Source organism: Stenella coeruleoalba (assembly GCF_951394435.1).
Source record: "Stenella coeruleoalba genome assembly, chromosome: 1".
NCBI lineage: Eukaryota > Metazoa > Chordata > Mammalia > Artiodactyla > Delphinidae > Stenella > Stenella coeruleoalba.
In genome coordinates, this window is record NC_137169.1 from 163124009 (window position 1) to 163412366 (window position 288358).

General features: G+C 37.8%; 3 protein-coding genes and 1 pseudogene across 5 annotated transcripts; 3 read left to right on the forward strand and 1 right to left on the reverse strand.

Annotated features, from left to right (window-relative positions):
• Nucleotides 1–9010: 9010 nt before the first annotated feature.
• CR2 (complement C3d receptor 2) lies at nucleotides 9011–43584 on the forward strand. 2 transcript variants are annotated; one of them, XM_079905270.1, is made up of 20 exons: nucleotides 9011–9155; nucleotides 22689–23078; nucleotides 24481–24669; nucleotides 24755–24854; nucleotides 25082–25164; nucleotides 25685–26092; nucleotides 26695–26871; nucleotides 26951–27041; nucleotides 27334–27410; nucleotides 28323–28727; nucleotides 29114–29290; nucleotides 29365–29452; nucleotides 29809–29891; nucleotides 30752–31144; nucleotides 32184–32369; nucleotides 33465–33653; nucleotides 34974–34997; nucleotides 35695–35770; nucleotides 39836–39941; nucleotides 42760–43584. In XM_079905270.1, exons 1-19 carry the CDS (start codon nucleotides 9098–9100, stop codon nucleotides 39924–39926), a joined length of 3285 nt encoding a protein of 1094 aa, XP_079761396.1. In that variant the 5' UTR covers nucleotides 9011–9097; the 3' UTR covers nucleotides 39927–39941; nucleotides 42760–43584. The 2 variants fall into 2 exon arrangements, with proteins under 2 accessions (XP_079761396.1, XP_079761395.1); XM_079905269.1 differs by lacking the exons at nucleotides 9011–9155; nucleotides 34974–34997; nucleotides 35695–35770; nucleotides 39836–39941; nucleotides 42760–43584 and adding an exon at nucleotides 20839–21520 and having other exon boundaries at nucleotides 33465–33861.
• A 24729-nt stretch (nucleotides 43585–68313) lies between these two features.
• On the reverse strand, nucleotides 68314–69046 carry LOC307177707 (uncharacterized protein C9orf40-like; annotated as a pseudogene). Its single transcript has 2 exons — nucleotides 69038–69046; nucleotides 68314–68951 (listed from the first exon to the last, which is right to left on the reverse strand). The product of its transcript is annotated as an uncharacterized protein C9orf40-like (transcript).
• A 799-nt stretch (nucleotides 69047–69845) lies between these two features.
• Nucleotides 69846–183243, forward strand: CR1 (complement C3b/C4b receptor 1 (Knops blood group); the record flags this gene model as incomplete). Its single annotated transcript, XM_079905199.1, has 31 exons — nucleotides 69846–69904; nucleotides 81299–81384; nucleotides 98730–99128; nucleotides 101780–101956; nucleotides 102044–102146; nucleotides 103345–103430; nucleotides 105244–105462; nucleotides 107479–107658; nucleotides 108250–108349; nucleotides 111500–111585; nucleotides 113650–114048; nucleotides 116701–116877; nucleotides 116965–117067; nucleotides 118266–118351; nucleotides 120165–120383; nucleotides 122400–122579; nucleotides 123171–123270; nucleotides 126421–126506; nucleotides 128571–128969; nucleotides 130521–130697; nucleotides 130783–130885; nucleotides 132319–132404; nucleotides 136292–136521; nucleotides 138284–138464; nucleotides 139058–139157; nucleotides 144336–144421; nucleotides 159770–159955; nucleotides 161803–161826; nucleotides 162835–162910; nucleotides 172946–173050; nucleotides 183057–183243. The coding sequence occupies 31 exons, from the start codon at nucleotides 69846–69848 to the stop codon at nucleotides 183241–183243; spliced, it is 4785 nt and encodes a 1594-aa protein (XP_079761325.1).
• Nucleotides 183244–183453: 210 nt separating this feature from the next.
• LOC307177883 (membrane cofactor protein-like) lies at nucleotides 183454–237347 on the forward strand (the record flags this gene model as incomplete). The annotated part of the gene is made up of 11 exons (XM_079905363.1): nucleotides 183454–183586; nucleotides 191598–191783; nucleotides 192117–192216; nucleotides 199719–199804; nucleotides 200660–200857; nucleotides 206572–206754; nucleotides 208917–208964; nucleotides 211982–212035; nucleotides 212544–212579; nucleotides 213089–213247; nucleotides 237256–237347. 10 exons carry the CDS (start codon nucleotides 183454–183456, stop codon nucleotides 213241–213243), a joined length of 1179 nt encoding a protein of 392 aa, XP_079761489.1. The 3' UTR covers nucleotides 213244–213247; nucleotides 237256–237347.
• Nucleotides 237348–288358: the final 51011 nt, after the last annotated feature.

The window sequence follows — 288358 nt, forward strand, 5'->3', positions numbered from 1 at the left end:
AAAGAAATCAAAGCATAACATTACAGAAAGCCATCAAGTCACAAAGGAAGAGATACAGAGAAGAAAGGCACAAAGGAATTATAAAACAGTCAGAAAATAATTAAAATGACAATAGTAAGTCCATACTTAACAATAATTACTTTAAATGTAAATTGACTAAATTCTTCAATCAAAAGACATAGAGTGTCTGAATGGGAAAAAAAAAAGAGCCAATTCTATGCTGCCTACAAGAGACTCATATCAGATTTAAGGGCACATACACAGTGAAGGAAATGAATGAAAAAAATATATTCCATGCAAATGGAAACTAAAAGAAAGCAGGGGTAGGTATACTTATATTAGACAAAATATATTTTTAGTCAGAGACTGTAAAAAGAGACAGATGGTCAATATATAATGATAAAGAGGTCAATCCAACAAGAGAACATAATATTTGTAAATATTTATGTCCCTAACATAGGAGCACCAGGATATATAAAGCAAAGATTAACAGAGCTGAAGGGAGAAACAAACAATACAGTAATGGTAGGGGATTTCAAAACCGCACTTTCAGCAGTGTATAAATCATCCAGATAGAAAATCAGCAAAAGAAACATTATACTTAAATGACGTTAGACCTGATGGTCTCAACGGAAATTTATATGTTCTATGTAACAGCAGCAGAATACACTTTCTTCTCAATATGGAACATCTCCCAGGATAGATCATATGTAAGCCAAGAACAAGTTAACAAATTTAAGAAGATTGAATTGATATCAAATGTCTTTTCTGACCACAAAGACATGAAACCAGAAATCAATTACAAGAAGAAAAACTGAAAATTCCATAGGTATGTGGAAATTAAACATACTACTGAACAACCAGTGGGTCAAGGAAAAAAATCAAAATGGAAATTAAAAAATATCTTGAGACAAATGAAAATGGAAATAAAAATACCAAAACTTATAGGATGCAGTAAATGCAGTTCTGAGAGGGAAATTCATAGTGATAAATGCCTATATCAAGAAGAAAGATCTCAAGTAAACAATCTAACCTACACCTCAACAAATTAGAAAAAGAACAAACACAGCCCAGAGTCAGCAGAAGGAAGGCAATAATAAATATCAGAGAGGAAATAAATAAAAGAGAGACAAAAAAGTAAAAAGAGAAAAGATCATTGAAACCAATAGCTGTTTTTTGAAAAGATAAAAAAAATTGATAAGCCTTTAGCCAGGCTCATAAGGAAAATAGAGAGAGGACCCAAATAAATAAAATAAGAAATGAAAGCAGAGAAATAACAACCAATACCACAGAGGTACAAATATCATACGAGAATAATGTAAAGAATTATATGCCAATAAATTGGACAACCTAGAAGTTGACAAATTTTTAGAAACATACAACCTTCCAAAATTGAATCAGGAAGAAACAGACAATCTGAACATGCCAATCACTAGTGGTGAAATTGAATTTGTAATTTAAAATAACTTCCAGCAGACAGCTTCACAGGGGAATGCTACCAAATAGATAAATACCTACCCTCCTCAAACTGTTCCAAAAAATTGCAGACTACAGGGCACTCCCAAGTTCATTCTATGAGGTCACCATGACCCTGATACCAAAACCAGACAAAGACACCACAAAAAAGAAAATTACAGGCAATATATTTGATGAATATAGATGCAAAAATCTCAGCAAAATATTAGCAAACCAAATTCAACAATATATAAAAAGGATCATACACCATTATCAAGTGGAATTTATTTCAGGGATGCAAAGATGCTTCAATATTCATAAATCAGTCAATTTGATACACCACATTAACACAAGGAAGAATAACCACATTATCACCACAATAGATGCAGAAAAAGCATCTGACAAAATTTAACTTCCATTCATGACAAAAACTCTCATTAAAGTTGGTATAGATGTATATATCTCATATATGTTGGTACATATTTCAACATAATAAAGGCCATTTATGGCAAACCCACAGCTAACTTCATACTCAATTGTGAAATTGAAAGTTTTTCCTCTAAAATCAGGAACAAGACAAGGATGCTCACTCTTGCCACTTCTATTTAAACATAGTATTTATTTAGCAATAGCTACAGCAATCAGACAAGAAAAAGAAATAAAAGGCATCCAAATTGGAAGAGAAAAAGTAAAACTGTCACTATTTGCAGATGACATGATACTTTATATAGAAAACTCTAATATCTCCACCAAAAACTATTAGTGCTAATAAATGAATTTGGTAGAGTTTCAGAATACAAGATTTATATACAGAAATTTGTTGCTTTTCTATATACTAATAATGACCTATCAGAAAAAATAAGGAAACAATCCCATTTACAATTTTAAGAAAAAGAATAAAATAGCCAGGAATAATCTTAACCAAGGAGGAGGAAGACCCATACTCTAAGAACTATAAAACATTCATGAAGAAACTTGAAAATGATACAAGGAAATGGTAAGATGTCCCATGTTCTTGGATTAAAAGAATTAATATTATTAAAATGTCCATGCTACCCAGAGCAATCTACAGATTGAATGTAATCCCTATCAAAATACCCATGATATTTTTCACAGAACTAGAAAAAAAATCTTAAAACAAATTATATGCCAAATCTTGAGAAAAAAGAACAAAGCTGGAGGTCTCATGCTCCCTGACTTCAGACTATACTAAAAATCTACAGTAATCAAAACTTCATGGTACTGGCACTAAAACAGACACATTGGTCAGTGGAACAGAATACAGCGTCCAGAAATAAACCCACACACATATGATCAATTAATCTACAACAAAGGAAGCAAGAATATGCAATGGGGAAAAGACAGTCTTTTCAATAAGTGTGTAGGGAAAATTGGACAGCTACCTATAAAACAATGAGAATAGAACATTTCCTGACCCCGTATATGAAATAAACTCAAAGTGGGTTAAAGACCTAAATGTAAGACCTAAAACCATAAAACTAGAAGAAAACATAGGCAGAACACTCTTTGACATAAATTGGAGCGATTTTTTTTTTGGATCTGTCTCCTAAGACAAAAGAAATAAAAGCATAAATAAACAAATGAGACCTAATTAAACCTTTTTCACAGCAACAAAATGAAAGGACAGCCTACTGAACGGGATAAAATATTTACAAATGATATGACCAATAAGAAATTAATATCCAAAATATATAAACAACTTATACAGCACGATATTTAAAAAAAAAAAATCAAAAAATGGGCAGAAGACCTGAATAGACATTTTGCCAAAGAAAATGTACAGATGGCCAACAGGCACATGATAAGATGCTCAACATCACTAATCATCAGAGAAATGCACATCAAAACCACAATGAGAAATCACCTCACGCCATCAAAAAGTCTACAAGTAAAAAAGGTTGGCAATTATGTGGAGAAAAGGGAACCCTAGTAAACTGTTGAGATTGTAAATTGGTGCAGCCACTGTGGAAAACAGTATGGAGATTACTCAAAAAACTAAAAATAGAATTGCCATATGATCTAGCAATTCCACTGTTGGGTATTAATGTGAGGAAAATGAACACACTAATTCAAAAAGATACATGTGCCCCAATGTTCATAGCAGCATTATTTACAATAGCTAAGATATGGAAGTGCCCATCAACAGATTAATGGATATCATTTCAAACATTTAATGCCATAAATTTCTCTCTACATGCTGCTCTAGTTCCATCCTACAATTTTTTGTATATTATGCTTTTATTATCATTCAGTTTGAAAATTTTAAATTTCTCTTGAGATTTTTTTTCTTTGACACATGGGTTATTTATAAGTATTTTTTATAGGTATCTAAACATTTGGTGATTTTCTGGATATCTAATATTTATTGATTTCCAGTTTAATTTCATTGTGATCAGAGAATATATTTTCTAAGGTATCAATTATTTGACTTTTTTGAGACCTACTTTATGGATCAACATGTGCTTTATATTGGCAAGTGATACATGTGTGCTGAAAAAACTAATAGATTCATTGCAGTTGGGTTATTTAGCAGTCATTTTGTGTTGTGTTCTTTGTTTTCACTTTTGTGCTTTTCATTAAATGCATGCACATTTAGAATGTTTATTTTCCTGATGATTGTTTCTTTTAATATTATGTATATTCCCTCTTATGCTCTTGTGAAATTCTTTGCCTTGAAGTCCACTTTGTCTGATATTAATGTAGACATGCCAGTTTTCTTGTTGTTACTGTTTGCATGTTATAACTTTTCAATTATTTTACCTATCTTTGTCTTTATAATGCATTTCTTGCAGAAAGCATATGGATTTGCAATAAACTGATTTTCTAAGAAAAAAAACAGATGAATGGATAAAGAAGCTGAGTAATATGCAACGGAATATTACTCAACCATAAAGAAGAATGAAATTCAGTCATTTGCAGCAATGTGGATGGACCTAGAGGGTATTATGCTTAGTGAAATAAGTCACACAGAGAAAGACAATTACTCTATGTTATCACTTATATGTGGAATCTAAAAAAATGAAACTAATGTATATAACAAAACAGAAACAGACTCATACATATACAAAACAAACTAGTGGTTACCAGTGGGGAGAGGGTGGGGGGAGGGGGGAGATAAGGGTATGGGATTAAGAGACACAAACTATCATGTACAAAATAAATAACCTACGAGGATATATTGTATAGCACAGGAAAATGTAGCCATTATTTTGTAATAACTTTAAATGGAATATAATCTGTAAAAACATTGAATCACTATGTCATACACCTGAAACTAATATAATATTGTAAATCAACTATTCTTCAATAAAAATAAAATAGAATAAAGTAAAATGAAAAATAACTGTACAAGACACACATAAATGCAAAGATATTCTGTGCTTATGAATTAAAAGACTTAATATTGCTACACTATCCATACTACCAAAAGTGATCCACAGATTCAATGCAATCCTAATTAAAATTCCAATGGTAGTTTCAACATAAATAGAAAAAATGTTCCCAAAATTCGTATGAAGCCACAAAATACCCCTAATAGCCAAAGCAATCTTGAGAAAGTATAACAAAGCTGGAGGCATCACACTTCCTAATTTCAAACTATAAAGACAAAAATTCAGCTTTTTACTTTCCGGTGTAGGGAAAACCCCAGTTCTTCCCCACTATGTTTTTCTTTCTTGTGTGTCTCCTTTTCTTTTAATAGAACACTCCTTCTGACACTTCTGGTGACCAAATGTGTGGAGGATTTTCCTCACATCAAGCAATTCTCTGCAACACCTGCTGAGGTCCTACACTACAATTCTGACACTACCTACACAGAGATGCATTAGATCTCACAGGTTAGGGGCTCAGTTCCACAAAACTGCCCCCTCACCCCAATTCAGATGTCAGTCAGAAGCCCAGTTAATTTCCTGTGGCCATGACCAACTGACTATAGATTGGAGGTTACAAATACCCCCTCCTTGAGTCTGATAAATTTGCTAGAGCAGCTCACAAAACTCAGTGAAACACTTCCTTACATTTACCAGTTTATTAAAAGATATAATAGAAGATACAGATAAACAGCCAGATGAAGAGATACATAGGGCAAGGTCTGGGAGGGTCCCAAGTGCAGGAGCTTCTGTTCACATGGAGTTGGAGTGTGTCACCCTCCTGGTGTGGATGTGTTCACCAGCCTGGAAGCTCTCTAAGGCCATGCTATTGGGATTTTATGAAGGCTTCCTCATGTAGCTATGGTCAATTATTAACTCCATGTCCATCCTCTCTGGAGGATGCGGAGAGGAGGCAAAACTTCCAAGCTTCTAATCATGGCTTGGTCTTTCTCGTGACCAGCCTCAATCCGGATCCCATCCAGATTCACGTCAAGGGAATAAAAGATGTTCCTCGTGCTCTTATCATGGGAATTTACAAGGATTTTATGATTCCTGTGTCAGGGGTGGGGTCAAAGACAAATATCAGAACAAGAGGTCCTCCTAGTACTCTTAACAGTTAGACAATTTCAAGGGTTTTAGGAGGTCTGTGCCAGGAACAGGGGGCAGAGACCAACATATATATTTTATAGTATCTCCTATGAACTATATTACAAAGCTATAAAAATCAAAACAGTATAATATTTGCATAAAAACAAACACAAAGATTAATGGAATAGAATAGAGCACTCAGAAATATACCCACACATATATGCTTAATTAATTTACAACAAAGGAGCCAAGAATATACAATGGGGAGAGGACAGTCTCTTCAATAAAGGGTGTTGGTAAAACTGAACAGCCACATGCAAAAGAATGCAACTGAACCCCTATCTTACACCATACACAAAAATCAACTCAAAATGGATTAAAGACATGAACATAAGACCTGAAACCATTAAATTCCTGGAAGAAAGCATAGGGCCTAAGCTCCTTGACATTGGTCTTGGTAATTTTTTTTTTTTGACATGAAAAGCAAAGGCAACATAAGCAAAAAATAAACAACTATGACCACATCAAACTAAAAACTTCTGCATAGCAAACATGAAAAAATGCTCAATATCATTAATTGTCAAAGAAATGCAAACCAAAACCAAAATGAGATATCACTTCACACCTGTTAGAATGGCTACTATCAAAAAGATAAGGGAAAACAAATATTGGAGAGGATGTGGATAAAAAGGAACTCATATAAATTATAAACTGGTGCACCTACTATGGAAAAAGAGTAGTTCCTCAAAAAACGAAAAATAGAACTGCTATATAATCCAACAATTCCACTTCTGGGTATATATCAGAAGGAAAAGAATCACTATCTTGAAGAGATGGATGAATAAGGAAAATGTGCCATATATATATATATTCAGCCATAAAAAAGAATGAATCTTGCCATTTTTGATACCATGGATGAACTTTGAAGGCATTATACTAAGTGAAACAAGACAAGCAGGGAGAGACAAATACTGTATGATCTCATTTATATGTGGAATCTAAAAAAACTGAACTCATAAAAAGAGAACAGACTGGTGGTTGCCAAAGGTGGGGGGTGGGAATCAGGGAAAATGGGTGAAGGTGATTAAAAGGCACAAAATTCCATTTATAAGATAAGTAAGTTCTGGTTATACAATGTACAGCAGGATGACTATATTTAACAATACTGTATTGTATATTTGAAAGTTGCTGAGAGAATAGATCTTAAAAGTTATTATCAGAAAAAAATTTGTAACTATGTGAGGAGATGGATGTTAACTCAACTTACTGCGCTAGTCATTTGCAATATGTACATATATCAAATCATTACGTTGTATACCTTAAACTAATACAATGTTATATATCAACTATATCTCAATAAAACTGGAAAGAATTAAAATAAATATATCAATTACCCCCCAAAATTAATCTCATCCAAAAACACCCTTACAGAAACTCTCAGAATAATTTTTGACCATATATCTGGGCACTCATAGCCCAGTCAAGTTGATATAAAATTAACCATCATAGTATCCAACAGGATATTGTGGAAGTAATACAGTGTGAATTCTGAGAATAGGTTTTAAATGACACTGAAGCTTCTGCCTTTCTCTCTTGTTCTACAGGAAGCCAGCTGCCATGTCACAAGACACTCAAATAGTCCTAGGGCAAGGTCCTCTTGGTGAGGATATCCGGCCTCCAGTCCACAACCATGACAGTGAGTCATCTTAGACTTGGATCCTCCAGTGTCAGTCAAACTTTCAGATGACTGTAATTCTGGCCAATGTCTGCACTGCAACCTCCTGAAAGATCCCAAGCCAGAACCACCTTGCTTAGCTTCTTTTAAATTCCTGACACCCAGAAACTGTGTGAGATAATACATGTTTATTCTTGCTTTAAATTAATAAGTTTAGGGTAATTTGTTCCTATGCAATAGATAACTGATTTAAAAGTCATTCTACAAAAATAATTGCTGTGTACTCTTCAAAAATGTCAAGGTCAGGAAAACAGAAAAGACTTAGGATCTTTACCAGATTAAATGAGAAAAAAGACAATCAAGTGCAATGCATGATCCTAGAATGATCCTGGACCAGAATAAAAGGAGGGGTGTGTTCGTGTGTGTGCACGTGCGGGCATCCACCCGCCCGCATGTGTTTGCTATAATAAGGAATATTAGATGATTGGAGAAATCTGTACAATCTGTCCCTTATGTAATATGTTAATTTCCTCTTTTTGATCATTGTACTGAAATTGTGTGAGACTATGCTCTTGTTTTTAGGAAATACATACCAAAGTATTTAGAGGAGGGGTATCATGCTTGTAACTCATCTCGAAGAGTTCCAAAGTAAAAAATTATATAATTATACTTATGTACACATATAAATTATATGTGTATATATCTAGATCTCTCTCTATATAACTATACTATAGCTATTTATCTAGAAATAGAGATGGAGAATGATAAAGAAAACACAGTAAAATGTTAACATTTGGAGAATCGAGTGATGGGTGTATAGGGATTCTTTGTATTATTTTTGCAACTTTTCTGTAGTAATTACTTCAAAAGAAAAAGAAAAGAACAGCAGAGCTGGTTTCTGTTCCTAAGTTTCCTTTGTAAATAAACGGTTTTCAAACGGAGGGTTGGAAACATTAATAACTTTTGAAATGAATTTAGCGAATCCAAACCAGAATTTTCAAGAGAGAGGGGGAGGGGAGTGAAGGGGAAGGGAGGGAATGGGAGGAAAGGGGAGGAGTGGAAAGGAAAGGCGTTGATAATAGAATGGAACAGAATAGAATAGAATGGAAGCGAGCGTTGTACATTAGTAAAGCCAGTACTATTTTGTTTCAGTTCTCCAGAGAGACAAAAGTGGATGCACTGGGTGGTGTGGTCAAAAACGTTGGAAAGCCACTGCACTGACGAGTAGAGTCTGAGCCAAAGACTGAATCAGAGTTCTTCTGCCCGCCCGCCCCCGGCCAACCCCTCGCCCGCTCTGCAGCCCTCACCGCGTGGTCCCGCCCCCAGCAGCCAGCAGGTGCGCTCTCAAGCTAGCACGTGGTGCCAGACACTACTTAAGGGCCCACCTTCCCCTGCTTGCAGCTGCCCCCTTCTCCAGCCCTGTCATCCCGGAGCTGCCGGAGGCTTGCGGGTCTCAGACGCATCCAGCCGCTGGGGCTGCAGCCTTGGCATGGGCGCCTCGGGTCCGCTCTGGGTTTTCTTGGCTTTCGCCGTGCCAGGGGTCCTCGGTGAGCTGGGAATGGGAGCACGGAGGTAGGGACGCGTCTGGGGCTGGGACGGACTCTGTGCCGCGATGCAAAGGAGACAGTCAAAAGTTAGAAGGCGGAGAAGTCTTGCATGCCTCGCTCGCTTTGGGGGACCCCGAGATCTCTTGGTCCTGAACGTCCCCGCTCGCTCCTCCTGGGCTGGGACCACTAGAATTGTAGGCTGCATCAGAGACGCACTATGTGATCTGCACTATGTGATCTGCCCAGCGTGGCTTGTGGCGTGGCGTGCCCGCTCTGTGCCCTGCGGGCTCCCCGCCCCCGGGACTCAGCAGGTGCTCAGCGGTCTGGGTCTGGAGGTCTTTGAGCTCTAACGCCCGGACACGTATCCGAAGCCTACTCGTGCTGAGTGCATGCGACTCCGTTGCATGCTCCGCTAGGCGCGGGAGTTTCTGTGCACACTGAACTCCCTCCTGCCTGGTAAAAGCAGCACAGCCTCCTGCTGCCTTCCCAGAATAAGAATACTGTCTGATCCCCAGGCGTGGTTCTAAACGACAAACATCTGGAGTTATTTAGAAAAGTTGATACGTGAATAAAAACTGCAGTTCTTTGTGTTATTTACCTTCTGTAATGGTAAGAGCTCCAGAAGGTGTCATTAAACGTTTATTATAATTTTCTTCCTTCAGATTGGCTTAATTTTAAAGAAGTATTGTAATTTTTTAAGATTGGAGTCTCTAAGTGATAAGATAGGTATAACTTTTTAATAATTTTCAGAGTACATTGGATTCCCAGTTTATTAAGAAGTTTACTGTATACAGACCTCAATACTGTGTGACTTTTGGCAAGTCATTTCGCTCCCTCGCCTCAGTTTCTTCATCGGTAAAATGAAACTAGAGATAAGCAGCCCTACCCTTACTCGGCTGCCCTGAATATCAGATGAAATTAGGCAAATGAAAGTTAGATGTTGGATGTTACTTATAGATGCCAGTAATAAGACGACTGTCTGGACCTGTTTTGATGGAGTCAGCATTTAAGCTTGACCACGCCCAGCTTGTTAAGGGACAGTGCATACGTTTGTTCTATTACAGCTCACTTTGTCTGCTTCCTGACATTCAACTTTATCCTGACCCTTAACTGAACATTTCCCCAAACCATTATCTTCATCTCTCTCTCTCCTACATGTTAACTCTTTGAACAAACACTTTCACAGCATTCTCTAACACCTCCGTGTGTCACAGTTCCCCACCTGACTTCTTACCAGAATTCCATTCCTTTTTCTAAATTTCAGAGAGGATGCTGTCAATTGAAAGTCAACTTCTTTTCCAGTCCTGTCAATTCATTGTACCCTACAAGGATGCCAGAGCATCCCCTTCCAGTACCAGAGCAGGACCACCCTTTCGGTCATTTAACTCCAGATGCATGAAAGATCAAGTCTACCTTTCTGTCGACTGTCACAGCTAATGTGCTTCTGCTGTTTGTCTTATTCTTACACCAATATTCTAATCATATTCATTATGATTACCTTTGTAACAACCTCCTCTCTTACAGGTAATTCTGATACCAGTCTTTAACTTTTCCAATGGTGAAAACTAAAATTTAAAAACATTTTTTTTTCATTATTCCACTCCCTTGCTCAAAAATCTAAAAGGGCTTCCTACTGCCTTTGGAATTTAAAAAAAAAAAATCTGTCTTCAGCCTTTCAATCCTTTGGTAATTGGCTCTCACCTAAGCATGCCCCTCCTGATTCCCCACTGCTTCCTATCACAAATGCACTGCTCATCTTCTTGCCTGACTGACACCCCAAAGTCCTTTGCTCATGCTATACCCACGCCCCCTCCTGACTTTTGCATGATGGTTTGATTTACATATATTGTGGAATGATTACCATAGTAAGTTTAGTTAACATCCATCATCTCATATAGATACAATAAAAAGAAAAGAAAAATTTTCTCCTTGTGATGAGAACTCTTAGGATCTACTCTATTAACAATTTTCCTATGTATCATAAAACCATGTTAACTATAGTCATCGTGTTGGACATTGCATCACTAGTATTTATTTTTCTTATTACTGGAAGTTTGAACCTTTTGACCACCTTCCTCCAATTCTCTCTTCTCCCACTCCCTGCCTCCAATAACCACAAATCTGATCTTTTTTCCAAACTTTGTCTTTTTGTTTTTAGATTCCTCATAAAAGTGAGATCATACATTATATGTATGTCTCTGTGTGACTTATTTCACTATTTCACTTAGTATAATACCTTCAAGGTCCATCCATGTGGTTGCAAGTAGTAGGATTCCCTTGTTTTCTTAATGGCTGAATGATATTCCATTGTATATATTCATCCACAACTTCTTTATCCATTCATCTATTGATGGACACCTAGGCTGTTTCCATGAGTTGGCTATGTTTCCATTTGTAAATAATGCCACTGTGAACATGGGGGTGTAGTTATCTTTTCAAGTTAGTGTTTTCGTTTCCTTTGTATATATCCCCAGAAGTGGAATTGCTGGATCATATGGTAGTTCTGTTGTTAATTTTTTGAGGAATCGTGGAGCCTTTTAAAAATACAGGTTTCTGGGTTCCATCTCACCTTCCAGAGATTCATATGTTTGGGGTGGGGGTGGCCCAGGAAGCTGAGATTTAACAAGCACTCTGGAAAATTCTGAAGCAAGTGTCTTAAAGAGCAAATTTCCTTCTCAGAGTGTTTTCATTTTTCTCCTTTTATCTATTTGCATAAGCCAATTCAAATTTCCTGTGCTCTTAAATTTCACTCTTGCCTTGACTGACTGCCTCACCTTAACCAACACTAAGAAAATAAAATCATCAAGTAGGAATTCCCTTATTTTCCAATCATCTACCTCCATCTGAGATCAGATCTTTTTCTCTCCTCTGGTTAAAACCTGCCAAGGGCTACCCATCACATTAGGACAAAATCCATGCTCCTTAACCTCAACTCCAGGCCTCTGCTTCTCTGAAGTTCTCTGTACTCCTCCCTCACTGATTCTTCTCCAGCCACACTGGCCTTCTTTCTATTCCTTAAATGGAGTCATGTTTGTTTAGCTATGCACTAGGTGTTCCTCTCTTAAAATGCTCTTCTATGGGTCATCCCTTACCTGTCTCCTCAACATTCAGATCTCAGCTCCACTGACACTTTTCTGTGACGCTCTGACTCTTACCTGAAGTAGTCTATTCCCCAGGTCACTCTCTATCACATAACATGTTTTATTTTCCACAGAGCACCTATCACCATATAAAACCTTCTTATTCATTTACTTGCTTGTTCCCTCACTGGTATACAAGTTCTATGAGATCAAGGCCTTTATCTGTCTTTATTGCCTGATGAATCTCAGTACATGGTATTACCATCAACCAAGTCACTCAAGTCAAAAGCCTAAAAGTCATTACTGAATCCTCCCATTCCCTTAGCCCCACATTTAAGTACAACAGAGTCACCCATTTCTCACTGTCTCCTTGTGCTCAAGCTTCATTATTTTGGTCTAAGCTACTATAATAGCTTCCAGACTGCACTCCCTACTTCTGAAAGTAAAAGTCCAGTCCATTCTCCATCCAATTGCCAGACTATATATATATATATATATATATATTTTTATTTTATTTATTTATTTTTTGCGGTACGTGGGCCTCTCGCTGCTGTGGCCTCTCCCACTGCGGAGCACAGGCTCCGGGCGCACGGGCTCAGCGGCCATGGCTTGCTCCGTGGCATGTGAGATCTTCCCGGACCGGGGAACGAACCCGTGTCCCCTGCATCGGCAGGCGGACTCTCAACCATTGCGCCACCAGGGAAGCCCCCAGACTATATTTTTAAAAAGTTAAATCAGGCCATGTGACTCTCTTGCTTGAACTCTCCAGTGTCTCCTACCCAGAATAAGATGGGGACATCCTCCTGTGGACTAAGAAGCCCTGTGCAATCCTACCTTCTGGGCTTTTTAACTCGATTCCATTTCACTCTGATCACTAAGTTCCAGCCACACTTGCTTTCCGTTTATCCCTAAAGCATAGTAAATCCATCCCTGCTGTTAGGCTTCTGCCTAAAATGCTTTTACCCAGCACTTTACCTGTCTGGCACCTTCTTATCCTTCAGTCATAACTCAAATGTCTCCTCTTCATAAGCCTTCTTTAACCATCATAACTGAAGTCATATGCCATCCTGTCCCCTCCTTTTTCCAATGCATTACATTTTGTTACATCACCCTGTTTGTTTCCTTTACCTACCATCTATTTATTTATTGGTATTTATTTATGGTCCCTCTCCCTCTATTGGAATATAAATTCCATGAATGTGAGAGCCTTGTGTCTAATGTTCACTGATGCATATTCTGTGCTTAAGACAGTATCTTGGTTCATATGCACACCCATCATTCAAAAATGATCAGATAGACAGGAAACCCAGTGTTATGTTATCTGATCATAATAATTCTCATTATCAATAATAATATTTCCTCCTACCTGCTATCTGACCTAAATTTCAGGGTTATTTTGATCATCTTGTATATTTGTTCTTCATTCATTTCAAATGGATTTCTAAGCCAGTCCAGGTAAATCCCCTTAGACACAAATAAAGAGTTAAATGTATTTCTGTTCTCTAGAAAGTCCTTTGCCTAGTTACTTTTAACATGGTTCAAGGGATGTGTATGTCAATGTTTTGTCACTATATTCTATTTTAGATCCAGTCATGATCTACACTGATGTTTACTCCTGATTTTAAAAAGATGTGAAGAGGGTCCAATGACTCTTAAGAAAATTAATGTTACTTAATGGTTCATAGGCTAACTTTCCCTTTTCTGATATGGAAGAGAACATGATTGCTGGAAATTCTGTCCTGTGACCTGGAATTTTGGCAATATCATTACTAATAAGAGCTGGTGTCCCCCGAGGGAGAGATGTCCCTAAGTCTCATTGAAGATAAAAATTTCCCATTGTTTCTCATCCAGAAAGTATGATTCTTATCTCCTTTCACCTTCTACTTTTTTTGCTTCAAGATCTTGGTTACTTCTCGGTCCATGTCATCACTATTGATTAAATCTTGTAAACCCAAATTGGTTTTCAGATTGTGGAAAATTATTTAGGATTGTTCTTATTCACATTGGATAATTACAGGTTAAATCATTTGATTAGGGTGAATTAGTACAAATAATGGCAGGGTCGTGAAGTTGGTCTTCATTGAGGTCAAACCCTGACTTTCCCTATAGAGTCTTGCTGTTTTGAGAAAGTATGCATTTGGAAACATTTGTAGGTGTTAATGGAGGAAACCAAAGGAGTTGAGGAAAGAAATAGGAGACCTACAGTGGGATCTGGGTCCCAACAGTAATGGCTATTCTTAGATCCTGTCCATATGACTTCTCCAACAGAAGTGTTGGGCCACAAAAAGGCTGGGTCTGGCCACAACTTTGGGAGTTCTGTGTTTACCTTTGTGTCAGTTAGTCCATGTTTGTTCTTTGACTTGCACCTGTATCAGTTTCAGATTTGTTTGAAAAAGGAGATTTATAAATTTGATATTCAAATATACCACCATTCTGGAGTTGAAACTTGAACTCTCTTTCATACCTAGAAAAATTCTTTCCCAGGTACATCGTCAAGTATCTGGGTGTTACAGTTTCTTACCCATCTCCTAGAATAAGATTTGTTTCATCTTCATCATCATCATCATCATCATCATCATCATAATTATTTTAAGTCACAGAGAAGTGTCTTGAAAAAACTGGCTCCTTTTAGCTGGTACCCATCAGGAAGTATTAACTCTTTTGGGGGTATATTACTCTACTAGGTTAATGGAATAAAAGAATAAAAAACAACCCTATTTTCTTCTTGCTAAGACCTAAAGGTTTAATGACTAAGATAGTAATGTTAATTCATTAAAGTAATTTTAGAGGATCATACATGTGATGAGCTTTCAAGGTCTGATATACTTGTTTCCTGTGCTTTTCCAGAAAAGTTTTTACTTATAAGGTTTTAGTTTTTATTTATGAGGTTGTAAGAAGATAGAACAACTCCAGGGCCTTTATGGAATTTTATTAAAAAATGATTTTCTCCAGCTCTTCTTCTGAAGTCTATCCTAAAAAGCCTTTGAACTCCCGAGCTTATTTCTCTTGCATTCAATATGCATTCATACCGCAATATCTTCTTTGACCCAGAAAATATTGACATCTTGGGTTTACTGTCTAAAGATCAAAGTTGTCATTGTAACTGGTGACAAAACAAGCCGAATAGAGATTTTAGTCTCTCTTAGTTTTGATATTCCTGTGGTCTTTGTCTCTAGGTCAGTGTAAGTTCCTGCCAAGGTATCCTTTTGCTAAGCCTAAAATTCAGAGTGATCAGTCTGAGTTTGCTGTTGGGACAACTTGGCAATATGAATGTCTTCCTGGGTATGTCAAGAGGTCATTCTTTATCACCTGCCTAGAAACCTCCAAGTGGTCAAATGCTCAGCCAGTCTGTAAACGTGAGTAATCAGTAATAGAAGAATCTTTGGGTCTATAGCATGTCTCTATGGGCTAACCTATTATTTTCAAGATAAAAGATGAGAAAGTTAGTAAGTAATCTCAAATGAAAAGGGCTCCTAGGTTCTCCATGTTTTCTTTTACTCCTAAGGGTATTAAGTATCAGGTATTGGGGTTAAGTCGCACAGCTGGCCAACCCTGTTTATCCTATAATCTTCATGACCTTGTTCTATGGTCTCTGTACTGTGTTACACTGATCTTAGAAGTTAGTATACAAGGAATATTAGTTTCACCTCATATTAGTTTTCACCCAACTCAATTCAAGAAATATTTTTGAGTAACCACTGGGTATGAAGCGTTAGGCTAGATGGTGGGGCTTGGAAGAGATATAAAAATTAATCTGCTAGTCTCTGTCATTGAGGAAGTCCTCTGTTATTTGTAAAGACTGATTTTTAAACAAATAGTGTACTATGGTGTAATTTCTTTTATTTATAGAGATAAAATTTTATGATATCATAGAGAAGTAAATAATAAGTACTATCTAGAAGGATAGAGAAATCTAGGCATTACAGACAGAGGAAACAGCATATGCCAACGCATAAAGGTATGGAAGAATATGATGTCTCTGGAAAACAGAAAAATTCAGAGTGGTTAGAATATAAGGTACATGATGAGGAATAGTAGTTGATTAAGTGTATTGGAGTTTAAGTGTGGTGGGCCATGCATTCTTTTCCAATAAACAATGGTAATCATTGTAAGTTTTTGAAAGTGGGGAGTGGCGTGACCACATTTGTACTTCTGAAAGATAATGTGTGCAGCAGCATAGAAGATGTGCTGGACCAATGGCGACCAGCATTAGAAAGGTAAATTTTATTACTCGATGATCCAATGAGAGATTATAGTGGTGGCAAAATAGTTGGCTTGGAGAGAGATTTCTGGAATCCAGTCATGAAAACTTGGTGATCTATTGAATTAAGGACAGGGGGTAGAGAAAATGAGTTACAGATAGGAAATGATGACTGTGAGTTTTTTCTGTTTTAAGCCATAAGACTTGGTAGATGTTGCCATCAACTGACAGAATATAAAAAGGGGAAATAGAGATTATAAATTATGGCTGACTACAAATAATGTTTGCATCCATGCTCAGAAACATAGACTACATGCATTAAACAAATAGTGTTATGGTGTTGACTGATCCTTTGGAAGACAGAAGTTTTGTAAATGCCCCAAATTTCTTTGAATAAACATAAGTAGACTACTCAGCAAGTCCAGTCAGGTTGGAATTTAATGTAAAACACAAAACATCCTCCAAATCCCAGTCCCAAATCCTGTTTTGTCTTGTTCTCCCTTATAGGTAAATCATGTGTGAGTCCTAGAGAACTCCTCCATGGCTCTGTCCTTGCACCCAGGGGTATCGTGTTTGGGTCAACAATTACATATTCTTGTGATAAAGGGTGAGTCGCCAGGAGACATCTCCAGAGTACATGGATATTAGAACAATAGTTTCAACCCGAAATCACCCATCTTCCAAAAGAGAGCTGAGTAATTGCCACCCACCCTTAACCATAGATAAGTAAAAAGAGAATCACCTCTCTGATCTGCTCCAGAGGCAACTCTTCAGGATTACCTAGTAGAGAGGATCCCTAGAAGAGAAAAAGATTTGGGCTATTCTTCTTCCAATTTTAAATCTTCAGTGTTACTGACCAGGAGGTCAAGTTTCATTTGTCTTTAGGTTGTTGAATCTTTTGTATGAGTCCTTAATCTGTCACCATTATTTGTCATATATGATATTCTATTCTTTGCCATTCTTTCAGTGGGAAAAGAACTAAGCTTTCCTAAAATGTCCAGCTGGGAGATGATCACTCATCTCTTTGTCTTTAGATATCGACTCATTGGTGACTCCTCTGCCACATGTATTATCTCAGACAATATTGTAACCTGGGATAAGGAAATGCCTTTTTGTGAATGTGAGTAGAATTTTCCCTTTATTGCACCTAGGTAATTCCTCTTGTCCCCCTCCAAAGAGAAAGTGGGCATCTACACATCAAAATAAGTACCCAGGTGGGTTACCCTTGGCTTGAGTAGTTCTGAACACAGATCTGTGGTTTATCTTCTTCCATGCCCCCAATCCCATTACACATTCCTTTGCTTATTGTCTTTTGATGATACATTATCTCATAGTGAATAAGTGCTCAAATCTAAAATATGCCACAAGATTACACACTGCCAACTTTAATCCATGCAAAACGTTCGCCAACCTAGGTGCCTTTTTATAACAGTTTATCTGTACTTTGGGGTTCAGGACTGGTGACCAGATCAGATTTTTGTGGGTTTTTATCAGGCCAGTTCTGTGTATCTTTCTACCTTGCTACTTCCCATTTAGAACCATCTTTGAGATGAGGATACAGAATTTCAATAATAGAGGTTAATTGTAGGCTAAGTGGAAGTTTGGTTTGCAAGAGTTAAGACAAAATTCCCAGAAGGTATAATATTTAAATGCCTTCTCTCTTTTCCTATGTACCCCATCCTCCCCAAGCTATTCCTTGTGAGTCACCCCCAGCCATCTCCAATGGAGGCTTTTACAGCAGCAGTAGCGAGGACTTTTACTATGGAATGGTGGTTACTTATAAGTGCCATGTTGGACAGAATGGGAAAAAGCTGTTTGACCTCGTGGGTGAAAAGTCAATATATTGCACCAGCAAAGACAATCGAATTGGCATCTGGAACAGCCCTCCCCCTCGGTGTATTCCTGTAGTCAAATGCCCAATTCCAGAAGTTGAAAATGGAATTATGGAATCTGGATTTAGACGCTCATTTTCCTTAAATGATTCTGTGATGTTTAAGTGTAAGCCCGGCTTTACCATGAAAGGCAGCAACACAGTATGGTGCCAACCAAACAGCAAATGGAACCCTCCACTGCCAAGGTGCTTCAAGGGTGAGTTGGGCTGAAACTTTGGGGACATAGAAATAAATTGAGACTTTGGGAGGAATAGATACATGGTACCTATGAGAAGAGGAGGATAAAGACAGTGTATGTAGTTGGGTATCCTGGTTAAAGAATTTAAAAGTAAACTTTGAAAGTAGTATCTAAATGTTGAAGAGTTGGGAAATTTACTATATTCTGGGACAGTGCTAGATATGCATTAATGTAGGGGAAATTAGAAGACATTTTAAAAAAATGCAGGTAGTACCAGAGCTAATGATCAGAGATTTTAATATGACTAAAATCATATGTGATTGCCAACAAACACATGAGATTGCCAACAAACACATGAAAGAATGCTCAACATCATTAATCACTAGAGAAATGCAAATAAAAACTACAATGAAATATCATCTCACACCTGTCAGAATGGCCATCATCAAGAAATCTACAAACAATAAATGCTGGAGAGGGTGTGGAGAAAAGGGAACCCTCTTGCACTGTTGGTGGGAATGTAAATTGATACAGCCACTATGGAGAACAGTATGGAGGTTCCTGAAAAAACTAAAAATAGAACTACCATACGACCCAGCATTCCCACTACTGGGCACATACCCTGAGAAAACCATAATTCAAAAAGAGTCATGTACCAAACTGTTCATTGCAGCTCTATTTACAATAGCCAGGAGACAGAAGCAACCTAAGTGTCCAACAACAGATGAATGGATAAAGAAGATGTGGCACATATATATAATGGAATATTACCCAGCCATAAAAAGAAACGAAATTGAGTTATTTGTAGTGAGGTGGATGGACATAGAGTCTATCATACAGAATGAAGTAAGTCAGAAAGAGAAAAACAAATACCATATGCTAACACTTATATATGGAATCTAAAAAAAAAAAAAAAGATCATGAAGAACCTAGGGGCAAGACGGGAATAAAGATGTAGACCTACTAGAGAATGGACTTGAGGATACAGGGAGGGGGAAGGGTAAGCTGGGACAAAGTGAGAGAGTGGCATGGACATATATACACTACCAAACGTAAAATAGATAGGTAGTGGGAGGCAGCCACATAGCACAGGGAGATCAGCTCAGTGCTTTGTGACCACCTAGAGGGGTGGGATAGGGAGGGTGGGAGGGGGGGAGATGCAAGAGGGAAGAGATATGGGGATATATGTATATGTATAACTGATTCACTTTGTTATAAAGCAGAAACTAACACACCATTGTAAAGCAATTATACTCCAATACAGACGTTAAAAAAATCGTATGTGATTAGATTTTATTTAAATGAGGATAAAATAAACTCTCAATCCTATTGGCCAGGCCAATGGGGGAAATGGGCTGATCAGAATTTGATTCAAATTACTATAGGTATTATACATTCTCCTATTGAAAAATGTAGGCTTTATGGAATAAGGCTAGAGTTAAGATCAAGTCACTTCCCCCACTCCCCCTTTCTCCCCTACTCTTATTGAGAAGTGCCTGACTTACTAAAAACCTGGCAACATTGGGAGCGCCTCCCATAAGGCTCAGAAACTTCATCAGTGGTTTGGGAAGCAGGAAGAAAGAGGAGATTTTTGGTGGTAAAAATGCATTATAATAGTTTGATTCCCTTGGCTACAACATTAATGAGAGTATATCCATTTAAATGAAATGGGAAAATGATGAATGGGAATAATGTTTCCTGGCATAGATCAAGGTACAGAAGGAAGATAGATGCAAGGTTGATCGTGTCTAAAATATGTAACACATGTTAGCCCCACTGCACCTCACCCAAAATAGTGTCTGCCTTATACTTTGGAGAATTGACATGACCACCTTCATCCAACTCCTGCCAACCTCAAGTTGGCTTAGGTTGTAGAGAAGAAAGTTCTTATTTCAGAAATAAAAGGACTCTGGTCCTGTTCTTTTCTCAGGGTGTCTACCACCTCCACATATCTACCACGGTAATTATAACAGATTGGATGAGGAATTCTTTGCAGTTGGACAGGAAGTGTCCTACAGCTGTGAGCCTGGCTATACTCTCATTGGAACTAACCCTATGCAGTGTACCTCCTTGGGAACCTGGAGGCATCCAGCCCCCAACTGTGAAGGTGCCTAAAGATCTATTCCATCTCAAGGAAACTTAGCTGTTTCCTGACTCTTCATGTGCCAGCCTTGTCTCTTTTTTCCTAGCGAAATCATGTGATGCCATTCCAGACCAACTTCTCAACGGTCATGTGGTAGCTCCTCCTAATCTCCAGCTTGGGGCAGAGGTTGCATTTGTTTGTGATAAGGGGTGAGTGCAAGGTGATGGGGCCTGACTTGGGGCCTATGATCCATAGCTAAGCATTGCAAAGTGTGACCTTTAAAGGTAGTTAAAATTCTTTTCTCTCCTTTTCTTTACCCTTTATGATTAAGAATTCTGTTATTAAGCAAATTCCATTGATTTTCTCCAAATGTGTATATTGTGCATGGCCAGCCAAAGCTGAGAATTATCCTTTCATCATGTGCAAAAGCAAAGTTTGGGCTCCGAAGTTAAGGCTTCTATTATGGAGTCTGAATAGATGTTGGGGGTTCAGTAAGAGGAGCTCTTTGAAGTGAGATTAGGGAACAAAGTCTTTGATGTTTTCTTTACTAGGAACTGAGGTTATGCTCTTCTAATGGTCAAGAAAATCTTGATATTTGGATGCCAAAGAGGAAAGAGAGAATTCAAGAAAAGAACAGATCATTAGGACTGTTTTCTCTGTGTTTTTAGCTGGTCTGAAGTCCTCACATAGCTTGGCTGATTCACAATCTTAGACATTTTCCTTAAGCCAGAAATGCTTATAAAAATAGAGGCCATTAATACCATATACTTGAGAGAAGTGATGAATTCCATGCAACCGAGAATTGTTTTGTTCTGGTGATGATTTGCTGCCCCTTATTGTTTAAGGTACCGGTTAAATGGCCAATCTTCTAGTCAGTGTGTCTCAGAAGGAATGAGAGTACTCTGGAATAATAAGTTTCCTGTCTGTGAACGTGAGTAGAAAGCAAAAATAATCGAGTATGGATCGTGCCTCTTGATTTTTGGTGTATTCTCATGCATTTATCAGTTATAAAATCTTATCAATATGAACATATATATGCCACTTTTCTGTATGTTCTAGAATGCAGAACAAAGCTAAATTTATTCAGTTGACTACATATGGTATTGAGTATTCTATGTGTATAAGGATAAAGGCTCTCGAAAGTTACCCCTACTGAAAATGAATAACACTGATGTGCTGAAATGGTTTGGCTGTGTCTTCTTATGCCATTTCCTCATCTGATGAGCAATTCTTGGAGCTAAATGGAAATCAACCAGAAGTTTTGGAGGTTGGCAATTTTCCTTTATTCTAAGACTCACTCAGGAAAGGTGTGCATATACCAACACAACTATAAACAATTAATATTCTTCATGCCTATTAGGACAAATAAATAAAAGGTATGAGGTCACTATTCCAAACCTCTGATCACTTCCTGTGGGTCTTTCAACTGGGACCAGCATCAAAGGATGACAAATGACTTGCAGTGAGGCTGCAGTATCTTTTGTAACGGGACAGAATGTGGTCTCACTACTTATAGCACCAGCTGTGTGTTTGAAACAGGCACTGCACAATTAGTATGTTCCAGGTACTGTACTTGCCCCTTTCAGGTAGTTTTATGTCACTGGATTCTCATTACAACATTGAATTATACTAGACTAGGAAACTGAGGCTTAAAGAGGGTGAGACTTGCCTAAGGTCACACAGCTATTGAATGACTGTGGGGATTTGAAACCAGGTCTAATGAGCCCAGATTTCATTAGTCCATGTGCCTCTCCACGTGTGATTAGTATGTCATTAACATAATATTTTCATGTACTGTTTGCCTTTTGTTTCATTATTAAAGTTGATTGGACACAGAACTATTTAATAAGTTCTGTTTCATTGTTATTGTTTGGTCAAGATGGCTTATAGTCCTATATTGCTTTGTTTGCTGAGGATCAAGAGAAAGGTAAGAATTTAGGAACTTGGGGACAGGCAGGGACTATGAGTAAGAAATAAATTATACAAATTTCTAAGTCTATTTCTGAAAAAGTGACATGACCTATATTTGGACTTTTATCTCAATTTGAATCTTATTGTCATGATCAGTATGACCACATATTTTCTTTTCTACTTTGCAGGGATTTTTTGTGACCCTCCTCCTCGTATCAAAAATGGGCGGAATAGTTATCATCCTAGTCCCATAACTATTAACGCTGTGGTGAGGTACAGCTGCTCGAGTGCCTTCCGCCTCATTGGAGAAAGTATTCTTTTTTGTATAACTAAAGACAATGTAAATGGAATCTGGGATAAAGCTGCTCCTATCTGTGAATATTACAATAAAAATTCTATTTGCTCTGAGCCCATAGTACCAGGTGGATACAGAAATAAAATGTCTAGACCACCATACAGACATGGTGATTCTGTGACATTTACCTGTAATACCAACTTCACCATGAAAGGAAACAAAACTGTTTGGTGCCAAGCAAATAAAACATGGGGACCAACACCACTACCAACCTGTGAGAGTGGTGAGTAGAATGAAAATAAAACTGATTCAGGAGCTTGGAGCCTCGCATTTCTGTGCAGATTAAGTTTGGTATCATTCTGAAGGAAGAACAGTATGGATGTATGAATGGTAAGGGTGGAGGGAGGAAACAACGGAAAGGGTGAAAATTACAGTTTCCTGGCTTTTTCTTGGTTGTAGAGGGATGTAAATGTTCATTCAACAAACATCAGTAGAGCAAAGAATTTTAAACTGTAATGGAAAAATCTAACTAAACACACCTAATAATTGAATGGAATAAGTCCCACAAGGATGGGGGCCAGAGTTTGTTTGGACTGCGGGAATTGGGTTTTACAGTTTTCAACTGCATATCTGGGTTATTGTTAAAACGAGAAGAAATGTGGGCTCTAATAGCAAAAACACAATGAATAGATTTAAAATTGATCTATAAAAGCTGTTAGTATAGTCTGGCAGAAATGATGTGCTGTTCTCTTTGGCCTCTATAAATACTTTCTGAGTGATCCACTATTTTTCAAACTCATGTCCTAAGCCATAACATTTCAAATCAAGTAACTTTGAAAATAAGAACTACTGTAAGCTCTTCCTTTCCTTATTACTTGGTGTGGTTTATGTTGCTGCTGAACTCTAAATCTGAATTCCAGTTATGTAATTATGGGAACCGGCAATATTTGACAAAAATTATACCATCAAAATAAGGTATTTATTTTCTTAATAAAGAACAATATTGATAAATTCTAAATTGATTAAAGGGTTGAAAAATTATTATTAGAAAAATATGGTTCTATCTGTCTGTAAACAGATATATAGTCTTGGAGGGAGGGAAGATCTGAAGATAGTCTCAAGTGGGGTGACCATGAAAAACAATTAAAGATTATAGATAGGATTAAAGATTATAAAGATTTAGATAGGCCTATATATATTGACATGGAAAGATATAGATTATTAAGCAAATAAAGCAGGGCCTAGAATAATATGTATTGAGTATACATACACACCCAAAATATGTGTATAGATATATCACATCTAGGATCCAGAAACACTGTATTACTAGTATCTGGCAGGATAACCCCATAAATAACAACATGCTACTTTTGGAGCAGAAAATAGGCTTAAGGGTAGAATGAGAGTATGAGTGAAAATGGACTTTTTTTTTGGTAATTGAAGTTTTTCACGCTGCAAATGTGATTCATAAAGTGTAACTAGAAATAAAAAATAATGTACTATTTGTAGTATAAAATGGATATAATTAAACCATACCTGTTTGATCTTTAAAAGACTGAGTTGAAAATTAATGACGACTGCTTAGCATAGACCATGTATCATTTATTTGGATGTATGTACTAAGTCAAAATACAGACTGTGAAGGAGCTATCTGATGACATTTTTCCTAATGTGTGTGTGTAAAGATATCTCCCTGGAGTGTCCATCACTTCCCACAATCGCCAACGGGTATCACACAGGGGAGAGCGTTGATTCCTTTGCCCCGGGATTGTCTGTGACCTACAGCTGTGAACCTGGTTACTTGCTTCTTGGAGAAAAGACCATTCGCTGTTTGTCTTCGGGAGACTGGAGTGCTGTCGCTCCCACATGTAAAGGTACCCTAAATTTACAATCAATGTTAAGAATTTGGGCTACTATGTTACTTGCCACACTTTGCTCATCTCTGGCTTGTTTTCTTAGAGGCAGAGTGTAAGCCTCCAGGACCATTTCTCAATGGGCAGTTAAAGAGGCCCACAAGTCTTCGGGTTGGTGCAACTGTGAACTTTTTCTGTAGTGAAGGGTGAGTGTCTAGAGGGCCTATGAGATTTAATTCATTTGACTTATGTGTGCATGGTGTGTACTGTGAAACCTGCAGAAGGTTTCTCTGTGACGGTCGATGGGCAGCTTAAGGTTGTGAGAGATAATGCCAATAAAAGGAGTTGGTGCCCACAAATTAAGTGAACTTGGATTTTAAATAGAGGGTTTTGTTCTGCCTAATAGTTCTGAATGACCTCCCTTTGTCTCCAGGTATCGATTACAAGGCCAACCTTCTAGCCAGTGTGTAATTGTTGGACAGCGTGCTTTTTGGACCAAATTTCCAGTATGTGAAGGTAGGTTAAGTGACTGTGGTTTGCAACTAGTTCCTTGGCCAGAGGTTCAACAGGACACCACATTCTCAGCTTAACTGAAAGTTTTCATGCATTTCTTACTATATAGGATCTCATAGAGCAAAGATCTCCCCCAGAGATCTTTAGATCTTCAAGGGATATGTTCTTCACTGAAACATCCTTGAATTACCTCTTTGTCCTTTGCTTACTCAAGTAAAACAGGGTTTCTAAGCTTTTCTTTCTCTGAAAACTATGTACAATTGCCAGCCAGGCCATGTACATAAAGGAGATTATATACTTGGTAAAAGAAATCAAAGGATCAGCAAAGTAGATATATTCAGGAATAAAGTTTTAAATCATACTTTCTGAATTATATTGCTATAGCCGCTTTGACAGATTCATTACAGATTCCAATATTACTGTCCCTGAACCCAGGATGTGAGAGTGGCATGTAGCAACACCCGAGACATTCTTTGTTTGTAGTACAGTCGGAATCTTGTCATCTCTCTCTGTAATTTCCTAGAAATTCTTTGCCCACCACCTCCTCCTATTCTCAATGGAAGACATACGGGCAGCTCTTCAATGAATGTTCGGTATGGAAGCACAGTCACTTACACCTGTGACCGGGGCCCAGAGCAAGGAGTGAACTTCATTCTCACTGGGGAGAGAACTATCCGTTGTACCACTGATAGTCAGAAGACTGGGACCTGGAGCGGCCCTGCTCCACGCTGTGAACTTTCTGTTTCTGAGGTTCGGTGTCCACCTCCCCAGATCCTAAGAGGCCAAATATCATCCGGGCAGAAAGATCAATATTCCTATAATGACACTGTGGTATTTGCTTGCGTATTTGGCTTCACCATGAAGGGCAGCAAGGGAATCCGATGTAATGCCCAAGGCACATGGGAACCATCGGTACCAGTCTGTGAAAAGGGTGGGTATTCCAATGCTCGGAACAGGTGCCACTGATTCATCCTTCTGAAGCGTTAGAGAAGGGGTTATGGACTTCAGCAGGGCCTTTTCCAACTTCCAGTCCCCTCAATTTTACAAAATATAGTGAAGATAAATTATAAAGAAGGCTTTTTAAACACTGTCTCTCATTCATTTTGTAGGATTATCCTTGGGGGAAAAACTCATTAGGGACCACTAAGTTGCCTATTTCTTTAAAGTGGAAACAACTGGGAAAAATGTTTGTCTTAACAGTGATTTCTTAAAAGAAAAGTGATTTTGACTTCAGCAAAATAACCCTACAGATAGGTCAGAATCTCCCATTAGAAATGTACAAGATGATTCCTTGTACAACAGAGGAATTGGAGCACCCAGTGGGAATAGAAAAAAAAAAAAATCTGCAGCTGCCTAAATGCAGAAAAAAAATTGACAACCACTGGTCTAAAATTACCCAAAATTGGGCTACAAGATTACTTCTGTACTGTACAACTGCCACCAGAGTGGAATTGTAGCATAAATGTCACTTTCTGTGGCTCAGTTTCTTTCTATCATTGTTTACATAAGAAAAATTCTCTGTCTTTCTTTTAGATTGTCAAGCTCCTCCTAAAATTCTCCATGGGCAAAAGGAAGATAGACACATGATTCGCTTTGACCCTGGAACATCCATAAAATATAGCTGCGACCCTGGCTATGTGCTGGTGGGAGAAGAATCCATACATTGTACCTCTGAGGGAGTGTGGATACCCACTGCCCCCACATGCAAAGGTTCCAGGCTTTGAATGTCGATGTTTTTTGGTTTTGAGATTGCCTTGAGTTGATTTCTCATCCTCCTCTCTTTTCTTAGTGGCAGAATGTGAACCTATAGGAAAGCAAGTCTTTAAAAAACCCAAGAACCAACTTATTAGACTAGATGTCAACTCTTCTTGTGATGAAGGGTGAGTGAGGACTGTCTCAGTCTGAACTAGGTCTGGTTTATCAGTTACACTGCAAGCTCTGTGTAGGAGTTTATCTCAAAGACCCCCCTGTCACGTGTTCATGGAAGTGTTGATCACTATGTTTCCATTAATGGAAACCATGCTGTGCAATGAGTGGGTCGTGCTGCTGCTGGCTACGTTTTTGTTCCTATTGATTCCTGTACCGAAAGTAATGTGTCTGCTATTGAGCCAATAGCTCTTGCTTAGGTTAGTGGTCACCAGATGGCAAAATGTCATGACTCTTTGTCCCTAGGTACCGGCTAAGCGAGAGTGTTTATCAGCAGTGCCAAGGCACAATTCCTTGGTTTATGGAGATTCGTCTCTGTAAAGGTGAGTAGAAAAATAACAAAGGATCTTGAATAATGTGAGATCTATAAATATGAATAACAGAGAGTCTAGAATCCTGTGAGATTTCTGTTTTAGGCATGTTATGGGATTAAGAATATTAGATTCCATTCTATTCACTGTGTCAACAGTTATAGTTGCACAGTTTTGCTTTATTTTACTTCAAAGCCTAGCAATCACTTAATTTAAATGCATTTAGTTACTGATTCTCTTTTGTGATATGGGAGAATAAGAGTAGTGAGGTCAATGAGTATGTGAGCCACCATCCTTAATTTTGGGTACACTGTAGTTTAGTGGAGAGAAAGGGAACTGGTGTGGGATCTGAAGTCAGGTTCTATTTCTGCTGCTTATTGACCGGGGGCAATTTATGTAACTTCTCTGAACTCTAGCCTCTTATCTGTAACATTAGCATCAGACTGCAGACCTCAAAGTTATTATAATTAAATGGTACTATCCCTCCTTTGCAGATGAGACAATTGCCTGTCAAAAAGTAGATGTTCAATCAACAATAAATATTCTTGGCTAGCCTGTCATATCACCACAGCAAAAAAATGTACCATCTCAAAAAAGTTTAATTCTATCCCTCGTGCCTTTTATTGACCTGCTGGTTATTAAAAAAAGAATTCTTTTCTTAATTAATAATTTGCTATCAGACTTTACTGCCTCACAATATGATATTGATCTACATCTTCACTTTTAACACATTACAAAAATCTTTCCTATGAAATCTTTTAAACTGAATTTTGCGTCATAATGAGCTTTGATAGAATGCATATCATCACATCTCACCCATATCCTTCAAGAAACCTGATAACAAAAGATTCATACCAGCCTCATTTCTCTTCTTTGGTGTTTAATACTGGAACAGAATTGTACAGTAACTTTTCATCTCTCCAGATATCACCTGCCCACCACCCCCTGTTATCTACAATGGAGTACACACAGGGGGTTCCTCAGATGTCCTATATGGGACCACAGTCACTTACACATGTAACCCCGGGCCAGAGAGAGGAGTGAAGTTCAACCTCATTGGGGAGAGCACCATCCGTTGTACAAGCAACGATCAAGAGACGGGCATCTGGAGTGGCCCCGCTCCTGTCTGTAAACTTTCCCTCCCTGCTGTTCAGTGCTCACATGTCCACATTGCAAATGGATACAAGATATCTAGCAAGGAAGCCCCATATTTCTACAATGACAGTGTGATATTCAAGTGTAATAATGGATTTACTTTGAAGGGCAGCAGTCAGGTTCGTTGCAAAGCCAATAACACCTGGGATCCTGAAACACCAGTTTGTGAAAAAGGTAAAAACTCAGTGGAGAGGAAAATGAGGTATTTACTTGTTTATTCTTGTTTGTTATCTCCCACCCAAAGCTAGAGTTATGGAAAAAAGCAAGGGGGCACAGATTACTGTCCCATTTCTTCCATTCTGTAACAAAACAGTCTATGTGTGTTGTTGTATATATTCTTTATGCAAATGCTCCCTTGGATCTGGGATACAGTCAGGGTAGATAATTGAGAGGATCTTTTTTAAGGTTCCAGGTTCCTTCAAAAGAGCAGAAAGCATTCAGTAATGAATAAGAGCTTGATGATCTTTGGCTTAAAAGTTTCAGACTGTCTATTGTCAAGCGTTGTATACTTAGTGTTCTTGAGTTTTTGTTGGTATTTATGTGGGAAGTTTTTTCTTTAGGCTGTCAGCCACCTTCTGAGCTCCACCATGGTCGGCATACAGGTGGAAATAGGGTCCTCTTTGTCTCTGGGATGACTGTAGACTACACCTGTGATCCTGGCTACTTGCTTGTGGGAAACAGATCCATTCACTGTATGCCTTCAGGAAATTGGAGTCCTTCTGCCCCTCGGTGTGAAGGTACTTTCAGTTCCTGAGTTGTCTTTCTCTTTTATATCAGGCATGTATAAGTAATTCCAACTTTGCTCCTCTAGAAGCACCATGCCAACCTTTGAAAGAAGGTCTTCAAGAGGTTCCAGTTGGTTCACCTGTGGTACCAGTTAATATGTCCTGCCAAGATGGGTAAGTATGATTCATTCTCAGAAAGGGTGTCCACCTTGCTTTGTGCATTAATTCTAGCCTCAGTTTGTCTTGGTGACTCCCTCTAGAGGTTCCTCGTTGTCACACTAACAGAGATTGTGAGGTTCCAAAGGCCTAAGTAGCATCTCTGACTTTTCAGTCCTTTCTTGACATGGAAATGGCTTTGCTGGGAGTAACTCTTAAGTCTAAAGTAGTTTGCTTACTTGAAGGGCCAGGAGTTTTGACTCCTTTTTGCCAAATTTCTTATTTAGAAGTGCTTCTGTATTAGTGGTTTGAGGAGGCTAGGTTTCAGAGATGTGATTTTTAGGAAGAGAAAACGTATTATAATCTCTCTCTAGGTACCGGTTGACTGGACATGCTTATCGGAAATGTCAAGATGATAGGAATAGGGTTTGGTTCCAAAAGATTCTACTTTGTAAAGGTAAGTTAAAAAAAAAGTTGTCAGTGGGTTGTAGGGGGTTAAAGAGAACAGGTCACTACAGAACTAATCTATACCTTAACAGTCGATGTGTTCTAGCTCAGTGTACATAAGAAACATGTTTTAGTGTTTGTATGGTACTAGCATTGGGAAACAAAATTGTCAAGTAGGAAATGAGTACAGTTGGCCCTCTGTATCTGCAGGTTTCATATCCATGGAGTCAGTCGACTGCAGATCAAAAATATTTTTTTTTATCCTGAAAGCTTCCAAAAGCTAAACTTGAATTTGCTATGTTCTGGCTACTATTTACCTAGCACTTACATTTTATTTACAACTATTTACACAGTGTTTACATTGTATTAGGTATTATAAGTCATCTAGAGATGATTTAAAGTATATGGGAGGTTGTGCGTAGGTTATATGCAAACACTGTGCTATTTTATATAAGGGGCTTGAGCATCCTCAGAATTTGGTATTGATGGGGGATTCTGGAACCAATCCCCTGTGGATACCGAGGAATGACTGTATTTGCCATATACCTGCTAATTGCTCAAAATTTTAAAAATAACAAATATAGACTATTTCTCTATTTCATGAGAACATAGCTGTATTTATTCCTTTCTTAATACTTTACTGTATTTTCTGAACTTTTTTTGGAATGAGTATGTGTTATTCATGTAGTCAAAAATTTAATAAAGCTTTTTAAAAGAAAGCATAATCTAGCATCTAAAATTTAAATAACTTAATAGCTACGTGCACTACATGCAGTTGCATAGTTTTATTATTTAGTTTTACAGTATCTGATTGAAGACTGTCCACCATGGTGTACTAGCTGAAGTAGAATTTCCTAATCTCTTCTGCAGTTATCCACTGTCAACCTCCACCAGTGATTAACAATGGGAGGCACAGGGGTGTAATGGCAGAACACTTTCTGTATGGAAATGAAGTCTCTTATGAATGTGACCAAGGATTCTATCTTCTGGGAGAGAAAAGTATACGGTGCATAAGTGATTCTAAAGGACGTGGATCTTGGCGTGGACCTCCCCCACAGTGCATAAAATCTCCTCCTGTGACTCACTGCCCTAATCCAGAAGTCACACATGGATACAAGCTGAATAAAACTCGTTCTTCATATTCCCACAATGACATAGTACATGTTGCCTGTGATCCTGGCTTCATCATGAATGGGAGTCACTTGATTAGGTGTCATACTGACAACAAATGGGTGCCAGGTGTACCAACTTGTATCAAAAAGGGTAAGATATTTTCAGGACTAAAATATGGGATGTTGCACAGAATAAAGAAAAAGGGTTTTGAACCTGCACTTGCCATGCCGCCTAAAGAAAAGCAAGTAAAAGCTAAGGCAGTCATATTATTTACAAAATACCTGCCTTGCCTTATCTTCTCAGCCCATTCTTTTTTTCCCTTTTCTTTCTAAGCTTGTTGAAAAAAGGTACATGAATGGATAATGGTTAACTTTGAAACTGATGGAGTCTCCCAAGTTTATTATTTTTATTACTTTAGAATGGGGAAAATGCACATACCATTTTGGGCAAATGTTTGGCAGTAATATTGCTTGATAATTTGATATTTAAGGCTGTGATACCAGCCAGAAAGGGATCTTTGAGTATTCTGGAGAATGGAGCTGGCCTTAAAACTCACTGAACTGTCTTGTAATTTTAGTTATTATCGGTAGTTTTATTCCTATCAGTGGCTATCTACAACAGAGGCTGCCACCTGGCGACCAAGAACTGAGTTCAAAACTGTTTTCTTTGGCTAGCACAGTATTATTTTAAATGAAACCCATCTCCACCATCCAAGGCAAACAGTGAACCTGTGATACAGTGAGGGCCCCCTCTGCTTTCCTGCAAGGTACCATTATCTTGAATTGGGCAGTGGCTGCCATTTTTAGAAGGACAGGTGCTCTGTGACTTACCATATCTGGTGGCTTCACTTCCTGTCTCCTGTAGATATTTGAGGGTGTGACACTTGACTACAGCCTTTTTACCATTTAAAGAGAAAAGAAAAGATTACTATTCTCTGATAGACTACAATTGTGGGCTGTAACCACTGATGTTTCATTATCTTACATTTGACATTTGTCTTCAGATCATATATGATATAGGTAGGAAATGCAAATCTCTGTCCTGTACTGTTTGGTTTGGGCTAAATGAATACTTTTGGATACTGACTATTTGGCTTGTTGCCTGCCTTCTTTCTGTATCGCTATCACCCATTTGCTGGCTATGCGTTCCTCTGTACTAAATTAAAGATCTTTTTAAATTGGTGTCTAAGCTTTCTTAGGATGTCAACGTCCGTTTAAGATCCCCCACGGAAATCATACCGGTGGAGACATAGCTCGATTTTCTCCCGGAATGTCAATCCTGTATAGCTGCAACCGAGGCTACCTGCTTGTAGGAGAGGCAGTCCTTCTTTGCACACATGAGGGAACCTGGAACGGACCTGTCCCTTATTGCAAAGGTGTGTTGTTTATTTGTTTTCTTATTTTTTAAATAAAATTTTTCCCAAATAGATATATTCAGTTAGGTACTTTCAACTTAAAGTAGCCAAATAAATGCATTAATTGGATCATTTAATTAAATGCATTTAATTGGATTAATTTAATTGGATTAATAGATGAAATCATCTAAATACTGCAAAATAAGAAAAGTGGCTGAGGCTCTATCTGAGCTATCACTTATGTAGTCATTTAAATATGGAAAGTTGAAGTCTTTATGTAAACCAAACAACTAAAGTACAGATTGAATTTACACTGTGGTTACAGTTATGATAAGTGTGCATTTGACAAAATACTCATAAAAAGTAAAGTTATCTTTTGAATATGTTTCCTCTAAGTGGTGATCGGATTTGGGTATATTTTTATAAAAGTTTCAGAATGTCATTTTCATTAGCAGTGCATATGAAATATGAGTAATGAATTAATACTGAATATTAGTTGAGACTTCTTACCATATGCCAGATTCTGTGCACAGCACTTTGCATGCATTATCTCATTTAATCCTCCTGAGAACCATATCAGTGATTGGTGCCATTATCCCTGTATTATAGATGAGGTCCCAGTAGAATGGAGAGATTTGTAACTTACACAAAGTCCCACAGCTAGAAAATCCTAGAGTCAGGTTCAAATCCAAAATCTCACACTATTGGCCCCTACACTGAAAAGATGAAAGAAGAAATGAGGAAGCATTTACATGTAAGAAGAATTGGAGAATAAGAGTCAAAGTTGATGAAACAAAAATTCAGAAGTCTTAATGTTACCCATTCAGCCCTCATCATTTCTCTAAGAATCCATAAAATTTACTCAACATTATTGGTTTAGAAACTAAAGCACAAAGAAGGAAAGTAATCTAGTATGATTACCTGGACGTTCCTGAGGTAGATGGCTGACACTAAAAGACTATGCCTAGGACATCATTTTGTGTTATTTCAGTGAAGTTTTACTAACTGAGAATAAACTAAATTGGTTCCATAAACCTTTCCATTAAGGGCAGTATCTACGTTCTTGGTAAAATGTCAAAATATGACTCAGCTTCAACTAGATTTCTTTAATTTCAGAGGTGAACTGTAGCTTCCCAGAGCATATAAATGGAATCCAGAGTGGTCTGGAGCCTGGAAAAATGTATCAGTATGGAGCTGTCATCACTTTAGAATGTGAAGATGGATATACGCTAGAAGGCAGTCCCCAGAGCCAGTGTCAGGAAGATCACGGATGGAACCCTCCCCTGGCTGTTTGCAAATCCCCAAGTAAGTGCAAAGGGCTTCACTGCAGTTCTTACTTGTTTCACTGGAAAGAAGAGAGTGAGCAGTATCCCTCAATGTTAGGGACTCCTGGGTTTTAAATTGACATAGGTCTGTGACCAGTGGTATAGTAACAGACGAATTTGAAGTCGGTGGTCTATTGTAGTAAAAGTGAGACTTTCTAAGAATGGGAGAAGGAAAGAAAGAAAATAAAGAGAGAAGAGCACTAACTTAAAAGGTGCAAAACTAACAACCTTACAGAGTTGTCCTTTGGTATCCTCAGGGGGATTGGTTCCAGGACCCCCTTGGATACCAAAATCTGCAGATGCTCAAGTCCCTTATATAAAATGGCATAATACTTGCATATAACCTGTGCATATCCTCCCATATACTTTAAATCATTTCTAGATTACTTATTATACCTAAAACAATGTAAATGGTTGCTGGGCTCGCAGTGTGAGTTTTGCTTTTTGGAACTTTCTGAAATTTTTTGCTTTTTTGAATATTTTTGATCTGTGGTTGTTGAATCCACAGATATAGACTGTATTTTGAAAGGAGTTGCTGCTGAGACTTCTGTTATTGCTGAATCTTGATTTATAAGTGCTTAGCAATATGACAGGGGCCTCCAAAAATATGTTAACCAACCTGTTGTAACAGTTAATGTTTGCATTCTGACCTGAGAAATCCCTGATTATAAAGCTGATTTTATTGTTTTTTTTCATGGATGAACTACCCCAACTTAATTAAGGTGGAAAAAAAATGTAAAGGCGAAGGGAGTTGTTACATAAGAAATGAAGAAAAAGTGGGTAGGGACTTCCCTGGTGGCACAGTGGTTAAGAATCCGCCTGCCAATGCAGGGGACACAGGTTCGAACCCTGGTCCGGGAAGATCCCACACACCACGGAGCAACTATGCCCGTGCGCCACAACTACTGAGCCTGTGTTATGGAGCCCACGAGCCACAACTACTGAAGCTCGCGTGTGCCACAGCTACTGAAGCCCATGCGCCTAGAGCCCATGCTCTGCAACAAGAGAAGCCACTGCAATGAGAAACCCACACACCACAACAAAGAGTAGTCCCCTCTCGCCGCAGCTAGCGAAAACCTGCATGCAGCAACGAAGACCCAATGCAGCCCTAAATAAATACATTTATTAAAAAAAAAAAAAAAAGAAAGAGTGGGTATAATTCAGGGTTCCAATATCTCTTTTTAAGTAGACTTAGAGAGGAGGGGGCTGAGATTAATTTCTGGGACATTACCATGGGACTTTGAGATATGTGGAACCATGCAACTAGACTAATATTTTCATGATTTTGTATTCTCCTTAGGCTCACTTGTTCCTCTTATTTGTGGTAAGTTTTCTTAAATACTTGAAGAAAACTTCTAATGGTGATTTATAAAAATGTATGTAAAATGTGAGGCCCTATATCCTGACTGCTAATTTTTTTTTTCACTTTAACTCATAAGAAGTTATCTTTTTTTAGTGTTTTAAGTATCTTTTAATGTGCACTTCCCATCACAAACTGTCACTTTTGGATAGCATGGAATAAATGACTTGAACAGCTATTCCCAGTTTTTAAATTGAAAGTTAAAGTTTACCAAAAATTTAGTTTAACTCTTGATCTTTTGCATGATTTGGTTACTATCAGAATAGGCTGGCTTATTCTGCAGTAACAAAATATATTTCACAACCGAGAGTTAAATGTTGCTATGCAAAGTCATGGGATCCTGGTGTCCTGAGCTCCTAATTTCACCCCAGTGACAAGAATATTACTGATAAAACTGAAAAGAACAGAAAAGCTCAACAGAAACTTGACTGGAGCCCTGTGGTCAAATGGTTGGTCCTTTAGATTAAATATGGACTGGATTGAATCCAAAACTTTAGGCCCACATACGATGATCTAGGAATTCAGTATTTATATGGCTGAAGAAGAACAAGTAGAAAAGTCACGTAACATTTTCCCCACCACTAGGAATAGGCCCCACAGTCACTTCAAAACAAGGTAGGTCACATTTTTCTAGCATTTGATACTCTGATTTGTTTTCTAGGTTTTTCGGCAGGGGTGGTCACTCTTTTCTGCTTGGGTGCTATCACCTTACGCATGATATTAAAACACAGAGAACGGTAAGTTCAACGTATGCTTGATCAAAACGCACAAAAGATTTTGACTTCTTGCCTGAAACTGAACACAGAAGGACAAGTTAAATGAAATAAATACTGCAGTGGGATAACTGCAATAAGGTATCTTGTGTTAAATAGAAGGCCCTTTCTGTAAGAACTTAAAAGATAACAAACTAATTTTATTTGAATGGTGTTTATTCAGATCAGATTATGTTTATTTATACATAATAAAAAATCTGGAAAACAGAAAAAAATCCCAGTCATAACAACTGTAGGTATTTGGTACGTTCCTATACAGGTATGATCATTTTTCTTATTTATCTTTTTCCTTTTAAAACTGAAATTTTGGCCTTAGAGTCTCCTGCCTTAATTTTTTTTTTCATTTAGCCTCATGTACAGATTTTTTTTTTATTAAATCATGTTTTCTTCTTACCTACTTAATTGCGTATTTTTTCTATTATATGTATCTATATTGTGGAAATTTTAGGTTGCTTCCACATTTATTTTGATAATAAATAAGATATGAGAAACACCTTTAAAGAAACTTTTTCTACATCTCCTTATTTCCTTAGCCTAGATTCCTAGAATTGCTAGGGATAAGTGTATAAACATTTAGATGCTTAGTAAATATAGCCAAATGACTTTCTAGAAGGTTAGTTCTAACTTGATCATATGTCAAATAATTAACATATCTGGATGTATTGTGTTTCTGGATTCTTTTGTTGTTTTTGTTGTAGTGATCTGTCTATTCTATCACAAACCACTTTGTGTTTACATAGTATAGCTTTCTACTATTATAATATCTGATAAAGCAAGAACCCCGTCACTATAATTTTTTAAGCTTTTCCTCTCTCTTCTGTTTGTTTTTACAGGAGTATTAGATGATTTGTCATTTTCTAAAAACAGATATGTTGTGATTGCATTTAAGTTTATAGATTAACCGTTGAAAACTGGCACACTTTCTGTAATGCTTTCCCATTCAGAAATTTACTAAGCCTTTCTATTTGTTCAAGTAATCTTTTCTCTCACTTGGTTGTTTTCATGACTCCTTAAATATACTACTAGGTTTGTATATTTTGCTATGTTTTATTAACCAGAAATTAGACATACTTTTACATTTTAACTTATTCTTTTTAGAAAACATTTGTATCCATAAAGTAATGTTGCCATAGTGGGTCATGTGATATTTGGTGAGGACACAATCAAATGGACAGTGCTTGGGAATTTTCATCAGAAAAGTTTCCATAGTGGAGGAGATATTTCAGATGCATCTCAAGAGAGTGTAAACAAGGGGAGAAAGGTATTCCAGGTAGAAGGAGCAGTTTGAGCAAAGACCCAGAGGCTTGTCATTCCATCATATATTACAAGAACTACATAAGCAGTTGACATGACTGGGAAAATAGTATGTGTGATGGTGATTGAAGGTGAAGGTGGCATAGGTTAATGTGGAGGAGTGGCATAAAAGACCCCCCTGACCATATAAACCTTGTGGAAATTACAGAATATTCTGATAGGTGCAAAGGATACATTTTTAGCAAATGATATCATCAGGTATCAGCCTGGAAATGTTGCATGTACTCAGGTTCTTAAGTCTCCATACATGCTAGTGTTAGGGAGGATAATTATGTGAAGTCTTACCAAATCTCAGGTAACTTCCAGTGGGGGATGACCAAGTCATGTCACCCTAAACATGTCACCCACAAACTCCAGCAAAATTACTTTAACATGCCCAGTCACTTGGATCTATCTAAATGATCTGATTACACTGTTCACAGTTCTATAATGCCTAGTGCAGGCATCAGACATGAAGGAGTTACATTGAAACTATGTAATAGTGGCATCTTTGAACCTGAATAATTTGCTCTAAGCCTGGGAGGGTCTGAGCACAGTTGGTCTTGCAAGGGTCTACATTTGAGATGTACTTTTGGCAGTAGTGTTTATCAGAGTATGTATCACATTACCCTGGTTTTGTGAATGATTTCAGGAGAAACAGTGCTCTCTGATCAAAAAAGATTGGGAAATAATTCATACTACATTTTTCTCATGGTGATTCACAATGACCATGAGAATATTTAAAGTCCTACAATAAAGACGCCTGTTTAATTTTTTAAAAACTAATCTCTCAAACTAGTTGGACTGCAGAACTTTTTTTTTTTCTCATATAATGAATGCTTTTAACATCCCATTGAACTAATGTTTAATTTAACAGTTTTGGGGAAATCTGGAAAGATGGTCAAGAGCTAGATCATCAAAAGCCTTGCATGTGATGACAAGGAATTGGTGTTTATCCTGTAGAATCTTAAGCAAAGAAACAATACGTTCAGATTTGCATTTTTAAAAGAAGGGGCGGTACTGGGCTGTCAACCAAAGCAGCAGTGGTGGGGCTCAAGAGGATGGAATAGATGTAAGAAATACTTTCACTATGAAGAAGATAGGCTTTCCAGGATTTAGTGAATTGATGAATGTGGGGAGAAGGGGACACAAAGAATGAGTCAAGCAGATGTCACTGGGTGGACCCAATGGTTCATCAAAAGAAGGGAGGGACATGTTTGTGGGGAAAGATGATGAGTTCAGTTCTGACCTACTACTTCCAGGCACCCATGACGTAGGAATCAAGAGAGAGGACTGGACTCAGGTAGATGACATTTAAATCACAATTGAAGCCTTGGTACTAAACAGAACATAGAAGATTAAAATAGGGATGAGAACAGATCTCAGAAGGACAGTAATGCTTAAGAGGCAGGAGGGGAAGGAACAGTCAGAAGTAAGATGAAAGGGGAAAATAGTTTCACAGAATTCAAGACAGAAAAATGTCTCAAGAAAACAAAACTAGGGATGTCATTTGCATGGCTTTCCTCACAGGAAGTTAGAAGATAATTTTAGCCAAGGGTAATTTAAATAGAAATTTAAGTAAAATAGAAAATGTGGTCTCTATCTCCTTCCTTCCTGCTTCTAAGTTTGCTATCAGAGCATTGCATGTGTAGGAAAATTTGCAAACTTCAGGAATGCCTACAAGCTCAAACAATTCATAATGTTCCAGTCTGATTATTAAGGTTATTAACATGTTTTTATCAAATACTATATTTAAGTGTCTCAGTTGATATGAACCAAATATATATGTTAAACTAAATTCTTAAGCATCACTCACTTGTTTTATTTCCATTTTTTAACTGACTTCAATTTAGTTTCTGATACTTGATGTAGACATTTGAGTTGCCTTAAATACTTTTTGTAAGTAAGATGAGTAATGAATCATTCGAAAATTGATGTCTAGTAACAAAATTAAATATTTTTAAAAGTCATCCTAACACGTGAAGAAGAGACTATGTTATTTTTTTCTTGTCTTCTAAGATATTTTAATAAAACCTAAATCTCACATTAACCTAAAAGTTACCATTTTGTAATAATTTTAATGTATATTCCCCTTAAATATGTAAGTTGACCTCTTAAATATGATAGTGAGTGACAGGCTGTAAGTACCCTCAACAGTAATCTTTCTTCCCCAATAATTTTGTATTACTTTATCTCAGAGTTCTACATGATAGTACAATCACATTTTATTGTCCTTTGCTAATTTTGGCAAAGAGTTTTAGAAACACAGCAAAGTACATGTGCTTTCAAAGAATAAAAGTAAAAATGTCTTCAAAATAATTTAAAGCTTTTAGTACTGCATGACTATGTAAGGATTTTGAATTAAACATCAAATCTAAAAACTTTCTTTTTAAGTTAGATTGGAAGATTGGTTCCCCAAAGGTAAATTTATGATCATATTATAAAATGAAAGCTTATGACATTTTTTCAATCTGGGAGTCATAGTTATTAGTCATTAAGAGTCCTGCCTAATATCAACTTCTGTCTCGGATACTTAGCAGCTTAGCAAGTTGTTTTTATGGGTCTTTCCAAAAAACGGGGGTTACTTCATAGGATATTTAAGACAATAAAATGAAATCATCCATGAAAAGTACTTACCTGGTGTTGGGAATTATGGAAAGGAAACAACTTTTACACCTTTATAGTAATCATGGCCAATGAGTAAAGAATTTCTTTTTTCTTTTTTCTTCCATTTAGCAATTACTATACAAATACAAACCGTAAAGAAGACGTTCGTTTAGAAACACTGGAAGTATATTCTGTTGATCCATACAACCTAGCAAACTAATCAGAAGACAAACGGGTATCTAATGAAATTTTAAATATTCTTATTAATTTATATGTCAAAATTTCCTTCAATTTAAATTTATCACTAAGCATAGTACTAAATATATATGGTTCTGTTGCACATCTTTACTAATCATGCACAAAAATTGTTAACATCTATTTCACATTGCCAACTATGTCCCTGTTTTTGTTAAAATTTATTCATCTATTCAACAAATATCTAAATAAATAGCAAAATAATTAAGAATAAGATAAATAAGAACATGATAAGTATTGTGGAGGAAAAGAAAGCAGGAAAGGGGATAGATAGGGCAGGGTAGTTGGAAGAGAAGTTCTCACTAAGAAAATGACATTTGAGCAAAGACTAATGTGAAGGAGCTAGCCTTGTAAAGGAAAGCGCATTCCAGGAAGAAAGAACAGTAAGTGCAAAGATCATAATAAGGTGGTGTGTTCCTGCTGCAGTGTGGCCTTGCATGGACTGACCAAGGGAGAGAGTGGCAGAGACGAAACCAGAGAGGTACAGGAGGAGGGTGAGGATGGTGGATCCTACAGAGTATGCTAGGTCATTGTAACGAGCGTAGTGTTTATTCTGAGATGGGAACCACTGGAGGGTTTTAAGCAGAGAAGCAAATGATCACTTTAACTGCTGTGTTAAGAAGAGAGTGTAGGTAGCCATGGGTAGAAGATGGGGAATCCCTGTGGACCCTATCACAGAACTCCAATAAATTGTGAGTGGCTACCAACAAGCTGGTGAGAAGAGTTCAGATTCTGCATGCATTTTTGAGATAGTGACAGTAGAGTTTGCTGACAATTTGTATCAGGATATGAGAGAAAGGGAGGAGTCTATGATGATGCCTGGGTTTTTGGCCTGAGTAACTGGAAGGACAGAATTGCCATTAATTACAACTGAGAATGAAAAGCAAGACTGGGGAGAAAAATGAGTTCCACCTTGGAGATGTTAAGTGTGAGATAATCTAATAGACATCCACATACAAGTGCTGGAAAAGTAGCTGGATGTACAGGTCAGCACTTTGGGAATAGGACCAGGCTTGGCATACAAATTTGGGCCTTGTCAGTATATGGATGTACAGAATAATGAAACCGAGTAAGATCATCAAGGGGGTGAAAGAGGCTAGCGAAGAGGAAATGTCCAAGTGCTGAGCCCTGGATCCTCCAACATTAGGAGTCATGGAGTGGGGAGGAGCCAAAACAGGGGTGAAGAAGCAGCTCTGATACAGGACAGAACCCCAGAGTGTGGTGCTCTAGAGTCATGCAAAGAGAGAACTTTAATGAGGAGGGAATGATAGACCCTGTCAAATGCTGCTGAGAGATCGGGAAAGATTAGTCGTGAAAACTGACCATTGTGTTTAGCAGCACAAGATTTGCTGGTGAACTTGACAAGTGCAGTTTTGGTGTAGAGGAAAGAGGCAAATTAGAGCTGATTGAAGTGACCTTAAGAGAGAATGAAAGGAGAGAAATCGGAGATATTAACTCTTTCAAGGAGTTTTTCTATAAAGAGGAGCAGGTAAGTAGAGTAATGGCAAGAATAAGAAGTAAAGGGAAGTATTTTTAAGAGTGGAGGAATAGCTGTTATTCCTGTAAGCTGAAGAGAATATTTAGCAGGAAGGGGGAAAATGATGGCAGGAAATAAAAGGAAGAATTGCTGGAGCAACATCTGGGTAAGCTAGAAGGAGTGGGATCTAGGACTTAAGCAGAGGAGTAGACCTTAGATAGGAGCATGGCCTTAGTAACAGGAGGGAAGGTAGAATATATGGGTGCAGATGAAGGTAGGTGGGGAGATGTGATGATGAAAGCACATGTGGAAGTTCTCTTCTGTTGCTTCTGTTTTCTCGGTGAATAAAAAGAAAAATGATCAGCTGAGAGGGAGATTAGGAAAGGAGATGTTAGAGATTTAAGGAGAAATGAGAAGGTATTAAACAGTCACCATGAGAGTTGAAGCCTGAATGATAGGGAGTATAGAAAGTTTGACAGGCAACATGAAGAGTCCCCCTGAGGTTCCCAGGAGAAAAAGGGTGTGAACATTTGACAGTTTGCTAAGCCCAGGCCGTACGCTGAGGCTCTTTCATGCCTTATCTCATTTAGCCCTCACTATAGCTTTAAAAGGTGTGTATTATTCCAAGATAATACCTAGGTGAGCATATAATATCCCAGCTGAGAAAACCAAGGCGAAAAGGCTCTCTTGGCCAAAGACTTGGGGGTCAGTAATTAGCAAAGGTAGAATTCAAGCTCCAATCTGACTTCAAGCTGCTTTCTCCTACATAATCTATAAGATATAAAATAAAGATACCACCTCTGCCCTCTTGGAACTTATTTTAGTAACAAAAATAAGACATATACATATCATAGTGTAAGATTGAGTGCTAAAAACAAGATACAGAAAAACTGCTGTGGCAGTTGAGGAAGAAAAGTTTCCTTGTTGCTAGTGAGTCATAGCCAAAGAGAAGAAGAGAACAGGAGAGACTACCAGAGTGATCTCTAAATCCAAAGCCATGGGAACCCAAAGTAAAGTTATTACCTAAATGTTTGTTGAATGAATATTTGAACGAGTGAGAATGAAACCATTGCTTCAATTTCTCCCTCATTTATTTTTATTCATATTTATCAGTATAAAATTTAATTATTATTTGCTTTACTTCATGTTATATGAAGAAGGACCACTTAATTGAATGATACCTTCTCATAGGCTTGATGCTCCATTATTTATAGCACTTTTAATTGGTATATATAGAGAGAATGTTAAAGCTAATATTTAAACTTTGAGTTATACCACTGCCTTTCATGCTGTCTCCTAAATAGAAATTCATCTATTTCAGTATGCCTTGTTGCTTGAACAACAAGAACCAACTGAACATTGGTTGGAGAGAAACCTAATATCAGCAAGTCTGTTGGCATGGTCTCAACATCAGTGAGATTATTTCATAAGTTTTAGCTCCTATATGCACTTAGCCTCAAGCAGAACAAAGAAAATTTGCTTGATGATAAAGATGGAAGCCCAGTTTTACTGCTACGTGCTCTTCAAGGACTTTTTGAAGCCTCACCTGCGACATACTTGGAGCCAGGCTATGGATATAAACAGTTAAATAGCTCTGAAAATTGTCACCTTTTTCAGGAAGGCACTAAAAAGAGCTGTCCTTGTGTCTAGACTCTTCTTTTTATAATCAGCGTACTCACTGTTACCATATACTTTTGGTTGTAGTGTGGTTTAAATTATTTAAGCAAAGTATGAAGCATATCCTGTGGCTATGATGGGCATACATTTTGGGGGAAGTCTGATTTTATTTTAATAGGAGTATCTTTCTCTGATATAGTTAAATGTTTCACTTTTATTTCCTCTTGGTTTGAGTTTTTCTCATCGTATATACTTTACCTTTGCATAATCACTCAGTAATTCCAATTTGCACAATTTTTGTAAATTATGGGAGTCAAGTTTTAATTCTGAAGTTTAATTATGAAGTAACTGTAGTTGCTTGTAAAATGTCATTTGATAATGTGTACATTCATCATTCAAATAAATGTTGTCTTTAAAGAAAAACACTTGCCTTATGTGATTTTTTTTTTCTGGAGTCAATGAACTCTTGAATAACGACATAGTCTTAGGGTTTTTAGAGTTCCTGATTTAACGTTGATGCATTCTGGATCCCACCACTTCGTCATGTTAGCCAAACTCTCAAACCCCAAACTCAGTTCCCTCATCCTCAAGGCTTAGCAAGCCAATACTTTCCCCCAGGGCACTCATTCTCTCCTTCCACACTCTAAATCCAGCTGTCAGTTTGCTCTGTTCCACCATTTCAATTATTGAGAAAATAAGATCTTGCTCATTGGCTACCACAGATTTACTCTCCCCATTTTCTCTCAGACTGTGTATGCTGTTTGACATCTTTTTTTTTAAAGAAATTGTGGTTAAAAAAACATGTAACATAAAATTTACGATCTTAACCATTTTTAGTGTACAGTTCAGAAGTATAGAAGCGTTAAGTATATTCACATTGCTATGCAACAGATCTCCAGAACTTTTTCATCTTACAAAACTAAAGCTCTATATCCATTAAACAGTAACTCCACATTCTCTTCATCCTTCAGTCCCTGACAACCACCATTCTACTTTTCCATTTCTATGAATTTGACTTTAGATACCTCATATAAATGCAACCATACAGTATTTGTCTTTTTGTGACAGGTTTATTTCACTTAGTATAGTGTCCTCAAGGTCCATCTATGTTGTAGCATGTGTCAGAATTTTTTTCCAGACTGAACAATATTTCACTGTACGTATATACAATATTTTTTATTCCATTCGTCCATCAGTGGACATTTAGGTTGTAATGCTGCTATGAACATGGGTGTGTAGATATCTCTTCAAGACATTGCTTTCGGTTCTTTTGGATATATACCCAGAAGTAGTATGCTGTTTGGCATCTTATTCATTCACAGTCAGTACCATTTTCCTTTCTACAACTTGTCTGTTCTTGCACCTCAAGCCATCTGCTCTATTATACCTTCATCTCTACTCTATTCTCCTTCTTTATCATAGCAGAGGATGAAAACATCACAGGATAACTCTATTTCCTCTCCCTTTACCTTCAAGCTTATTTATACCCACTCATCCTTATTCTCATTTCCACCTACCACTTTTTACAGACTATACAGTTCTCTTCTCATCCCTTTCTGTTTCTTCCAGGATATTGCTCCCTCAGTAATACCATCTCTCATCACTGGCTTATTCTTTCCACCTACAAATATGTTCAAGCCAGTACCCATTCAGCTGCAAGTGACAGAAATCCATCTCACACTGGCTTAAACCAAAAAGGAATTTTATTATGCCACATGAGAGAAAAGGTCAAGCATGCAGCTGGCTTCAGTTAAAATGGGAATTAACTATTCAAATCATATCCTCAGGACTCTGTTCCATTCCCTGGTTCTGTTTTTTTCTTGCTGGACTCATTCTCTGATAGACACTCCCTAAAAACGGGCAAAATGTTTGTTCACGATGCCAAGTGCACGTCTCGTCAGCTTAGCATTCCAGCACAATGAACTTCTTTTGTCCAATAACTCCTGCAAAAGTGCCTTCATTACCTCTGATTTGTCCAACTAGGGTCACATGTCCCCATTTCAACCATTTACTAGGATGAGAGCAGTGAAATAAGCAGATGACAAGGCCTAGGCTGCTTGTCCAGGCTTAGAGCTAGGGATAGGATTGATCTACCTCAGTTGTTCTCAAGTGGGGCACTCACACCTCCTCCCTGCAGAGGACATTTGGCAATGTCTATAGACGTTTGTGATTGTTACAGCTGGAGGAGGGGAGTGCTACTGGCATCTAGTGGGTAGAAGTCAGAGATGCTGCTAAACATCTTATAGTGCACAGGACAGCCCCCCAAACAGAGAATTGTCTGCTCAACGTGTCAATAGTGTTGTATTTGAGAAACCTTGGTCCACCTGAACCACATGGAACTGTGGAAAAGAGGAAAAATCAGGGGCCTAATTCCAGAAGAAGGGGCCCAGTTAAAGCAACAAATTTCCACCCTCAAGCCTGAAAACAAATCCTCCCCAAACCATCCATGCTTTCTCTCTTAAACTATCTCCCTTCTCTTTACCACCAAATTTTCTGAAAAAGGGGTTGACCTTAGCTGATTTACTCATTTCATTTATTCACTTAACAAACAATTGTAGAAATCATTCTTGTGTGCTAAGCAGTGTTTTAGGTTGTGGGATATAGCAGTGATAAATGGACATGTTCTCTCATGTAGCTTTTATTCTAGTGAAGAGAGGCAGACAACAAGCAGATTGTCAGATGGAAATAAAATGAAAACATAAGTAAAATTTTAAAAATTATATGAAGCAGAGAAAGAGGAAAGGAAGTTCCGAATGGACGTGCAATTGTAAATAGTGGCCAGAGAAGGCTTCACTGAGAACATCACATTTGAGCAAAAAAACTCAAGGAGATGATGGAGGTAGCCATGCAGATAGATATCTGGTCAGAAAGTGTTCCAAGCAAAAGAAACATTAGATGAAAAAAAACCAAAACAAAACACAATAGAACAAACAAAAACAAACAAACCAAAAAAAATCAAAGAGGGACTATGTCTGCTGCATTTAGAGAAATTTTTTTGCATGCTTATGGTAAAATCCAGTAGAAAGGGGGAAAATAATGATTCTGGAGAAAGAGGGGAATTCCTGGAGTGATGTCTTTGAGCAAGTAAGAACAAATTGAATCTAGTACACCAGTGGAGAAGTTAGCCTTCGATAAGGGTGTGAACAGTATAACCATACTAAGAGGAGATAAGGAAACTATATAAACCAGATAGAGGTATTGGTGTTAAGTAATGAGAGAAGTTTGTGGAAGTTTTCTTTGATTTTTTTTCTGGAAAAAAAAAAAGAAGTGAAGCTATAAACAGAGACTAAGAATGATGGAGGAGAAGTCAGAGTTCAATGTCAAAATAAAAAATTTGAAATAGTCTCTTGGAAGAATGAGAGAGTAAATGGACTAGGTAACTATAGTAAGAACACCAGGCAGCATTACAAAGGTCCATTTGAAATGAGTTGTCATTAAACAGACTAGTTCCCATGGATATGTGTTTTTCTCCAACCATGTTCAATTTCATGGGTACAGGGGCAAAATTATGGAGAAATGAATCTAACCAAGATTGTTCATTTAATAAATATGATAAAGTGGGAGAAGGGCAAAGAAGCCGAGGTTGTATGCAAGATAGTGATTATAATGATCGACCATGGAATTTAACCTGGTAAGGATGAAAGTGAGGACACTAAGGGGGTTTGAGATTGAAAGATGGCGGTAAGATCAATGGACTGTAGGTACTGAGAGATACAAAGATTGTTGGGATCAGGGTACTAGAGGTGAAATAGAAGGATAGGACTGGTGGTTGGACAGTGGGATGGCCAAAATTATGAAGGGATTATAGTAATTGAGGATGACAGGGTCTAAAGTATGGCCATGGGCATAAGTGGCAGAGTAGAAGGAAGAACAAGATCATTGGCAGAGAAGAGGTCAAGGTGCCGAAAGGCCAGGTATTTGGAAAATACCATCACTGTGAATATCAAATCACTGAGGACTATGACAGGAGTAACAGTAGAGGAGTTTGCCATGAGCTAGGAGCTAAAACCTTCAAGATATGAGGGAAGAAAGCAGATGCTAGAAGATTAATGTAAAAAGAAGTGGTAATGAGTGGCATATTCTGATAGCATGTGAGGTAAGCCTGGGGAATTGAATCTTCTATTCCCTTTGCCATGGTCTACCATGATCTAGCTTCTTTTTCTGTTGCTCTGTAGAGAATATCTTGAAAGGATAATATCAAATCCTTGATAGAGTGGTATTAAAGTATTAAAAAGGAGGTGTGGTAAATGATGTGATCAAAGTAGACGTTTCTTGCAGTAGAGTCTTGGGAGAGAGTCTAATGGAAAGGAATGGAAAATTAAGAACATATCTGGCCTTTGGGACACTGCCCTTTCTCAACTAGTGAGGGTAGGAAGTGAGACTTGAATAAAAGGGACAAATGAAGTAACACAGTATTCTGGATTGTTTTTGTGAGCTAAGGCTGTATATGCTGAGTGATATAGGTTTGCTGGACTGTGTGTACATGGGTCTCCAACGGTGAAAGTACACTGAGTAGAGAATAGTTTTCAACCTTGAGTGTCTTTATTCCACCATGAATCATATCTATGCATGGAGGAGAAAAGAGCTAGCATATTTACTGAAATATCTGCTACAATATCTTTTCAACCTTCATCCCCCTCTCCTCTCTACAGCATTTGATATTTGGAATTACTCCACTTGCCATACGACTTGTTTCAACTCTTGCTTCAGAAATGAGTGGCTCTTGTTTCTACTAATTTTTAAATCTGGAGTTCTTGTCTTAGGAACCACAGACCTCCAAAAATTCGTGGCTAGAACTGTATTTCAGTTTAACCAGTGTTCTTTGTAATCCCATGTACTTTATTTTTTGCATTTAAAAAATAATTCTGAGAAGGGGTCCTGCTTGATCAAACAGGCAAAGTGGTCCATGATACACAAAAATGTTAAAAACCTCTGGTTGATAAGTCATACAGAAAAAGACAAATGCTGTATGTTATCATTTGTATGTGGAATCTAAAAAATAAAACAGAAGGATGAATATAGGGCTTCCCTGGTGGCGCAGTGGTTAAGAACCCACCTGCCAATGCAGGGGACACGTGTTTGAGCCCTGGTCCCAGAAGATCCCACATGCCTCAGAGCAACTAAGCCCATGTGCCACAATTACTGAGCCTGCACTCTAGAGCCCTTGAGCCACAACTACTGAGCCCGCATGCCACAACTACTGAAGCCTGCGTGCCTAGAGCCCATGCTCTGCAACAAGAGAAGCCACCGCAATGAGAAGCCCACGTACCGCAATGGAGAGTAGCCCCCACTTGCTGCAACTAGAGGAAGCCCACGTGCAGCAATGAAGACCCAACACAGCCAAAAATAAAAACAAATAAATAAATTAATTTTAAAAAATGAATGAATATAACAGAACAGAAACAGACTCACAGATATAAGGAAAAAACTAGTGGTTACCAGTAGGGAGAGGGAGGGGGAGAGGGACAAGATAGGGGTAGGGAACTAAGAGGTACAAACTACTATGTATTAATAAATAAGGTACATCATACCATATATATATATATATATATATATATATATATATATATATATATATATATCTCATACAGCACAGGGAATATAGCCAATAATAACTTTAAATGGAATATAATCAATAAAAAATTTGAATCACTATGTTGTACACCTGAAACTAATATTGTACATCAACTATACTTCAACAAAAATTTTTTAAAACCTCTAGATGAATCCTGATCTTTCTATTGTTTATTGTACATGTTCTCCCTTAACAGACCCAACAATTCCTGAGATTTTTAACCCTCTTCCATCTATTTCCTTTTCAGAAGTCCTCATTATGGGCCTTACTAGAAGTCCAGCTTCATAATCAACAAACTACCTATATTCCTAAACTTTTCCTAGAACATTCCCACACCTCCTGGCTGTCATGAAACTCCATTTGCCCAATGACCATAACTTTCTCAGTTAAAAATCCAAAAAGCTTTTGACATTCTCCCTTGATCAGGTTACCCTCCCTCCTCCATATTAATTTCCTGTTACTGCTATAACAAATTACCTTGAATCTTAAAACAACACAGATTTTTGTTTTAACAATTCTGGAGGTCAGAAGTCTAAAAAGAGTATTACAGGGCTGGACCAAGGTGTTGGTGGGACTGACTCTTTCTGAAAACTCCAGAAAAGAATCTGTTCCTTGCATCTTCCAGCTTCTAGAGGTAGCTGGCATTCCTTGGCTTGTGGCAGCATCACTCCAATCTCTGCTTCAGACATTGCCTTTTCCCACTTTGTTCTGCTGCGTTCCTCTTATAAGAACCCCTTTGATTATGTTGCCCACCCAGATAATACAGGATAATCTCCCCATCTCAAACTCCTTAATTTAATCACACTTGCAAAATCCCTCTTGCCACATAAGGTGACATATCACACGTTGTGGGGAATAGGACAGGGACATCTTGGGGACCATTATTCTGCCTACCACACACTCCCATTTCTCTCATCTTTTCATTCATACCTTTCCCTCCCCCATACTTCTTATTTCAATAAATAGCACTACCATTCATTTTGAATCCTCGGGCTAACTATTGATTTCCTTCTTTTTCTCACCACTAACTTTAAGAAAGAAATTAACCAAAATCCAATGCTTGAGTAAATTTTGTTCATCTGCAATATCTTTCTTAATTGTCTACTTTATCCCCAGTCACAGTCACCACCAAACCCCACCCAGATGATGGCAAAAGCCTCCTTGCTGGTCTCCGCTATTGCCTTATTCCTATCCAGTCTCTATACTATAGACAGCATCATATTTTTAAAAATGCAAATTTGATTAAGTCACTCTCGTTTAAAAAATCTTTCAGTGGCTTGGTGTATCTCAATTCAACATAAAGAAATTGGTTCTTCATATTCCCTGTACACTGAGCATGCTGCCTGCAACTGTTGCTTCAACAGAGAAAGCAGGCATTTCTTTAGGTGACCTTCCCACGTGGATTCTTGAGAAGGGGAAAAGTCGTGCAGGGGTGTATAAAAGCGAAGTTGTGAGAATCCACCGCCTTTGTCTGGAACTGCCCATCCTCACATGCGGAATACATCAAGGAGCTGAAAACGCTGCCAGATTTTCCTCCTGTACCTGGATCTCTAAGGTGGTCTTTGGGAGTGATACTTGTTAGAAACAATGCAAACTGCGAGTAAACAAGACCTTGCTCACCAAGGGGAAGTTGTGGTCAAAAGCTTTTTGTCCCGGAACCTCCGCCACGCTTCTCAGACTCTGGGAGCGGAACCGTGTGTGTGGTACTTCTCTCGGCTGCACTTTCCCCTGACTTCGATTTTCTCCGAGATCGCATCTGGTTACTAGAGGCCCTTGGGGACGATGGGAACCACTTCTCCAAGGAGCCGGGAGCCTCTCCTGCCGCCAGCGTTCCCTACCTTCTGCCCCGGAGGAGCCCTCCTGGCGATTCTGGTGCTGCTCGAGCTGCCGGCGGCCTGGGGTGAGACGCGGGCGGGCGTGGGAGAGGGCGCGGCGGGCACTACCTCGCTGGCCCTCGCGTTCGAAGTGTCTCTTTCCATGCGCTAGGCGCGCGAGAAGGCAAGTCGGCTCCGGGATTCCCCTCTGTGTCCCGGGACCCTGCTGGCACTGGTCGAATTCCTCTCGTCGGGGGGCTTATGTTGTGCTCAGCGCAGACGATGAACAGGTGCTGCACGGAATTGTTTGCCTTTGTGTTAATACAGAGACTGGCTTATAGCAGTGCGGCGCTGATCACAAGGAAAGAAAGGGGGGTTGGAAATTCGACAAACTTGGGTTCTAATCCTAGAAACATATTAATTGTGAGGAAAGTTGCTACATGTGATTCGTCATCTGTCAATGCGAATACTGATCTCTGTACCTCATGGAGTTGGTACCTAAATGGCATAAAGCGTGTCAAAGGTCTAACACAGGGCCTGCCACTTGATTTCTATCGTCATTACTTCAGCTCTTTGTTCATGAGAGTGTTTGGACAAGCAGTCCAGGGGGTGCAATTATCACCTGAAAAGTGCCCTGCATCCGGCTATATTCACCCCACCCACACCCCAAACAACCACTGCCATCATTACAGATCCCAGGTGCTTGGGGTTAGAAGAGCTAGGGTTAGCAGAACCCTCAGTGTAACGGTTACCAGTAGAAGGAGAGTGTAGAGATGTTTACATATTGTCCTATTTTAGTCAATTGTTTAGAACAAAACTATCATGAAAATTTTGATGTGGCATCCTCCCTTCCTTCCGTTAGCTTCAAACAGGTAAACAGAGATTAGAACCCTTCTCTTCTTATTTTTGGCTTTCCTAGAAGTCTTCTTAGTTGCTTAGACTCTTGTCAACATCTTGGTTGAAGAGACAGTCTTTTTTTGCCCAGCCTCTTCTTGACAACTCAGTTTGCTCTTCGCAGTCACTAGACGTTTTGCATTCATTCATTCATTATTTATTTATTTATTTATTTATTTATTTATTTTGCGGTACGCGGGCCTCTCACCGCTGTGGCCTCTCCCGCTGCGGAGCACAGGCTCCAGGTTCCGGACGCGCAGGCTCAGCGGCCATGGCTCACGGGCCCAGCCGCTCCGCGGCACGTGGGATCCTCCCGGACTGGGGCACGAACCCCTGTCCCCTGCATCGGCAGGCGGACTCTCAAACACTGCTCCACCACGGAAGCCCCATTCACTACTTGATTGTGCCTTCTCTTCTAAGAGGAAAAGGGAAACCAAGTTTCCAAAGAAATTGCTATTAATATCTTATCTCCTTAGACGTCATAAAAGAACCTGTTCACTGAAGAAATGGGATAAAACCTAAAGCTTTATTTTCAGAAGAGAAGCATGCCAAGTAAGTTAAGCAATCTATGCTTATATTTTTTGTGGACTTTGTGGCTATCTGGCTCCCTTCTTACTGGAATGTTGTTGTAGCCTGTCCATGTTTATTAAATTACTATTACAGTACAATCACAGACACTATTTTTTTCAATGTCAATTTATCTCTTTATTTTTAATGTAACATTTGTTCAATTTATAGAACTAATTTTTTAACATCTTTATTGGAGTATAATTGCTTTACAATGTTGTGTTAGTTTCTGCTGCATAACAAAGTGAATCAGCTATATGTATACATATAACCTCATATCCCCTTCCTCTTGTGTCTCCCCCCGACCCTCCCTATCCCACCCCTCTAGGTGGTCACAAAGCACCAAGCTGATCTCCCTGTGCTATGCAGCTTCTTCTGACTAGCTATCTATTTTACATTTGGTAGTGTATATATGTCAGTGCTACTCTCTCACTTCGTCCCAGCTTACCCTTCTCCCTCCCCGCCAGACACTATTAATTACAAAACAAAATTTCCTAAGGTCATCATAATAACTTCAAAATGTGAAACAGCCTAAACTAAACTATCTAGTAATTTACTTGCCAAAGTAATTTAGCTAAAGAAAATGCTGATGGAATACTGACAGTGTGCACAGCACTTTGGAGTTTGAAAGAAATGTAAGAGAGAGCTATGCCTCCAAGGTGTATGCATACAGGGTGGTAGGGTGGTGGGGTTTTATGAAATCTCCTTAATTAGGAGGCCAGGGCTCTGGTTTGCCCAGCCTCTGCTACTTACTAGCTGGGAGCCTTGAACCCAGCAAGTCAATTAACATTCCTGATCTTGAGAGTCCACACATATAAAATAAACATAATTGGCATTCTGCTATCTGAGAGGGTTATTGTAAAAATCAGATGAGGTAGTGTGTGTGACAGGGTTTTATAACCTGAAAATCCCCACAGGGATCTACAAAACCATTACTAAGAAGTCACACAAGAGCGTGAAGGCCATGGGGTGATTGAAAAGGGAGATCCAGTGATCTTAACCTGAGCGGAAGGAGCGTGGCTTTAACAGCACTAGAGGAGTGAATCCAAAAAAAAGATTGTAAAGCATGTTTCACAGGAATATTTATTTTACATAAAAATTAGCACACTAGTTAAGCATTGCTAGGACCACTTTGCACATGGAGCAGACTCTGACGCCCTCACTTGGTAAATATACATGTTTAAATATATTTAACATTTAAATATACATAATATAACATGTTACATATAAATTAACAATATAATTATGTTATATTCTGTAATATAACATACTGTTTTATATACATAAATTGTTATATTCATATTATAAAACATATGCTATATTTATGCTGTTATATAATATAGCATGTATGATTACATTGTATATTGCAAACAGATAACTATATATAATAGCTTTATTAAGTTATATAATATATATTATAATGTAATATCTAATATTAACTTCTTATAGTTTGTATATATTATATATAATATATAATATTAATCTATATAATACATAATGTGTATATTAAATATCATATATTATTTAATACCAAAGTATATATTATATTATGCCATATAGAAAATCTAATGTATATTATACATTATAACAAAGTATGTAGTACATATTATATATTATATAATACACCAAATATATAACATTTAATATATATCATAAAATATATAAATATATTTAAATATAAAATATTTAAAAAAATTTTAAAGTGCATGCTCTTTTTTCTTTAACTTAAAGAGTTACTTAAGCAAAACATTTTCAGGTCCCTTCAAGAAAGGAGAGTATGCAGTATGGGCAGCAGAGCATACTCCAGGTTGTCAGCTCATGTTTGAACAGACATGGAAGAAATAAAGGGTAGTTTGTACTTATAGTATAGAATAAATCAACCTGCCTTGAGTAGAAGTTTTGAGTCAGGTGTATTTCAAAGTGGACATCCAAGACAAAAATCACAATGAGATGACACTATACACCCACCAGAATGGCTAAAATTTTAAAAACTCACCATGCCAAGTATTGGCTATAAGGTGAAGTAACTAGAATTATCATACATTGCTCATTGGTAAAATGATACAACCACTTTGGAAACAGAGTTTTGGCCGTTTCTTTAAAAGTTAAACACACATGTATCTAAGCATTTCACTCCTAGGCATTTACTCAAGAGAAATGAAAGCATATGTCCTCATAAAGACTTGTTCATGAATTTTTATAGCGGTTTTATTTGTAACAGCCAACAACTGGAAACAATTCAAAAGTCCTTCAACAACTGAAAGGGTAAACTAAATTAAGGTGTATTTTTGCAACTGAATGTTATTCAGCAAACAAAACAAAACAAAACCACGCAAATTTTTATATGCAACACCTGGATTATTCTCAAAATAATTATGCTATGTGAAAGCTAGACAAAAATAAAAAGTACAAACTGAGTGATTCAGTTTATAGAAAATTCTAGAAGTCAGATCAATCTGTGTAAGAGGAAGCAGGTTGGAGGTTGCCTAAAGAAGGAGATAGAGAGATGGATGGATTACAAAGAAACATTAGGAAACTGTAGGGAGTGTGATGGAAATGTTTGTTTTCTTGATTATGGTGATCATTTCATGGTACATACATATGTCAAGAGTCATCAAATTGTACACTTACTGTATTTAATATATCTTAATAAAGCTATACAAAAAGTCTTTTTGTAAACTCTTGTATATCTTGAGTTTACAGAGTTCATATTAATATAGTTATCATAGGAACCATCCATAATTTGAGGGATTGGCAATGAAGGAGGAAAAAGAAACTAGATCAAGCTTTCTCAGGTGAAGTTTCATATATTCTTTTTTATTTGGGATATTATCCAAATTTGAATTTTTAATTATTCCATATGCTATACCCAGAACTCAGGTAAGAATTTTAGGTAATTAAAGGAAAGTAATGCCATTCCAAGAACTATCCATTCCATTTGCTTTTTTGTTTTAGATCTCTGTCTTCTCCTTGTGAGCTTTGCTGTGACATTCAGCCTCTCCTAGTAAAACTTTTGGCACCAGAAGGTCCATTTGGAATCCTTTCCCTTGTCCAGCATCAATGGATGAGATGAATATCAAAATTACACTCATCCCACATATCAACTAAAGAAAAGGTGAAGGCATAACATTTGGAATCACAGGAGTTGTTTTTCACTTAGTAGTTTTTCCTGTTTGTCATGGTGGTTCTCAAAGTGCTGTTATCTATCAAAATCACCTGTGAAGCTTTTTAAAAAGATAGTTTTGTGGGCTGTAACCCACAACCACTGAATTAAAGCTTTTAGGGATATAGCCCGGACTCTTGATTTTTTTGTTTTGTAGGTAATTCATCATTCATCTGTTCATTGCAACAAATATGCACAGACTGCTTATAATTGAGTGCTAGGCACCTGGACTAGGTATTAGTTTAGAGGAGCAAAAATCATGGGGCTTCTTGCCTTCATATTATGCATGTATAATATGCATGTCTAATACCTATTGAGAGAAATAGATATTTTTAAAAGCACATAAATATAAAAAACACAACTTATAGTAAGTGATATAAAAGGAAAAGTAAACTGCCCAATTAGAAATTATTATGGGGGTGGGCAGAGGGAAGTAGTCCAGATTCAAAATCCCTGGGAGGATCAGGGAAGGCTTCAGAAAGGAAGCAGGATTTTAGCAGAGACCTGGAAGAAGAGTGAAAGTCAGAATGAAGATAAAAGTAATCACATGGAGGGAATATCACAGAAAGAAGAAAGAACATATATCTTAAAGAAGGGGGAGAATGGGTTGTGGTGGGGAAGGACTACAGCTCAGTCAGAGGAGACAGTGGTACAAGATGAGGAAAGAAACATAGGCAAGGGCACTCGTGCTTAACAATTGCTGGTTTAATAAAGAGAATGTGTAGTGATAGATATAAGACTGTCTAATATTAGGAAAAATAATTAAGAAATATGAGCTTTCTTGGATCACCATCCTTTGCTTAAGTAGGGTACACAGATTAAGTCCCCTAATTCTGATTAAAGCCATTAAACAGGAAAAAGCAACTTAGCAATTCTGTAGGCCTAATGGCTAGTTGGATCCAGTTTCTTCAGGAATTCTCATGTCTGTCAGTGGTCCCGTGGGAACCATGATAGAACTCATGGGTTGCAGAGATTAAATCCCAGCCTGAATCTGGGACACACTCATTCAGGAGAACTTCTGAGATCACTGGTCACTGAGGTCCTTCAGGGCTTTTCCAACTAGACAAGTTTATTCTAAACTAGCTCCGAACACCTAGGTAGAAAATAAGCTCTTGGAAGCAAAGTGAGCATGCCCACTTTTGCAGAATATTCGAATCTACCTGTTAGCATCTACCTTTCTCTATGGATGATAACTACTATAACGACAATTTATTAAGTGCTTTCTATGTATAAGATGCTACTAAATACTTTGCATCTTTGACCCTCTCAGCGAAAGTACTAGGTAAATATTATTATCACTTTTATGAAGGTGAAACTGAGGCTCAGAGAAATTTAAGCTGCTCATCTAAGACACCACAGCTAGTAAGTAGAAGACATTGGATTCAAAGCCAGGGCTCTACAAATTCAAACTTTTTAACACCGTGTGCCATTATCTTTTGTGTTAGTTTCTGATTGCTGCTATAACAAATTGCCACAAACTCAGTAGCTTAAAACAACAGAAATGTATTCTCTTAAAGTTCTGGAGGTCAAAATCTACAGTGGGTCTATAGAGTTGTGTTCTTTCTGGATGCTCAAGTGGAGTATAGGTTTCCTTGCTCTTTCTACCTTCCAGAGGCAGTGTAAAGCCTTTGGCTCATGGCCCCCTTTCTCTACTTTCAAAGTCAGCAGTGCCCCATTTTCAAATCTTCTTCGGTCTCCTTTGATCCTTTGCTTCTTTCCTATAAGGACCTTTGTGATTAAATTTAGGGTCCATCCAAATAATCCAGGATGATCTTCCCATTTCAAGGTTTTTAACTGAATCACATCTGCAAAGCGCTGTTGCCATCCTATGTAACATTCACAGTTTCCAAGGATTAGGGCATGGGTGTTTTGGGAGCTCATTATCTAGCCTACCGCATATTTCCACACAGATTTTCAAAATTTTGGCTGAGCCTGCTGAGGGACTCCATTGTCATTAGGGTCCAGCTTAGCAGCAAATGGTTACAGTCCAGCAAACAGCCTGCAGTGTGTACATTGATTATGACTAGTGTTAGTTTAAAACGTATGTAGACTTTAAGTACATGATAATGATAGAACAAAAGACAGGAGGGAAGTAAATGGAGTTAGCATTTTCTATGGTTCTTACATTGTTGGGGAAGTTATAATTGTTAATTACCTATTACTATGTTAAGGATGCACATTATCTTTTTTTAACATCTTTATTAGAGTATAATTGCTTTACAATGGTGTGTTAGTTTCTACTTTATAACAAAGTGAATCAGTTATACTTATACATATGTTCCCATATCTTTTCCCTCTTGTGTCTCCCTCCCTCCCATCCTCCCTATCCCACCCCTCTAGGTGGTCTCAAAGCACCAAGCTGATCTCCCCGTGCTATGCGGCTGCTTCCCACTAGCTATTTATTTTACGTTTCGTAGTGTATATATGTCCATGCCACTCTCTCACTTTGTCACAGCTTACCCTTCCCCCTCCCCATATCCTCAAGTCCATTCTCTAGTAGGTCTGTGTCTTTATTCCCATTTTATCCCTAGGTTCTTCATGACCTTTTTTTTTTTCTTAGATTCCATATATATGTGTTAGCATACGGTATTTGTTTTTCTCTTTCTGACTTACTTCACTCTGTATGACAGACTCTAGGTCTATCCACCTCACTACAAGTAACTCAATTTCATTTCTTTTTATGGCTGAGTAATATTCCATTGTATATATGTGCCACATCTTCTTTATCCATTCATCCGATGATGGACACTTAGGTTGCTTCCATCTCCTGGCTATTGTAAATAGAGCTGCAATGAACATTTTGGTGCATGACTCTTTTTGAATTATGGTTTTCTCAGGGTATATGCCCAGTAGTGGGATTGCTGGGTCGTATGGTAGTTCTATTTGTAGTTTTTTAAGGAACCTCCATACTGTTCTCCATAGTGGCTGTATCAATTTACATTCCCACCAGCAGTGCAAGAGTATTCCCTTTTCCCCACACCCTCTCCAGCATTTATTGTTTCTAGATTTGTATTCTGTTGTTTTTGGATGGAATGTCCTGTAAATATCAATTAAGTCCATCTTGTTTAATGTATCATTTAAAGCTTGTGTTTCCTTATTTATTTTCATTTTGGATGATCTGTCCATTGGTGAAAGTGGAGTGTTAAAGTCCCTTATTATCAATGTGTTACTGTCGATTTCCCCTTTTATGGCTGTTAGTATTTGCCTTATGTATTGAAGTGCTCCTATGTTGGAGGGATGCACATTATTTTTAAAGGAACAATAAAAGTAGATTATTATTATGTTCATAATAATCTAATAAAAAGAAATAAGTAAAATAATAAGTACAATTGATAATCAATAAGAAGGCAAAATAGAAGAGAATAAAGCACATAGAAAACATAGGATAAATAAAAAACAAATAGTAAGATAATTGATTGAGTCCCAAAGACATCAATAATTATATTAAATATAAACAGACAATTCCACTTTAAATACAAGGACTGTCATACTACTACATTTCCCAAACTGTGGGCTGAGGTGCCCTGGTGGCCTTCATAAATTCACAGGAGACCTAAGGAATATTTTAAATTTTCAGTGGAAACAAAGCAATATTTGATATCTCTCATGTATTTTGCAAACTGCTAGCTCAGAGTAGCTCCCAGTTACATTAGGTTGCAGAAAGTTCTGCTTGGTGACATCAAATCTTTGCAAAGCTGGGTTTTCAGCAGTGACTGTGATAAAGAACAAGTACCAAATGAAAATTAATGGTATAGGAAATTAGGTGGCAGTTTATAATCTGATTCCAAGGTTTGAGAAGTTGAGCAGTGTCTAACATGCTATTACTAAGAATTATGGTGGGCACAAGACTTATTAAGTGGTTTGGGTCCAGTTATTTAATAAATAAAACTGTTAAGTATTTCTTTTTTGGCTAGGAATGACGTGAACAAATTACTAAGACCCCAAGAATGCTGTGAACTAAGTTTGGGAACATCTATCATAATTAATTAAAAATAAAAACTACAGGGAATTCCCTGCTGGTCCAGTGGTTAGCACTCCGTGCTTTCACTGCCAGGGCCCAGGTTCAATCCCTGGTCAGGGAACTAAGATCCTGCAAGCTGTGCTGTGCAGTCTAAATAAATAAATATATAAATAAAAGAATAAATAAAAGTAAAAACTATGTGTTCCGTACAAAACAAATAATATATATGTTCAGAGACAGAATGAATGAATATAAAAAGATGGAAAACACATTATGCAAAAATGAACCAAAAGAAAGCTGATTTGACAAATGTGGCATTATGACAATCTTTGTCTTTAAATTATCATTGTGTGTTTATATTTAAAATAGTTATAGATATATTGAGGATTAAATCTACAAACTTTTTATTTGTTTCTTAATTGCCTTATAACTGAAGTAGACAAAATAGAATTTGAGTCAAGATACATTACTAAAGAGAGATATGTTCTAATAATAAAAGAGTCTATCTACTAGAAAATATAATTTTAAAATATATAATATAAAAATGTTAAAAATATGTATATATTAATATATAAAAGTAAAAAAATGGACAGAGTTAGAAATAAGACACATGTACAATAGATGGAACATTTTCTGGTAGAATAAGCAGACCTCCAACAAATCAGTAACTGTGTAGAAGACTTAAACAAATATTAACAGATCGTCCCTCACTGATATACCCAGGGCACTGCACCCTCTACCACAGACACATATTTTTTACATATACCTACAGTTATCTCAGTTGATCATACGCTGAGCCATAAAACAAACTCAATCAATCTCAAAACTTGTTAATAAATATACAGCTAAAAACATTCTTCAAATGGTTGTAAACTCTGCAAAACATTTCTAAGTAAACCATGGGTCATTGAAGAAACTACAATGGTCATTATCAAATATTTTAAACTGAAAAAAAAGAAAATATGACACATTAAAACTTGTGCAATACAGCTAAATCGATGCTTAGAATAAAAATAATAGTCTGAAGCTTTTTTTTAGACTATGAAAAGCTGAAAATAAAAAATTCTAAGTAATTATCTCAAGAAATTCATTTTTTAAAAAAGAACACCAAATAAACTCAAGAAAATATTAGTAAAAATAAAATGAAGATAAACATAAATCAACAAAGCCAAAAGTTGGTTCTTTGAAGACTGAAAATATTGACCAGTTAATTGATTGGTTTCAATCTATCCTCCATTATTTGAATTAATTAGTAGGAAGTGTGGGGAGGAACAAGAGATTAAAAAAAAAAGAGAGATTTTAAAAACTAAAGTAAAATGGTATTTTTCCAGCATATATTTCTTCTTGATTACATATTGATTGACTCTAAATGGTATTTTTATTACTTTAACTTAAACCTATGAGGTCTTAAGGGCTAGTAGCTGAGTCTAATATTTAAAATATGCACTTAAAAATATGTTTTCATAGTTGTTGAGCTTTGTCCACAAATCATGTGCTGAAATTTCTTTGTGCTGACTTGGCAACAGACTTCCAACATAGGTTACGGCTACGTCTATGAAACACACTGGAGAAAAAAAGAGAAAGTAGCATAGAAATTTCTACAATAACTATTTTTTTAACTCAAACACATATTGTTTACTTTATTTCTTTAACAATAAAACAGTAATAATGACACAATAATTTAGTTGTAACAAAGCACTCAACAGAGCAAAATAAAAACAAAGCTAATTAAGGAGGCAGAGCTTCAGCTCAAGTTACTCATCTCCTTTAAACAGGAAAAACTATCATTAGTCTAGTGGTTCTCAAACAGGTCTGCTCATTTGAGGAATGAGAGGAAGGAGAATTGGTTCTTAAAAGAAATAGCTATATCCAAAGCCCACCTCAGAACAATTACATGTGAATCTCTCAGGAGTGGGGCCCATTCAAAACTTTTTGAAGTGTTGTCAGTGTTTATAACTACAAGTCTAACGTAATAAGCATGAAACACCATATCCTCAAAACAATCCAAAACCAAGGAATTTAAAGAAAAAGAAAAGAAAAAGAAATATGATAAATTTCTTTCCTCTTATCCTGGGAAAAGGGGGAAGGAAGCACTTACTCATTTCTCCTTGTTTTTTATCCATTTTTGATTGCCCAAAGTCAAGTTTAACAAATGTTAAATATTGGAACTTATGCAAATATCCTACCCAATTAAAATTTTCACTACTTTACATTTAGAAAGCTCTTTTAAAACAATACAAGGGGGAAGGAGCTTCAAGATGGCAGAAGAGTAAGACGTGGAGAGACCTTCCCCCCCACAAATACATCAGAAGTACATCTACATGTGGAACAACTCCTACAGAACACCTACTGAACGCTGGCAGAAGACCTCAGACCTCCCAAAAGGGTCGCAGTGCTCTGACCGGGTGTCAGGGCAGTGCCTCTGAAGTGGGAGAGCCAAGTTCAGGACATTGGTCCACCAGAGACCTCCCAGCTCCACGTAATATCAAATGGTGAAAAACTCCCAGAGATCTCCATATCAACACCAACTCCACTAAACGACCAGCAATCTACAGTGCTGGACACCCGATGCCAAACAACTAGCAAGACAGAAACACAACCCCACCCATTAGCAGAGAGGTTGCCTAAAATCATACTAAGTTCACAGACACCCCAAAACACACAGCAGATGTGGACCTGCCCACCAGAAAGACAAGATCCACCCTCATCCACCAGAACACAGGCACTAGTCCCCTCCACCAGGAAGCCTACACAACCCACTGAACCAACCTTAGCCACTGGGGACAGACACCAAAAACAACGGGAATTACGAACCTGCAGCCTGTGAAAAGGAGACCCCAAACACAGTAAGCTAAGCAAAATAAGAAGACAGAGAAACACACAGCAGATAAAGGAGCAAGGTAAAAACCCACCAGGCCAAACAAATGAAGAGGAAATAGGCAGTCTACCTGAAAAAGAATTCAGAATAATGATAGTAAAGATGATCCAAAATCTTGGAAATAGAATGGAGAAAATAAAAGAAACATTTAACAAGGACACAGAAGAACTAAGGAGCAAACAAACAATAATGAACAACACAATAAATGAAATTAAAAATTCTCTAGAAGGAATCAGTAGCAGAATAACTGAGGCAGAAGAATTGATAGGTGACCTGGAAGATAAAAGAGTGGAAATAACTACTGCAGAGCAGAATAAAGAAAAAAGAATGAAAAGAATCGAGGACAGTCTCAGAGACCTCTGGGACAATATTAAACACATGAACATTCGAATTATAGGCGTACCAGAAGAAGAAGAGAAAAAGAAAGGGACTGAGAAAATATGTGAAGAGATTAGAGCTGAAAACTTCCCTAATATGGGAAAGGTAATAGTCAATCAAGTCTAGGAAGCACAGAGAGTCCCATACAGGATAAATCCAAGGAGAAGCATGCCAAGACACATATTAATCAAACTATCAAATATTAAATACAAAGAAAAAATATTAAAAGCAGCAAGGGAAAAACAACAAATAACATACAAGGGAATCCCCATAAAGTTAACAGCTGATCTTTCAGCAGAAACTCTGAAAGCCAGAAGGGAGTGGCAGGACATATTTAAAGTGATGAAAGGGAAAAACCTACAACCAACATTACTCTACCCAGCAAGGATCTCATTCAAATTAAATGAGACGAGAAATTAAAATACTCACAGAGAAACAAAAGCTAAGACAATTTAGCACCACCAAACCATCTTTACAACAAATGCTAAAGGAACTTCTCTAGGCAGGAGACACAAGAGAAGGAAAAGACCTACAATAACAAACCAAAAACAATTAAGAAAATGGTAATAGGAACATGCATATCAATAATTACCTTAAAGGTAAATGGATTAAATGCTCCAACCAAAAGACAAAGACTGGCTGAATGGATACAAAAACAAGAGCCATATATATGCTGTCTACAAGAGACCCACTTCCGACCTAGGGACACATACAGACTGAAAGTGAGGGGATGGAAAAAGATATTCCATGCAAACAGAAATCAAAAGAAAGCTGGAGTAGTAATTCTCATATCAGACAAAATAGACTTGATCAAAGGATCAATCCAAGAAGATGATATAACAATTGTAAATATTTATGCACCCAACATAGGAGCACCTCAATACATAAGGCAAATACTAACAGCCATAAAAGGGGAAATCGATGGTAACACAATCATTGTAGGTGATGTTAACACCCCACTTTCACCAATGGGCAGATCATCAAAAACGAAAATAAATAAGGAAACACAAGCTTTAAATGATACATTAAACAAGATGGACTTAATTGATATTTATAGGATATTCCATCCAAAAACAACAGAATACACTGTCTTCTCAAGTGCTCATGGAACATTCTCCAGGATAGATCATATCATGGGTGGCAAATCAAACCTTCATAAATTTAAGAAAATTGAAATCATATCAAGTATATTTCCCGACCACAACACTATGAGACTAGATATCAATTACAGGAAAAAATCTGTAAAAGACACTAAGACATGGAGGCTAAACAATACACTACTTAATAACCAAGAGATCACTGAAGAAATCAAAGAGGAAATCAAAAAATACCTAGAAGCAAATGAAAATGAAAACTCAAAGATGCAAAACCTATGGGATTCAGCAAAAACAGTTCTAAGAGGGAAGTTTATAGCAATACAATCCTACCTTAAGAAACAAGAAACTTATCAAATAAACAACCTAACCTTACACCTAAAGCAATTAGAGAAAGAAGAACAAGAAAACCACAAAGTTAGCAGAAGAAAAGAAATCATAAAGATCAGATCAGAAATACATGAAAAAGAAATGAAGGAAACAATAGCAAAGCTCAATAAAACTGAAAGCTTGTTCTTTGAGAAGATAAACAAAATTGATAAACCATTAGCCAGATGCATCAAGAACAAAAGGGAGAAAACTCAAATCAATAGAATTAGAAATGAAAAAGGAGAAGTAACAACTGACAGAGCAGAAATACAAAGGATCATGAGAGACTACTACAAACAACTATATGCCAATAAAATGGAAAACCTGGAAGAAATGGACAAATTCTTAGAAATGCACAACTTTCAGGAAGAAATAGAAAATATAAACAGACCAATCACAAGCACTGAAATTGAAACTGTGATTAAAAATCTTCCAACAAACAAAAGCCCAGGACCAGATGCCTTCACAGGCGAATTCTATCAAACATTTAGAGAAGAGCTAACACCTATCCTTCTCAAACTCTTCCAAAATATAGCAGAGGGAGGAACAATCCCAAACTCATTCTACGAGGCCACCATCACCCTGATACCAAAACCAGACAAAGATGTCACAAAGAAAGAAAACTACAGGCCAATATCACTGATGAACATAGATGCAAAAATCCTCAACAAAATACTAGAAAACAGAATCCAACAGCACATTAAAAGGATCATACACCATGATCAACTGGGGCTTATCCCAGGAATGCAAGGATATTTCAATACACGCAATCAATCAATGTGATACACCATATTAACAAATTGAAAAATAAAAACCATATGGTCATCTCAATAGATGGAGAAAAAGCTTTCGACAAAATTCAACACCCATTTATGATAAAAATCCTTCAGAAAGGAGGCACAGAGGGAATCTACCTCAACATAATAAAAGCCATATATGACAAAACCACAGTCAACATTGTTCTCAATGGTGAAAAACTGTAACCATTTCCACGAAGATCAGGAAAAAGACAACGTTGTCCACTCTCAGCACTATTATTCAACATAGTTTTGGAAGTTTTAGCCACAGCAATCAAAGAAGAAAAAGAAATAAAAGGAATCCAAATCGGAAAAGAAGTAAAGCTGTCGCTGTTTGCAGATGACATGATACTATACATAGAGAATCCTAAAGATGCTACCAGAAAACTACTAGAGCTAATCAATGAATTTTGTAAAGTAGCAGAATACAAAATTAATGCACAGAAATCTCTGGCATTCCTATACACTAATGATGAAAAATCTGAAAGAGAAATTAAGGAAACACTCCCATTTACCATTGCAGCAAAAAGAATAAAATATTTAGGAATAAACCTACCTAAGAAAACAAAAGACCTGCATGCAGAAAACTATAAGACACTGATGAAAGTAATTAAAGCTGATACAAACAGATGAAGAGATATACCATGTTCCTGGACTGGAAGAATCAACATTGTGAAAATGACTCTACTATCCAAAGCAATCTACATATTCAATGCAATCCCTATCAAACTACCACAGGCATTTTTCACAGAACTAGAACAAGAAATTTCACAATTTGTATGGAAACACAAAAGACCCCGAATAGCCAAAGCAATCTTGAGAAAGAAAAATGGAGCTGGAGGAATCAGACTCCCTGACTTCAGACTATACTATAAAGCTACATTAATCCAGACAGTATGGTACTGGCACAAAAACTGAAGTATAGATCAATGGACCAGGATAGAAAGCCCATAGATAAGGCCACACACATATGGTCACCTTATCTTTGATAAAGGAGGCAAGAATATACAATGGAGAAAAGACAGCCTTTTCAATAAGTGGTGCTGGGAAAACTGGACAGCTACATGTAAAAGAATGAAATTAGAACACTTCCTAACACCATACACAAAAATAAACTCAAAATGGATTAAAGACCTAAATGTAAGGCCAGACACTATAAAACTCTTAGAGGAAAACATAGGCAGAACACTCTATGACATAAATCACAGCAAGATCCTTTCTGATCCACCTCCTAGAGAAATGGAAATAAAAAGAAAAATAAACAAATGGGACCCAATGAAACCTAAAAGGTTTTGCACAGTAAAGGAAACCATGAACAAGATGAAAAGACAACTCTCAGAATGGAAGAAAATATTTGCAAATGAAGCAATTGACAAAGGGTTAATCTCCAAAATTTACAAGCAGCTCATGCAGCTCAATATCAAAAAAACAGACAACCCAATCCAAAAGTGAGCAGAAGACCTAAATAGACATTTCTCCAGAGAAGATATACAGATTGCGAACAAAGACATGAAAGAATGCTCAATGTCATTAATCATTAGAGAAATGCAAATCAAAACTACAATGAGATATCATCTCACCCCAGTCAGAATTGCCATCATCAAGAAATCTACAAACAATAAATGCTGGAGAGGGTGTGGAGAAAAGGGACCCCTCTTGCACTGTTGGTGGGAATGTAAATTGATACAGCCACTATGGAGAACAGTATGGAGGTTCCTTAAAAAACTAAAAATAGAACTACCATATGATCCAGCAATCCTACTACTGGGCATATACCCTGAGAAAACCATAATTCAAAAAGAGTCATCTACCACAATGCTTATTGAAACTCTATTTACAATAGCCAGAACATGGAAGCAACCTAAGTGCCCATGTACAGATGAATGGATAAAGAAGATGTGGCACATATATACAATGGAATATTACTCAGCCATAAAAAGGAATGAAATTGAGTTATTTGTAGTGAGGTGGATGGACCTAGAGTCTATCATACAGAGTGAAGTAAGTCAGAAAGAGAAAAACAAATACTGTATGCTAACACATATATATGGAATCTAAACAAAACAAAACAAAACAAAACAAATGGTCATGAAGAACCTAGGGGCAAGACGGAAATAAAGACGCAGACCTACTAGAGAATGGACTTGAGGACTCGGGGAGGGGGAAGGGTAAGCTGGGACAATGTGAGAGAGTGGCATGGACATATATACACTACCAAACATAAAATAGATAGCTAGTAGGAAGCAGCCGCATAGCACAGGGAGATTAGCTCGGTGCTTTGTGACCACCTAGAGGGGTGGGATAGGGAGGGTAGGAGTCAGGCAGACATAAGAGGGAAGAGATACTGGGAAATATGTATATGTATAGCTGATTTACTTTCTTATAAAGCAGAAACTAACACACCATCATAAAGCAATTATACTCCAATAAAGATAATAAAAAATAAAAAAAATTAAAAATTAAATTAACTTAAATTAAAAAAATAAAATGGATCATGGATAAGGACCTACTGTATAGCACAGGGAACTCTCCTTAATACTCTGTAATGACCTATATGGGCAAAGAATCTAGAAAAGAGTGGATATATGTATAAGTGATTCACTTTGCTGTACAGCAGAAACTAACACAACATTGTAAATCAACTATACCAATAACAATTTAAAAAATAAATAAGTAAATAAACTAAGGGGAGGAAAAAAAACCAATACTGGGGTGAGTTCCCTGGTGCCACAGTGGTTAAGAATCCCTCTGCCAATGCAGGGGACACGGGCTCGACCCCTGGTCTGGGAAGATCCCACATGTCGCAGAGCAACTGAGCCCGTGAGCCACAATTACTGAGCCTGCGCTTTAGAGCCCGTGAGCCACAACTACTGAGCCCGTGTGTCACAACTACTGAAGCCCTTGCGCCTAGAGCCTGTGCTCCGTAACAAGAAAAGCCACCACAGTGAGAAGCCTGTGCACCGCAAAGAAGAGTAGCCCCCGCTCACCGCAACTAGAGAAAACCTGCGTGCAGCCAAAATAAATAAATAAAACAAAACAAAAACAATACCAGGTTTCAGAAAGAATCCCCCACATTTTAAGTTTGCATAGATGTTTAAGTCAGCTATTTGTTCAACGAACAAGAGTCGATGAAATATATTAGAAAGCATTTTATTAATAAGTTATTATAAAACAATATTCATTTCATGTAGCACAAATTAACTTTTTGGTGCAAGAAGAGGAATATCTGAATGTTTCCCATCTATTTCTAAAACTGTCAGAATTCCTTTGTATAAGATTGATATCTTCAAATCTAGAACCTAAACATAAATTTTTCTTAAGAATGCATACATAAAATACTTCTCCTGTGAATGCACTATATCTTTGACAAATCCCTATTGGGAGGTACAGTAGTGACTGCAGGCATTTATCTTTAAAACAACTTTTCCTGGGCTTCCCTGGTGGCGCAGTGGTTGAGGGTCCCCCTGCCGATGCAGGGGACACGGGTTCGTGCCCCGGTCTGGGAAGATCCCATATGCCGCGGAGCGGCTGGGCCTGTGGGGCATGGCCGCTGGGCCTGCGCGTCCGGAGCCTGTGCTCTGCAGGGGGAGAGGCCACAGCGATGAGAGGCCCGCGTACCGCAAAAAAAAACCCCAAAAAACAAAAAACAAAAACACAAAAAAACAACTTTTCCTCATTTTTCAGGTTTGAGAATGATATCACATCAAGTATGGAAAATAAGTTTTTTCCTTAAGATGACATAAATTCACTTAGAGATGTCTCCTCAAATTCAGAAAAACCCATTTCTTCAGCTCCTTCTGTCAGGACTCCATATTAATCTCAACCACTTCATTCTTGCCCGGAAGTGTTTTTGTCGGGTTGTCTTCACTTACACCTTCAATGTCTGCCAGATCAATAGGTGGTAAAGGATTCCTCCAGCACTGGAAGTTGTTATACTGACAAAATTCTTCATTGAGCTGGCGCGGTGCGGCCCACCAGTCTCCCCGCAGGGAGTCTGCGCGCCCCGCCCCATCGTCGCCACCGCCCCTCCCCTGGCCCGCGGGGCCTCACGGGCGGCTGCAGCAGAGGCGGCTCGCCGGTCTCCAGTCCGCGGCCCTCACGCTCCGCGCCGTCCTGGGCGTCAGTGTCCCCGCCATCGCGGCGCTTGCTGGGCGAAACCGAAGGCTCAGTCATAGCCCCTGCGTCGATTTTACGCTTTTGGGGCAGCTCCGGGACGCCGAGGGGCTGCCCGGAATGCGAGACCCCCGACGCGGGATCCAAAGCCGTGGCCACGCCGGCTCCTCAGGAAAGTCGCGGAGCAGGAGCCGCTTCCAGGGCACGTGGAACGTCAGGGGCTCGGCAGCATGTCGCTTGCCCGTGGGCCCCGAAGGCTCGGGCGGAGCCCGCCAGGAGCGGGACTCCCGTAGCTGTGGCAGCGGAGGGCCTCTCCACTAACTTTGACGTCGCTGTGGTCTTGCTCTCCAGGTCAATGCCAACCCCCAGTGCACCTTACATTCGCCATGCCTACAGAACAGATTGACAAAGATGAGTTTCCTGTTGGGACATCTTTGAAGTATAAATGCCGCCTTGGTTACTACAGAAGAGTGTTCTCTATCACCTGCCTGCAAAACTCTGTCTGGTCAAGCCCTGAAAACAACTGTAGGCGTAAGTAACTCTAGACTGAGGACTCCTCTGTGTCAATAATCCTTAACATCTGATCAGTCGTTCAAAGTTTGAAACAAAGACACGTGTCTTGGTAACTTTGCCTAAAGTATAAAAAGATGTGAGAGTTATTCTTGTAGGTTATATCTTCCTACTGCTTTGAGTTCCTAGCACCTTCATTACAAGTTCATTCCATGAGAAATGACTATCACGAGGCATGACTGAGGGAAAATCTCCCTTCACTAGGGGTGTCCCATTTTTTACAACTGAAACTAAGTAATGAATGACTCAGGAAAGGAAAGAAAAGTGTAGGTGGGGAGAGAATCCCAAACTTCAAGACTTTTGATGTACACTGGTTGAATGACAGAGTAAGCATTTTAGTAATAAGCAGAGTTTACATCTTTCTAAGAGGCAAAAAATATGGGGATGAGATCTGGAAGGGAGGTCTTTTTGAAAGTGGTGCTTAGTAGGTGGCTGATCCTGAGGCAGTCTTGTGAGTTTCCTCAAGGTGGCAAATCTGTGGAACTACAAGAGCTATGGTCAGTTTAGGACCTTATGTATTAACAGACGTTCAGAGTATTCTATACCCAGTCCCCACATTCTGCTTCTTTCCCGTAGGTAAATCATGTGGATCTCTTCCAGACCTCATAAATGGCAAAATGGACATCAACAAAGACACCCAGTTTGGATCAACTGTTAATTATTTTTGTAATGAAGGGTGAGTTGGCAGTAGCCTTGTTTGGGATGACAGTTCTAGAATTGTAACACTAGTCTCTTAACAGTAGTCTCAGAAAGGAAAGTCAAACTACCTGTCCATTTAAAACATAGCAGTAAGATTTCTAAGTAGAAGGTGTGCCTTGAATCCAGGCATTTAACTACCCTTGCAATGACTAAACAAATATTTGAAAAAATAGGAAAAAACCTGTAACCATGCTTAGAAATTGGAGGGGTGAGGGTAGTGTTTGCACACCAAATTAATGTACCTAAAGCCAAGTGAAGCATTTACTAGATGAGAAGGACCAGCATTCTAAAGAAGTAAGTGGAACAAACACACATATATTCTTAACTCAGAGCAATAAGAGCTAGAAATGTTGGACTCAGGAAAAAGTAGGAAAGAGTTGTTTATTTGGGATGATGGAGTAGATGTGGTGGATGGGCAAATCTTAATTGTTATAGCACCTCCCCAGAAGTGTTCACAACACAGGAATCTTGCTGTGGATATACTCTTGGCTTATCTGTAGGATAATTTAGGAAAAAAATTTAAGAAAAAAATAGGGACACCTTTTATCTTAACTTTTGTTCTGTTTTTATTACTTATTATTACTTAAAATACATGCAAAATAACATAAGTGAAACATAAAAATAGTAATAACAATAAAATGAATTTCCATGCATACCCCACCCACCTTAAAAACCATCACTAGTACCTTTGACACTATGTGCTTTTCCCAATTTCCATTCCTTCACCTCCAAAACTTCTTCAGAAGTAACCACCATCCTGAATTTTGTTTATCCCTTGCATTTCTTTTCCATTTTTTCCCATACATAGTCCTAATCATTATATTTTTAGTTATACATATTTTGAACTTTATATAAATGACATGATTTTATATGAACATCTTTGCAAATTGATTTTGATTTAATAGTTTTTTTCTGATATTCACTCATGTTGTTGTGGTTAATTCATTTTCATTTAGGATAGTGTTCTCTTGTCTGGATACAGAAGAATTTATTTCTTTTTTGTTGTTGTTGTTAGATATTTAGATTATTTCTAGTTTGTTTTGCTTTGTTTTGTTTTGGTTATTATAAGCATCCCTGATATAAAGATACTCATACATGTCACCTAGTACACATGGGCAAAAGTTTCTCTAGGACAGTGGTTTTCAAACTTATTTTACCATGATCAACAACTAAGAAATATATTTCTGCAGCACATACACACACACATAAACAGATACACATGTATACCACATCACATACACATTTATATAAATTAAAATTGTCACACAAATATTTAACATTATACTGAAAGTTCTAGCCAGGAAATTAGTCAAGAAAAAGAAATAAAAGGCATCCAGATTGGAAAGGAGAATTAAAACAATCTCTGTTTGGAATTAAAACAGTCTCTATTTGGAGGCCAGATCAAGACGGTGGAGTAGAAAAATCCTCGCCTTCTCCCACAGACATACGAAAACTACAACTACATATAGAATAACTATCTCTGAAAGTGACCTGAAGACTAGCAGAACAGATTTTCTACAACTAAGGATATAAAGAAAAGGCCACATTGAGATGAAGAGGAGGGGAAGAGATGTGGTCTAGTCAGAACACACCCCACCCCCCATGCAGTGACCCACAAGCCAGAAGAAAATCACAACCATGGGGATCCCCCCTGAGGAGTGAGGGGTCCAAGACCCACACTGGGCTCCCCAGCCTGGGGCATCTGCACCAGGAAGACAAACCACCATAGTGTCTGGCTTTGAAAACCAGCAGGCTTATGTTTCAGGGGAGCCAGAGGGCAGCGGGAGACTGCTCTTGAAGGGCTCACTTGCTCTGGGTCCCAGCACAGACAGAGCAGCAACTTAAAAAATGCCTTGGCTTTATGAGGAGGAGATTTATTGATTAATTCTGGGGCAGGTACCAGGGGATGGAAGTGCTGGTAGGTGCCATTTTTTTCTCTCCTTACACCTAGCTGGCCCAGTGCTGGTAGGTGCCTTTCTGTTACTCTCCATCAACATAGGTAACACTGTGTGCCCCACCCCAACGTTCCCCTAAGTACCTGCCCAGCCCAACCCACCTGCCTCAACCAGTCCCTCTAAAGAAGCTCCTACCCCATCCTACCTGGTACATGGTTCTGCCCAGGACCAGTGCTCCTCCAAAGTGGCTCACATTCTGGGGACCTAGCCCTTCCCACTAGCGAGCCCACAGAAGTTGCAACCAGGCCTCACAGACAGCTGGGCTGGGGATCAGCCCTGCCTACCAGTGTGTCTGTAGAAGTCATGGCCTAAACACAACAGGAAGATGCAGGCAGCCCATGCAGGGGATAGCCTTGAGCACCTGGCTCAGGTGACCAGGGGGGATTATGCCACTGGGCTCTACATAACACTGTCTACATAAGGCCACTCTTTTAAGGTTGGGAGATGTAGCTGATGTACCTAATGGATAAAAACAAACACCTAGAGTTAGGCAAAATAGGAGACAAAGGAATACCTTCCAAGTGAAAGAACAAGATAAAACCCCAGAAAAAGAAATATACAAGATGGAGATAAGCAATTTACAAGATAAAGAGTTCAAAGTAATAGTCATAAAGATGCTCATCAAACTCAGGAGAAGAATGGATGAACAACGTGAGAACTTCAACAAAGAGATAGAAAATACAAACAAGAGCCAATCAGAACTGAAGAATACAATAACTGAAATGAAAAATAATTAGAGGGAATCAATTACAGAACAGAGGATGCAGAAGAACAGATCAGTGGTCTGGAAGGCAGAGTAGTGGAAATCACCCAATTGGAACAGTGAAAAGAAAAAAAGGAATTAAAAAATGAAGATAGCCTTAGGAACCTCTGAGACTACATCAAGCATACTAACATTTTCATTAGAGAGGGCCCAGAAGGAGAAAAGAGAAAGAAAGGGACAGAAAGCCTATTTGAAAAGATAATGGCTGGAAACTTCCCTAACCTGGCAAAGGAAACATACGTTAAAATCCAGGAAGCACAGAGAGTCCCAAACAAGATGAAGCCAAAGAGACCCACATGAAGATACACTGCAATTAAAACGTCAAAAGTTAAGAGAGAATCTTAAAAGGAACAAGAAATAAACAAGTTATGTACAAGGAAACCCCCATAAGACTATCAACTGATTTTTAGGCAGAAACTTTACAGGCCAGAAGGGACTGGCACAATATTTTCAAAGTGCTGAAAGGAAAAGACTTATAAGAATATTTACCCAACAAATTTATCATTCAGAATTGAAGGAGAGATGGAGCCTCCCAGACAAGCAAAAGCTAAAAGTTCATCACCACTAAACTAAACTTGTAAAAGCTTTACAAGAAATGTTAAAGGAACTTCTTTGAACGGAAAAGAAAAGGCCATAACTAGAAACAAAAAAAAAATTATGAAGGGAAAAATATATCACTAGTAAAGGCAAACACAGAGTTAAGGTAGTGGATCTACCACTTATAAAGCTAGTATGAAGTTTAAAAGACAAAGTTAGTAAAATCCATCTAAATCTAAAATAAATAGTTAAGCAATACGCAGAATGAAAGGATGTAAAATATGATGTCAAAAACATAAAATGGGGGAAGGAGTAAAAATGCAGTGCTTTTAGAATGTGCTCCAACTTAAGCAACCATCAAATTAAAATAGGCTGCTATATACATAGGTTGCTATATGTAAATCTCATGGTAACTACAAACCAAAAACCTATAACACAAAATATAAACAGAAAAGAATACAGACATAAAGCTAGAGAGAATCATCCAATCACACGGGAAGAGAACAAGAGAAGAAGAAAGGAACAGAGAAGAACTACAAAAACAACTATAAAACAATTAACAATATGGCAAAAAGTATTTACCTATCAGTAATTACTTTAAATGTAAATGAATGAAATACTCTAATCAAAAGATACAATGTTCTTGGATTGGAAGAATCAATATTGTGAAAATGACTATACTACACAAAGCAATCTACAGATTCAGTGCAATCCCTATCAAATTACCAATGGCATTTTTCACAGAAGTAGAACAAAAAAATTAACAATTTGTATGGAAACACAATAGACCCCAAATAGCCAAAGCAATCTTGAGAAAGAAAAACAGAGCTGGAGGAATCAGGCTTCCTGATTTCAGACTATACTACAAAGCTATAGTAATCAAGACAGTATGGTACTGGCACCAAAACAGAAATATAGATCAATGGTACAGGATAGAAAGCCCAGAGATAAACTCACACAGCTATGTTCACCTAATCTATGACAAAGGTGGCAAGAATATACAATGGAGAAAAGACAGTCTCTTCAATAAGTGGTACTGGGAAAAGAATGAAATTAGAACACTCCGTAACACCATATGCAAAAATAAACTCAAAATGGATTAAAGACCAAATATAAGGCCAGAAACTATAAAACTCTTAGAGGAAAACAGGCAGAACACTCTTTGACATAAATCACAGCAGGATCTTTTTTGACCCACCTCCTAGAGAAATGAAAATAAATACAAAAATAAACAAATGGGACCTAATGAAACTTCAAAGCTTTTGCACAGCAAAGGAAACCATAAACAAGATGAAAAGACAACCCTCAGAATAGGAGAAAATATTTGCAAACGAAGCAACTGACAAAGGATTAATCTCCAAAATGTACAAGCAGCTCATGCAGCTCAATATCAAAAAAACAAACAACCCAATCCAAAAATAGGCAGGAGACCTAAACAGACTTTTCTCCAAAGAAGACACACAGATGGCCAAGAGGCACATGAAAAGCTGCTCAACATCACTAATTATTAGAGAAATGCAAATCAAAACTACAATGAGGTATCACCTCACACCAGTGAGAATGGCCATCATCAAAAAATCTACAAACAATAAATGCTGGAGAAGGTGTGGAGAAAAGGGAACCCTCTTGCACTGTTGGTGGAATGTAAATTGATACAGCCACTATGGAGAACAGTATGGTTACTTAAAAAAACTAAAAATAGAACTACCATATGATCCAGCAATACCACTAAGGGGCATATACCCTGGGAAAGCTATAATTCAAAAAGACACATGCACCCCAATATTCATTGCAACACTATCTACAATACCAGGGCATGGAAGCAATATAAATGTCCATCAACAGATGAATGGATAAAGAAGATGTGGCACATATATACAATGGAATATTACTCAGCCATAAAAAGGAATGAAATTGGGTCATTTGTAGAGATGTGCATAGACCTAGAGTCTCTCATACAGAGTGAAGTAAGTCAGAAAGAGAAAAACAAATATTGTATATTAAGGCATATATGTGGAATCTAGAAAAATGGTACAGGTACATATTTGCAGAGCAGGAATAGAGACGTAGACATAGAGAACGGATGTGTTGACATGTGGGGGGAAAGGGAGTTGGGATGAATTGGGAGATTGGGACTGACATATATACACTACCATGTGTAAAATAGCTAGCTAGTGGGAAACTGCAGTATAGTGAAGGGAGCTCAGCTCGGTGCTCTGTGGTGACCTAGATGGGTGGGATGGAGCAGGGTGGGAGGGAGGTCAGAGACGGAGGGGATATGTATATACATATAGCTGATTCACTTTGTTGTGCAGCAGAAACCAATGCAACATTGTAAAGCAACTATACCCCAATTAAAAAAATAAAAGATACAGGGTGGCTGAATGGATTAAGAAAACAAGACCCATATATATGCTGTCTACAAGAGACTCACTTCAAATCTAAAGGCACACACAGACTGAAAGTGAAAGGATAGAAAAAGATATCCCACACAAATGTAAACAAAAAGAAAGCTGGAACAGCAAGACTTATATTAGACAAAATACACTTTAAAACAAAGACTGTAACAGAAGACACAGAAGGACATTACATAATGATAAAGGGATAAACCCAAGAAGAGGACATAACATAAATATATCTATGACAATAGTCAAGATATGGAAGCAACCTAAGTGTCATTGATAGGTAAATGGATAAAGAAGATGGAGTATATATACAAAATAATATCACTCAGCCATAAAAAGGAATGAAATCTTGTCATTTGTGACAACATGAATGGACCTAGAGGGCATTATGTTAAGTGAAATAAGTTAGGCAAAGACAAATATGATTTCACTTATATGTGGAATCCAAAAAACAAAACAAATGAACAAACAAAACAAAGCAAAGCAGAAATGGACTCACAGATACAGAGAACAAACTGGTGGTCATCAAAGGGAAGGGGGATAGGGGGTTGGGTGAAACAGGTAAAGGAGATCAAGAGGTATAAACTTCCAGTTATAAAATAAATAAATCACAGGATGTAATGTACAGCATAGAGAATATAGGCAGTAATATTGTAATAACTTTGCATCATGACAGATGGTTACTAGGCTTATTGTGGTGATCAATTCAATATATACATATATATACACATGTATATGTATATATATAATATGTCAAATCACCATGTTGTACATCTGAAATTAATACAATATTGTATGCCAACTATAGTTCAATCAAAAAAAGAAAAGAGAAACAACCCCTCTGTTTGCAAATGACATATCTGGTATAGAAAATGCTAAGGAATGCACACACAAACATATTATAGCTAATAAATAGTTCATCAAGATTTCAGGATACAAGTTATCAGATGATTTATTTTTAACATGGGTGTTTCATGATGTAAAGGAAGATTATTTTTAGAGAGGGATTTAAGAACATAATTATATCTAAAATCACAGAGTATAACAAGAAATCTTGAAATTAAGAAAATTTTAAAGTGCTAGACTTATAGTCAGTGTCTCATTCTTGACCTCAAAAAATGGAGAAAACAAATTCATGTGTATTTTTAATGGATGTTACCCTGGTAGGGTAAAAAATAATTTCCAACTGAACAAAAGTAAACAAATTAATCCATGTAGCAAAATAGAGGGAAGAAAATGTTACACTTTCTTCATATAAGTTGGGGGCACAATTGGGGTATTTTTGTTTTTTCCTTTTAGAAATTTGTTTTATAAAAATGAGATCATGTTCATTGTAATCAGGATGTAAAGCAAATTTGTTGTTTTTCTACATGAAGATTTTCTACCTAGTATATCTATTACCTTTCTTGAATAATATTGTTCATTGTAATGTTCATTGTAATCAGGATGTAAAGCAAATTTGTTGTTTTTCTACATGAAGATTTTCTACCTAGTATATCTATTACCTTTCTTGAATAACCTATAGAATTTAAAAGTACATTCTCTCACCGTAGAGTACAAAGTTGAAAACCAATCTACTAAAAGGGCTTCGGTTTATATTATTCAAATCTTCAACATCTTTACTTCAAAGCATATTATTAAGTTAAAGTAATTTTAAGTATATTATAATGGTATATTATAAAATACAGAGCTCAAGAGTAGAATGGGAAGTCCAGAAATAGACTCAAATTTGTAAAAGAGGGAATTATATGAAGGTATCATGCAGCATTTCAAAGCAGTAAGCAAACTAGTATTTTTTATTTATGTTAAATAATTAGCACATTTTATGCACCACAAAAAATTTCATATTGATCAAAGAATTACATGTTATATGTGACACCTAAATAAAATGAAATAAAAAAATAATAAATATGTATCAGATTTAGGAACATTTCAAGTCAGTGGGTTCATTTCAAGCAAAGGCAGAATCCACAGAGAGGTTTATAGAATTGACACATATACAAATACTAAAAACAAATAAAATACAAATGAAAAACCACAAAAATATATAAAAAGCCCTTACAAACAAAATATGAACACCTAAATAGAGAAATGATTAAAAGATACAAAGTGGCAATTAACAAAAGAAAAAGGTACAAATTGTAAATACATGTGGAAGAGTCTGGCCTTGCTATTAATAAAATTAATACAAATGAAAATAACAATAATATGCTACTTTAACCACTTATTCAATCCAAAAGTATTTATTCAGAGCTCACAAATACTAAGAATAGGTACTATTCTGGAAGCTGGAGATATAGCAATAAACAAAATACACAAAAATCCCTCTGTGTAGCTGTTAGTTTTGAAGTTCAGGGTAATGGGCATTGACATAAACTCCTAGTAGCACTATAAATTGATACAAATTTATACCATTTAACACAATTTAGGCAATACACTTTTGCCAAGAAGTCAAACTTAACAGTCTTCCTTTTTGAAGTCTTTTAGACTCTAAAGGCTTGGAAAGGTTGGAATGGAAAACATCTTAATGTTCAACAACAGGGGATTATTTGAGTAAATTATGGTCCATTCATGTGATGGAATATTATTCTGCCAATAAAAATATTGGGGATTGATTATATTTGCTGGGGTTTGAGGGATTCCAATAAACAATACATATATCTTCACCACGAAATTTCTGAACCAGCTGAGGAATCAGACAGATGAAGATCAAATTATATCTTTATTGCTGAAAGAGATTAGTAGAGAATATAACTTTAGGTCAGGGCTAAATGACCTAATTTTTAAAATCCCATAATTAAATGTAATTACCTGTTCTCAGACACAGCTGGACAACTGTAAGCTTCCTGTATCCATCCCATCCCCACCACCACTAACCACAGGGGGTAAGAGAGGCCCCTTAGCACATGGCAGAGAATATACATCCTCTCTGCAGGCATGAAGAGTGGGAATGAGGCACAAGATGCAGAAGTTTGAGATGAATTGCCCTATACTTCTCCCAAACTCACCAGTCTGAGAACTCATGATGGGTAGGTAGGGGTAAACAGAGAACCCAGGACTGTCGATCTCAATAAGGCCCCAAAAAGAAATCTGAAAAGCAAATGTAGGTGTCCTACCCAACAATATTGTATATAATGAAAACAGTTTTAGGATAGACATTATATTTAAAGAAGGTGAGACCCCAAAGGGACTGTTCTGTGCAAGGAAAGGAGAGGAAGTTGCTTGTTTTTCCAGAGAAGAAGGAGGAGAAAGACAAGTGAGGGTTGGAATAAAATGCCTAATGGCATTCACTTCCCAGTGTAACACTCCCTAAAACTTCCCCCAAATGCAACAACAAATGCTTTGAGCAAGTGGATTTGTGGGAGAAACCCACAAAAATCCTGGGCATGGCTGCTAGATGAAATGTAGTGCAGAACCCAAAGCCAGTAGGGAGGGACACAGGAAAGTGGAAGCAGAGAGGAGTATGGGGAAATTAGCCCTAAGACACACAGTAATCATGTGTGTGGAAGAGGACTCTCACACAGCTGTGAAATATAGGTCCTGGCCCAGTTTAACTACACCTACTTGACAGCTGACATCCATGTTACATGTATATCTCTTCATGTAAGAAACCGAAAGAATTTTCTGTAAGTTCTTGACCCAGAGTTTGGTGCACAGACCAGCAAGGTCAGCATCTCCTGGGAGCTTGTTAGAAATGCAGAATTTTCATACCCACTGAATCAGAATCGTATTTTCACAAGATCCCCTGGTGATTTCTATGCAAATAAAACTTTGGAGAAGCACTTCTCTAAACCATTAACTATGTTGTAAGATACAGTTTAGGTAATTTTTTTCCATTACTGGAATTTTCTGTATCTTTCACAGTTTTTCTACAATGACTATTAACTTTTGTAATCAGCTTTTAAAGAGCTGTTATTGAACTTCCAGTTCCAGATTCACTTTTCCCTGCTTCTCTCTCTACACATAGTTAAATACCCTAGAAATTGTTCAACATACAATCATAAAAGGACCACAAAAGGTAGAAAGAAAGTGGACTGGCTAGGGACCCCAGAACTTAAAGAATGACCCTGCAGTGAGTTCCCTGCGTTTTCTTTTTATCTCTCAGGATGGGTGCTATAGAAGACTGTAAGCCAGAACAGTCAACAAGCAGAGAGAGAGAGAAGCCTACTCCCCTGTTAAAGGACTGGGGAAGGGAAAGCTCAGCAGGGATGTAGTAAGGAGACCTATACTTAGTGATAGTGGTGGCCCAATCTGCCTAAATTAGCAGCATAAGGAGAAATTGGGGATGGGGGAAGTCTATCCTTCGCATGTCACACACACATGGGAAGCAGCAGGTCCCAGTCCACCAGCAGCTGTGTCAATAGCGGAACCTGGGTGCGCTGGCATATCTCATGCCCCCGCATGTGAGCCTTATTCTGCCTGCAATGGCAGCATCAGCAGAGCCTGGTTGGTGAGACCTAGACTTCAAGATAGCAGCAGGAGGGCTCCTCCACTCACACCAGACATGGGATTGGTAACTTATTTGTCTGGCTTCTTGGAGGCACCTCTGTGCATTTGTCCTCAAGTGGTCTTATGGATGTGTTTCAGAAAATGGTTATTTTATATGATTTGTTATGGAATTTGTTCTAATAAATCATTCTTCTATCATGTGTCAACATGCAAAAAAATAAAACAAAACAAAACGTTTTAGAAGAATTGCCGACTCAAGGTAGAACTTGCTTCACCATTTTTATCCCAATCCTCTTGATTAGAAAATCAAAAAGAGCACTTTAAGAAATAATCTTTATGAAGTCGAAAACCAGAGGGGTCTCCATGATTCTCCGCTCCTATGGCAAACAGGAAGGAAGAGGTGCACACACAGTGGAAAGACTGCAGCTTTCCTTTACTCCATTTGTTATCTATTTGTGTGTATGTGTGTTTGCAGTGCAATTTAGAATATCTTCATTTTTGATGGTGTACTGGAAGGCATTAAAAACCTGAAAACAATACTGAAGGCATTAATAAATACAACATAACCACTGCTTCAATGTAACAGTGCTTCAGGTTTCTTCAAGAACATCCACAGCTCTTTTCATTTGATCTCCATTTGACCCATTTTGATGTTTGAATAAAGTTTGTGCTGCCATAGTTTCTTATATATTCATAAGGCAGTGTTCTCAGCTATACCAAATAACACTTGACTGTTATTTGACACTATTTGTCTTAACCTGTAGTAGTATCAAGTTCGGCCTTACTCTCCACCAATTTTCATGAATGGTTCAGCCCAACACACCATGACTATAGAAAATTTCAGTTGAAGTAAAAATAAATGTCATCAGTTTTTCCAAATTGTATGGCAAACTTTGAACAGCTTGCGGTGTACTAATTGAGAATTTCTGCCTTTAACATTTATAATATGAAATAAGTGTTCAACTGTTTTTGTCTTGTTTGGATTTCCTTTGGCTATAGTTTGATGAATCATATTTATCTTAGATGTATATAAAAAATGTGCCTTAACCTAATAAAGAAGAGAGATCTCATCTAATTTAGAAGGCATGAAGAAGATAATTTTAAAGTTCAGATAAAGACACAAAAGTTGGGAAAGCAATAGTACTTTGACAAATGGAAATTGTCCTTCTAAATTTTCCAAGATTGTAATCTCTTATAAGCAGCAATTTAAACAGGATTAAGTGTTTATTTAGAATATAACATTCATTATTCTTTGCCTCTAGATACCGACTCATTGGTAAATCCTCTGCTGCATGCATCATCTCTGGCAACTCTGTCACCTGGGATAATGACCCACCTATTTGTGAGAGTGAGTTGAAATATTCTTTTCTATCACCTTTACCAATAAATTCTCACTTTCCCCCTGGAGTTATAAAAATCTTAATTGATTTTTGCATTCTGTCATCCAGATGTCTGCAGACAGCTATAATGGTCTCAAAAATACATGTGGGGTCCTGGCAACTGTTTTCTTAAGTTCATCTTTATCCTGGGTTGTGCCTTTTCTGAACCTCGGGACTTAAATGCATAAAAGTCTTCAAACTTTATTTTTACTTCAATTAATTTGGAATTATGTTGGTTCTGCCATCCCCAGTATAATAATCATCCTGCTTAAAAAATTAGTAAAGATTTTTAAAGTGATACTCTTTGAGGTTTGATGAAGCTGTGGAGGAATTCACACTTTCATGTGCCAATGGTTCAACACACTCTCTTGAAAGTCATAATGTAATATGAGCCTCAAAAATGGGCTTATATTTTGACCCGCTTCTTAGAATTTATACTTAGGAAATAAACAGATTGTAAACTTTTTATTGCAGCATACTTTATAATGGCAAACATGTTAAACTAACCTAAATGCACTGCATGGTCCCTAATATGGTTTGGAAATAACCTATTGGAAGCAAAAAGACATGTCAAAAGTGACTACAGAGAATTCCCTAAGAAGCATAAAATAGCCATGCAGAATTAGAAGAAATACATCCATACATTGAAAAGTTATTCAGCCATAAAAAGATATTATGGAAAAGCACTTAATATTTATACAGATGATTATTATATCTATTTCTGTGAAGAAAATCAGATGACAAAATAGTACGTTTTATACACAATTTATACAAGACTATAGAAGATCTCATTATATTAAAAATAATACATCTTGACATATTTCCATTTTTTTGTCTCTATCTATAATTCTGTAACCTTTTCTATATCCAACCCTGACAAGTGGCTTTAAGCCTCCTTGGTGAAGGGTAGGGAGGAAACTTACAGTATACATTTTGGCTGTGCAGCAGGTGCTTCCTCTTCCTCAAGAAGAGCCAGTCTCCTGTTTTATTGAAGCTGCTCTGGGTCTCTAAATTGGTTCTCAAGTCTTAGAATTGGTTGATAAATAACCAAAACTCTCTTTTGTAGTGATTCAAGTCAGGCTTCTGTCCACTAGACCTAGATCTTCTTTGCTAATACAAATCAACTAAAACTTTAGACCAGTATCCATCTACTTCAGTTTTAGAGATTCCATGATCAATGAGCCAATGATAAAGATCTTTGCAGGAAAATCATTCTGATTTCTGCTTCAGTTGTCTCTGACAGTTAAGTGTTACCACTTGGCCTCTGCAACCCTGAGGTCCTTTCATCCCCATTGGATTCAGGTAACCCCATTTAATAGCTACCATTCCCACTGTCATTCCTGGCCTATGGAGAATAGCCATCACAGAGTTCTTCAAGGATGCTGAAACTTTTGCATAAATGTATTTCTCAAAGCCTTGGGTAAAAGGTCTCACTTTCAACCTATGTGCACCATGGAGATAATTAGGGAGTAGATGAACAGGTCTTACATAATAAATCCACTCTAGCATTCCTAAGTCCCTAGGCCACAGGATGTTTTCCTCTGCAGTATACTAATAATGTTCTGCTTTTCAACTTCATTCTGTTAGGCCACACTCAAACTAACACATTGAATTCAGAATCTCAATTCTTTTGCTGTATTTTATACTTTCTCATAGGTCATAAGTTTTATTTCCCCAAATCTCCCTGGTCCTGTCAGGGCTTGAATCTGGTTAGAGGACTAGAAACAATGCAAGGTGGTAGGGATAGGTCCTGAGGAAAATCATCAGTTCTTGCAATTTGGGTTGCCAGACTTAGTAAATAAAAATGCAAGATGCCCAATTAAATTTGAATTCAGAGAAGCAACAAATATTTCTGTAGTATAAATATGTGCCATGCAATATTTGGGATATACTTAGAAATTTTCTTGTTTTTCTGAAATTCAAATTTAATAGAGCATTCTGTATTTTCCATGGCAGTCCTATCAGGACAGCTACCTCAGGAGAGGCTGTTAGTTTCTTCAGGCAAGAGGAGGCTTTTCTCCTCAGATCAGGGAGGAAGGCTCTCCTTCTGGCAAAGGAGGCTTGGCAGAATTTCTTGTTTTCTTTTTTGCCATCTGTGTATCTTCTTTTTTTTTTTTTTGTATTTACAATTATTTACTTTTCTTTGTGGTTACAATTTTTTAAACATCTTTATTGGAGTATAATTGCTTTACAATGTTGTGTTAGTTTCTGCTGTATAAAAAAGCAAATCAGCTGTATGCATACATATATATCCTCACATCGCCTCCCTCTTGCATCTCCCTCCCACCCTCCCTATGCCACCCCTCTAGGTGGTCACAAAGCACCGAGCTGACCTCCCTGTGCTATGCAGCTGTTTCCCACTAGCTAGCTATTTTATATTTGGTAGTGTATATATATCAATGCTACTCTCTCACTTCATCCCAGCTTAACCTTCCCACTTACCGTGTACTCAAGTGCATTCTCTATGTCTGTCTTTATTCCTGTCCTGCCCCTAGGTTCATCAGAACCTTTTCTTTTTAGATTCCATATATATGTGTTGGCATATGGTATTTGTTTTTCTCTTTCTGACTTACATTACTCTGTATGACAGACTCTAGGTCCATCTACCTCACTACAAATAACTCAATTTTGTTTCTTTTTATGGCTGAGTAATATTCCATTGTATATATGTGGCACATCTCCTTTATTCATTCATCTGTCGATGGACACTTAGGTTGTTTCCATGTCCCAGCTATTGTAAATAGAGCTGAAATGAACATTGTGGTACATGACTCTTTTTGAATTATGGTTTTCTCAGGGAATATGCCCAGTAGTGGGATTGCTGGGTGGTATGGTAGTTCTATTTTTAGTTTTTTAAGGAACCTCCATACTGTTCTCCAGAGTGGCTGTGTCAATTTACATCCCACCAACAGTGCAAGAGGGTTCCCTTTTCGCCACACCCTCTCCAACATTTATTGTTTGTAGATTTCTTGATGATGGCCATTCTGACCAGTGTGAGGTGATACCTCATTGTAGATTTGATTTGCATTTCTCTAATGATTAGTGATGTTGAGCATCCTTTCATGTGTTTGTTGGCAATCTGTATAGCTTCTTTGGAGAAATATCTATTTAGGTCTTCTGCCCATTTTTCGATTGGGTTGTTTGTTTTTCTGATATTGAGCTGCTTGTAAATTTTGGAGATGAATCCTTTGTCAGTTGCTTCATTTGAAAATATTTTCTCCCATTCTGAGGTTGTCTTTTTGTCTTGCTTATGGTTTCGTTTGCTGTGAAAAAGCTTTTAGGTTTCATTAGGTCCCATTTGTTTACTTTTCTTTTTATTTCCATTTCTCTAGCAGGTGAGTCAAAAAGGATCTTGCTGTGATTTATGTCATAGAGTGTTCTGCCTATATTTTCAGCTAAGAGTTTTATAGTGTCTGGCCTTACATTTAGGTCTTTAATCCATTTTGAGTTTATTTTTGTGTATGGTGTTAGGGAGTGTTCTAATTTCATTCTTTTACATGTAGCATGCCAGTTTTCCCAGCACCATTTGTTGAAGAGGCTGTCCTTTCTCCATTATATATTCTTGCCTCCTTTATAAAAAATAAGGTGACCATATGTGTGTGGGTTTATGTCGGGGCTTTCTGTCCTGTTCCATTGATCTATGTTTCTGTTTTTGTGCCAGTACCATACTGTCTTGATTACTGGAGCTTTGTAGAATAGTCTGAAATCAGGGAGTCTGATTCTTCCACCTTCGTTTTTTTTTTTTTCCTCAAGATTGCTTTGGCTATTCGGAGTCTTTTGTGTTTCCACACAAATTGTGTAATCTTTTGTTCTACTTCTGTGAAAATGCCATTGGTAGTTTGATAGGGATTGCCTTGAATCTGTAGATTGCTTTGGATAGTAGAGTCATTTTCACAATGTTGATTCTTCCAGTCCAAGAACATGGTATACCTCTCCATCTGTTTGTATCAGCTTTAATTCCTTTCATCAGTGTCTTATAGTTTTCTGCATGCAGGTCTTTTGTTTCCTTACGTAGGTTTATTCCTAGGTATTTTATTCTTTTTGTTGCAGTGGTAAATGGGAGTGTTTCCTTAATTTCTTTTTCAGAATTTTCATCATTAGTGTATAGGAATGCCAGAGATTTCTGTGCATTAATTTTGTATCCTGCTACTTTACCAAATTCATTGATTAGCTCTAGTAGTTTTCTGGTAGCATCTTTAGGATTCTGTATGTATAGTATCATGCCATCTGCAAACAGTGACCATTTTACTTCTTTTCTGATTTGGATTCCTTTTATTTCTTTTTCTTCTCTGATTGCTGTGGCTAAAACTTCCAATACTATGTTGAATAATAGGGCTGAGAGTGGGCAACATTGTCTTGTTCCTGATCTTAGAGGAAATGGTTTAAGTTTTTCACAATTGAGAACGATGCTGGTTATTGGTTTGTCATATATGGCTTTTATTATGTTGAGGTAACTTCCCTCTATGCCTACTTTCTGGAGGGTTTTTATGATAAATGGGTGTTGAATTTTGTTGAACACTTTTTCTGCATCTATTGAGATGATCATATGGTTTTTATCCTTCAGTTTGTTAATATGATGTATCACATTGATTGATTTGTGTATATTGAAGAATCCTTGAATTCCTGGGATAAACTCCAGTTGATCATGGTGTATGATCCTTTTAATGCGCTGTTGGATTCTGTTTGCCTGTATGTTGTTGAGGATTTTTGCATCTATGCTCATCAGTGATATTGGCCTGTAGATTTCTTTCTTTGTGACAACTTTGTCTGGTTTTGGTATCAGGGTGATGGTGGCCTCTTAGAATGAGTTTGAGGTTGTTCCTCCCTCTGCTATGTTTTGGAAGAGTTTGAGAAGGATAGGTGCTTAGCTCTTCTCTAAATGTTTGATGAATTTGCCTGTGAAGGCATCTGGTCCTGAGCTTTTGTTTGTTGGAAGATTTTTAATCACAGTCTCAATTTCAGTACTTGTGATTGGCCTGCTTATATCTTCTATTTCTTCCTGGTTCAGTCTCAGAAGGATGTGCTTTTCTAAGAATTTGTCAATTTCTTCCAGGTTTTCCATTTTATTGGCATAGAGTTGCTTGAAGTAATCTCTCATGATCCTTTGTATTTCTGCAGTGTCAGTTGTTACTTCTCCTTTTTCATTTCTAATTCTATTGATTTGAGTCTTCTCCCTTTTGTTCTTGATGAGTCTGGCTAATGGTTTATTTTGTTTATCTTCTCAAGGAACCAGCTTTTAGTTTTATTGATCTTTGCTATTGTTTCCTTTATTTCTTTTTCATTTATTTCTGAGCTGATCTTTATGATTTCTTTCTTTCTGCTAATTGTGGGGTTTTTTTGTTCTTGTTTCTCTAATTGCTTTAGGTGTAAGGTTAGGTTGTTTATTTGAGGTGTTTCTTGTTTCTTGAGGTAAGGTTGTATTACTAAAAACTTCCCTCTTAGAATTACTTTTGCTGTATCACATAGCTTTTGGGTCATTGTGTTTTCATTGTCATTTGTTTCTAGGTATTTTGATTTCCTCTTTGATTTCTTTAGTGATCTCTTGGTTATTAAGTAGTGTATTGTTTAGTCAGCCTCCATGTGTTTGTATTTTTTACATATTTTTTTCCTGTGGTTGATATCTAGTCTTATAATGTTGTGCTTGGAAAAGATACTTGATATGATTTCAATATTCTTAAATTTACCAAGGCTTGATTTGTGACCCAAGATATAATCTATGCTGGAGAATGTTCCATGAGCACTTAAGAAGAAAGTGTATTCTGTTGTTTTTGGATGGAATGTCCTATAAATGTCAATTAAGTTCATCTTGTTTAATGTATCATTTAAAGCTTGTGTTTCCTTATTTATTTTCATTTTGGATGATCTGCCCATTAGTAAAAGTGGGGTGTTAAAGTCCCTACTATGATTGTGTTACTGTCGATTTGCACTTTTATGGCTGTTGGCATTTGCCTTATGTATTAAGGTACTCCTATGTTGGGTGCATAAATATTTACAATTGTTATATCTTCCTCTTGGATTGATCCCTGGATCATTATGTAGTGTCCTTCTTTGTCTCTTGTACGTGTCTTAATTTAAAGTGTATTTTATCTGATATGAGAATTGCTACTCCAACTTTCTTTTGATTTCCATTTGCATGTAATATCTTTTTCCATCCCCTCACTTTCAATCTGTGTGTGTCTTAGGTCTGAAGTGGGTCTCTTGTAGCAGCATACATATGGGTCTTGTTTTTGTATCCATCAGCCAGTGTATGTCTTTTGGTTGGTGCATTTAATCCATCTACTTTAAGGTGACTATCGATATGTATGTTCCTATTACCATTTTCTTAATTGTTTTGGGTTTGTTATCGTAGGTCTTTTCCTTCTCTTGTGTTTCCTGCCTAGAGAAATTCTGTTAGCATTTTTTGTAAAGCTGGTTTGGTTGTGCTGAATTCTGTTAGCTTTTGCTTGTCTGTAAAGGTTTCAATTTCTCCTCGAATCTGAATGAGATCCTTGCTGGGTAGAGTAATGTTGGTTGTAGGTTTTTCCCTTTTATCACTTTAAATATGTCCTGCCACTCCCTTCTGACTTGCAGAGTTTCTGCTGAAAGATCATCTGTTTACCTTATGGAGATTTCCTTCTATGTTTTATGTTGCTTTTCCTTTGCTGCTTTTAATATTTTTTCTTTGCATTTAATTTTTGATAGTTTGATTAATATGTGTCTTGGTGTGTTTCACGTTGGATATATCCTGTATGGGGCTTTCTGTGCTTCCTAGACTTGATTGACTATTACCTTTCCCATGTTAGGGAAGTTTTCAACTCTAATATCTTCAAGTATATTCTCAGTCTGTTTCTTTTTCTTTTCTTCTTCTGGGACCGCTAATTCGAATGTTGGTGTGTTTAATGTTGTCCCAGAAGTCTCTGAGACTGTCCTCTATTCTTTTCATTTTGTTTCCTTTATTCTGCTCTGTGGTAGTTATTTCTACTATTTTACCTTCCAGGTCACTTATCCATTCTTCTGCCTCAGTTATTCTGCTACTGATTCCTTCTTGAGAATTTTTAATTTCATTTACTGTGTTTTTCATCATTTTTTGTTTGCTCTTTAGTTCTTCTCGGTCCTTGTTAGATGTTTCTTGTATTTTCTCCATTCTATTTCCAAGGTTTTGGATCATCTCTACTATCGTTACTCTGAATTCTTTTTCAGGTAGACTGCCTATTTCCTCTTCATTTGTTTAGTCTGGTAAGTTTTTACCTTGTGCCTTCATCTGCTGCATACTTCTCTGTCTTCTCATTTTGTTTAAGTTACTGTGTTTGGGGTCTCCTTTTTGCAGGCTGCAGGTTCGTAGTCCCCATTGTTTTTGGTGTCTGCCCCCAGTGGGTGAGGTTGGCTCAGTTGCTCGTGTAGGCTTTTTGGTGGAGGGGACTGGTGCCTGTGTTCTGGTGAGGGGGCTGGATCTTGTCTTTCTCGTGGGCAGTGCCACGTCCTGTGGTGCGTTTTCGGGTGTCTGTGAACTTAGTATGATTTAGGCAGCCTCTCTGCTAATGGGTGGGGTTGTATTCCTGTCTTGCTAGTTGATTGGCATGGGGCATCTAGCACTGGAGCTTGCTGGCTGTTCGGTGGTGTTGTGTCTTATTGTTGAGATGGAGATCTGTGTGAGAGCTCTTGCCGATTGATATTATGTGGGGTGGGACATCTCTGGTTTTCCAATGTCCTGAACTTGGCTCTTCGACCTCAAAGGCTCAGGCCTGATGCCAGGCCTCAGCACCAAGACCCTGTCAGCCACATGGCTCAGAAGAAAAGGGAGAAAAAAAGAAAGAAAAAACAATTTAAGAAAAAAAAATTATTGCAATTGAAAAATAATAATAATAGAAAGAAGAGAGCAATAAACAAATCCACCAATTATAACAAGTGCTAAAAACTATACTAAGATAAACATAAAAATCAGAAACAAATCAATCACAGACAGCAAACCCCAAGTCTACAGTTGCTCCCAAAGTCTACCGCCTCAATTTTGGGATGATTCATTGTCCATTCAGGTATTCCACAGATGCAGGGTACCTCAAGTTGATTGTGGGGATTTAATCCGCTGCTCCTGAGGCTGCACGGAGCAATTTCCCTTTCTCTTCTTTGTTCGCACAGCTCCTGAGGTTCAGCTTTGGTTTTGGCCCTACCTCTACATGTAGCTTGCCCTCAGGCATCTGTTCCCACCCAGACCAGACAGGGTTTAAGCAGAAGCCGATTAGGGGGCAGTGGCTCACTGAGGCTGGAGCAGGGAGGGAGGGGTACGGTAGTTATAACTGGAATGCGTAGTGAGCCTGTGGCGACAGAGGCCAGCGTGGTGTTGCAACAGCCTGAGGCGCACTGTGTGTTCACCTGGGAAAGTTGTCTCTGGATCACAGGACCCTGGCAGTGGTGTGTTGCACAGGCTCCCAGTGGGGTGTGGATAGTGACCTGTGCTTGCATACAGGATTCTTGGTGGCTGCAGCCGCAGTGTTAGCATTTCATGCCCATCTCTGGGGTCTGAGCTGATAGCCATGGCTCACGCCTGTCTCTGGAGCTTGTTTAGACGGTGCTCTGCCTTCTGTGGGCAGACAGGGAAGGAATCCCCTCTCCTTGTGTACCCTGAAACAATGGTCTCTTGCCCCTTAGGCAGGTCTATACTTTTTTCCACACTCCCTCCTGGCTAGCTGTAGCACACTGGCCCACTTCAGGCTGTGTTCACGCAGCCAACCCCAGTCCTCTCCCTGGGATCTGACCTCCGAAGCCGGAGCCTCAGCTCCCAGACCCCACCCACCCTGGCGGGTGAGCAGACAAGCCTCTCAGGCTGGTGAGTGCTGGTCAGCACTGATCCTCTGTGTGGGAATCTCTCCACTTTGCCCTCTACACCCCTGTTTCTGCACTGTCTTATATGGCTCTGAAGCTTTCCTCATGCCCACCTCCCATCTCCACCAGTGAAGGGGCTTCCTAGTGTGTGGAAACTTTTCCTTCTTCACAGCTCCCTCCCAGAAGTACAGGTCTCGTCCCTGTTGTTTTGTCTCTGTTTTTTCTTTTTTCTTTTGCCCTACCCAGGTACGTGGGGATTTTCTTGCCTTTTGGGAAGTCTGAGGTCTTCTGCCAGCATTCAGTAGGTGTTCTGTAGGAGTGGTTCCACATGTAGATGTATTTTTGATGTATTTGTGCAGAGGAAGGTACTCTCCATGTCTTACTTCTCTGCCATCTTGAAGGTCTTCTCTCGGCAGAATTTCCAGGTTCAAGGTATTCTGTTTCATTAGAATTTTTCCATATATCTCCATCTCAATTTTCAGAGTCTTTCTTTTTCTAATCAATGCCCAAACTTTAGCGTAAGAGATTCTGAAATTGTGAATTCAATTTGCATTGCAGTTCAGCCACAGGATTAGGTGGTGTGTTTGTTTTTCAGGAATCTTGGCCCTGTGGCTACAGGATACAAGTGTTTCTTTTAGGGCAGATGTAGAAGCTTCCAGATCCAGACCTTGAGCAGGAATTTAAAGCTTTGTACTCACAATTTTCTTTCTCTTAAGTTCTCTGGTGCACTTAGAAGTACACAACCAACTCCATTATTTGCCTTCCTTAAAATGTTCTAGGACAGCAACCACTTGGTCACCCAAAACCTTGCTTCGATTGATTGTAGATATCTGTGGGTGTTAACTGAGGTGATCTTCTTTCTCTACGCTCCATAAACTACTTGTGTGCCCTTTTTCATGGGCAATGTTAATTCCTTTAATTCCAGTCGTATCAAAGAACCAATCCCAGACTCTTCTGTTACTCTGGGATAAATTTTGGTCCAAATATGGAAGCAGAACTACTATTGGTATTATGAAATAAGAGATTTATTATGGAATTAAACTTTATCCAGTTTCATGAGAAACTGCTCTAAAAAGATCAGAAAAATCACTAACCAGCTGTCTTGGAGTTGGGGCTTTCAGGAAGCTAAGCACATCTGACTGCTGGGGTAGAAATGGGAAGAGGGCTGGTGTTAGAAATCTATAAAAGTTTTTTGCTCTTCATGACTACCGCTTCTGTAACCTCACAGTGAAGCATCTGAGACTGGGTTGGAATCACTGTAGGTAAGCAGGACCAGCAGTTAAGGAGAGCTGGATGCAGAAATAAGGAGAGCAAGAACAAATGGGAACCTGTCCATTTGTTTGGTGCATTTGTCCCCTTGCCACCTCTGACCAAGGATGACCTTCAGAGTGGAACAGCTGTTGCTTCATTTCTACCTTGCATTTCATGCCAATTTCTCAAACTCTAACCCCAACCTAGAACCATACAAACAAAGTAAGTCTGGGAAAACTAGCTCCAATTTAGCCTTGATGACATTGTACAAAAACAGTAGATAACTACAAACTTTCTGTCTCCCTCCCTCTTCCTCCTCTTCCTCCTGCTTCTTTCTTTTCTTTCTCTATCCCTTTCTTCCTTGTTCTATCTTTCTTTCTGTTTTTTTTTTGTTTGTTTGTTTTTTGTTTTTTCCATGCTACATGATTTCTGGGATCTTAATTCCCCAACCAGGGATTGAACCTGGGCCCATGGCAGTGAAAGCACTGAGTCCTAACCACTGGACCACCAGGGAACTCTCTCTTCATTCCTTCCTCCCTCCTTCCCTCCCTCCCTCCCTCCCTCCCTCCCTTCCTTCCTTCCTTCCTTCCTCTCTTTCTTTCTTCCTTTCTTTCTTTCACTAGGTAGACCACCAGTGTAACATTTCACATTGGGGGCTAGAAGGCATCCTTGTTTTGTTCCCCATCTCAAAGGGAAAGATTCAATCAAATATTTCACTATTAATCTGGTATGTGTTGTAGGTTTTTTTGTAGCTACCCATTTTCAGATTAAGGAAGTTCCCTTATGCTCTTCATTGCTAAGAAATTTGAAAGACAAACTGATTCAAATTCCAATTTTACATTCTTGAAATAAATCAGCTTGGTCATAATATTTTATAATTTTTATTAGTTGTTTAATATGCTTTTGTTTGAGACACAATTCACATACCATAAAATTACCCTTTTAAAGTATACAGTTCAATGATTTTTGGTATATTCATACTTGTGTAACCAGCACCACTAATTTTAGAACACTTTTATTACTCCATTCTTAATATTTTTTAGAGATTAGACTGTAATTTTCTTTCTTGTAATGTTTTTATCTGATTTTAGTATCAAATTTATGATAGTCTCATAAAGCCAGCTGGTAGTATTCCATATATCTGTTTCCCTGTAAGTTTTAGGTGAGATTGGCATTAATTCTTTTTTAGATATTTGAAATAATTCATCAATAAAGCCTTGTGGCCTGGAATTTACTTTGTTAGATGGTCTTTTTCTCCCAACAATTTTTTCACACTGTGTATACTTTTTATTGAAGTTTAACATATATTAAAGTGCACAATCTTATTAATTCAGTTCATTGAATTTTTACAAAGTGAACGCACCCATGTAAATAGCACTCAGATAAGACATAGAACATTAACAGCACCTCAAACTCCCCATCTTGCCCTTTCTCAGTTATTATCTTCCCAAAGTAACTATTATTCTGCCCTCTATCACCAAAGATTAGCTCTGCCTCTTCTTAAATTTTATATTAAAGGAACAAAAAGATGTGTATTCCTGTGTCCAGCTTCTGCTCAGTGTTATACTTAGGAGACTCATCCATGTTGTTGCATGTAGGATTAATTGGATCTTTTCTATTGCTATATTGTATTTAATTAATTTGTAAATTCAGCTGTTTAAATATCAGCAGTATTTCTTACAGGTACATATGTAAATCTATATAAGTTTGAGAATCTTTATATATATGCAAATCTATACATATTTATATACATGCAAACCTATATAAATTGTTTATATTTCTATAAGTGGAATTGCTGGGTATAAATATATTCAGTTTTAGTAGATACTGCCAAAAGATTTTATAAAATGGTTGTACAAATTTACACTTCCACCAGAAGCATATGAAAGGTCCAGCTGCTCCACATCCTTTGAAACTTGTTATTTATCAATTGTTTAAATATTAGCTATTCTGGTGGCTCACTGTGGTTTTTAATTTGCATTTTCCTAATGACTGATGCTGAGTACCTTTGCATACACTTATGAATGCCTGTTTAAAACTTTTCCCCAATGTTTACCTGTTTGTGTATCTCTTTATTGTTCTGTAGAAGTTCTTTACATATTCTCAGATTTTCCAATAAATGTAACACAAAAATTTTCTTCCAGGCTATAACTTGTCTTTCTGCTTTCTTAATGATGTCCTTGGTAATAGAAATACATTTTAATAATGTCTAATTATGAGTCTTTTCCTTTCTAGTTACTGCTTTCTCTGTTCTACTTAAAAAAAATCTTTGCCTATCATTTTATTTTTCTTGTTTAAGTCTGTGATTCATCTCAGATTTATTTTTTGTATGGTGTGGAGTATGGTCAAAGTATTCATTTTTTGTGTTTTTTTTCCCTGTTGGATAGACAATTAATCTAATAACATTTATTTAAAAGGACCATTCCTTATATACCACAATGCCCATGAGTCAGGTGATGTGATATGTGAATCTCATTCCAGAGAGGTTCTCTTCCTTTGGTTTATTTACTACACTGTTTTCATTTCTATAGAATTATATTAAGACTGATATCTGGTGGCTCATATCCTCTAACCATTTACTTTCAAGATTTACATGATAATTCTTGGCCCTTTGCATTTCCATATAAAATTTAGAATCAGCTTGTCAGTTTACACACACACACACACACACACACACAAAATCCTTCTTGAATTTGTATTGGGTTTCTATTGACTCAGTAGATCAATTTGTGGACCATTAACATATTTACATTTTTGAGTTTTAAATTCATGAACATGATATATCCCTCCATTTTTGAAGTCTTCTTTAATTTCTCTTAATATATTCCAGTTTACATTATAGAAGTCTTGAACATCATTTATTAGATTTATTCCTAGATATCTTTTTCAAAATTTTATTTTCTAATTGTTTATTTCTTAAACATGCAATCATTTGACCTTGAATCCAGCAATTTTGCTAAATTTTCTTTTAAATTCAATAGTTTATCTGCCTATTCTTTTTGATATGCTGCATAAACAATCATGTCATTTGTGAATAATTATCATATTTTTAAATTCTTTCCTTTCCTGTTTATTTTATTTATTTCTTTTATTTTATTGTATTGGCTAGAAACTCCAGTACAATGTCGAATGGAAGAGATAATATTGGTTTTACATAGTCATTATAAAGCATGATATTTCCTGTAAATATATGGCAGATATCCTTTATCAGATTAAGGAAATTCCTTTTGCTATCTAATTTGCTGAAAGACTTATCATGAATGTGTGTTCTAATTTATCACTCTGCATCTATTGAGATAGTCATATCTGTTTCTCCTTTACTTTGTTGATGTTTTGTATTACATTGATTGATCTTTGGAAAGCTAACCAGCTTTGAACTACTAGAATAAATCCATCTTGGTCATGATGTGTTATATATGATTATCTTGTGTGTGGTGTATGTGTTTGTATGTGTGTGATTGCTAATATTTTTTTATTCAAGTATTGTACGATTGGTTTAATATTTTTAAATTAGTCAATGAAATTCCTATTTTGACCATTATACCATCCTCTGTAAGTACTGCTGTGTTCAGTTTCTTAATATTTTGTTTAGAAAATTTGCATTTATGTTCTCAAGAGATGTTGAACTCTAATTTATTTATTTCTTTTAATGCCCTTGTCAGGTTTGGGCATCAAGATTATGCTAGTCTTATAAAATGTTTTGGAAAGTATTCATTCTTTTCTATTCTCTGGAATTATTTATGTAACATTAATATTATTTTTCTTTATATCTTTGCAATAATTCAGCAGTAAAGCAATCTGGATGTGAGTTTTTGTTGTTAGGTTTTTAATTACTGATTTAATTTCTTCAATAGCTCTAAATTTTTAAAATATTTTTAATATCTTATTTAATAAGTTTTAGTATGTTGTGCTTTTTAAGGAATGTATTTCATTTACATTTGCTAAGTTATTGGTATAATGTTGTTCATTATATCCTCTTATTATATTTTAACGTGTATGGGGTCTGTACTGATATCTCTATTTTAATTCTTGATAATGGTAACATTTTAAAATTTCTTTCTCTTGATTACTTTTACTAGGCATTTAAAATTTTTTCTAAGATTTTTTTGAAAAACAACTTTTAACTTAATCTTCTGTAGTGTATAACTAGTTTCTATTTTATTGATTTCTGATTTATTATTTCCTTTCTGATACTTTCTTTGAGCTTAATTTGGTGTTCTCTGTTCATTAATTCTTGATATGGAAGCTTAGATAATTTTGTTTTGGCTTTTATTTTTTTCTAAGAGATATATTTAAACCTGTAAATTTTTCTCCAAAAGTGCTGTATTTGCTTCCCACAATCTTCATATTTTCATTATCATGATACAGAAAAATTGTCTAATTTTCCTTTTGATATCTTCTTCTATCCATAGTTTATTTTAAAGTGTGTTACTTAATTTTCAAACACTTGGAGATTTTTTAGTTATCATTCTTTTGTTTTAATCCTTTGAAACTTTTTGAAACATGTTTTATAGCCCAGAATATGGACAGTTTTGGTAAAATGTTACATATGCCTTTGAAAAGAAGGTGTAGTGTTTTATGTCATTTTCTATAAATTTCTCTTAGGAAAGTATGATTTACTGTGTTTTTTTTCCTCCACTTGTTCTCTCAGTTATTGATGGGAATTTGTAAAATACCTGTGTTACTTTCCTAGGGCTGCCATAACAAATTACCACAAATTTAGTAGCTTTAAACGATAGAAATTTATTCTCTCTTAGTTCAGAGGTCAGCAGTCCAAAATCAAGGTGTCAGCAAGGCTGGTTCCTTTTCCTGGGAGAAAGAATCTGTCCTATGCCTCTCTCCTACCCCTGGTGGCTGCTGCAATCCTTGGCATTCCTTGGCTTATAGATGCATCACTCCAATATCTGCCGCCATTGCACATTGCCTTCTCCTCTGTGTGTGTGTCCCCTTGCCTTCTGTCTCTTACAAACACTGTGGTCTTTAGATTGAAGATATACTCTGTTAATCCAAGATGATCTCATCTCAAGATCCTTAACTTAATTATACCTTCAAAGACTCTTTTGCCAAATAAGTTCACATTCACAGGTACCATGAGTTAGGACATGGAATATCTTTTTAGGGAATCACCATTTAAACTGCTACCATCACCAAATATGACTGGATTTGTCTATCTCTCCTATCAGCTATAGGGATTTTTCTTTATGTAATTTAAAAGCTATGTTATTACATACATGAAAATTTTGAATTATTATATTTTCCTGCTTAATTGACTCTTTTATCATAATGAAGTGTCCCTCTTTACCTTTCATAATATTTCTTGCCTTAAAATCTATTTTGTATGATTTCAATATAGATACACCAGCCTTCTTTTTTTGTTTCCTGTTTTTGTATTACATATGTTTCAAATCTTTTACTTTCATCCATTCTTTGTTCTATATTTAAAATTTACCTGGGAATTCCCTGGCAGTCCAGTGGTTAGGACTCTGTGCTTTCACTGCTGAGAGACTGGGTTCAATCCCTGGTCAGGGAACTAAAATTCCACAAGCCGCCCAGCACATCCAAAAAATAAATAAAAATAAAATAAAATAAAATAAAATAGATCTCTTGTAAACATCATATACTCAGATTTTATTGTTTCATTCAGTCTGAAAATCTTTGCTTTTAATTAGAATGTTTAGGACATTTCAGATTAATATAGTTACTGATATAGTTAGGTTTAAACTAGCTATAGTTATAGGTTAGTTAGTTATAGGTTTCTCACATTTTAAAATTAATCAAGTATTTTTATTATTCTATTTTTTTCTCCTCAAGAACATTTTAGCTGTACTTTATTTTCTTATTAATGCTATCTTAGAGACTCCAATGTTGATCCTTGATTTATTATAATCTAATTAATTATAACCTATTATAATTATATAATCTAATTTATTATAAATAATGCTTTTTACCACTTCCCAAACAATGCAAGAACCATAGCAGTTTAACTCCATTGATGCTCTCCTGCCATTTTCTACTGTTTTTTTTACATATATTATATATCTCACAAGACAGTATAGTTGCTGCTTTTATAAAAGTGGTATTTATTTATATTTATCTACACATTAACTCTTTCTGTTACACTTCCTCCATATTGCAGTTCTATCAGTTCTATGTGACACTATTTTCCTTCAGCCTAAAGAATTCTTTCTAAGCATTTTTGTATTGCAGGTCTTCTGGCAATAAATGCTTTAAACATCTTTCTACGTATGGTTCCTCTGTTACTCTTTTGTCTATTTACGATCCTTTTGTCAATCTGTGTTGTGTCCTGGATATTTTTTTCTGTCCTAGTTTCCAGTTCATTGATTTTTCTTCAACTGTGTCTAAACTGCAACTAATCTTATCCAAATTCTTAATTTCAGTATCAAATGCCCCCTCCTGGTTCAACTAACCTTCCCAGGGGGGAAAGTAGCCCAAATGCTTGGTTCTCACCTGGATTTTAACCTTCTGTGAAACCAGTTTGTTAGCACTCTGATGCATTCTGTATGTTTTATATTTTACCCAGCATTTTTTCTCTGCGGGTGAGATGGGTGGAGTGATGTTTGATTTGAATTATTGAGATTACCATTACCAGAAGCAGAAGCTTCCTAAAGAATTTTCATTTTTAATTTTAAGTGTTTTGGAATTTTGGATGATGTTACTTAGTTCCAGTTATATAGTGTTAGAACAACACAATTTTTTCTAACTATGTACTAGTCTTACTTCTAATTTTTAAGTGTATTTAGCTTTTTTTTGGTGGACTACTATATGATCACTTTTACATGGGTATAATATTATGATATCAAACTTAGGCTTGATAAAATGGGTTGCTAAGTTCTCTCCTTTACCTCTTGGAAACACCTGAAATTACATTTAGAAGTATATATTACTTGAAACTATGATAGAATTATAGGTGAAATTTTTTCTTCTATTTTTACAAGTTTCTTGGTCTATTCTAGCTTTCTATATCTGGTTTAATGAATATTAGTAATTTATATTTCCATTTATATCATTTAGCTTTCCAAAATGTTTAACATCCAGTAGTCTACAGTTTCATAAATATTCTCATGTTTACCCAGATATACTCAAATTCTACTTAGTTATGTCCACCTAAATTACAACTTCATAAAAACTTATCTCTATTAGCAAAGATTAAAAGCAAATAATGAAGGTAAAAATAGTTACAATTTAGTGACTCATTTGATTTCTCTCACTAGTTATTTTAATTCACTGCTTTCCCTTTTCCCAGGCATTCCTTGTAGGCCACCCCCAGCCATCGCCAATGGAGATTTCATTAGCACCGACAGAGAATACTTTCAATACGGAACAGTGGTGACCTATCGCTGCAATCTTGGAGAGAGAAGGCAGAAGCTGTTTGACCTCGTGGGTGAGCCGTCAATATATTGCACCAGTGAAGACAATCAAGTTGGCATCTGGAGTGGCCCTCCGCCTCAGTGCATTGCACCTAATGAATGCACGCCTCCAGTCATTGAAAATGGAATAAGGATGTCTGAGAACAAAAGCTTATTTTCTTTACGTGAAAGCGTGAGGTTTAGGTGTCAGCCCGGCTTTGCCATGAAAGGACCCTCCACTGTTGAATGCCAGGCCCAAAACAAGTGGGGGCCGGAGTTGCCCAGCTGCTCCAGGGGTGAGTCTGACTGAGGCTTTGAAGGGGCCTACAAATGACGTGAGTTGTAGGAGGATAGGGAGGTTAGTGTCGGTTCTGCGGGGAGGATGTGTGGTGAGCAGTGTGGATGGGTAAATTTTCTTGGGAGGAAACATTAAATAAAGCAGGTGTGTGTGTATGTGTGTGTGAATGTGTATGTGTTCAAACTCAGAAGCAAAGATAAATCTGGGTAAAGAATGTAAAATTTCCTTGGGATGACACTAGTGACATCATCTTTCAGTTCTTTCTTTTTTTCAGTTAAAATAATCTTTTTAAAAAAAATTTATTAATTACTCTTGAGTGTTTTAACTGCGAATATGTAATGACTGATTCTTCTTGTTAGGCACCGCTGTATAATCTATGGATTCACTTAATTTTCTTTTTATTAAATTTATTTATTTATTTATTTGTTTATTTTTTGGCTGCATTGGGTCTTCGTTGCTGCACGCAGTCTTTCTCTAGTTGCAGTGAGCAGAGGCTACTCTTTGTTGCGGTGCGCGGACTTCTCATTGCGGTGGCTTCTCTTGTGGAGCACGGGCTCTAGGCACACGGACTTCACTAGTTGTGGCACGCGGGTTCAGTAGTAGTGGCTCGCGGGCTGTAGATCGCAGGCTCAGTAGTTGTGGCGCATGGGCTTAGTTGCTCCGCGGCATGTGGGATCTTCGTGGACCAGGGCTCGAACCTGTGTCCCCTGCATTGGCAGGCAGATTCTTAACCACTGTGCCACCAGGGAAGCCCCACTTAATTCTTAAAACAAAGACATGAGGTAGTTACTATTCTTTCCATGTTTTACAGAGAAAGTGAGTCTTAGAGAGATTAGATAACTGTGCAAGATTAAATAGATACTAACTCTGTGAAGACAAGAACCCAAGCCTACCTGACTCCAGAGCCAGGGAAATTGAAAGCTACTCTAGAAATTGCAAGGAGTGAGGGATTTAGTGCAGGTAAGAGAATATAAAGGTGTTAAAAGGGCAGGAAGAGCAAAAGGAGGAAGGCAGTGTTCCCAGAGCTCAGGGGGCTGCCATTCCTCCTGGACTAGAGCACAGGCACCTGCACTCACTGAGCATGTATTTCCTCCAGCTGCTCACGCTGCAGAAGCTGCTGCTGCTGCCAGAACGTAGCTGAGGTTGCTGGAGCCTTCAGTCACTGGCATTGATAGAATTAATGTTGCTGCTGCTAAGGAAGAGCCATCAGTTGCCACTTCCTGAGCCTCCTTTACAAGAAGAATGACTTCTATCATCTTCCTACCTTTTAATTTAGTATATATGCCTCCAATTGTCAGAGCTTAACCAGGACCCAGCTGGCAAGGAAGATTAGCAGTTGTACTTTCAGGCTTCTGGCCCCAGCAGTCAAAGGAGAATGCAGAAGTGTAAGGCTGGGAGTCAACAGAGATTTAACCAGCACAGCACTTGAATGATCCCATCACAGTGCACTTATTAATCAAGGCAAACAGGGGGGTGATGAGCCCTGAAACTGGGTGCTACAGCATCAGAGTATTTACAGAGTCCTTAAGGGGGTCATTTATTCTAGTCCAATGCCCCATTCTATACTTGAGAAAGCTAAAGTCCAGAGAGAGAAACTGACCTGATCTAAGCCAAAATGAAATGACTTTTCATGTTACTACAGTTTTATATAATTTAGGAGATTCCAGTGCATTCTGATTCTAAATTCAAACCAAGTGTATAAAGAGACAGAGGCTCAGTTACAACATATGGTATGGAATATGCACTCTCATTGTGAGGGCTGTAGGTTTTTTAGAAGATTTCATTCAATGGTTGCCCATCTTCTCATTGGAATGAAGTGAATGGTTAAGCAGGACCTGGCCCTGTAGAGTGCAGAAAGGAGACTTACCTTCTCCACCAACCCGTGTCAGGTGGCGTGACCACTGGAGAGGAGCTGGAAAGAGATGAGAAGAGATGTATGAATCTTGTTTGTCACAGCAGAGTGTGATAGGTGATTGGGAAATCTGTTGGGTGAGATTTGGGCTCAAGCTTTCCTTATGCCAGAAAGGCGGATTTAAATTGGTGGTGCCAATAAAAATAAAAATATAAAATAAAAAATCCATCAATAGGGGCTTCCCTGGTGGCGCAGTGGTTGAGAGTCGGCCTGCTGATGCAGGGGATGCGGGTTCGGGCCCCGGTCCAGTAAGATCCCACATGCCGCAGAGCGGCTGGGCCCGTGAGCCATGGCCGCTGAGCCTGCGCATCCGGAGCCTGTGCTCCGCAACAGGAGAGGCCACAACAGTGAGAGGCCCGCGTACCGCAAAAAAAAAAAAAAAAAAAAATCCATCAATCTAACAACTGTGTACTAAGTGAACAATAAAAGGAAGAATTGTGTAGGGGAACCGTTTGTTGTGTCATCTTGGGTGTGTAGTTTAGATGGAAAACCATGAACTGTAGATGTCTCAGTTCTAGTTACTGTCCTGCAGTCTATCAGTTCTATGACTTTTCACAAGACTCTCTCTCTCTCTCTCTCTGTCTCTGTTCAATTATGCCATCAATAAAACGAGAGGGTGTTAGTCTACCAGATTTTTAAAAACAAATACATTTATGCTGTTGATTGTCTTAGGCAGTTTACCACTGAGGAAAAGTTATTTTCACACAATTAACAGCACTTTGGTTCTCTTTCCCTAGTATGTCAGCCACCTCCAAAAGTCCCGCATGGTAAACACACCCCAAGCCACAGGAACAACTTTTCTTCTGGGCAGGAAGTGTTCTACAGCTGTGAGCCTGGCTATGATCTCAGAGGGGCTGCTTCTCTGCATTGTACGCCCCAGGGAGACTGGAGCCCGTCAGCCCCCAAATGTGCAGGTGCCTATACTGTCATCTTGTATGTGGATCAGTCTCTTTGTCCCTCACAGGAACATCTCACTCCTGTGTGTGTGTGTTTTTTCCTAGTGAAATCATGTGCTGACTTCCTGGACCAGTTACCTAATGGACATGTACTCTTTCCACTTAATTTTCAGCTTGGAGCAAAAGTATCCTTCGTTTGTGATGAGGGGTGAGTGTGAGTTTGCCTGGCCTACCGAGCACTGAAACTGAGGTCAATTCAGAAAGGCAAGGTTTAGTGTGATTTTTAAAATAGGAAATACTCAGGGATGTTAAATTTGGGGAGTGTATATGGGAAGTTAAGAGTAAGGAACAGGTGTAACTAATAACATAACATATGAAGGAAAAACTGACACGTATATTAGCTGGCATGCTTAAACACAAATACAACTACTGTTTAAGAGTATACATAGGTGACACATTAAGTGAAAAAATCATATTTTCCAAGCATAAAAGAAAAAGAGTAATTTGGAGAGTTCCAGAAAAAGTTTGATATGTGACAAAAATCTTATTAAAAATAAGATCATTTAAGAATTATTTCAGAAAAATTTTTAACCATCCAAAGTGAATTTTGTAATAAGAGAGAAAGTATAAGAATAAGCATTTTTCATCCAGTCATATATCACCTGGTTGATAACAGGCCAAGGGCTCTGAAATGGTATTATGGTGGCTGATATTAAAGTTTTAAGTAAGGTCATTCACTTGACCTTACACAGCATGTACATCTCTACATGGGAAGTATCAAGCATGGGCAACAAAGTACCTGATCTCAAAATGTTCCAAAGAATCCTTGACAGGCACCAAATAACATTTAGGAGAATTTTGTACAAGAGTCATTTCCAATCTCCTTTCGTTTTCCCCCCAGAACATTCACGCTTACTCTTCCGTAGCCCAGCGTGCTGTTGTGAGCCTTCTGCATAACCACCACAAATATAGAGACAAAAGAACAATCTTTGTTCTCTTTCCAGCTATTCTCTGCTTGTCCAGTGCAAACTGGGAGCTGTTTTACTAGCTGTTCCAGTGTCATCACTTGGAGGATGTTTTATTCCAATAATGACTAAGTAGATTTATCAGCTTTACCGTGGGATGCACAGTGAGAGACTGATTTCTCTGAGCCTAGGTCCAGGATCACGGCGATGGCAGCTATGCTACAACTGCCTTCTTCAACTTAGGCTGGGACTATGTTATGTGACCACGTGACTGTGCTTTGCTGTTCTCCCTCACTGGAAGCTGTGACTTTTCCAGGTTGATGTGGCCTCTGAACCTCTGCCACCTGCTGGTTTCAGATCCTCAAAATGCTGAGATTTTTGCAAATGGAATGGCATTTTGGCTTAAGCAGCTCACATATTCACTACCATTTTCTTCCTTAGATTCCAGTTAAAAGGCAATTCTGCTAGTTACTGTGTCTTGGTTGGAATGGAAAGCCTTTGGAACAGCAGCATTCCTGTGTGTGAACGTGAGTAGAAGGGATAACACTTCAGGCCAATCTCTCCCTTTAATCTATTTGGTAATTTGACCCATGGCCTCCCCAGCCGTGGTTCTTCTATTTTCTAATCTGAATTATTGGTAAATAGTTGCTTATTTTAATAGTATTTTATTGGGGATCAATTTGTTGCGATGCACTTTGTTGTGCATCATGTGTTTTGAGAACTATCTGATCAATCTCTGTCATTTAGAATTCTTTGTTTTACATGATAAATCCTGCTGTAGTTTGTCTCTGAATCAGGAGAGATTAGCTAACGTGAAGCTTTGACAAATTTCTTTCTTTCTTTTTTCCTTCCTTCCTTCTTCCTTTTACTTTTTTATGCCATCAAGGTGAAGTCACTCTACAATATTCCTGTCTATTTGCTAATATACAAATATGAAACATTCATTCATTCAATTATTTATTGAGCACATACTATGTGCTTGATGTTCTTCCAGGCACCGGTGTTATAGCAGTGAACAAGATGAGCAAATTCCCTGTCCCATGTTATTTATACTCAAGTGGGAAGATGTACAAGAAAGAAAATAAATTAAATCTTATGGAGATGATAGGTCAGAGCAATGCAGAAATGAGGGGAAAGTGAGGAACAGCATTACGCAGGGTGAGCAGTTTAATACTCCTTAAACTCTCAAAATTTGCATCTAAATAAATTATGCAAAGATTCAGAAATAATGAGCTGATTAAAAAATGAGTCTCCTATGTGCAATGCCACCACTGATTTCTCCTAGTCTACCCATTTGTATGTTCCCCAATAGAAGATAGGACTTTGCCTCATCACTTGATCCTAAAGATTGGAAAATATATAAATTTTAAACTAATCCAAATTTTACTAAAATGTTTATGTTGCAAGAAATCTGCTCAGTTATCCTATGACACATTTTATAGTAAAACTTTATTAAAAAAACATAACTTCTGTATAGATCCTGTCATCCAAGAAACCCAACTTTCACTGAAGTAACATGACAAATGGCTGTCCACTGGCCTGGGTTAGAGCTCAGTTACTGATTGTACTATTCCTCTTACTTTTCATGACTGTTTCTAATTTAAGTAGCTTCTTCCAAATCCCAAGCCTAATAAGAAACACTAAATAGAAATAAGGAAAGGACTGTTTAAACAGACAAGCAGATACCAGAAAGAAGTAACAATTTGAATCCTGACGGAAAGTAAAGAAATAAAAATAATAATAAGCAATCCCATGCATCAAAAAAAAAACAATAACAAAACAGTATGGATCATTTAGAGTTTTTACAATGAACCGTATATGTTTCAATTCATTGTGACAGCACTACTGTCATAATCGGTTGATGGTCACTATGGGTAAGTTATTAAGGAAAGGTTTCATATGATTAGGTGATTAGTACATATGGAATACATTGTAGAAATATTTCCTGAGAATGTAAGTTCCCTGGAGAACAGAGACTTTATCTGTGCTCTTCACCATTTCATCCAGCCGGCCCTGACGAGTGGCTGACACAGAATAAGTGCCCAATGTGTTGATTAAATGAATGAGTTACTCTCCAATAGATTCTCTTTCTTCTTTAAAAGTTTTGGTACGTAATTAAAGGTGTAAAGTTTCTATCATCCAGAAAACTTAAAAGTCTGGAAGATTCAGGATAGGCAAATTCTTTTGTACTTTTTCAATTAAAAAAAAATGGGATTGAAATCTCACTTCACTTAGTCCATTCAGTGTTTTTAGGTAGTACCAACTATAACACCCAATGACTATAGATTACCTGTGGTGAAAACTCATGAATGACACTTAGAGCTTTTGCCTTCTTTCCAGAAATCTTGTGTCCAAATCCTCCTGATATCCTTAATGGGAGACACACAGGCAAACCTCTGGAAGTCTTTCCTTTTGGAAAAGAAGTCACTTACACATGTGACCCGCACCCAGAGAGAGGGATGATCTTCAGCCTCACTGGGGAGAGCACCATCCGCTGTACCAGTGACAGTCAAGGGAACGGAATTTGGAGCAGCCCTGCCCCTCGCTGTGGACCTCCAGGTTACTGCGCGCTACCCCACATTCCAAATGGATTCAGAATATCTATACCAGACTCTCCAAGTTTCCGTAATTACAATGTGGTGTTTATTTGTGCACTCGATACACTTAAATGCCAAAACAATAATAAATGGTTTTAAGATACATCAACATGTAAGATTCTGATGATCTTTGCTTCTAGAGGGCTGGTGAAAAGCGATGGAGGAAGTGGGTGGCAGTTCTAGTTCTAATTAGAATTAGAAGGAAAATGTTTTCAAAGCATAGGAACTGAAAGCAAATACCTATGAACCTTAACTAGCATAAGTTGTACCATCTTCACAGGTTTTGGAGAGAAGCACAGACCAGCAGAGAACAAAGCCTGGCAAAATCGCTTTTAATTACCTATTTGTCCAGAGACCACTGTGTGTTCTCTCTGAAAACTGGGCTGCATTGTAAACAAAACACAAAGATTCTTTTAGCCAGTATGGGCTAAGTTCTAAGTTAAGATAAGGCTTACTTGCTCCTTGGCCCCCCACTAATTTCAGCTGTTGAAGTTTTCCCTCTTTGGTGGAAAGAAAAAGCAAAGCAATGTGAACTCAAGGGAAAAATGCAAAATAGAGTGTTTATTTCTAAGGTCTGGAGAAGGTATCCTAAGGTATCCAATACCACTATGACACCCACACTCAGACAGTGAAGAAGGAAGGGGAAAGTAAATTGTCAAAGTGACCCTAGTCCCGGCATAACATACTGACTGCTGAGAAACTGAAATAAAAGAGCAGTTCTGAAAGGAAAGGGACCAAGAATGGATATTCAGAAGTCGTTTTTGCCCTCACTCTCCTTCTGTAACACCATGGCTTCAGCTTGGGGTGTCCCTATGAGCCTGTTTACAAACACAGACACCTAGTTCAGATTCACTACATCGAAAGTGAAAGGCAATCTTCCCCTAAGTTCTATGACTTTTTTCACCAGTACCCTATGCTGAGATGGCAGTCCTAGTTTTATCAGCTAGATTTTTTAGACTGGAGACCTGCCAGACCATCTTCATGTGTGATTTGGCCTTAGGTAGTAGATTTTAGTCGTAAGGGGGACTCCTTGAACTAGAAGCTAGTATAGCTAATATTCAAGCTCTAAAATGAAAAGAAACAGGCAATATAGATGGATGTATTTCCTGTGAAGCCACCTTGAAAATAAGCCAAATTTTCATATTGAGAAAAATCACTTAATTATATGTTAAAGAAATGAGAAATTGGTTTGCAAGTCTTCATACAGAGAATTATCTGGGTGCAGAATTGGCTCTAGCATAGCTTTTAGTCTTTGAAAAAATAATTGAAAGGGAGGTGGAGGACAGCTGGAATAGAAACTAAAAGAGAAGTTAGTGTCAAAACCAAGTGGAAACGATTTCTATTTTTCCAAACATATACACTTTTTTGATTTCATACTACTTGAGTCCAAAGTGAGTTTTCACTTCTCAAACCTAGAGCTTTAGGTGTAGGGGCTTGGAACTAAAGCTAGAATTTGATTCAACATATACTTCACACAATGTTTCTGTTTTTGTTTTGTTGTTGTTTTTATTTTGAAGCGATGCTGTGTATTTCCTTGTTGTGTTGAAATAACCAGCTTAGGAATCATACCTAGAAAGTTGGTGTCTGCCTCCTAGTTTCAAAAAACATCTTGAGTCATCCATTCTTGCTTGTAAGCATGGGTTTTGATACACTGAAGTACAAAGAAACCAGACCAGGTGTAACCTGGGCAGAAACACTCCTCTGTCTCCCTAAAAATGTGAAAAATTGAATTGGAGCTGTCTTTTACAGTAAATGATATGAGTAAAATGCCCAGATAGCAAAATAGCCTTCCGGATAGTATATTTTCTAATGGGCACATGCTAATGGAACTTTCCCTTCAAAGATTACAAGGAAATTATCTTTCCACAACTAAAAGTTTCTTTTGTTCTGATATCAAATCTAACAAGAAAGAGAAAAGGAAGAATGGCCTTGGGTATCTTTTTGTTAACTCTGATGTTCTTGATTTTTTGGTCTCTAGGTCACTGTAACAGCCCAGATCACTTTCAATTTGCCAAGTTGAAACTCCAGACCAATGAATCTGAGTTTCCCATTGGGACATCTTTAAAGTATGAATGCCGCCCTGGGTACTACAGGAAGTCATTCTCTATCACATGTCTACAAAACCTCACGTGGTCAAGTGCCAAAGATGTCTGTAAACGTGAGTAAGCCCTGCATTGGAGCGTTCCTATGTTTGTCAAAGTATCTCTAGGATCGTATTTAATTTCTCCAAATTGTAGAGATAAGAAAACTTTGTCAAACATGTTCACATAGGTGGAGGTCAGAGTTGGTCTTGTAGGTCACCCCTAATTATTGGTTGAAATGCTTGTCTCCTGAGAATGTTTCAAGGAATATTTGCAGGAGAACTCCATGTTTTTTATGGGGTAGTGAATAATGAATTACTCCAGATCAGGAAAAAAATCTGTAAGGAGACATAAACTGTTTGAATAACGAGGTAATAAAAACTTTTATACTGGTGGGATATAAGGCCACAAATGACCTTTATATTTAGATAAGAGATTTGAGGCACAGATAGGAGAGATTTAGAGGGGAGGTCTCTTTGAAAGTGGTGCTTAGTGGGTGGCTATCCCGAGGCAGTCTGGTGAGGTTCCTCAAGGTGAAAACATCTGTAGAACCATCAGAATTGCATGTGCTCTTCAGAAAGCTGCAGTCAGGTGGGGACTGACTTGTTATACACTAACAAAAGTTCAAATTACTCTTCCTGGCTCCAAAATTCTCTTTCTTTCCCAAGGTAAATCATGTAATACTCCTCCAGATCCTGTGAACGGTGTGGTGCACATAGATACAGACACCCAGTTCGGATCCAGAATCATTTTTGCTTGTAATAGAGGGTGAGTGGGCAGGACCATCTCTTGGTTCAAGAGTTCCAGGACAGCGATACTACCTTCTGGTCCTATCTTGGAAAAGAGGACTAGGCTATTACCATCTGTTCTCAAGAAGCTTGAACATAGGTGTTTAACTCTTAATTGAAATGGACAAAGGTATGACAAGATTTGAGGGGAAATCTGTCTCCTTGCTGGAAACCAGGACAGTACATACAAGAAAAGTGAGGTATTCACCAGGTAGAAAGGAAGAAAATGGGGGGAGGGCATAGTCAAACCGTACAAACAGCACTTGCCCAGAGCAGACATTGCTGAAAGAAGGGGAAGGCCACGGAGCCACTGTGTAGAAAGCAGATCTTATAAGGTAACTGCACTCTTCGTTTGCTAGGGCTGCCATAACAAAGTAGGACAAACTGGGTATCTCAGAACAGCAACAAAAGTTTATTCTCTCAAGGTTCTGGAAGTTAGAGGTCCAAAATCAAGGTGCAGGCAGGATATGTTCCCTCCAGAGCCTCTGAGGGAGGATCCCTCCTTGCCTCTTCCAGATTATGGTGACCTCAGGGCTTCCTTGGCGTGTGGCGCATCACTCCCGTTTTTGCCCCTGTCTTCCCATTGCCATCTTCATTCTGTGTCTGTGTCTTCACATGGCACTCTCCTCTCTGTGTGGGTCTATGTCCAAAGTGCTCTCTTTTTGTAAGGACTCCAGTCATATTGGATTAGGGCCCAGCCTAATAACCTCATCTTAACATGATTATATCTGCAAAGGCCCTATTTCCAAAAGAGGTCACATTCATGGGGATTGGGGGCTAGGGCTTCGACATACTTTTGGGGGTGCACTGCTCAACCCATAACAGAGTCCCCTGTGAAAATGTCAGACATAAAGTGTTTACTGGGCAGCAGTCCCACCCACAAGGGTGCTTACCCTTGCTCAGTCTCAACCCCACTCCCAGTGGGAGCAGCTGAACCAGTTAGAGAATATGGGCTAAATTTGCACTGCCATGATAAACACTGAAAAGGAACTTGTGGCCTTCAGCATATTTGCTAACCAAGGCCTTACAGATCATAGTACCTATAATCTGACAAAGTGAAATTAGAGTAAATCTAAACACTTCTGTCTTTCTCCGAGCATTTTTAAGTACAATCTATAAATTCTCTGTCTGTACCCTCTTTATATTGTATTACGGAATAAGAGTGAACCTCTCAATGGCATAAAATAGAAAACCGTTGAGCTTATGATATGTTACAGGAAATTAATGTAAAAAGAGCAATCTGAAAAATCAGAAGAATTGTCCTCTTACAAAATAGAGTTACTTCTAAGAAATAAGAGAAACTTTTAGAAAAATCTCCTGTTTACGTTTTTAACAAGATTCAGTTGCACGCTGTTTCTGTGAAACTAGTTAGGAAATAGAGAATGTTTGCATATGAATAAAAAACACAATTGTCAAACTAAAGAAAAATTCTGTGATAAACACACTGAATATTGTAGAAAATTAAAGCAGAGGGTAAGAAGATAAATTAATCAACTTCTCCCAGCATTAAGTGGAAAAGGATGCAGAAGAAGAGAAAAGAGAAGATATGTCTAAAAGAGTACTGGGATTCAAATTACATGTAACAAAAATTCCAGAAGGGAAAACAATAAGCCCATATTTAGCCATCACTAGGTAATCATCTGTATTTCAGGGATCATGAAAAAAACCTCAAGAATGCAGAAAGGAAATTAATAAACTATAATAGCTGCAAAAGAAATTAATTTGTATTGATATCACATTGATCCTTCACATCACTAAATTGCAGAAGATGGAGTTTCTAATGAGCTAAGCTAGTATTCACATCTAGAGGCTACAGATGTACAGTAAAGGATAAGCAAGGACCTAAAACTCACACCTGTGTACCTTACAGGAAGCATACTTCCTGGGAGAAGGAAAAAGATAAACTCAGGCAATCCATCAGTATTTTCTTAAAGGATAATGATAAATGCTGGTGAGGTAGAAAATTGCCAAAAGTCAAACAAAAGAAAAACAAATTTTTGAAAAAGTTCAAATATTTTCAACAAAGTTATAAAATGTATACAATGACAGAACTAGTTGTTAAAAAGTGAAACTTGACAATGTAATCATAATCCAGTAACACTTTCTGAAGTCATAAAATATATCCATAAAACTAGAAAATAGAAGAAAGCAAAAAAAATCATAGTCTAGACTTTTATTACATAGGAGATGGGTAGACTGTATATATTTTGACACCAAAATTGAGAAAATAGGGTTGAATACCTGTGTTGTGTATGTATTGGGTTGGCCAAAAAGTTCGCTTAGGTTTTTCCAGAGGATGTAGCGGAAAAACCTGAACGAACTTTTTGGCCAACTCAATATACAACACATGAAATGAAATTTCAAAGGAACAAAAATTGGTTATTTAGCTTCCAAATTATTAGAGCAACTGAAAGAGGTTCACCTATCTGGTTCATGTAGCAAATGAGAGGGAAGAAAAAGGAATAGCATGGACTATATCCATCTCATTCACCAGAAATAAGCCCCCTTATATTTGGGGCAGATCGGCTGTATTCACTGCTATGTGCTTACTACTGAACATCAGGAAGGAACATTATGAAGTGATGACAAAAGCAAGATCAACCATACCATTTAGTTCAGTAAATTTGAATGGTTTAATATCCCTGTTGAAAAACAAAAGTTTCCAAATAGGATCAAAAGCATCACAAATCTTGTTGTATTTACAAGAAACATGCCTAAACTAAAATGCCATAGCAGTGTTAATATACAATATGTATATTTATGTATATCAGGAAAATGCAAAAAGAAACTTAAGTAACAATAATAATATAAGAAAAAACAGATTTTAAGAAGAAAATTATCAGGCAGGTCTACAAAAATATTGTTTTATTTAGGTACTGGGTACAATCCAAAATGAAACCAAGAAATGAAGAAGCAGAGCGAGCCATGAGGAGTTAGAGAGGAAATATTCCTTTCAACAGTGAGAGGATAGAAAAAGAGAAATAAGAAAAGTCAGATAAAACAGGTGGAGTTTAGGCTAGTCCTTGAACTTCTTTCAGATTGTAGCCTTTCAGATTTGCCATGCATGTATGCATGCTGAGGAAATTGATGGGATGTGTACAGCATGCCTATTTTTCATTTTTGGTTTCAGGTATCAACTCATTGGTCACTCAGCTGCTGAATGTATTATCTCAGGCAATACTGTCTTCTGGGATTCAGAGCCACCAATTTGTGAACGTGAGTTGAAATCTCTAGCCCCATTTATTCCATGCTCAATCCTACAGTTGGCCCCTAGAATTACAAAGGATAAATTTCATCCCTTTTGGCAATAGTATCCTTCTGATATTTGAAGAAAACACTCCTACCCTTAAAGGTGCTCACAATGTTCCAAGCTTCTAGTTCCTCCTGATTTTTCCTTATCCTAGGGTATAATTTATTTTAAATAATAGTTTGGAAGTCATTTAGAAGAGCACCCAAATTCTTCTTTTGTTGGTTGAACACCTTCCAGGTTGAAGATTGTTCTCTTTAGTGAAGTAAATGAATACAAGGTTAGTGAAAGTGCCTTCCTTCCTGTCTGTCAACTCTTAATCCCAGGTCATCTGTTCAAGCGGTGGGCCCTCCCTGCTCTCTTATTCTTTGTCTGGACAGTGACATGCCATCTTTCCCATGAGTTGTTTGGAATATGAACTTTCTACACTTCAGGGCACATAGAGAAAGGAGCAGTTGCAAATTAACAAAGAACATAAAGATATAACCCTGGGTTTGGTGATAATATAAAAAAATCAGCTCGGTTCTTTGTGACCAGCTAGAGGGGTGGGATAGGGAGGGAGGGAGGGAGATGCAATAGGGAGGGGATAGGGGGATATATGTATACGTATAGCTGATTCACTTTGTTATACAGCAGCAACTAACACAACAATGTAAAGCAATTATACTCCAATAAAGATGTTAAAAAAAAAAAGAAATCGACACTCTCCAACTCAACTGATAGTAGGATAAGTGGTAATGAATTTTCTAACAGGCCAGTACACAGTATGTATCAAAAACCTTAACTGTATGCAAGCCTTTAATCCAGAAATTCTACAGCTCATGACTTTAAAAAATCACCGTGGGTTTCTGCGAGGATTGATGTACAGATGTTGCCTATATTATTATTTTATGATAGTGAAAAATTCAAAAGAATCTAAATATTGTGCATATTTGCAAACAATGTTCTGGAAATAATCTACAAAATAATAATCTTATAAAGGTACATGGAATGTGTTCTAATAAAAAAAGTTTAAAATATGCCGGAATGCATTTGACAAGAGAGAGAACACTTTCAAATGGAATCAGTTAGTATGTTTGTACTCTGAAATATTACTTAGATGACAAAGATATTTTAGAAAAAAAAATGTGTGTTTGTGTATTAATGATTGCACATTAAATAGTTAATAGTGATTCCTTCTAGATAATGGGCTTAAAGGTGATTTTTATTTGTATTTTATAAATTTTCTACAATAAATATGCATCTTCTTAAATATTTTCTTAAGCAAAATTAAATAAATGTCTACTTTGATATTCATGCCAAAAATGATAGAAATATTTTATGTGCTCAGGAATGATTTAAAGTGCCTAGAAATTATCTGTTACTTGAATATTAGATTAAATTTGTCGATAAGATTATCTGTGCTTCATACCTTTTTAGCGGTAGTGTGTTTGGTATATTTTTTCCCACTTCTTCTATATGCTACCTTTTCTTGAGTCAATATTGGCAAAATATATTTTCATTTCTAACATCCTCATTTTCAAGATTATTAGCATAGAGTAGGTACACATTCATTTATTTTTTTACTTCTGAATCTGTGATTGTTATGTTTGTCGTGTGTAATATTGTGTATTTGTGTTTATTTTTTATTAGTTGTACCAGAGCTTTTGGGTTTTATTTATTTGATAGACTATATTGTATGCTATACCATATTAATAACCAATAGAATAAATCCAAATGCCCTCTACAGAGAAAGAATTGAATTAAAAATAGTTAAATAACATATAACTTCTCACTTAAAAGGAGAAGTATGTGGACTATAATAATATATGGATACATTTATTGAAATAGCATTAATTGAGAAGAGCAGAGGTCATAATATTGTGGCTATCTGCGATTGTGTAAAAACATGTCTGTACATTAGCAAATATTAGACAAGAGCAGAAGTGTTCTGAATAGTGACATTTTGATCATTTTTTAAACTGGTTACCCAAATTCATAATTGGATATAACTTTAAGAAACTGAGGTTTTAACTTGCTGTCCCTTTTCCCAGGCATTCCTTGTAGGCCACCCCCGGCCATCGCCAATGGAGATTTCATTAGCACCGACAGAGAATACTTTCAATACGGAACAGTGGTGACCTATCGCTGCAATCTTGGAGAGAGAAGGCAGAAGCTGTTTGACCTCGTGGGTGAGCCGTCAATATATTGCACCAGTGAAGACAATCAAGTTGGCATCTGGAGTGGCCCTCCGCCTCAGTGCATTGCACCTAATAAATGCACGCCTCCAGTCATTGAAAATGGAATAAGGATGTCTGAGAACAAAAGCTTATTTTCTTTACGTGAAAGCGTGAGGTTTAGGTGTCAGCCCGGCTTTGCCATGAAAGGACCCTCCACTGTTGAATGCCAGGCCCAAAACAAGTGGGGGCCGGAGTTGCCCAGCTGCTCCAGGGGTGAGTCTGACTGAGGCTTTGAAGGGGCCTACAAATGACGTGAGTTGTAGGAGGATAGGGAGGTTAGTGTCGGTTCTGCGGGGAGGATGTGTGGTGAGCAGTGTGGATGGGTAAATTTTCTTGGGAGGAAACATTAAATAAAGCAGGTGTGTGTGTATGTGTGTGTGAATGTGTATGTGTTCAAACTCAGAAGCAAAGATAAATCTGGGTAAAGAATGTAAAATTTCCTTGGGATGACACTAGTGACATCATCTTTCAGTTCTTTCTTTTTTTCAGTTAAAGTAATCTTTTTTAAAAAATTTATTAATTACTCTTGAGTGTTTTAACTGCGAATATGTAATGACTGATTCTTCTTGTTAGGCACCGCTGTATAATCTATGGATTCACTTAATTTTCTTTTTATCAAATTTATTTATTTATTTATTTGTTTATTTTTTGGCTGCATTGGGTCTTCGTTGCTGCACGCAGTCTTTCTCTAGTTGCAGTGAGCAGAGGCTACTCTTTGTTGCGGTGCGCGGACTTCTCATTGCGGTGGCTTCTCTTGTGGAGCACGGGCTCTAGGCACACGGACTTCACTAGTTGTGGCACGCGGGTTCAGTAGTAGTGGCTCGCGGGCTGTAGATCGCAGGCTCAGTAGTTGTGGCGCATGGGCTTAGTTGCTCCGCGGCATGTGGGATCTTCGTGGACCAGGGCTCGAACCTGTGTCCCCTGCATTGGCAGGCAGATTCTTAACCACTGTGCCACCAGGGAAGCCCCACTTAATTCTTAAAACAAAGACATGAGGTAGTTACTATTCTTTCCATGTTTTACAGAGAAAGTGAGTCTTAGAGAGATTAGATAACTGTGCAAGATTAAATAGATACTAACTCTGTGAAGACAAGAACCCAAGCCTACCTGACTCCAGAGCCAGGGAAATTGAAAGCTACTCTAGAAATTGCAAGGAGTGAGGGATTTAGTGCAGGTAAGAGAATATAAAGGTGTTAAAAGGGCAGGAAGAGCAAAAGGAGGAAGGCAGTGTTCCCAGAGCTCAGGGGGCTGCCATTCCTCCTGGACTAGAGCACAGGCACCTGCACTCACTGAGCATGTATTTCCTCCAGCTGCTCACGCTGCAGAAGCTGCTGCTGCTGCCAGAACGTAGCTGAGGTTGCTGGAGCCTTCAGTCACTGGCATTGATAGAATTAATGTTGCTGCTGCTAAGGAAGAGCCATCAGTTGCCACTTCCTGAGCCTCCTTTACAAGAAGAATGACTTCTATCATCTTCCTACATTTTAATTTAGTATATATGTCTCCAATTGTCAGAGCTTAACCAGGACCCAACTGGCAAGGAAGATTAGCAGTTGTACTTTCAGGCTTCTGGCCCCAGCAGTCAAAGGAGAATGCAGAAGTGTAAGGCTGGGAGTCAACAGAGATTTAACCAGCACAGCACTTGAATGATCCCATCACAGTGCACTTATTAATCAAGGCAAACAGGGGGGTGATGAGCCCTGAAATTGGGTGCTACAGCATCAGAGTATTTACAGAGTCCTTAAGGGGGTCATTTATTCTAGTCCAATGCCCCATTCTATACTTGAGAAAGCTAAAGTCCAGAGAGAGAAACTGACCTGATCTAAGCCAAAATGAAATGACTTTTCATGTTACTACAGTTTTATATAATTTAGGAGATTCCAGTGCATTCTGATTCTAAATTCAAACCAAGTGTATAAAGAGACAGAGGCTCAGTTACAACATATGGTATGGAATATGCACTCTCATTGTGAGGGCTGTAGGTTTTTTAGAAGATTTCATTCAATGGTTGCCCATCTTCTCATTGGAATGAAGTGAATGGTTAAGCAGGACCTGGCCCTGTAGAGTGCAGAAAGGAGACTTACCTTCTCCACCAACCCGTGTCAGGGAGCGTGACCACTGGAGAGGAGCTGGAAAGAGATGAGAAGAGATGTATGAATCTTGTTTGTCACAGCAGAGTGTGATAGGTGATTGGGAAATCTGTTGGGTGAGATTTGGGCTCAAGCTTTCCTTATGCCAGAAAGGCGGATTTAAATTGGTGGTGCCAATAAAAATAAAAATATAAAATAAAAAATCCATCAATAGGGGCTTCCCTGGTGGCGCAGTGGTTGAGAGTCGGCCTGCTGATGCAGGGGATGCGGGTTCGGGCCCCGGTCCAGTAAGATCCCACATGCCGCAGAGCGGCTGGGCCCGTGAGCCATGGCCGCTGAGCCTGCGCATCCGGAGCCTGTGCTCCGCAACAGGAGAGGCCACAACAGTGAGAGGCCCGCGTACCGCAAAAAAAAAAAAAAAAAAAAAAATCCATCAATCTAACAACTGTGTACTAAGTGAACAATAAAAGGAAGAATTGTGTAGGGGAACCGTTTGTTGTGTCATCTTGGGTGTGTAGTTTAGATGGAAAACCATGAACTGTAGATGTCTCAGTTCTAGTTACTGTCCTGCAGTCTATCAGTTCTATGACTTTTCACAAGACTCTCTCTCTCTCTCTCTCTGTCTCTGTTCAATTATGCCATCAATAAAACGAGAGGGTGTTAGTCTACCAGATTTTTAAAAACAAATACATTTATGCTGTTGATTGTCTTAGGCAGTTTACCACTGAGGAAAAGTTATTTTCACACAATTAACAGCACTTTGGTTCTCTTTCCCTAGTATGTCAGCCACCTCCAAAAGTCCCGCATGGTAAACACACCCCAAGCCACAGGAACAACTTTTCTTCTGGGCAGGAAGTGTTCTACAGCTGTGAGCCTGGCTATGATCTCAGAGGGGCTGCTTCTCTGCATTGTACGCCCCAGGGAGACTGGAGCCCGTCAGCCCCCAAATGTGCAGGTGCCTATACTGTCATCTTGTATGTGGATCAGTCTCTTTGTCCCTCACAGGAACATCTCACTCCTGTGTGTGTGTGTTTTTTCCTAGTGAAATCATGTGCTGACTTCCTGGACCAGTTACCTAATGGACATGTACTCTTTCCACTTAATTTTCAGCTTGGAGCAAAAGTATCCTTCGTTTGTGATGAGGGGTGAGTGTGAGTTTGCCTGGCCTACCGAGCACTGAAACTGAGGTCAATTCAGAAAGGCAAGGTTTAGTGTGATTTTTAAAATAGGAAATACTCAGGGATGTTAAATTTGGGGAGTGTATATGGGAAGTTAAGAGTAAGGAACAGGTGTAACTAATAACATAACATATGAAGGAAAAACTGACACGTATATTAGCTGGCATGCTTAAACACAAATACAACTACTGTTTAAGAGTATACATAGGTGACACATTAAGTGAAAAAATCATATTTTCCAAGCATAAAAGAAAAAGAGTAATTTGGAGAGTTCCAGAAAAAGTTTGATATGTGACAAAAATCTTATTAAAAATAAGATCATTTAAGAATTATTTCAGAAAAATTTTTAACCATCCAAAGTGAATTTTGTAATAAGAGAGAAAGTATAAGAATAAGCATTTTTCATCCAGTCATATATCACCTGGTTGATAACAGGCCAAGGGCTCTGAAATGGTATTATGGTGGCTGATATTAAAGTTTTAAGTAAGGTCATTCACTTGACCTTACACAGCATGTACATCTCTACATGGGAAGTATCAAGCATGGGCAACAAAGTACCTGATCTCAAAATGTTCCAAAGAATCCTTGACAGGCACCAAATAACATTTAGGAGAATTTTGTACAAGAGTCATTTCCAATCTCCTTTCGTTTTCCCCCCAGAACATTCACGCTTACTCTTCCGTAGCCCAGCGTGCTGTTGTGAGCCTTCTGCATAACCACCACAAATATAGAGACAAAAGAACAATCTTTGTTCTCTTTCCAGCTATTCTCTGCTTGTCCAGTGCAAACTGGGAGCTGTTTTACTAGCTGTTCCAGTGTCATCACTTGGAGGATGTTTTATTCCAATAATGACTAAGTAGATTTATCAGCTTTACCGTGGGATGCACAGTGAGAGACTGATTTCTCTGAGCCTAGGTCCAGGATCACGGCGATGGCAGCTATGCTACAACTGCCTTCTTCAACTTAGGCTGGGACTATGTTATGTGACCACGTGACTGTGCTTTGCTGTTCTCCCTCACTGGAAGCTGTGACTTTTCCAGGTTGATGTGGCCTCTGAACCTCTGCCACCTGCTGGTTTCAGATCCTCAAAATGCTGAGATTTTTGCAAATGGAATGGCATTTTGGCTTAAGCAGCTCACATATTCACTACCATTTTCTTCCTTAGATTCCAGTTAAAAGGCAATTCTGCTAGTTACTGTGTCTTGGTTGGAATGGAAAGCCTTTGGAACAGCAGCATTCCTGTGTGTGAACGTGAGTAGAAGGGATAACACTTCAGGCCAATCTCTCCCTTTAATCTATTTGGTAATTTGACCCATGGCCTCCCCAGCCGTGGTTCTTCTATTTTCTAATCTGAATTATTGGTAAATAGTTGCTTATTTTAATAGTATTTTATTGGGGATCAATTTGTTGCGATGCACTTTGTTGTGCATCATGTGTTTTGAGAACTATCTGATCAATCTCTGTCATTTAGAATTCTTTGTTTTACATGATAAATCCTGCTGTAGTTTGTCTCTGAATCAGGAGAGATTAGCTAACGTGAAGCTTTGACAAATTTCTTTCTTTCTTTTTTCCTTCCTTCCTTCTTCCTTTTACTTTTTTATGCCATCAAGGTGAAGTCACTCTACAATATTCCTGTCTATTTGCTAATATACAAATATGAAACATTCATTCATTCAATTATTTATTGAGCACATACTATGTGCTTGATGTTCTTCCAGGCACCGGTGTTATAGCAGTGAACAAGATGAGCAAATTCCCTGTCCCATGTTATTTATACTCAAGTGGGAAGATGTACAAGAAAGAAAATAAATTAAATCTTATGGAGATGATAGGTCAGAGCAATGCAGAAATGAGGGGAAAGTGAGGAACAGCATTACGCAGGGTGAGCAGTTTAATACTCCTTAAACTCTCAAAATTTGCATCTAAATAAATTATGCAAAGATTCAGAAATAATGAGCTGATTAAAAAATGAGTCTCCTATGTGCAATGCCACCACTGATTTCTCCTAGTCTACCCATTTGTATGTTCCCCAATAGAAGATAGGACTTTGCCTCATCACTTGATCCTAAAGATTGGAAAATATATAAATTTTAAACTAATCCAAATTTTACTAAAATGTTTATGTTGCAAGAAATCTGCTCAGTTATCCTATGACACATTTTATAGTAAAACTTTATTAAAAAAACATAACTTCTGTATAGATCTTGTCATCCAAGAAACCCAACTTTCACTGAAGTAACATGACAAATGGCTGTCCACTGGCCTGGGTTAGAGCTCAGTTACTGATTGTACTATTCCTCTTACTTTTCATGACTGTTTCTAATTTAAGTAGCTTCTTCCAAATCCCAAGCCTAATAAGAAACACTAAATAGAAATAAGGAAAGGACTGTTTAAACAGACAAGCAGATACCAGAAAGAAGTAACAATTTGAATCCTGACGGAAAGTAAAGAAATAAAAATAATAATAAGCAATCCCATGCATCAAAAAAAAAACAATAACAAAACAGTATGGATCATTTAGAGTTTTTACAATGAACCGTATATGTTTCAATTCATTGTGACAGCACTACTGTCATAATCGGTTGATGGTCACTATGGGTAAGTTATTAAGGAAAGGTTTCATATGATTAGGTGATTAGTACATATGGAATACATTGTAGAAATATTTCCTGAGAATGTAAGTTCCCTGGAGAACAGAGACTTTATCTGTGCTCTTCACCATTTCATCCAGCCGGCCCTGACGAGTGGCTGACACAGAATAAGTGCCCAATGTGTTGATTAAATGAATGAGTTACTCTCCAATAGATTCTCTTTCTTCTTTAAAAGTTTTGGTACGTAATTAAAGGTGTAAAGTTTCTATCATCCAGAAAACTTAAAAGTCTGGAAGATTCAGGATAGGCAAATTCTTTTGTACTTTTTCAATTAAAAAAAAATGGGATTGAAATCTCACTTCACTTAGTCCATTCAGTGTTTTTAGGTAGTACCAACTATAACACCCAATGACTATAGATTACCTGTGGTGAAAACTCATGAATGACACTTAGAGCTTTTGCCTTCTTTCCAGAAATCTTGTGTCCAAATCCTCCTGATATCCTTAATGGGAGACACACAGGCAAACCTCTGGAAGTCTTTCCTTTTGGAAAAGAAGTCACTTACACATGTGACCCGCACCCAGAGAGAGGGATGATCTTCAGCCTCACTGGGGAGAGCACCATCCGCTGTACCAGTGACAGTCAAGGGAACGGAATTTGGAGCAGCCCTGCCCCTCGCTGTGGACCTCCAGGTTACTGCGCGCTACCCCACATTCCAAATGGATTCAGAATATCTATACCAGACTCTCCAAGTTTCCGTAATTACAATGTGGTGTTTATTTGTGCACTCGATACACTTAAATGCCAAAACAATAATAAATGGTTTTAAGATACATCAACATGTAAGATTCTGATGATCTTTGCTTCTAGAGGGCTGGTGAAAAGCGATGGAGGAAGTGGGTGGCAGTTCTAGTTCTAATTAGAATTAGAAGGAAAATGTTTTCAAAGCATAGGAACTGAAAGCAAATACCTATGAACCTTAACTAGCATAAGTTGTACCATCTTCACAGGTTTTGGAGAGAAGCACAGACCAGCAGAGAACAAAGCCTGGCAAAATCGCTTTTAATTACCTATTTGTCCAGAGACCACTGTGTGTTCTCTCTGAAAACTGGGCTGCATTGTAAACAAAACACAAAGATTCTTTTAGCCAGTATGGGCTAAGTTCTAAGTTAAGATAAGGCTTACTTGCTCCTTGGCCCCCCACTAATTTCAGCTGTTGAAGTTTTCCCTCTTTGGTGGAAAGAAAAAGCAAAGCAATGTGAACTCAAGGGAAAAATGCAAAATAGAGTGTTTATTTCTAAGGTCTGGAGAAGGTATCCTAAGGTATCCAATACCACTATGACACCCACACTCAGACAGTGAAGAAGGAAGGGGAAAGTAAATTGTCAAAGTGACCCTAGTCCCGGCATAACATACTGACTGCTGAGAAACTGAAATAAAAGAGCAGTTCTGAAAGGAAAGGGACCAAGAATGGATATTCAGAAGTCGTTTTTGCCCTCACTCTCCTTCTGTAACACCATGGCTTCAGCTTGGGGTGTCCCTATGAGCCTGTTTACAAACACAGACACCTAGTTCAGATTCACTACATCGAAAGTGAAAGGCAATCTTCCCCTAAGTTCTATGACTTTTTTCACCAGTACCCTATGCTGAGATGGCAGTCCTAGTTTTATCAGCTAGATTTTTTAGACTGGAGACCTGCCAGACCATCTTCATGTGTGATTTGGCCTTAGGTAGTAGATTTTAGTCGTAAGGGGGACTCCTTGAACTAGAAGCTAGTATAGCTAATATTCAAGCTCTAAAATGAAAAGAAACAGGCAATATAGATGGATGTATTTCCTGTGAAGCCACCTTGAAAATAAGCCAAATTTTCATATTGAGAAAAATCACTTAATTATATGTTAAAGAAATGAGAAATTGGTTTGCAAGTCTTCATACAGAGAATTATCTGGGTGCAGAATTGGCTCTAGCATAGCTTTTAGTCTTTGAAAAAATAATTGAAAGGGAGGTGGAGGACAGCTGGAATAGAAACTAAAAGAGAAGTTAGTGTCAAAACCAAGTGGAAACGATTTCTATTTTTCCAAACATATACACTTTTTTGATTTCATACTACTTGAGTCCAAAGTGAGTTTTCACTTCTCAAACCTAGAGCTTTAGGTGTAGGGGCTTGGAACTAAAGCTAGAATTTGATTCAACATATACTTCACACAATGTTTCTGTTTTTGTTTTGTTGTTGTTTTTATTTTGAAGCGATGCTGTGTATTTCCTTGTTGTGTTGAAATAACCAGCTTAGGAATCATACCTAGAAAGTTGGTGTCTGCCTCCTAGTTTCAAAAAACATCTTGAGTCATCCATTCTTGCTTGTAAGCATGGGTTTTGATACACTGAAGTACAAAGAAACCAGACCAGGTGTAACCTGGGCAGAAACACTCCTCTGTCTCCCTAAAAATGTGAAAAATTGAATTGGAGCTGTCTTTTACAGTAAATGATATGAGTAAAATGCCCAGATAGCAAAATAGCCTTCCGGATAGTATATTTTCTAATGGGCACATGCTAATGGAACTTTCCCTTCAAAGATTACAAGGAAATTATCTTTCCACAACTAAAAGTTTCTTTTGTTCTGATATCAAATCTAACAAGAAAGAGAAAAGGAAGAATGGCCTTGGGTATCTTTTTGTTAACTCTGATGTTCTTGATTTTTTGGTCTCTAGGTCACTGTAACAGCCCAGATCACTTTCAATTTGCCAAGTTGAAACTCCAGACCAATGAATCTGAGTTTCCCATTGGGACATCTTTAAAGTATGAATGCCGCCCTGGGTACTACAGGAAGTCATTCTCTATCACATGTCTACAAAACCTCACGTGGTCAAGTGCCAAAGATGTCTGTAAACGTGAGTAAGCCCTGCATTGGAGCGTTCCTATGTTTGTCAAAGTATCTCTAGGATCGTATTTAATTTCTCCAAATTGTAGAGATAAGAAAACTTTGTCAAACATGTTCACATAGGTGGAGGTCAGAGTTGGTCTTGTAGGTCACCCCTAATTATTGGTTGAAATGCTTGTCTCCTGAGAATGTTTCAAGGAATATTTGCAGGAGAACTCCATGTTTTTTATGGGGTAGTGAATAATGAATTACTCCAGATCAGGAAAAAAATCTGTAAGGAGACATAAACTGTTTGAATAACGAGGTAATAAAAACTTTTATACTGGTGGGATATAAGGCCACAAATGACCTTTATATTTAGATAAGAGATTTGAGGCACAGATAGGAGAGATTTAGAGGGGAGGTCTCTTTGAAAGTGGTGCTTAGTGGGTGGCTATCCCGAGGCAGTCTGGTGAGGTTCCTCAAGGTGAAAACATCTGTAGAACCATCAGAATTGCATGTGCTCTTCAGAAAGCTGCAGTCAGGTGGGGACTGACTTGTTATACACTAACAAAAGTTCAAATTACTCTTCCTGGCTCCAAAATTCTCTTTCTTTCCCAAGGTAAATCATGTAATACTCCTCCAGATCCTGTGAACGGTGTGGTGCACATAGATACAGACACCCAGTTCGGATCCAGAATCATTTTTGCTTGTAATAGAGGGTGAGTGGGCAGGACCATCTCTTGGTTCAAGAGTTCCAGGACAGCGATACTACCTTCTGGTCCTATCTTGGAAAAGAGGACTAGGCTATTACCATCTGTTCTCAAGAAGCTTGAACATAGGTGTTTAACTCTTAATTGAAATGGACAAAGGTATGACAAGATTTGAGGGGAAATCTGTCTCCTTGCTGGAAACCAGGACAGTACATACAAGAAAAGTGAGGTATTCACCAGGTAGAAAGGAAGAAAATGGGGGGAGGGCATAGTCAAACCGTACAAACAGCACTTGCCCAGAGCAGACATTGCTGAAAGAAGGGGAAGGCCACGGAGCCACTGTGTAGAAAGCAGATCTTATAAGGTAACTGCACTCTTCGTTTGCTAGGGCTGCCATAACAAAGTAGGACAAACTGGGTATCTCAGAACAGCAACAAAAGTTTATTCTCTCAAGGTTCTGGAAGTTAGAGGTCCAAAATCAAGGTGCAGGCAGGATATGTTCCCTCCAGAGCCTCTGAGGGAGGATCCCTCCTTGCCTCTTCCAGATTATGGTGACCTCAGGGCTTCCTTGGCGTGTGGCGCATCACTCCCGTTTTTGCCCCTGTCTTCCCATTGCCATCTTCATTCTGTGTCTGTGTCTTCACATGGCACTCTCCTCTCTGTGTGGGTCTATGTCCAAAGTGCTCTCTTTTTGTAAGGACTCCAGTCATATTGGATTAGGGCCCAGCCTAATAACCTCATCTTAACATGATTATATCTGCAAAGGCCCTATTTCCAAAAGAGGTCACATTCATGGGGATTGGGGGCTAGGGCTTCGACATACTTTTGGGGGTGCACTGCTCAACCCATAACAGAGTCCCCTGTGAAAATGTCAGACATAAAGTGTTTACTGGGCAGCAGTCCCACCCACAAGGGTGCTTACCCTTGCTCAGTCTCAACCCCACTCCCAGTGGGAGCAGCTGAACCAGTTAGAGAATATGGGCTAAATTTGCACTGCCATGATAAACACTGAAAAGGAACTTGTGGCCTTCAGCATATTTGCTAACCAAGGCCTTACAGATCATAGTACCTATAATCTGACAAAGTGAAATTAGAGTAAATCTAAACACTTCTGTCTTTCTCCGAGCATTTTTAAGTACAATCTATAAATTCTCTGTCTGTACCCTCTTTATATTGTATTACGGAATAAGAGTGAACCTCTCAATGGCATAAAATAGAAAACCGTTGAGCTTATGATATGTTACAGGAAATTAATGTAAAAAGAGCAATCTGAAAAATCAGAAGAATTGTCCTCTTACAAAATAGAGTTACTTCTAAGAAATAAGAGAAACTTTTAGAAAAATCTCCTGTTTACGTTTTTAACAAGATTCAGTTGCACGCTGTTTCTGTGAAACTAGTTAGGAAATAGAGAATGTTTGCATATGAATAAAAAACACAATTGTCAAACTAAAGAAAAATTCTGTGATAAACACACTGAATATTGTAGAAAATTAAAGCAGAGGGTAAGAAGATAAATTAATCAACTTCTCCCAGCATTAAGTGGAAAAGGATGCAGAAGAAGAGAAAAGAGAAGATATGTCTAAAAGAGTACTGGGATTCAAATTACATGTAACAAAAATTCCAGAAGGGAAAACAATAAGCCCATATTTAGCCATCACTAGGTAATCATCTGTATTTCAGGGATCATGAAAAAAACCTCAAGAATGCAGAAAGGAAATTAATAAACTATAATAGCTGCAAAAGAAATTAATTTGTATTGATATCACATTGATCCTTCACATCACTAAATTGCAGAAGATGGAGTTTCTAATGAGCTAAGCTAGTATTCACATCTAGAGGCTACAGATGTACAGTAAAGGATAAGCAAGGACCTAAAACTCACACCTGTGTACCTTACAGGAAGCATACTTCCTGGGAGAAGGAAAAAGATAAACTCAGGCAATCCATCAGTATTTTCTTAAAGGATAATGATAAATGCTGGTGAGGTAGAAAATTGCCAAAAGTCAAACAAAAGAAAAACAAATTTTTGAAAAAGTTCAAATATTTTCAACAAAGTTATAAAATGTATACAATGACAGAACTAGTTGTTAAAAAGTGAAACTTGACAATGTAATCATAATCCAGTAACACTTTCTGAAGTCATAAAATATATCCATAAAACTAGAAAATAGAAGAAAGCAAAAAAAATCATAGTCTAGACTTTTATTACATAGGAGATGGGTAGACTGTATATATTTTGACACCAAAATTGAGAAAATAGGGTTGAATACCTGTGTTGTGTATGTATTGGGTTGGCCAAAAAGTTCGCTTAGGTTTTTCCAGAGGATGTAGCGGAAAAACCTGAACGAACTTTTTGGCCAACTCAATATACAACACATGAAATGAAATTTCAAAGGAACAAAAATTGGTTATTTAGCTTCCAAATTATTAGAGCAACTGAAAGAGGTTCACCTATCTGGTTCATGTAGCAAATGAGAGGGAAGAAAAAGGAATAGCATGGACTATATCCATCTCATTCACCAGAAATAAGCCCCCTTATATTTGGGGCAGATCGGCTGTATTCACTGCTATGTGCTTACTACTGAACATCAGGAAGGAACATTATGAAGTGATGACAAAAGCAAGATCAACCATACCATTTAGTTCAGTAAATTTGAATGGTTTAATATCCCTGTTGAAAAACAAAAGTTTCCAAATAGGATCAAAAGCATCACAAATCTTGTTGTATTTACAAGAAACATGCCTAAACTAAAATGCCATAGCAGTGTTAATATACAATATGTATATTTATGTGTATCAGGAAAATGCAAAAAGAAACTTAAGTAACAATAATAATATAAGAAAAAACAGATTTTAAGAAGAAAATTATCAGGCAGGTCTACAAAAGTATTGTTTTATTTAGGTACTGGGTACAATCCAAAATGAAACCAAGAAATGAAGAAGCAGAGCGAGCCATGAGGAGTTAGAGAGGAAATATTCCTTTCAACAGTGAGAGGATAGAAAAAGAGAAATAAGAAAAGTCAGATAAAACAGGTGGAGTTTAGGCTAGTCCTTGAACTTCTTTCAGATTGTAGCCTTTCAGATTTGCCATGCATGTATGCATGCTGAGGAAATTGATGGGATGTGTACAGCATGCCTATTTTTCATTTTTGGTTTCAGGTATCAACTCATTGGTCACTCAGCTGCTGAATGTATTATCTCAGGCAATACTGTCTTCTGGGATTCAGAGCCACCAATTTGTGAACGTGAGTTGAAATCTCTAGCCCCATTTATTCCATGCTCAATCCTACAGTTGGCCCCTAGAATTACAAAGGATAAATTTCATCCCTTTTGGCAATAGTATCCTTCTGATATTTGAAGAAAACACTCCTACCCTTAAAGGTGCTCACAATGTTCCAAGCTTCTAGTTCCTCCTGATTTTTCCTTATCCTAGGGTATAATTTATTTTAAATAATAGTTTGGAAGTCATTTAGAAGAGCACCCAAATTCTTCTTTTGTTGGTTGAACACCTTCCAGGTTGAAGATTGTTCTCTTTAGTGAAGTAAATGAATACAAGGTTAGTGAAAGTGCCTTCCTTCCTGTCTGTCAACTCTTAATCCCAGGTCATCTGTTCAAGCGGTGGGCCCTCCCTGCTCTCTTATTCTTTGTCTGGACAGTGACATGCCATCTTTCCCATGAGTTGTTTGGAATATGAACTTTCTACACTTCAGGGCACATAGAGAAAGGAGCAGTTGCAAATTAACAAAGAACATAAAGATATAACCCTGGGTTTGGTGATAATATAAAAAAATCAGCTCGGTTCTTTGTGACCAGCTAGAGGGGTGGGATAGGGAGGGAGGGAGGGAGATGCAATAGGGAGGGGATAGGGGGATATATGTATACGTATAGCTGATTCACTTTGTTATACAGCAGCAACTAACACAACAATGTAAAGCAATTATACTCCAATAAAGATGTTAAAAAAAAAAAGAAATCGACACTCTCCAACTCAACTGATAGTAGGATAAGTGGTAATGAATTTTCTAACAGGCCAGTACACAGTATGTATCAAAAACCTTAACTGTACGCAAGCCTTTAATCCAGAAATTCTACAGCTCATGACTTTAAAAAATCACCGTGGGTTTCTGCGAGGATTGATGTACAGATGTTGCCTATATTATTATTTTATGATAGTGAAAAATTCAAAAGAATCTAAATATTGTGCATATTTGCAAACAATGTTCTGGAAATAATCTACAAAATAATAATCTTATAAAGGTACATGGAATGTGTTCTAATAAAAAAAGTTTAAAATATGCCGGAATGCATTTGACAAGAGAGAGAACACTTTCAAATGGAATCAGTTAGTATGTTTGTACTCTGAAATATTACTTAGATGACAAAGATATTTTAGAAAAAAAAATGTGTGTTTGTGTATTAATGATTGCACATTAAATAGTTAATAGTGATTCCTTCTAGATAATGGGCTTAAAGGTGATTTTTATTTGTATTTTATAAATTTTCTACAATAAATATGCATCTTCTTAAATATTTTCTTAAGCAAAATTAAATAAATGTCTACTTTGATATTCATGCCAAAAATGATAGAAATATTTTATGTGCTCAGGAATGATTTAAAGTGCCTAGAAATTATCTGTTACTTGAATATTAGATTAAATTTGTCGATAAGATTATCTGTGCTTCATACCTTTTTAGCGGTAGTGTGTTTGGTATATTTTTTCCCACTTCTTCTATATGCTACCTTTTCTTGAGTCAATATTGGCAAAATATATTTTCGTTTCTAACATCCTCATTTTCAAGATTATTAGCATAGAGTAGATACACATTCATTTATTTTTTTACTTCTGAATCTGTGATTGTTATGTTTGTCGTGTGTAATATTGTGTATTTGTGTTTATTTTTTATTAGTTGTACCAGAGCTTTTGGGTTTTATTTATTTGATAGACTATATTGTATGCTATACCATATTAATAACCAATAGAATAAATCCAAATGCCCTCTACAGAGAAAGAATTGAATTAAAAATAGTTAAATAACATATAACTTCTCACTTAAAAGGAGAAGTATGTGGACTATAATAATATATGGATACATTTATTGAAATAGCATTAATTGAGAAGAGCAGAGGTCATAATATTGTGGCTATCTGCGATTGTGTAAAAACATGTCTGTACATTAGCAAATATTAGACAAGAGCAGAAGTGTTCTGAATAGTGACATTTTGATCATTTTTTAAACTGGTTACCCAAATTCATAATTGGATATAACTTTAAGAAACTGAGGTTTTAACTTGCTGTCCCTTTTCCCAGGCATTCCTTGTGGGCCACCCCCGGCCATCGCCAATGGAGATTTCATTAGCACCGACAGAGAATACTTTCAATACGGAACAGTGGTGACCTATCGCTGCAATCTTGGAGAGAGAAGGCAGAAGCTGTTTGACCTCGTGGGTGAGCCGTCAATATATTGCACCAGTGAAGACAATCAAGTTGGCATCTGGAGTGGCCCTCCGCCTCAGTGCATTGCACCTAATGAATGCACGCCTCCAGTCATTGAAAATGGAATAAGGATGTCTGAGAACAAAAGCTTATTTTCTTTACGTGAAAGCGTGAGGTTTAGGTGTCAGCCCGGCTTTGCCATGAAAGGACCCTCCACTGTTGAATGCCAGGCCCAAAACAAGTGGGGGCCGGAGTTGCCCAGCTGCTCCAGGGGTGAGTCTGACTGAGGCTTTGAAGGGGCCTACAAATGACGTGAGTTGTAGGAGGATCAGGAGGTTAGTGTCGGTTCTCGGGGGAGGATGTGTGGTGAGCAGTGTGAGTAAATTTGGGGCAAGGAAGCACAAAATTAATAAAATGTGTGTTTGCACTTGTGTGTAAGTGCCTTCATTTTGAGAAGCAAGAGTTTAATTATTCAAGGAAGGAGACATTTGGGACTCTCATATTGAGGAATTCTCAAGGCAAAGTACCAGTTCCAATATCTCTCAGTTGTATTCAAGAATGATGTGGACTTTCTGGTCAGCTGTATAATAATGTTGTTTACTCTTTGCAACACTCCTTTGAAATAGTGCTATCCTTATATCCATAGGACAGTGAAGTTAGCTTGGTCTTTCAGAGGTTCAATAAGTTGTCTAAATTATGTGCTACTAAGTGGCATATCCAGGAATAGAATGCAGTGTGTCAGCCCCTAAAGTTGAATGCTCTGGTTCTTGACAGAACTTTGCTTTATAGAATTCTACTTTTATCAGCATCTATCACAGAAAGAAACTGGCTTATGAAGAAAGATATCATAGCCTCAGAATAGTGGCAAAGACTTTAGAGTTTGTTTTGGTCCACCTCCTACATTTTATCATTAGAAATCTGAAATTGAAAGTGCAAGTAACTTGCTCAAAGCCAAACAGATTTTTCATTCATCTTTAATTAGGTACAGGTTAAGTTGAAGTTCAAATGAGTTCTAATGCCCCTAGCACATACCAAAAGAACTGTGAATGGAGGCAGCCACACCTTGAGTTGAATATTCTCTAAGAAATGTGTCCTGTCATTACAAGGACTGGCTTATTTAGGGGATTTTGTTCTCAATGGCTGGTCTTGTCTTCTTATGCCACAATAGCTGGCATAAGAAGGACTGTAGAAGTGGATTGGTAAATATTGTGGTTGATACTAGGGACAGAGAGGGAGCTTACAGTTTTTCCACCAACCCATATCAGCCTTGTACAACCAATGAGAGGGCAGCTGGGAGGACAAACAGATACAGTATGGGTAATTACTACACTTTGATCATAGAAGTGTGAAAAAAAGAGATAAGGGGAAATCTGTTACAGATTCAGGCTCAGGTAACCTTCTCATTACCTGAAAGATGAGGCTGTAAATTGTATTGCCTTTCTAGCAAATATGTGAGTTGGGTAGCCCACCAGTACTAGTGACTCTATACTAGAGAGCCAGCAGTGGAAGAAGAGACAGCATGCCTGGTGGACTAATGAATGTATTTTAGAACTTGTGCTGGGAAGGACTGGGTTCTAATTCTCTACCTTGTACTAGCTGTGAGGTTTTTGGCTACTTCTCTTCCCTATCCAGAACTTCCACATTAGTAAAACAAGGGGATTGGAGTATCATTTGACTTCCTTTGTTATACCTGTACCCCTTGGCATTTGGAATAGGAACAAAAGAGTAAGCAGAAGTATTTTTAATCTGTAATAATTACATATCATCTAATTAGCAAAAGGTATTTCCCTATAACTGACAGGTACTTTACTGTTCTTTACCCAGTATGTCAGCCACCTCCAGAAGTCCTGCATGGTAAACACACTCCAAGCCATAAGAACAACTTTTCCTCTGGGCAGGAAGTGTTCTACAGCTGTGAGCCTGGCTATGATCTCAGTGGGGCTGCTTCTCTGCACTGTACGCCCCAGGGAGACTGGAGCCCGGAAGCTCCCAGATGTGCAGGTGCCTATACTCTCTTCTGGTTTGCAGATCAATCTCTTTGTCCCTTACTTGGCAGTCTTACTCTTGTTTTTTTTTTTTTTCCTAGTGAAATCATGTGCTGACTTCCTGGACCAACTTCCTAATGGACATGTGCTCTTTCCACTTAATTTCCACCTTGGGGCAAAAGTGTCCTTCATTTGTGATGAGGGGTGAGTGTGAACTGGAAAAGAGACCAGGGCCACACTGCCAGATGCTGATATGCTGATGCCCTGGGCAATGGGTTTTATCCAAACAGGAGGCTGACTAATGGAGAAAAAGTACTAAAAGAGACTAATATCTCAAACAGTGATTGGGAAGTATGGTAAGAACCAGATGGACCATGAACAGATGCTTAAAAAGGAAAAGTGGTAAATATACTGAACAGCAGAAACATAACAACAGAACTTGAATATTTAGGTGGAACATTAAGTGTTTGGATAAAATGGATAAATAGTAATTTGTAGGCATGAAGAGATACATATTCCAGAGGTTAAGTTCGATATATATATATGTATATGTATATATATATATATATACTCATATATGTGTATATATATATATATATATATATATATATATACATACACATATATATGAAAGAAAGTTATTTATAAGACAGATGACATGCAAGGATTGTGTCAGGAAATTTTTTAACCAGTCATTAGTGGCATTTGGAATAGGAACAAAAGAGTAAGCAGAAGTATTTTTAATCTGTAATAATTACATATCATCTAATTAGTATTAGGCTGTGTTGAAAGAGCATGAAGACTGCTGTTCATATTTCAAGTAACATCATTAACTCTTTGTGTGAATCTCAATGATCTTGATGTTATGTTCCAACACCATTGGCAGGTAAAAAGCATGGACAATAGAGCAGTTGTTCTCAGTATATTCCAAGGACTCTTGACAAGCATCAATTACCAGTCACCCAATAAAGGCCCAGAGGCAATTCAGGAGCTACTGGTCTGACAATAAACCAGATGTTTTAGGATGATTGTATTCCAAGGAATCCTGTCTCCTCACTGTTTCTTATTTTTCCTAGATAATTTGGCTTTACTCTTCAGTAATCCAGATATGTCAGAAGTCTCATTCAGGAACATTCCAAATGTATTGGCAAAAGGAACAGTCTCTGATATCTTTCCTCATGTTCTCTGATTTGCTTAAATCAGGAGTTGTTTTCCTCCTGGATTACTGAAAGAGGAAAATGCCACGCTTTGCATTAGAGGACAAAGTTTCTCCTAATGACAAATGGGGTCTTGTTAGAGAGCAATCAGGGTAAGATGGTCTCCTGAAGGTCCAGGACCAGACTAAGGAAATGCCTGTCTATGTTTTTTGTACCTTCTTTAGTTCAGGCAAGTCTGATTACTGAGCTTTGACAGGTGTCATTGCTTTGTCCTCATTGGAAGCAGCAATTTTTTAAAATGTTTTGGTTTCTGAGCCTCTATCAGCTGAGAAACAAAATGGGCTGAGCTTTTTCTTTCATTTGGGATTTAACTTAGGCATTAAATTGTGTTTTAGCAGAAGGGAAGTAGCTGAGATCTGTCAGTGGATGGAAGAGAGAAATGGTGTGCTCATCCAGTCACTACTGCTTTTTGTTCCTTAGGTTCCAGTTAAAGGGAAGCTCAGCCAGTTACTGTATCTTGGTTGGAATGAAAAGCCTTTGGAATAACAGTGTTCCTGTGTGTGAACGTAAGTAGAAAGAATATCTGTTCAGGTCTGCATCTTTCTCCTTGTTTTTTTCATTTTCTTGTTGCATTTTACCATATGAAATTATCTAATGTCTGTCCCTCTGTTTGTTTTGTTTTTGATACAAATATTTATTGTTGAAATAGTTACAAAGAATGTTTTTTGGGGAAATAAACCTGAACATCATGGGCTTTGTGTGTCATTCTATAAATATTTATAAACGTACTATGTGCTATAAATGGGAAGAAATGCTTCACAGATGGGGAGAAATTTATGGCCTGAAGCTTTGTCAAATGTTCCCTTTTTCCTTCTCAAAAATGATAGTCACACTTCAGCTTTTTTTATCCTTTCTTCAATCATCAATCCATCATATACACATTCTTTCAACAGATTTTTTTTTGAGTAACTACTATGTGCCAACCAGTCTTCTAGATACTAGGAATATGCCTGTAAACAAGACAGACTAGGTCCCTGCTCCAATGTTGTTTATATTCTTGTGCAGGGAGAAAGGCTATATATATATATATATATATATATATATATATATATATGTATGAAGTAAACAAACAAACACATAAATAGACAATTTCAAATAATACTAAGTGTTATTAAGAAAAAAACAGGGTAATGCAAAAAATAGTTGTGTAAATCGGAAAAAGGAATTCCAGAAAAAAATTGTTTCCATTTAAAATAAAATGATTAGGAAGAAAAAGAGAAAATAACATTTGAGCATTGATGAAAATTGATTGATTACCAATGTGCAAAGATAGAGGAAGAACTTTCCATGCAGATGGAGCAGAAACTACAAAGGTCCAAGGCAGAAGTGTTCCTGGCATTTTCTTTGAAAAGCCTGCTCCTGACATTTCTCAGAAGTCAATATGGCTGATGTTCAGTGAGCAAATACGGAAGTATACAAGAGCAATAAAAGAGAATAACTCTATACTCTGTAAGAATTTAGGTTTTCACTCTAAGCAAGATGAAAAGCCATTGGAGTATTATGAGTAGAAAAGTAACATGATCTAACTTTTTTTTTTTGCGGTACGTGGGCCTCTCGCTGTTGTGGCCTCTCCCGTTGCGGAGCACAGGCTCCGGACGCGCAGGCTCAGCGGCCATGGCTCACGGGCCCAGCTGCTCCGCGGCATGTGGGATCTTCCCGGACCGGGGCACGAACCCGTGTCCCCTGCATCGGCAGGCGAACTCTCAACCACTGTGCCACCAGGGAAGCCCCTCTAACTTACTTTTAATGATTTCACTCTGGCTACTCTAGAGAGAGCTGAGTTGAAAGGATGTGTCTTAGACTGAGATTCCCCAAAAAACAGTGCCAGAGACAGTTTGAGTTATAATGCTCTACTGGAGGGTATAGTCCCAGGGCAGCAAAGGTGAAGGAAAACAAAAAGGGAGGTGGAGAGGAAAGAAAAGCAGATAAATAAAAGAGATTGTGTTATTGAAGTGGCCATAAGCTTCACAAGAAAGACGGCTGGTTGTTTGGCCATATAGGACATCTCCAGAGAGATTCTGTGGAACCAGAACTGACCATTAGAAGAGAAAGAACGAGCAACTTATCTGCTTGGTCTTTCCTGTCTCTCATCTTCTGTTTATTCCAAGGCTATTAAGTCCTTGGATTTCATGTTGTATTATTTCTCTCCCTGATCAGACTCTGGGGACACTAGAGCCCATGATCTGTTGCCTGGTACTCCACCTAAGCCAGGAAGTGATAGAAGGAGCCAGAGTGGACATGGATCCAGTCACTTTGGCTTCGATTTAGAACTACTGTGACCTCCACTGCAGTGGTACAGCACAGGCTGTGCAGAAGCCCATCTCACCCTTGGGGGTGCTGACACAGCCAGTGTTGTCAGGAAATGAGGTAGCAGTGGTAACAGCACTCTCAATTGAGAAAGCAACTGAAGGCCCAAAAGATACCTGTAGCCAAGAAAATCTGAGGGTAGAGCTGAGGATACAAGCTGGGAGGCTATTGCAAAAATCTAACCAGAGATGTTGGCCCAGGATAACACTGAGAGAAGTGATAAGCAGTATTCAAATTCTGGATATATTCTGAAGGTAGAAATGACAGGATTTGCTGATGGTTTAGATATAGAGTTTAAAATAGAGATTAAGTGAGATCACCCAGAGAGTGAATGGGGCCAGGGAATAGATGCATGGCCTGAACCTTGTAAATTCAACATTAAGATGTTGGAAAGATTAGAAGGAATCAGAAAAGGAGATTAAGAAGAAGCAGCCAGTGTGTTGAGAGTAAAATCAGGAGGATGAGGTATCTTGGAAGACAAGTGGAGAACTTTGTTTAAGGAGATGAGTCTCAGAAACTGCGTTATATTCTTCAGAGAGGTCAAATAATATGAGGACAGAAAATTATCATTGGGTTTAGCGACTTGGAGGTAATGAATGACCTCGATAAAAGCAGTTCAGTAGAGTTGTGGGGGCAAATGCCCGATTGGAATGAGTTCAAGGGATAATGAAGGGGAGGAAGGACAGACCATAGACAACATCTTAGAGGACTTCTAATGTAAAGGGGGTAGAGAAAAGGGACTACAGCTGCAAAGGGAAGTGGGATTAGGGAGCTTTTTCTTTTTTCATGACAGAAATGTAACCTGTTAAATAGAGAAACACTACTAATATATCCAATCTGTACATTTATTTCTTCACTAAATCACCAGGATGTTGCTTCATCTTCTGATTGTAATGACTGAAAGATATATATTTATTTTTTCAAATGAATACTTTGCTTTAATATTATTTGAATATATTGTACTGATTTATATAGTGAAACCATAGTTACATCTTTCATGTTTGAAAGTCAGCTATTTGAAAATCTTAATGTAATTAAGAAACACGAAAGAAAGAAAGAAAGAAAGAAAGAAAGAAAGAAAGAAAGAAAGAAAGAAAGAAAGAAAGAAAGAAAGAAAGAAAGAAAGAAAGAAAGAAAGAAAGGAAGGAAGGAAGGAAGGAAGGAAGGAAGAAAGGAAGGAAGGAAGGAAGGAAGGAAGGAAGGAAGAAAAGAAAGAAAGAAAGAAAGAAAATTACTCCCATGAACTCAAGGATATACCTAAAATCACTTAATAGAGTGTAAACATTGGTTAAGCTATTCCACCCTTTCACTAGTTAGTTTATCCATAATTCTTTCAAGCTGCAGTATCCTCTTCCTAAATACAGATCAGATCAGAAGGGGAAAGGAGCATCTCTAAATACATAACGCTCAAAAGAAGAAATGTGTGTTTCTTCAATGATAAAAACAAACTGTAAAACCTATAAGTATCTTAAAAGTCAAAACATTTTTGAGCCTTTGGAGCACGCACTGGAGTATGGAGATGTTTCATTTCACTGTGGCAGCATTTCTGTAACCATTCATTTTGCTTTTGAGAATAACAGCCTCAAGGTATCAAGAAAAGATTAAATCATGGATAGACAAATAGTAAATGTATATATTTGGAATATATTTGGAAAAAATTCTCTAGGATGAAGATCCTTGATGTTAAAAGATGTCACCTATTTTGTGCTTAAAATAGTACTTGCTGTATAGTAGGTGCTCAAAAAAAAGAAAAAAAACCTTGGTGAAATAATGGATAATTTCCTTGTTAAATGGATGTGGTTAAGAAGATTTTTGTTTATTTAAGCCTCAATTATCCAGAAGGCTTAACTCGCTGGAGAGATCAGGATGCTTAAGTCCCTTTTAGACTTTTATAATAAAAATTGATTTTGATGTAACTTCATTTAGCTGCATCTCAGCAGTGTCCTAATATATTTATATTGTAGTTTGTACTCTCCCTAAGAGTTTAATTGTTGTTGAACTGGCAACACAGTCACAGAATCTCACAATTGTGAAATCGACCCAGATGAAAATTTAAGCATTTTAATGTAACTTTTAGCTCTTTTAGAAATCTTTTGTCCAAATCTGCTGGCCATCCTTAATGGGAACCACACAGGAACTTCTCTGGGAGGCATTTCCTGTGGAAAAGAAATATCTTGCACATGTGACCCCCACCCAGATAGAGGGATGACTTTCAATCTCTTTAGGGAGAGCACCATCCACTGCACAAGTGACAGTCAAGGGAATGAGGTTTGGAGCATCCCTGACCCTCACTGTGAACTTTCTGGTCCTGTTGGTCAGTGCCCACCCCTATATACCCTAAATGGGTTCAGAACACCTGGACCACATCCTTTATATTTCTATAATGAGATATGGTGTTTTCTTGTGAGTTTAACTTTGTCATAAGTGGAAGTGTTGAAATTACATGCCATAGCTAAAACAGATATTTCCAGCAGTGCCAAGATGTTTAACTAGGTAAGATGCTAATCATTCTACTTGCTGGTGGAGTGGTGAGGAGAGTGGGGCAAGAGAAGAATGGAAGCTGGGGTAGAGTGGGGGTGTGGCACCAACCTTGGAATACCACATCATTGGCAGGGGAGCCCTAAGATAGAAGAGCAATCCAGTGAGAAAAGGCTACACATGATGAGAGGCATTTAACCTTTCCTTGATCTTCCTCACCCTCCAACTGGATAGTAGGTATCAGAATCCAGTGAGATTTCTTTAAATGCAGTTGCCTAGGTCCCCAGCCAGGCTTATTGAATGGGCAAATAGAAGCAGTCGCCACCAAAGAGGAGATAGTTGAGTTCAGACTCTATTTCAAATTATGCAGCACACAGTATACCCTCTCATAAAGAAGACCTAGCTTCTTAGAGGAAGCTACTGAATGCTTAGTCTGTTTTGTCCTTGTCCTTGAATATCTGCATCAGAATGAGAAGAATGGTCTATTAGTATCCTAGGGCCGCCATAAACCATGAACTAGGTAGCTTAAAATAACAGAAATTAGTTCTCTCACAGATCTAGGGGCTGGAAGTCTGAAATCAAGGTGTTGTTAGGGCTGCACTCTCTCCTATGGCTCTAAAAGGAAGATCCTTCTTGCAGCTTCTGGTGGCTCCTAGCATTACTTGGCTTGTGGACACATCACTTAAATCCCTGCCTCTGTCTTCACATGGCCTTCTCTCCAATATCTCTGTGTCTCAAATCTCCACTTCCTCTCTCTTAAAAGCACAGGGAGCTCAGCTTGGTGCTCTGTGATGAGGTGGGATGAGGCGCTCTGTGATGCTCTAGATGGGTGGGATGGAGGTTGGGAGGGAGGTGCAAGAGGAAGGGGATATATGTATACGTATAGCTGATTCATTTTGTTGTACATCAGAAACGAACACAACATTGTAAAGCAATTATCCTCCAATAAAAAAAAATAAAAGCAAAAAAATAAAAGGACATCAGCAGTCACTGGAGTTAGGGTTCACTCTGGTAATCCAGGATAATTTCATCTCAAGATCATTACCTTAATTGTATCTGAAATGACCTTTATTCCAAATGAGTTCCCATTCTAATGTTTTAGATGGTTGTATCTTTGCAGGGGACATCATTCACCCACTACAAGTGGTGACTGCTATTTAGTACCAGAGAAACAGCTTATGGTAGGCATCCTGAGACTGAGGTAGGGAGGAATAAGTGAAAAGAGACAGTAAATATGTCTTAATATACGTGAGTATGTTAACACCAGTAAATGAGGATGTAATGGTTAACTTAACTCTAGATAAAGGCACCCTGATAGAAGGCCTGGCATGTGAAACTATTGACTAAAACTTTTGCTCTGAACAGAAAGGCCAAAAAGGTGAATAGTCTTCCAAGCAGTAAAAATTTCCTGATGGGTAAATGCTATTGTAAAGCACCATCCTAAGGTAACTTCAGGGGTTACCTTAGGGGAAGAAACTCTTTTGCCATTATTATGTCTCTGTTTCTGTGATCCCATCTATCAGCTCAGTTGGAGAGAAAGAGGAGATAGGGTGGAAGTCTCTCTGCTTACTTTGATATTTCTGTGGTTTTGGTCTTCAAGTATTGTAAAGCCCCTAAACAGTTTCCATTTACAAAGCCTACAATCCTGACTGATGAGTCTGAGTTTCCAGTTGGGACATCTTTGAATTATGAATGCTTCCTTGGGTATTTTGAAAATATGTTCTCTATCACCTGCTTAGAAAACTTGGTCTCGTCAAGTGCCAAGATATTTAGAGATATGAGTAACCCCTTCCTGGGAGCCAATTTATGTGTATCAAAGAATCTGTGAGATCTGATTTAATTTGTTCAAATTTTGAAGGTGAGGCATTTAAGTTTGCCCAAGATATTTAAATGGAGGGTGGACTTGTAAGTCATCCCTTCTTATTGCCTTGCATTTCTACACCTTGACTAGATATTCATTTCATAGGAATGGCTCTCACAAGAGGAATTGGAGAAAAAATTTCCATTCACTGGAGGTTACACTTGGTGGGTAAAACCATGAAATGAATAAAACAGGGGCACAAGAAAATTATGTGGGTCACAGTGAATTGTGCTTGGCTAACTAAGATAGGAGGAAAATCCCAAATTTAAGGCCTTTGATTTAGGCTGATGGGATGGAAAACCACAAATGACCTTTATTGGGTGATGCTCACTGGTCGTTTTAAAAGCAGGTGCCCTATAGCTACTTGTATGGTTAGTTTCCTCAAAGTGGTCAATTCTGTAGAACAATCAGAAGTATACAGGCTGTTCAGTATGCTGCACTCCAGTCTGAATCTTAAAAACAAATGTAAATTGAACTGTACACCTCATCCCGAATTCTGCTTCTTTTCTGTAGGAAAATCATGTGGAAAACCTCCAGAACCCTTCAATGGCATGGTTTATATAAACACAGATACGCAGTTTGGATCAACAGTTAATTATTCATGTAATAAAGGGTGAGTTGGGAGCACTATCTTTGGAATGTGAGTTGCAGAACAGCAATGCCAACCTTCCACCCAGTCTAAGATATACAAACCAGACTACTGACGTATGTACTTCAAAAAGTAAGCAATAGGACTTTTGGGTAGAGACGGTAGCTTGAACAACATAGGCATTTGACCAAGGAATCTAAAAAAAGAAGGCGCAATGTGTACCTGTATTAAAACTAGGGGAGGGCACCGTGCTTCTGCTGAAGGTAGTACATGCGAAAGATATTCACTGAATAAAAAGGACCAGCTTGCCAAATAAAAGGAAAAATGCTGGTTGAACTATGCAAACATCCTTAACAGGTTAGCGGGTGTATAGCTGATTAGAGGATCCTGGGGCAGGGTTTGGGAGGATAAATATTAAAGGTAACAGCAGCTCTGGGAAATGTAAGTGTTAAAGTGCACACAGAGTGGGGACCTTAAGGGAGTTCTTGCACTTGACTTTTCCCTGGAATGGGGAAACATGCTAGAAGCCATTGCCTCAACTTAGAGGGAGCAATTAAAGAATGTTTACTAATTTTCAGTTGGCACAATAACTTAGAGGGAAAAAAGATATCTATATTAAATCTTCCTGCAAAAACTGTCCCTAGTCATCGGCCCCATGCTATTCTGCCCAAGCTATTATACCTATGATCCAGCAAGTTTAAACTAGGATAAATCAATATTCACCCCTTCTCACTTTGTCTGAGCTTGAGAGACTTAAAAACTTTCCATACAATCTCATCACCAGTCCCTTCTCACCTCCCCTCAGAAATAAGCCTAAAACTCTCTGTGGTGAGCAAGCCAAAACATCATTAAATATAAGGTAAGATACAGCAATTGAAAATAAAAAGACCAATTTGAGAAATCAGAGAAAATATTCCTCTATAAATCAGAGTATTCCAATAAACATGGGAATAAGCTACAAAATAAGATATTAGAAATCTCTCATATGTGTTTATAACATAGAATCTATGAAAGGCATTTATAAGATTTACTGATCTGATACTAGGAAAATTTACCTATGGATAAAACACACAGGAATCTAAAAAGCAGCAATAAGCAGGAGATTGAATCCAGGAAAAAAACAAAGAGATCATTAGAAAATAAGATTAAATTCTCCGGAATTAATCCAGGACAAAACTGGAAATTATACACATATTCACTCACACACAATCTAGATATGAGAAAAACAAAAGAAACCAGAAAAAACTGAAGCATTAATTAGCACATAATGGAAGATAGTTTCTCAGACCAGAATAAAAAAGCCTAGATCGTTTGAATCTTTAAGGCTTACTAAACAAATGCAAGGTTAATGGTAAGAGGCACTGGCCCTACATGAAGGAAATGTATGAAATTCAGATACTGAATAAAAATACTGCAACTATCGAGAGATAAACAGAAAAAGAAGAACTTCATTTTGGCATCAAAAGCCTCTTCCACACACTAAATTACAGAAATTAGTGTTCGAGAGAAAATATTATGCCATAAAATATCTGTGCTCAGCCAAGCTGTCATTTATCTCCAAGGCACAGATATATAGTCTTACATGAGTAAGAACCCAAAACATATGCCAATTAGATATGCTTCCTGAAAAAAGAATAATTCTCACAAAAATATGAGTAAATTTTTGAAAGAAGAAATCAAAGAAATAGTAGTGAGTCACAAAACTATTTAAACAGAGTTAAAGTTGTTATTTTTAGTATGGTTGTGAAACTAAATATAATGGCAGAACTAATTCTTAAAAGAGAACTCATGTATGAAAGGAAGTATAGTAAACTTGATATAAAATAATAGATTTTTATCACAACAACTAGGAAGTTGGTGATGCAGTAAAATAAATATATATATATATGCTTAACTTATAATACATATAGATAAGTACATATTCTTGACATGATAAATAAAGAAGATAGATATTATTCCATGCTAGTATAAAATCAAAATATATAAATTCAAAATCACAATGGCAATCAAAAAAGCACAACCACTTGGTCCATATGACAAAAGAGGGGTAAGAAAAGGAAGAACTAGGAAGCTTTCTATCTCTCTTGCTGGAAACAGCATCAGCAGAGCAAGAATGGAGCTCGTTTTATACAGTACTGAGTTCCAACCCTGGGAATTGTTAAATAAATAAAAGTAAAGAACACTATAAGCAAGATAAAATGTGTAAGTTATTACAGTACGTGTGATGGCTTAAATTCCCCTTTTGAAGAACAATGCCTTCTAAATATAGTCAATAAAAACTTCAAACTACATGATAATTAAAAGACACATTTCTAAAATAAAATAATAGAAAAATTCCATTTATAATTGTATCAAACAATAAAATCCTTAGACATAAATTTAACCAAGGAGACATAAGACTTATACACTGAATACTATAAAACATTGCTGAAAAGAAGTTAAAGAAGACTTAATAAATGGAAATACATTCATATTCTTGGATTGGAAGACTTAGTATTGGTAAGATGAAAATACTGCCCAAAGTGATGATATACAGATTCAAGGCAATACCTACAAAAATCCCAACAGTATTTGGGATTATAGGCGTTCTTTATATATATATTATATATTTATATATATATGTTATAGGCGTTCTTTATATATTCTGTATATTAAACACTTCTCAGATAAATGATTTCCACATATTTTCTTTTATCCTTTTATCTTTCACTCTCTTGATAGTGTCTTTGATGTTGACTGGGGCTGCAGTCATCTGTAGGACTGATGGGGCTGAGAAATCTGAGAATGTTTGGAGGGGGTTGGAGGGCAGATGGGAATCTGTACTTTACAAATGTAGAATTGGTGCTTGTGTCCAATTTAACCAGCTCTTTCTTCTAAAGGTAGCTAAGCCCAGTTGACATCTGGGTTACACGTATATTTTTAGATAAAAAGGCTAGAAGGATTCATAGCAAAATATTAGCTACTACGAGTGGTGCTATCTTGGGTGGTGACATTTTTGATCTTTGGGTTATTCACAACTTCCAAATATGTCTACAATGAATGTATGTTAACTTTTATAAGCCAATAAAATTCAATTTTAAATTTCTTTTTTTTTTTAAAAAAAGAGGGCTGCTGAAAATCATATCTGTGAGCTACTTTTAGTAATTTGCAGCCTACTGAATGTCTCCATAGATTCCCTCCACTGCTAAATAGTTCAAAGTACATGAACAAATAGGAAAAAATAAAAATGACACCATCCTAGCCCTTGATTCTCCCATCCCTGACCTTACTTAATGGGCTGTCCAGTGCCTCAGCACGCTTCTCCACAGTATGTATGATGCTTATAGGGAAAGGAATCTCATGGCTCTTGAACAACAATTTAGAGTGGTTCTATACAGAAAACTATACAGATTTCTAATGCTCAGGGGAACTGAGTGGGCTCCAGTAAAAGTAATTCACAGAGATGGAAAATCCATCCAGGAAAAATATTACAACATAATCACTACTGCAGCATACTAGTGTCTTACAATATGTTCAAAAATATTCACTGCTTTTTACAGTCATACAGGGGCTGGAACCTGCTTCACATTTTTACTCCAAAGCTCTAGTTTAGTCATAGTGAGTACGTTAAGAGTAGCCTTTATAAGGTCAAAAGTCAGAGGATACCCATGGCCCTGTGCTCCTAAGGCAACATTTAAATGTATGATAGGAGACAGGCAGAAGGAAACACACATGTAGTACAGGGATGATTATCCTCTTTCCTTACTAAAGTGGTTCTCAAAATGTTTGTTTGCAGACATTTTGAAGATTAAATATTTGTTTGCACACTTAAAAGATTTTAGAACACAGCTCATAAAAAACAAGGTAACAATAAGTAAAATTTAATCACTACCTAAATATAAAAGTGACTTACCGTGTCTACCAAAATATTCACTGTCATTGCTCTACCAACGTGGTTCCCACCATCTTTTTGTTACTGTTTTGGGAAGAGCTGGTATACCAGTTAAGATTTGATTAAGTTATAAAAGACAGAAAAAACACAAAATAACAGGAGCTTGAACAAGACAGCAGTTCACTTATCTCTCATGTTAAGAACCATGGCGGCCCAGGGCTCATACAGTGGCTCTAAGATCCACAGAAACTTGGGATCCTTCCATTAGAGAGTCCATCTCAACTCATGGTCCAAACTCCATTTAGCAAAGAGGAAGAACGGAGGAAGGGAACACTTATCCCTGTGAAGACACTTTGCAGACACTCCATTTACATCCCTCCAGCCAGAACATAGTCACACGGCTGTAAGGGAAGCTGAGAAATGAAGCTGTTTTTGAAAGTGGCCAATGGCCCAGTTAAAAATACAGGGTCATGTTAATAATGAAGAAAAGTGGATGCTGGAGATTCCAGTAGTCTCTGCTACAAATGGGTACTGCCCTGATCACATGTCCTAGGTAATCAAAAGACAGATTTCTTAACTGTTGCAGTAACTACCTCACTGTTATGTGACTTTGCATTACACCCATCACTTTTTACTTTATCAAGTTTAGCCCTGCTGTACATTGGAACATATGAATAGCTTGGCTGAGTATCTTTTGTGACATTTCTCACAGTAACAGCATAGAGGTGTAATAAATAAAAAATAAATGATGAAGTTTCAAATTTTGTGACCTACTTAGAATGATTTTATGACACAGTGGGTGAGTACCCCTGCTTTCTACATTTGAAAGGTAAAATGGTTAGCTGTTTCCTCTGACTCTCATTTACTAAGTCTTCAGGGTAAAGCCATCATTCTTTCCTTCACTCAGTAGATATTTTTGAGCACCACATGCTTGAAAGTCTCTAGGCTAGGTGCTAAAGGGTGTATATATTTCAGTAAGGCATCTTCCCTCCTAATCAAGCGCTTATAATTTCTTAGCTGAAAGTACAAATGGATAAAATAATTCTGAGGTACCTTTAAGACAAGTACAGAAGTGTCCCATGATTAATAATGGGAATATTGCAATGAGTTGTGAGGGGACTAGGAATGGAGATGGATTAAAGAGGTACGAATTTTAGCTTGCCCTGAAGAATAAAGACTAATTTGTAGGTGGAGATGGGGTTTCTTTCTTGAGGTCTCTCATGTTTTAATCTGTCCTGTAATTTGTAACATCCTCCTGCTATTGTTTTCTCATGGTGATTTAAGTGGGAAATCTGTGTAGAGTCTAACCATTTTTCATCCTTTGCTTCTAGGTATCGACTCATTGGTTCCCCTTCTGCTACTTGTCTCCTCTCAGGCATTGATGTCACTTGGGATAAAAAGGCACCTATTTGTGAGAGTGAGTTGAATTATTTTTTCCCATAATTCCCTCCATTTGATCCTTATTTGTCCCTGGAATTATGAAGAAGGAATTTAATCCTTCTTGCACAGAGTTGTCTCTCAGTTGTTTGAAACTTGGAGTCATGTGCTGCACGGTCCTCCTGGTTTTTCTTCACTTTAGGAGGTAATTTATCTGAAACTATGGACTTAAACTCAGGTAAAATTGCCCCACTTTCCTACTTTGATAATAAACTCTCAGTATAATGATCATTCTCCTTAGTGACTAAACTTAAAAGATACTAAAGAAAATTAATTTTGTCTCTACAACCTCTTAATATCACATTATAAGCCCAGGAAGTAGATTACTCCCTTTCTTATCATTCTTACTCTGAAGCATAAAAGATCTTACAATCCTTAGCAATTTTCCCAAGCCTCGGGTTATTCTGCTCTTTATTCTTCCCTCAAATTCTTCCAAGCTCATGCCCTAGTTGTATTTGTTCTTGATTAGTTGGCCATTCATCTTTTCAGTGGAATATTGTAAAGTGAATCTCCCAAATTTTGAGGAACATAGAAGAATGATTGCAAATTGGTAAAGTATTAAGGCTGTGAAGAAATCAGTATCACATGCAGAAGTGATGGCAGTAAAAGTGGGCACAAACTTCTGGAAGGCTAATGAGCAATATATACTAAAACCTTAAATGCAAATACCCTTTGACCTAGCAATTCCATTTCCCAGAATTTATCCCAAGAAAATAATCATCATGGACTTTTCCCGTGATTTTCATCCAAAGACACTCAATGCAACCATATTTATGGTAGTGGAAAATGTTAGAAATCATGGTTTGTAAATAGCTGATGGAAGACATAAGGCTTATTAAAAATGGTTATGATAAGTTTTTAAGAAAGGTAAAAAGTATACCATGAAAAATTAGAGATAGAGATGCCACATCCAAGTAGCAATAGATAGTATATTTATATATCTACATCCCGGAATATTATTCAGCCACCAAATATACCATAGAAAATATAACCATAGACACACATGCACGTGCACACACATATCTGAAACAATATACATTAAACTATTAAGAATATTTATTTTTGGACCTTATCATTTTTTGTTTGTCCACATTTTATAAATTTCCTACAATGAATATGTTCATTGTATTCACAGGTATTCCTCCAAAACTTACTGTCCTTTTCCCATTGGGTTATTTTCCCTCCATAAAATAACATTGGCTTTTAGATATCCAAAGACATAAATGAGAAACTATAAAAGGTGCCTTCTTTACTTGCCAAAAAATATTAAATTCTCTGAAAAAAATTCAACTTAGCAAGGTATTATCATTTACTATATACAATTTTCAAGGTCTGGCACCTTTTGTAGGAGGTTATCTTTAATGAAAAATGTTTCCACTTCTACTATATTTATAGGTCAATAAACATTTAACTGAGTCAATATTGGTCATGTGTGTACATGTGAACGTATGAATAGTCAATTATGCCAGTATGTTTTAAATTACTATGTTGTGATAGAACATAGTAGTTATTTAGCATTTTATTACCCCAAATCTGTGATCATTTCCTCATGTCTTATCTTTTATATTTTCTTTTCAACCTTTTTTTGAAATATATTAGACATATAGCTTTGTGTAAATTTAAGATGTACATTCATATATTGTAATATGATTGCCATCATAGGAATAATTATCACCTCCATCACAGTACGTAATTATTCTTTATTTTTAGTAGTTGGAGTAATTAGTTTCTAGTCTCTCAGCAAGTTTTATGATTATAGTACAATGTTGTTGTCTATATTCATTGATCTGTGCATCTCTAGGGCATATTTTCTACTTGTTGTAAGTTTATACTCTTAGACAACATCCATCCTGTCCTCCCATCCCCAGGTAACCACCATTTTATTCTGTTTTTAAAACTTGGCTTTTTTACATTCCACATGTAAGTGGTATCATACAGTTCTTGTCTTCCTCTGTCTGACATCTCATTTAGCATAACATGCTAAAATTCCATTCATGTTGTCACAAATCTCACTTAGCATAATGCGCTAAAAGTCCATCCATGTTGTCACAAATGGTAGGATGTCCATCTTTCAATATTTCATTGTATATGTACCACATTTTCTTTACCCATTCAGCTGTTGATGGACACTTAGGTTGTTTCTATATCTTTGCTGTTGTAACTAATGCCATCATGAACATGGGAGTGCATACACCTTTTTGAGTTAGTGTTTTTATTTTCTTTGGATAAATACTCAGAGGTGGAATTCCTGGATCTGTTTTAAGATTTTTTAGGAACCTCCATATGTTTTCCATAGTGGCCACACCAATTTACATTCCTACCACCTTTGTACAAGTGTTCCCTTTTCTCCACATCCTCATCACCACTAGTCATCTCTTGTCTTCTTGATGACAACCATTCTAACAGATGTGAGGTGATATCCCATTGTGGTTTTAATCTGCATTTCCCTGATGATTAGTGATGTTGACCATCTTTTTATGCACCTGTTGACCATTTGTATGTCTTCTTTTGAAAATTGTTTAGTTGTGCCCATTTTTCAATCAGATTTTTTGTTTTTTGTTATTGAGTTGTATGAATTCTTTATATATTAAACCCCTTATCCAATATATGGTTTGCAAAAATTTCCCCCCATTCTGTAAGTTTCCTTTTAATTTTGCTAATTGTTTCTTTTGCTGCACAAAAGCTTTTAAGTTTGATGATTTTTCCATTTGTTGTTTGTGCTTTTGTTGGTATTGTATTGAAAAAGTCATTGCCATGACTAATGTTAAGAGCCTCTTCCCTACACTTCCTTCTAAGAGTCTTATAATATCAGGTCTTATATTTAAATTTTTGATCCTCTTCAAGATACTTTTTGTGAGTGATATAATATAGGGATCCAGTTTCATTGCTCTGCATGTATTCATCCAGTTTTCCCAGCACCAATTGCTGAAGAGACTATCCTTTTCCCATTGTATGCTCTTGCCTCCCTTATCAAATATTCATTGACTGTATAAGCAGGGGATTAATTCTGGGCTCTCTATTCTGTTCCACTGGTCTATGTGTTTATTTTTGTACTAGTACTGTACTGTGTTTTATTATTGTAGTTTTGTAGTGTAGTTTGAAATCAGGAATTGTAATACCTCCAGTTTTGTTCTTTTTCATCAGTATTGCTTTGGCTCTTCAAAGTCTTCTGTGGTTACATATACATTTTAAGATTCTTTTTCTATTTCTGTGAAGAGTGCCATTGGTATTTTTATGTGGATTGCATTAAATCTATATATGGGTTTGAAAAATATAGACATTTTAACAATATTAATTCTTTTGACCCATGAACATGGGGTATCGTTCCATTAGTTTGTGTCTTGTTCTATTTGTTTCAGCAAAGTCTTGTGAGTTTTGTTGTGCAGATCTTTCAGTTCCTTGGTTAAATTTATTCCTAAGTATTTTATTCTTTTTCATGCTATTGTGAATGGAAAAGTTTTTATTCTTATTCAAATGTTTCATCCTTTGTGTATAAAAATGCAACTGATTTATCTATATTGATTTTGTATCTTGCAACTTTACTGAAATAATTGATTAGTTCCAACAGTGTTTGGGTTGAGCATTTCAGATTTTCTATATACAGAATCATATCATCTGCAAGTAGCAACAGTTTTACTTCTTCCATCCTGATTTGGATGCCTTTTATTTCCCTATCTTGCATATTCACTCTAGCTAGGACTTCCAGTATTATACTGAATAAGAGTTGTAAGAGTGCGCATCCTTGTATTGTTCCTGATCTTAGGGGAAAAGCTTCCAAGTTTTTCTCCATTTTGTATAATGTTAGCTGTGGATTTGTTATGGCTGACCTTTATTATGTTAAGATATATTCCTCTATACCCAATCTGCCAAGACTTTTTATCATGGAAGGATGTCATTTTGTCAAATGCTTTTTCTGCATGTATTGACATGATCACGTAAGTTTTTATCTTTAATTTTATTAATGTGATGTATTAAATTTATTGATTTGTATATGTTGAACCATCCTTGCATCTCCCAGGGGTAAATCCCACTTGGTTGTGGTGTATAATCCATTTTATGTGTTCTTGAATTTGTTTTGCTAATTTTTTGTTGAGAATTTTTGGACCTATATTTATCAGAGATATTGGTCTATAGCTTTCTTTTCTTGTGTTGTCCCTGTCTGACTTTGTTACCAAAGTAATCTAATGCTGGCCTCATAGAATGAATTTGGAAGCATTCACGCCTCTTTAATTTTTTGGAAGAATCTGAGGAAAATTGGTATTAATTATTCTTTAAATTTTGGTAGAATTCACCAGTGAATCCATCTGGCCCTAGGGTTTTCTATGTTGGGAGGTTTTCGATTACTGATCCAAATTTTGCTCATTATCGGTCTGTGCAGATTTTCTATTTCTTCCTGATTCAGTCTTGGTAGGTTTTGTGTTTCTAGAAATTTATTTTTTCTAGGTTATCTAATTTGTTGGCATATAATTTTTCATAATAGTCTCTTATAGTCCTATGTATTTCTGTAGTATCAGTTGTAATATCTTCTTTTTAATTTTATCTATTTGAGTTTTCTTTTTTTCATAGTTAGCCTGGCTAAAGGTTTGCCAATTTTGTTTATCTTTTTGTAGAGCCAGGCTTTAGTTTCATTGATCCTTTCTATTGTTTATCTGGTGTCTATTTCATTTACTTCTGCAGAGATCTTTATTATGTCCTTCTTTCTGCTAACTCTGGGCTTAATTTGTTCTTCTTTTTTTTTAATTCTTCAAGGTGTAAAGTTAAGTTGACTGAGAACTTTCTAATTTCTTAGTATATGCGTTTATCACTGTAAACGTTCCTCTCAGAATTGCTTTGCTGCATTCCATAAGATTTGATTTGTCGTATTTCCATTTTCATTTGTTTTGAGATAATTTTCTAATTCCCTTTTGATTTCTTCTTTAACCCATTGGTTGTTCAGAAGTGTATTTTTCAGTTTCCACATATTTGTAGATTTTCCAGCTTTCCTCTTGTTGTTGATTTCTAGTTTTATACAATTGTGGTCAGAAAAGATAATTGGTGTCATTTCAGTCTCCTTAAATTTGCTAAGATTTGTTTTGTGCTTTCTCATATGATCTATCCTGGAAAATGTCCCATGTGCACTCGAGAACAATGTTTATTCTGCTGCTGTTGGATGGAATGTTTTATATATGTATGTTAAGTCCATTTGTTCTAGAGTATGGTTCAGTTCCAATGTTTCCTTGTTGATTTTCTGGATGATCTATCCTTGCTGAGAGTAGATATTGAAGTCCCCTACTATGATTGTATTGTTGTCTATTTCTCCCTTTAGATCTCTTAGTATTTGCCTAATATATTTCAGTGCTCTGATGTTGGGTGCATATGTATTCATGATTGTTATATATTCTTGATGTTCTGACACTTTTATCATTATATAATAACCTTCTTTGTCTCTTGTTATCATTTTTGACTTGAAGTCTATTTTGTCTGACATAAGTATGAATATGCCCTCTTTCTTTTGTTTTACACTTGCATGGAATATCCTCTTCCATCCTTTCATTTTAAGCCTATGTGTTCTTTAGAGCTGAAATGAGTTTCTTGTAAGCAGCATACACTTGGGCTTTGTTGTTGTTTTTTTAAATCTATCCCGCCACTCTGTGACTTTTGATTGATGAATTCAATCCATTTATATTTCGAGTGATTATTGATATGTAAGAACTTACTACTGCTGTCTTATCATTTTTTTGTTTCTCCTTTCTTTTTCCCTCTGTTTCTGTCTAGCTTTGTAAAGTGGTGCTTTTCCATGGTGATTTTCTCAGTCTCCCCTTGTTTTGTTTCATGACTTCTGAATTTTGATTTGTAATTACTGTATGGCTTACATAGAACATCACATAGATCAAATCATCCTTTTTATGATGATAGGAATTTATCTTAATTCACCTATAAAATTTCCACAGTTTTAGTCCTCCCTTTTTGTATTTTTGATGTCACAATTTATCTTTTTTTGAGCTATGAATTTATTGAGAAATTATAGTAGCTATAGTTTTTTTTTAGTTGAAAGCTATAGTCTTTTTTAATACTCTTTGCCTTAAACCTTTATACTATAACTAAGTGACTGACCCACTGTTCTAATATTGAAGTACTGTTTTCTAATTCTGACTATTTTTCACCTTTGCTAGAATATTGTGTACTCTCATTTGCTTTTATGTTACAAAGTAGCATCTTTTCATTTCAGCTTGAAGAACTTCTTTCAGCATTTCTTGCAAAGCAAGTCTCATTATGGTAAACATTCTCAGTTTTTGTTTGCCCGGTAAACCTTTACTTCTACTTCATAGCTGAAGAATAACTTTGCTGGATAAAGTATTCTTGACTGGCAAATTTTATCTTTCAGCACTTTGAATGTGTCATTCCACTCCATCTGGCCTGTAGAGTTTGTGCTGAGAAATCTGCTAGTAGCCTCATGGCTACTTTGTAAGTTACTTTCTTTTTTCCCTGGCTGCATTTAAGATTCTTTCTTTGTCATTGATTTTTGACAGTTTCATTATAATATATATTGGAGAAGGTCTTTTTGCATTGAGATAATAGGGTGTTTTATTAGCTTCTTGGACTTCCAGTACCTTCCCCGGGTTTGAGAAGTTCCCAGCTATTATTTCTCTAACTACGCTCTCTGCTCCCTTCTCCTTCTCTTCTTTTTCTTGTAGACCAATTATTCTCACATTTGTTTTTCTCATTATATCTGATAGCTCTCATAGAACTTCTTTTAATTTTTTAACATCTTTATTGGAATGTAATTACAATGTTCTGTTAGTTTCTGCTGTATAACAAAGTAAATCAGCTATACGTATACATATATCCCCATATCCCCTCCCTCTTGTGTCTCCCTCCCACCCTCCCAATCCCACCCCTCTAGGTGGTCACAGAGCACCGAGCTGATCTCCCTGTGCTATGTGGCTGCTTCCCACTATCTATTTTACATTTGGTAGTGTATATATGTCCATGCCACTCTCTCACTTCATCCCAGCTTACCCTTAACCCTCCCTGTGTCCTCAAGTCTGTTCTCTACGTCTGCATCTTTATTCCTGTCCTGCCCCTAGGTTCTTCAGAGCCATTTCTTTTTAGATTCCATATATATGTGTTAGCATACGATATTTGTTTTTCTCTTTCTGACTTACTTCACTCTGTATGACAGACTATAGGTCCATCCACCTCACTACAAATAACTCAATTTCATTTCTTTTTATGGCTGAGTAATATTCCATTGTATATGTGTGCCACATCATCTTTATCCATTCATCTGTTGATGGACACTTAGGTTGCTTCCATGTCCTGGCTATTGTAAATAGTGCTACAGTGAACATTGTGGTACATGATTCTTTTTGAATTATGGTTTTCTCAGGGTATATGCCCATTAGTGGGAATGCTGGGTCATATGGTAGTTCTTTTTTTAGTTTTTTAAGGAACCTCCATACTGTTCTACATAGTGGCTGTATCAATTTACATTCCCACCAACAGTGCCAAGAGGGTTCCTTTTTCTCCATATCCTCTCCAGCATTTACTGTTTGTAGATTTTTTGATGATGGCCATTATAACTGGTGTGAGGTGATACCTCATTGTATTTTTTTTTCTTTTTCTTTGTGTTATTTTATTTAAAATTAAAATGAGGTTTTAGGTCTCAGCTTTCTGAAATCAACAGACTGTGTTGATTTACTAAAGATATCTCTTCAAAAAGCATTCTTTCTTCCAATTTTCCCTCCCCCCCTTACTCCCTGGTAACTATAAGTTTGTTTTCTACACCTATAACTCTATTTCTGTTTTTGTGGAAAAGTTCGTTTGTACACTATTTTTAGATTCTACGTATAAACAATATCATGTGATATTTGCCTTTTTCTGTCTGACTTACTTTGCTCAGTATGACAATCTCTAAGTCCATCCATGTTGCTGTAAATGGCATTATTTGTTCTTTTTATGGCTGAGTAATATTCCATTTTATATATGTACCACATCTTCTTTGTCCATTCCTCCATTGATGAACATTTAGGTTGCTTCCATGTGGAGTGCGCGTATCTTTTTGAATTATGGTTTTGTCCAAATATATGCCAGGAGTGGAATTGCAGGATCATATGGTAGCTCTATTTTTAGTTTTTTAAGGAACCTCCGTACCGTTCTCCACAGTGGCTGCACTAATTTACATTCCCACCAGCTGTGTAGAAGGGTTCCCTTTTCTCTACATCCTCTCTAGCATTTACTGTTTGTAGATTTTTTTTTTTTTGCGGTATGTGGGCCTCTCACTGCTGTGGCCTCTCCCGTTGCAGAGCACAGGCTCCGGACGCACGGGCTCAGCATCCATGACTCACGGGCCCAGCCGTTCTGTGGCATGTGGGATCTTCCTGGACCGGGGCATGAACCTGGGTCCCCTGCATCGGCAGGCGGCCTCTCAACCACTGTGCCACTAGGGAAGCCCGTGTTTGTAGATTTTTTGATGGTGATCTTTCTGCCCAGTGTGAGGAGATAACTAATAAGGACCTACTGTTAAAATAGAATTACCATATGACCCAGCAGTCCCACTAATGGGCATATACCCTGAGAAAACCATAATTCAAAAAGAGCCATGTACCAAAATGCTCATTGCAGCTCTATTTACAATAGCCCGGAGATGGAAACAACCTAAGTGTCCATCATCGGATGAATGGATAAAGAAGATGTGGCACATATATACAATGGAATATTACTCAGCCATAAAAAGGAACGAAATTAGGCTTCCCGCGTGGCGCAGTGGTTGAGAGTCTGCCTGCCAATGCAGGGGACACGGGTTTGTGCCCCGGTCCGGGAAGATCCCACATGCCACGGAGCGGCTGGGCCCGTGAGCCATGGCCGCTGAGCCTGCGCTTCTGGAGCCTGGGCTCCGCAACGGGAGAGGCCACAACAGTGAGAGGCCCGCGTACCGCAAAAAAAAAAAAAAAAAAAAAATTGAGTTATTTGTAGTGAGGTGGATGGACCTAGGGTCTGTCATACAGAGTGAAGTAGGTCAGAAAGACGAAAACAAATACCATATGCTAACACATATATATGGAATCTAAAAAAAAAAAAAATTGGTCATGAAGAACCTAGGGGCAAGACGGGAATAAAGACACAGACCTACCAGAGAATGGACCTCATTGTAATTTTGATTTGCATTTCTCTAACGATTAGTGATGTTGAGCATACTTTCATGTGTTGGTTGGCAATCTGTGTATCTTCTTTGGAGAAATGTCTGTTTAGGTCTTCTGCCCATTTTTGAATTCGGTTGTTTGTTTTTTTGATATTGAGCGGCATGAACTGCTTGTATATTTTGGAGATTAATCCTTTGTCAGTTGCTTCATTTACAAATACTTTCTCCCATTCTGAGGGTTGTCTTTTCATTTTATTTATGGTTTCCTTTGCTGTGCAAAAGCTTTGAAGTTTCATTAGGTCCTATTTGTTTATTTTAGTTTTTATTTCCATGTCTCTAGGATGTGGGTCAAAAAGGATCTTGCTGTGATTTATGCCATAGAGTGTTCTGCCTATGTTTTCCTCTAACAGTTTTATAGTGCCTGGCCTTACATTTAGGTCTTTAATCCATTTTGAGTTCATTTTCATTTATGATGTTAGGAAATGTTCTAATTTCATTCTTTTACATGTAGCTTTCCAGTTTTCCCAGCATCATTTATTGAAGAGGCTGTGTTTTCTCCATTGTATATTCTTGCCTCCTTTATCAAAGATAAGGTGACCATATGTGCGTGGGTTTATCTCTGGGCTTTCTATCCTGTTCCATTGATCTATATTTCTGTTTTTGTGCCAGTACCATACTGTCTTGATTATTGTAGCTTTGTAGTATAGTCTGAAGTCAGGGAGTCTGATTCCTCCAGCTCTGTTTTTCTTTCTCAAGATTGCTCTGACTATTCAGGGTCTTTTGTATTTCCATACAAATTGTGAAATTTTTTGTTCTAGTTCTGTGAAAAATGCCAGTGGTAGTTTGATAGGGATTGCATTGAATCTGTAGATTGCTTTGGGTAGTATAGTCATTTTCACAATATTGATTCTTCCAATCCAAGAACATGGTATATCTCTCCATCTGTTTGTGTCATCTTTAATTTCTTTCATCAGTGTCTTATAGTTTTCTGCATACAGGTATTTTGTCTCCTTAGGTAGGTTTACTCCTAGGTATTTTATTATTTTTGTTGCAATTGTAAATGGGAGTGTTTCCTTAATTTCTCTTTCAGATTTTTCATCATTAGTGTATAGGAACGCAAGAGATTTCTGTGCATTAATTTTGTATCCCACTACTTTCCATGTATTTTGCAACTGACAGTTTGTACCTCTTAATCTCCCTCACCTATTTGTTTCTTCACCCCATTTCCCTCCCCTCTGGCAATCACCTGTTTCTTCTCGGTATCTATAACTCTGTTTCTGTTTTCTTATGTTTGTTCATTTGTTTTGTTTTGTTTTTAGATTCCACAATAAGTGAAATCATGTAGTACTTGCCTTTCTCTGTCTGCCATGTCATTTAGCATAGTACCTCGAGGTCCATCCATGTTGTTGCAGATGGTAAGATATCATTCTTTTTATGCCTCAGGAATATTCCATTGTGTATGTATACCACATCTTCTTTTTCCATTCATTTATTGATGGGTATTTAGGTTGCTTCCATATATTGGCTTTTGTGAATAATGCTACAATAAGCATGGGGTGCATATATCTTTTCTAATTAGTGTTCTCATTTTCTTCAGATGAATGCACAGGAGTGGAATTGCTGTCATGTGGTAGTTCTAGTTTTAATTTTTTTAATTAATTAATTTATTTAATTTTGGTTTCATTGGGTCTTTGTTGCTGCATGCAGGCTTTCTCTAGTTGTGGAGACCGGGGGCTACTCTTTGTTGTGGTGTGCGTGCTTTTCATGGCAGTGGCTTCTCTTGTTGCGGAGCATGGGCTCTAGGCGTGCAGGCTTCAGTAATTGTGGCATGCAGGCTCAGTAGTTGTGGCTCATGGGCTCTAGAGTGCAGGCTCAGTTGTTGTGGCACACGGGCTTAGTTGCTCTGCAGCATGTGGGATCTTCACACAGCAGGGCTCGAACCCACGTGCCCTGCATTGGCAGGCAGATTCTTAACCACTGCACCACCAGGGAAGTCCCTAGTTTTAATTTTTTGAAAAATCTTCATACTGTTTTCCACAGTGGGTACAATTTACATTCCCAACAACAGTGCATGAGAGTTCCCTTTTCTCCACATCCTTCCTAACACTTGTTATTTGTTTCTTTTGATATTAACCATGCTGACAGGTGTTAGGAGATATCTCACTATGGCTTTGATTCTCATTTCTCTGGTGATTAATAATGCTGAGCATCTTCTCACATGCCTGCTGGTCATCTGTATGTATTCTTTGGAAAATGTCTATTCAGATCCTCTGCCCATTTTTTAATTGGATTGTTTGTTTTTTTGATGTTGAGTTGTATGAGTTCTTTGTATCTTTCAGCCTTTCTTTGTCTTTTGATTGGAGCATTTAGTCCATTTACATTTAAAGTAATTATTCATAGATATGGACCTATTGCCATTTTGTTAATTTTGGGGGATTGTTTTGTTGTGTAGTTCTTCTTTCTTCTTTTCCTCTCCTCTTTTGCAATTTGATGACTTTCTTTAGCATTATTTTTGGATTTCTTTCTCTCTTTTTTTGTGTGTATCTATTATAGGTTTTGGTTTGTGGTCACCATGAGGTTCATATATAACAGCTCTCTATCTATCTATCTATCTATCATCTATCTATCTATCTCTCATCTATGATTACATATAGATGTATATATGATTAATTGATGATCTCTTAAGTTCGAATGTATTCTAACAACCCTGCATATTTACTCCTCCCACAACAATGTTGAATATTTTTGATGTCATATTTTACATCTTTTTGTTTTTTGTATCCCTTAACTACTTATTTTGTATATAGATGATTTCCCTACTTTTGTCTTTTAACCTTCCTGCTAGCTTTATAAATAGTTGATCTACTATTTTGCCTTTACCAGTGAGATATTTTCTTTCATAATTTTCACATTTCTAATTGTGGCCTTTTCTTTTCCACTTAAAGAAGTTCCTTTAACGTTTCTTGTAAAGCCAGTTTAGTGGTGCTGAACTCTTTCAGTTTTTATTTGTCTGTAAAACTCTCCTTCAAATATGAGTGATAACTTTGCCAGGTAGAATATTCTTGTTTGTAGATTTTCCCCTTTTATCATTTGATTGTATTGTGCCACTCCCTTCTGGCCTGCAAAGTTTCTGTTAAAGAGTCAGCTGATATTCTTATGGAGGTTCCCTTGTACGTAACTAGTTGCTTTTCTCTTGCTGTTTTTAATATTCCCTCTTAATCGTTCACTTTTTGCCACTCTAATAGTATGTGTTTTGGTGTAAATCTCTTTGGGTTCATCTTGTTTGTGATTCTCTGTACTTCCTTACTTGGGTGTCTGTTTCCTTCCCCAGGTTAAGGAAGTTTTCCACTATTATTTCTTCAAATAAGTTCTCTGCCCCTTGGTCTCTGTCTTCTCCTTCTGGGACCCCCATCATGTGAATGTTAGTATGCTTGATATTGTTCCAGAGGTTTCTTAAACTATCCCCATTTAAAAAAACTTTTTTCTCTTTTCTGTTCGGCTTAAGAGATTTCCATAACTTTGTCTTTCAGATCACTGATCTACTCCTCTGCATCATCTAATCTACTGTTGATTCCTTCTAGTGTATTTTTAATTTCAGTTATTGTATTCTTCAGCTTTGTTTGGTTCTTCTTTATATTTTCTATTCCTTTGTTAAACTTCTCACTGTGCTCATCCATTCTTCCCCTGAGTTCAGTGAGTATCTTTATGACCATTACCTTGAACTGTTTATCATGTAGTTTTCTTACCTCCACTTCAGTTATTTCTTTTATGGAAATTTTGTCTTGTTCAATCATTTGGAACATACACCTCTGTTTCCTCATTTTGCCCAATATTCAGTGTTTATATCTGTGTGTTAAGTTGGTCCATTATGTTTCCTGATCTTGAAGAAGTGCCCATGGTAGGAAACATCCTGTGGTTCCAGCAGCATGCTCCCCTTTGGTCATGAACGCTGTATGCTCTATGGGCGCCCCCTATGTGTGATGCTTGTGCCCTTCTTTTGTGGTGGTATCAACTACTGTGGGCACACTGGTATGTGGGGCTGACAACTAGCCAAGTTGGCTGCTAGGCCATGCTTTGTACAGTAGCTGTGGGCCCACTGGAGGGCTGGGTAAGCTTCCTTCATGGTTGGCTGCACACCCAGGGGGATGTGGGGCTGATGCTGGTCCACTGAAGGGTAAGACTGTGTCCCTGTGTGGCTGTCTGCATAGCCTGGTGGTGGTGGTGGGCTCAGCATTGGTGCTGGGCCACTAGTATGAGTGGCTGGGTCCCCATGAGGCTGTCTACATGACCCTGGGGGCTCAGGGCTCATGCAAGCCCACCGTAGGTTGGGGCCAGGTCCCTATGTGGCTGTCTGCATGGCCCAGAGGGACTCAGGGCAGGTGCTGTCCTGCTGGTGGGTGGGGCCAGGTCCCCACATGGCTGTGTACATGTCTGGGTTGGGTTGGGCTGGTACAGGCCCACTGGTGGTGGTAAGCCTCCAGCACGAATAGGCTAGAGGGAGGATTTCCAAATGGCATTTGCTAGCACTGTTGTTATCTCGGTAGAGTGAGCTCCCCAGAGTGGCTGCTAACAGTGTCTAAGGGGAATCCCAGTTGCCTGCTGCCTCTCTGGGAGGCTCTTCAAGATCAGCAAGTAGGTCGGACTGAAGCTCTTTCCAGACTACTGCCTCTGTGCTGGGACTCGGAGCATATGAGACTTTGCACGTGCCCTATAAGAGTGACATTTTTGTTTCCTATAACCCTCTGGCACTCCCGAACATAAGCCCCACTGGGTTTCAAAGCTAGGGGGCTCATCTCCCTGGAGCAGGACCCCTGGCTGGGGAGCCCAGTGAAGTGCTCAGACTCCTCACTCCTCGGGGAGGACCTTTATGATTGTGATATTCTTCCCATTTGTGGGTCACCAACCAAGGCTGTGGGTCTTGACTATACCATGTCTCTACCTCTCCTATTCATCTCATTATGGTTCCTTCTTTATCTCTTTAGTTATGGAAATTTTTTTTTCCACTAGCATTCAGGTCATTTTCATAGGTAGTTGCTCTGTAAGTAGTTGTAATTTTGGTGTGTCCATGGGAGGAGGTGAGTTTAGGGTCTTCCTATGCTACCATCTTGAACACTTTTCCCTAAAAAGACAGATTCTTAAATTCCATTCTCAAGAACTCTCTGATATGTTGAGGTAGAGTCCAGAGGTCTATTTTTAACAAACCCATCAGAATATTTTGATGTAGCAGGACCACAGACCATATTTTGAGAAATGCCACTTTACCTTGTTGGTTTTTATTTTAAAAAGAGAACTTAGTCTAATTTTGAGACCATTACAACTGAAAAGCAGGCTTTGCTTGGAAGGTATCAGTGGCAAGGCAGAGAAAGAAAGCAAAACAAAGGATGGGCTTGTTCGCCGAAAACAAATAGACTGCCAGTTATGTCTCTAGCAAAAATGGTCTTGCTTGGGATCAGCAGAGAATTGCGGTTTGGGGTCTGCAGCCATGGTGAGCCACATGCAAGTCCCTGCATAGCAAAGGAAGGAGAACTGTTTTAACAGAAGGGAAAAGAAAGTTGTAAGGGCTCTAGCAAACAAAGAGTCCATGGCTTTTCCTTGCTGATTTGCTGCTAGGAAAGAAGAGGAGTCTTTCTTCTTGCTGTTGAGCTCTGCTGTCATCACAGTGTGTGAAAGCTCCCCCTTCTGGTCTCCAGACTCTATTTAATTATTTAATTTAAGGTTTCTATTTATTAATTTTTACAAGGTAAATGAGATAAAATTAAGTAGAAAATTAATACTTTAAATTCAGAATCATAATTTATTAATTTCTTTGTTCTATGTATAGAAATGAGCCAGAAATATGCATTTATTCAAGAGACAAAATACCCGTTGTATACCTAAAGAGAGTTAAAATGATATTCCTGTTTTCTTATGGTGTGGTCCAAGTGGTTCCAAGGCTAGAACGTGGTTATCCTAATTCCTAACCTTTCTATAACTTTCCTGTTGAAGAGTTAACAATAATTTAAGGTATGATAATTTAAAATAATTATAAGCAATATATTTATATTCCCTTGCTTTACATAAAAAGGGAAGTCAGAGAATTTTAAATAATAAGATGTTGTAGGAGAGGTATCAATAATTTTTGATGGAAGACATGACTCATCTTTGCTAGAAGCAAAGTTTCAACTAACAGTAAAATATCAATTTCTTTTTTTCTTTTTCTAATTTCAGAAGTAAAGTGTAGCCTCCCACAGATTATGAATGGAATCAAGAAGGAACTGAAAATAAGAAAAGTATATCACTCTGGAGATAATGTAACTTTGGAGTGTGAAGATGGGTATACTCTGGAAGGCAGTCCCTGGAGTCAGTGCCAGGAAGATGACCTGTGGGACCCTCCTCTGGCCATATGTACCTCTCGTAAGTGCAAGTGCAAGGAATGTAGGTCCTTCCCAGCCCTGGTTACTGTTCATTCATTCATCTGTACTGACACTGAATGTGGTGGTGTGCCATATGGTGTGCATTAGCTAAGAGCTAAGGAGTGCAGTAAGAGTCCCTAATTCTTCCCCAAAAGCCCTTAGCAATGAGAATAAGGCAAGCCTTGCTCCTCACACTTCTTAACCCATCCATCTCTCCTCAGGGACTCCTCTGAACCTTTTTTGCCCATTATCACTCTATTGCTGCATACATTGCACAGTAATAATTTGATTACATCCTATGGGTCTTAAAATTCAGTAGCAGATTAGTGGTAGAGCAGGCCTTCAAGAATGTTTTCAGCATGAGTCGGGGATCACCTTCCAACTTGCAGAGACTAGCTGGCCGGTCTCCCACACTGGTGTAGACTACAGGATTTTAACCTGGTACATTGGATACAGTGATTTAGGAATCATGTGTCATTGAGATCTGTAGAAGGGTAGCCTTCTGCTGGCAACTAGAGGGTGATGTAAAATAGAAAATCCTTAACCTTAAACTTGTACACATCAAGTAACAGATGAGCAAAATGAATAATGAATAACCTTCCTTAATCTAAATTAGTCTTAGCCTTCTCTTCTCCCCCATTCTTATCACTCTTACTTAAATTATGTGGTTGAATACCAAGACTGTTCAAGATACAATTTTTTTACAGTTAATGCCTTAAATGCATTAACAAAGCTCACTCGCAAATAATATTTCTAAATTATAAACTTGATACTCCCTTAATATCAAATTATATTCATTTCTTTGGCAAAAAGATCACTGCCTATCTGAATGTCTTTTGAGTATTCTAACGATGTGGCTGTGAGAGACAGAAAATTCACATAATGTCGGGGGACTGACCTGCCAGATATTAAAATAGAAAGTCACAATACATAAATCATTTTATATCACCGAAAATAGACTTATCTTTATTAAAAATGGAATAAAGTAGATATTAATAAAATAGAGCTAGTATAAATAGAAATTAAAGTATCTTACAGAAAACAATCTAATAACGGAGACACCATCAATCCAAGGGGGAGAAAAAGATGATCAAATAGTATACGTAGCACTGAAAAAATTTGGAACCTTTCTTTATATCTTACAATAAATACCAGATTTAATAAATAGTTAAAAGTTTTAAAAGTCAACATAGGAAAGCTAAAGTAGAAAAGGAAAAAAAAGAAGATAAAACAGCTAGAAAAAGAAAAACAACTTTTGGAAAATTTTGATATGATAGAGAAAATTATAAAAGGTCAACAAATTTGACTTAGAACTTATGAACTTTTAAAAGTAAATAAGAAAGCAGTAGACAGATGAGAAATATGTTAAAAATATAATGAAGTGTTAATAATGTTATACACATAGCAGTAGTGTTGGTTGTGGTAATAATAAAGGTTGTAAAAGTTAACATATGTTGAGCACTTAATTCAACTGTTCAAAGATTAGATATTCTATAACTATGTAAAAACTTAGATGCATGAGAAAATGTACTAGAAGGGAATGTACTAAAGTATTTCAGGATAGTAGGATTATGGATGATATTTTTCTTTTGTTCTGTTTTATAAACTCTCTGCTCTAATTATACTACTTTTATGACAAAACAGTAATTTTAAAAGAAAAAAACAGACTTTGCTGCATACACAAAATAATATGAGATTGTGTGACTAAAACCAATGGCTTTTTATATTAGAGAAAAGTTAAGAATCTGTACAGAAAAAAATCAGGATGAATTATAACTGGCTGAGAGCTCCTGTTTGATCATATTGTGTGCCAGACTGATGTTTTTTGTGGCTTTTGCTTCCTTTTAGGCACGAGTGATGAGCTCATAGCTGGTAAGTTTCATGAAGGGTTTGCTGAGGAAACATCCTTAACAGTAGGTATCCACTGATAATAAGTGAAATGTAAAAAGAGAGATCAAAATATCCTAGACTGCAATTTTAATTAGAAAGAAAAGAATAATGAATTCAGGCCATAGTGTAGCAAAACTGGTATCCTTATATGCATATAGAGTGAGTGTCCTTTATCAAAGTTCCCTTACTATCTTTGAACCATTATAAAAAAAGAAGCATTCTTCCCATTTTAGTGTGTCTGGAGAAGGCAACTTGCTCTTTAGTTTATAACCTGGGAATAGTCTTCAGGATAGTAGTCATGCCCATTTGCATAAATTGAAAGCCACAAAGACAAATTTTCTAAGCCCATTTCTGTGATCTGCCTATGTGAGAGGAATAGTTTTGTGGTAGAGTTTCTAAGAGAATCAGTAGAGTCTGCTGCATAGAGTAGCTCGTGCCTTGCGCCTCACACAAGAGACATGCAGGGTCATGGCGAGCTGAGCAGAGGAGCTCCAGTGCTTGTTCTCACCCACTTATTGAAATGCTGCTGTTGGACAAAGGTCACAAACTGCTCTCTCACTGCTCATTTATAACCCTGGGGTAATAAGACTAATATGCTAGATTAAACCTGGAGCAGAGGGGAAATCTTAAAGATAAGCCTGTGGGGGGCGTGTTTTAAAAACAGAATTTATACTTACTTTTTATTGGGTTTTTTTTTTTTTTTTTTTGCGGTACGCGGGCCTCTCACTGTTGTGGCCTCTCTCGTTGCGGAGCACAGGCTCCGGACGCGCAGGCTTAGCGGCCATGGCTCACGGGCCTAGCCGTTCCGCGGCATGTGGGATCTTCCCGGACTGGGGCACGAACCCGTGTCCCCTGCATCGGCAGGCAGACTGTCAACCACTGTGCCACCAGGGAAGCCCTATACTTACTTTTTAAAAACTCATTAAGACACAGTTTGAAACCTACAGTTTATATTTTCCATGCATTTAATTACCATGTTTTACTGCCTAGGCATGTTCTTTGGTATGATCCTCTTGATTTTACCTGTCATTGTTTCCTGTTTGATAATTCTAAAGCGCAAAAAAGGGTAAGTACGGCCATATTCTCCTAGAATATGTTTATAACTCTATTTGCTGCTTCTTGGAAGCCAAAGAGATGTAAAAGATGTTGACCTAAAACAGATAGACTGCCAGTTATTTCTCCAGCAAAAATGGGTTTATTTGGGATCCACAGAGAATAGCAATTTGAAGTCTGCAACCATGGTGAGTCATATGCAAGTCCCTGCATGACAAGGGAAGGAGAGTGCTTTTCTTGGGAGGAAAAGGAAGTTGGGCAGGCTGTAGTAAACAAAGAGTCCATGAGTTTTCATTGGCTGAGCCCTTTCCAGGAAAGAAAAGGAGTCTTTCTTCTTCCTGCTAGTCTCTGTTGTCTTCCTAGGGCAGGAGAACTCCCCCTTCTGGTCCCTCAACTCTATTTATTTTTGGTTTATGGGGATTAATTTTTTACAAAGAAAACCTCAAAAAAGAAGTACTGCATAAACAGAGGTGATAATTCTTATAAAGAAGGCTGATGACACATATTAGGCATAAAGAAGGATTTATACTATTAAAAACAAAAAAATTCAGCTGGGTAAATTTGAAGATCTAATTGGCTTTATTAAAAGATTCATGGATTGGGCAGCATCCCATTTAGCAACTAGAAGGATGCACAGAGGAGTTGTACAAACGGAAGGTTTTCATAGGAAGAAGAGTGGGGCAAAGGAGCTATTCAGGGAAACAAGGATTAGTTTTAAATCAGGACATCTTCTTTGGAGGCAGGGCAGAGGTGTTAGACAGCAAGGATTTATTAAATTGATTACCTCTTCTTCCTCTGGGAGGTGGAGAGGACCTACATAACAGATTACCTTATTGATGCTGACCAGAAAATTTCAGACTGGTTGATTAAGATTAATTTCTGCAGGTCAAAACTGCAATTAAGTCTTGGGATCAAATGGTTCCATTTTGTGTCTGTTACTTTCTTTAAAAAAATATATATGATAAGAAGAACACTTTTTTTAAAAGCATAGAATTTATGAAGGACTCAAATTTTGCAAAAGAGAAAATAGAAGGAATTTTTACAAGGGTGTTGATGAGAATGTTGGTATCCTTGTTTTGCTAAAACATTTCAGACTCCAACCTCTATACACTGACCCTATCAGGGCACGAGAAGTTAGAAAGTGTGTCCCACTGGCACACATACCCAGGCTGTCAGTGTGGAAGAATTAAGGTTTTGCATGGGTATTTTAAAAAGATAATAATCTTTGAGATTGGTTCAAGATGAAGGAGTAGAATGACCACTCTCACTCCCTCTTTTGAGAACACCAGAATCAAAACTAACTGCTGAACAATCATCAACAGGAAGACACTGGAACTCACCAAAAAAGATACCCCACATGCAAAGACAAAGGAGAAGCAACAATGAGACTGTAGGAGGGGCGCAACCACAATAAAATCAAATCCCACCCAGTCACACTGGGTGGGTGACTCACAAACTGGAGAACACTTATACCATAGAAGTCCAGCCACTGGAGTGAAGATTCTGAGCCCCACGTCAGGCTTCTGAACCTGGGGGTCCGGCAATGGCAGGAGGAATTCCTAGATAATGACACTTTGAAGGCTAGCGGGATTTGATTGCAACATTTTGACAGGACAGGGGGAAGCAGAGACTCCACTCTTGGACGGCACACACAAAGTAGTGTCTACATTGGGACTGAGAAGAAGGAGCAGTGACCCCATAGGAGACTGAACCAGACCTACCTGCTAGTGTTGGAGGGTCTCCTGCAGAGGTGGGGGTTGGCTGTGCCTCACCGTGAGGACAAAGACACTGGCAGCAGAAGTTCTGAGAAGTACTCCTTGGTGTGAGCCCTCCCAGAATCCACCATTAGCTCCACCAAAGAGCCCAGCTAGGCTCCAGTGTTGGGTCGCCTTAGGCCAAAAAAACAACAGGGAGGGAACCCAGCCCCACCCATCAGCAGACAAGCAGATTAAAGTTTTACTGAGCTCTGCCCACCAGAGCAACAGCCAGCTCTACCCACCACCAGTCCCTCCCATCAGGAAACATGCACGAGCCTCTTAGATAGCCTCATCCACCAGAGGGCAGACAGCAGAAGCAAGAAGAACTACAATCCTGCAGCCTATGGAACAAAAACCACATTCACAGAAAGATAGACAAGATGAAAAGGCAGAGGGCTATGTACCAGATGAAGAACAAGATAAAACCCCAGAAAAACAACTAAATGAAATGGAGAGAGGCAATCTTCCAGAAAAAGAATTCAAAATAATGATAGTGAAGATGATCCAGGACCTCAGAAAAAGAATGGAGGCAAAGATTGAGAAGATGCAAGAAATGTTTAACAAAGATCTAGAAGAATTAAAGAACAAGCAAACAGAGATGAACAATACAATAACTGAAATGAAAAATACACTAGAAGAAATCAATAGCAGAATAACTGAGGCAGAAGAATGGATAAGTGAGCTGGAAGATAGAATGGTGGAATTCACTGCTGCAGAACAGAATAAAGAAAAAAGAATGAAAAGAAATGAAGACAGCTGAAGAGACCTCTGGGACAACATTAAATGCAAGAACATTTGCATTATAGGGGTCTCAGAAGGAGAAGAGAGAGAGAAAGGACCAGAGAAAACATTTGAAGAGATTATAGTGGAAAACTTCCCTAACATGGGAAGGGAAATACCACCCAAGTCCAGGAAGTGCAGAGAGTCCAATACAGGATAAACCCAAGGAGAAACACACCGAGACACATAGTAATCAAATTGGCAAGAATTAAACACAAAGAAAAATTATTGAAAGCAGCAAGGGAAAAATGACAAATAACATACAAGGGAACTCCCATAATGTTAACAGCTGATTTCTCAGCAGACACTCTACAAGCCAGAAGGGAATGGCATGATATACTTAAAGTGATGAAAGGGAAGGACCTACAACCAAGATACTCTACCCAGCACTGATCTCATTCAGATTCCATGGAGAAATCAAAACCTTTACAGATGAGCAAAAGCTAAAAGAATTCAGCACCACCAAACCAGCTCTACAACAAATGCTAAAGGAACTTATCTAAGTGGGAAACACAAGAGAAGAAAAGGACCTACAAAAACAAGCCCAACACAATAAAGAAAATGGAAATAGGAACATACATATCGATAATTACCTTAAACATGAATGGATTAAATGCTCCAACCAAAAGACACAGGCTTGCTGAATGGATAAAAAAACAAGACCCATATATATGCTGTCTACAAGAGACCCACTTCAGGCCTAGGGACACATACAAACTGAAAATGAGGGGATGGAAAAAGATATTCCATGTAAATGGGAATCAAAAGAAAGCTGGAGTAGCAATACTCATATCAGATAAAATAGACTTTAAAATACAGAATGTTATAAGAGACAAGGAAGGACACTACGTAACATTCAAGGGATCAATCCAAAAAGAAGATATAACAATTATAAATATATATGCACCCAACATAGGAGCACCTCAATACATAAGGCAACGGCTAACAGCTCTAAAAGAGGAAATCGACAGTAACACAATAATAGTGGGGGACTTTAACACCTCACTAACACCAATGAACAGATCATCCAAACAGAAAATTAATAAGGAAACACAAGCTTTAAATGACACAATAGACCAGATAGATTTAATTGATATTTATAGGACATTCCATCCAAAAACAGCAGATTATACTTTCTTCGCGAGTGCGCACAAACATTCTCCAGGATAGATCATATCTTGGGTCATAAATCAAGCTTCAGTAAATTTAAGAAAATTGAAATCATATCAAGCATCTTTTCTGACCACAACGCTATGAGATTAGAAATCAAATACAGGGAAAAAAACATTAAAAACATAAATACATAGAGGCTAAACAATACGTTACTAAATAACCAAGAGATCACTGAAGAAATCAAAGAGGAAATCAAAAATTACCTAGAGACAAATGACAATGAAAACACAACAATCCAAAATCTGTGGGATGCAGCAAAAGCAGTTCTAAGAGGGAAGTTTATACCTTTACAAGTCTACCTCAAGAAACAAGGAAAATCTCAAATAAACAATCTAATGTTAAACCTAAAGGAAGTAGAGAAAGAAGAACAAACAAAACCCAATGTTAGCAGAAGGACAGAAATCATCAAGATCAGAGCAGAAATAAATGAAATAGAAACAAAGAAAACAATAGCAAAGACCAATAAAATTAAAAGATGGTTCTTTGAGAAGATAAACAAAATTGATAAACCATTAGTCAGACTCCTGAAGAAAAAGAAGGAGAGGACTCAAATCAATAAAATGAGAAATGAAAAAGGAGAAGTTACAACAGACACTGCAGAAGTACAAAGTATCCTAAGAGACTACTACAAGCAACTCTATGCCAATAAAATGGACAAACTGGAAGAAATGGACAAATTGTCAGAAAGGTATGACCTTCCAAGACTGAACCAGGAAGAAATATTAAATATGAACACACTAATTCCAAGTGATGAAATTGAAACTGGAATTAAATATCTTCCAACAAACAAAAGTCCAGGACCAGATGGCTTCACAGGTGGATTCTATCAAATATTTAGAGAAGAGCTAACACCCATCCTTCTCAAACTCTTCCAAAAAATTGCAGAGGAAGGAACACTCCCAAACTCATTCTACGAGGTCACCATCACCCTGATACCAAAACCAGACAAAGATACTACAAAACAAAGAAAATTACAGACCAATATCACTGATGAATATAGATGCAAAAATCCACAACAAAATACTAGCAAACAGAATCCAATGACACATTAAAAGGATCATACACTGTGATCAAGTGGCAGTTATCCCAGGGATGCAAGGATTCTTCAATATACGCAAATCAATCAATGTGATATACCATATTAACAAATTGAAGAAGAAAAACCATATGATCATCTCAATAGATGCAGAAAAAGGTTTTGACAAAATTCAACACCCATTTATGATAAAAACCCTCCAGAAAGTAAGCATAGAGGGAACCTACCTCAACATAATAAAGGCCATATATGACAAACCCACAGCCAACATCATCCTCAATGGTGAAAAACTGAAAGCATTTCCTCTAAGATCAGGAACGAGATAAGGATGTCCACTCACACCACTATTACTCAACATAGTTTTGGAAGTCCTAGACACAGCAATCAGAGAAGAAAAAGAAATAGAAGGAATACAAAATGGAGAAGAAGAAGTAAAACTGTCACTGTTTGCAGATGACATGATACTATACGTAGAGTACCCTAAAGATGCCACCAGGAAACTACTAGAGCTAATCAATAAATGTGGTAAAGTTGCAGGATACAAAATTAGTGTACAGAACTCTCTTGCATTCCTATACACTAATGATGAAAAATCTGAAACAGAAATTAAGGAAACACTCCCATTTACCATTGCAACAAAAGAATAAAATACCTAGGAATAAACCTACATAGGGAGACAAAAGACCTGTATGCAGAAAACTATAAGACACTGATGAAAGAAATTAAAGATGATACCAACAGATGGAGAGATATTCCATGTTCTTGGATTGGAAGAACCAATATTGTGAAAATGATTATACTACCCAAAGCAATCTACAGATTCAATGCAATCCCTATCAAATTACCAATGGCATTTTTTACAGAACTGGAACAAAAAATCTTAAAATTTGTATGGAGACACAAAGACCCTGAATAGCCAAAGCAGTCTTGAGGGAAAAAAGCAGAGCAGGAGGAATCAGACTCCCTGACTTCAGACTATACTACAAAGCTACAGTAATCAAGACAATATGGTACTGGCACAAAAAAAGAAATATAGATCAATGGAACAGGATAGAAAGCCCAGAGATAAACCCACGCACCTATGGTCAACTAACCTATGACAAAGGAGGCAAGGATATACAATGGAGAAAAGACAGTGTCTTCAATAAGTGGTGCTGGGAAAACTGGACAGCTACATGTAAAAGAATGAAATTAGAACAATTCCTAACACTGTACACAAAAATAAACTCAAAATGGATTAGAGACCTAAATGTAAGACCAGGCACTATAAAACTCTTAGAGGAAAGCATAGGAAGAACACTCTTTGACATAAATCACAGCAACAAATTTTTTGATCTATCTCCTAGAGTCATGGAAATAAAAACAAAAATAAACAAATGAGACCTAATGAAACTTCAAAGCTTTTGCACAGCAAAGGAAACCATAAACAAGACAAAAAGACAACCCTCAGAATGGGAGAAAATATTTGCAAACGAATCAACGGACAAAGAATTAATCTCCAAAATACATAAACAGCTCATGCAGCTCAATATTAAAGAAACAAACAACCCAATGCAAAAATGGGCAGAAGACCTAAATAGACATCTCTCCAAAGAAGACATACAGATGGCCTAGAGGCACATGAAAAGCTGCTCAACATCACTAATTGTTAGAGAAATGCAAATCAAAAGTACAATGAGGTATCACCTCACACTGGTTAGAATGGGTATCATCAGAAAATCTACAAATAAAAAATGCTGGAGAAGGTGTGGAGAAAAGGGAACCCTCTTGCACTGTTGGTGGGAATGTAAATTGATATAGCCACTATGGAGAACAGTATGGAAGTTCCTTAAAAATCTAAAAATTGAATTACCATATGATCCAGCAATCCCACTACTAGGCATATTCCCAGAGAAAACCATAATTCAAAAAGACACATGCACCCCAATGTTCATTGCAGCACTATTTACAATAGCCAGGTCATGGAAGCAACCTAAATGCCCACTGACAGACGAATGGATAAAGAAGTTGTGGTACATATATACAATGGAATATTACTCAGCCATAAAAAGGAACGAAAGTGGGTCATTTGTGGAGACGTGGATGCATCTAGAGACTGTCATACAGAGTGAAGTAAGTCAGAAAGAGAAAAACCAATAATGTATATTAATGCATATATGTGGAACCTAGAAAGTGGTACAGATGAACCGGTTTACAGAGCAGAAATTGAGACTTATAAGTAGAGAAGAAACATACAGACACCAAGGGGGGAAAGCGGCGGAGGTGGGCAGGGGTTGGTGTGATGAACTGGGAGATTGGGATTGACATGTATACACTGATGTGTATAAAATTGATGAGTAGTAAGAACCTGTTGTATAAGTAAATAAATAAAAATTTTAAAAAACTAATAATAATCTTTTATAAACTCCATTTATTTTTTAAACTTGCCAAAACCTTGCAAGGATTCAGATCTAAATAAAGAAATGTGGTTTTTTTTTTGTTTTTTTTTTGTTTTTTTTTTGCAGTACGCGGGCCTCTCACTGTTGTGGCCTCTTCTGTTGCGGAGCACAGGCTCCGGACGCACAGGCTCAACGGCCATGGCTCACGGGCCCAGCCACTCTGCGGCATGTGGGATCTTCCCAGACCGGGGCACGAACCTGTGTCCCCTGCATCAGCAGGCGGACTCTCAACCACTGAGCCATAAGGGAAGCCCAAGAAATGTTTTTGACTGGGAATAGAACATACACAGCTTGTGTACTAGTTGATGTAATTATAACAAAATCAATGTGGTCAAAGTCAATGAGATAGGAGCAAACTATATCCAGGAGAAACAGTTTGAACTTTAAATGAACAGTTTTCTATAGCAAATGTTCTAAGCAAATACAGTCTCCTAAGGAAGCTTTACAGAAATTGTAGTTTTGATATGCACAGAGGATGCCAATATAAACTTTAAAAAAAACAAAGTATCAGAGCAGAACTTCTTGCAAACAAGCTAGCCATTTCCTGCTCTCCCTGAATTGTCCTTTCTCACACTCTTTAAATTCTCTCTTGTCTTCTTGGTGTCCACTACACTCCTCACTATGCCCCTCTGCAGACAATGAGCTACTTGTGAACAGGGACCACCTACCTACAAGGGACTCAAAATAATTTTTATTTAATGACTTTTGATCTCCACTTTTACAGTAGTCAAGACTAGTAGTAAGAATAGCAACAGCTAAAACATTGTTTACAAAATGCTTTACCATTTGTGGTCTTCTTTGGCCCTCAAAACAACTCTGTGAAGTAGGTAGACCCAATAATATTATCATCCCAAAGCAGAGAAGCCTCTGAGATGCAGAGAAATTCAGTGACTTACTTAAAATCATATCAGTGGAAAGTTGTTAAGAGTTAAGGCTCTAGTCCAAGTTATCTGAAGCAAAATCATGAACCCTTTCACACGTTCTGTTGATAATTTTCTTTGCCCATTTCTGAATCTGATTTTGTATCACTGAATTTCAGTATCTAGAACTGTGTATAGTACAGGGTTGAAATATTTCCTCTTTCTTTCAATAATCCTTTTTTTGTCCCTCTATTTTATTGGATTTGTCTTAGCTACTCTGGTATAATGAGTCAGTATCTTTCTAGAGAATGGTAGACAAACTCTCATTTTTCACTCTATTTTGAGTTATTAGCCTACAAGAGAATTATAATATTTCTGTAAGGGCCTCTGTCTTATTAAGGTTTAGTGACAATTTTCCTATTTGTTCATGCAAGGTTTTTTTCTGTGATATAACCTCACTGGCTTGACATTTCACTAGTTTTTTTTTTAAAAAAGGTCTTATCTGCACACTTGGTATTTTACTATGTATTTACTACCTCAATAATTTGTGACAAATGTTAAGCAAGATAAGTCATGCACTGATTACTGAGAAATAATAGATTCCTCCATTCAGAGCCCAATAATCCTTACCTGTTGTTTTTGCCTCTGATTCGCTCCAATTTCTATACAAAATAGCCCCTTGTCCACATTTAGATAAAGCCTGAAGTCTTCATTAGTATTATGCATAGAGTTCAAAATTATTAAGGCCGCTCTCTGGAAAGGCTCACTGCATTACTCTGTATTCACATTAGCCACCATCAACCACCTGCACAGCCATTCTTTGAACACATACTCACTAAGGGTGTATCCTCTCACGCCCCATGTACCACTCAGCATCCAAGACCACTTTCAGGCCATTACTCACCTAACCACCTAGTCACTGCTCCTTGGACGCCCATGCAACGTGGCTGTCCAGCCCTCTACGCTTCCTCATGCATGAATCTCAAGTTGCCCTTCCTCATCCTGTGGACAATTTGCTCCTGACTCACAGTCTCCTCTTTGTCTCAAGTGGTACCACCATCTAACCCCCATGAGAGTGTAAAGAGGAATAATGAGGAAGTGCTGGGAAGTGGTGGAGTGAGTGAACTCTTTGTGCTTCCATTCTTAAATCCCTAATACCAACCTAGACCTGAAGTCTAAAGGTACTGGTATCGTGTGATTCATCATTTCATTTATGTAAAGTGAAGTGCTGATTAAATGACCCACAAAGGCAGAGGAGCATACCCGGTAAGACCCTGGGCTTTGCAATCGGTAAGACATGTGTTCACACTCACTTACTACTATGAGACCCTCAACAAGATACATATCCTGTCTAAACTCTACTTTCCTTCCCTACAAAATAGGTAAAATAATAGATTCTACCTCACTTAACACAGGTTCTCACATATGGTGAATGTCAGAAAAGTGAACTCTATTTATTGTTATTTACACATGATTGTTATTATTGACATTTAAAAGTAATTAAGTACTTCTGTATACTCTCAGTTCTATATACCTTCATGAAAACTACTGCTGCTCTCCTAACTGTGGGTATTAACGGTACAGAAAACACAACTTACATCTTCACTACATGGAAAGAAAGAAGCCTTGTGTAAAATTGCAGTGCAAAGCCATTCAGATTGTGAAGCCTAACTAAATGTCACAGTATTGTGGTGAACAATATTTACTAATCAAAATTACATTGGAAATAGTGAAATGTGTTATTTTAAGTATGGACACTTGTCTGTAAGCAAGTTAGAATCTTCTGACACAATGAATAGGATGGTTTTATTATTATTTCCTAATGCAAGTTTTTACTTAGACTTGAAATGTGGGATTTGGTTTTTCTTTTTAGATATCTTCAAAGATTTGAGAAACTTGAAGTAAAGTATGGCCTAAATTTCAAAATGAAAGCTACTCATTTCTTTCAACACTGAAAGTTATATATTTAAAATATTTTTCCTATTTTTCTCCATTGTCAATTAGCAACAATACAGATGAAAACTTGAAAGAAGCAGTTATCCATCTGCATCCCAAAGAAGGCAGTGGTGTCCATCCTCATACTCTGCAAACAAATCAGGAAAATATCAGGTACCTAATACATAAACTGAATTCAAAACGTTTTCAACAACTCAAATGTTGAAAATGAAAGTAGGATTTGAATATGCTATGGCACTAGTTGGATCACTGATAAAAAAGGAGATGGAATGTACTTCAGGAGCTGGAAACGCCTTTGTGGTTTTTTTCTTGGATTGTTGTTTCCAGTGATTTTGGGGTGATGACTGTCAGTGCTCTGCACAGGCAGTTTCTTTTCAAAGCTTTCCTACATTTTTGTGCATTTATGCTATGAACCTTTGAGAATAGTAAGCTTTTCTTTTTCTTTTGGAACCCAAGCATTTGCTCAAGGTGCATCTCAATCTGTGCACATTGACCGTTGATCGCCTTTTTAAAAACAGGTAGGAATTCCTTAATGAAATTGTCTCAAATTTCCCTTTTAAAATTGGAATTTTGGCCACAGTATTTCACAGGAGTAAGGTTAATCATTTATGGCAACATATGGTTGACAACGAGTGAGTTAGAGTCTGTAAAAAATTACGACCTGTGCACCCAGACTAGGTGCAGGGGCAGAGAGGGCAATATAGCCATCTCCAGTGTCACAGAACCATGTTAAAGGACATGAGAATATTCAGTGATGCAGGTAACACATGATGTTGGGAAGTCTTGTGAGGTGGAAGGAGAACAATGATGAGGGATCCAGTGGCAGTAATAACTGCGAGTGACAGGTGAGCTGATGAGCCTCATCAGGGGTGTCCATTAGTACAAGAACAGTGTTCCTGGCCTTGAGAAACAGGAGAGGCTTCAGCATGGCCAAGGGAACATTTGGATATCTTGAACTAAACAGTAACTTCTTTCGATCTTACTGCGAGTAGGGGAGGAGGACATGCTATCTGAAGCTGACCCTCCTCCAAACCTCGAGCTCCTGTTTATTTCCTCTAACAAAACCATCAATCAGAAAAGAGACTCAAGGAATCATTTTATGTGTTATGAGGGACCTGTGTGTGTTCCAGAATGAGGCTCTTTTTATTTAGTTGCTCAATTCTTTTTTTTAATTTTTTTTTTATTTTTGGCTGCGTTGGGTCTTTGTGGCTGTGTGCGGGGCTTTCTCTAGTTGCAGCGAGCAGGGGCTACTCTTCGCTGCAGTGCACAGTCTTCTCATTGTGGTGGCTTCTGTTGTTGCAGAGCACAGGTTCTAGGCACATGGGCTCAGTAGTTGTGGCCCGCAGGCTCTAGAGCGCAGGCTCAGTAGTTGTGGCGCACAGGCTTACTTGCTCCACGGCATGTGGGATCTTCCCGGACCAGGGCTCAAACTCGTGTCCCCTGCATTGGCAGGCAGATTCTTAACCACTGCACCACCAGGGAAGCCCACTTGCTCAATTCTGAGAACTCTTCCTTTGACAAAAGAAGCAATGAGGAAAGGTCAAGTTATTGTTAGTCTCATCGATTTATGATGTCGACTGAAAAGAACGCACAACGTGAGAGTTGTGAGTTAAGTTTTATTGGGGGCAAAATGAGGACTAACACCCGGGAGACAGCATTCAGATATCTCTGAGAAATCGCTACGAAGAGCAGGGGGGCAGGTCAGTATATATATGATTTTGGGGGTGGGGGGGTATATGCAGTCAAGCCTACATTTTTGCAGAAGGCTGCTGCTAGTCTTGTGAAGGTTGCTGCTAGTTACAAGGAGCAGACATCACCATGAAAACTTTCAGTACTTACCTAGATAGGAGGAGATGCAAGAATAAAAATAAAATCTCATATAATCTTCTCCTGAAAATATCTAACTATCTGAAGGCCTGTTCTGCCAGTTTTTTCCAAAGCACAGAGTGCCTCATTCCCGATCTCCACCCTGAACTCCTTTCAGGGGATGTTGAAAGTCAGCAGCTGCAGCAGCTCATGATTTAATCTTTGTAGAGGTAGATGGCAAGTGCCAATTGGTAGTTGGCAATGCTATACTTTTTTGTGCCTGACATAGCAGCCACAACAGAGGACAGTAAACACTTCTTTTATTTATTTATTTATTTATTTATTTATTTATTTATTTATTTATTTATTTATTTATGGCTGTGTTGGGTCTTCGTTGCTGCATGTGGGCTTTTCTCTAGTTGTGGTGAGCAGGGGCTACTCTTTGTTGCCATGCACAGGCTTCTCATTGTGGTGGCTTCTCTTGTGGTGGAGCATGAGCTCTAGGTGTGTAGGATCAGTAGTTGTAGTTCATGGGCTCTAGAGCACAGGCGCAGTAGTTGTGACACATGGGCTTAGTTGCTCCATGGCATGTGGGATCTTCCCAGACCAGGGCTCGAACCTGTGTCCCTTGCATTGGCAGGTGGATTTGTAACCACTGTGCCACCGGGGAAGTCCAAGTAAACACTTCTTTTAAAACTTGTAATTTATATGCAATGCTAGCATCATGATTATCAGCATATAAATTCTGGGTAGTTCAGTTGTTGGCCACGCTGTCATCTAAATAAAAATATCTTGTTATTTCAGTGTCCTTCCTTGACAAAGTACTATAAAGCTGGAGAACACCTCCAATTAAAATGTTGATTGGAAAAGAGCCAATTCATTTCAACAGAATAAGATCTGAGACTCATAAAATCTTTGAAGTGACTTCACAGAGATGCAAACATGTGCACTTGAAGATGCTGAACCTCTACCAGTACCTAGTGGAGCACCCTCCTCTTAGCTTGGATTACGGTCACCCCTTCACCCTCTTCTCTTGTGCAGAAAGCACACATTATCTAGTCAGGGGAAAGCTACACTTAGGATTTTATAAATAGTCTAACTATTTAAAGGAAAAAAGTGTTGCCTAGGATTTCTGTTTGTAAGTTGGTCATTTTTTTTTCAAATGTTTATAATAAGAATGGGCTCATTAGGGCAAATTTGGAAAATGCAGGGAGAAGATATGAAGAAAAGTCACATTAATTATACTACCCAGTGGTAACCATTGTTAATATTTTAATTCATGTTCTGCTAATCTTTATATATGTTTCTTTATACACATGTTTTTATTTCTTAAATATTTTCTTTTTTATTGAATAGAATCCACTCATTTTAGACACTTTGGAGAAAAATGTACGGTATATCAGTTTTCACTTTCTCAAAGAAAAATAAATTAATTTCTGTTTATTAAAAAGGCATTGGGGGCTTCTCTGGTGGTGCAGTGGTTGAGAGTCCACCTGCCGATGCAGGGGACACGGGTTCGTGCCCCGGTCCGGGAAGATCCCACATGCTGCGGAGCGGCTGGGCCCGTGAGCCATGGCCGCTGAGCCTGTGCGTCTGGAGCCTGTGCTCCGCAACGGGAGAGGCCACAACAGTGAGAGGCCCACATACCACAAAAAAAAAAAAAAAAAAAAGAAAAGGCATTGGGAGTTCCCTGGTGGTCCAGCGGTTAAGACTCCATGCTCCCAATGCAGGGGGCCCAGGCTGGATCCCTGGTCAGGGAACTAGATCCCGCATGCCACAACGAAGAGCCTGCATGCCACAACCAAAGATCTCGCACGCCACAATGAAGAGGCAATGAAGATCCTGCGTGCTGCAACTAAAGACCCAGCACAGCCAAATAAATAAATAAATTTTTTTTAAAATGTATTAAATGATTATAGGGGAGATGGGTCAATACTATTCAAGAGAAATAGCTGGAAGAAAAATTAAGCTTTGGATATTTCCTAAGCTCTATTTCAAAAGCGCTTTGACCTGTGTTATTAATTTTAAAATACGAAAATTTAAATAAAAATAATTTCTATCATAAAAATAACTAGCTTACTTTTGTATCAATTCAGAATATACTAAATTAACTAGGAAAGCATGACTTTTAATAATTTATCAAGCTAATAATGTCAGGGAGGAAAAATTTCCCTCTGGAAATTCTTATAGCTGGTCTAAGAATTAAATTGACATTAGACAGATTAACAGGAGAAAATCAAACCAATTTTAATAACATGTTTATGTGGGAAAAACCCAGGAAAACTGAGTAACTCCCCAAATGGTCAGAGCACTCCCCTTAAATACCATTTTCAGCTAAAGACGAAGGAGGTATGTTGAGGGTAGTGGTTTGGGACTTTAAAGGGGAGGAAGGTAATTTACATGGAGGTGGAAAAACAAATGTTTGAAAAATGCTTGCTGGGCCAGGCAGAGATAATGAGACTCAGAGTAGACTCTGATCTCTAGGCCGTGCCAAGTTCCCCCACACACACACCGCTCCCACCACTTTAGCCCATATTCTTTGCACATATCTCTGGTTATAGTCCTATTCCAGGAACAATCACTTTATCTAAATTTTTTTAAGCAGCTAAGAGGGTGGTAACAAGAAAAAACTTCCTGAGCTTTCTGTTTCTTAAAAATAATCAGCCTAGGGCTTCCCTGGTAGTGCAGTGGTTAAGAATCTGCCTGCCAACGCAGGGGACATGGATTCGAGCCCTGGTCCGGGAAGATCCCACATGCCGTGGAGCAACTAAGCCCATGCACCACAACTACTGAGCCTGTGCTCTAGAGCCTGCGAGCCACAGCTACTGAGCCTGCATGCCACAGCTACTGAAGCCGATGCGCTTAGAGCCCATGCTCCGCAACAAGAGAAGCCACCGCAATGAGAAGCCCGCGCACCGCAACGAAGAGTAGCCCCCACTCGCAGTAACTAGAGAAAGCCCGCACGCAGCAACGAAGATCCAATGCAGCCAAAAATAAATAAATAACTTTACTTAAAAAAAAATAATAATCAGCCTAATAATCCTCATGCCAATGAGACACATTTCCAGGTGGCACATTTTATTCCCCTACAATAAACATGTACTGACACCTTCTAAATAAGTAGCCCTGAAACCTTTAATGCATCCACATCCTTATAGATCAAAACTTTATTTGGTATAATATTATCAGCCACTCTAATGATCTCTAAAAAATATCAAAGCTTTCTGGATATTTAACAATAGATTTGTATAAGACTACTGCTAATTTCTGTGTAATTCTGGGTTTTAAAGTATATTCTTTCACATTTACCTTGATAAATATAAAGAGTGAACTGGACATCAACTTGACTTTCAATTTAAAATCATACAAGATAGAAAAATAAAACAGTATAAGCAAAGAAAAATGAACGAAAAAATTGCAACTTATATCACAGGCAAAGGGTAAATGGCTTGAGACTTAAGAATGCAAAGACAACCGCTGCTCACCTCACAAAATACAGGCAAAGGACATACACCTACGTCAACAAAACAAAAAAGAAAGACAAGTAGCCCCTGAAAATATGAAAAGTTGCTCAATGTTTTGCTTAGCTAAAATTTTAGCAATCTCTATTATTTCTTGGGTTTCTGAGGAAGTAAATTTTAAAGGAGAACTAGAAATCAATTGCTTGGGAATCAACCATTCTTAGAATCAAAATTTCCCATCACAAGAAAAAAATTCTCATTGCTTTTTTTCCCCCCCAGAATCGAGTATGTCAGTGAACAATGTGATTAAAAAATATTTGATGTGTGTGACTTTCTAACTGCAAGAAATCTGTGCGTTTCTCTAAACATCAGTTATTTATGGGAAATATGTGTTTAAATTATGTATATATTAACTATATATATACTATGTAATAATGTATATACTGTCCACTGAAAGAAAAACTCACAAGGTAAAAGTTGTGAGTTAAGTTTTATTCTGTGACCTTTCTGAGGACTACAGCCCAGGAAACAGTCTCTCAGCTCTGAGGAATGGCTTTGAGGAGGTAAGGCAGCAGTCAGGATATACATTAATTTTTTGCTGGAAAATAAAAGCAGACATGTAGTTGAACATCAAAAGATTACTGTTAATCCCAAAGAACAGACATCTCAAGTTAATGATTTTATTGCTTTTCTAAGTATGAAAGATATTTTTCCTTAGATATGCATCTTAACTATCTAGGGGCCTATATATCCAAAGCACAACGTACTTCCTGTTTTTCTCCATCCTGAATTCCCCTCGGGGTGCACTGTCCATGAGCAACTGCAGTAGCTAATGGCTTAATCCTTGCAGAACTGGAATAGCAGGCAACATTTTTTTTCTTCACATGACTAATTATGGGTAAAATACTATACTGCTTAACTTGTATTACTGAGCACTTCTGTTCACTTCTGACCTTATATATTTCATCTGAAAAGCAGGGGCTGGGCCAATTGATCTCCAAAGCTATTCCTAGTACTAACATTCTAGTACTGTTTTGTTTCACTTGCCTTTTTGTACAGTTAAATGTGAGATGTAAGTTAAAGTACATGATGTTTAAATGTAATTTGTCTCAGCATTATAATAAGAAAGGAATAAGAGATTTTATCTTTGCAAATCGACTTGTGAAATATGGTTTGTAATATATTTACTGTGTAAAGATTTCAAAAGCCAAGAGAAAACAAAATGAATATGTGATCCTTATGAGAAATGCCCTCCTTTCTGTACTTGACTGGGTTCAGAATCCCTGTGTTGGGTTTGGCACCACAGTAATGCTCTTGAGGTAACAGCCAAGTAAGAAGGTCAATTTGCTGGCAGGTGCCTACCAGGTGAGAGTAGAGGTGGCAGAGCTCCCAGGACCAGCCTCAAAAAGGTGGCTTAACTATCCTCTGTTTAGCCATTCTCTTTCAGGTTTTCACAAACACCTAACCTGTAAAGCACCGTGACAGGTGAAAGCCTCTTCTGAGAGCATTCACAGGCCCCTTCATGCTGCTACCCTCACCTCTGAAAAGCAAAATGTAAATATACCAATTTAGGAGGCAAAGGATCATCTAACGTTGTTTTATTTAATGAAGTTCCCCTAGGTTTAATGACATCCACAGACACTTCCCTCCACCTTACCGCCATTCCTAAAGCTTACAGGAGAGCTACTACATAGCTCAAAATCTGGTCTACAAACAATCATATTTTCCATTCTCTCCTCATTTTATCGCTGGCAGCTTGACAAAATCTTTAGGGGGAGTTGGAGGAACCACTAGTGTTTAAGCCCCTACTTCACTCAAAGCCTCGACTCTTGAATTCTGTTCCTCTCAGCACCTTAGGAAGTTCACAGTCCATACTCTCCCTTTGAACTCAGTCACTAAAATGATCTCAAGACTAAGGGTTAGACAGTAGATCCACTTCATAGGTCAGCTTGCCATGCCTGATTTAGGAAAGTTTTCTCTGCAGACAGTTGTAGACAAATTCTTTCAGAGACAAATCCTGCTTTGTTCCTAGTGGCTAAAATTACTGAAATCAAAATCTCTCAGGACCTTCCCAGCATTTGGTAAATGCACACTGGGGGAGGATTGGCAGAAACATGTTAAATGCACTTGACAGCAACGCCCATTTATTTCATTCAGTATTTAATGCGTATTTATTATGCACCTAGTGTAGGTCTAGAACTGTCTCAGCACTGGAGATATAGCAAGAAAACTATCCCTGCCTCGTGGAACTTGTCCAGAAAAATAGAGAACAAGACTTAGAACCTTTCAAATGGAGCCTCAGTTGGGTCAAATCAAAATAAGTTAAAGAAATCTATGTGAATCTCTTCAATTGTATTTGGGATGATTTGATGAGCCCCAGGTACAGAAATTTCACTGAAACAAAGTCCCAGTAAAACCTCAATCCTTGAATCTAATCTAGCAAAAACTAGCCTACTTCTTTCCCTACCTTTTAAATTTTCTCATGAGAATAAAACAAAACGAAAAAAACCTTACTTTCAAGCCCAAAAATAAACGGGAAAGTTTTTTTTTCAGCTTATTGACATACAATATTATGTACAAATAGTTGCAGAAGAAATAATTTCTGTTTTCATAAGTTAATGCCAACAGTTAGCCACAGAATATTTCTGTTATATCACTCCTTCATAACTGAAAGTATTAACAGAAATGATAATTCCCCCTCATTGCATTTCCTTTCACTGTCCCCTTAATTATAAAATTATGGATTTTATAACCCCCAATACTAAGGTGTATATTTTATATATCACATCCACATTTGGTGTTTATATGCTCTGCCAAGAATTCAAAAAATTGTATTGGTCTGGGAGGAAGAGGAAATTCCATGGTTTGTTCATCCCAGAATAGCTTTAGTACGTCTCACATATAAAATTGTTTAAAAATATATAAAGTTTTGTTGGAAGCAGCCTAAATGTCCATTGACAGAGGAACGGATAAAGAAGATGTGGTACAATGGAATATTACTCAGCCATAAAAAAGAATGAAATGATGCCGTTTGCAGCAACATGGATGAACCTAGAGATTGTCATACTGAGTGAAGTAAGTCACAGAAAGACAAATATCATATGATATTGCTTATATCTGGAATCTAAAAAATGATACAAATGAACTTATTTACAAAACAGAAGTAGAGTCACAGATGTAAAAAACAAACATGGTTACGGGGGAGAAGGGTGAAAGGGATAAATTGACAGGTTGGGATTGACATATACATACTACTATATATAAGATAGTTAACTAATAAGGACCTACTGTATAGCACAGGGAACTCTAACCAATACTCTGTAATGACCTATATGGGAAAAGAATCTAAAAAAGAGTGGATATATGTATATGTATAACTGATTCACTTTGCTGTACAGCAGAAACTAACAGTCCAATAGTCCAATAAAAATTTTTAAAAATTAAAAAATATATATATATAAAGTTTTGTAATTCCAGATGATGCATTTGATGTTTATACGGAGAATTTCCATTTCCTCACCATCCTCTCATACCTTAACTCTGTGTGATAACAGGTTCTATCCCCACCATTCTATGAATGAAATAGCAATTGAAATATAGGTTGGATGTAAATAATTATTTTTCTTTACCTGATTCCAAAGGTAACATAGTGTCAGTATAGAAAGCTGAAAAGCACAAAGAAAATTAAATATCCATAATCCTATCAACTATTGGTTAATTTTGGTATATTTCCAACTAATCTCTTTCTGTATCAATATACTACTTTTGTTTTAATAAAAGGAATGAAAAAAGGTACACACTGATTTGGAGTCTGCTTTTTCCACTCAGGAATTTATCATAGTTTCTCACATTGATTTTTTTTTAAACAATAAACTACCTACTATAAAATCCTTAATATTTTTGCTAGACACATGGATTTAAATTTTTTTTTTTGAAAACTATACCGCTTTGCTCACAGCTCTGATGATTTTTTTGGGATAAACTCTAAATGGAACTGGTGGTTTAAAAGTCATGTCCATTTTAAAACTTTTGACATCCAGAAAAGTTACGTTAAATACTAAAATTTGAGGGTACTGGTTCCCCAAATACGTTTACTTACGTTGGTTGACCTTCTTATTCTTTGCCAACTAATAAGAAAATGTCAACTTCTTTTGTTTGCTCTTTAATACCAGTCAGGTTACTTTTATATTTCTTTTACTAGTCATACAGGTTTACTTACAATTCTACAAATAAATCTTGCTCATTGATAATTTTCCAGCATTGTTTGCAAGATCGTTTCAACAGAAAAGTTCTCCCCCTTATCCACTTCAGCTGACCAATTCCTACCCCTCCCAACTCTAATGACATTTACTGCTTCCAAGAAATTTGGCACTTAATGCCCCCCACCCCGTCCTTGCCTTTTTCATGCATGTATATTTCATCTTCAATAAAACATTTAGTGGCTCAAGGACAAAAGCCCGGTAGCGTTGGAACCCATTATGCTAATGGCCCGGTGTTAACAATTTACCTTCCCAGGGGTCCTTTCCTGGGAACACAGGGAAGGCTAATTGACTTTAGCAGTTGGGAGAGCAATGACCAAACCTTTCGTGATTTTGAAATCAGGCCATGAGAGGCTTCAGAAGCAGAGGCTCAACCACGGAAACCTCAACTATTGTCCCGAATTATGCCTGACTAATGCTAAAGATTGAGCAAGGGTACAGGTGTCCGGACAGCTTGGAGTGCCCCAGGTCCAAACTGGAGTCCTGAGGGGTGTCTGACCCACAGTGACCCACTGGCTGGGCTCTAGGTTTCTATTTTCGGGTCGATGCGCTTGATTCTTTAGTCCAGCTTTCCGGAAAAGGGACAGTGATGACCGCACCGGCCCTTGATTCCTTTCCACCGTTCTTGAGTAGGTTGGTAACAGTCTGTTTACGTAGAGGCGGTGAGATAGCCATTTCCCGCAAGCCGCCGCGGCTCTCCTTCAGGTCTGCAGACAGAGGACTCAGAGACAGTCCGAGTCCAAGAAGGAGGCGCAAAGCTCCCAGCCCACCGGGAGGGTTAGCCCCGCGCAAGGACCTCACCCCGCCTCTCCAGGCTTAAGGGCCGCCCCGGGCGCCGAGGCCCAGCCTTGCAGCCCGCCCATTGGCCTCGCAAGGCCCTCTCCTTCGCTCCTGCAGCGTTCTAGGCCACGCCCACCTGCGTGACCGCACAGGACACTGTGAATCCGGGGATTATTGCGTCTGGTAACTGAACTCTATCTAAAAGGTTTCTCCTGGCTTGGTCTCGGGTTTCCCGCTGATTTTCCCAAAAATGACGGCGTCTTGCGCGCCTCGCCGCGCGCCTTGCCAGGCACCTCCCGGCCGCCCAGAGAGTCCCCCTTTTCCTTGGTGCTGCGGCGGGATTCTTTTGCTGTCTTTAGTGCTCCCGTTGCCCATATTCTCTGGTAGGAGCCTGGAGAGAGTGTGCGCCCTGGCGGCGAACTGGAGTGGGTCGGGGAGCAGGCAGGTCAGAACCGAGGGCCGGGTGAGCTTTGCTTGTTGGCTCCGGGCGGAGGCGCGAAGCTGGATCCACCCGGGGTCGTGCGGAGTTAGGGTTGAAGGCGTGGCCGGAATGTCCTGGGTCTTGCTGTGCGGGGACCCACCGGGGTGGAGACCACGTAGTGGCCGAGGAGAAGGCTTGCTTGGTGGTGGGCACTGAGCGGTGAGGGGTGGTGGGCTCGGCTGGGGTTTACCCCGGACCAGGCTGGGTCCCTAGCAAAAGTCTGTAGGGTGTTTCCAGGACTGAGCCAAGTCGGAACAGGAGCAGGGACCCGTGCTGGTGGGGACGGCTTGCTCTTGAGTGCCCCTGTGTCTGGGGATGCTGCTAGGCTGGTGCTGTGCCCTGGGGGAGGGGTTGCCTTATGTTCTCTAGGCCGGTGATGCCTTGTGTGGGGGGTGTTTGTGCCCCGCTGGGGAGCCTGGGGGAATGTACCCTGGTGTATGCTTTGTGGAAGTCGCCAGCCCAGTGGTGCGCAGTGTGGGACAAGGAAGCTGCTTTGTATGGGGCTTACCGAAGCAACCTAAAAAACATTGGTAGCCAAACCTAGTGAAAAATGAGTATCCTGAAAATGAACTATAAATGACGTTCATCTGGTTTTCCCATACAGCTTCATAAACTAGAGCTGAGGCCCATTCACTTTTTTTTTTCTTTTCCGTGTTTCATTGAATCGAATAAATACTTTAAATATATGCCCCAAAAAAGGCATGCTTAATTGTATAAAACATACACAATCAAAGGACAACCATTTTTAATACTTTGGTATATTTCCTTCTGTCTTTATATACACGTGTGTTTCCATGTCCAAGTTATTTTTAGGATCTATTACATATACAGTTTGTATGCTGCATTTTTTCTTAGCAGCCTTCATTCAATAAATACTTGCCTTCTATATGCCAGGTCCTATGCTGGTCTTGGGTCCCCAGTGCCAGGCCCATGTTAGGAAATAAAATACTTGCTACAATTTATTGCGAGTGGTAGACAGTAGCCAAAACATAATGTTAATGAATATGTTATAACCCAAAAGAAGTACCCAGGAGGAAAGGAGCATGATTCTCTGACAGCATTTAACAAATGACTGGTGGAAGGGAGATATTTCTGCTCATCAAACAGGCCAAACTCTGCCCTTTGCCTTCTGTACATGCTGTTCCCTTGGCGTTGGAACATTCTCCTTCTGCCTCTTGCGTAATTGGCTCCTTCTTATTCTTCAAAGTCAGTTGTGATGTTATCCCCTCAGAGGGACCTTCTCTGATGCACTGTTTCCGGGGGACACACACACTTCAGCTCAATTCCCCCCAACTGGTAGTCACCCTCCCAAACTATGTTTTCTGTTCTCTCCTCACTAGAATGCAGAGATCTTGGCTGTCTTGTCACACTTGTGGTTTCAAATGCCCATTTTTTTTTGCCTCAGTGTCAACATTATTGTGTAACTCTCAAGTACCAGAAAATTAAAGGTAACATTCAGCTGAGGCTTAGAGCCCAGGAACAACTTCTCTTGCTTCCAGGAGGAAGGTTCTCTAAAGAACCATGCTTAGGATGGACTTTCTGTGGTGCCTAAAAAGCTAAGGCAGGGACAGCTGGGGGTCAGAAAGGATCTATCTTCTCCTGACTGTAGACTCCTCAGCGTTCTCAATACTCCAGTCTTGCTTGTTACGGATCACTTTGGAAGTTTATTTCTCTGCAAGAGAGTTGTGGGTGATGGAACAGCAGTGCTAACAAAAAATTAAAAGGAATTTTTTAAAGAATAATAATGTTTAGAATAGGCTTAAAGCTAGAAGTTGAAGGAGATGATGAAAACTATTCAAAATAGAGGAAAATAGATAAGTAAAATGAATAGGATGTATCAGGGAAGATAACAGCTAGAAATGAAGAGGAGGAAAAACAAGGTTAGGTTTAAGGTTGAAAGGTAAAATCAGGATAGGTAAGAAACTTAGGTAAGGTACAAATGAGAACTCACTATGTTGGGCAGGGAAAGTATGTGGATATAATAAACATGCGCTGAAGCGGCTCACGAGGAGAAGGTTTTGTAGTCGAACAGTGTTGTGCCTTGGGAGTCTTGCCATCTCAGAGGTAGTTGCCAAATGGTAGATCACAGAAGGGACCAGTCTCATTCCTCCAGAATGAGTCTGCTTTGTTGGACAAAACCTACAATTTCCTTTTATGGGTGGTCTCTTCTGCCTATTTTAGGTCTTTTCTTTTGAAAGAAGCCACGGTCAATAAGTGCTTACACAGTAGTTTCTTAGTTTCTTACTCTGCATATTACAGTGCAAGAAGAATAGTCCTTATTGGTCAATTGCTAGGTTACAATAATACTGGGAGATAGAGAACAAAAGAAATTAGGTGGTCAAATCTTTCTCCAGTGCATAACGTTTTAAGATGATTATTTTCAATATTAAATTCATTATACTGTATTCTTTACCATTGGTTTCTGTTTGACAGCAGTGTAACTTTGAGAACCAAAGCGTTTTGAATAGCGACTATGAGGCATGTACTGTGTGAGGTTTTGTGGCCACACGGCTGAATGGAGTCCACAGTATCATGTGTTAAACATGAAGACATGTGATGGTGAGCTGAGAGATCCATGCAGAGGAGAGTCCGAGTACTACCGAACTCAGGTCTGGCTGCTCGCTGCTCAGAAAGTCAATACTTGAGAGACAAGTACTGGTAGGAATGGAAAGGTTTAATCAGAAGGCTGGCATCTGGGGAGAAGGCAGACTCCTGTCCCAGAGCTAACTCTGAAGATTCTGCTTGGCCATGAAAGTTTTTTAAGGGAAAAAGGGGAAGTAATCTCAGTTAATCATTGAGATAGGGAGTCATATTTATTGACATCTCCCATTGCCTGCAGACTTGTTGACTCCTTGTGATATTTCTTTAGATGTTATCTGTTTCACACAGTTTGCTCTCGAGGTTACTGAAGGGAAAGCTGGGGGAAAGATCTGATCATCTGTTAATTATTCTTCCTTTCTATTTGATCTAAGAAGAGAACCAACAGGTTAGGCAAAGTATTGTGTAATCAAAAGATGTGAAAGGTGTGCTTGGGCCAGAAGTTAATTAAAGTATAGCTTTGCTAAAGTGACAAGACAAAAGGGACCTCCTGCAAAAAGCTCTTTCCTACAAAAAGCTGCTTACACAAGAGAAGGGGAGTGGTCAGTGCCTCCCCAGGGAAGCAGAGACTACTTCCTAGAGGAGATGTTGAGTGAATTAAGTCAAGGAAGACAAGAGTTGAAGGAGTTCTCCTGAGCAGGAAGAAAGGTGTTCAGAGCAGAGATAACAGTGTGAGCAAAGGCTCAGAGATGTCACATGGCTCGGGGCAGTCATGGACTGCCTAGCTACCCAGTGTGGCAGCAGTAGGGCAAAGGAGGCAAGAGGAAGGCAGCGGTATAGATCACAGAGTGAATTATTATGGAAGAACAGGATAGTTAGGAATGAAAAATTACTATCATAAAAATCAGACTGTGGTGTTATTACCTGTTCTTTTTGGGCACCTTGAGGCCTTTCGTTTGCCCTAGCACAATGCAAATCTAAACTAAGCTTGCTTTAATCTCCCCAGGCTCTGTAGAAGACCATTGCTTAAGGACTAAATTGCAGACAAACGTTGTTGTCATAACCATACGAGGGTTCTAGATGACAGACAGTGATGGAAAGCAATGTGGGTAGTGGAACTGGGTTTCCTGGCTTGACCCTGGGTCTGCTATCTACAGGGAATATATTCATGGGCAAATTACTTCACCTTACCATGGTTCAGATTGCTCATCTTAAAGAATGGGAAATAGTACACAACTCATAGGAAGATTGTGGAGGATAAGTTAGTTAAAAAACACTAAAATAATGATTGGCACAGGTTTAATTTGCTATTTCTAAAATGATTACTATCACCACGGTTTTAAGAAACAAGTTCTAGAATTGTTCATTGCTAATCTTTAGGAAAAAAATATAACCCACAGTCTTTGGAGTTCACTTTTAATAATGTTAAAATACTATTTCTAGTCATAGAAGTAATATATAATGGGTTTATAATAAAATATTAAAACAAATATTTTGGCATGAAAGAAATTAAAAATTCTCATAAAGTGAAATGTCTGTAAATAAATGAATGAAAGAAATGGAAAATAGGAACAGAAACAGCAGTGAGAAGAGTGATGACTTGAAGCTATCTCTGGAGCAGTTTGGCTGAACAGTAAAGAATTTGAACTTTGACCCAAGGATGTATAAAACTGATAACAGTACTCATTCAGCTTTGGCACTAGGAACTAGAAATGCAGTGATGAATGAGACATGGTCCTCAAGAAGGCTACAGTCTCCTATGGAAATAAGCAATGAATAATTACAGTATGAAAAGTGCTATGAAAGAAGTAAATTGGGGCTCATGAGGACACTTAACTGAAATTTTTGGGTGAGAGATGTTAGGAGCCTCCAGGAAGAAGTGGCATCTAAGATGAAACTGAAGGAGGAGTGGGTGGGAGGAATGGCAGGGTCTCTGGTCAAAGCTGAAGTAATATGATGCATGGAGGTCTAGAGCACTACAGTAAGTTGAGTAATTTAATGGGCACTACTAGTGGAATTGAATATGGCTTAGAAGACTGTGCAAGAGTGAGCAGATATTAAAGCTCTGTTAGCCATGTCAAGGAGCCTTAGACATTATCATGAGGGAAGCAGGGAGCCATTGAAACATATCTGACTTGGAAGGGCCTTGGTCCTAGCATCACATCAGTATTACTCTGGTGGCAGTGTGAAAATGAACTGAATGAAAGGTGGCAAGACCAGTAAGGAGACCTATTCAGAAACTCTTGTAGCAATCCAGATAAGAAATGATAGTGGCTTGAATTAGAAGTAAAGGTGGAAACAGAGAGAGGGAACAGGCATTTCAGTTGTGGAAAACATGTATCTTGTTTGCTGGCTTCATTATGTTATTTGAGATAGTGTGACACATTCCAAGTGGAGCTGTGGGGAGGCAGTTGAACACATAGACTTGGCACCCCAGCTAAGATCTAGGATGGAGAGAGGGATTTGGGAGGCAGCTCTCATCAGTTGTAATGATGTCATGAGAGTATACATTCTGACCCGGGGGGATTTGCAGAATGAAAATAAGGGGAGCTCGTAGAATAACTCATGAGGAACGTCACATTATGCAATCAGACAGAGAAGGAAGAGCAGCCAGAGGACAGGCTGAAAACCAGGCTGGTTTGCTACCTGGAAACCAAGGAAAAGAGCTTTTCAGGCACAAGAGAGCAAAGAGAGAATGAACAATAGCTCCTGATGTTGATGACAGGGTAATTAAAATTACTGCGGGAGAGAGTGTTAGGGTGAATTTACCAAGAGGGAGGCTACTTAATGACTTGAAAATAATTTAAGTGGCTTATAAATGAGTGGGAACTGAGAAATAAAATTGATAGGTTAGATGTTAGAGCCTGCGTTTTGAAGAAGCAAAGAAAGTTTAAAAATAGGTTGAGTGGACAGTGAGAGAAGGAGGGGGTGGTCAGATTTCAGGAAGTTCCAATTTGGGTCAGAGACCATGATTTTCTGAAGGGAACCACATGGGAAGGGGTGTGGCGTGTGCTTATGTCAGGGAGTTATTTTTAATTTTGCAAGCAGGTAGAGAGTGCTTGCACAATTTTTGCAAGTGTATAGAAAGTGAACAGTTTTCTTGATTCACAGCAGAGCATTATTTCACTTTCCTGACACTCACCTGGAACACTGGGGAGTTTTCTGAATGCAGCCTATCTTATTATGTAATAGCATCCATTGTTAAAGTTTAGCATTACAGCCTAATAATAATGTTGTAAACTATTTAGAAAAAACTAAGTTAAGATGTTATTTTTTTGGAGCTAGGGACATTTACTTTGAAAATCCTCATAGGAAAAAAATTCAATGTTCTGAGCAAAAGAAGAAATTTGATTATAAAAATGTGTGATTATTGGGCTCAATTATTACAGTGTATAAAGCTTGTGATCAACTGGTTGACAAAGCCAACATTCTAAACTGCACATTGTTAAAAGCACTCATTTCATGATGCATATTGGTAGGAAGAAATCCTTCATTAGTTGAATGGATTAAACTGTCCAATTGACATGTCTTTTTCCATTCAGAACACTATGTGTGAGAGTTATTTTAGGAATTTTCTCTTCTTTTTTATACTTTCGAGATAGTTACTGAAATTGAGTGCATAAACAAAGAACACTTGTGTAATTTAATTATGGGCATGCTATTAACTTGATTTCTTTCTTGGTGGTTCCAGGAAATTCTAGAATGATGTAATACATTTGCATCTAGTACGAAATTATATAGCATTTCTAGCCTGTGTTTTTTGTTTGTTTGTTTTTTTCCTATGTTAAAATGAGAATGTCTGGCTCAGGGTATTGAGTAAATTTAATATTATTAATAAAATTCAACTCAACTAATTTTCTTTTTAAGCAATGCTTTTAATACTAAAGGGTTTTGTTTTGTTTTGGGGGGTTTTTTGTTTTGTTTTGTTTTCCTTTTTTTTTTTTTTTTTTGCTTTTTGCTTTTGTTTTGTTTTGGGCAGTTAATTGAGAAGCATTCATGTAACAAGATCAGCATAGTAGAAATGTTGAAAACATTTGCTAAGTGTTGAAACAGTTTCAGCACATGATGTAAATGAAATGTTGGACGGTGTATCAAGAGAGGAGTTTAGAGTTTAGAATATGATAGGAAAGGAGGGTAATATTTCACCTCTTTATAGAGTTCTCTCTTGACCAGTCTCTCAATCTGCAGTAAGACAGAGATCCAGGGGAGTAATAAAAAAAAGGTTCGTCAGGGACCAAAATAGGTCTATTTCTTTCTCCTTAGATCCTTAACCTTATAGGTGTGGCCTCTGCATTCCTTTAGCACTTTAGGACTTGATGCGTCTCCATATCATTATTTTACATAATTTTTCTAACAGATTTGTTAGGTTGTTGAGCCCACAGATAATTAAAAGGAAGAGAAATTGTTGAAGTAAGAATTACATTCTCCTAGGGAGGGACTCCCCACGCCAAAAAATAAAAAGAATAAAAACTTATAAAAGTATAGCAAGAAAGTAGCTTTACTGTTGGGGTATATTAGATAAATAGCCCAAACATCTACCTCAGGGAGCTTCTAAGGATATGCATGCTCTATTGATCAGAGAAGAAAAATTAAATTACATTTAAAGTAATATCAAGAAAACAAAATTTTTTCAATGTAAGTCTATTCAAAATGGCAAATTTTGATATTTAAATGTTATCTATTTACTCATAAAATTATTTAGTTCACAAATATGAAATGAAGTCATACTTTGAAATACTTAGTCCATATGTATTTTGATCTTTGAAACCCACAATGTTTATTTAATAGTCACCTCTTATCATAGCATGTCTTGAGTACCCAGTGTGTACAGAGTGTAGTAGAAAAAGAAGGCATATGATCCCTGCCCTCTAGGACTTTGCCTACTGAGAGGAAACTGAGCCTGAAGTGACAAGTGATCACATGCTTGTGTTTCAAACTATGGAAGAGTAATCTGAGCAGAGTGCTGTATACTATGGAAGACTTTTTAGAGGAGAGGTGAACTTTGAAATGAATTTAGAAAAAAGTATGTAAGGGTATGTGTATATATATATATATATATATATATATATATATATATATATATATATATATATATATATTTAGTCAATACCAAAAAGATTTTGTCTCCTTTAATTTACTGTTGAATGAAAATTTAGCTTATTCCTCAACAAATTAAAAGCTAATAGGATGTTATTTAAAGTAAACAAGACACATCCTCTGCTACTACCATCACTTGGGTAAAAACATGTGACAATCACTTAAAATCTTGCTAAGAACCTTTCCATTTATTCTGTACTGCCTACTTGCTGCTAGGCCACAAGTGGCTGGTGAAAGAGATTAAATCCTTAATTTTCTGTTTTTATTTTTATTCCTAGGTCCCTGTATTGACCCACCAGTAATGGAGAGTATGAAGCTCAAGGGTGTCATTAAACGCCATTATTATTCTGGGGACAGAATAAACTATGAGTGTCGCATAGGATACTTTTATGTGTGGCCTTATCTCCTCTCATCTACTTGTGAGCCTAATGGCTCATGGAGCCCTATTGAAGAAGCATGTTTAAGTAAGGAAACAAAACCATTTTTGTTTGTTGTTTTTTGCTTTCTGTAGAGATTTTTACACATTTTAGGGTCAATTTTCCACTGCAACAATAATGATTTTCTCATGCAAAACTAGGTTTTAGATAGCAATGCATTTTTTCAGGCTTTGAGAAATCTCCAGGGAATCTTTATTGGTGATTGGTTCCTCAGTAAATGTGAATTTTAAGGTTGCCCTTATAATAATTAAATAAAGAAAATAATATTTCATCAATATAAAAGAGCAGCGTAGAATTTTGATCTTGATTTAAATGTTTTGAAATTGGTATGAAAAAACGAATTTGAAAATTTTCTTTTAGGAAAATCATGTCCAAATCCAGAAATAAAGCATGGTGAAGTATATGCCCCAAATAAAACCTTTGAGTTTGAATCAGAAGCTCACATTTCTTGTAATGAGGGGTAAGTAAGTTACTCCTTAGAGGAAATAAGTTAAATGTTATGAATTCCATTTTTCTTTGCTTCTCAGCTTAATCATTCCCTTAAAGTTGATTTCATTTTTCTTTCTAGGTCATAAGTTGCACTTGTAGCCAAATAACTCTTGGGCTTTTTATGGAGAATGAAATGATGTGTAATTAATAGAAAGGAATTTAAATTGAAGAAAAGCAAAATCATATACTTATTATATGTGGTAATAAGCCTATTGGAAGCATTGAAAATGTAGTAATCATGGTGAATTTATCCTTAACAACACAGTGCACCCTAGTAAAAATGGCTAGCTCTCAGAGTTGAAGGAGGGCTCACAGAAATGACACCAACAGTGTAAGAGGGCTCCTTTTTCTCCACACCCTCTCCAGCATTTATCATTTGTAGACTTTTTAATGATGGCCATTCTGACTGGTGTGAGGTGATATCTCATTGTAGTTTTGATTTGCATTTCTCTAATAATTAGTTATGTTGAGCATCTTTTCATGTGCCTGTTGGCCATTTGTATGTCTTCTTTGAAGAAATGTCTACCTAGGTCTTTTGCCCATTTTTTGATTATGTTGTTGTTGTTGTTGTTGATATTAAGCTGGATGAGCTGTATGTATTGGAAATTAATCCCTTCTTGGTAGCATCATTTACAAATATTTTCTCCCAGTCTGTAGGTTTTCTTTTCATTTTGTTTATGGTTTCCTTTGCTGTGCAAAAGCTTTTAAGTTTAATTAGGTCCCAGTTTTTATTTTTGTTTTTATCTCCATCACTCTAGGAGATGTATCCAAAAAAAATATTGCTGCAATTTATGTCAAAGAGTGTTCTGCCTATGTTTTCTTCTGTATTATAATATACTGTCTTATATTTAGGTCTTTAATCCATTTTGAGTTTATTTTTGTATACGTTTCTATATGGTATTAAAGAATGTTCTAATTTCATTGTTTTTACATATAGCTGTCCAGTTTTCTCAGCACCACTTGTTGACTGTCTTTTCTCCATTGTCTATTCTTGCCTCCTTTGTCATAGATTAATTGACCATCAGTGTATGGGTTTATTTATGGGCTTTCTATCATGCTCCATTGATTTATATGTCTGGCTTTTCTGCCAGTACCATACTGTTTTGATGACTGTTGCTTTATTGTATAGTCTGAAGTCAGGGAGCATGATTCCTCCTGCTCCGTTCTTCTTTCTCAAGAGTGTTTTGGCTAATAGGAGTCTTTTGTGTTTCCATACAAATTTAAAAATATTTTGTTCTAGTTCTGTGAAAAATGCCATTGTATTGAATCTGTAGATTGCCTTGGGTAGTATAGTCATTTTGACAATGCTGATTCTCCCAATCCAAGAACATGGGATATCTCTCCATCTGTTTGTGTCATCTTCAGTTTCTTTCATCAGTGTCTTATAGTTTTCAGAGTACAGGTCTTTTGCCTCCTTAGGTAAGTTTATTTCTAGATATTTTATTCTTTTTGATGCAGTGGTAAATGGGATTGTTTCCTTAATTTCTGTTTCTCATCTTTCGTTGTTAGTGTATAGAAGTGAAACAGATTTCTGTATATTAATTTTGTATTCAGCAACTTTACCAGATTCATTTATGAGCTCTAGTAGTTTTCTGGTAGTGTCTTTAGGATTTTCTATGTATAACATCATGTCATCTGCAAACAGTGACAGTTTTACTTCTTTTCCAATTTGGATTCCTTTATTTCTTTTTCTTTTCTGCTTCCTGTGTCTAGGACTTCCAAAACTATGCTGAATAAAAGTGGTGAGAGTGGGCCTCCTTGTACTGTTCCAGATCTTAGAGGAAATGCTTTCAGCTTTCACCATTGGTATGATGTGGGTTTGTCATATATGGCCTTTATTATGTTGAGCTATGTTTCCTCTATGCCTACTTTCTGAAGAGTTTTTATCGTAAATGGATGTTGAATTTTATAAAAAGTTTGTCTGCATCTGTTGAGAGGACCACATGCCTACTTTCTGAAGAGTTTTTATCGTAAATGGATGTTGAATTTTATAAAAAGTTTGTCTGCATCTGTTGAGAGGATCACATGGTTTTTATCCTTCAATTTGTTAATATGCTGTATCACATTGATCAATCACATTGATTGATTTGTGAATATTGAAAATCCTTGCCTCCCTGTGATAAATCCCACTAGATCATGATGTATGATCCTTTTAACGTATTTTTGGAATTGGTTTGCTGGTATTTTGCTGAGGATTTTTGCATCTATTTTCATCAGTGATATTGACCTATAAATTTCTTTTTTGTGTGATATCTTTGTCTGGTTTTGGTATCAGGGTGATGGTGGCCTCAGAGAACAAGTTTGGAAGAGTTCTTTCCTCTGCAGTTTTTTGGAATAGTTTCAGAAGGATGAGTGTTACCTGTGTTTCCTTATTGATTTTCTGTCTGGATGATCTGTCCATTGATGTAAGTGGAGTGTTAAGGTCCCCTACTATCATTGTGTTACTGTCAATTTTTGCTTTATGGCTGTTAGCCCTTGCCTTATATATTGAGGTGCTCCTATGTTGAGTGCATATATATTTACAATTGTTATAATCTTCTTCTTCTACTGATCCTTTGCTCATTATGTAGTGTCTTTGTCTCTTGTAACCGTCTTTATTAAAGTCCATTTTTGTCTGACATAAGTATTGCAACTCTGACTTTCTTTTGATTTCCATTTGCATGGAATACTTTTTCCATTTCCTCACTATCAGTCTGTATGTGTCTCCAGATCTGAAGTGAGTCTCTTGTAGGCAGTGTATATATTAGTCTTGTTTTTGTAACCATTCAGCCAGTCTGTCTTTTGCTTGGAGCATTTAGTCTATTTACATTTAAGGTAATTATAGATAAGTATGTTCCTATTGCCATTTTGTTAATTGTTTTTTGTTTTTGTAGGTCTTTTTCTTTCCCCTTCTTTCATTCTCTACTCTTGTGATGACTATCTTTAATGTTATGTTTGGATTCCTTTTTCTTTTTGTATGTATATCTATTATAGATTTTTGACAATTACTGTTTTTGATTTTATATTTTACATCTAATTGTTTTGTGTAGCCCTTAACTGCTTATTGTGGATACAAATGATTTTTACTATTTGCATCTTTTAACCTCCCTACTAGCTTTGTGTGTGGATGATTTCCTACCTTTCTTGTAAGTTTGCCTTTACCAGTGAGCTTTTCCATTTTATAATTTTCTTGTTTCTATTTGTGGCCTTTGCTTTTCCACCTAGAGAAGTTCTTTATCATTTGTTGTAAAGTTGGTTTGGTAATACTGAATTATTTTAGCTTTTGCTTGTCTGTAAAGCTGTTGATTTCTCCATGAAGTCTGAATGGGAGCGTTGCTGGGTAGAGGATTCTTAGTTGTAGGTTTTTGTCTTTCATCACTTTAAGTATATCATTGCCACTCCTTTCTGACCTGCAGAGTTTCTGCTGAAAAATCAGTTGATAGCCTTATGGGAGTTCTCTTGTATGTTACTTGTTGCTTTTCCCTTGTTGCTTTTAATATTCTCTCTTTATCTTTAATTTTCATCATTTTGATTACACTGTGTCATGGTGTATTCCTCTGTGGGTTAATCCTGTATGGGACTCTCTGCACTTCTGGACTTGGGTGACTGTTTCCTTCCCCAGGTTAGAGAAGTTTTCAGCAATTATCTTTTCAAATATTTCTCAGGTCCTTTCTCTCTCTCTCTTCTCCTTCTGGGACCCTGATAATGCAAATATTAGCATGCTTGATGTTGTCCCAGAAGTCTCTTGAACTGTCCTCATTCCTTTTCATTTTTTTTTTCTCTTCAGTGGCAGTGATTTCCACTACTCTGTCTTCCACCTCACTAATCAGTTCTTCCATCTCATTTACTCTACTATTGATACCTTCTAGTGTATTTTTCATTTCAGTTATTGTATTCTTTAATTCTGTTTGGTTGTTCTTTATATTTTCTAATTCTTTGTTAAAAACTTCTAATTTTTCATTCCGTGCATCCATTCTCTGCCCGAGTTCTTTGATCATCTTTACTATCATTACTCTGAACTCTTTCTTGGGTAGATTGCCTACCTCCATGTCACTTAGTTCTTCTGGGGTTTTATCTTGTTCCTTCATCTGAAACATATTCCTCTGTTGCTTCATTTTCTCTAAATTGCTATTTGTATTTTTATGTATGTGGTAGGTTGGTTACTTTTTTTTGGCCTTAGAGAAGTGACCCTCTGTAGGAGACATCCTATGCATCCCAGCAGTGCACTCCCCTCTCATCACCCAAGGGCCAGGGGCCAGCTGGTCCCAGGGTAGTATCTGGCCTGCATTTGCAGACTTGGCTTGCAGGTTGCAGGACTGTATTTTCTTGCTTCTGGTGTCTGCCCCCTAACTGTTGGAGCTGGGTTTTGGTCCTCTGGTGGGCAGGGCCATGTCTAGGGGTGTGTTTAGAGGTGGCTGTGGACTCAGGAAGTTTTTAAGCAGCCTGTCTGCTCATGGGTAGGGGTGTATCTCCTCCCAGTTTGTTGTTTGGCCTGAGATGTCCCAGCACTGGAGCCTACAGGCTATTGGGTGGGGCCAGGTCTTGGTGCCAAAGTATCAGCCTCTGGGAGAACTCACACAAATGAATCCCCTGATATATCTGCCGCAATGTCTATATCCCCAGAGTGAGCCACAGCTGCCTCCACTTCCCTAGGAGACCCTCCAAGATGAGTAGGTAGCTCCGGCCCAGGCGCCTATGAAGTTACTGCTTTTACCTTTGGTCCTTTGGTGTGTTTGAGACTTTTTTGTGCACCCTTTAAGAGTGAAATCTCTATTTTCCCCAATCCTGTGGAGCTCCTGCAATCAAGCCCCACTGGCCTTCAAAGCCAAATGCTCTGGGAGTTCCTCTTCCCAGTGCTGGACCCCTGGGCTGTGGGGCCTCACGTGGGGCTCAGAATTCACTCCTGTGGGAGAATCTCTGTAATATAATTATTCTCCAGTTTGTGGGGTGCCCACTGTGGGGTATGGGATTTAATTATATTGCAAGGCTGCCCCTTCTACCAGTCTCCTTGTGGTTCCATCTTTATGTCTTTAGCTGTAGGGGATCTTTTCTAGTAGGTTTCAGTCTTTTTCAATGATGATTGCTCTATAGATTGTTGTGATTTTGGTGTTCTTGTGAGAGGAGGTGAGCTTAGGGTCCTTCTACTCTGCCATCTTAGCCACTCTGTCTTTGTCTTTGGAAAGTTTGGTTATTATGTGACTTAGTGTTGATGTCTTTAAGTTCATTTTACCTGGGGGTTGTTGAGCTTCTTGGATGTTTATATTTGTGTCTTTCATCAAATTGGCAAAGTTGCTCACCATTATTTTTTTTAAATATTCTCTCTGCCCCTTTCTATCTCTCTTCTCCCTCTGAGACTCCCACGCTGTGTAGGTTGATCCACTTGATGATATCACACAGGTCCTTTAGGCTCTGCTCACTTTTCTTCACTCTTTTTCCTTTCTGTTCCTCAGACTCAGTAACTTCCACCATTCTATATTCATGTTCACTGATCCTTCTGCAGCTCAAATTTGCCTTTAATCCCTCTATTGAATTTTTAATACCAGGTATTGTACTTTTAAGCTCCACAATTTCTTTTTGGTTCCTTTTTAGGTTTTCTAACTCCTTATGATACTTCCATTTTGTTCACACATCATTTTCTTGACTTTCTCCAAGTCTTTCTTTAGTTCTTTGAGCATCTTTAAGATATTTTGATGTCTTTATCTAATATATCTATCATCAGATATTTTTCAGGAACAGTTTCTGTTCATTTGTTTTTTTATTCTGAATGGACCACACTTTCCTGTTTCTTTGTATGTCTGGTGAATTTTTGTGGAATATTGGACATTGGAATCTAATAATGTGGTCACCCTGGAAATCAGATTCTCCCCTTTCCCTAGACATTGCAGTTTTTGTTATTGTTTTTGTTTATTGATTTTTGTATCATGTTTCTGTGGCAGGGATCACCTGAGATGTAAACTGAAGGCCTTCTCAGGCTGTTTCTGTGTTTTTTCCCTGAACATGCACACTCACTTTCTAAATTTCCCCACATATGCAGTTGTTTTTGAATGTCCTAGTCTTTAGTGCCTGGCTTCTGAGAGTGGAAACATGAAAAATGAAGGTGGAAGCAAATGTTGTTGGATCTTTAAATCCCATGTAAGTCACTTCAACCAACAAGGAAAGGGCTTGCAAGAGTCGGCGAGGTGTGACAACAATGGCTGCCACCACTTTCTGTGATCAGAAATAGCAGTCAGCAATCAGAGTACAGATCCTTGGTACTTGGAAGACAGTCTTTTTGGCTATTGTACCTCCTGTAACCTGTGTGTAAGCTGCTTCAGGAGCACACTCACAGTTGCCTGCCACACTGCTGAGGGTAGGGATAAGTTGCTGCTGTTTTCCTAAGAGCTGAAACGGGCTGAAATTAATGCAATTTACCTGTCTGAGTTTTCCTCTAGAACTTGCAAGCCTTCAACAGACTCCAGAGTTCCAAAACAGTGACATCAGGCAGATTCTGCCATTGCAGTTTTTGTCTAGTTATGGTGACAGATTCCTAGAGCTTCCAACTCTACCACCTTCCCAAAATCCTCTCCTAAAACACTAATATACAGAAAATGAGTACAGCTTAATGGAAAAGTCAACTTGAACCTTGTACAAGCAGTTTCACTGATTATTTTTAAACTGATCAAGTAAAAATATTAGAACATCCTGTCATAGATATAGAGAGCCTATTAGGTACTTTGAGAGGTACCAAAAACTTAAAGCATAGACTCTTCTCAAAAAAAGTTGTAGCCTGGTTAGAAACACAATATATACTAACATAATATATTAAATCAAAATAGTAAATAAGAAGTGCCAAATACATGCCATTATTTATGATCATTACAATGAGAATCCAGAAGAAGAGAGTACTGTGAATTTAAATCATCAGAGAAGATTTCATTAAGTAATATTCCCAAGCTATTCCTGGAAAGATATTCTGATCTAAAGAATATTAAAAAGAACTAAAACTTACCTAGTACTCACTATGTGTCAGATGCTAACTTATTCTCAAAACAACCCCATGATGTATGTACTATTATCTCTTTTACATAGATGAGGAAATTGAGCAAGAGGAACAGTAAGAGACTTTCCAAAGCTTAAATAACAAGTCATTCATGGAGCTGGGTCTCGAATCCAGGCAGGCAAGCTCTAGGGCCTGATCTCTCTGCTCAGTCCTTGCTGAGCAGAATGGTGTGAGCAAAAGCATAGAAGTGAATGCGTGGTGCATTTGCCAGAGATGGTGAAGAGGCCACACTGACAGGCGTGATAGTAATTTCGACATTTTGCTGTTGGACAGTGTGTGTCCACATGCAGAAGCTCTATTTGATTAAAATTGCAGATTTGGTTAGCACTTTCATTATATCATGTCATTTAAGAAACTTCTCCCTCAAACTACTGTAGTACAGAAAAACAACCATATAAAAATTTTCAGTATTATGTGCTGTTAAAGAAACAGTAACCTTTTCTTTTTTCATTTAGTTATTACTTAAGAGGAAAAAGCATTCTAACTTGTAACCGTATTGGAGGGAATGTGCATTGGAGTGATAAGATACCACATTGTGAAAGTAAGTAAATTCTCACTTTAGAATTTAGATTAGGAATTTTCAAACGTTTTGGCTTCAGGACCTGTTTATGCTGTTAAATCAACAACGATTCCAAAGAGCTTTTCTTTATGTGGGTTATGTCTATTGGTATTCATTATATTGGAATTAAAACAAAAGTTTTTAAAATAGTTAATTATTAAATCATTTTTAGGAACAGTAAAGTCAATACATGTTAATATATACAACATATTTTTATGAAAAAATTAAAAATTTCCAAAACCAACAGTGGGAATAGTGGCATTGTTTTACATTTTTGAAAATCTCTTCAATATCTGGCTTAAAGGAAGCCGTCTGGATTCAGTCTGTGGCAAAATCACCCAATTTGTAGATTCTGGAAAATTTCACCATAAACTTACAAGGATGACAGTGAAATAAGACCATATCTTGGTATTAGTGTGAACCATGGATGGAGTGAATGGATATGTTTTAAAATTACAAATATGCATTTCTTAGCTAGCAGTGAATTTTATTTTTAATCACAAGCATATTTTCTCATTAAATTTCCATCTCTTATGATGATTAGAACAAAACTTAGCATATCCTTATAGATAAATATAGGTATTTCATATAGGTACTTTATATAGGTATTTAAGAAAATGAGTTTGGTTCTTAAAAGTTTATTTCTACATGATTTGAATTTGGGATAACACATTTTCTCGTGGAAACTCTCCTCTAAATGGATAAAGGATTCACAACTAACTTCTAGAAATCATATGTTAAAGAACTTACTGAAGGTAGTTCATAGGACTTTTCTGATGCTGTCTTACTCCTTCACCTTCCCTTTACCTTTATTTTCTCTTTTTACCCCTTTTTAAGAGATTTTTTGTGGACGACCTCCAGAAATAAAACATGGAAAACACACCAATAGCTACAGGAATATATTTGAATATAATGAATTAGTAACTTATAGTTGTAATCCTTCAAATGGATCAGATGAATATTCGCTTGTTGGAGAGAGACAGCTTATTTGTTCCGGACCTGGCAAATGGAGTAGTGCTGCTCCTCTGTGTAAAGGTAATAATGTTTCCATTTGTTTCCTTCATCATTTGTAAATACTGTGGAACACTTCGTAAATAGTTTTACCTATAAGTGAAACAGTCATATATGTTTCTTTCTCCGGTTAAATTGACTTCTAATCTAATTTAGGCCAAATCGAACAGAAAATATTTCTAGTTGTGAGGTTTCCCACCCCTCACACCAGATGTTCTTGACATTACAATTTACACAGTGTGAACTAATTGTGTGTGTGTGTGTGTGTGTGTGTGTGTGTGTGTGTGTGTATTAGGATATTTTTGCTTGAAAGAACTGAAAAACTCAACACATCCTGCCTCAAAAATAAAGTTTTTTCTTATATTGCAAGATGTCTGAGAGTTCTGGCTACAGATAATGGTAGAGAAATTTTTAAAAGCTAAGCTTCTCATTGATAAGAATGATAAACTCTGAACAAAATATATCTTTAAAACAATATTTAAGGCACTAGAGAGTGACATAAAGCAAGGAGATGCTAGAGGGGATTTGATTCTTGGAAGAAAACCACTGAATAACAGGATAATATTTACTCTTTTCAAGTTCACATGGGACATTCTCTAGGGTAGCTCATATTCTAGGCAATAAGATTATTTTTAGCACATTCCAAAGAATTGAAATCATTAAGTGCATTATCTGTTCACAATGGAATAAACATAGACATTAAAACAGGGCTAATCTAGAAAATTCACAAATACTTGAAAATTATGAAAGGCACTCCTTACTAACCCATGAGTCAAAGATGAAGTAACAAGGGAAGTTAGACAGTGTTTTGAATTGAGTAAAAATGAAAAACACAATACATCAAAATATCAAAATTTGTGTGATAACAACAAAAGCATTGCTTAAAGGGAAATTTATAGCATGAAATACTTGTGTTAGAAAAAAATAAAAGTCTCAAATCAACAATCTAAGCTTCCACCTTAAAAAACTAAAAAAAGAAGAGCAAACTCAAAATAAGGAGACATAAGATGATCATAAAGTTAGAGAGAAATCAATGAAATTGTGAAGAGAAAATAATAGAGAAAACCAATGAAACAAACCCCTGGTTCTTGGGGAAGATCAATAAAATAGATAAAGCTATAACTAGGCTGACAAGAAAGAAAAAGATATTTAATAAGTCAGACAGAGAAAGACAAATACTGTATGATATCATTTATATGTGGAATCTAAAAAATACAACAAAGTAGTAAATATAACAAAAAAGAAGCAGACTCACAGATATAGAGAGCAAACTAGTGGTCACCAGTGAGGAGGGGCAATATGGGAGTGTGGGCGTGGAAGGTACAAACTATTGGGTATAAGATAGGCTACAAGGATGTATTGCACAACACGAGGAATATAGCCAATATTTTGTAATAACTGTAAATAGAATGTAACCTTTAAAAGTTGTATTAGGGGCTTCTCTGGTGGCGCAGTGGTTGAGAATCTTCCTGCTAATGCAGGGGACACGGGTTCGAGCCCTGGTCTGGGAGGATCCCACATGCCGTGGAGCAAGTAGGCCTGTGAGCCACAACTACTGAGCCTGTGCATCTGGAGACTGTGCTCCGCAACAAGAGAGGCCGCGATAGTGAGAGGCCTCCGCACACCGCGATGAAGAGTGGCCCCCGCTTGCCACAACTAGAGAAAGTCCTTGCACAGAAACGAAGACCCAACACAGCAAAAATAAATTAATTAATTAATAAACTCCTACCCCCACCATCTCCTTTAAAAAAAAAAAGTTGTATTAAAAAAATAAATTTTTCGGGGCTTCCCTGGTGGCACAGTGGTTGAGAGTCCGCCTGCCGATGCAGGGGACACGGGTTCGTGCCCCGGTCCGGGAGGATCCCACATGCAGCGGAGTGGCTGGGACCGTGAGTCATGGCCGCTGGGCCTGCGAGCCATGGCCGCTGGGCCTGCGCATCCGGAGCCTGTGCTCCACAACAGCGAGACGCCCGCGTACTGCAAAATAAATAAATTAAATTAAATAATTTTTTTAAAAGAATGAAAAAGAGGACAACACTATTCTTCAGACATTTAAATGGATATTAAAAAATATTACAATGATGATAGTTGTAATATTACATCTTTATGCCTATAAATTTGACAACTGAAATAAAATTGACAAATTCCTTGAAAGACAAAAAATACCGAAATATCTTCACATGAATATATAGGTAACCTAAATAGTCTTATACCTATTAAGGAGATATAATTTGTAGTTAAAAACCTTCCCACAGTGAGAACTGAGGCCCAGATGGCCTCCTTGGGGAATTAATTCTACCACACATTGCAGATATAAATAATAGCACCTCTACACAAACTGTTCAAGAAATATAAGAGGAGGAAATGCTTCTCAACTCACTTCATGGGGACATTACTTGTTACTAAAACCAGACAAAAACATTGAAAGAAAATTGTAAACAATATCCTTATTGAATATAGAACTTTTCAACAAAATATCAACAAATCAAATCCTGCTATACGTCTACGTCTCTATTCCTGCCCTACAAATAGGTTCATCTGTACCATTTTTCTAGATTCCACATATTCCAAAAACAAATATACGATATTTGTTTTTCTCTTTCTGGCTCACTTCACTCTGTATAACAGACTCTAGGTCCATCCACATCTCTACAAATGACCCAATTTCGTCCCTTTTCATTGTACTGCAGAAACTAACACAACATTGTAAAGCAGTTTTACTCCAATTAAAAAAAAAAAAAGAAAAAAAATCCTGCTATATATAAAAATAAGAATACATTATAGCCAAGTAAGATTTATTCCATAAATGCAAGATTGGTTCAGATTTTAAAATTAATCAGTGTTATTTACCATGTCAAAAGACTATAATGAAAAAATATATGATCATCTTAATAGATGCAAAAAAAAGCAATTGACAGAATTCATCATCTTTTTATGGTAAAACTTAGCAAACTAGGAACAGAATGGAACTAACTATATCAACCTGATAAAAGGTACATACGAAAATCGCACAACTAACATTATGCTTAATAGTAAAAACCTACTTTCTTTCCCCCCAAGGTAGGAAGAAAGGAAGTATGTCTACATTCATTACTCTATTCAGCATTGCACTGGAGGTCCCACTCACTGCAATAAGGCAAGAGAAAGAAATAAGCATACATACATTGGAATGAAAGAAATAAAATAGTCTGTATTCATTTATAACATGATTGTCTATGTAGAAAATTCCAAAGACTGATGTTTTAGCAAGGTTGCAAAATATAAGATCAACATACAGAAATCAATCGTATGTCTACATACTAGCAATAAATCATTACTGAAAGTTTTATTTACAACAACTATTTGCAAATCCAAAACACAAAATGCTTGCATATAAATCTAACTAACATATATGAAAGATTTAGATGGTATAAACCACTAAACACTAATAAAGGAAATTAAAGACCTTAATAAATAAAGGGATATACATTGGCCATGAAATGGAAGACTCAAAATAACAAAGGTGTAAATTCATTATAATTGATCTATAAATTCGACATAATCCCAATAGAAACCCCAGTAAACCTTTTTGTATAAATTGACAAACTGATTCTGAAATTTATATGGAAAGACAAAAGAGCTAGAATAGATAAACAGTTTTTGAAAATGAACTGGAGGATGTACTCTACCTGCTGTCAAGACTTAGTATAAAGCATACTATAAGGCATATAAGCAAGACAGTTTGGTAGTGGTGAAAGGATAGATATATAGAGCAATAAACAAAATAGTGAGTCCAGGATCAGACCCTTGTAAATATGTCCAGTTGATTTTCACAGGTATACAGACAATTCAGTGGGGAACAATTTTTTCAACAAATGGTACCAGCACAATTGAACACCCATATGCTATAAAAAAAAAAAAGAACCTCAGCCCATGTTAGCACCATATGGAAACATTTATTCAAAATGAAGCATAGACATACATATGAAACCTACAACTACAACACTTTTACAAGAAAACACAGAAAATATTTGTGACCTAGCCAAAGATTTCTCTAATACAACCCATAAAGCATGATGCTTTAAAGAAAAAAATAATAAATTGGATACTCCAAACTCAAAATTTCTGGACTGCAGAAGATATTATTAAGAGAACAACAACAAAAAGCAATAGATGGGGAGAAAATATTTTCAAAGTATGTATCTAATAATTTGCTTGTATCTATTATATAGGAAGAACCCTCAAAACACAATAATAAGAAAACAGTTTTTTTAAATGAGCAAAAATTAGTAATAGACATATTTCACCAAATGTGATATGTAGATGGCAAAAAGTACATGAAAAGTTGCTCAATATCATTAGTAATTACAGGAATGTAATTTAAAATCACAATGAGATACCACTAACCAACTATTAGAATGGCTGAAATTAAAATAAAAAATGTGGCAATGCAAGCAGTCAAATATACATGTAATTGAAGTTTCAGAGAGGAGGGAGAGGAATACAGAAAATTATTTGAATAAACACGGGCCAAAATATTTCAAATTTGATCCAAAACAATAACCCTACAGGTACAAGAAATTCAGTGACCCTAGCAGGATAAGTAAAAACTTTAATTTTACCAAGAAACCTCCACCAAACTAAATACATCATGTTAAAACTACTGAAAACAAAAAATAAAAGAAAAGGGAGCCAGGGAAAAAAGGTATTATATTGAGGACACACCCACCCACCCCCATCTCCCCGTTACCCACGTTAAGAATGACAGCTGATGTCTCTTAAGGAACTGTGGAGATGGGAAGACAATAATCTCTGCTAATGTGCTGAAAGAAAAATAAAACACTTAACCTAGAATTCACTGTCAAGGAGAAATCTTCCAAAACTGAAGGTGAAATAAATAAAAAACAGTTTCAGATAAACAAAAGTTTGGGGAATTTGTCATCAGCCAACCTGAACACAAGAATTGATAAAGAAGTTCTCCTGGCTGAACAGAAATGATGTGATACTTGATGGAAATTCAGATCCACAGGAAAGGAGGAAGAACACTATTCTGGTTTAAAAGTCTGTATATTATCTGGCCCTTATCTATTGCTCAGATTTAATCTCATAAGATATCCTCTTGAACTCTCTGCTCAGCCCAGTGTTTTTCAGTGATTTTTTTTTCCGAATTCTGCAAAACACATTCACAGATATTGAAGTCAATCTAGAGGGTCACAACCTGTATTTTACTTTGGAGAAGTAGAGTAGAATGGGAAACACCAGAGTACACTGGTGTGAGGGCTGAGCATTTGCCTGGCTAGCTTCTTTTCAACTTTTAAAATCGAACTCAAATATTACCTTCTCAAAAAAGTCTTTGCTACCTTTCTAAAAGAGCAGGATACTGTAATTAGTGTCAGCATGACCTTAGAAAAAATCCTAGAGCTAAAGAGTATCAAAAGTATCAAAAGTTTTGAACTTGCCCTGAATTTGTACCTGGTAGTCACACTTTCTCAAGACTTGTCATTAATGGGAAAAAATGTAGGAAAGCCAATAAAGTATAATGACAGTCTGTTCTAGGTGGAAAAACGTTATTAAGTTTCTCTAAATCCATTTGCCTGAAATTCAGATGCACAAATAAAGTCTTTTTTTGTTTTCAATTAACATCTTGCCTTTCATTCCTCGGCTTTTTCTTCCCACTGGAAATTATTACTTTGCACTAGTTTTTCTGGTCCTGTGTGAAAGCAGCTTTTTATTAATTCTGGAATTTCTCCAATTTTCAGTGGTCAAATGTGAACGTCCAGTACTCGAACATGGAATAATGGTATCAGGAAGTAGAAAAAAATTTTCTTACCAAGCAGTGGTGATATTTGAATGCCTCCAGGGTTTTTACCTTAATGGCAGCAACCTAGTGTTCTGTGGTGGTAATAATACTTGGGAGCCTGAGATGCCAAAGTGTATTAAAGGTACAAATGTTTTCTCTTTCCTTTTTTTAAATTTTGTCTTTTAGTTTTTATTTCTTTGACATTGACAAGAATAATTGAAAAAATAAATCTTTGTATTTAACTCTGTCTTGTATCCATTTCCATGAGAGATGTATGACAGAACTTAACATAGAATTCTGCTGTTGTGATTTTGTATGTTTTTATAGAGTCTTAGCACATTCTGTTAGCAAAGAACACAGGTATATTAATGTCTCTTGTTTGGTATTTTTATGTATAAAAATAGATGGGAATGATTTTTCAGAGTAAATCGAAGCATGGGAATTTTTACCTATATAAGTCAAGAATGAGAGCCATAATTCATATAAATGATATGAAAGTAGTAATCCCATGTGGTTTGTTCTTCAGTGCTGATTCCTCTCAATACAAAACTCCCAATTTTGAGCCATTCAGATTAAGTAACTTCCTGCTTATATTTTACAAAAAAAATCCTTTAAATTCATGTGATTTACACTCATTCATCATTTTTAGTAATGAAAAGAGGAAGAATATATTTACAGCCATTTTAGTTGTTATGCTTAGTGATTCTAAAAGTATTTGCCATAGTCCACAGATATCAACAGATGTGTGAACTTGGACAAGTTATGTAAACTTTAAATATATTTACTTACATGTAAAATGATTTAATGCCTTCCTCACTGGGTGATAACAAAGTCAAAATGGGATCCATTTAAAGCACTTAGCACAGTGCCTGGCATCTAGAAAGCTCTTAGGTAGCTTGTATGACTTACAGCATCACCTTCACAGGGTATCTTCCAGGTCCAGGACTATGTTTCATTTTCCAGACTGCAACCAGTTTTGTTCTTTTTATACTGGGAAATTTCTGTTGTCACCAGAATAAGACCAGTATTTCTACCACTCCCCACCTCATACAAATATCATTTGTATCTTTACTGGGCATTTTTATTTGACAACAGAAAGTAAATTTCATAACAACAGAAAGGCAGGAGAAGTCCTTACTTATTGAAATGAAATGGAGGATTTCTGGCAGGGACTACTAATTAGCTGCTCTGCTTAAGACTTGAGAGACTATTTTGATATGGTAGAAGGAATTATATTCCTGATTTCAGGGCTGCTTTCTCTGGCTTCTTCCTTTTAGTTGCAGCAGAAGCAAGAGACAAGAGGAAGAGAGGGAAGAGCATTAACCTGGGCAGACTGCATTCAGGGTCCTAGTGTGGCTCTGCTCACTCAAGTAACATCATTTCTATGGGTTCTAGTTTCCTGTTGTCTAATGACTCAAACTAATGTCAGTTACTGGCATCTAATTTGTTTCCTATTGCCCTGATATTTTGAAGGATTGAGGGGGATTATTCATGTTAACATGGTAATTAGAACACCTTATATAATTCCTGTAAACCTGGTACCCAGTAACCTCCTTCAGTACCTTGGTGAGTGCTGTGAAGTTTTGTGGGAAAAGAGATGTTTTTTTGGTGGATGATATATAAAGATTGCATACGAAATTTATATTCATTGACCCATCCATGTCCTAGTGGGCCTATACACTGTGGTATACTATATTTGTTGATATGCTCTTTTGAAAGTTGACCATAACATTTCATAAGGACTTATAAAACACTGATACAGTTTAGTGTTTGAAGAAGATATGAATTGTTTGTGAGAAAAAGCCTATGAAGAGAAGAAGCTACAGTGATCTTTTTTTAAAATCAAAAGTCAACTCTCCTTATGGGATTGTCAATCATTTTTTATCATCAGTTAGAGAAAGACTATACCAAAAGGATCAGTAGCAACATACAATGGTGTTAAATCAGATCTAAATGTGCTAATATGAAAAAATGTCCAAGAAATCCTTAGTGAAAAAGAAAAAAATTATGGAATATACTACTTGGATCTTTTAAAAGAATACATAAATTTTATGATTTATAATTAGTTAACTACTAGGATTTTCATTATAGAATACAAAGTTGTAGTGAACATTTTATATACACATCCTTATGCACTTGTACAAATATATATTTAGGTTAAACCCAGGAGTAGAATTGCAAAGTTCTGAGTGTATGTGTATTATTTATTTTGAGAAATAATCTTAAAAAAAATTAAAAACCAAAATTAAATTCATAATTTTGTGTTGACAAGGATGGTGAATTGAGTCAACTTTATTTTTCCAGGTTACAAGCCTACTCATCCAACCAAGACTCCACTTGCAAAATATCCAGGTTCAGTAACTCTTTATCCTACTTATAGTTAAGAAATTTATAAAGTGATGGGTGTAAAATCATGTCTTATTTTAATTTGCATTTCTTTAATTATCAGTGAGGCTTAACTTTTTCTGTCTACATTTATTTATTCATGTTCTTTGTTCATTTTTCTATTAGGTTCCTAAAACTTTTTTTTTGTTGATTTGAACTTACTATAAATTAAAGCCCTTTTAATGTGAAGTGAACTTTTTTCCTAGGGTTGTTTTTTTTATTTTATTTTAGTTTAGTTTAGTTTAGTTTTTTGCTTTATTTTCACTAGTCAGTTTTCTTTTAGGATTTTATACTGTACTTTTAGATATGGGTTGCTTTTTATAACTTTTTGTTACCTGAGTATATTTTTATACATGAATATATTTTGGTAAATTTTCAAACATTACAGAAGTATACAGAGTAAAAGATTAGTTCTCCCTTCCTAGCCTATTACCTTAGTTAATCACTGTTAGGGTGTCTTTGTATCTGTTTCTGTACATCAAAATCCTTATATATGTAGCTATACATTTAATTTGGTGTTTATTTTCTTAAACAAAAATGGCATCATACCATTCATATTTTTTTGAAACTAGCATTTTTCCACTTAATGTCTTATATTGGGATTGTATTTTGATTTATTCTCATCCTTTTAAATGATGACTTTAATATATGCCATCATATTTTATTTAACTCTTCTCCTTTTGGTGGTCATTTATATGTGCAAAACTTTTACATTAATAGGTAGCTGGATATATCGATCTTTTCCCTAATGGCTATGAGTGTTGTGTCTTTCTTATAAAAGTTTTAGGACTTCCTCAAGCTGAAATTATATAAACATTTCAACCATGCATCCTAATTGCATTCTTTGGATTTAAATCTTTGGTACAGCTGAAATTCATTATGGTATGTGGAATGAGATTGGGTACCTCTTCACTCCACCCACCCCTATCCAATGGCAAAGTAGCACCATTTGTTGAATAACTTGTCTTCTCTCCAAGTGTTTTGAGGTGATTAGTGATATGGTGAGCAGCTTTTCATGTGCTTCTTGACCATTTGCATATCTTCTTTGGAGAAATGTCTATTCAAGTCCCTTGCCCATTTGTAAAATGGCTTTTTGTTGTTGTTATTGAGTTTTAGGAATTCGTAATATATTTCGGATATCAATCCCTTATCAGATGTATGATTTACAGATGTTTCTGCCTATTCTGTGAGTTGGTTTTTACTCTGTTGATAGTGTCCTTTGATGCACAAAAGTTTTTAATTTTGATGTAGTCCAATATATCTATTTTTTCTTTTGTTGCCTATGCTTTTGTTGTCACATCTAAAAAGTCATTGCCAGTTCAACATCATGAAATTTGTCCTCTATGTTTTCTTCTAAGAGTTTTATAGTTTTAAGTCTTTTGTTTTTGATTCATTTTGAATTAATTTTTTTTTTTTTTCGGTACGCGGGCCTCTCACTGTTGTGGCCTCTCCCATTGCGGAGCACAGGCTCCGGCCCGTGCAGGCTCAGCGGCCATGGCTCATGGGTCCAGCCGCTCCGCGGCATGTGGAATCCTCCCGGACCGGGGCACAAACCCGTGTCCCCTGCATCGGCAGGCAGACTCTCAACCACTGTGCCGCCAGGGAAGCCCCTTGAATTAATTTTTGTATATGGTGTAAGATAAGTGTCAAATTTCATTCTTTGCTTATGGATATCCAGTTTTCCAAAAATCACTTGTTGAAAAGACTGCCCTTTCCCCATTGAATGCTCTTAGCACCCTTGTGAACAATCATTTGACCATATAAGCAAGGGTTTATTTCTGGGCCCTATATTCTATACCATTGGTCTGTATGTCTGTCTCTATGCCAGTACGATTCTGTTTTATTATTGTAGCTTTTTAGTAAGTTTTGAAATCAGGAAGTATGAGCCCTTTCAACATTGCTCTTCTTTTTCAAGATTGTCTTGGCTGTTGCTAGTCCCTTGAGATTCCATATAAATTATAGGTTGTATTTTTCTTTTCCTGCAAAATGCATTTTCAAGATGGTGATAGAGAGTGCATTTAATCTGTAAATTGTTTTGTGTAGTATTAACATCTTAACAATATTAAGTCTTCCTGTCCATGACCACAGGATGTCTTTCTGTTTATTTATGTCTTCTTCACTTTCTTTCAGCAATTTTTATAGTTTTCAATGTACAAGTCTTTCATCTCCTTGATTAAGTTTATTTGAGTATTTTATTCTTTTTAATGCTATTGTAAATGGAATTGTTTGCTTAATTTCATTTTTGGATTGTTCATTGTTAGTGTATAGAAACACAACTGATTTTTGTGTGTTCATTTTGTATCTTCAACTTTGCTGAATTTATGTATTAGTTCTAACAGTTGTGTATGTGTTTGTGTGTACATGTGTGATCTTTATAGAGCTTTCTATATAAAAAATCATGTCATCTATGAAGAGAGATCATTTTATTTCTTCTTTCCCATCTGGATATTTTTAACTTCTTTTTTACGTAATGGTTCTGACCCAAACTTCCAATGTTACATTGAATTGAAGTGGCAAATGCAGGAATTCTGTGTTGTTCCTGATCTTAAGGGAAAAAAGTTTTAGTATTTCAACATTGAGTATGATGTTAACCATGAGTATTTTATAAATGGCCTGTATAATATTGAAGAGTCTTTCTACTCCAGAGCAACTTCTAAATCATTTTTAAGCCCTCCTCTATCTTTTAAGTAGAATCATATTGAATTCAAGCCTAATTTTTTGGAATACACTAATGATGTTTGCTTGCTATACCACAGAATTAGTTGCAAGGAATATCAGTGGACAGGAAGAAGAATGTTGATGGCATTGGATATAAATTTATAATATTTTATGATGCAACTTTTAGGAAACATTAATATAATTTATAAGGAAAATTAAATTATAATTATGAATTATAAAAAGGCACAAGACCAAAACCAATGAATTTATAGATCTTTAAGATTTATTTAGTCTTTCATTTTACCTATTTCCATTTTTTTTCCTAGGATATCCCAATCCCAGCAATGAAATACTATCACTTGATGACTTTGAGGATTTAGGTATTATTTTGTTATTAATAACCCTGTACTATGAGGCCTTAGAGTTCTACATGGAAATATCATGTTCCAATCATTTGTAGGTAGGGAAAAAACAATGTGTCACAAATAATTAGTAATAGTTGACATTTATAGTTATTTTATTAGTGCAGGTACCATAACAAATGTAAGTGGTAGTATATATAGACACATGTAGATAATTTTCTCTAATCTAGTAAATTCTAACAGTACTAGTAACCTATACAAAATAACCTGGTGTGGTAGCTAAAGCACAAAACAATGAAAAATGAGGCTCCTGTTAAGAGTTTCACAAGGTGGATCCTGTACCTGGAATCTGTTTAAAAGGGTTCTGTGATCAAAATGACTTGGATGCAGTAGCAGACATGCTAAAACTAGATTGATAAACATTTTTGCTGTAGTTTTTAGATGATCTGATCAAAATTAAAATACAGCTGCTATCTAGGACCCATAGATGCTTAATATCTTCAAAACTGTTTTCATTTTTTCTCAGATACAGGAATCATTGCTCTGATTATTCTTACTGCAAGTAAGTATCTCAAACTTCGATACCACGTAAATGAAAATGTAATATGAAGATGAGATGCACATTATTTTTTCAATGACTTTTCAGTTGCTGTAGTTTTTATAGGTTGAAATTGAGTAGAACAGTCTAAAAAAACCTGACCTTTTCTGTGATATACTACCTTGTGTTGGTGATTGTATATTCTTTTATATTCTACATGTCCACTTAGTAACAAACCCTAAATGATGCACGTTTTTTTCAAAATTATTAGTCATATGAGTCTATTTCCCAAATATACTTTGGGTAATTTTCTAAATTAAGCAAAGACTCTGACTTATTGTGGACTGTTTAAGTGATTCCAGGGGATTGGATTTAGATACTGAAGGGTTGAGATGGAATATAAATGTATATGTATAGAAAATAACATTTTCTAACCGCAGAAATGTAACCAATGTTTATTTCTTCTGCTTGGTTTGGAATCTTGGTGATTAATTTTCAGAGTCACATGTCATTTGTTTCCTGTTTTCTTGTAGTTGTTGCTGTTGTAGTAGTTTGTACCTGCTTATACAGATGTCTTCACAGTGAGAGGAAAGAGGAGAAGGATATGAAAAAGAAGGAGAAGAAAGAGAAGAAGGAAAAGGAGAGAAAGGAAAACAAGAACAAGGAGAAGGAGAAGAGAAGAAGATGAAAGAGTAAATCAAAGCATGTTTCCTCTAACTTATTCTAAACTTTGTACTTCTGATATACTTTTGTGCAGTTTTTTTTTTGTCCTCTATATTGCATGCTGTGTTTTCCTAAAATGTGCCTGCATGAGTGTGCTGTCTGAATTGCATTTCATTACTAAAAATGTTTTTAGCTGCTTTTAATATCACTGCAACCAGAGAAATTTGTGCAGAATTTCATCAGCTATTCTGACTGTAGGAAAAGTTTCTGTGGGATTTGAGGTTTAAGTTCTTCAGCAAATCGTGGACTGTTAGAGGATTTTCCCTACCCTAGGTGTACCCTACTTCCTAGATTGGACTGGTGGCCAAGATGAAATTTTAAATGGTTCACTGGATACTTTGACATTTATATTCACTGCAGTTTTTATGATGAAAATCTCCATTTATCTGTCCAATTTAGGTCACTGTAAGAAGCTATGTAGTTAAAATTTGATTTCATTTAGAGTTGTTATTTATATAACTGGGGAATTAAAAGCAGCATTATTTGATTTCCCATTTATGATCTCTTAATTTACTAAGTGGCAGTAAAACTGATGGGATTAAACTTCAAGTTACTGAAAGGGGTAGGATTTATAAGGCATCTCATTAGTTTTGTCTTTCTCTTTATCTGTAAAAGTAAAAAAATCAGTGGGGTGCTTAGAATAAAAAGAAAGTGTGCAGAGGATATTCAAGATGGCGAAGGATTAAGACATGGAGATCACCTTCCTCCCCACACATACATCAAAAATACATCTACATGTGAAACAACTCCTACAGAACACCTACTGAACGCTGGCAGAAGACCTCAGACTCCGCAAAAGGCAAGAAACTCCCCACATACCTGGGTAGGGCAAAAGAAAAAACAGAGACAAAAGAATAGGGATGGGACCTGTACTTCTGGGAGGGAGCTGTGAAGGAGGAAAAGTTTCCACACAGTAGGAAGGCCCTTCACTGGCAGAGACGGGGGTGGGTGAGGGGGAAGCTTCGGAGCCACGGAGGAGAGTGCAGCAACAGGGTGCAGAGGGCACAGCGGAGAGATTCCCGCACAGAGGATCAGTGCCGACCAGCACTCACCAGCCTGAGAAGCTTGTCTGCTCACCCGCTGGGACTGGTGGGGGCTGGGAGCTGAGGCTCCAGCTTCGGAGGTCAGATTCCAGGGAGAGGACTGGGGTTGGCTGCGTGAACACAGCCTGAAGGAGGCTAGTGCACCACAGCTAAACAGGAGGGAGTCCGGGAAAAAGTCTGGAACTGCCTAAGAGTCAAGAGACCATTGTTTCAGGGTGCACGAGGAGAGGAAGTTCAGAAAACCGCCTAAACAAGCTTCAGAGACAGGTGCGAACCGCAGCTATCACTGCAGACACCAGAGACGGGCATGAAATGCTGTGGGTGCAGCTGCAGCCACCAGGAATCCTGTGTGCAAGAACAGGTCACTATCCACACCTCCCCTTCCAGGAGCCTGTGCAGCCTGCCACTGCCAGTGCCCCGTGATCCAGGGAGAATTTCCTCAGAAGAACACACGGCATGCCTCAGGCTGTTGCAACGTCACACTGGCCTCTGCCGCCACTGGCTTGCCCTGCATTCCGTACCCATCACTCCCCCTGGCCTGAGTGAGCCAGAGCCCCCAATCACCCGCTCCTTTAACCTCCTTCTGTCTGGGCAAAGAACAGATGCCAGAGGGCGACCTACATGCAGAGATGGGGCCAAATCCAAAGGTGAACCCCAGGAGCTGTGTGAACAAAGAAGAGAAAGGGAAATATCTCCGTGCAGCCTCAGGAGCAGCAGATTAAATCTCCACAATCAACTTGATGTACCCTCCATCTGTGGAATACATGAATAGACAACAAATCATCCCAAAATTGAGGCAGTGGATTTTGGGAGCAAGTGTGGACTTGGGGTTTGCTTTATGCAACTGACTACTTTCTGATTTTTATGTTTATCTTAGTATAGTTTTTAGCGCTTGTTATCATTGGTGGATTTGTTTATTGCTTTGGCTGCTCTCTTCTTTTTTCTTTCATTACTTTTTAATTGTTTTACTTTAATAATTTTTTTAATTTTAATAACTTTCTTTTCTTTTCTTTTATTATTGTTTTTTCTTTCATTCTATTTTTTCTCCCTTTTCTTCTGAGCCATGTGGCTGACAGGGTCTGGGTGCTCCGGCTGGGTGTCAGGCCTGAGCTTCTGAGGTGGGAGAGCCAAGTTCAGGACATCAGACCACCAGAGACCTCCCAGCCCCAAGTAATATCAATCGGTGAGAGCTCTCCCTGAGATCTCTGTCTCAAGATGAAGACCCTGCTCCACTCAACGACCAGCAAGCTCCAGTGCTGGACACCCCATGCCAAACAACTAGCAAGACAGGAACACAATCCCACCCATTAGCAGAGAGGCTGCCTAAGATCATAATAAGTTCACAGACACCCCAAAACACACCACCGGACACAGTTCTGCCCACCAGAAAGAAGAGGTCCAGGCTCATCCACCAAAACACAGGCACCTGTCCCCTCCATGAGGAAGCCTATACAACCCACAGAACCAAACTTACCCACTGGGGGCAGACACCAAAAACAATGGGAACTACGAACCTGCAGCCTGAGAAAAGGATACCCCAAACACAGCAACTTAAGCAAAATGAGGAGACAGGGAAATACGCAGCAGGTGAAGGAGCAAAGTAAAAACCCACAGACCATACAAATGAGGAGGAAATAGGCAGTCTACCTGAAAAAGAATCCAGAGTAATGATAGTAAAGATGATCCAAAATCTTGGAAATAAAATGGAGAAAATACAAGAAACATTTAACAAGGACCTAAAAAAACTGAAGAGCAAACAAGCAGTGATGAAAAACACAATAAATGAATTTAAAAATTCTCTAGAAGCAATCAATAGCAGAATAACTGTGGCAGAAGAACAGATAAGTGACTTGGAAGATAAAAGAGTGGAAATGACTACTGCAGAGCAGAAAAAAGAATGAAAAGAATTGAGGACAGTCTCAGAGACCTCTGGGGCCATTAAATGCACTAACATTCAAATTATGTGGGTCCCAGAAGAAGAGAAAAAGAAAGGGACTGAGAAAATATTTGAAGAGATTATAGTTGAAAATTTCCCTCTTGTGGGTAAGGTAACAGTCAATCAAGCCCAGGAAGCACAGAGAGTCCCATACAGGATACTCAAAGGAGAAACATAACAAGACACATATTAATCAAACTATCAAAAAGTAAATACAAAGAAAAAATATTAAAAGCAGCAAAGGAAAAGCAACAAATAACATACAAGGGAATCCCCATAAGGTTAACAGCTGATCTTTCAGCAGAAACTCTGCAATCCAGAAGGGAGTGGCAGGATATATTTAAAGTGATTAAAGGGAAAAACCTACAACCAAGATTACTCTACCCAGCAAGGATCTCATTCAGATTTGACAGAGAAATTAAACCTTTACAGACAAGCAAAAGCTAAGAGAATTCAGCACCACCAAACCAGCTTTACAAGAAATGCTAAAGGAACTTCTCTGGGCAGGAAATACAAGAGAAGGAAAAGACCTACAAAAAGAAGCCCATAGCAATTAAGAAAATGGTAATAGGAACATACATATTGATAATTACCTTAAATGTAAATGGATTAAATGCTCCAACTAAGGGCTTCCCTGGTGGCACAGTGGTTGAGAGTCTGCCTGCCAATGCAGGGGATACAGGTTCATGCCCCGGTCCAGGAAGATCCCACACACTGCGGAGCAGCTAGGCCCATGAACCATGGCTGCTGAGCCTGCGCGTCCGAAACCTGTGCTCTGCAATGGGAGAGGCCACAACAGTGAGAGGCCCGCATACCACACACACACACACACACACACAAAAGCTCCAACTAAAAGACACAGGCTCGCTGAATGGTTACAAAAACAAGACCCATATATATGCTGTCTACAAGAGACCCACTTCAGACCTAGGGACACATACAGACTGAAAGTGAGGGGATTGAAAAAGATTTTCAATGCAAATGGAAATCAAAGAAAGCTGGAGTACAAATTCTCATATCAGACAAAATAGACTAAAATAAAGACTATTACAAGGGGCAAAGAAGGACACTACATAATGATCAAGGGATCAATCCAAGAAGAAGAAATAACAATTGTTATGCAACATAGGAGCACCTCAATACATAAGGCAAATGCTAAGAGCCATAAAAGGGAAATCGACACTAACACAATAATAGTAGGAGACTGTAACACCCCACTTTCACCACTGGACAGATCATCCAATATGAAAATAAATAAGGAAACACAAGCTTTAAAGGACACATTAAACAAGAGGCACTTAATTGATAGTTATAGAACATTCATTCCCAAAACAACAGAATACATTTCTTCTCAAGTGCTCATGGAACATTCTCCAGGATAGATCATATCTTGGGTCACAAATCAAGCCTTGGTAAATATAAAAAAAATGAAATTGTATCAAGTATCTTTGCTGAACACAATGCTATAAGACTAGATATCAATTTCAGGAAAGGGCTTCCCTGGTGGCACAGTGGTTGAGAATCTGCCTGCTAAGGCAGGGAACACGGGTTTGAGCCCTGGTCTGGGAAGATCCCAAATGCCACGGAGCAACTAGGCCCTTGAGCCACAACTACTGAGCCTGCACGTCTGGAGCTTGTGCTCCACAACAAGAGAGGCCACGATAGTGAGAGGCCCGTGCAGCACGATGAAGAGTGGCCCCCAATTGCCACAACTAGAGAAAGCCCTCGCACAGAAACGAAGACCCAACACAGCAAAAATAGATAAATAAATTAATAAACTCCTACCCCCAACATCTTCTTTAAAAAAAAAAATTCAGGAAAAAACTGTAAAAGATACAAACAAATGGAGGCTAAACAATGCACTAATAAATAACCAAGAGATAACTGAAGAAATCAAAGAGGAAATCAAAAAATACCTAGAAACAAATGACAGTGAAAACATGACGACCCAAAACCTATAGGACGCAGCAAAAGCAGTTGTAAGAGGGAAACTTATAACAATACAATCCTACCTCAAGAAACAAGAAACATCTCAAATAAACAACCTAACCTTATATCTAAAGCAATTATAGAAAAAGAACAAAAAACCGCAAGTTAGCAGAAGGAAAGAAATCATAAATATCCGATCAGAAATAAATGAAAAAGAAATGAAAGAAACAATAGCAAAGATCAATAAAACTGAAAGCTGGTTCTTTGAGAAGATAAGCAAAATGGATAAACAATTAGCCAGATCCATCAAGAAAAAAAGGGAGAAGACTCAAATCAACAGAATTAGAAATGAAAAAGGAGAAGTACCCACTGACACTGCAGAAATACAAAGGATCATGAGAGATTACTACAAGCAACTATATACCAATAAAATGGACAACCTGGAAGAAATGAAAAAATTGTTAGAAAAGCACAACTTCCGAGATTGAAACAGGAAGAAATAGAAAATATAAACACACCAATCGCAAGTACTGAAATTGAAACTGTGATTAAAAATCTTCCAACAAACAAAGGACCAGGACCAGATGGCTTCACAGGCGAATTCTATCAAACATTTAGAGAAGAGCTAAAGCCTATTGTTCTCAAACTCTCCCAAAATATAGCAGAGGGAGGAAAACTCCCAAACTCATTCTATAAGGCCACCATCACCCTGATACCAAACCCAGACAAAGATGTCACAAAAAAATAAAGCTATAGGCCAATATCACTGATGAACATAGATGCAAAAACCCTCAACAAAATACTAGCAAACAGGATACAACAATACATTAAAAGGGTCATACACCATGATCAAGTGGGGGTGTATCCCAGGAATGCAAGGATTCTTCAATATACGCAAATCAATCAATGTGATACATCGTATTAACAAATTGAAGGATAAAAACCATGTGATCATCTCAATAGATGCAGAAAAAGCTTTTGACAAAATTCAACACCCATTTATGATAAAATCCCTCCAGAAAGTAGGCATAGAGGGAACTTACCTCAACATAATAAAGGACATATATGACAAAACCACAGCCAACATCATCCTCAATGGTGAAAAACTGAAAGCATTTCCACTAAGATCAGGAACAAGACAAGGTTGCCCACTCTCACCACTCTTATTCAACATAGTTTTGGAACTTTTAGCCACAGCAATCAGAGAAGAAAAAGAAATAAAAGAATCCAAATCGGAAAAGAAGAAGTAAAACTGTCACTGTTTGCAGACGAGATGATACTATACATAGAAAATTCTAGATGCCACCAGAAAACTACTAGAGCTAATCAATGAATTTGGTAAAGTAGCAAGATACAAAATTCATGCCCAGAAATCTCTTGCATTCCTATACACTAATGATGAAAAGTCTGAAAGAGAATTTAAGGAAACACTCCCATTTATTTTTGCAACAAAAAGAATAAAATACCTAGGAATAAACCTACCTAAGGAGACAAAAGACCTGTATGCAGAAAATTATAAGGCACTGATGAAAGAAATTAAAGGTGATACAAATAGATGGAGAGATATACCATGTTCTTGGATTGGAAGAATCAACATTGTGAAAGTGACTCTACTACCCAAAGCAATCTACAGATTCAGTGCAATCCCTATCAAACTACCAATGGCATTTTTCACAGAACTAGAACAGAAAATTTCACACTTTGTATGGAAACACAAAAGACCCCAAATAGCCAAAGCAATCTTGAGAATGAAAGACGGAGCTGTAGGAATCAGGCTCCCTGACTTCAGACTATACTACAAAGCTACAGTAATCCAGACAGTATGGTACTGGCACAAAAACAGAAATATAGATCAATGGAACAGGATAGAAAGCCCTGAGATAAACCCATGCACATATGGTCACCTTATCTTTGATAAAGGAGGCAAGAGTATGTGATGGAGAAAAGGCAGCCTCTTCAATAAGGGGTGCTGGGATAATTGGACCCATACATGTAATAGAATACAATTAGAACACTCCCTAACACGACACACAAAAATAAACCCAAAATGGATTAAAGACCTAAATATAAGGCCAGACACTATAAAACTCTTAGAGGAAAACATAGGCAGAACACTCTACGACATAAATCACAGCAAGATCCCTTTTGACCCACCTCCTAGAGAAATGGAAATAAAAACTAAAATAAACAAATGGGACCTAATGAAACTTAAAAGCTTTTTCACAGCAAAGGAAACCATAAGAAAGACAAAAAGACAACCTCAGAATGGGAGAAAATATTTGCAAATGAAGCAACTGACAAAGGATTAATCTCCAGAATATACAAGTAGCTCATGCAGCTCAATATCAAAAAAGCAAGCAACCCAATCCAAAAAGGGGCAGAAAACCCAAATAGACATTTCTCCAAAGAAGATATACAGATTGCCTACAAAAACATGATAGGATGCTCAATGTCACTAATCATTAGATAAATGCAAATCAAAACTACAATGAGGTATTTCCTCACACCCAGAATGGCCATCATCAAAAAATCTGCAAACAGTACATGCTGGAGAGGGTTGTGGAGAAAAGGGAACCCTCTTGCACACTTGGTGGGAATGTAAATTGATACAGCCAATTGAGAACAGTGTGGAGGTTCCTTAAAAAACTAAAACTAGGGCTTCCCTGGTGGCGCAGTGGTTAAGAGTCCGCCTGCCGATACCGGGGACACGGGTTCGTGTCCCGGTCCGGGAGGATCCCACATGCCATGGAGCGGCTGGGCCCGTGAGCCATGGCCGCTGAGCCTGTGCGTCCAGAGCCTGTGCTCCGCACCAGGAGAGGCCACAACAGTGAGAGGCCCGCGTACAGCAAAAAAACAAACAAACAAACAAAAAAACAAAAAAAAAAAACTAAAACTAGAATTACCATATGACCTAGCAATCCCACTACTGGCCATATACCCTGAGAAAATCATAACTCAAAAAAGAATCATGTACCACAATGTTCATTGCAACTCTATTTACAATAGCCAGGACATGGAAGCAACCTAAGTGTCCATCAACAGATGAATGGATAAAGAAGATGGGGCACATATATACAATGGAATATTACTCAGCCATAAAAAGTAACAGAATTGAGTTATTTGTAGTGAGGTGGATGGACCTGGAGTCTCTCATACAGAGTGAATTAAGTCAGAAAGAGAAAAGCAAATACCGTATGCTAACACATTTATATGGAATCCAAAAAAAATGGTTCTGAAGAACCTAGGGGCAGGACAGGAATAAAGATGCAGATGTAGATAATGGACTTGAGGACATGGTGAGGGGGAAGGGTAAGCTGCGACTAAGTGAGAGAGTGGCATTGACATATATACACTACCAAATGTAAAATAGATAGCTAGTGGGAAGCAGCTGCATAGCACAGGGAGATCAGCTTGGTGCTTTGTGACCATCTAGAGGGGTGGGATAGGGTGGGTGGGAGGGAGACGCAAGAAGGAGGGGATATATGGATATATGTATACATATAGCTGATTCACTGTTATACAGCAGAAACTAACAATACATTGTAAAGCAATTATACTCCAATAAAGATTTTTTAATTGTATAAATTGACATTGTCTTCAGAAAATAGCGGCTTTAAACATAAAAATTAAAATTTTAAGGGTATAATTTACAATTTTTTGAAAGATTTAGAATAAATTATGGCCAATAAACCTGATTAACTTAGACACAAAGAATCCTCAACAAAACACAAACTGCATTCAACAATACATTAAATGGATCATACATCATGATCAAGTGGAATTTATGCAAGGATGGTTCAACATCTGCAAAATAATCAATGTGATATACCACATTAACAAAATGTAGGATAAAAGTTATATGATCATCTCAATAGATGTGGCAAAAGCATTTGACCAAATTCAGCATCCATTTATAATAAAAACTCTGAGTAATGTGGGTATTGAAGGAACATACCTCAATATAATAAAGGCCATATATATATATCAGCTGAAAGCTTTTCCTGTAAGATCAGTAACAATACAAGGTGCCCACTCCTGCCACTTTTATTAAACATAGAATTGGAATACCTAACCACAGAAATCAGAGAAGAAAAAGAAATAAAATCAGCCAAATTCAAAAGGAAAAAGTAAAACTGTCACTATTTGCTGGTGACATGATATTATATGTAGGACACCTTAAAGATTTTACCAGAGATCTTATAGAGCTAATAAACAAATTCAGTAATGTTACAGGATACAAAATCAATGTACAAATATCTGTTGCATCTCTTACACTAACAACAAACTATCAGAAAGAGAAATTAAGAAAACAGTCTCATTTACAGTAACATCAAAAAGAAAAGTACCTGTATTTAACCAAGGAGTTGGAAGACCTGTACACTGAAAATTATCTCTAATTAAAGAAATTGAAGAAGACGAATAAATGGAAAGATATTTCACGTTCATGGATTGGAAGAATTAACATTGTTAACATATTCTCAAAGCAATCTACAGATTCAGCGCAATCTCCATCAAAATTCCAATGGCATTTTTCACAGAAGTAGAACAAACAATCCTAAAAAATTCATATGAAGCCACAAAAGCAATCTTAAGAAAGAACAAAGCTGGTGACACCATGCTCCGTGGTTTCAAACTATATTATAATGCTCTAGAAATCTTTTTTGGTTTTTAGCTCATTTTATTCAATTTAATCACCTCTGAATTGTGTAGAAGTTTTTTACATCTTTAGTCACATTTCTAAGAAACAAAGTGATGGAAGAGATGTTTTTAAAGCTACAGGTGCTGGAGGGCAAGGGCTAAGTATAGGCTTGACAAGTAGACAAAGCCTCCCGGGTTTACTCAGAAGTTCAGAGAGGAAAGTGTTCTCTGCACACACCTATGCAGTGTTGGCATAAAAACATAGATCAATGGAACAGAATAGAGAGCCCAGAAATAGACCCACGTTTATAAAGTCAATTAATTTACAACAAAGGAGGCAAGAATATACAATGGGGAAAAGAGTCTCTTCAATAAATTGTGTTGGGAAAACTGAACAGCTACATTCAAAAGAATGAAACTGGATTGCTATCTTACACCATACACAAAAATTAACTCAAAGTAGATTCAAGACTTGAACATAAGACCTGAAATCATAAAACTCCTAGAAGAAAACATAAGCAGAAACTCGTTGATATACATCTTCACAATGATATTTTTTGGATTTCACACCAAAAGCAAAAGCAACAAAATAAACAAGTGAACTACATCAAACTAAAAATGCTTCTGTACAGCAAAGGAAACCATGAACAAAATGAAAGGGCAAGCTACTGAACTGCAGAAAATAATTGCAAATAATATATTTGATAAATTGTTAATATCCAAAATATGTGAAGAACTGATACAGCTCAGTAGTAAAAAATCAAACAATTTTATTAAAAATGGGCATAGGATCTAGATGGACATTTTCCAAAGCAGGCATATAGATCACCAACAGGTGCATGAAAAGATACTCAACATTACTAATCATCAGGGAAATACAAATCAAAATCCCAATGTTATATCATCTCATACTATTGAGGTTCCTCAAAATATCAAAAATAGAACTACCATACAGTTCAGCAATTCCACTTCTGGGTATTTATCCAAAGGAAATAAAAACACTAACTTGAAAAGATATCTGCCCCCTTATATTCATTGCAACATTATTCATTAGCCTAGATATGGAGACAATCTAAGTGTCCATCGATGGATGAATGTATAAAGAAAATGTGATAGGTAGATAGATAGATAGATAGATAGATAGATAGATAATAGAATTATTCAGCCATAAAAAAGAATGAAATCTTGCCATTTGCAACAACATGGATGGACATGGACCTCGAGGGCATTTTGCTTAGTGAAATAAGTCAGATAGAGAAAGACAAATACCGTATGATCTCATTTATATGTGGAATCTTAAAAAACAAAAGACAAGCTCATGCATGCAGAAAGCTGATTGGTGAGGCCAGAGGAAGGGGCTGGGGGGTTGGCATATCATGTGAAAGGAGTCAAAACTTATAAACTTCCAGTTATAAAATAAGTCATGGGGATGTAATGTACAGCATGGTGACTATAGTTAATATTAATAATACAGTATTGCATATTTGAAAGTTGCTAAGAGAGTATAAAAAGTTCTTATCACAAGAAAAAAATTTGTACATATGTATGGTGCCGGATATTTACAAGACTTATTGTGGTGATCATCTTGCAGTATTTACATATATCAAGTCATTCTGAGTACACCTAAAGCTAAGACAACGCTATATCTCAATTTTAAGAAAAAGCCCATATTTTACAACATAGCATCTAAATTATCTTTGTAAAGAAAACCAAAAATTGCCATATTAAATTTTTTTAATATATTGGAAACATTATATCTTTAACCAATGAAACATAATTAATCCTATATGTGGTAGCATAATTTGAGAAAAAAATTGTTTTCAAAAAATAATGTGGGAGGGGTAATTAATAATTGCCTTTGAGGTAAAATATAAAGTACAGTTGACCCTTCACAACACAGTGATTAGAGGCTCAGTTGAAAATCCACATACAATTTTATAATTTTACATTTGCTCCCCCGCCTCCACTGCCAATCCATGGTTCTGCCTTTGCAGATTCAACCAACCATGGATCCAGCAGTACTGTAGTACTTATCTATCTACTGAAAAAAGTCCATGTGTAAGTGGACCACACAGTTCAAGCTCATGTTGTGCAAAGATCAACTGTACATGGAAATCTTTTTGGTTATATGTTATCCTTTTCATGACAGGAACATGGGCAGTTAGAAATTCAGTGTTACAGAATGGCTCAGCTTTATGCTCTTTGCGTGGATTGTTTCATTTCCAGACTTTGAAGTCATTTCTTACCCTTTAAGTTCTGTATTATTTTAATAGCTGAAGTTACTCTAATGCATGGGAGGTATGCCTTTCTTTTTCAAAGTTTAGAACAGCGCTTCTCTAATATGTACATTAATCACATGGCATCTTGTTAAAATGCAGATTCTGATTCATTAGGTCTGGTGCAGAGCCCGATATCTTGCATCTCTAATGATCTCCCAAGTAATGATGCTGCTGGGCCTGGACTGTGCAGATTCTGATTCATTAGGTCTGGTGCAGAGCCTGATATCGTGCATCTCTAATGGCCTCCCAAGTAATGATGCTGCTGGGCCTGGACTGTGCTCTACCAAGGAGTAGACTATTACTGATGTGCCCATATTCTTGAAATTTGAAGAAACATCATCAATCTTACTGACAAATTTTTATCCTCTTTAAGATAATTGGATTTTTTAAAGACTCCTCATCAATATGTATGCTTAAAAAAAAGGATGTGGGGTAATACTAAGCTTTAAAAAAAAGTAAAGATTTTTATTATATTCTTTACACTGTTTAATGTTCATAATCTTTCCCCATATCCCAAATCGGCTATTGTTGCCTTAGAAACTCCTTTAAGACTGTAAAATATATGCAGTTACTTCTCTATTTCTAGGAGTAACTGTGGAAGCAGGATACTGAGCAAAGATAATCCCAAATTGCTGTTAAAAGTGGATAGAAAATGTATTTGATGTAATTTTGTATTTAGGATGATTTGGGAACACAGTTGCCCTACTGCAGCCTCCATCCCAAAGTACAGAAGTACTGTAGTAGTCACTTTTTAGGATCACTAAACATCATTTAAAATACTTGATTAAAAATGGCCAACAAGGTTAGTGTAGTCTGCTACAGTTTTCTGTTTCTTAGCTCTCAACTAAGAATAGAATATGATCCCAATTGGTCTGATGGGCTCCATCTACATCTTCCTTTTCCCTTCCAATCTTTTTCTTTCTTTCTTTTTTTCTTTCTTTCTTTCTTTCTTTCTTTCTTTCTTTCTTTCTTTCTTTCTTTCTTTCTTTCTTTCTTTCCTCCTTCCTTCCTTCCTTCCTTCCTTCCTTCCTTCCTTCCTTCCTTCCTTTCTATTTCTTTCTTTTTCTGTCTTTCTCCTGCGTTGGGTCTTCGTTGCTGTGTGCAGGCTTTCTCTAGTTGTGGCAAGCCAAATCTCCTTTCTTAACGAATTCTTCTACCATACTTTCCAGACTTGGAATCCACAGCCTTTGCCCTCTCCTTTGCTACTGCTCAAACTTGTTTTGCATGTCTGGACTGTGTGGTTTCAAGAAAACAAATGTTTTCACTTATTTGTAGTAATTTTCTTTTCATAAATGCATGATTTTCTTTACTCCAGGTAAATTATTGCAGGATAAGTGAGAGTTTGCTAAGTTTGCTAGAATAATTTCCATAATTTATATACTTATTACCCGTGACAAAATATATTTTTTTTATTTTCTTCCAAAAAGGATATTTACTATTTGGTATAACTTAAGCCTATTTTTAATGTTATATTAATAATGAGTGATCCAGAAACTTTGTAATATTTAACCTGTCTGTTTAAATGAATGTTACAGAAGTTTTTTGGACTTGCTGTAGATAGTTGCCAGTTAGGTGCTGAAGAGTGTAATGATGGGGGGAAAAATGAAACATCACATTAATTTGAATTTTTTCTACCTGGCTTTCAAATTCTTGAGCATTCAAAGAATTCTACAAAACATTTTACATAGTAACTAATAAATCAGAAAGATTATTTGATTCACTGAGAGAACACATTTATAAAATTTAGATCCATCCCAGAAAAATAGGAGGTCACCTAATAAGTTTTACAGAGATCTTCCCTCAGGTGAAAACAGCTGTGCTACAGAAAGAAACTGTCCTCAATGCAAAAGTTAAGATACATCCAAAAATGTATGACTTGTTATAAAATCAATTTCTGAGACAATATTACATGGAATCAATACATGCTCTGCGTATTACCTCAAATTCTAGGGTGCTAGAGGCCAGGACCACTTTTTCTCATACAATCTCATTCTGTGAAAAAGAGTTTACATTATTCACTTGAGGCTAAGTCCTTTCAGGGTTAAACAGATTGCACACAAATATAGAATCTGCTTATCTGCTGGATGATCTATAAGACCTCAAAGGTAAGGTAGTTTCTTGCACCAAATTCTTGTTTCAAGTTCCTAATGAGAATCAGGAGAGCCATAATTCATGAACCTAATTGTCAGCTTACTTCCCTTCTCCTCTATCATTGATTTTATCCCATTTTTATGCCACTCTTGCTTCCTTTTGGTTTGACGTCACTGTTTTATTCAGCCCTTTTCCCTTCCTCTGTTGAGCAAATAGCTAACTGGTGAGAGCCACAGACAAGTAAATTTTCTTTCTTTCTTAGAAGAGATGAGAGAAAGGTTTGCTTTTATCATTAAAAGGTATCTTCTTTCTGTTGCGTTTCTTTTCAGAGATGTCCTTTCTTCTGAAAAGTATTCAATGAATATTTAGATATCAATAACCTGAACTAAGATAAGTGGGCAGTAGACATCCAAGAGGACACTAGGATTCTTGCTCTCTGTGTTAGATTATTGAGGTTTTCTCATACCTTCCCTGTTTTAATGTAAAATAATGTGAATTGATAGGCTGTTGCTTTGACATAGGTGCCAACAATGTAATGTCCCCCTTATCCTTTTATCAGGCTACCTAGGTTCTCTACCTTATAACAGCTCTGAATCCAAAGCTGGGGGAATTTTTTAGCCCAATGGGAAATAATCACAGAATCTGTTCATTTTAAGTGCAGAGAGGAAAATTATTCTTTGACAGAAGAAAAAATACATTTTACTTAATTTTTTAAAGAAATTCAATTTCAACTTGTAAATATTAATTCTGTAAAGGCATTTATCTCTTCCCTTGACCAGGATATTTTTGGCATATGAAAGAGAAACCAACAAAAAATATAATCAGATTTTGAAAAATTATGAAATGTATTGTCTTAAGCCATTTAACCCACTCAACTTCTGTCTTTGAATGAAATGAATTGGAACTTCCTCTTTTTGACTGAAGTATTCTTTTTTTTCTTGACTCATTTTTTCTTATATAGCAGGTTCTTATTATTTGTCTATTTTATACATATTACTGTACAAAGGTCAATCCCAATCTCCCAATTCATCCCACCAGCACCACCACCTCCCACACTTTCACCCCTTGGTGTCCATACTTTTGTTCTCTACATCTGTGTCTCTACTTCTGTCTTGCAAACTGGTTCATCTGTACCATTTTTCTAGATTCCACATATATGCGTTAATATACGATATCTGTTTTCCTCTTTCTGACTTACTTCACTCTGTAAGACATTCTGTAGGTCCATCCATGTTTCTACAAATGACCCAATTTCATTCTTTTTTATGGCTTAGTAATATTCCATTGTATATATGTGCCACAACTTCGTTATCTATTCATCTGTCAATGGGCATTTAGGTTATTTCCATGACCTGGGTATTGTAAATAGCATTGCAGTGACCATTGGGGTGCGTGTGTCTTTCTGAATTATGGTTTTATCTGGGTATGTGCCCAGTAGTGGGATTGCTGGGTCATATGGTAATTCTATTTTTAGATTTTTTAAGGAACCTCCATACTGTTCTCCAGAGTGGCTGATCAATTTACATTCTCATCAACTGTGCAAGAGGATTCCCTTTTCTCCACATCCTCTCCAGCAGTTATTGTTTGTGGATTTTCTGAAGATGCCCATTCTAACTGGTGTGAGGTGATACCTCATTAATAAGTTTTGATTTGCATTTCTCTAATAATTAGTGATGTTGTGCATCTTTTCATGTGCTTCTTGGCCATCTGTGTGTCTTCTTTGGAGAAATGTCTAATTAGGTCTTCTGCCCATTTTTGGATTGAGTTATTTGTTTTTTTTTAATATTGAGCTGCATGAGCTGTTTATATATTTTGGAGATTAATCTTTTGTCCGATGATTCGTCTGCAAATATTTTCTCCGATTCTGAGGGTTGTCTTTTCGTCTTGTTTATGGTTTCCTTTGCTGTGCAAAAGGTTTGAAGTTTCATTAGGTTCCATTTGTTTAGTTTTGTTTTTATTTCCATTACTCTAGGAAGTGGGTCAAAAAAGATGTAGCTGTGATTTGTCAGAGAGTGTTCTTCCTATCTTTTCGTCTAGACTTTTATAGTGTCTGGTCTTACATTTAGACGTCTAATCCATTTTGGGTTTATTTTTGTGTATGGTGTTAGGGAGTGTTCTAATTTCATTCTTTTACATGTAGCTATCCAGTTTTCCCAGCACCACTTATTGAAGAGACTGTCTTTTCTCCATTTTATATCCTTGCCTTCTTTGTCATAGGTTAGTTGAATATAGCTGCGTGGGTTTATCTCTGGGCTTTATATCTTGTTCCATTGATCTATATTTCTGTTTTTGTACCAGTACCATATTGTCTTGATTACTGTAGCTTTGTAGTATTGTCTGAAGTCAGGGAGTCTGATTCCTCCAACTCCGCTTTTTTCCCTCAAGATTGCTTTGGCTATTCGGGGTCTTTTGTGTCTCCATACAAATTTTAATATTTTTTGTTCTAGTTCTGTAAAAAATGCTATTGGTAATTAGATAGGGTTTGCATTGAATCTGTGGATTGCTTTGGGTAGTATAGTCATTTTCACAATATTGATTCTTCCAATCCAAGAACATGGTATATCTCTCCATCTGTTGGTATCATCTTTAATTTCTTTCATCAGTGTCTTATAGTTTTCTGCATACAAGTCTTTTTTCTCCCTAGGTAAGTTTATTCCTAGGTATTTTATTCTTTTTGTTGCAATGGTAAATGGGAGTGTTTCCTTAATTTCTCTTTCAGATTTTGCATGATTAGTGTATAGGAATGCAAGAGAGTTCTGTGCATTAATTTTGTATCCTGCAACTTTGCCAAATTCATTGATTAACTCTAGTAGTTTTCTGGTGGCATCTTTAGGATTCTCTATGTATAGTATCATGTCATCTGCAAACGGTGACAGTTTTACTTCTTTTCCAATTTGTATTCATTTTATTTCTTTTTCTTCTCTGATTGCCTTGGTAGGACTTCCAAAACTATGTTGAATAACAGTGCTGAGAGTGGACATCCTTGTCTTGTTCCTGATCTTAGAGGAAATACTTTCAGTTTTTTAAAATTGAGAATGATGTTTATTGTGGATTTGTTGTATATGGCCTTTATTATATTGAGGTAGGTTCCCTCTATGCCCACTTTCTGGAGATTTTTATCATAAATGGGTGTTGAATTTTGTCAAAAGCTTTTTCTGCATCTATTGAGATGATCATATGTTTTTTATTCTTCAATTTGTTAATATGGTGTATCACATTGACTGATTTGCATATATTGAAGAATCCTTGCATCCCTGGGATAAATCCCACTTAATCATGGTGTATGATCCTTTAATGTGTTGTTGGATTCTGTTTGCTAGCATTTTGTTGAGGATTTTTGCATCTATATTCATCAGTGATATTGGTCTGTAATTTTCTTTTTTTGTAGTATCTTTGTCTGGTTTTGATATCATGTGATGGTGGCCTCATAGAATGAGTTTGGGAGTGTTCCTTCCTCTGCAGTTTTTTGGAAGAGTTTGAGAAGGATGTGTGTTAGCTCTTCTCTAAATGTTTGATAGAATTCCCCTGTGAAGCCATCTGGTCCTGGACTTCTGTTTGTTGGAAGAATTTTAATCACATTTTCAATTTCATTACTTGTGATTGGTCTGTTCATATTTTCTATTTCTTCCTGGTTCAGGCTTGGGAGGTTATTCCTTTCTACGAATTTGTCCATTTCTTCCAGGTTGTCCATTTTATTGGCATAGAGGTGCTTGTAGTAGTCTCTTAGGATGCTTTGTATTTCTTCGATGTCTGTTGTAATTTCTCTTTTTTCATTTCTAATTTTATTGATTTGAGTCCTCTCCCTCTTTTTCTTGATGTGTCTGGTGAATGGTTTATCAATTTTGTTTATCTTCTCAAAGAAGCAGCTTTTAGTTTTATTGATCTTTGCCATTGTTTTCTTTGTTTCTATTTCATTTATTTCTGCTCTGATTTTTATTTCTTTTCTTCTGCTAACTTTAGACTTAACTTCTGCTTCCTGGACTTGGGTGGCTATTTCCTTTCCCATGTTAGGGAAGTTTTCAACTATAATCTCTTCAAATATTTTCTCGGGTCCTTTCTCTCTCTCTTCTCCTCTGGGACCCCTATTATGTGAATGTTGTTACGTTTAATGTTGTCCCAGAGGTCTCTTAGTCTGTCTTCATTTCTTTTCATTCTTTTTTCTTTATTCTGTTCCGCAGCAGTGAATTCCACCATTCTGTCTTCCAGGTCACTTATCCGTTCTTCTGACTCAGTTATTCTGCCATTGATTCCTTCTAGTGTAGTTTTCATTTCAGTTATTGTATTGGTCATCTCTGTTTGTTTGTTCTTTAATTCTTCTGAATTAAATGTCTCTGTTAAACATTTCTTGCATCTTCTCGATTTTTGCCTCCCTTCTTTTTCCGAGGTCCTGGATCATCTTCACTATCATTATTCTGAATTATTTTTCTGGAAGGTTTCCTATCTCCACTTCATTTAGTTGTTTCTCTGGGATTTTATCTTGTTCCTTCATCTGGTATATAGTCCTCTGCCTTTTCATTTTGTCTATATTTCTGTGAATGTGGTTTCTGTTCCACAGACTGCAGGATTGTAGTTCTTGCTTCTGCTGTCTGCCCTCTGGTGGATGAGGCTATCTAAGAGGCTTTTGCAGTCTTTCTGATAGGAGGGACTGTTGGTGGGTAGAGTTGGGTATTGCTCTGGTGGGCAGAGCTCAGTAAAACTTTAATCTGCTTTTCTGCTGATGAGTGAGGCTACAGGGTCTTTGGTGGGGCTAATGGTGGACTTCAGGAGGGCTCATGCCAAGAAGAACTTCCCAGAACTTCTGCTGCCAGTGTCCTTGTCCCTGCAGTGATCCACAGCCAGCACCCCTCTGTAGGAGACCCTCCAACACTAGCATATAGGTCTGTTTCAATCTCCTATAGTGTCACTGCTCCTTCCCCCTGGGACCTGATGCACACACTACCTTGTGTGTGCCCTTCTAGTGTGGAGTCTCTGTTTCCCCCAGTCCTGTCAAAGTCCTGCAATCAAATCCCACTAGCCTTCAAAGTTTGATTCTCTGGGAATTCCTCTTCCCATCGCCAGACCTCCAGGTTGGGAAGCCTGACGTGGGGCTCAGAACCTTCCCTCCAGTGGGTGTACATCTGTGGTATAATTGTTCTCCAGTTTGTGAGTCACCCTCCCAGCAGTTATGGGATTTGATTTTATTGTGATTGCGCCCCTCCTACCATCTCATTGTGGGTCTCCTTTTTCTTTGGATGCGGGGTGTCTTTTTTGATGAGTTCCAGTGTCTTCCTGTCGATGATTGTTCAGCAGTTAGTTGTGATTCTGGTGCTCTCGCAAGAGGGAGTGCTGATTGAAGTATCCTTGATTTACAATGTTGTATTAATTTCTGCTGTACAGTAAAGTGGTTCAGTTATACAATTGTATATTATTTTTCATATTCTTTTCCATAATATGTTATTACTTCCATAATATGTTATTACATAATATGTCATTATATATAATATAATATATATTATATTCAAGATATTGAATATAGTTCCCTGCACCAAAGATTTGGACATTGTTGTTTATCTATTTTATGTATAGTTGTTTGTATGTACTAATCTCAAACTCCTAATTTATCCCTCCCCCCATTTCCTCTTTGGTAACTATAAGTTTGTTTCCTGTCTGTGTGTCTGTTTCTGTACTGTACACAAGTTCTTTTGTACCATATTTTAGATTCCACATTTAAGTGATATCATATGATATTTGTCTTTCTCTGTCTTACTTCACTTAGTATGATAATCTCTAGGTCCATCCATGTTGTGGCAAATGGCATTATTTCGTTCTTTTTTATGGCTGAGTAGTATTTCATTGTGTGTGTGTATATATATATATATATATATATATATATATATATATATACCACATCTTCTTTATCCATTCATCTGTTGATGGACATTTAGGTTGCTTCCATGTCTTTGCTATTGTAAATAGTGCTGCTGTGAACATTGGGGTGCATATATCTTTTTGAATTAGAGTTTTTTCTGGTTATATGCCCAGGAGTGGGATTGCTGGGTCATATGGAAACTCTGTTTTTAGGTTTTTAAGGAACCTCCATGCTGTTCTCTGTAGTGGTTGCACCAATTTACATCCCCACCAACAGTGTAGGAGGGTTCCTTTTTCTTCACAACTCTCCAGCATTTATTATGTATAGATTTTTTGATGATGGTCATTCTGACCAGTGTGAGGTGATACCTTATTGGAGTTTGGATTTGCATTTCTCTGATAATTAGTGATGTTGAGTATCTTTTCATGTGCCTATTGGCCATCTGTATGTCTTCTTTGGGAAATGTCTATTTAGGTCTTCCACCCATTTTTTGATTGCACTGTTTGTCTGTTATTGAGTTGTATGAGATGTTTGTATATATTGGAATTTAATCCCTTGTGAGTCACATCATTTACAAATATGTTCTCCCATTCCGTAGGTTGTCTTTTCATTTTGTTTATGGTTTCCTTTTCTGTGCAAAAGTTTATAACTTTGATTAGGTCCCATTTGTTTATTTTTGCTTTTATTCATATTGCCTTGGGAGACTGACCTAAGAAAACATTGGCACAATTTATGTCAGAGAACTTTTTGCCTATGTTCTCTGCTAGGAGTTTTATGGTGTAATGTCTTATATTTAAGCCTTTAAGCCATTTTGAGTTTATTTTTGTGTATGGTGTAAGGGAGTGTTCTAGCTTCATTGATTTACATGTGACTGTCCAGCTTTCCAAACACCCACCACTTGCCAAAGAGATTGTCTTTTCTTCATTTAATATTATTGCCTTCTTTGTCAAAGATTGACCATAGGTGTGTGGTTTATTTCTGGGCTCTCTATTCTGTTCTGTTGATCCATATATCTGTTTTTGTGCCAATACATGCTGTTTGATTGCTATAGCTTTGTAGTAGTGTCTGAATTCTGGGAGGGTTATGCTTCCAGGTTTGTTCTTTTCCCTCAGGATTGCTTTGGAAATTCTGGATCTTTTATGGTTCCATATAAATTTTAGGATTATTTGTTGTAGTTCTGTGAAAAATATCATGGGTAATTTGATAAGTATCACATTAAATCTGTAGGTTGCTTTGGGTAGTATGGTCATTTTAACAATAGTGATTCTTCCATTTCAAGAGCATGGAGTATCTTTTCATTTCTTTAAATCATCATCAATTTCCCTTATCAATGTTTTATAGTTCTCAGCATATAAGTCTTTTACCTACTAGGTCAGGTTTATTTCTAAGTATTTTATTCTTTTTGATGCAATTTTTAAAGGGATTTTTTTTTTTTTTACTTTCCCTTTCTGATATTGTTAGTGTGAAGAAATGCAACAGATTTTTATACGTTAATCTTGTATCTTGCTACCTTGCTAAATCTGTTTATCAGTTCTAGTAAAAAGTAAATCTAGTAATTTACTAGAATCAGTTCTAGTAAATTTGTTTATCAGTTCTAGTAATTTTTAACAAATTGATAAAAATTTGTTTATCAGTTCTAGTAATCTAGTAATCAGTTCTAGTGTGGACTCTTTAGGGTTTTCTATATATATAATAACCCTGTTATCTACATATAATGACAGTTTTACTTCCCTTCCAATTAGGATACATTTTATTTTCCTGTATGATTGCTGTGGCTAGGACTTCCAGTACTATATTGAATAGAAATGGTGAGAGGGAGCATCCTTGTATTGTTCCAGATTTTAGTGAGAAGGCTTTCAACTTTTCACCACTGAGTATTATGTTGGCTGTAGGTTTGTCATAAATAGCTTTTATTAAGTTGAGATATGTTCCCTCTATACCCACTTTGGTAAGAGTTTTTATCATGAATGGATGTTGAATTTTATCAAATGCTTTTTCTGCATCTATTGAGATGATCACATGGTTTTTTTCCACTTCTTTTATTGATGTGGTGTGTTGCATTGAATGATTTGTGTATGTTGAACCATCCTTGTGTCCCTGGGGAGAATCCAACTTGGTTGTGGTGTATGATTTTTTATGTGTTGAATTTGGTTGCTGATATTGTGTTAAGAATTTTTGTATCTATATTCAAAAAGATATTGGCCTGTAATGTTCTTTTTTGGTAGTGTCTTTGTCTGGTTTTGGTATCAGGGTGATGGTGGCTTCATAAAATGACTTTGGGAGTGTTCTGGATCTGTATAAGTTCTTTGTATGTTTGGTAGAATTCCCAAGTGAAGCCATACAGTCCTGGACTTTTGTTTGCAGGGAGTTTTTAAATTATCAATTCTATTTTACTTCTAGCTATAGGTCTGTTTAAATTATCTATTTCTTCTTCATTCAGTTTTGGAGGGCTATATGTTTCTAGAAACTTGTTCATTTCTTCTGGGTTGTCCAGTTTGTCACATATAATTATTCTAGTATTCTCTTATGATTTTTTTTTTTTTTGTGGACGTTCTTCTTTTGTGCCAGAATGTGTGTCTGCAAACTTGGGAAGAGGAGATATGTTTCCCACCAATTATAATGTGAGGCACTACCCTAGGTTACAGTCACGAGTTTGGGAACAGATTCTACAAAGGCCAATAAGAAGGGCAGTTTCTTTGTAAAAGCAAAGTGGTGTCTTTGATCACAGGGGCAAAGGGGAAGACAAACATAACAACTAGAATGGCAGTGTGGGCCTACCCAGCCCTACGTATCTGCTTCGTTCTCTAAGGATTCCTTTGAGGATAAAGCCAACCAGAAAAGCAGTTTTCAGAAGTCCATGAGCTTCAAGTTTTCTGTAAATACTTGAAGTTAACGTAATGAATGCTGAAGGTAATATATAATTAGTAATTCACTTCCACATTTTAATCATCTTCAAAGAGCTTCATTGTTATATCAAATGAATGTTTCTTTAAGTTTATATTAATGCTTATTTATCTTTCTCATATATTGGATTTCAATTTTTAATTCTATTTTTTTAAAAAAAGATTCCATTACTACTAGAAAAAATAAGTATTGCTTCAAAATAGAAAAATATACTGGTCTTAGAAGAGTCAGTGACAGGCCTAAATATTGAATCACTCTCCACAATATTCTTGAGGAAACTGCTATATAACAAGTATTGTGCTGTGACAGTGCTCGTTCATAGTGATGCCTCCCTCACCAAGAGAAATATGAAAGTCTCCAAAATTAACACAGTCAGCTCTTACATGGGGTAGGCACCCTGAAGTGTTAGCTGGGGCAGGCATACTGTAAATAACTGACGGGTCCCCATTTGGTTGTAGTCTGTCTATTGTAGTCAGTTTCCTAAGTAGGAACTGGAACTGCGTTTTCCAGCTCCAGAGTCAGTAGCTCTGAGTGGCTGCCGAGGACGTCAGAAGTGGCTCATCCTTTGTAAGATGAGCACACTACACACCAGATTCAAAGACTTAGTGCACACTACACACCAGATTCAAAGACTTAGTGCAAAGGAATGTACAATCCATGGGTATTGGGTTAAGTAAAAAATTTAAAACTAGTTTTCCTACTTCTTTTCCTTTTTTTAATGTAGCTTCTACAAAATTCAAAATTACCTGTGTGACTCACATTATATTTCTATGGACAATGCTGGACTTGAGTAATAGATTTTAGAAAGCTGTCTGTTGTTACAAAAAATAAGTGTGATGTGAGTTTCAGTTACTTAGGAGACTCTCTAACCAGAACACATGATTTTCTTGACAGTGAGGGGTAAATGAGGCATTACTGAACTTGAACACCACTGGAATTGTTACCTTTTTAAAGGTTTCATCTCAGAGCCAGAATTAAAATTGTATTTAGGGAAAACATGTACTTCTCTCTAGTCTTTCTCACCGGCCCTAAACTAAAATAAGGGAATATTTACTAAGTATATGAGGCTATTCTATTTCTTGTTTTGGAGGGAATCAGAAATATAATACAGGGATAGAAAAAGGGTTCCTGGAGTGAGACTAATTGAACATTTGAAATTACTTTAAAAGAATCATTTATTTCCTAGTTCAGTGACTCTTACTGTTATAAATACTTTTTCATTGTCCATTTTGTAACTGTGCTTCTGGAGTTTAATTTCTGTACTTAATTATGTTCACCTCTGATGCTATCTTCTTGTCTGTCCTTGTAGGAAAAAGGAAGTTGGTGCCGGACCCACCACTCACCAGAAAAAAACAACCAGTCGATCAGTGCAGAAGCACTAATTATTTTCCACAAACCCATGTGTCAGTTTATCTTTTGATTCTATTAATATGTTAAGATCTACAGTAAATTCATACAGCAACTATGGAAAACAGTATACATGTTACTCAAAAAATTAAAAATAGTGCCACCGGGGCTTCCCTGGTGGTGCAGTGGTTGAGAGTCCGCCTGCCGATGCAGGGGACATGGGTTCATGCCCCGGTCCGGGAAGATCCCACATGCCACGGAGCGGCTGGGCCCGTGAGCCATGGCCGCTGAGCCTGCACGTCCGGAGCCTATGCTCCGCAACGGGAGAGGCCACAACAGTGAGAGGCCCGCGTACCGCAAAAAAAAAAAAAATAATAGTGCCACCATATGATTCAGCAATTCCACAATAGGTATATATCCGAAGGAAACGAAATCACCCTATGAAGAGATAACTGCACCTCCCTGTGTATTGCAGCATTATTTACAACAACCACGACATGGAAGGAACCTAAGTGTTCAGTGATGGATGAATGGATAAAGAAAATGTGAGATATATATAGGTATATATATATATATATATATATATATATATATATACACACGCACACACATACACACAAATGTATATACATACACATATACACACATACAGTGGAATACAATTCAGCCATGAAAAAGAAGGAAATCCTGCCATTTGCAACAACGCTTATGGAACTTGAGGGCATTATGCTAAGTGAACAAGCCATACAGAAAGAGACAAATGCTGAATGACCTCACTTATATATGGAATCCAAAAATCCACACTCACAGAAAAAGAAATCAGTTTTTTGGTTGCCAGAGGCAGGGGGTGGGGATGATGGGGGAATTGGGTGAAGGGTGTCAAAAGGTACAAAATTCCAGATATAAGATAAATGAATATAGGGATATAATGTACAGCGTAGTGACAATAATTAGTAATTCTTTATTGTATACAGCTGACACTCTGTATCTGATGGTTCTGCATCAGCATCCCTGGATACAGAGGGCCGCCTGTGCTCTGCCATATAATATAAAGGACTTGAGAATTCAGAGTTTTATTTGCAGGGGAAGGGGGTGGGAATCTGGAACCAATCCTCCTAGGATATCAAAGAAAACTGCATTGGCAAATTGCTAAGAGGGTAGGCTTTCAAATTTCTGATCATGAAGAAGAAGAGGAAAACTTTTGGTAACTATGAGAGGTGATGGATGTTAAGAAATTTATTGTGGTAATCATTTCACAATGTATACATTATCAACTCATGCTGTACACCTTAAACCTATACAGTGTTATACAGGCATACCTCAGTTTTCTTGTTCTTCACTTTGTTGCACTTTGCAGATATTGCATTTTTTACAGATTGAAGATTTGTGGCAACCCTGCATCAGCAAGTTTATTGACACCATTTTTCCAACAGCATTTGTTCATTTCAGGTCTCTGTCACATTTTGGTAATTCTTGGAATAACTCAAACTTTTAAAATTATTATTCTATGAGTACACTACTTCAGCCCTTAGTAAAAAGAAAAACACTGCACATTTGGGATTTGAACAAGTTTGACTTCCTTAACAAGAATATTACCAGAAAATGTTCTTAGAGTAATAGAATGAAATTCTATTTTTAAAAATTATTTGTAACTTCCTGGTGATTTAGAGACACTATAAAGTTTGTCTGGCATTTGTTCTTCACCCCTTTTAATAACAATTAACCAGTCTAAGAAATCAAGAAGAATTCAGCATCAGTTGCAGTTGCATGCTTCTGTACAAAGTTAGAGGACTTCTAACACCCATAGCAGGAATGCCAGCTCAGGACAAAGTGAACACTGTGGCCTTGTAGTTTTCTTAAAAAGAATTCCATTCTTTAAGAGAGTTGGAGTCCACCCTAAATTCTGGCTATAGGTGGTTTTCTTTCCCCACTTGAATAAAGAGATGTCTTACTTTAAACATGTCATCTGATTGTAGGCAGCTTATAGGGAATAAATTCATCAGATAACCTCAAGTTGCATCAGAATCTGAGTCTTTGAGGGCTCCTCCCCTCATCTGTAAAGGACAGAGTAAAAATGAAGCCCCGTATTTCAGAAAAGCAAACTTTGTGGATTTGCTGTAAGTCATGCAAAGGGAAAGAAAGAAGAAAGAGCTCAGTAGCACTTGACGCTCAGGTGGGACAGATCCCAGCCCTCTTCTCTGTCCTCACACCAGGCAGGGCCTCCTTCAAATGAGCCAGGGGCCAAAGAGGAGGGACTGCTGCTCTAACTCAAATTTACATTTTTACATGTTTTGCTTCACAATTTTTTAGTTACTTTTTTCAGTTACAGCACAAATTGGGCCAAAGAAACGTTGCCTTGAGAAGGATATGAATGAGGAATCAAGGGTGGACCAGAGTAAATATTCCTTTACTCCCTAAGGATATGTTTGTAAAGCCCTGTAAGTGGTCTTTCTCTTTCTAATCTCGGGCAAGGCACTTTAGGAAGATAATTCTGAACAGAATAAATTCAGGAGTTTTGAAATAAATGTTGAAGTTTTGCTGTACCCACTTTCACACGCTTTTCAAGAATGCAGCACTTGCTTAGAAACAAGGGGTGGCTGTAAGTACTTAATTTTTAGAAACCCTCAAGGAGGTATTTTTCAACCAAAGATTATTATGCTTACCAAAATAAACTGACTTTCATAGTAGTTTCAAATTTAGTTTTTCCAATTTAATGTATTTATATGTGAGATTGAAATATGTGTGGAAATATAAATTATGTTCTCTTTGTCAAATATTAATTTGCCAATTACTTAAATATATGGGGAAACCATTTTTTCTCTAGAAATGTTTGTTTAAATGAGAGAGGGAAAAGTGTATTTGAATTTAAAGCTTTCTTAAAACTTCAAGAATGTATCCCCAGTGAAATGAGAAGTCTCGTGTCTGTATTGTTCATTTTTCGTGAATTGGTCCTTCAAATGTATTAAAAAAAAATAAAATGTCATTATGGAGAAATTTCATTTGTGATAATGCATTTATTTCCAGTGTGTTTTATCTCAAATCGGAGTACGCTTCTAATGGGGCCCACCTTCTGTAAGCCCTCCAACAATCACCACTCCTGCCCCTCCCATCTCAGAGCCTTAACTTAAGCCTGTCCAGGCTTCTCCCCTCCCCAGCGGTCACATACCTCCCCTGCTCAAAGGTGCTCAGTCCTACCGCCATAACCCACAGCATAAAGTCCATTTCATGAAAGATACTTGAAAGCTTTCTACAGTTAATTCCCAACTTTTCTTCCCAAGCCTTCTCTTTCTGCAAGACTTCAGATAACCTGCTGTCAGTCAAGCCAGACCATCCGTCCTGTGCTGTCTGCTGTATTCCTGGTTCACTATTGGCTGAAGCGCCTCTGGTCTTGTCTGATCCTGGGCATCTTCCAGGGCCCAGCTCACAGAGCCCATCCTGTGCAGCACTTCCTGATTTCTGCCCAGCTTTCAGCCTTCGTTATTTCCTGGCCTTGAGTTAACCACGTTCAAGTATCTATACCCGTGTGTGGGAGAAGACATATCTTCCACATCACATTAGTGCATGGGTGTGGCTGAGTAATTAAAAACCCAAATCCCAACCATGAAAGCATAACATGCTTCTGAACCATGGCTGCACACTGGAATCCCCTGGAGACTTTTACTGATGCCTGGGTCCCACGCCCCAGAGATTTGTCATGTCGTTGACCTGGGGAGCGGCCTGGGCATCAGGCTTCTGTCAAGCTTCCTAAGTGATTCTAATATTCAGCTAAGCGTGAGAACCTCTGCATTAGTGGTTCTCAAGCCTCAGAGTCCACTTCTACGTGTGAACTTATAAAGACAAAGGTTAAGTGCTTATATTTAGAAGAGAAAATTGTGGTTTTGTAATTCAGCCTATTAAAGAAGTCAGAAAATGACTAAGATTTGAATTAAAATCTTGTTGCCTGGCTAAGCAATGGAAGCTATCTGTAGTTTAAAAAAAAAAAAAAAAGAAGCAATCTTTGTAATACCATCACTGAGTGAAAGGGTTGCCTATAAATAAGGAAAACATTTTGTCAAATGTCATTTGCCTATAACTTGAGACTACTGTATTTTTTTAATTGTCATAAAATATACAGGGAGAGCTTTTAAGGTGAAAATAAAAGTCTTCTGCAAGAATGCTAAAGAGGCCTGAGATAGGCAGGAAGTTGAATTTTCATTGCTAAAGTACATTCTAGGGTTTAAGGAAGATAGGCAACTCTGGTGCTGCATTCTAAAAGTCAGTAGTGCCTGACAGCTAGCATTTTAATGAAAAACAAAATTTTACGCATATTTTTAAGACTTGCATATTTGTACTCACGGGCAACATTTAACATAAAGAGTCTACTGACTTCCAGAAATGATACAAAATTGATCTTTACACAAAGATGTGTAAACTGCATTGCTTTCATCATTTCCAGGCTCATCTGGAAAAGGTTACCCCAGAATGAAGTGGTCAGCCTTTTATAATCTTAGCACTGCTGCCCTCCTGTGGACTGTTAGGGCATTTGACAGTCCCTTCCTTAGTTGTTCAAACTTTGTCATTCCTCAGAGGTTTCAGACATTGCTGTGGTATCTAGAAGTCATTTTCAATTATATTTTAATTAACTAGCCCTTTTCTACTTACCTTCTAGGAAATTAACTTTTTAAAAACGGCTAAACTCTGTCCTTTATGGCATACAAATGGGAGAAGCATGATATAGGGGTCTGCAGTCAATAAAGTATTTTCCTTTACTCTGGCTTACATACAAGCAGAAGGTGACAAAATTGCTTTAAGTATGGATCACATTAAGAAAGCTACCCACCCTGATTCTTCACTTGCTAGCCAGAGAAAATCTGGTAAAACTTAGGGAAGCGGGACCCATGCCTGACAAAGCCTTTTCTGCCTAAGTGGAAAGCATGGTCTCAAAAAACGAGACTCAAGATGTCTCCAAAAGAAACATTCTGCTTAGCAATTTATTAGCAAAAACTACCTTGGAATGCTAATTTTAGGTAAAGAGCTGTCAACCTCCAGGTGCATAATGAAAAATAATCCTGCTGAGGGGCCCTTCAGTTACAAGTAAGGGGCATGCATTTTGCTTCTCATGACACATCCATGAGCACTGTTTAAAATCAAGCATTCATGGGAGCACCAGGAAGTACTTTTATGGAAAAGATGTCCCAAGTCATTGTTTTTGTGCTTTGATGCTAAACTCCATCTTTTGGCACTTTCTTATTTGGGGACTGGAATCACAGCAACCTGCTGGCAGAATCCATGAGTTACTTGCTTTATTGGGGATACCTAGGCTGGAACTAGGGACACAGTAGGTGAATCAAAAGTTGTTCAGTTGGGCTTCCCTGGTGGCGCAGTGGTTGAGAGTCCGCCTGCCGATGCAGGAGACGCGGGTTCGTGCCCCGGTCCGGGAGGATCCCACATGCCGCGGAGTGGCTGGGCCCGTGAGCCATGGCCGCTGAGCCTGCGCGTCCGGAGCCTGTGCTCCGCAACGGGAGAGGCCAAAACAGTGAGAGGCCCGCGTAACGCAAAAAAAAAAAAAAAAAAAAAAAAAAAAGTTGTTCAGTTTGTTACAATTGACCCAAAGCTGTTATGCCCATAGGTCTATTGTAGCTACCTCAGCAGAAAGGTGAATAAAACAATTCAGGGTCTTAACTGGTCCCGCCACCGCATCCTGGGGATTAAAACATGAATTCTCCAGTCAACAGCCTGAAACAGCACTGCAGTTGCAGTGAAAGGATGCATCCCATTCACGGGGAAGTTTTCCCAACAGATGCTTCACCTGTCCCACCCCCACCCGATTGGGCAAGGCAGCCAACTGGGGGAAGACTGGCAGGAGGTGGACTTAGAAAGGCTTCCCAGGTGGTTGAGATGCCACCGCTTATGGAGAACCACTGGCGTGAAACAAAAGTCCTGCGGGTAGGTCAGGGCTGGCCTTGCATCTCCTGTGCAAAATGGTCAATCGGGGACACAGCCCTCCTACCTGAAGAATCCCCTGTGAAGTCAAGTCTGTCTCATCGCTGAATACCTTTACAGAACTGGTGCACTCTGTCTTCAAGAGTTGATAGAAACTAAGAACCAAAAGTAGCAATACTCCTGCATCTCTTATAATGCAGTTGAATTCATCAGTGCTCCTCCGCGGGCCATGTGAGTACAGGCTCAGGTATGCCAATGTTTCTGAGGGAACACTGACTGCAGAGGCTCCAGGGCTGCAGCCCACTGGGAACCGAGGTCAGTTTCCCATTCAATAAGCAGCATCCTTCAGCCCAGGTCTGCAACGTGTCTCTCTTCTGTAATCTTTTTTCTCATTTTATTTCTTGGCTCATAGAATTTCATTCCTGTCTTCATAGGCTACATTTTTAATATCTGTCTGCTGTAACCGACTTCAAATTCTTTATGAAGTAGGTAAGATCTGCACAGCAAATGAACTTTTCAGGACCCCACTAATCATCATCATACAATTAGGAATGAAAAATAAGATAGAAAACAAAGACATGATAAATTGAATATAATAAAACAGTTACTAAGGTCAGGACACATGAACAGAAAGATAATTCAACAGCAACCAATTTATAGAGTTTATAGAACTACCATATTTCGGCAAACTGAGGACATCAGATAAACTTTAGTGATTTGCTTCTAAAAATCCATTAACTGATCTATTACCCGTGCATAAAGTATTGTAGATGTAGTTAAAGAAGTTAGCAGGAAAAAGCATAACCTTCCTCCCCCTCTCTCTGCGCATCCATCTTCCAGGAAGCCCCAGGCTGTTGCTGACCAGACTTGGCACGAGGCCTCGAGGCTGCTGCTTTTCCCCCTACATCATAACCGATTTCAAATGGTGCTAGACAAAAACAGACTCTGAACACCAGGAGAAATCGGTCAGCCTGTGTAAGAGATGGGTCCAGTGGTGCTCGGTGGGGTCCGGCACCTTGACAGTGCAGGTGGCAAGTCTGATTTCAGCCGCTCGGCAACTGCAGCTGAATGTTTCACGGCATCTAGGAGCAGGTGGACAGTGCTGATGTGATGAGATAGTCCTTCTGGGACACACCCCTCCCCTTGCCTACTGCAATCAAGTACCCAACCCAGCGTTGCCCAAGCATGTGCTCAAAGGCCTTACCAACAGGCTATTGCTAGGGGTTGCCGCTCCCTGTCAACAGAAAGACAATCACAACCTCTGACTCTGCTCAAGCCTCTGAGTTTCTATTGAACACAACCCCATCCCTGCACTGTCCCCCTCCACAACCCAACACACTCAAGAGTGTACTTTGATTCTCAAGTTCTTCCTTTCTTGAACCGGCTCAGGTGGCAGAAGGAGGGAAGCTGATCCCACGAGCAGCAGCTCCTCTGCGGTTGGCCTTCTGCTGTGCTGCAATTCTTACTCCTAAAACACTGATTTCAAATGGTGCTAGATACAAAGATGGAAAAATCTAAGCCACCATGTGAAACCAGCTTCCAGAAGAAGAGGATCTCACTGAAGAAAGAAGGGAGATGCGATCGGAAGACCCAGCCTCTGCCCCGAGCAGAGGTGTCTTCTTGCAGTTCCACTTGTGACGGGACATGATATATGGATCCATTAGAAAGGCACAGAGGAGAGTTACAAAGTGATGCTCAAAGAACATGAAAGTCAAAGCTGATAATTTACACAGACAATCGCAATACAAAACTCGTGAATTCTAAGTTATTTAATTCCATAACCAGTCCCTACATATTATTATATATATGACGAAATAAAATTGCCAAAGCTGTTACTAAACTGGGTTAATATTTACATTAGTATTGCCCTGCTTTGTAAACTATTTCACAGTGTGAAAAGCATTTTCCGATATTATCTCACGTCATCAGGAAACAAGCACCCTTTCTGCCTGTGAGGCTCTAGACACTACACAAAGGTGGGTTTCACCTGAGCCAGGGCAACTCTTCCATGTGTCCTAGTCACGTAGATCATGGGCTCCTCCTTCCCAGCCATAGGTGAGTGGTCAGGACATTCAAATATGACCCCGTTAATTGCCAATCTTATTTATTCTCTACTGTGACACAAAAAGATTAGTGTCTTATAATTGTACTAAGTAGATAATCCTCTAATAAAAGAATGGAGTTTTGTTTTGTGTTGTTTTCAAATTCTGCCTGAAAATTAGGTTTGCAAATGGTGTTCAAATTAGATTTCCCATCTCCTAATTGCACCATCTTTTTTGGTTGTTTGAAGCTAAGAAAATATGTCTGTATTTCCTCTGATACCATAACCAAGAGAAAGAAGAATCTGTATCTCTCCGGTTCCCCACCAATTCTTCAGGACTCTAGATAAACCCTTTGATTTTTTATGCCTCTGGACATAACATCATGTGCTGCTCTCGGGAAGAGAAGGAAATAAAATTCGAACACCAAGCTGTGCTCTTGAATTCTCACAACAGTTTTGCGGAGTAGGTAGTATTCCCATTTTTTGCAGGAGAAGAAACTGATCCTCAGTGTGGTTCAAAAACTTGTCCACAGTCCCATGACTAGTGAATGGTGTTGTTCCCAGATCTAACTCCAAAGCCTGTGTTCCTACCCCTCTACCCACTGCTGCCTGCTTTGTAGTTTGACTATCGTCTCATTCTGTTCTTGAACTTAATTATGAGCAAGTTTGAGGGTAAGGGAAGTCCTAGGCAATATTTCTGCATGGAAGTGGGGCATTACTGACTGTACAACACATTAAACTTGGGTGGAGATGAGAGCACGCCTGGTTCTGCAAGGAGCCGGTGCTTCGATACTTGCTTTGTTCTCCAGCACCCTGGTGCCTCTGTGGTCTCCACTGCACGGCTGTGGGAGGGGAAGACGCTGGGGATGAACTGCCCTGCAGTACCTGTGCTGGATGCCTGAGCGATCCTGACAGCAGCACTATGCTCTGCAGCCCGTGGGATGAGAAAACAATTCTTTAGCCATGAATGACCTTTGTTGTAAGATGCAGGGTAATCTTTTTCAAAGCAGTGCTCTGTATCTGCTTGATTCTGAGGTTGTATGGGGTTTCCTCAAAGTGGTCAATTCTGTGGAACAATCAGAAGTATACAGGACATTCAGTATGCTACACTCCAGTCTGAATCTTAAAAACAAATGTAAATTGAACTGTACACCTCATCGCAAATTCTGCTGCTTTTCTGTAGGAAAATCATGTGCAAAACCTCCAGAACTCTTCAGTGGCATGGTGCAAATTAACACAGACGCCCAGCTCAGATTAACAGTTAAAAATTCTTGTAATGAAGGGTGAGTTGTGAGCATTATCTGTGGAATGTGAGCTCCAGAACAGAAATGCCAACCTCCCACCCAGTCTTAGACATGCAAACCAGAATATAGATATCTGTACTTCAAAAAGTAAGCAATAGGACTTCTGGGTCGAGATGGTAGCTTGAGCAGAGGCATATGACCGAGGAATAGAAGAAAGAAGGAGTAATCCGTACCTGCATAATAAACTAGGGGAAGGCACCATGGTCCTGTTGCAGGTAGTACATGAGAAACCTAGCAAGATATTCACTGGATAAAAAGAATCAGACTGCCAAATAAGTTAAAGGAAAAATGCTGGTTGAACCATGTAAACATCTTTAACTGAGATCGGGGCGGTAGAGCTGATTAGAGGATCCTGGGGCAGGGTTTAGAAGGGTAATCTTAAATGTTACAGCAGCTTTAGGAAAGGTAAGTGTTAAAGTGCACACAGTGTGGGGACCTGAACGGAGTTCTTGCCCTTGACTTTTCCCTGGGCTGGAGAAACATGCTAGAAACCATTCCCTCAACTTAAAGGGAGCAATTAAAAAATGTGTACTAACCTGCAGCTGTTGCCACAATAAAGTCAGAGGAAAAATGACATCTATATTAAATATTCCTGAGAAAAGTGTCCCTAGTCTTCAGCCTCATCCTATTCAACCCAAGATATTGTACCTATGATCCAGCAAGTGTAAACTAAGATAAATCAATATTTGCCTCTTCCCATTTGGTCTGAGCCTGGGAGATTTTAAAGCTTTCCATACAATCTCATCATCAATCCCTTCTCACCCCCCATTTGAATAAGCCTAAAGCTCTCTCTGTGGTGACCAAACAAAACATCACTAAACATAAAGGAAGATACTGCAACTGAAAATAAAAGAGACCAATCTGAGAAATCAGAGACAGTATTCCTCTACAAATCAATGTACTGCAATAAACAAGGGAATAACAAGTCCAAAACATGATATTAGAAATCTCTCATATGTTTTTGTAACATAGAATTCATAAAGCAATGAGGCATTTGTAAGATATAATGACTTGATATCAAGAAATTTTACAGGGCTTCCCTGGTAGTGCAGTGGTTGAGAGTCCGCCTGCCGATGCAGGGGACACGGGTTCGTGCCCCGGTCCGGGAAGATCCCACATGCCGCGGAGCGGATGGGCCCGTGAGCCATGGCCGCTGAGCCTGCGCGTCCGGAGCCTGTGCTCCGCAATGGGAGAGGCCACAACAGTGAGAGGCCTGCGTACAGCAAAAAAAAAAAAAAAGAAATTTTACATATGAATAAAACATAGGAAGGTCTAAAAACAGCAATAATCAATAGGTTATTAAATCCAGAAAAAAACCCCGAAGAGATCATGAGAAAACCGGATTAAATTCTCCATAATTAACCATGGACAAAACTGTAAATTATATATACACACACACATATACACACATGCACTCACATGTGTACACAGATCTAGATATGAGAAAAATAAAAGAAAGAAAGAAGAGGTGAAGCATTAATTAGCAAATAATGAAGATAGTTTCCCAGACTAGGAAGAAAAAGACTACATTGTTTGAATCTTTAAGGCTTACTAAACAAATGCAAGTTTGATGATAAGAGGCCCTGCCTTGCATGGAGAAAATTTATGAAATTCAGATATTAAAAAATATTGTAACTATCCAGAGATTTTAAAAAAATACAGAAAAAGAAGAAATTCATATTGGTATCAAATGTTTTTTTCATATACTAAATAACAGAAATTAATGTTTTGAGAGAAAATATTATGGCATAAAATTTCTGTACTCATGCAAGCTACCATTTATCTACAAGGCACAGATAAATAGTCTTACTTGAGCAAGAATCCAAAACATACACCAATTAGATATACTTCCTTAAAAAAAAGAATAATTCTTACAAACCCATGGGGAATTTTTAAAGAAGAAATCAAAGAAATAGTAATGAGGCACCAAACTAGTTAAATAGTGTTTTTTAATATGGATCTGAAATTAGATATAATGGCAGGACTAATTCTTGAAAGAGAACTCATGGACCATGAAAAGAAGAATAATAAACTTGACATAAAATAATAGATTTTGTCACTACAACTAGGAAGTTGGGATGAAGTAAAGATAAAAACTATGCTTAACTTGTAATACATAAGGGATAAGTAGAAAACACATATTCTTGACATGATAAAGAGAAAATGGTATTCCATACTAGTATAAAATCGAAAAATGCAACTTCAAAATCACAAGGACAATCAAAACAGCAAAACCACTTGGTTCATATAACAAAAGAAGGATGAGAAAAGGAAGAGCAAAGAAGCTTTCTATCTCTTTTGCTGGAAACAGCATCAGCAGAGCAAGAATGGAGCTAGTCTTGTACAGTGTTGTGTTCTAGCCCTTGGAGTTGTTAAATAAATAAAAGGGAAAGAACACTACAAGCAAGATCAAACACGTCAGTTACAACAGTACATGTGAACAGCTTAAATTCCCCTTTTGAAGGACAATGCTTTCTAAATACAGTCAGTGAAAACTTCAAACTACATGATATTTGAAGACACATTCCTAAAATAAAATGACACAGAAAAATTCCATTTATAATAACATCAAAAACAATAACATTTTTATACATATATTTGACCAAGGATACACAGACATACACTGAAAACTATAAATTGTTGCTGAAAGAAATTAAAGATCTAAATAAATAGAAAAACATCCATATTCAGGGATTGGAAGACATTAATATTCTTAAGATGAAAATACTGCCCAAAGTGATATACAGATTTGATTCAATTCCTATCAAAATCCCAACAGTACTTTTTGAGGAATGGAAAAAACATCCTAAAATTCATTTGGAATTTCAAGGGACCCAGAATAGTCAAACAATCGTGTAAAGAACAAAGTTGGAGGACTCACACTTCCTGATTTCAAAATTACTACAAAGCTACAGTCATTAAAACACTGTGTAACTAGCATAAGGTTAGACATACTGAACAAGGGAATAGAGTGATAGCCTAGAAATAAACCTGTATGTTTATGGTCAATTGATTTTCAACAAGAGTGCCAAGACCATTCACTCAGGAATGAACAGTCATTCAACAAATGGTCACGGGAAAATTGGATATCCACACGCAAGAGAATAAAATTAGACCTTTACCTTATACCATATATAAAAATTAACTCAAAATGGATCACAGACCTGAATTTAAGATCTAAAATTATAAAATTCTTAGAGGAAAACTGTAGGGGCAAATCTTCCCAATCTTGGATTTGGCAATGGTTTCTTAAGTATGACACCAAAAGCATAAGCAACAAAAGAAGACATAGATAAATTGGGCCTTACTGAAATTAAACATCTTTGTGCGTCAAGACACTGTCTAGTCTGTTTGGGCTGCTATGACAATATATCAGCTAAACAGCTTATAAACAACAGAACTTTACTTCTTATCCATTTAGAGGCTAAAACTCTGAGATCAGGGTATCAGCATGATCAGTGAGGTTCTTCTTCCAGGTTGCACATGTCTCGTCATGTCCTCACATGGTGGAGGAACTAAGAGCTCTGTGTGGTCCCTTTTATAAGAGTACTAATCCCATTCATGAGGGCTCCATCCTCATGTCCTAATAACCTTCCAGAGGCCCCACCTACTAATGCCATCACCATTGTAGGTTAGGATTTCAACATATGAATTTTGGGAAGATAAAAACACTGAAACCATAGAAGACACCATCAAGAGAGTGGAAAGACAACCTACAGAATGAGAAAAAAATATTTGCAAATCATATATCTGACAAAGGTTATATATCCAGAATATATAAAGAACTCTGTAATCCAACAATAAAAAGACAAACAATCCAATTTTGAAATGGGCAAAAAACTTGAATAGACACTTCTGGAGAAGGTATACAAATGGGCAATAAACACATGAAAAGATACTAAACAGCATTAGTCATTTGGGAAATGCATATAAACCCACTTCACACTTCCTAGGATGGCTTTAATAATAATTTGTTTTAAACTGAAAATAAAAAGTGTTAGTGAGAATGTGGAGAAATTGGAACACTTACACATTGCTGGTTGGAACATAAAATGGTGCAGGCACTGTGGAAATTGTAAGGTATCTATACTATGAACTATTTTGCATCAATGAAAAGGACTTCATTAGATCCTGTATTCAGTGACCATGATGTGATATTAATTGAGAAAACAATTTGCAGAGAGTCATGTAGAGTTTGTTCTCAATTTAGAAAAAATGATGACAATTTTGGAGGAGATGCTCTATATGTATATGTGTGTTTGAATGCTCTTGAAAAAGTGGGGTTATTGAGACAGGGTGAGACTGACAAAAAAATACATGCTATTCTAAGCAAATACATATATTGTAAAATTTTGTTGTCACATTACTGAAAAGAAATAAATTAAACTTAAATAAGCGAATAACCAAGGAGCAGATGCTAACTTGGACAAATGAAATATAGATTGCTTTGACAAAAGGATGACAAACTTTTTCTGTGAAGAGCCAGATAGTAAATATTTTCAGCTTTGTGGGCCTTACAATCTGTGTTGTAACTACTCACCTCTGTAGTTGCAGTGGGACAGCAGCCCTAGACAATACATGAATGAATGTGTGGTTGAGTTCCAATAATACTCAATTTACAAATACAGGCTGCAGCATACGTGGGGCCCATGGGACTTAGTTTGCCAACCCCTGGATAGATGAAGGGATTGTCAACATTATTTTTCCTCAATTCCTGTTGTTGATCAAAATCAGAGAAGTTTTACAAAGAAGTAAAAAGACAAATTCTAAAATAATAATAATAGTTGAAAACTTCATATTGGGTAAGCAAAGGTACAAAAAATAAGACACTGATGGATGAGGCTGTTTTGGTACATGTGTATTGAATTTTGTACCTTACAGAGAATGCAAACTCTTTCTAGGAACCATTTATAAGAGTTGATAGCATATCACTCCACAGGGTGTACCTCAATAAATTTGAACATAGGAGAAACTAAAACAGCTATATGCTCTTATTATAATAAAAATAACACTAGGAATTAATGACAAAAGAATAAATAAAAATTCAAGTTTTGGTAAAGAATCCACCTTACAATGCAGCCGACACAGCTTAAATCTCTGGTCAGGGAACTAAGATCCCACATGCTGCACAGCAACTAAACCCGTGTGCCACAAGTGCAGAGCTCACACGCCTCAACTAGAGAGCCTGCATGCCACAAACTACAGAGCCCACGTGCCCTGGAGCCTGTGCACCACAACTGGAGAGAGAAAACCCTCATGCCACAACTAGAGAGAAGCCCACCACAAAGAAGAATCCATGAGCCGCAACAAAAGATCCTGCATGCCTTAACGAAGATCCTGCGTGCTGCAGCTAAGAACTGACACAGCCAAAAATAAAGTAAATGAATAATAAATAAATCTTAAAAGAAAAGAAATTAATAACTAAAAAATAGAAACAACAGAAACAATAAGTAAATCTAAGAGTAGGTTCTCTAAAGTGGTCAATTAAACAAACAGAATTTAGCCAATTGTAAGTTCACAAAATAACAAATCTACAAATACCCATGAATTCGAAAGAAGATATCACTATAGATGTTGAAGAGATTCAATACTTTTTAAAAATAGTATATCCTCTGTATTCTAATGAAATTGAAAACATCCATGAAATATGTCATTTTGTAGGAAAAATACAATTTATCAAATGGTATGTAAAGACAGATAAATCAGATGATTTATCAATTTCTGTGAGTCTCTTTTTTCAATCCTTTCTGTTATATAGTTAGGATTGGAATTGCTGGGTAATATGGTAATTCTATGTTTAAGTTTTGAGGAATCACCTCTTTTCCACAGTGGTTTTTACATTCTCACTATCAATGTTCAAGAGTTCCATTTTCTTTACATTCTCACCAACATTTTATTTTCCATTAAAAAATTATTATTATAGCCATCCTACATGGTGCGAAGTGGGCCTGATTTGCATTTCCCTAACAACTAATGATGTTTAGTATCTTTTCATGCTTTTTTTTAAATAGATCTTTATTGGAGTATAATTGCTTCACAGTACTGTGTTAGCTTCTGTTACATAACAAAGTGAATCAGCCATATGCATACCCATGTCCCCATATCCCCTCCCTCTTGAGCCTCCCTCCCATCCTCCCTATCCCACCCCTCTAGGTCATCGCAAAGCACCGAGCCAATTTCCCTGTGCTATGCTGCTGCTTCCCACCAGCCAACTATTTTACATTCTGTAGTGTATATATGTTGATGCTACTCTCACTTTGCCCCAGCTTTGCCCTCCCACCCCATGTCCTCAAGTCCATTTTCTATGTCTACCTTTTTATTCCTGCCCTGCAACTTCCTTGGATAATGTCTATTCAAGACTTTTGCCCATTTTAAAATTGGCCTGTTTGTCTTTTTGCTACTGAGTTGCAGGAGTTCTTTCTATATTCTGTAAAATAAACCCTGACCAGATATTTAATTTGCAAATATTTTCTTCCATTCAGTGGGTTGTCTTCTCACTCTCTTGATAGTGTCATTCATGTTGACTGGGACTATAGTCACCTAAAGGTTTGACAGGGTTGGAGGATCAACTTCCAAGAAGGTTCACTCACATGGCTATTAGCAGGAGACTTCAGTTCCTCATCTCATGGACCTCTCCTAAGGGCAGCTGGCTTCTTCTAGAATGAGCAATCTGAAAGACAGAGGAAGACTTCATAGTGCCTTTTCTGATCGGTTTCCAAAGTTGCTCACTATCCCTTATGCTTTTATTTTATTCATTAAAATCACACCACTAAGCCCAGCCTGTATTAAGAGGAGAGGAATTAGGCTCCACCACTTGAAGGGAGATGCATCAGGGAATGTGTGGGCATATTTAAAACCACCACAAAGAAAAGTGCCTTCAAATAAAGAAAATGGCCCAGTTTTATGACTTCTTTTAAACCTCAATAAATAAATAATAAAAATATTATTCAAACTATTACAGAGTATAGAAATAAAATTGTGCCCATAGTAAAATTTGCTGAAGATGGCAAATGAAAAGAAAATACATTTCTGGTTCATTTCCTAATATAAATGCTAAACTCTTAAATCAAATATTAAATAAATATAATATAAAAAGAATCATGCAGGGCTTCCCTGGTGGCGCAGTGGTTGGGAGTCCGCCTGCCAATGCTGGGGACACGGGTTCGTGCCCCGGTCGCGGAAGATCCCACGTGCCGCGGAGCGGCTGGGCCCGTGAGCCATGGCCGCTGAGCCTGCACGTCCGGAACCTGTGCTCCACAACGGGAGAGGCCACAACAGTGAGAGGCCCGCGTACTGCAAAAAAAAAAATCATGCAAAGTGAACAAGTAGGACTATTCCATAAATGGTTCAAAACTAGAAATCCATAAATTTATTTCATAATAGTATAGAAAAATATAGTGTTCCTTTCATATAAATATACTATATGATACCCCCCCCAAAAAACAACATAACAAAAGGAAAAGATAAAAATGACACCATCCTAGCCCTTGATTCTCCCATCCCTGACATTACTTAATGGGCTCTCCAATGCCTCAGCATGCTTCTCCACAGTGTATAAGATGCTTACAAGGAAAGGAGTCTCATAACTCCTCTTGAACAACAGTTTAGATTCAGATTCATGGCTACACAAATTTCTAATCCCCAAGGGAGCTAAGTGGGCTCCAATAAAAGAACTTCACAGATATGGGAAATCAGGTCCGGAAAAATTACAACATAATCACTACTGGGTCTTACAATACATTCAAAAATAGTCACTGGTTTTGGGCTTCCCTGGTAGCGCAGTGGTTAAGAATCCTCCTGCCAATGCAGGGGATACGGGTTCGAGCCCTGGTCCAGGAAGATCCCACATGCTGCGGAGCAACTAAGCCCGTGCACCACAACTACTGGGCCTGTGCTCTAGAGCCCGTGAGCCACAACTACTGAGCCTGCGTGCCACAACTACTGAAGCCCGCGCGCCTAGAGCCTGTGCTCCGCAACAAGAGAAGCCACTGCAATGTGAAGCCCGCTCACCGCAACGAAGAGTAGCCCCTGCTCACCACAACTAGAGAAAGCCCACGCACAGCAACGAAGACCCAATGCAGCCAAAAAGTAATTAATTAAACTTTAAAAAATATTCACTGGTTTTTATAGCCATACAGAGGCTGGAACTTGCCTCACATTTTTACTCCAAGTCTCTAGCTTAGTCATAGTGAGCACATTAAGAGCAGCCTTTATTAGGTCAAAAGTCAGAGGACACCCATGACCCTGTGCTTCTAAGGCCACTTTTAAATGTGTGATAGGAGACGGGCAGAAGGAAACACACATGTAGTAGAGGGATTATTCTTTCCTTATTCAAGTGGTTCTCAAAATGTTTGTTTGCAGAAATTTTGAAGATTAAATATTTGTTGGCACACTTAAAACATTTTACAAGATAGCCAATAAAAAACAAGTTAATACGAAGTAAAATTCAATCACTACCTAAATATAAAAGTGACTCACTGTGTCTACAAAAATATTCACTCTCATTGCTATACCCACATTGTTCCCGTCATTTTTATATGTCACTGTTTCAGGAAGTGCTGATATATCTGTTAAGATTATATTAAGCTGCAAAAGACAGGAAAAAAAATAACGGGAGTTTAAACAAGATAGCAGTTGACTTCTCTCTCAGGTTAAGAATCATGGTCGGCCCAGGGCTCAAACGGTGGCTCCATTATCCACAGAAACCTGGGATCCTTCCATTAGAGAATCCATCTCAGCTCATCCTCCAAACTCCATTCAGCAGAGGAAGAATGGAGGAAGGGGACACTTATCCCTGTAAAGACACTTTCCAGACACTCCGCTTACATCTCTCTAGCCAGAATATGGTCACATGGCAGTAAGGGAAGCTGAGAAATGAAGCCTTTAGGAAGGTGGCCAATGGCCCAGTTAAAACTACAGGGTCCTGTTACTAATGAAGAAGAGGAAACTGGATACTGGAGATCCCAGCAGTCTCTGCTACAAAAGGATACTGCCCTTACCACGTCGTAGGTAATCAAGAGGCAATGTTCTTAGCTGTTGCAGTAACTGACTCACTGTTATATGACATTGCCTTTTACTTTATCAACTTTAGCCCTCCTGTGCACTGGAACACATGAAGAGCTTCGCTGAGTATCTTTTGTGACATTTCTCACAGTAATAGTACTGAGATACTTAATACATGAAAAATATATAATGAAATGTTCCAAATTTGGGGACCTGCTCTAAATGATTTTATGACACAGTGAGTAAGTACCCCTGTCTTTCTTTTATTTTCTGTACGCGGGCCTCTCACTGTTGCGGCCTCTCCCACTGTGGGGCACAGGCACCGGTCGCGCAGGCTCCGGACCTGCAGGCTCAGCGGCCATGCCTCACGGGTCCAGCCGCTCCGCGCGCGGCACGTGGGATCTTCCCCGACCAGGGCACGAACCCGTGTCCCACGCATCGGCAGGCAGACTCCCAACCACTGCGCCACCAGGGAAGCCCCTACCCCTGTCTTTTACATTTAAAGTGTTAAGATGGTTAGCTATTTCCTCTGGCTCTCACTTAGTGAGTCTTCAGGGTAAAGACGCCGCTCTTTACTTCAACAAATATTTTTGAGCACCCTAAGCTTAACAGTCTTTAGGCTAGGTGTTGGAGTGTGCACATATTTCAATAAGGCATCTTCCCTGTCATCAAGGAACTTATAATTCCCTGGATGGAAGTACACACGAATAAAATAACTCTGTGAAGTTCCCTAAAGACAAGCACAAAAATGTCCCATGATGAGCAAGGAAAATACTGCATTAAGTTGTGAGGAGACCAGGAGTGAAGATAAATTAAAGAGGTAAGAATTTAAGCTTCTCCTTAGAAATAAAGGACTAATTTGCAGATGGAGATGGTCTTTCTTCTTTGAGGTCTCCCGTGCATAATTAGTAATTTGTAACATCCTCCTGCTATTATGTGTAGAGTATAATCATTTTTCATTCTTTGCTTCTAGGTATCGACTCATTGGTTCCCCTTCTGCTACTTGTCTCCTCTCAGGCAATGATGTCACTTGGGATAAGGAGGCACCTATCTGTGAGTCATCAAATTTTTTCCCATAATTCCCTCCACATGATCCTGATTTGTTTCCAGAGTTGCAAAGAAAAACTCTAATCCTTCTTGTACGGAGTAGTCTCTAAGATATTTGAAAATTGGAGTCATGTGCTGCGTGGTCCTCCAGTTTTTCTTTACTTTAGGAGGAAATTTATCTGAAACTGTGGGCTTAAACTCAGGTAAAATTGCCCTACTTTCCTACTTTGATAGTAAACTCTTTCCAGTATAAAGATCCTTCTCCTTAGTGACTAAACTTAAAAGACATTAGAGAAAATTAAATCTGTCTGTGCTACTTCTTAAAATAACATTACAATTCCAGGAAGTATATGTCTCCCTTCCTCATTATTCTTCTCTGAACAATGAAGAACTTCCCCAAGCCTCTGGTCATTCCGCACTTTTCTTCATCCTTCATATTCTTATTTGGACTTCTGAGGGCTCCTTCCCTTAGCTGCATTTGTTGTTGACTAGTAGACAGTCCCTCTTGTCCTCTTATTTTTTATTGAAGTATATTAATTTACAATATTACTACTTTCGGGTGTACAACATAGTAATTCTATTTTATACATTATTTTTATAAATTATATACATTATGAAATGATCAACATGATGTCTAGTTATCATCTGTCACCATACAAATTTATTACTATATTATTGACTATATTCCCTATGCTGTATATTATATCACTGTGACTTCTTTTATTACTGAAAGTTTGTACCTCCTAATCCCCTTCACATATTTTGCTCATCCCCTCCACCCTCTCTCCTCTGGCAACCCTGAGGTTTCTCTGTATCTATGAGTCTGTTTCTGTTTTGTTTTGTTTTTTAGATTCCACACATAAGTGAAATCATATGGTATGTGTCTTTCTCTGACTAATATTTCACTTAGCATTATCCCTTTTAGGTCCATCAATGTTGTCACAAATGGCAAGATTTCATTTTTTATGGCTGAGTAATATTCCATTGTGTACCTATAACACTTCCTCTTTATCCATTCATCTATTGATGGACACTTAAGTCACTTCCATATCTTGGCTAATGTAAATAATGCTGCAATGAATGTAGGGTGCATATATCTTTTCTAGTGTTCCTAGATTTTTCCAGTAAATATCCATAAGTAGAATTCCTGGATCATATGGTAGTTATATTTTTTTATTTTTTGAGGATCATCCATACTATTTTCCACAGTAGCTACACCAATTTACATTCCCACCAACAGTGAATGAGGTATCCTTTTTCTCCACATTCTCACCAACCATATTTTTTGTCTTTTTGATAATAGTCATTCTGACAAGTGTGAAGTATATCTTGTAGTGATTTTGATTTGCATTTTCCTGATGATTAGTGATGTTGACCATTTTTTCATGTTGGCTGTTTATCTTCTTTGGAAGAATGTTCAAGTTCTCTGCCCATTTTTAAATCAGATTATTTGTTCTTTTGATATTAAGTTGTATGTGTTCTTTATATAGTCTGGATATTAAGCCCTTATTGGATATATATGATTTGCAAATATCTTCTTGCATTCAGTAGGTTGCCTTTTCATTTTATTGCTGGTTTCCTTCACTGCATAAAAGCTTTTTTAGTTTGATGTAGTACCATTTGTTGACTGCTGTTTCTGTTGCCTTTGCCTGAGGAGATATCAAAAAAAAAATATTGCTAAGACTGATGTCAAAGAGCATAGTGCTTGAATTTTATTCTAGGAGATTTACGATTTCAGTTCTTACCTTTAAATCTTTAATCCATTTTGAGCTTTTTTTTTAATATGGTGTTAAAAAGTGGTCTAGTTTCATTCTTGTACATGTGGCTGTCCAGTTTCCCCAGCACCACTTATTGAAGAGGCTGTATTTTCCCCATTGTATATTCTTGTCTCCTCTGTTGTAGATTAATTTACCATATAAGTGTGGTATTGTTTGTGGGCTCTCTATTCTGTTCCTTTGATCAATGTGTCTGTTTTTGTGCCAGTGCCCTACTGCTTTGATGACTATAGCTTTGTAGTATGGTTTGTAATCAGGGCGTGTGATACCTCCGGCTTTGTCCTCTTTCAGAATGTTTTGGTTTTTGGGGGGTCCTTTGTGGTTCCATACCAATTTTAGGATTATTTGTTCTAGTTCTGTGAAAAATGCCATGGGAATTGTATTAAATCTGTATATTGCTTTGGGTAATAGGGACATTTTAACAATATTCATTTTTCCAATACATGAGCACATTATATCTTTCCACTTATTCATGTCATCTTCAATTTATTCATCAGTGTCTTGTAGCTTTTTGAGTACAGGTCTTTCATCTCCCTTGGTTAAGTTTATTTCTAGGTATTTCATTCTTTTTGACGCAATTGTAAATGGGATTGTTCTCTTAAATTCTTTTTCTGATAGTTCATTAATTAGCATATAGAAATGCAGTGGATTTCTTTATATTAATTTTGTATCATGCAACTTCACTGAATTCATTTATTAGTTCTAATAGTTTTTCAGTGGATTCCTTACAGTTTATTGTATCTTGTGATCTGCAAGTAGTAACAGTTTTACTTCTTCCTTTCCAATATGGATGCCTCTTATTTCTTTTTCTTTTTTAATTGCTGTGGCTACAACCTCCAATTCTACATTGACTGAAAGTGAGGAGAGGAGGTATCCTTGTCTTGTCCCTGATCTTAGAGGAAAAGCTTTCAGGTTTTCATCATTGAGTATGATGTTAAATGTGGGTTTGTCATATAGGCCTTTATTATGTAGCAGTACGTTTCCTCTATACTCACTTTGCTGAGAGTTTTTAATCATAAAGTGGTGTTGAATTTTGTCAAATGATTTTTCTGCATATTGAGATGATCATATGAGTTTTCTCCTTTTTCTTGTTAATGTGGTATATGATGTTGATTGATTTGCAGATCTAGAACTGTCTCTGAATCCCTGAAATAAGCTCCACTTGATCATGGTGTGTGATTCTTTTAATGTATTGTTGGATTTGATTTGCTAATATTTAGTTGAGGATTTTTGCAGACTAGATTTTCAACTGGATATTTTAAAGTTAACCTCTAGAACTTTAAGAAACATGGAAGAATGACTCACTGCAATTTTGTAAAGTATTAATTAAGATTGTGAAGAAATCAGTGTCACACAGAGCTGATGGCAGTAAAAGTGGGCACAAACTACTGGAAGGTTAATAAACAATATTTACAAAAGCCTTAATGCAAATACCCTTTGATGTGGCAATTCCATTTTTCAGAATTTATCCCAAGAAAAAAACCATGGGATTATCCTATGATTTTGGTTCAAAGACACTCAATGCAACAGTATTTAGGATGGCAGAAAATCTTAAAAATCTAAATGTTCAGTATGGTTTATAAATAGATAATGGAAGAAATGAGGTTTATTAAAAATGGCTATGATGAGCTTTTAAGGAAGATATAACATGTATCATGAGGTATTAGAGATTGAGATGCCTCGTCTTAGTGGAAAGAGATAGTATATCTAAATATCTACATGCCACCAAATATGATTTCCTAGAAAATATATCCATAGACATACATGCATGTGCACACATACATATTTGAAAAAATACACATTAAATTGTTAAGAATCGTTATTTTGGGACCACTATCATTTCCCTCTTTTTGTTTGTTCATATTTTATAAATATTCTAACATAAGTGTTAATTGTGTTCACAAGTACTCACAAAAAGAAAATAATGCTGACATTAAAGATTAAAAAAATGAAGGAGAAGTCATAAAAGGTGCCGCTCTTATCTGCCAGAGATTTAAAATTGTCTGAAAAAACAATCAAATTAGGAAGGTATTATCAGTTTACTATAAAAAAAATGTCTCGGTCTGGCAACTTTTGTAAGCAGTTATCTTCAAAGAAAACTGTTTCTACCTCTATTACATTTATAGGTCAATAAACATTAAACTGAGTCAATATTGGTTACATATTTTCTTTTTTTGCATTTTATTTTTTGTATACAGCAGGTTCTTATTACTTACCTTTATAATATATATTAGTGTATATATGTCAATCCCAAAATCCCAGTTCATACCACCACCACCATCACCCCACCCCCACTTTCCTGATGATGTCCATGAGTTTGTTCTCCACATCTATGTCTCTATTTCTGCCTTGCAAACCAGTTCATCTGTAAAAATTTTCTAGATTCCACATATATGCATTAATATTCGATACTTGTTTTTCTCTTTCTGACATACTTCACTCTGTATGAAAGTCTCTAGGTCCATCCACATCTCTACAAATGACCCAATTTCGTTCCTTTTCATGGCTGAGTAATATTCCATTGTATATATGTACCATGTCTTTATCTATTCATCTGTTGATGGAAATTTAGGTTGCTTCCATGACCTGGCTATTGTAAATGGTGCTGCATTGAACATTGGGGTGCATGTGTCTTTTTGAATTAGGGATTGTTCTGGGTATATGCCCAGTAGTGAGATTGCTGTGTCATATGGTAATTCTATTTTTAGTTTTGAAAGGAACCTCCATACTGTTCTCCATAGTGGCTGTACCAATTTACATTTCCACCAACTGTGCAAGAGGATTTCCTTTTCTCCACACCCTCTCCAGCATTTGATGTTTGTAGATTTTGTGATGATGCCCATTCTAACTGGTGTGAGGTGATACCTCACTGTAGTTTTGATTTGCATTTCTCAAATACTTAGTGATGTTGAGCAGCTTTTCATGTGCTTCGTGGACATCTGTGTGTCTTCTTTGGAGAAATGTCTATTTTGATCTTCTGCCCATTCTTGAATTTGGTTGTTTGTTTTTTTAATATTGAGCTGCATGAGCAGTTTATATATTGAGGAGATTAATCCTTTGTCGGTTGTTTCATCTGCAAATATTTTCTCCCATTCTGAGGGTTGTCTTTTTGTCTTGTTTCTAGTTTCCTTTGCTTTGCAAAAGCTTTTAAGTTTCATTAGGTCCCATTTGTTTATCTTAGTTTTTATTTCCATTACTCTAGGAGGTGGATCAAAAAAGATCTTGCCATGATTCATGTCCAAGTGTCTTCTTCCTATGTTTCCCTCTAAGAGTTTTATAGTGTCCGGTCTTACATTTAGGTCTCTAATCCATTTTGAGTTTATTTTTGTGTATGGTTTTAGGGAGTGTTCTAATTTCATTCTTTGACATGTAGCTGTCCAGTTTTCCTAGCACCACTTATTGAAGAGACTGTCTTTACTACATTGTATACCCTTGCCTCCTTTGTCATAGATTAGTTGACCACAGGTGCGTGGGTTTATCTCCGTGCTTTCCATCCTGTTCCATTGATCTATATTTCTGTTTTTGTGCCAGAACAATATTGTCTTGATTACTGTAGCTTTGTAGTATAGATTGAAGTCAGGGAGTCTGATTCTTCCAGCTCCGTTTAGTCCCTGAAGACCGCTTTAGCTATTCGGGGTCTTTTGTGTCTCCTTACAAATTTTAAGACTTTTTGTTTTAGTTCTTTAAAAAAATTCCATTGGTAATTTGATAGGGATTGCATTGAATCTGTAGATTCCTTTGGTTAGTATAGTCATTTTCACAATATTGATTTTTCCAGTCCTAGAACATGGTATATCTCTCCATCTGTTTGTGTCATCTTTGATTTCTTTCATCAGCATCTTATAGTTTTCTGAGTACAAGTCTTTTACATCCTTAGGTAGATTTATTCCTAGGTATTTTATTCTTTTTGTTGCAGTGGTAAATGGGAGTGCTTCCTTAATTTCCCTTTCAGATATTTCATCATTAGTGTATAGGAATGCAAGAGGTTTCTGTGCTTTAATTCTGTAACCTGGAACTTTACCAACTTCATTGATTAGTTCTAGTAGTTTTCTGGTGGCATCTTTAGGATTCTCTATGTATAGTATGTCATCTGCAAACAGTGATAGTTTTACTTCTACTGTTCCAAATTGTATTCCTTTTTTTAATTTTTCTTCTCTGATTGCCATGGCCAGGACTTCCAAAACTGTGTTGAATGATAGTGGTGAGAGTGGACATCCTTGTCTTCTTCCTGATCTTAGAGGATATGCTTTCAGTTTTTCACCATTGAGAAGGATGTTTCCTCTGAGTTTGTCGTATATGGCCCTTATTATGTTGAGGTAGGTTCCCTCTATGCCCACTTTCTGTAGATTTTTTTTTTATCATAAATGGGGGTTGAATCTTTCATTTATTTCTGATCTGATCTTTATGATTTCTTTCCTTCTGCTAACTTTGGAGTTTTTTTGTTCTTCTTTCTCTAATTGCTTTAGGTATAAGGTTAGGTTGTTTATTTGAGATGTTCCTCATTTCTTAGGGTAGGCTTATATAGCTATAAACTTCCCTCTTAGAACTGCTTTTGCTTCATCCCATATGTTTTGGGTCATTGTGTTTTCATTGTCATTTGCTTCTAGGCATTTTTTGATTTCCTATTGGATTTCTTCATTGATCTCTTGGTTATTAAGTAGTGTGTTGTTTAGCCTCCATGTGTTCGCATTTCTTACAGATTTTTTCCTGTAATTGATATCTAGTCTCATAGCATTGTAATTGATATCTAGTCTCATAGCGGAGTTCCCTTCCTGTTACGATTTCAATTTTCTTAAATTTACCAAGGCTTGATCTGTGACCTAAGATGTGATCTATCCTGGAGAATGTTCCATGCACACTTGAGAAGAAAGTGTAATCTGCTGTTTTGGGATGGAATGTCCTATAAATATCAATTAAATCTGTCTGGTCTAGTGTGTCATTTATAGCTTGTGTTTCCTTATTAATTTTCTGTCTGGATGATCTGTCCATTGGTGTTAGCAAGGCGTTAAAGTCCCCCACTGTTATTGTGTTACTGTCTATTTCCCATTTTAGAGCTGTTAGCAGCTGCCTTATGTATTGTTGTGCTCCTATGTTGGGTGCATATATATTTATAATTGTTCTATCTTCTTCTTGGATTGATCCCTTCATCGTTATGTAGTGTCCTTCCTTGTCTCTTTTAACATTCTTTATTTTAAAGTCTATTTTATCTGATATGAGTATTGCTACTCCAGCTTTATTTTGATTTCCATTTGCATGGAATATCTTTTTCCATCCCCTAACTTTCAGTCTGTATGTTTCCCTAGGTCTGAAGTGGGTCTCTTGTACACAGCATATATACAGGTTTTGCTTTTGTATCCATTCAGCCAGTCTATGTCTTTAGGTTGGAGCATTTAATCCATTTACATTTAAGGTAATTATCGATATGTATGTTTCTATTACCATTTTCTTAATTGTTTGGGGTTTATTATTGTAGGTCTTTTCCTTCTCTTGTGTTTCCTGCCTAGAGAATTTCCTTTAGCATTTGTGGTAAAGCTGGTTTGGTAGTGCTGAATTCTCTTAGCTTTTGCTTGTCCGTAAAGCTTTTGATTTCTCTGTCAAATCTGAATGAGACCCTTGGCATGTAGAGTAATCTTGGTTGTTCTTCCCCTTCCTCACTTTAAATGTATCATGTCATTCCCTTCTGTCTTGTAGATATTGTGCTGAGAAATCACATGTTAACCTTATGGGAATTCCCTTGTATGTTATTTGTCATTTTTCTCTTGTTGCTTTTAATAATTTTTCTTTGTCTTTAATTTTTGTTAATTTGATTACTATGTGTCTTGGTGTGTTTCTTCTTGGGATCCTGCCTGGGACTCTCTGCACTTCCTGGACTTGGGTGGCTATTTCCTTTCCCATGTTATGGAAGTTTTTGACTATAATCTCTTCAAATATTCTCTTGGGTCCTTTCTCTCTCTCTTCTCCTTCTGGGACCCCTGTTATGTGTATGTTGTTGCGCTTAATGTTGACCCAGAGGTCTCTTAGGCTGTCTTCATTTCTTTTCATTCTTTTTCTTTTTCTGTTCTGCAGCAGTGAATTCCACCATTCTGTCTTCCAGGTCACTTATCCATACTTTTGCTTCAGTTATTCTGGTATTGATTCCTTCTCATACATTTTTCATTTCTGATATTGTATTGTTCATCTGTTTGTTTTTTTCCTTAATTCTTCTAGGTCTTTGTTAAACATTTCTTGCATCTTCTCGCTCTTTGCCTCCGTTCTTTTTCCGAGGTCCTGGATCATCTCCACTATCATTATTCTGAATTGTGTTTCTGGATGGTTTCCTATCTCCAGTTCATTTAGTTGTTCTTCTGGGGTTTTATCTTGTTACTTCATCTGGTGCATAGCCCTCTGCATTTTCATTTTGTCTATCTTTCTGTGAATGTGTTTTTCGTTCCACAGGCTGCAGAATTGTAGTTCTTCCTGCTTCAGCTCTCTTCCCTCTGGTGGATTAGGTTATCTAAGAGGCTTGTGCAAGCTTCCTCTTGGGAGGGACTTGTGGTTGGTAGAGCTGGGTGTTGTTCTGTTGGGCAGAGCTCAGTAAAACTTTAATCTGCTTGTCTGCTGATGGGTGGGGCTGAGTTCCCTTCCTGTTAGTTGTTTGGCCTGAGGTGACCCAGCACTGGAGCCTACAGGCTCTCTGGTCAGGCTAATTGCTGACTCTGGGAGGGCTCATGACCAGGTGTACTTCCAAGAACTTCTGCTGCCCGTGTCCTTGTCCCTGCAGTGAGTCACAGCCACCCCCTGTCTCTGCAGGAGGCCCTCCACCGCTAGTAGGTAGGTCTCGTTCAGTCTCCTATGGGGTCACTCTCCTTCCCCCTGGGTCCTGATGAGCATACTACTTTGTGTGTGCCCTCCAAGAGTGGAGTCTCTGTTTCCCCCAGTCCTGTCAAAGTCCTGCAATCAAATCCCACTAGCATTCAAAGTCTGATTCTCTGGGGATTCCTCCCCCTGTTGCCGGACCCCCAAGTTGTGAAGTCTTACATGGGGCTCAGAAACTTCACTCCAGTCACCAGACTTCTGTGGTATAATTCTTCTCCAGTTTGTGAGTCACCAACCCAGCAGTTATGGGATTTGATTTTATTGTGATTACACCCCCGCTACCATTTCATTTTGCCTTCTCCTTTGTCTTTGGATGTGGGGTATCTTTTTTGGTGAGTTCCAGTGTCTTCCTGTTGATGATTGTTCAGCAGTTAGTTGTGATTCCAGTGTTTTCACAAGAGGGAGTGACTTCACGTCCTTCTACTCTGCCATCTTAAACCCATCTCCTTGGTTACATATGTTCAGGTGAACATACATGTAGTAAGTTATACCAATATTTTAAATTTATTATGTTATGATAGAAAAGTTTTCATTATAATTTTATTACCCCTGATTCTGGTTATTTCATTTCTTATGGCTTCTCTTTTATATTTTTTTCTGTTTTCTTTTGAGTAGTGCCAGAGGTAGTATATTTATCCTGCTGTTATTAAATAATCAATAGAAAAAAATTGTCCAGCAGTAATAATAATCTATGGTAAAATCTCAGAGATCATCCACTTAAAATCATAAATATGTAAACCATAGTAATACATAGATGTTTTTACACAAAATAATTATTATGTACAGAACCCAATCACACACAACTAAGTTTCAACTATGTAAACAAGGTGTCTGATAACTATCAAATATTACAAGAATAGTATTTTAATTAGCTGTATTTTAGGAAGTCATTTGATTCTTTTTATTTGTTATTTAAATTCATAGTAAAATCATTCATAGTTAAAAAATTTAATTCTAGAAAAGGCAAAACTATGGAGACGATGAAAACATCAGTGATTGCCAGGAGTTGGGTAGGAGGTGGGATTAATATACAGACCACTGAGAAATTTTAGGGAAATGAAAGTACTCTGCATGATACCATAATGATGGATACATGTCATTATATATTTGTCAAAACCCATAAAATTTGCAAACCAAGAGTGAACCCTCATGTGAACTATAACTTTGAGTGATTATGGTGTGTCATTGTAGGTTCATCAATTATAACAAATGTAACTCCCTGGTAAGGGATATTGATAATCGGGGAGACTATTTTAGAGGAGCAGCAGGTATATGAGGAATCTCTGAACATTCCCTCCAATTGTGCTCTAAGCCTAAACTGCTCTAAAAAACTTATCTTAAAAAAATTTTTTTTTAATTAAGTTATTGTTTACCACTCTCTCTTTTATCCCAGGTATATCTTTCTTTGTGGTTTGATGACTTTCTTTAGTGGTATCCTTAAATTTCCTGTCTATCTTTTGTGTATTTACTATAGGTGTTTGTTTTGTGGTTATCATGAAGTTTATGTATAACAACTTATTTCTGTAATAGTTTATTATAAGCTGATAACAACTTAAGTTTGATCCCATTGTTAAACTCAGCATTTTTACTCTCTCCTCCCACAATTTATGTTTTTGATGGCACATTTTACGTCTTCTTATCTTGAGTATTCTTTGAGTAATTGTTGTAATCATAGTTGTTTTTACTAATTTTATCTCTTAAACTTCATACAAGATTTATAAGTGGTTAACTCACTACCTTCACTATTTATTTACCTTTCCAATGAGATTTATCCTTTCATTCATGTTCTTATTACTAATTAGCTCCCTTTCTTTCAGCTTGAAGAATTCCTTTTAACATTTCTTGCAAGACTAAAAGAAAAGCATTTTAAAATGCTTTTTTCTTTTTGTTGCACTGTTTGAGTGAGTTCCACTGCCCTGTCTTCCAACACACTGATTCTTTCTTTGCTTCACCCAGTCTGTGGTTGAGTCCTTCTATTGTAGTCTTCAGATCAGTTATTGTATTCTTTAGCTCTGTGGCTTCTATTTTGTACTTTCTTGTATTTTCCGTCTCTTTGTTGGTGTTCTCAGTAGGTTCATCCATTCTTCTCCCCAGTTTGGTGAGCATCTTTATGGCCATTACTTTGAATTCTTTATCAGGTAAATAACTTACCTCAATTTCATTATTTCCTGAGGTTTCCTCTTGTTCTTTCATTTGAATATATTCCTCTGTTTCTTCATTTTGTTTGACTCTCGGTTTTGATTCTTAACAGCAGATGAAACAACCACCTCTCTCAGTATTGAAGGAGTAGTTTCATGTAGGAAATAAACCTCGTTCAACTCTGCCTCAGCCCCTCATTGTCTGTCAAAACTCTGTGCTTGGCCAGAATATCTATTATATTTTGAATAGTTCTCAGTAGTTAAGGATGTACCAAGACATGTCAGTGACCCAAAGGGAAGGATCTCAGCACCTAGATTCAGGCTGACTGGAAACCAGACTGTCAGGCATCAGCTTTTAAGAGTATGCAAATACATACAGTCCTGTGGTACCACAAGCATAAGTTCCACTGTTCACCAGTGCCAGGCCAACTGGAGGTGTCCCCTGAGTAGCTGTCACAGAAATTGGTGCTCCCGATGAATGTATAAGCTCTGTTCTGGGTGATACCGGCAAGCTGAAGCAAGGCAGAAGCGCCAAGATGATGTATACAGCCTATATTCCCTGAGAGCAACTCCATAGGCCACTAAATGTGTGCCGAACCTGAAGACTGTTCCTCAGACCAGAGCTCCAGGACAGGCACAGAGGGCTTCTTCACAGAAAGTCTGGGGAGTGTGCCCCAATCCACTGTCTGTGCAGTGCCTTGGGAGTGGTAGCCTGCCAGAACCATCTCTCCAGTTGCCACAGTGCTGTGGGACCCAGGATGCAAGACCCCCAGCCATCAGAGCCAGGCCATCAAGGGGCATCCCCTGGGAAGCAGCAACAAAAACTGGGGCTCTAGACAAAAACCACGGCACCAGTCACACATAAAGCTACCCTCCAGGAGACACTGGTGCACTGGAGCGTGGCAGAGGGTGACCATGAAGATAGTGCCCAGCCTCTAAGTTCTCTGGAAAAGATTACAATAAGCCCCAAGATCCTGCCTAATCAGAAGCCCACCCCTCAGGCTGCAGTCAGGATGATCAGTTAAAAAACCTTCACAGGAAAACCAAGCTCCTGAGCCTGTTTCCTCTTGCCATGCCCAGGGGACGATAGCTGTTTAAAAACTCTCTCTCCATTGGTTACAGTCCTGTGATACCCACTGGCCCCCAGAGCCAGGTGATGTAGAAGTGCCCCCTGGCAGCAGTCTAAAAAATTGGGGCGGGCTTCCCTGGTGGCGCAGTGGTTGAGAGTCCGCCTGCCGATGCAGGGGACACGGGTTCGTGCCCCGGTCCAGGAAGATCCCGCATGCCATGGAGCGGCTGGGCCCGTGCACCATGGCCGCTGAGCCTGCGCATCCGGAGCCTGTGCTCCGCAATGGGAGAGGCCACAACAGTGAGAGGCCCGCATACCGCAAAAAAAAAAAAAAAAAAAAAAAAATTGGGGGCACCAGAGAGTGGTATGAGATCCTTTCTGGGTGACACCAATTATTAAAGAATCATGGCAACAGGAATACAAGGTCCCCTGGTACCCAGAGCCATGGATAAAGAGGTGTCCACTAGGAAGAAGCCACAAAAAGTTGGGGCACTAGACACATGCAAAAGTTCCCCTCCAGGAGACAGCAGTGCTCTGAAGCATGACAATAGAAGAGCGTGAAAATGGCATGCACCAGTCTATGTCCCCAAGTGTTTGAGCAGGCTCCAAATGTGTGCTAAATAAGATGCTTTCCCCTCAGGCCAAGGCTTTAATCTAAGCAGATGAGCCTCTTTCACTTTATGTCTGAGCACTATTGGCTGCCTCTGAGCTGGGCCCTGGGGTGAGCAAGTCTGGGCAGGAGCCCTTTAAGAGTGGTCTCTCAGATCGTTATCATCTTGTGGGTCTTGGGAAGTGATCCCATTGGTTTTCAAGGCCAGATGTTTAGGGGTTTCTCTCTCAAGTGTATGTCCCCAAAGTTAGAATGTCTGGTGCGGGGTCTGAAACCCTTGCTCTTCAGGGAGAATCTCTGGGTTCAGAGTTCCCTCCTGGTTGTGGGACATCATGGTGGGATAGGGTTTATGGTGAGATAGTTTCCCAGGTTCTGCTACCCACCTCGATGTCATTTACATCTTGTTTGGACAATGTGTAGTTCTCACTCAGCCAGGCCTTCAAAGGTTTAAAGAGGAAATTGTTCCATACGTAGCCGTAGACTCAAGTGTGTCCATGGGAAGAGGTGAGTTCAGGACTTCGTATGTTTCCATCTTGAAATAGAACCTACTTCTTATTCATTTTTAATACATTGTATATCGTTCAGATTGAGGCTCAAATGTGTTCTGATGCCCTGAGAACACACCAATTGGGCTGCGAATGGAGGCAGCCAAAATCTGAGTCACAATATGCTCTACACAATATATTCTCTAAGTCTATAGCTTTTTACTTTTATGGGGATTTTGTTCTTGACGGCTTCTCTCGTCTTCTTATGCTGAAATGGCTGGCTTAGCAGTGGAATGGGAAGAATCCAGGCTGGCACATAGGGACCAAGCAGAGGCTTATAGTTCTGGAGGAGGAGTTGGGAGAAAAGATGCAGGGGGATGGGTGACTAACTGTACTGTAAGCTAGGTGAGGGGTCTGTTGGATGACACTTGGGCAAAGGTATCCCTTGTTGAAGCCAGAAAGGAGAGCTTTCTAGGAAGTGTAAGAATGGAACTAGCCACCAGCACTCACAGCTCTGTACTGGATGGCCAGTCCTGGAAAGCAAAGGAACATTCTGCTTGTAGTCTTAGGAATGTTTTAGTAGAAAAAACACAGACAAGGCGTTGAAGAAACATTTATTCTACTCACAGCTCTGCCCTGTGGCCTTAGTTTGCTTACCAGTAAAAAGTGGGTACTGAACTAGCACATCTTTTAAAATCCACACTCTCTAAGTAGGATTTTTAAGCTCCCTGGCAAGCACAGGATATAGCAGAAGATATTTCCTCGTAACTAACAGGTACTTTGCTGTTCTTTCCTCAGCTTGTCAACCACCACCAGAAATCCTGCATGGTAAGCACGCCCCAAGCCACAAGGATGACTTTTCCGCTGGGCAGGAAGTGTTCTACAGCTGTGAGCCCAGATATGATCTCAGAGGGGCTTGTTTCCCTGCCCTGTACACCCCAGGGAGACTGGAGCCTGGCAGCTCCCAGATGTGCAGGTGCCTATATTCTTATCTGGTCTGAGGATCAATTTCTTTGTCCCTCACATGGACATCTCACTCCTGTGGTTTTTTTCCTAGTGAAATCTTGTGCTGACTTCCTGAACCCCCTCCCTAATGGACGTGTGCTCTTTCCACTTAATTTCCAACTTGTGATAAAAGCATGCTTTTTTGTGATGAGGGACTGAGGGACCCTAAAAGAGAGACCAGGGACTCTGTGATGGATAGTGACTCTCTTGGGTTCAGGGGTTAATCCACAAAGGGAAGCTGACCTATGGAATAGAAGTACCCGGAGGACTAACTGCTGGGCAGTTTTGAAATAAGTGTCACGACTCAGGAGCATCACTATGAAGGAGATGAGAAAATGGCATATGTAATTCAGTGTCAAATACAAACATAAATATAGACAGTGATCTTGAATTCATGGTTAGAACTTGAAGTAAATGGGGAAATAGTTGTTTGGAGGCAGGAAAATGTAACTTTCTAGGAAAATCTGCTAGTAAAAGGCTTGACATGTAAGACAAAAATTGTTTGCAACGTGATAGATCAGGCAAAGGTTGTTTCAGGAAAATAAAAAACCAATCAAGAGTGGAATTTGTAATACTGTATGGATAAGAGTTAATTCAATCATATATCTTTGCATCTGTAATATCTTGGTCTTTGGGATCATAATGGCCAATGTTATTGTTTCAGGAAGTATTATTAACTGTTCATGTGGATCTGGTACTCTCAGTAGAATGCAATGTCTGTGAGAGGTAACAAGACTGGGTAATATAGTAGTTACTCTAAACAATTTCCAAGGAATCTTTGATATTTACAAAGTCTGCCACCCAATAATGATGAGCAGATTTCATAAGGACCATAGGATCTAATAATAATCTGGGCATTTCAGTGGCAGACACCTCTGTGAGCCCCTTCTGGCCATTACAGCTCTGGTGGCAAGAAGAACAATGTCGGTTCTCTTTCCCAATGTTCCCTGGTTTGCTTCCCCAAGTCGGGAGCCAGTCTTGCTCATGACCTACTAATGAGGATAAGAGGAACGTCAGAGGACTGTCAGTGAGAAATGCAGAGTGGGTCTAGGGCACTGGGGAGAGTCCAGCTCTGCGTTCAGGGACTTCTGAGGTGACACTGGGCTATGTCTGTTTGACTATTAAGCGCACAAGTTCTGATTACTTTGTCTGTCACAGGACACCGTGATACTTTAGAATAATTTGGCTTCTGAATTTCTGCCAGCTACCGAATGCAAGTCCTTAATGAACTGAGACTTCTGCCTTGTTCTGAACCTAAGAAACAAATGGTATTTAGGCTGAAGTGAAAAAGCTGAGCATCTATCAGTGAAGAGATGAAGGGAGAAATGGGAATTGCTCACCTATTTGCTACCCTTTTTTTCCTTAGGTTCTGATTAAAAGACAGCTCTGCCAGCCATTGTGTCTTAGTTGGAATGAAAACCCCTTGAAGAGCAGTATTACTGTGTGTGGACATAAGTACAAATAATTCTGCAGCCTGGATATATCCTCTTATATTTTTCCTAGTGTGTTTCACCTCATGGAATCACCTGTTGTCTGGATCTTTATTTAGCTAAATTACTGGTAAGATACTTCTTTGTTGTAAGAATTTTTACAAGGTCTGGCAGGTCTTATACATCATGTGTTCATGTTACTAATCTGTAAGTAACTAGTTTAATGTTGGTGTTGAATTTTGTGGGGAATATGTGGGGAGAAAGTAGATGACATAAAGGTATGCCAAAATTTATTTACTTTTTAAGTTTCATCACTGAGGACTAATCTCTCTTAAATTTTTATGTCCTTTTATCCCTCACATAGGTGAACTATTTTTTCAGCCTCTCATTTAGTCCATAGTATTTATGAGGAAGGCTTCCCATGTGCCAGGACTCTCCATGTAGGGGGTGTGCTGAATAGGAAAGTCTTATCCCTGCTCTCATGGAGTTCATTTTCTATTTGGGGAGGCAGACAATAAACAGGAAAATAAGTCAGTAAACAAATGAAAAATAGAATATATAAAATAGTATGTTAAAAAGTGATGTGCTATGGGACTTCCCAGGTTGCACAGTGGTTAACAATCTGCCTGCCAATGCAGGGGACACAGGTTCGAGCCCTGGTCCGGGAAGATCCCACGTGCTGCGGAGCAACTAAGCCGTGCGCCACAACTACTGAGCCTGTGCTCTAGAGCCCACAAGTCACAACGACTGAGCCCACAAGCCGCAACTACTGAAGCCCATGCAACTAGACCCCTTCCTCTGCAACAAGAGAAGCCACCACAATGAGAAGCCTGTGCACCACAACGAAGAGTAGCCCCCACTCACCACAACTAGAGAAAGCCTGCATGAAGCAACGAAGACCCAACACAGCCAAAAAAAAAAGGGATGTGCTATAGAGAACAAAAACAGATTTATATGATAAATTAGTATGGTTCAGGGAGGTGAGTCAATATTTGAAATGTTGAGGTGAAGTGCCTTAAATTTCCGAATGACTTGTTTAAACAAAACATACCAAAGACTCAGAAATTAATATAGTTAAAAATATTTTATATACGAAGACATTACTGATGTATCCTACTCTGTTTACTAAAGCAAGGCAAGATTTTTAAAATCCCTTCCTGATGATTAGAAAATGTTTTATTTTGGATTTCATTAAAGTACTTTGCTGGAAATCTATTTGGACATCTTATGGGATTATGATGGAACTTTTAAGAACACTCGATATGTATAAAATTCATATATACAGTAAACTTGACCTTCCTGAAACACAAAAAGCTGAAAATAAGTTAGGTAAACTTTGGAGAAACATAAACACACAGTTAAGAGTCCAGATACGAGGAGTCAATCATTGTTTGATGTACTGAGGCCCTCATCTGGAGACATTCCCTATGGAAAAGAAGTACAGTGGACCAACTGTATCTACAGGTCTGCATCCGTGGATTTAATCAACTGAGGATTCAACTAACTTTTTTTTCTGAAAAGTAAAACTTAAATTTTCCCCATGCTAGCAACTATTTACATGGTATTTACATTGTATTACCTATTATAAGTAATCTAGAGATGACTTAAAGTATACAGGAGGGGGTACTTAGGTTATATGCAAATACTACGTTAAGCCACTTTATATAAGGGACTTGAGCATCCATGGACTTTGGAATCCCTGGGGATTCTGGAACCAATCCCATGTGGATACTGAGGGCAACTTTATCTTACAAATGTGACCTCCCCCTCCAAGACAGAGAGATGACCTTCAGCCTCACTGGGGACAGCACCACCCACTGCACAAGTGACAGTCAAGGGATGGGGTTTGGAGCAGCGCCGCCCCTCACTGTGAACTTTCTGGTCCTACTGGTCAGTGCACATTTCCCCACGATCCAGAAGGATCAGTGTATCTAGATGAAACCTCCATGTTTCTATAGTGACAATCATTTTTGCTTGTGATATAGCTTTGTTATGAATGTCAGAGGCAAAATTACCTGCAGGATGAATAACAGATGTTTTAGATGTGCTACAATCTGTCCCAGTTGGTGGTATTCTGATGACCCTTCCCTCTGGAGTGAGGAGGGTGGGATGGTGAGGAGAGGTGGGAGCAGAGAGAATAAGTAAAGGCCAGATTTTACAGGGAATATTTTCAAGGCACTGAAAACAAATGCCAAAGAAATAGTCTGTCATGCCATCTCTACTGAGTTGTCCTTATACTAGATAGATGGGTGCGTAGAGCAAAAAGCACATGTTGATGTCAGTAATTTACTTCAGAACTGATGATGTTACTGAGTATAGGAGATGGCAGAGTAGGAAGACCCTGAGCTTACCTCTTCTCACGGGACATCAAAATTATAACTATTTACAGAGAAACTAATTGATGAGGATGACCAGAACCTACTAGAAAAGAGCTTCTACAACTAAAGATATAAAGAAGGCATCACAACAAGATGGCTAGGAGGGGCAGAGTCAAGGTAAATCGAAGACCCATACCCCTGCGTGGTGACTCCCACAAATGGAAGAGTAACTACAATTGCACAGGTTCTCTCCAAGGAGTGAGGGGTCTGAGCCCCACATTGAGCTCCCCAGCCTGGGGGTCCTGTGCCAGGAGAGTGAGCACCCAGAATGTTTGGCTTTGAAGGCCAGTGGGACTCTAGGAAATAGAGACTCCACTCTTAAAGGTGCACACAAAGTCTCACATGCTCCAGGACCCAGAGCAGAAGCAGTATTTTGAAAGGAGCCTGGGTGACCCACGTACTGATCTTGGAGAGTCTCCCAGAGAGGTAGGAAGCAACTGGAGCTCATCCTGGGGACAAAGACACTGGCGGCAGCCATTCTGGGGAGCTCCTTCTATCATGTGGATATTGGTGCTGGCAAGCGCCATTTTGGAATTCCCCCCATTAGCTTTTTAGCCTCAGGACCCAAGCCTGCACCTACTCACCAGCCTGTAGGCACCAGTACTGAGCACAGCTCTACCCACCAGCAGGCTGCCTTAAGACCTCCTAAATCCAAAGATAACCCTGGACACAGCCCTGCAGAGGGCCCAGGACCCAGCACCACACATGGTGTAGTCACTAGACTTGGGACTCCCAGGGTCCTTGTGGCCAGAGACCCTAGGACCCAGCCTCACCCACCAGTGGGTGGACACCAGCCCTATAACAACTGCAGGTCCACAGCCTGCCATGTCAGGACACAGCCTACCCATCAACAGGCTGGCACCTGCCCCAGGAAGCACTGGGCTCCAGCCCCACCCACCAGCAGGCCAGCATCAGCTCTGAAACACTTTGAGCCTCTCAGCCAACCTCAGTGGATCTGGCCCCACTCACCAGCTAGTCAACACAAGCTTCAGGACAACCCAGACCCCACAGGCAGCTGTGTAAGGACCTGGCCCCACCTACCAGCAGTTCAACACCAGCTCTGGGACCACAGTCAGAGACCACAGATCCCAGTTCTGCACACCAGAAGGCTGGCACTAACCCCAGGACCTGGTTTCACCTACTGGACCTACTGGTGGGCAGGTACCAGTTCCAGGATCTCCTGGGCCCCACCCCCACCCACCAGCCACTGGTCCCAGGTCCACCACAGCCCACAGCCTTCCTTGTAAGGACCCAGCCAATGTACCAGCAGGCTGGCAACAGTCCCAAAACTGCCCAGGCTCTGGCTCAGCCCAGCAACAGGCCAGCTCCAGCTCTGGGACACTATGTGACCCTCAGCCAATGGCCCTGGATTCCAGCCCTATGCACCAGCGAGCTATAACAAGCTTCAGGATTCCCAGGGTGCTCTAGCCAGAGTCCCCAGGAAATGGGTCCACTCACCAGTGGGTCAGCACTAGTCTTGGGAACACATGGGCCCTGGACCCACCCACCATCATGGCATCAGCAGTTATGAGACACCTTAGTCACTTTAGCCAGCCACCCCAGGATCCAGCCCCATTCACCAGTGGGCCAGCACTCGCTTTGGGACACCACAGGACCTGCAGCCAGCCATGTCAGGAATCAGTCCCACCCACCAGAAGCCCAACAGTAGATCCGGGAACCCCAACCCTGCAACCACCCACCCTGGAACCCAACCAGCTCTGCCAGTTCTACCAGTGAGCCAGCACTAGACCTGGGACCCACTGCAAAGCCAGCCAAGTCATAACCTAGCCCCATAAACCAGTGGCTAACAGCCTCCACACAAGGCAGGGCCTGGCAACAAACTGAACTGGGGGCCAGCCATGACTACCAGGCCACTCACAGTAGTCAGTCCACCACAAAAGAAGGACTCATGCAGCTCACATAAGGGGCAGCCCTAGAGCATATAAGCTCTGGTGACCAGAGAGGAGTGTGCTACAGGAACACATAAGATGTCTCCAATAAAAGGCCACTTCTCCAATATTAGGAAACTTAAACAACCTACCAGATACATAGAAATAAAGTCAGCAAATTAGGCAAAAATGAGGCTAGAGAGCCATGTGTCCCACAAAAAGAAACAAGATAAAACCCCAGGAAAAGAACTAAATGAAGTGGAGATAGGCAATCTACCCAAGAAAGAGTTCAAAGTAATGACTGTAACAATGATAAAGAACTCCAGAGAAGAATGGATAAATAGCACAAGAAGTTAGATGCTTTTAACAAAGAGGTATAAAATAGGAAGAACCAGACATGAAAAACACAATAACTGAAATGAAAATTACACTAGAAGGAATCAATAGTAGATTAAATGATACAGAGGAACGGACCAGTAAAATGAAAGACAGACTAGCGGAAATCACTAATGCTGAGCAGAAAAAAGGAAAAAGAATAAAAAGAAATGAGGACAGTTTAGGACAACTCTGGGACAACATAAAACATACTAACATTCACTTATAGAAGTCCCGAAAAGAGAAGAGAGAGAGAAAGGGGCAGTAAACATATTTGAAGGCATAATAGCTGAAAACTTCCCTAACCTGGGAACAGAAATAGACATCCAAATCCAGGAATCATAGGGAGTCCGAAACAGGATTGACCCAAAGAGGACCACACCAAGAAGCACTGTAATTAAAATGGCAAAAATTAGAGGTAAAGAGAGATTAAAAGCAGCAAGGAAAAAGCAACACATTGAGTACAAGGAACTCCCATAAGACTATCAGCTGGCTTTTCAGCAGAAACTCTGCAGGCCAGAAGGGAGAATCATGATATATTTAGAGTGATGAAAGGGAAAAACCTACAACCAAGAATACTCAACCTGGGAAGGGTTTCATTGAGATTTGATGGAGAGATCAAAAGTTTTACAGGTAAGTTAAAGCTTTAGTACCACCAAACCTGCTTTACAAAAATATTAAAGAAACTTCTCCAAGTGAAAAACAAGAGGCCACTACTAGAAACATGAAAATTGTGAAAGGAAAAAGCTCATTGGTAAAGGCGAATATAGAGTAAAGGAAGTAAATTAACCACATACAAAGCTAGTATGAAAGTTAAAAGACAAAAAGGAGTAAAATTATCTGTATCCACAATAATCAGTTAAGAGCTACACAAAACAAGTAGATGTAAAATACAAGGTCAAAACCAGTAATGATAAGAGGAGGAAAATACAAATGCAGGGTTGTTAAAATGCATCAGCAACTTTAAATAATCATATAAATATATACAGATTGCTATATATGAATCATACGGTAACCACAAACCAAAAATAGATACACACACAAAAAAGAGAAAGGAATCCAAACATAACACCAAAGGCAGTCATCAAATCACAAGAGAAGAGATCAAAGAAAAAGAAAGGGATGAAAAAGAACTACAATAACAACCCCCAAACAATTAATAAAATGACAATAAGTACATACCTACCCATAACTACTTCAAATGTAAATGGCTTAAATGCTCCAGTCAAATGTTATAGACTGGTTGAATGGATACAAAAACAAGACCCATATATATATTGCCTACAAAAGACTCACTTCAGATCTAAAGATTCACAGACTGAAACTTAGGATATGGAAAAAAGTATTCCCTCCAAATGGAAATCAAAAGAAAGTCAGGGTAGCAATGCTTATATCAGACAAAATAGACTTTAAAACAAAGAGATAAAGAAGGACTTTACATAAAGATCAAGGAGTCAATCTAAGAAGATATAACAACTGTAAATATATATGCATCCAACATAGATTTAGGAGCACCTAAATACATAAAGCAAATATTAACAGACATAAGAGGAGAAATCAACAGCAACACAATAATAATAGGGGACATTAACACCCCACTTACATCAATGGACAGATCATCCAGACAGAAAATCAATAAGGAAACACTGGCCTAAGTGACCCATTATACCAGGTGGACTTAATAATATATACAGAATATTCCATCCAAAAAGCATAATACACATTCTTTTCAAGTGCACATGGAACAGTCTCCAGGATAGATCACATGCTAGACTGCAAAACAAACCATGGTAAATTTAAGAAAAGTGAAATCAAACCAAGCATCATTTCCAACAATAATGCTATGAGACCAGAAATCAACTACAACAGAAAAACTGCAGAAACACAAACAAAAGGAGGCTAAACAATATGCCACTAAGCAGCCAATGGACCACTGAAGAAATCAAAGAAGAAATTTAAAAAATATGTGGGGACAAATGAAAATAAAAACACAACAATCTAAAATTTGTGGGACTCAGCAAAAGTAGTTGTAGGAGGGAAGTATAGCAATATGAGCTTACCTCAGGAAGCATGAAAAATTTCAAATAAACAACCGAATCTTACACCTAAATAGCAAGAAAAAGAACAGAACAAAACCCAAAGTGAGGAGAAGGAAAGAAATCATAAAGATCAGAGGAGAAATAAATGAAATAAAAACTAAAAAGACAACAGAAAACATCCATGAAACAAAGAGCTGGTCCTCTGAAAAGATAAACAAAATTGATAAACCTTTACCCAGACTCATCAAGAAAAAAAGGGAGAGGGCCCAAATCAATAAAATCAGAAATGAAAAAGGAGAAGTTACAACTGACATCACAGAAATACAAAGGATAATAAGAGACTACTACATGCCAATAAAGTAGACAACCTAGAAGAAATGGACAAATTCCTAGAAATGTACAATCTCCCAAGACTGAACCTTGAAGAAATACAAAATATGAACAGACCAATTACCAGTGATGAAATTGAATCAGTAATTTAAATTAAAAAACTCCCAACAAACAAAGGCCAGGACCAGATGGCTTCACATGTAAATTCTACCGAACATTTAACTGTGCTGGCTCCGAAACTAACAGCATAGTACTGCCTGACAGCTAAATAAATTCAACTCCAGAAATAATGTAAAAGCTAAGAGACAACTTTATTGGAATCTCTCAAAGAGGCTCAGAGAAAGATTACACTATGTGATGCTCATGAAAATGTCCTAAAATCCACTTTACCCATTTATATCCCCCAGGGTTCCATTCCTTAAAGCAACTGCTTTCCTAAAACCTTGCTTCTCTCTCTCCCTCTCAGACTCTCTCTCAAAAGCTCCAGCTAAAGTTGGCCTGTCTGTCTTCTACTACGCCCTTACCATCTGAATCGTCTAGTTCATCAAAGTCTCCATGACATTTCTAAGGTAAGTGGTGTTTCTTCTCTACAGATCAACAAAACACAACACTGAAAGGGGCGCAGGGAAGTGCAGAAAGTATCTTAGAATGTGGGGTTGGGAGAAAGGGTGCACATATATGTTTATGCTGGCACATAAATATGGGGAAATTGTTTAACCTCACTAAAACTGAAAGAACTGCAGAAGAAAACAAGGTACCATTTCTTTGCCCATTAAATTGTCAGCAACAGAAGGTTCTTATGTGACCCCCAATAAAAAGCAAAATGTGATGAAACTGATATCCTCATATGTTGAAGGTACAATTATAATTGGCAAAAACCCTATGAAAAACAGGTATGCAATGTATGTAGACAGTAACACAAATACTCATGCCAATTAGCCCTCCTAGAAATCCAATCTAATGAAATAATGTAAAATACAAAAACATTTCGTGCATTTTTATCAAAGATTTCATTACAAATAAAACTTGAAACAGCTTAACTCTACAATAGAAATCGGACTACACTATGATACGTTCACTAGAAAAGTTTATATTACTTTGCCTCTGTCATGATATTCATTCCTATTGTATCACTGTGTAAACTTTAAATGCATGGAAAAATTTACCAGAAAGGAATGTACCACAACATTTCAGGGTGGTAGGATTATGGATGATATTTTTCTTTTGCTCTGTTTTATAAATCTGCTGCTGTAGTTATATTATTTTTATGACAAAAAATATTACATTAAAAAGAAAAAAACAGACTTGTCTGAGTACACAAAATGAGATTGTGTGAGTAAAACCAATGGTTTTTTATATCATAAAAAGCTTTTTATATCAGAAAAAAATAAGACTATGTATTGAAAAAAAATCAGGCTGAATTATAACTGACTGAGAGTTCCTGTTTGATCATATTGTGTGCCAGACTGACGTTTTTTATGGCTTTTGCTTCCTTTTAGACACAAGTGATAATCTCATAGTTGGTAAGTTTTATGAAGAGTTTGCCAAGGAAACCTAGCATCTTTAACAGTAAGTATCCACTTATAATAAATGAAATGTAAAAAGAGAGATCAAAATATCCTAGACTGCAATTTTAATTAGAAAGAAAAGAATAATGAATTCAGGCCATAGTGTAGCAAAACTGGTATCCTTATATGCATATAGAGTGAGTGCCTTTTATCAAAGTTTCTGTACTATCTTTGAACCATTATAAAAACTGAATCGTTCTTCCTATTTTAATGTGTTTGGAGAAGACAACTTGCTCTTTGTTTTATAACCTAGGAATGGCCTTCAGGATGGTAATTGTGCCCGTTTGCGCAAATTGAAAGCCACAAAGACCAGTTTTCTAAGCCCATTTCTGTGATCTGCCTATGTGAGAGGAATAGTTTTGTGGTAGAGTTTCTAAGAGAATCAGTAGAGTCTGCTGCATAGAGTAGCTCGTGCCTTGCGCCTCACACAAGAGACATGCAGGGTCATGGCGAGCTGAGCAGAGGAGCTCCAGTGCTTGTTCCCACCCACCTGTTGAAAGGCTGCTGTTGGAGAAAGGTCACAAACTGCTCTCTCACAGCTTACCTGTAACCCTGTGGTAATAAGACTAATATGCTAGATTAAACCAGGAGCAGAGGGGAGTTCTTAAAGATAAGCCTGTGGGGGGTGTTTTTAGTAGCAGAATTTGTAGTTACATTTTTTTTTTAACATCTCTATTGGAGTGTAGTTGCTTTACAATGATGTGTTATGTAGTTAAATTTTAAAAACTCATTGGCAATCTCTAGTGGGACTATATATTAAGATAGAATTTAAAGCCTGCAGGTTAGGGACTTCCCTGGTGGCGCAGTCGTTGAAAGCCCACCTACCAATGCAGGGAATGTGGGTTCAAGCCCTGGTCCAGGAAGATCCCACATGCCCCGGAGCAACTAAGCCCAGGAGCCACAACTACTGGGCCTGTGCTCTGGAGCCCTCGGGCCACAACTGCTGAGCCTGTGTGCTGCAACTGCTAAGGCCCATGCGCCTGGAGCCTGTGCTCTGCAGCAAGAGAGGCCACTGCAATGAGAGGCCCGTGCACTGCGATGGGGACTGGCCCCCACCTGCTGCAACTAGAGGGAGCCTACACGCAGCGACGTAGACCCAACGCAGCAAACAAAAACAAAAACAAAAACATCCCCTACAGGTTAAAATATACGCCATGACCCCCTAAAACTCCTATAAGAGAACGTCGGCAAAGCATTCTCTGACATAAATCACACTAATGTTTTCTTAGGCCAGCTCCTAAGGCAATGGAAATAAAAGCCAAAATAAACAAATGGGACCTAATCAAACTTATAAGCTTTTGTACAGCAAACGAAACCATAAACAAAACAAAAAGACAACCTATGGACTAGGAGAAAATATTTGCAAATGATGTGACCAACAAGGGCTTAATTTCCAAAATATACAAACAGCTCATACAACTCAACATCAAAAAAACAAACAACTCAATCGAAAAATGGGCAGAAGACCTAAATAGACATTTCTCCAAAGAAGACATACAGATGGCCAATAGGCACATGAAAAGATCCTCAAGCATTGCTAATCATTAGAGAAATGCAAATCAAAACTCCAGTGAGGTACCACCTCACACCAGTCAGGATGACCACCATTAAAAAGTCTACAAATAACAAATGCTGGAGAGGGTGTGGAGAAAAGGGAACCCTCCTACACTGTTAATGGGAATGTATATTGGTGCAGCCACTATGGAGAACAGTATGGAGGTTCCTCAAAAAACTAAAAATAGAGTTACTATATGATCCAACCATCCCAATCCTGGACATATACCCAGACGAAACAATAATTCAAAAAGATACACGCATGCCCTATGTTCATAGCAGCACTATTTACAATAGCCAAGACATGGAAACAACCTAAATGTCATCGACAGATGAATGGATAAAGAAGATGTGGCACATATATACAATGGAATATTACTCAGCCATAAAAAGAAACTAAATTGAGCTATTTGTAATGAGGTGGATAGACCTAGAGTCTGTCATACAGAGTGAAGTAAGTCAGAAAGAGAAAGACAAATACCGTATGCTAACACATATATATGGAATTTAAGAAAAAAAAAACAGTCATGAAGAACGTAGGGGTAAAACAGGAATACAGACACAGACCTACTGGAGAACAGACTTGAGGATATGGGGAGAGGGAAGGGTGAGCTGTGACAAAGCGAGAGAGAGGCATGGACATACATACACTAACAAACGTAAGGTAGATAGCTAGTGGGAAGCAGCCACATAGCACAGGGATATCAGCTCGGTGCTTTGTGACTGCCTGGAGGGGTGGGATAGGGAGGGTGGGAGGGAGGGAGATGCAAGAGGGAAGAGAGATGGGAACATATGTATATGTATAACTGATTCACTTTGTTATAAAGCAGAAACTAACACACCATTTTAAAGCAATTATACCCCAATAAAGATGTTAAAAAAAAAAAAGATGTGGTATACATACACAATGGAATATTACTCAGCCATAAAAAAGAATAACGCCATTTGCAGCAACATGGATGCAACTAGAGATTATCATACTAAGTGAAGTAAGTCAGAAAGAAAAAAAACAAATACTATATGATATCACTTATATCACTTAAAATATGACATAAATGAACTTATCTATGAACCAGAAACAGAATCACAGACATAGAGAACAGACTTGTGGTTGCCAAGGGGGAGTGGGGGTGGGGGAATGTTGGATTGGGAGTTTGAGACTAGCAGACACAAACTATTATATAGAGAATGGATAAACAACAAGGTCCTACTGTGTAGCACAGGGAACTATATTCAATATCCTGTAATATACCATAACAGAAAAGAATAAGAAAAAATATATATATATATGTGTGTGTGTGTATGTATGTATATGTGTGTGTGTGTATATATATATATATATATATATATATATATATATATAAAACTGAATCCCTTTGCTGTACACCAGAAAGAAATACAACATTGTAAATCAACTATACTTCAATTAAAAAAAAACAACCTGCGGGTTATATTTTCCATGCATTCAGTTACCTCTTTTGCTGCCTAGACATGTTCTTTGTTATGATCTTCTTTATTTTGCCCATCATTGTTTCCTGTTGGATAATTCTACAGCACACAAAAAAGGTTAAGTACAGCCATAATCTCCTAGAAAATGTTTAAAACTGTACTTGCCTCTTCTTGTGAGCCAAAGAGAGGTAAGAGAAGGCCTCAAAAGAACAAAAACAAAAACCTACATAAACAGACGCAGTCATTCTTATAAAGACCCTTGACACACATTGTGGATAGAGAAGTATTTACATTAAAATAAATATATATGACATTAAAAGTACTTTAAAAAAAAGTTTAGAATTTTAAGGACTCTAGTTTTACAAAAGAAAAAGTAGGTGTAAGGGATTTTTCCAAAGGTGTTGATGAGAACGTTGGTATCTCAGTCTTACTGAGACACTTCAGATTCTGACCTCTGTACAAAGACCCTATCAGGGCACTAAAAGTTAGATAGTGTGTCTCACTGGCATATATACCCAGGCTGCCAGTGTGAAACAGTTGATGTTTTGCTTTGGGTATTAAATAAATAATAAATCTTTTCTAAACACCATTTACTAAATAAACATTTTCCCTGGGAAGAGAACATATATAAGTTTTTGCACTAGTTGATTTAATTATAACAAAATCAGTGAGGTCAAAGTCAATGAGATCAATTTTATAAGCTTGATGGGCAAACTCTATAACCATGAGAAAATTTTTAACTTCAAATTAACAGTTTTCTATAGCAAACATGCTCAGCACATGCAGTCTCCTAGGGAAGCTTTACAGAAATTGAAGTTTTGATAGTTCACAGAGGATGCCAATATAAACTTTTAATAAAGAATATCACAGCAGAACTTCTTACAAACAAGCTAGTCAGGAACTCAATTTCAAGATAGAATAATTGGTAGAGATTTAAATTTAAGTTAAATCTTTATCCTTCCTAACTAACGTCCTCTATATTCTGGCTTGACATGTAAATATACTTTGCTCTTCTTCACTACAAAAAGAAAATGAAAGTAGCCCGATGCTTTACGTTAGCAAAAGTCCTTATGCCAATAAGCTTTTCCCCTTAAAGTTCCTCATTTAATACCACTATAATGAATGAGGCTTTTAAAATTTTAGGCTTTAGAATAATTAAGGCTGAATTAAAGTAGTTAAGACTTTTAACTTTCTATTTCTGTACCAGTCTGAAGTTAATACAATCTAGGGCAAATGACTCTCTCTTTCTCTTAGAGATAAATGATCCTCTCACCTCCTCCCTTCCAACTACTTCATTCCTCATCCCTATACCTTGCTGATCAACTGGAGGGTCAAATTCCCAAGTCTAACTATTGATTTATTTCACCCAGGTAATTTAAGATCATATGCTCATATTAGTCACCCACAAGCATAAATAAGATTCAATAACCATTTCATAAAAATATATTTCTTTAGAAATCATTACCTTGTCTGATCTAAACAATCTTAGATCACACACCATTTCTTCACGTATTCCATCTCTTAAAGCCTGCCTGTTGTTTTTCTTCCACGTTCCATAAATGTGTAATGTCCATGGCAGGAGCATTCTCTCTCTGACCAATGGCAAACCAGATGGTGGCAGGGGAAAAGATCATGGTCCCTTTAATCTTAAAGGTCAGGGAGCAAACCTCCCAGACATGTAAGCAACTCATAATAAAACCTATTGTGTGTAATTTATCAAAATTTCAAAACATTTTAAAAACGTTTATTTTTTGCTTGATTCACTTCTTGGGATGACAAGCAACTCACAATGAAACCTATTAGGTGTAATTTATGAAAATTTCAAAACATTTTAAAAACTTTCATTTTTGGCCTGATTCACACCTTGGGATAACAAAATGCCATTTATTTTCATCTTAGAAATAATGTATAACTATAATTAGAAAAGGAAGTTCTAAGCTTAAATAATCAGAATGCAGAAGTCCCTTCTCTGCCTGGAAGGAACTTGCATTCTAGTGGAGGAAGAGACAACAATAAACCAGACACTCAATGAATTACAGGGGATAAAGGCTATGATTTTCCTTGCCCATTTCTGAATCTGATTTTGTGTCATTGAAATTCCGTATCCAGAACTGTATAGTACAAAGCTGAAATAATTCCTTTTTTTCTTTCAATATTCCTTTTTTTCTTCCCTCTATTTCATTGGATTTGTATTAGCTTTCTGGTAGACTGAACCAGTATCTTTCTGGAGAACAGTATGCACTCTCTCCTCTTTCACTCCATTCTGAGTTATTAGCCTATAAGAAAATTACAGTATTTCTGTAAGGGTATCTGTCCATATTAAGGTTTTGTGAAAACTTTCCCGTTTGTTTGCACAGACTTGCAAATTCTTTGTGATTTAACCTCACTGGCTTGACATTTCACTAGTGAAAAAAATACTATTATCAGCACATTTGATATTTTACTGCGTATTTACTACATCAATAATTTGTGACAAATGTTAAACAAGATAAGTCAGGCACTGATCACTGAGAAACAATATTGTTAGGCTGTTCCACAGAGCCCATTTATCCCTGCCTCTTTGTTTCTGCCTCTAATCCACTCCCATTTCTATACAAAAAACCTTCTTGTCCACAGTCAGATAAAGCCTTAAGTTTTCATTAGTATTATGCGTAGTTCAAAACTATTAAGGCCGCTCTCTGGAAAGGCTCGCTGCATTACCCAAGAAGGCAATGGTGTTCATCCTCAAAATCAGCAAACAAATCAAGAAAATAGCAAGTACCTAATACACGTACTGAACTAAAATTTTTTTCAACAACTCAAATGTTGAAAGTGGAAACAGAATTTGAATATGGTACTTCACTAGTTGGATCACTGGTATCAAAGAAGTTGGAATGTACTTCAGGAGGTGGAATTGCCTTTGTTGTTGCTGTTGTTTTTGGATTATGGTTTCTTCTAGTGATTTGGGGTGGTGACTCTGTCAGGGCTGTGTACAGGCACTGTCTTTTTCAAAGCAAAGACTAAGGCTTCTCCCAGAAGAAGGAATTGAAAGTGGACATTAGCCACCATCAACCACCTGCACAGCCATTCTTTGAACACATACTCACTAAGGGTGTATCCTCTCACGCCCCATGTACCACTCAGCATCCAAGACCGCTTTCAGGCCATTACTCACCTAACCACCTAGTCACTGCTCTTTGGACGCCCATCCAACGTGGCTCTCCAGCCCTCTACGCTTCCTCATGCATGAATCTCAAGTTGCCCTCCCTCATCCTGTGGACAATTTGCTCCTGACTCACAGTCTCCTCTTTGTCTCAAGTGGTACCACCATCTAACCCCCATGAGAGCATAAAGAGGAATAATGAGGACGTACTGGGAAGTGGTGGAGTGAGTGAACTCTTTGTGCTTCCATTCCTAAATCCCTAATACCAACCTAGACCTGAAGTCTAAAGGTACTGGTATCGTATGATTCATCATTTCATTTATGTAAAGTGAAGTGCTGATTAAATGACCCACAAAGGCAGAGGAGCATACTCGGTAAGACCCTGGGCTTTGCAATCGGTAAGACCTGTGTTCACACTCACTTACTACTATGAGACCCTCAACAAGATACCTATTCTGTCTAAACTGTACTTTCCTTCCCTGTAAAATAGGGAAAATAAGAATTTCTACCTCACTTAACACAGTGCCTCACTTTTGATGAATGCCAGAAAATTTTAACTATTGTTAGATATGCATGATTATGATTACTGACATTTAAAAGTCATTAAATATTTCTATTTACTGTCAGTTCTCATATACCTTCATGACAACTACTGCTGCTCTCCTAACTGTGGGTAATAATTGTACAGAAAACAGAACTTATATCTTCACTACAGGGGAAGAAGGAAGTCTTGTGTAAGACTGCAGTGCAAAGACATTCACACTGTGAAGCCTAAATGTCACAATGTTGTGGTGAACAATATTCAGTAATCAAAATTACTTTGGGAATGGTGAAATGTGTTGTTTTAAGGCATGGGCCCTTGTCTAATAGGCAATTTAGATTCTTCTGACATGATGGATAGGATGGTTTTATTATTATTTCCTAATAAGTTTTTACTTAGTCTTGAAAGTTGGGATTTAGTTATGTTTTTCCTTTTAGATACCTTGCAAATATTTCAAAAACTTGAGGCAAATTACGCTCTAAATTTCAAAATAAAGCAACTAATTTCTTTCAATACTGAAACATATAACTGAGATACTTTTCCTATTTTTTCCCCATTGCCAATTAGCAATAATACAGATGAAAAATCTAAAAAAGTGATTATCCATTTATATTCCCAAGAAGGCAATGGTGTTCATCCTCAAAATTAGCAAACAAATCAAGAAAATAGCAAGTACCTAATACACATACTGAATTAAAATTTTTTTCAACAACTCAAATGTTGAAAGTGGAAACAGAATTTGAATATGGTACTTCACTAGTTGGATCACTGGTATCAAAGAAGTTGGAATGTACTTCAGGAGGTGGAATTGCCTTTGTTGTTGCTGTTGTTTTTGGATTATTGTTTCTTCTAGTGATTTGGGGTGGTGACTCTGTCAGGGCTGTGTACAGGCACTGTCTTTTTCAAAGCAAAGACTAAGGCTTCTCCCAGAAGAAGGAATTGAGCCCCAAGGCTGCAACATGGAAACTTTGCCTAGTTTCCAGCCTGCGTGTCTTGCCTGGTGGAGTTCAGACTCAAGACTGCAATATCATCTCTAACCTGAATCCCCAGCCTTCTGTTCTGCCCCGCAGATTTCAGACTTGTCTGCCCAACAACCTCATGAGCCAATTGCTTAAA

Coding starts and splice junctions, on each gene's coding strand:
- CR2 (XM_079905270.1), top strand. CDS start 9,098: ATGGGCGCCTCGGGTCCGCTCTGGGTTTTCTTGGCTTTCGCCGTGCCA. Junction 33,654..34,973: donor GGCTGTTTGCAAATCCCCAA/GTAAGTGCAAAG, acceptor TATTCTCCTTAG/GCTCACTTGTTCCTCTTATT. Junction 35,771..39,835: donor ATATTAAAACACAGAGAACG/GTAAGTTCAACG, acceptor TCTTCCATTTAG/CAATTACTATACAAATACAA.